The 227,500-nt window shown below is 49.0% G+C and overlaps 14 protein-coding genes across 43 annotated transcripts in view; 7 read left to right on the plus strand and 7 right to left on the minus strand.

Annotated features, from left to right (window-relative positions):
• Window positions 1-992: 992 nt before the first annotated feature.
• Window positions 993-30,641, minus strand: LOC120829821 (protein bicaudal D homolog 2). Its single transcript, XM_040194309.2, has 11 exons — window positions 30,212-30,641; window positions 29,815-30,149; window positions 16,672-16,884; window positions 10,881-11,033; window positions 10,215-10,429; window positions 9,877-10,123; window positions 8,398-8,655; window positions 8,120-8,323; window positions 7,472-8,011; window positions 6,994-7,145; window positions 993-3,582 (listed from the first exon to the last, which is right to left on the minus strand). The coding sequence occupies exons 2-11, from the start codon at window positions 30,052-30,054 to the stop codon at window positions 3,189-3,191; spliced, it is 2,616 nt and encodes an 871-aa protein (XP_040050243.2). The 5' UTR covers window positions 30,055-30,149; window positions 30,212-30,641; the 3' UTR covers window positions 993-3,188.
• An 844-nt stretch (window positions 30,642-31,485) lies between these two features.
• On the plus strand, window positions 31,486-37,536 carry ptpdc1b (protein tyrosine phosphatase domain containing 1b). 3 transcript variants are annotated; one of them, XM_040194317.2, is made up of 12 exons: window positions 31,486-32,175; window positions 32,452-32,629; window positions 33,020-33,107; window positions 33,499-33,664; window positions 33,822-33,902; window positions 34,012-34,130; window positions 34,214-34,351; window positions 34,438-35,435; window positions 35,628-35,810; window positions 35,907-36,017; window positions 36,113-36,234; window positions 36,867-37,536. In XM_040194317.2, exons 3-12 carry the CDS (start codon window positions 33,062-33,064, stop codon window positions 36,889-36,891), a joined length of 1,989 nt encoding a protein of 662 aa, XP_040050251.1. In that variant the 5' UTR covers window positions 31,486-32,175; window positions 32,452-32,629; window positions 33,020-33,061; the 3' UTR covers window positions 36,892-37,536. The 3 variants fall into 3 exon arrangements, with proteins under 3 accessions (XP_040050251.1, XP_077939354.1, XP_077939365.1); XM_078083228.1 differs by having other exon boundaries at window positions 35,628-36,017; XM_078083239.1 differs by lacking the exon at window positions 36,867-37,536 and having other exon boundaries at window positions 35,628-36,017; window positions 36,113-36,705.
• Window positions 33,175-39,633, minus strand: fbxw12 (F-box and WD repeat domain containing 12). 2 transcript variants are annotated; one of them, XM_040194318.2, is made up of 10 exons: window positions 39,347-39,633; window positions 39,221-39,258; window positions 38,699-38,865; window positions 38,479-38,603; window positions 38,201-38,407; window positions 37,960-38,124; window positions 37,635-37,839; window positions 37,099-37,280; window positions 36,877-37,007; window positions 33,175-36,789 (listed from the first exon to the last, which is right to left on the minus strand). In XM_040194318.2, the coding sequence occupies exons 1-10, from the start codon at window positions 39,473-39,475 to the stop codon at window positions 36,690-36,692; spliced, it is 1,449 nt and encodes a 482-aa protein (XP_040050252.2). In that variant the 5' UTR covers window positions 39,476-39,633; the 3' UTR covers window positions 33,175-36,689. The 2 variants fall into 2 exon arrangements, with proteins under 2 accessions (XP_040050252.2, XP_040050253.2); XM_040194319.2 differs by having other exon boundaries at window positions 39,208-39,258; window positions 39,347-39,517.
• Window positions 39,634-39,907: 274 nt separating this feature from the next.
• Window positions 39,908-46,759, plus strand: wnt7ab (wingless-type MMTV integration site family, member 7Ab). Its single transcript, XM_040194322.2, has 4 exons — window positions 39,908-40,509; window positions 40,989-41,215; window positions 43,370-43,641; window positions 45,370-46,759. Exons 1-4 carry the CDS (start codon window positions 40,439-40,441, stop codon window positions 45,850-45,852), a joined length of 1,053 nt encoding a protein of 350 aa, XP_040050256.2. The 5' UTR covers window positions 39,908-40,438; the 3' UTR covers window positions 45,853-46,759.
• A 13,182-nt stretch (window positions 46,760-59,941) lies between these two features.
• LOC120828733 (uncharacterized) lies at window positions 59,942-61,795 on the minus strand. Its single transcript, XM_078084759.1, has 6 exons — window positions 61,472-61,795; window positions 61,337-61,399; window positions 61,135-61,227; window positions 60,830-60,871; window positions 60,600-60,728; window positions 59,942-60,516 (listed from the first exon to the last, which is right to left on the minus strand). The coding sequence occupies exons 1-6, from the start codon at window positions 61,722-61,724 to the stop codon at window positions 60,233-60,235; spliced, it is 864 nt and encodes a 287-aa protein (XP_077940885.1). The 5' UTR covers window positions 61,725-61,795; the 3' UTR covers window positions 59,942-60,232.
• Window positions 61,796-66,846: 5,051 nt separating this feature from the next.
• On the minus strand, window positions 66,847-86,332 carry LOC120829707 (fibulin-2). 5 transcript variants are annotated; one of them, XM_078083280.1, is made up of 18 exons: window positions 86,095-86,158; window positions 85,194-85,282; window positions 82,828-84,196; window positions 76,656-76,770; window positions 76,139-76,268; window positions 74,689-74,896; window positions 73,995-74,213; window positions 73,259-73,372; window positions 72,802-72,906; window positions 72,053-72,184; window positions 70,444-70,581; window positions 69,567-69,707; window positions 69,324-69,452; window positions 69,057-69,182; window positions 68,730-68,846; window positions 68,507-68,635; window positions 67,903-68,026; window positions 66,847-67,727 (listed from the first exon to the last, which is right to left on the minus strand). In XM_078083280.1, exons 3-18 carry the CDS (start codon window positions 84,122-84,124, stop codon window positions 67,370-67,372), a joined length of 3,582 nt encoding a protein of 1,193 aa, XP_077939406.1. In that variant the 5' UTR covers window positions 84,125-84,196; window positions 85,194-85,282; window positions 86,095-86,158; the 3' UTR covers window positions 66,847-67,369. The 5 variants fall into 5 exon arrangements, 4 of the variants coding, with proteins under 4 accessions (XP_077939406.1, XP_040049998.2, XP_077939384.1 ...); XR_013451233.1 differs by lacking the exon at window positions 85,194-85,282 and having other exon boundaries at window positions 67,831-68,026; window positions 86,095-86,329; XM_040194064.2 differs by lacking the exon at window positions 85,194-85,282 and having other exon boundaries at window positions 86,095-86,332.
• Window positions 86,333-90,656: 4,324 nt separating this feature from the next.
• nup210 (nucleoporin 210) lies at window positions 90,657-112,163 on the plus strand. Its single transcript, XM_040193688.2, has 40 exons — window positions 90,657-91,345; window positions 91,581-91,720; window positions 92,877-93,008; window positions 93,612-93,708; window positions 93,896-94,046; window positions 94,380-94,512; window positions 94,623-94,781; window positions 95,280-95,348; window positions 95,453-95,559; window positions 95,728-95,868; window positions 96,013-96,150; window positions 96,317-96,472; window positions 97,011-97,209; window positions 98,589-98,734; window positions 99,690-99,908; window positions 100,448-100,621; window positions 100,921-101,113; window positions 101,371-101,477; window positions 101,690-101,794; window positions 102,221-102,322; window positions 102,976-103,104; window positions 103,301-103,428; window positions 103,515-103,650; window positions 103,756-103,818; window positions 104,188-104,367; window positions 104,481-104,561; window positions 104,701-104,832; window positions 105,112-105,270; window positions 105,578-105,669; window positions 105,802-105,976; window positions 106,146-106,321; window positions 107,135-107,355; window positions 107,539-107,675; window positions 108,121-108,235; window positions 108,769-108,915; window positions 109,779-110,032; window positions 110,106-110,310; window positions 110,520-110,639; window positions 110,804-110,881; window positions 111,085-112,163. The coding sequence occupies exons 1-40, from the start codon at window positions 91,185-91,187 to the stop codon at window positions 111,186-111,188; spliced, it is 5,661 nt and encodes a 1,886-aa protein (XP_040049622.2). The 5' UTR covers window positions 90,657-91,184; the 3' UTR covers window positions 111,189-112,163.
• A 2,237-nt stretch (window positions 112,164-114,400) lies between these two features.
• LOC120829429 (IQ motif and SEC7 domain-containing protein 1) lies at window positions 114,401-174,315 on the plus strand. Of its 12 annotated transcripts, XM_078083312.1 has the most exons (15): window positions 114,401-115,004; window positions 126,496-126,594; window positions 163,112-163,391; window positions 163,588-164,870; window positions 165,162-165,323; window positions 165,604-165,726; window positions 165,808-165,974; window positions 166,083-166,222; window positions 167,409-167,438; window positions 168,147-168,272; window positions 168,356-168,455; window positions 168,569-168,730; window positions 168,936-169,112; window positions 170,601-170,650; window positions 171,952-174,315. In XM_078083312.1, exons 1-15 carry the CDS (start codon window positions 114,754-114,756, stop codon window positions 172,501-172,503), a joined length of 3,702 nt encoding a protein of 1,233 aa, XP_077939438.1. In that variant the 5' UTR covers window positions 114,401-114,753; the 3' UTR covers window positions 172,504-174,315. The 12 variants fall into 12 exon arrangements, with proteins under 12 accessions (XP_077939438.1, XP_040049442.2, XP_077939444.1 ...); XM_040193508.2 differs by lacking the exon at window positions 170,601-170,650; XM_078083318.1 differs by lacking the exons at window positions 114,401-115,004; window positions 126,496-126,594 and adding an exon at window positions 133,067-133,598.
• A 1,932-nt stretch (window positions 174,316-176,247) lies between these two features.
• gp9 (glycoprotein IX platelet) lies at window positions 176,248-177,976 on the plus strand. Its single transcript, XM_040193511.2, has 2 exons — window positions 176,248-176,494; window positions 176,756-177,976. Exon 2 carries the CDS (start codon window positions 176,757-176,759, stop codon window positions 177,486-177,488), a length of 732 nt encoding a protein of 243 aa, XP_040049445.2. The 5' UTR covers window positions 176,248-176,494; window position 176,756; the 3' UTR covers window positions 177,489-177,976.
• A 451-nt stretch (window positions 177,977-178,427) lies between these two features.
• Window positions 178,428-183,187, minus strand: LOC120829431 (haloacid dehalogenase-like hydrolase domain-containing 5). Its single transcript, XM_040193510.2, has 8 exons — window positions 182,536-183,187; window positions 181,744-181,947; window positions 181,543-181,655; window positions 181,348-181,441; window positions 181,212-181,245; window positions 180,939-181,113; window positions 180,637-180,825; window positions 178,428-180,070 (listed from the first exon to the last, which is right to left on the minus strand). The coding sequence occupies exons 1-8, from the start codon at window positions 182,704-182,706 to the stop codon at window positions 179,674-179,676; spliced, it is 1,377 nt and encodes a 458-aa protein (XP_040049444.2). The 5' UTR covers window positions 182,707-183,187; the 3' UTR covers window positions 178,428-179,673.
• Window positions 183,188-183,462: 275 nt separating this feature from the next.
• On the minus strand, window positions 183,463-187,418 carry cnbpa (CCHC-type zinc finger, nucleic acid binding protein a). Of its 4 annotated transcripts, none has more exons than XM_040193512.2 (5): window positions 187,141-187,418; window positions 185,262-185,394; window positions 184,966-185,031; window positions 184,565-184,763; window positions 183,463-184,436 (listed from the first exon to the last, which is right to left on the minus strand). In XM_040193512.2, exons 2-5 carry the CDS (start codon window positions 185,389-185,391, stop codon window positions 184,319-184,321), a joined length of 513 nt encoding a protein of 170 aa, XP_040049446.1. In that variant the 5' UTR covers window positions 185,392-185,394; window positions 187,141-187,418; the 3' UTR covers window positions 183,463-184,318. The 4 variants fall into 4 exon arrangements, with proteins under 4 accessions (XP_040049446.1, XP_040049448.1, XP_077939542.1 ...); XM_040193514.2 differs by having other exon boundaries at window positions 183,463-184,391; window positions 187,141-187,381; XM_078083416.1 differs by lacking the exon at window positions 187,141-187,418 and adding an exon at window positions 186,064-187,028.
• Window positions 187,419-188,431: 1,013 nt separating this feature from the next.
• raf1a (Raf-1 proto-oncogene, serine/threonine kinase a) lies at window positions 188,432-199,498 on the plus strand. 5 transcript variants are annotated; one of them, XM_078083358.1, is made up of 18 exons: window positions 188,432-188,854; window positions 191,503-191,729; window positions 191,873-191,985; window positions 192,107-192,209; window positions 192,296-192,453; window positions 192,706-192,795; window positions 194,015-194,168; window positions 194,607-194,726; window positions 194,889-194,913; window positions 195,183-195,292; window positions 195,578-195,695; window positions 196,145-196,229; window positions 196,325-196,501; window positions 196,590-196,636; window positions 196,735-196,853; window positions 196,969-197,100; window positions 198,184-198,318; window positions 198,397-199,498. In XM_078083358.1, exons 2-18 carry the CDS (start codon window positions 191,529-191,531, stop codon window positions 198,535-198,537), a joined length of 2,028 nt encoding a protein of 675 aa, XP_077939484.1. In that variant the 5' UTR covers window positions 188,432-188,854; window positions 191,503-191,528; the 3' UTR covers window positions 198,538-199,498. The 5 variants fall into 5 exon arrangements, with proteins under 5 accessions (XP_077939484.1, XP_077939510.1, XP_077939501.1 ...); XM_040193509.2 differs by lacking the exon at window positions 188,432-188,854 and adding an exon at window positions 189,129-189,934; XM_078083365.1 differs by lacking the exon at window positions 188,432-188,854 and adding an exon at window positions 189,129-189,934 and having other exon boundaries at window positions 194,607-194,666.
• Window positions 199,499-204,696: 5,198 nt separating this feature from the next.
• On the minus strand, window positions 204,697-214,893 carry syn2a (synapsin IIa). Its single transcript, XM_040193250.2, has 10 exons — window positions 214,339-214,893; window positions 209,190-209,339; window positions 208,905-209,061; window positions 208,717-208,806; window positions 208,582-208,644; window positions 208,356-208,498; window positions 208,192-208,266; window positions 207,354-207,456; window positions 207,075-207,215; window positions 204,697-206,731 (listed from the first exon to the last, which is right to left on the minus strand). Exons 1-10 carry the CDS (start codon window positions 214,677-214,679, stop codon window positions 206,597-206,599), a joined length of 1,398 nt encoding a protein of 465 aa, XP_040049184.1. The 5' UTR covers window positions 214,680-214,893; the 3' UTR covers window positions 204,697-206,596.
• A 1,523-nt stretch (window positions 214,894-216,416) lies between these two features.
• LOC120829273 (Fc receptor-like protein 5) overlaps window positions 216,417-227,500 on the plus strand; it is a 29,480-nt gene continuing 18,396 nt past the window's right edge. Inside the window, exons 1-13 of one of the 5 annotated variants that reach the window (XR_005713646.2) lie at window positions 216,417-216,433; window positions 216,574-216,653; window positions 216,760-216,795; window positions 216,956-217,222; window positions 218,168-218,476; window positions 218,579-218,839; window positions 220,002-220,265; window positions 220,687-220,806; window positions 220,916-220,931; window positions 221,033-221,121; window positions 221,274-221,324; window positions 221,587-221,646; window positions 221,776-222,279. Coding sequence is in view for 4 of the 5 variants with exons in the window: in XM_078083428.1 (XP_077939554.1) it covers window positions 216,506-216,653; window positions 216,760-216,795; window positions 216,956-217,222; window positions 218,168-218,476; window positions 218,579-218,839; window positions 220,002-220,265; window positions 220,687-220,806; window positions 220,916-220,931; window positions 221,033-221,121; window positions 221,274-221,324; window positions 221,587-221,655; window positions 221,776-221,783 (1,638 nt within the window). In the remaining variant the exon portion in view is untranslated. The other 4 variants (XM_078083430.1, XM_078083428.1, XM_078083436.1 and 1 more) reach the window with 4 other exon arrangements.

Genomic DNA, 227,500 nt, shown 5'->3' on the forward strand with positions numbered 1-227,500 from the left:
TGAACAAACCAAAGACTAGATCCCCGGCGCTGGCTTTGGAGAGCCTCGCCCCCCCCCTTCCAAACTACATCTGCCTCAGTGGCGGTTGGTCTCCCTCCCCAGTCTCGATTGTTTTCGACCTTTTGTTTTTCGACGGTGCACCAGGATTTGGCACGATAAATCAAGAGAGAATGAAACAATTCCAATTTGGAATTTAATTGTTGCACTTGCAGAGAATTCTGGGGGTCAGTGGTCCCGTTTCAGTGCAACGCCCTCGGTAAGGAGTGAGGAAAAAAAGCACATCATGCCACTCAAATCCCCCCCCTGCTGAGACACAACTTACCTATTTGAGTAAGGGCGTTGTCAAGTTTCATTGTGTTATTTCAATCTATTCCTAGGAATAATAAATACATGAAAAAACCCCAGAGTTTGATCACCCAGGATTTTTTCTCTTGTGAAGAACATGGCAGTAGAACAAACACAAAAGAAACACCAAAAAGGTTAACATACAATGTAACAAAATAATTTAAAACATGATTATTCAATGGATAATCTTGAGGATAAAGTCGTGATAGCAGGTCTGTGGTTTGTGGAGCCTTTAGAGCTTTGTTATTTTGTTATTAATTCATATGTAGAATCCTACAGTCTTACATCCTATAATGAGTAGCTGACAAACCATAGAACTACCACGCTTTCCTACAGGTTAATAATGTTATAGTCCTATATAATGAAAGTGCACAGATTAAAAAATAAAAAAAACAGATAAAACAAAACAAAAAAGATGACACTAGACCCGGTGTTCTTATTGGAGGGGCGAGATTAGCTCATTTCTTTTTAGCAAAAAATCGGTAATCAGGGTTTTCCTATTAACATTTTTCTTCAAGTCTGAATGAAGATGAAGCGTTATCTCACCCCCCCCCAGGGTCAAAATGAGCCATACAAGTTGATGGAGAATGGGCTGACATGCAGGCTGACTGTGAATCAGAAACTGGATGCATCATGTGATAAAACTTGGGAAATGGGACGTGGGAGGAGCCTGCAGCCGAGGTAGGAGGAGCTTTACAGGTGGCACGCTGTTACGACAGCAGAAAAGCCAAGACATCAATTTTCAAACCACGCGAGGAGACGTGGGAATTCATCTCTGCCAAATAACGAGAATCAAGTCCTTCCCTCCAACAAAAGAGGACCGGGGGTTTCTCACTGGATTCATTTAGCTCCTCCACAGTAGGAGAGCAAAAAAAAAAAGTAGAGAAAGAATGCATCACGCTTGGAAGTGAAGTGAATCTCAGACGTACGGGTGAGTGGCCTCTCGGGAGGCGCGCACGGCGGCCTCTCGGGAGGCGCGCACGGCGGCCTCTCGGGAGGCGCGCACGGCGGCCTCTCGGGAGGCGCGCACGGCGGCCTCTCGGGAGGCGCGCACGGCGCCGCGGCTCTCGGGAGGCGCGCACGGCGGCCCCGTCTCCAGGCCGCGGCTTCACGGATGCACTCTCAAGCAGGGTTGACTCCGCCTTAATTAAGCTCCCTCTCTTTAGAGGGAGGAACACTGTGGTCGGATCCTGCAAGATTATAAACCTGAACATGACCGTATTAAGAATATAGATTTCAATATATAGCATAGTGGCAGTAGAAAACGCATAATTTGATCAACCTTGCAGGATCTCCTCATCAACCCTGCTTTCAGCACCATAAAGCGAACGCGTCTGTGATCCGCGAGCAGTACATGGATTTATTAAAATACAAGCCCCACTTTTGTTTTTTCTTACTATTTGCGTGACGCTAGCTTGCAAGGGTTTAAAGCTATAGTGGATACAAAAACAGTAAGTCACTCGCTGTCCTCACACACCAAAAAAATAATACTAACAACAAAAAAAAAAAAAAAAAAGAGACCCTCCGTTTGCAAAAAGGTTAGAACCGTAATACACACCGAGGGCCCGTCACATAAACGCACAGGCAAACACAGGGAACACGGCGCACGCGAGGACGTTACCCGACCGAAGACATTCAGAGGGGGGCTTTACGTCAACAGGTAGATCGATAGATCACGCAATTGGGTCGGCAGGCACTTTGGCCGAGCGGTCGGTCGGTTTTCGTTTGCAGGCTTTTTGTTGTGCACGTTGTTGGTGCCTTTTTTTTCTTCTTCTTTTAAATATTTGTGCTCTTCGAGGATTCGTTCCGCATTTAAAAAATACCACAGCGCATCTCTGTTTTTTACGGTGATCCGCGTGTCCATTTGAACGGGGGGGGGGCCCGGAACCCGAGGCACCTTCGCCGAAGTTGCACTTCATTTGGGAGACGTCCGACCTTCGGATTATATGGCTCGGAAAGAATCCATCGCAACGGGGTCACACGGAATAGCCCTCCTGTGTTTCACCACACACACACACACACACACACACACACACACACCACATAACTCCTCCTCTCACACCGCGGTGCAGGAGGTTCGTCCCGCGCCATACGAACGGTTTAATGAAAGCGGCAAAGCCATGCGACACTAACTGACCCTAACCCGCGTCACGGCTTTAAAAAGGATCCTGAAATAAACACCTGTGATCCTTTTCTGCCCCAGCCGTTATAAAACCAGCAGCAAACCCACTGTGGGGATTTCTGTGTAGAATCACACCGTGGCGCCCCCCCCCCCCCACCCCCCCCCCCCCCCCCAGCAAGAGGGGAGATTGCATATTTTTTTGTTTCGTTCTCTTCAAAGTTCCTTTTTATTTGACCTGATTTAGACAGTGGGCTGCTGGATGCAGGTCAGTCCTGGTGGGGGGGGGGGTGTCGGTGGGGGCAGAAGCGGAGGAGGCTTTTTGTAAAGGTGTATTACCTTTCACCAGGTAATACACTCATGGGGGGGGGCAGAACAAACAAGCACAAAAGCTGCCACCTTGTTACGCACTAGGACAGAGGAGAGAATAGACACGCCATTATACCCATGAAACACCCCCCCCCCAATATAACCAGGGGGGCCCTATAATCCACATGCCATATATGTCTAGTACAGTCCAAACGTCTAGTGCAAACTGTACACACACACCAGAACGCCCCAAAGCGATGACAGGGGCGCATGCCAGCTGCCGGTTGGGCGTGCGGCGTCATCAGAGGAACGCGGGCAGCTAAGCGAGCGGGTGGGGCCCTTTAACACTACGGCGGGGAGGGTTCGGCCCTCCCCTCTGTACACAGCGGCCCCTTGCGGACTCGCCGGCCGCCTCTCAGTCACAGTAGATCTTGTACTTCTCGCTGCAGAAGGCCGGCGGGCCTCCCAGAATGCCGTTGGGCATGGCGTTGCTGAGCTCCGAGCAGGTGAAGCTCTGACTCACGTGGGGGAGGGCGCAGGGGCCGGCCGCCGCCGCAGCGGCCGCCGCCGCAGCGCCCGCCGCCGCAGCGCCCGCCGCCGCCGCCGCCTTGCTGCGGGCCTTGACCCGGGTGGCGTTGCCCCCCCGGCGGGTCTGCTCGTGGTCGAACTCCAGGTCCTCCAGGCGCTGAGTCAGCGCCAGTTTCTGCTGGATGGCCATCCGCAGCAGCGAGTTGAGCGTCTTCTTCTCGTCCTCCGCCGCGGCCAGCTGCCTCTGCATCTCGTCCAGCTGGGTCACGTACTCGTCACACCTGAGACCAGAGAAAAAAAAAGGTGTTTGTTTAAAGCTCTTTAAAATCCACAGTCATGAGGACCGACCGAAGAACCTTTCCCCTAGTTTCTCGGTAGGTTTTCAGGCACCACCGGGTGGCGCCATTGGTCCTCACACGCCGCAAACCTTCCTTGCAACGTTCCATCATTTTCACACACGAACGAGTGCATCAACCTTCCGGCCGCTCCGCCAAACAAAAAACAAAAACTAAACTCCAGCGAGAACTTTCCTCAGCTGCAATCACCTGCTGGTCTTGTTGCACAACATGGTCGACTTCGTCCCGCCCCAATGACCCCAGCAACTCCACCATTCACGAACAGGGGACAAGCTATTGGTTGGAGTCACTATTAAAAGCAGTGTAAAACAGCACAAGTTATGACAGCTGCCCCCCCCCCCCCCCCTAAATATCACTGCTGCACTGCGGCACCATCATGTCTCCTGGTGCCCTGGCTGGGTTGTGAGTGTGTCTCTCTGCTCAGGTACAGACAGGTACAGGAAAGAGGCCAGCGTTAGAGCGGGGGGGGGGGGGTCATATCTCCACCCTCCATCTGCTATCGCTGTGCTCTTTCATTTTCGTGCTTTTCATTACCTATTCAGACGCTGCCTCTCCCGGTTCTTATCTCGCCTCTCCAGCCCTTTCTTTTTGCCCCCCCCCGCCTCCTTGCTGCTGTCTCCATCCGTCTGCCTGCATCGGTCGCTTTCTGTCAGCCCCCCCCCCGTCCCCTTTCCATGTTGCTGACTAAGCCGTCAGAGACGTTCTCCAGTAATGACTCACACACCTCTGGGGGGGGGGGGGGGTAGTTATGTTCACAAGCAGCGCCTCACTTTCCAAAAGCGCTGTGGCCCGTTCCACTTCTCTCTATCTGCTGTTTAAGCGTTTCCTTTATTTGGGGGTCTTCACCGGCTCCCTTCTGCTTTGAAGAAGGCCGACGTCTTCATGACTTCTTCTCCACCTCCAACCAAAATCCACTCATTTGAAATGTTTTCGAGGTTTAAGTGGGTTTATAACGTCTTCCTGAAGGCTGAGACCAAAAGAAACCCCGCGCAGATGTTGTGGTAGAGGGGGGGGGGGGGGGGGCTGCGCGTGTTGGTTAGCAACTTGAACTCTGGCCCGGTCAAACCACCGTCCAAACGTACACCATGCCCCCCCCCCCCCCCGGTGAATGCAGTTTGATTCCCAGTGGGACACACACCCACACAATGGGGATCAGTGCTGCTTCATTAAACCCAGTACGAGAGGGGGGGGGGGCGCGACCCGGGAGGGCGGCAGGGGAGGGAGGGAGGGGCTGGTGCGCCTTTAGAGGGCTCAGCTCCTTCTCCGTGGGGGGGGGGGGGTGACAGGGTGTGTGCGTTTTTCCCGGGAAAAAACAGAGGAGTCTATTCTGGAGACCAATGGGATACAATGGGAGCCTTAAGGGCCTGCTGATGGTTTGTGGTGGCACAATGGCTGATGGAGAAGAGGTGTGGGGGGGGGGGGGGGGGGGGGGGGGCTCAAGTTCACACCACCGACTAACAGGCCTCTTGTTTTTGCTGAAATTATTCACAGAATAAGGCCGCACGCGGACACCTCAGCTATTGTATAACACTCGCGTAAGCGACGATAACACGCAGCCAGCTGTTGTCTGGAACCCGATTGGACACGCAGGGACGTGGATGACAGAAATAGGACTATAGTTGGACTGTGGATCAGTGAGAGCCGCAGCTGAGAACATGCCGAGGCGCGTCTAAGAATGTGTGAGATAAGTACACCACAGACTGCAGCCGGGAAGGAACACGCACACAAAACATTCGACGCCGCGTCGCTCCATCAGGCTTTAAAAATCTCAAGTAACTCTAATCTCTGAGACCTTTTTCCCCCACAATTCCGTTCCCCTTTCTTCCCCTTTGACAAAAGACCACACATTCCTAGCTTTCTTTCCCCCACTTGTCAGAAGTCCACCTTTGCAGAGCAGTGATTCTCTGAGCAGAGAAAATAAATGAGAAAAACTGTCAAATTACTTTAACTGGAGGCCCGCCCTCTTCCTCCCTTTCTTTTCCTGATGACTAGAGGACCGGGTGTCTGACAGAGGAAGGACTGACGGACGGACGGATTTGGGGGGGGGGGGTGCTGTGGGAAACCCCGCTCCCCCGGCTTCTCAATGGGTCCCCCTGACCCGGCTCTGTGCCGTGTGGGACAGCATTTACATACCAATACGTCCGACAGAAAGCAGCTCGCGGGTACCGTGTGACGGGCTGCTGGGCCTTAAGAGCAGCGGCACCTAAACAACCAGCTGCTCTCCAACAGGAAGACGCTTACGAGACACACACACACACACACACACACAGGTCAATAGATCTACGCCTACGATCCTGCACTGGTGCGACGGGAACTATGGAGCGATACGAGTAAGATCTGGCTCCTCCCTGGTTGCCTTTGGTCGTCTGCAGAAGGAGGAGACTTCCTCGCGTTACTGGTTCGATTCGTCGACACATGGAGTTCAGGGACAGGCATTGAACCCTTGCGTGGGGACGATGAGCGTCCACTTTGCTGTGTCTTTCTCCCTCCTCTTCTACCTCAGGCCAGGTTGACCTTTGCTGTGGACAGCGGCGCAGCCTCAAAGTGCAGAACGGGCAGCGACGTCTTAAGAAGGTCCACAAAGAGGAGGAGCAACTCGAAAAGAGGGTTGTGCATCCGCACTGGAATCAGTAGAATCAAGTGTATACAAACACGTTTTGTACGTTTTTCCAATATGTAAACACACACACACACACACACACACACACACACACACACACACACACACACACACACAGAAGCAGGGGCTGAGCACTTAAATCTGCTGTGCTGAGGGCTGAATGTGTAATCCAGACCAAGAGGAGGTGGGATTATGCACAGAACCTTTGACCGGCTTCTCTTTGGAATCAGAACAGATTATGGAGTTTCCCCAGCCCATCTGACACACACACACACTAAATCAATGGTCAAAAACACTTCTTAAGTGACATATTTAAATGATACCCAGATTAGACACCCTCTGTTCTACAGTAAGCAGAGTATCCCTTCTTAACCCGCGATGCTCCAAAAACAATGTAAAGATGTCATGTCACAACAATACTGGGATGTGGCCAACACATGGTGACCAGGGATTAAATTAGGATTATGATCGGCATCTTTGCTTGCCCATCTGTAGTAGAATAGTAACAGCCGTGTGCTCGGTCACTGCTGCGTCTGCAAACTAATATATTTGTGACCAACGTGGAATTTAGGTAAAATCACACGTAAATATATACTTATGTGATGAGGTCAGAATTGTTGGTCCGATCGGGTGTTTCGGGGTCTTGGAAGGCAGCGTAGCCCCCACGTCTTTTTGTCCAGGGACGTCCGCGCAGCAGGCGGCGGCGTGCTTCTTACCGTGTGGCGAACATGGCTCGGAGGGAGGAAAAGGTGGCGGCGTCCTCCTTCAGGGCCTTGAGCTCGTTCCTCAGCTTCATCATGGTCTCCGTCACCGTGGCCTTTTCGTTCTCGTACTTGCTCTTCAGATTGGCCAGAGCGACTTCGGCGGTCTGTGGACGGGAGGAACAAAAGGGGTTGGAGCAGCTGGACGGCGGTGGTTAGCTGTTAGACTCATAGGTGTGTGTGTGTGTGTGTGGCCATCCGACCACACACATACTTTAAAGGGCTTCCACAGCAACTGCATACACAGTCTCCTTGGAGGGCTGGTCCCCAATCAGAACCACACACACACTCTCCACCAACGTTTGTTATACATCTCGTCTGCAGCAGCAGCTGAATGCCCCGCCTCATTCTGCTTTCAACGAGATTTAAACAAATGTCGGGGAGCGACGCCCGCTTACCCGAGGACGCCGAGCGCAAGGAGGAATCCACCCACCTGCTTGTTGGCCTTGAGGACGGTGCGCAGGGTTGCAATCTGCTCCCTCTTGGTGCTGAGCAGAGACTTGAGCTTGAGGATCTCCTCCACGCAGGCTTCCTTGTCCTTGTCGGCCACGGTGCCGAGCTCCAGAGAGGCCACCCGCTGGCGCGACAGCTCCGTGGTGCGGTCCACGGCCAGCTGCAGGTGCTTGATCTGGTCCCGGATGATGGCCACCAGGTTGTAGATGTTCATGGGCTCCCGGCGGTGGTCCGACACGGGGGAAGGCAGCGAGGACGGGGAGCCGTCGCCGGGCTCGGTCTTGCCGGGCTCCGGGAAGAGGCCCTTGGTCAGCAGGATGGGGGAGCGGCGGCCGCGGCCCTCCGGGCTGCTCCGCCCGCCTTTGCCCTGCTTGTAGAAGTCGAGCATGACGCGGTCGGGCGTCTCGTTGTTGCACATGCAGACGTGGTTGTAGAGGGTGGCCAGCTCCTCGCTGAAGGTGACCAGCTCGTCCTGGGCGACACTTAGACTTCCCTGGGACTCGCCTGCCACGTAGCTCAACTGGGGACCCCAAGAGACAAGGCGTCAATTATGAGCGTTTTTCCGCCTTGCAAAGCGGACGAAAGGGCCAAACGAAATACTGCGTCCACACAAAGAGCAACGTCTCACCTTGCGCACTTCCTTCTCTAGCTTGGCCTTCTCTTCTTTGTCCGTGTGACTCGTCTTCTCCAGCGTCGCCAGCTTCCCTTCCAGCGTTGTGACGTCGACCTCCAGGCGGCTGCGCTCCTCCTCGTAACGAGACTGACAGGCCTGGTATTCGGTCTTCAGAGTCTTCAGTTCCTCCTTCAGCTCTCCCGCTTCAGACACAGCCACCTTTGTGGAGGAGCCAGATCGACGGTTAAGAAAAAGATAAACCAGGACGAATTGTGGACCCCGTGGATCAGTACCTTGTACTTGCACTCCAGGATCTCCGGCCCGTTGATGTCCACCTCGTAGTAGTCACCGTCCTCGTTGCTATCGCGTTCTTTCTCGTTGTCCAAGGCGGACTGGCGCTCCTTGCTGGCCTGGAGCTTGCGGATGGCGCTGAGGTTCTCCGTGAGGCGGTTGACCTTCTCCTGGTGTTCGGACAGGGCGCCGTTGACCTGCTCGAGCTGTTTCTGGGAGTCCTGCAGGTTGGACAGCAGGTTGACCTTCTCACGCTCCATCTGAGGGGGGGAGACAAAGAGGCGGTGAGACGGCGGGGCCCCATCACACTGCGCGTCTTTAACGAAAGCCGAGTACTCTGCGCTTGGCTTATGTTTCGCGTTTAACCAACGTTCAACCTCATTGGCTCGTAGCCGTCAGTCAGGATGACCTTGGGAATCGACGGGACGGGGATCAGCTGAGCACGGGACAGTTCGTCTTACATGCACACAGTCCCGCCGACGCACAAGCGGAGCCATTACAGAAGCCGATCAGCAAATAATGTGCAGGTATCGCGTGGCCTTTAGTGCCCGTCGGCACGCATTGTTTATTCAGTCTTCCTTATATTGTAGGTTAAAATACAAAAGGAAGACAGACAATAATGCAGAAAGCTTTTCAGAAATCAACAAATATTTAGATTTAGATTAATAGTATGGTCATATTTACAACATGAGTTGGAGGAGGGCTTGTGGCCGGCTAACACACACCACTTGGATGTTTTTATACATTCTCGAGGGGGGGGGGCTCGTGAGCTGTAAGCGAGGATCAATCACCCTAATCAACATGTGAGACACGGCAGGAGAGGAAGTGTGGCTTAATGAGTAGAGGAAGCTTTTTGTTCTGCTGTGTGACATCCCAAACGCGTCGTACCAAAAGCTGCAGCAGCGTTGCGGTGACTCCGACTTCCCTTTATGAATCCAGCATCCGTGTTTAGGGTTAATGAGAAAAACAACTCCTGGAGACCTCTAAGCCATGAGGTTCCTCATATTTCTGGTAACCATGGTACCCCATCAGCCATCGGCCGGGGACTCATGCGGTGTTAAGCAAGCAGATGGCAGGTCCACTGTGGCCCCCACCCGCCGCCCTCGCAGCCCAGCTGGGCCTGAAGGGTGTGTGTGTGTGTGTCTGTGGCCCCCTGGATTAACTTTGCTCAGAGGGGATTTCGATCCCTGCTGCAGGTCGGGAACCACCGACTCTGACTCACTCCATCAGACACACCTCCACACCTCTGGTTACCTTCTGGTTAACTGGCTTCGTGCTCACAAGTCAATCCCCACAGTCTAGAGAGATAGTACAGCTTTGCTACTTTCACCACTGCTCAGGCTCTTCATCTTGCTACCGATTCCCTCGTCACCTAAAGTCAACGCCGCAGAAAGCGGCCGCCCTGCTCCCCGATCAGTGAGATTCCATCGCTACGCATCCGTGCAGTGCAGTTATTAATCCCATCCCTTCTACACTCAGACCTGCATCAGCTGCTGTTTGAGCTTCTGGATCTCCGAGATGTTGAGCTCGCTCAGCAGGTCGTCCACGAGGCTGGGCGCCGGGTGGAAGGGCTCGTCCTTCTCGGGCGCCGGCACGCGGTTGTCGCAGGCGATGGCGTTGGCCAGCTTGGTGAGGCCGCTCTCGTATCCGTGGAGGGCGTCGTCGTTGTTGGGCTCGGCGGCGGCGTCGTCGCTGAACTTGAGACCGTCCAGGGAGATGCTGAGGGGGCTGGGAGGGGTCAGAGGGTGGCGAATGTCACGTGGCGTTACTCACAGTGTGGGCGGCGGCCCGGCGGGCGCCTCGTTCTCTTTCTTTTTACCTGTGGCAAAGCGTGTCGCCGATGTTCATGTAGTGGGAGAGCTCCTTCCTCAGGGACGCCTTCAGCTCGCGCTCCGTCTTGATGGTCTCCAGCGCCTCGCCCAGCTGACGCTCGGCGATCTCTTTCAGTCGGATGGCGTCCTCCAGCTGGCTGTTAAGGAACTGAGTGTCCTCCTCCAGGCGCCGGATCTCGTGCTTCAAACCCTCAAACTCCACCTGGGCAAAGAGAGGAGCGACACCGTCAAGCTGGATCAAAACGCACGGCATTAAGAACGTATCCATTTCAGTTCCCAATCTAATTAGTCTTAAGTTAATTGGATTTGGGAATCCTGTTCATATTGGATGTCTGAAAAGTAGGAGCCCCTTTTGTTTTGGATATAAAGAACAGACGACGGCATCTGCAAAGAATTAAGCGAATGTTTAAAAGCTCAAATGTAAATGTCCTACTAGGAAATTCATCTGCTGTTGTATGTTTGCAGATGTGCAAAGAGAAACCGTTTTTTTTCCTCTGCATTCATTTGACTAACAGCAGGAAGTACATGTTCAGGCGTGAAGCGTTAGAATCTGTTAGAAAGGGAGTCTGTCAAACACAACCAGCGGTCTAATAAGCAAAAGGCCTGCAGGGTTAAAAACCCGCGGCGGCGCTCAAACGTTGCTCCATCCTCACCTGGCTCTGCTTGAGCACGGAGACCTGCTTCTGCAGCGAGATGTTCTCCTCCTCCAGCTCGCTGTAGTCCTGCAGCAGACGAGCCTCCCGGAACTTGTACTCCTTGACGTCGTCACGCAGCTGGTTCCTCTGGAGCTCCACCGTCTGGCTGTTCTGTAGGTGACGGGAAAAAGGGGGCCGTCAGCGACCCGCTACTTCTATCTTACATCTTTGCCTCGGCTGAAACGTTACGGTCACATCGGCTCTTTAACTCCTGCAGCAGAAGAATCGGCTCCCATCTGCACAAACCCGCCGTGTGTGTGTGTGTGTGTGTGTGTGTGTGTGTGTGTGTGTGTGTTCATGTTTGAGTGGGAGGTGCCAGGTGTCTCTCTGGGCAGTGGGCCACAAGTGTGCCAGTCGGCCAGCTGGGATGTCACCACAGAGACTGAGGCCGACTTATCGCGCTCAGGCTGCAGGCATTCAACAGCCGGGAGGCCCTCTAATGGGCTCCAATTTTCTATTGAGCGCCTGGTGTCTCTTTTCGGAAGAATACAAGGGGCGATTAGTGCACATTTTAGAAATCAGGGTGCGAATTACAATTAACGTCTATCAATCGAACGTCTAAAACCCTAATTATATTCAGGTAATATGTGCGGATATGAAACGCCATGATAGAAATAAGTCATTTGTTTCTAGTTTAGGATTTGCATGCGTGTGTTCGTGCAAGTCTGTGTGTGTGTGTGTGTGTGTGTGTGTGCGGGTGTCTTTCACGTGGCCCATCCCTCCCGCACAGGGACCATATGGCAGCGCCTACGGCAGCCCAAAAGGGACAAACCAAAACTCCCCGAAAGCTAGGAGGAGGCCGCGGGAACGTGAGCCGCAGAGCGCCAAATCTTCAGTGGCTGCTAAAGCAGCGTCTTCTTGGTGACGATGGCCACCGAGCGAGGTGCGCGGCGTTACCACGGTAACGCGGCTCAAGTGACTACACGCAGTCACAATGCTCAGCAGTGGTCCAATGTCTTTATTAACAACCGCGCTCTCGAACGTGACTCAGGAGACTCAGGCAACCAAAAACAATTTGTTTTTGTGTCTGTGTAATTAGTCACTTGTTAATGTGGCTTTCTGCTGGTGGAATTTACTGACAGACAAAAACTGCAGGCGCCTCGTTTGCTCCCTTTAATGATTAATCACTGTGTGCAGAGCGGAGTGTGTTTGAAGATGCATTAATATTCATCTGGGTTCTTTGCGCAGGTCTAACAAGCGCGTGCGTTCGCTTGTGTTTCGGGCCTTTCTGCACGATGAGCTGACAATACTGATCCGTCCAACCGCCGAGGATCCAAACTGGTCCCACTTCCTAGTAGTCGAACCATTAACTGATTCAGAGGATCCACTTGCTGACTTTGTAATATCAGTCTACGTAAACAATTATCTCATGAAGAACATCAGCCCAACGGCCCCCACCGCTGGAGTAATCTCTTGTTTTTAACCCTGAAGTTGGGCCAGCTGGTTGTTGGAGTGACGTGAACGCCGTCCACCGCTGAACCCGACCGCGATCTGTGATCCTCCTCCAATCTGATCACTATGCATAACGGGACTTGACCTTTCACCTTAGCGTCCCCGTCCTCCTCTGCACTGAGCCCTTCAGTGTGTGTGTGTGTGTGTAGAGTCAAGCCATCACGGTTTGTGTGGCCGTCTGCATCCCGTCTATAAAAGGGTGAGGAGCATTTAATCGTGGGGAGACCTCTCCTGGGAATGTTTGAAATGTGTGTGTGTGTGTGTGTCCACAGAAGGGCCCATAGCGAGGGCTGGTTTATTTATGAAGGTTCGCACTGAGCTGCGAGAGGTCACAAGCTCGGCACACATTTTTGTCGGTCAGAGCTTCTTCGACCGCACGAAATCCAACACTTTGTACTCTAAAGCCGTCTTTTGGCCATTAAAGTGCTTTTGACAGCCCCGTGGGGTTAAAGCTCAGGAGGAATTTCTCAAATTTCTCAATGTGTTCGAGCTGCTAGAGCCTCGACGTGGACGGTAAAAGTTTTAGGCTTAACTCAAGTGTGGATGAGGAAGGTTTTAATGCTTTGTGGAAGGCTCCTCTCAGTCTTACGAACGCCAGAGTTTTTGTAAAAATGGATTTCATGAAATCCATAGCAGCTTTTCACCCCGTGGTTTAGTTCCCCCCCCAAGACTGTATTATTGATGTCACAGCAGACAGGCGGAGTGTGTATATTTTATCTCTTGCACTCACTCCACTGACCTTGTTTTCACTTCATCCCACTTCAGTAAAACGCTCCTGCAGTGGATTTCTACAGACTACCACAAGGAGCAGGAGAGGTTCCCAAATGGAACGACACCGAGTGCAGGTCAATACTGCTTTTTATCTAACCCACCTCCACCGCTTCGCTTTCTAATCCCACCGACAACAACATTTATGCTCTTATTTTCCCAACTCCCACATGTGTGGTTCTAGAGGCCCAGTTGAATTCCCCCGTCGTGGCTTTAGTGCCGTAATATCTGTATCAGATTAAAAGAAAGTGGCTATGCTTGTTAAGCTTGGTGATTTTGTGATGTTGGGCCTTTGAAAAGGTCCCGCGGGCTCTGCATCGCATCAAGGTCGCGTCAGAATGAGTTAAAAGTAACTCTACGGCGATGGAGAGACAACTACAGCTGGACCCCTCCCCCCGGCGCCGGGTCGGAGAGCATGATGAAGCTCGTGGGAGACGAGGACGTGGCCGAAAGAAAGAAGATCTGCTTTTATGCTCATCTCGGCTGCGAGCCATTGCCATTCTCCTCAGCTGACTCGGACTCCATTACGGAGGGAAACAACGGGACAAATAAAAAGCTAAAAGGAGGGGGGGGGGGGGGGGGGGGGGTGATGGGGGCTTTGTCCAGCGCGCCACTGTGGAAGAGCCCAGAGGGTGAGAATGTGCATGAACTTCACCCAATTACGGATATTGAGGCCCTTTAGAGGAACGTGGAGGAATCTGCACGATGTGAACACCCGACCCCCCCATCAGCTGGAGCAAACGCATCAGCCCGTTTGTGCGTTTGTTGTTGATTTCTTTTTAGTGCAGTGGGGCGGGGGGGCTTAAATCGACACACTGTCAGAGCCTCTTTAAAGCTGATACAAAAACCCCATCATTGGGGATCAGTGGCACATCTTCTAAATGTATTTTAGAGACGCACCCCCTCTTAAGGGCTAAAAATAGCCGTCGATCTGTGGGAGAGCGAGATGGAGCGACTCGGGGGTCCGGGTGGGGGTGGATTTAGCGATGTTGGGTGCTGCTGGCCAGATGATCCAAACATCTGGAGGCTTTGGGGGTCATCTGTGGGCCGCTGCCTGTAGCGGAGCAGCACGTGTGACGTTTCACGCTTCTACCCAGTTATCTTCCTCTGGCCTCTTTTTGCCCCGGAGACCAATTTTTCAACCTCCTTTCCGGCACGTGACAGGTGGTGATCCGTCCGCCGCCATTAATGCCAGAAGGAAATAATAAGCCAGCCGACACCAACGCCACAGAGCCCCCCAGGAGCAGTGTTACGCGCGCCTCCAGCCGATTGACGCCTCACTTAAATTAAGGGAAACCCCTGATGTCTGTCGTGTCAGCACCATCATTTGTCCGTTTGCAGGGATAAAAGGTCGGCGCGAATGAATCATTTCAGGATGGCGCTGGTTTATGGGCAGCATCCCGGGTGATGCTCACGTAGGAAGGGAGCCCTCCGTGCAGCGCGGTGATGCTGAGGTCGTCTCTGGCTCCGCTTGATAATCTCCTTAAAAAGAGGGCAGGATTCCCATTCTGGGATGGAGGCAGCCATCAATCTCTAAAGCATTCCTCTCTAGACACGAGATTTAATGAAGTCACGCCTATTACAGAGCGCCGCCTCACAATGTGACAAGCTCTTTGTGGGGGTTCCTAATCCTGTAGACTGCAGCGTAGCAGTCAATGGCGTCTTATCAGCGCTTGGGGCTGACATCCGAATCTTCGGCCTGCCTGGGAGGATCGAACGTGATGTCATCGGCCAGCCGAAGCGCTGTAACCCAATAATTGTGAGCGAACGGGCCAAAGGCAAGCGCTCGTTTACACGGCGACGCCTGCAGATCCGTCCAATGAATGATTTTCTATGAGTTCACAGCCGTCAAAGGACCACCGGACTGGTGCGGAGTTTGCTCTCATTAAGCTTGTTTAGCTTTTCAAGGGGGTTTAAGGCCTCCTCTCTTTTTTGTACCGTTGCCATCGTCTTCTAGAGCCCCCTCCCCTCTTCATGCCTGGTCCTTTGGGCTACTTTGAAACCCAGGGGGACAAAGGCGTCTTTCGGTCCTGTCAGTCTGGTCTCAATGCCTCCATTTGACTGACACACACACACTTTCCTCTAGCACCCACAGAAGTACACTTCATTTACACTCCGGCCCGCTTCTGTCTGGCCAATTAGATTTAAGAGGCATAGTACCAGCTGACCTAATTATGCTGGAATGTGGGGCTTTTCCCAAACTTAAGTTGTTTTGAGGGACATGCAGTTTTTAAGTCTCTCTCGCTAATCTCGGTGAAAAAAAAAAAAGAAGAGAAAAGCTGCTGACATCTGTCTTAAGCAGAGATTCCTGCAGCTGCCAGCCAAAGATTGTAGAGACCCCCCCCCCTACTAGCTGGGAATTACCAACTTGACCTGCAAAACAGACGACTGAGCTAAATCTGCTGCACAAACACGGGAAGTTTTGAATTACTGATGGGTTTAACTAGAATGACGCGAGAGCATTATGCAGAGGGGAGGGCTGGATGTCGTGATGCAGAATGTGCACCTTCCTGCACGGGTGGAGGCGGCTGCATGGAACGGGTCACAGCACCAAGGCTTCTGCACAAAAACGTAGATATCGCTGCTGTGCAACATCTAAGAAGATACAGTGTGCACCTGCTCCGTCCGATAAATCAAGTTAAATTTAACATGAGGCGTCTGTTCCTTTTCTTCTCCTCAAACAAGTTGCTCCCGTCTTTAGTATTCCAGCTGCTACGCGGCCGTCGGGGGAACGCGGGTCAAAGAAGCCGCTGTGAAGGTGAGAGGCTCTTTTCATCCTTTCATGTCTCTCCATCTTTGTGTCAAACAGCCTTCTTCAAAGCTTTGCACATCTCTCGGCCCGTGTGACTTCAACGTTGTACGGCTCGTTAATGCGATCCCACTCCCCCGCCTCCGTTTTCTCCGCGCAGAAAATCACACGTGCGTCTCTGCACCGCACGGCGACCCCCCGTCTCTTCTAATGAGGTCACTCGGCTGGGCGTGGATGCCAATGGAAGCAGCGAGAGGGTCCGACATTGTGCAAAGCGGGGCGCAGACAATAAAGAGGTCAGCATACAGGTGGAGTCGTGCATCACAACAGGAGGGGAGAATATTATAAGGCTTCAGCTGCTTGGACCAGTCCGCCTGGTCTCATTGCAGTGTGATTATTCTTGTCTTAGCACGTTGGCAACACAACAGTTGTTCGCTCTGCAGTTACACCCTGCATTTTACAGGCCTGGCCGGGGGAATGTGTTGGTGCATTAATTATGCAGCAAATGAACAAATATATGTGTTCGAATGAAACGCTCCTGGGCCTCAACTAAACTGAGCTTGAGAGGTATTAGTGCTTAATATAGGTTCTTTTCTGCAGCTTCAGACGGACGGTGAATAGAAAGAAACACACCAGTTGTTTTTAAAGCCGCAAACACCCTCTGCTTTAATTAGAAGAGAGTTCAACAGAAGCTTCTGAGAAACAGCAATTCTCTCGAAATGACGAAAAAGCCGAGCCCTCCCGTCTCCCACAGCGTCACAAACGCAGGGGCAGCTGTACCTCTCTCAGCTCCTGGGAGATGGCGTTCAGGCGTTCGTTCTCCGACTGGCTGTTGGTGAGGACGTTGCGCGCCTGGCGGAGCTCGTTCTGCAGCTCCAGGACCCGCCGCTCGTAGGCGGCCTCCTTAGAGGCAGACTCCTGGAGGAGAGACTCCTCCCGGCTCTCCCCGTCCGCCGCCACCTTCCTGTGGTTGGAGTAGGCTTGTCCGAAGGCCTGGAAGAAACAAGCAAAAGGAGAGAAAAGGCGTCAGGGTGGTTAGAGACGCTATGGTATTAAGAAATATGTGGACACAGACACACACAGGGGTGTGGCTGATCAAATTGGCTTCAAGATTTGGGACTAAAGGGACGCTAATCTGTGCTGCTGCAGAGTCCAAAACGTCCCAAAACACTGCGGTCGCCCATAGAGATAATCAAGCCGGCTCCATCTGGGCTGCACCCCCCCCCCCCGTGCACGTGCTCAGCAGTGACTCCTCAGACGGGGAAACCCAACGGGGGAAAGTAGAGCAAATGGTGACTAGTGTCTGGATGTTCTAATACTCTTTAATATCTTTGGAGATCATAGCAGATTTCAAGAAGATATTATTTGATTTTTAATCTCCATGAATTTCATTAAAAATCAAATAATATCTTCCTGAAATCGGCTATGATCTCCAAAGATATTAAAGAGTATTAGAACATCCAGACACTAGACATATTGGCTGTTGGGATCCTTCTGGGTTAAAAGGGGGACGGGGATCAGTCGTGTATTTGTGCCGACAGGGAGAGTGAGGTCAGGCTTCTCTCCACCATCACGACGTAGTCACCTCCCTGATTACTAACCAGCGATGGAAATCCTGATCCTCCTCTCGCCTCGCGCGTTAATCTGACGCCACCTGAGTGTGACCTTCACAGCTGCGCTCTCTTCTCCCCTGTGACCTGTGACCCGCTACCCTTTCACATCTGCACGGGACTCTGATTCAAATGAGGCGATGAAGAGATGAACCCTCTTCCCGCAACACGCTTCATTTAGAAGCCACGACAGGTTCAAGTGGTACCAACTTTGTTCCTGCACGAGGAACCTCATCTGCAGCCAACTACATATTCACACCTTTAATCAAAGACTTTTCCATTTTTACAGATGAACAGATAACTGACAACACGTTCAACTGGTTTCAAATCAAATGTTTACTTAACCGACACAGTGAGTTCAATCTGCTGCTGATCTTTTTCTTTTGTGATGAACTTTGTCTTTATGAATGAATCTTTTCTCCTGACGTTTCATGACCCTTTTCCATTCAAGAAAACAATCTACAGATTAACTGAAAATAAAATAGTGTATTGCTTCCCTACAACACAACTAGACAGGATTATGGATAGAATCACTTTGATGTTTATTGACAATCAATGTGACATGTTTGTCCTCTCCAAAACAATAAATCAACCCCTGCAACAGAAGACCATGATGAGAGGAGACGATTTTTGATTAGAAAGTCAGAGAGACGGGATTAACCCAATCAAAAATCCCGGGGGAATCCCACATCATAATCACCGAGTGCCGTGGACATCGAAGGGACTCCAATCAATCTAATCTACGGGCCGTCCTTCAAAAGACAAAAAGTAGAGCCCCGAAGCCGAACCCCTCTGACCCGCACGGCCTTTAATCTCAACTCCCCAAGCGTGGCTTCAGGCTACTTTTAGGGGGAGGGGGAGACGGGGGACGCACGCGACCAAGCCCGTAATCCCACAGTGAGCTGCGCACCCAATTCATAATTCATCTTTAGCTGCCCATATGTTGCAGTTTGTTCCACTTTAGAGCGTGGATGAGTAATCTCTTGTAAGGCTAATCAAAGGCAGGTCAGAAGTCATCACCCTCTGGAGGCCGGGGCCGCCATCATGGCGCTGTATGGAGAGCATGTACGCTGGGCTGGGCTTTGTTTATACAGTGGGCTTCCGTGTGGAGTGAAATCATCATCAGATCAAAAGCATCACGGGATTCAGGGCAATTTACAAAAAATGACACAAGCACCAGAGTTTCTCTCTCTTTTCCCCCGAGCAGTCAGAAGGATTCATCACTTCCTCATACGTTGCTCACACCGCAGCAGATGCTGTGACGACGCTGGTCATGAGATTAACACAAGTATAAATCCACCTGAGTCAGACTCCTTTAAGAAAGGATGCGTTTGCTACGCCGTCCGTTGTTTTAGGTATAGCCTCAAAACACTGCTTTCTCTGGTCCTGGGTTTCATCTTACCAGCCAGCGCGTTGAACTGGATCCATTATCCAAACAGACGTGACCGCTCGTGTTGAAAGCATGCTGGAAACCGCTGCGTTGTCCCCTAATCTGAGCAAAGAACGCGGCATTCAGACGCAAGGTCTGCAGAGCAGAAGGTGAAATGGAATCAGGACTCCGATGGCCGATCACATCTTTTAGCTGCGTGATCACTGTTCGGTAACAGAGATCCTCCTCGGATTCTTTCAGAAGAGAACTGGTCAAGAAACCGATCGATACGTCGAGTCTCAGAGGCCTTGTGAAGATCCAGTAAACAGAATCTAAAATACTACTTTGGGTGCTTCGGTGGGATGGAGTGAGCTCTGGAAGTAAGTAGAAATGAATCCAGATATTGGACCAGTTCAGTCCTTCTGGGGTGGACAATAAAACCACTGGAAACGTCAAATCTAGGGCCAGGAGCATTTCAATCACTACCAGGTCCTCTTGACAACTTAAGCCCAAAACCCAATTAGGACTCTCTGGATTTGGATCCCATTCTTGTGTTTTTGCTGCAGATTTAATCATCTCCCCCCCCTCTGCTCCCCCAGCCTGGTTGGGATAACTAAAGTAAAGCTCGCTGCAGGAGGCTTTGTTGCTGGGGCAGATTGAACTAACTTGAACCACTGAGGTTAACCATATCCTTTCATTAGCTGCATATAACTAGATCAATTCCTTTTGGTCAGAAAAAAAAAAAAAAGTACACAAACCCCAAAATAGTCACATCTGTATACTATATGAAAAAAAAGAAAGAGGCGGGTTTCGATAAGGCTGACGGGATAATCTCACTGGCCGATGCCAGATCGGTCACATGGGGCTGGTCCAACCTGGAGGGGCAGAAATGTGACACGAGCGCCGAGCACTGCAGTGGGCAGATGTTGAGCGGAGATATTCTGCAGCGTTCTTGTGCCGTGACAGCGACTGCCAGTGACGGCCGCTGAACAATGCAACGCTGTGTCCGTCGGATCGGTTTGAGCCTGCTTTACAGATGGCGGGACGAGGGTCAGGGTCGAACAAGGCCCAAAGCAGCACGCACACACACACAACGCTGAAGGCCGGTCGGCGCGGAGACTCATCGCTGAGGAGCAGGAATGAAAAATAACAAATAAAACAGGGCGGATTCATCTGCCCGGTACATCTCGCTCAGCGATGGAAGACTTTCCATCTCTGTTCTCAGAGCAGCCGGCGAGGTAGAAGGGAGGTATCGCCTCGAGGTACCCGCCGACGCTATATATAACCGTCCACTATCAACCGAATAACCTTCAACGCTGACTGGATGTCATCAGGGCCTGATCTCTGCGTGGTGCGTCTCCGTCACATGGCCTTGTGCGGTAACCAGTGTGTCCAATGTCAGAGCCAATAAAACTCACTATAATGAGTAACAGAGGAGCTAATTATTTACTTCAGACTTTAGTCCCTTAGAGGTCGCGCTCAGCTCTCCTCTTCTTGCTTTACTGACAGTTCTCCACTTAATCCTCACCTGTGAAATGTGGACCTTTGAAGAAGGATTTACTACGTCGAAGCTGTAGTACGAGTCTTTCAAAAATAAACAGAATAAACGGTGATATGTGACAAGTTATTTTGCGAGATTATATGTGTGCCAAACTAACGGAAGGGGAGAAAAAAAAATGAAAAGAGGTGAGGGAAATGGGAGGGGAGCTTTTTGCTGTTGGCACAGAGCCACATTGATTCACTGCACGGCACACAGCCGTTGGGTTATTATTCACACTGACACACACACACACACGCAGGCCTGGACAATTTCAAACACAAACACGCACTACAAATACACCCATTCCATTTCCAATTTTCCCAGCGTGCCCTGCAGTCAGCTGTCCTGCAGCACCTGGTGTTGAGGATCACGCTCGCTTCTGCGATAAAAAAAGGAAGAGGCGAGTGTTTGAGGCTCGTAGGCGGCCGTGCACTACAAGCCAAAGGGGTACACAGCACAGAGAGCCGGAGCAAGCAGAGGTTAGAGGAAAATAACCAAATAACTGTACACGAGTGGACTGTCCGAACTTGAAACTGAGGAAGCTTAAAAAGGGGCGTGAAAATCTGAACGAACACGCAACCACAAATCTGTGCCTGTGATCCTTTGTGGATCCCGTGACAGACGGCGAGGAGGCCGGCAGGGACGGAGCTGTGGGGAGAAGGTAGACGCGTGTGATCTGAACTAATCAGGCTCATGAGGGCGCTTTTCACGCCTCGAGCGGAGTGAAGACTAGAAATCAGAATGGCCTAATTGGGCTGCAGCTCGGTGATACCACATCTCCACGTACATCTTCGCCGCTTGCATCAGGCTGTGATGATCGGCCGCTAGTTTGGGCTTTCATCAGATCTCTCTGGGGATTTCCGCACTTCATATTTGACTTCACATCGGAGTCCTCGTTAACAAACGAAGATCCAACCTCGTATTCGGAGGCGATGCTTCTTTGTACTCATCACACGTCAAAGAGAGGAGCGAGGGACAGATCTGCACCCTTTGTGAAAAGGAGAAACACCTGCAAAGAGACGTCTTTCTCAGGCTCGAGGCCCTTTGATGTCAGTGGAGACGCCTCCGTTTATCACGGGGTGAGAACAGTGTTTACGCCTCTGGCTGTAGAGTCTGAGCGCAAATACCACATTTATTTATCCTTCAGTGTACAATGATACCCAACACAAATCCAGCACAAAAGGTCTTCTTTTCTTTACCCGACTACTTCAAGCCGAGAGTCTAAAAACAAACCAGGTTCCACCATTACTGCTTTTGTTTCTCTCTTCTGTACAGGCGAGACAAACCACTTGACTTCTGTCTTCAGCATTTTCAGTATGTCGTTCACATCTCATACATACTTCCCATTCAGCCTCCAGTTCAACGCATTTGCATTGCAAAGTCGGCCTCAATCTGAGCGCGCCGGCCCGGTTCCCTCCGCGGCTGGACGGGATCTCCCCCGTCAGCAGAGCAGACGCAGCCCGCCGACGCAGATGGCGGTTTCAGAGCACAGATTGTCTCCCGCCTCCTCACCGGAGTCGCATGCCTCTCCTCTTTGGAGATTCGGTTTGCACAAAAGAAACCGGCATCATTTTAAGCTTTTGCTAACTGGCCAAGTCAGACAATCGCAGCAAACAGACAGTCTCCATTCAGGGGGGGGGGGTTTCAGCATATTTCCCCAGAGGAAATGGCTCCCTGCGGAGCAGCACATCATCCCCCGTCATTCTGTGGCTGACATGGATGACGACACCGAGGGGAGCAGCTGAGGCGCGCACACACACACACACACGCACACACACACACACACACACACGTTTGTGTATCCAGACATGTGTGATTCTATTTCCCTTTAATCCAAAGGGTTTGGTTTCCAGGAAGAAGTGGGGACGGCGAAGTAGGCATTGAATTGATTTGTTATTAGAGACAGTATTTTTTAATCAAAGCCGATTAACCCCAACAATAATCATTTATTACGTCAATGTTGTATATGCAGCTGCCCTCGTCGTTCTAGAGTCATCCATTAGCACCCAGACACTAATCAATCCGAGTGAAGCATCGACCGGATGGGGTGGGGGGCAGCAGAAACTTCAATTTGCCTCACGCTTTGCTCCGGTCATAAAACCGGGCTACTCATCCCGGTAGGGGCCCTGTCTCCGTTCATCCTCCCGAGATGGTCTCTTGGGTGCGTTCAGCCTTTGCTTCCAGCTGGACAGACACTAATACCCCCCCCCCCTCCCTCTTCCAAGTGCAGTAGTTGAATCCTGTGTGTCACTGTGTGACTACATTATTATTCTCCATTTAAAACCCCTGCACTTTAGACTCGTGCAGCCAGCTGATGGAGGAACCCCCATTCTTCCTCCATTTCACAAAAGGGAGTGAGCTCAGTCCCACAGGAAACACAGTCCTCGGCTGGTGCCCCTCCTCCTCTTTCTGTCCCCCCCATTTGTGAAGGACCCCTGAGAGACTGGCACCCATCCAATTAAAACCCCCTCCTCTTTATGGCTCTTAGAGCCCAAATATTGTTATTGCTGTACAGGCCACCCCCCCTGCCGGTCTTCTTATCTCCCCTGGCAATTACCTCTGTTCCATTCCCAATTTCTCCCCCTGCGTGCCTCCCCGGTTCAACCGCGCCTGAGGGTTTCAAAGCGTGGCCCCCGAGAGACTCGGGTAGGACACGCTGCGACAGCGGGACCCGGACCCACCAGCCTATTTACAAAAGGAGCCTGGGGAAGGAGGACTTGGAGGGCACAGTGTAGGCGGCACACCCCTGTTCCGCTGTGGTGTTGAAGGTCAAAACCCGGGGCCCGTATGACCTCATGTCAACAAAGAACTCCGTCTGCGTCTCGTCCCTGATCTCTTCACACAGCCCCAGACGGCAGAGAAGGAGGCGTGTTTCTGTGGGTGGGAACTGGTCTCCCACCATCTGTCTACTCAGAGCACCCACAGGCTCGTCCCTGATATTCATATATGCTAATAAGTGCGGGGTGTCGCACACCCGTCAACTCAAGGGGATAAAGACCCTGCTGAGGGACAAAAGTCAATTTACTCCTCCTGTCGAAGCTCAGGAAAGCAGTGCGTCTCACAACTAGGGCAAACACGGATTTCTGATTGCCGGATGTTACTACAAAGGGACGTTTTAAAGGAATGCTTAATTTGGTTGGTAGAGCAATTTGATTGGAAACTTGCAGATCGTCTCCAACTTAAAGACGCATCTGTGATGTCTGCTGACACTATATTTGATTCAGCAAATGAGCACAAAATTTGATTCAACCCCTACAAAGATAAAATAAAGCAATAGTTATTGGGTGCTAGTTGCATGTCAGTTCCTGTCTCTGTCGCCATGGAAATGGCCAGGACATCTTGAGGAAATGCAGCATAACGAGTGTTGATGTGAAGAGGACGTTGATGTCATTAAAAATAATCTGTGCAGTTGAGACTTCCTCCTTTCTGAACGGAGGCGATCGAGCCGACTTGCCGGACGAACCCCATGAGGTCGTTTTCTCTGGTCCAGTTAAAACATCTCCCAGCTGATACGGAGACCAATTTCATACACTTCCTAACTGTTATAAAAAGCTTGGCCGCTCACGAGTAAACAGGATGCAGAGCAGGGGGGCTTTTCAATAGAAGGAAGAAGAAAGACTGGATGGTGGAGCTTTGCCTGGTCTCAGCCAGTTGCTGGAAGCCCATAGCTGTAAACTTGTCTTATATGAGCCTGTCCTTCTGTGTCAATCGTGTCTCCCAAAAGGTATGAGGACAGTCTGTGTGCACGCGTATACAGCCCACGGACTTGATCTGGACTTTGTTAGAAGGAATGATGCAGGCAGGGCTGAAAACAAACATGCCGGTAGCTGATGCATTGGTTTATTGGTTTATTGGCTTAAGTTGGCGTTAACTAAACTGAATAGTTTAGTTAAGGGCCTCGGGCGGGTTGAAAACGGAAAATAGAGAAATCTTAGGTCAGACATCATGTAACTAACATGGGATCTTGAGTCACCAAAAACGTCACCTTGGGGGAGCGAGTAGAGCAAGTGACCTAACAAAGGCTAGTGTTGCATTGCCATTAAGAAAGGTTCCCCGCCCCCCTACATCGACCCCGCCGTGCTTTTGAGCAAAGTGGGCAGTATCTGGCCGAAGCTCGAGTTTGACACCCCTGATCTAGAAGGACACCGAGACCACATAATAAAAAAACAGCTGGAATCGTGGGAGGGAGGATAAGCAGAAGTGTTTTTCACACACATCTAGTGAGTCACGTGGACACACACACACACACACAGGCCTCTCTGTGACAGATTTATGCAAGTTTATTGTCATTATGGAAACTGGCTGTTCCCCCGAGTGAACCCTGTTGGTCATACTGCTATGACCTCATCCTCTGCTTTCAGAATGGACTCCTTCCTGATCTGGTCCTGGCTTCAGTAAGTGGATTACGTTGGAAGAGTCGTGACCCGCCTCGGCTGCCGTACAGCTTCTCCACGCGCACGCTTGACTGCGGTATAAATGGAACCGAGTGAACAAATGTAGAGTGTACGGCTTTGCAATATGAGGCATCAAGGACCATAAATACTGAAAATAAAAACCATCCACTTCTCTAGCTGGAGAAGGTGGGTTATGTTTTATGGACTCACTTTATTCAGATTACCCAATACCCCAGAACACAACCAGAGGCGGCGTCTGGGTGTTACCGGGCGATACATTCTACAATACCCCCGCAATGCTGCGCTCTATAGGCAACCGCTTATCGGACAACCAACGGCTGCATACCAAGAGTCCCGTTGACAGACTTCACAAAACACGCGTATCTTTTCCTGCGGAACACGAAGCGCAAACACTCCACCAAAAACATTCCACGCTGTCCAAACAATTGAGACCAGGAACCACTCGTCCACTGCTGCTCCTGATTAGTCGCCTCCGCTTGAACTGTGGATGGGCGCTGATGGTATTCTGCTTATCGGAGTTAAGGACAAAAGCCCTTGAAATCATTACGGATTAGCAGCGGGGCCATTTCACCTAAAACCGGGCGGAATAATTCTTTCATTAGGTTGCCATATGGTCGTCCTTCTGTGACAGAGGAGGCAGCACTATTCCATTCTGTGGATGGACACTTTTACTGGCGGAATTGCAGGATGGCTCCGATAAAGTTGGCGGTCTTCACACTACTTTACACCACGGAGCCTCGTTGAGTTCGGGACTCTTACAGCAGAGCGAATGGCGGCGATGGGAGAACGTCGGGGAAGCTCTGCTCTTACGGACACGGTCGGGACCGGTGATGATCGACTGCTGGACTTTGCTCTGGCAGCCAGTGCAGCCAGTCACCGGGCCTGGACAGGCCGGACGTCCTCCTGAAATGCCCCTACCAGCCGACCTGGCCCGGGCCATGGAGGCTACAGAGTGCGCCTGGGCCTGGCAGATCCCCAGACCTCCGTAAGCCCCCCGGGATTCATCCTCTTATGCCCACAGAGGAGGGGGGGGGGGATTTAGGACTTTATTTTGTGCCATTTAGAAAAGATTACCCCTTAACTGCAGACTTGCATCCAGCAAAAGGAGAAAAAAAAAGTTGTTATTGATGGAATTACCTGAACAGTACTGAAAGGTTTAACAAATTCTCAGTCAGAGAGGGAGGTACAAAGAAGACTGAACACACAGAATGACAGTGGAATAAGACCATGTTTTGGTAAAGTGGATTGGGAGAGCGGTTAGATCAGGGCTGAGTTTGTGAAGTGACAGCAACCGAATAATACTAGACTGACTTTATTTATGAATATAAAAGGGAATAGATGTTTTTTGTGTTCTTGTATTTTCAACTGACATCCAATCAGCATGCAGCCCATTTCACAGCGCAGAAAGGGCTTAGAGTCACACCAGATAGCTTTGTTGGAGGACACTGGGATGTTTCCTTTAGTGATCTGCCATTTCAAAAGGGAACAAAAAGGGCCCAATCCTTTCAGATGGAACCACAATGGGACGCCCCTCTCGCTCTCCTTTGTCCTACGCCGCGTCCCGCTGGCATTTAACCCGCACTTCATCGGTGACACCCAAGACCCGGGGGAACCCCGGTTTGGCCCGCTGACGCGAAGCGCCGGCTGTCCGAGCCAGAAGTCAGCGCTTACTGAGCTCGGCGATATTTTGGGGTTTGCGATTGTCCAGCTGCCCGGTCTGGGGTCCGTGATTAAGTCATTCGTCACGGACGAGGACACTCGCCCCTGCGGGACGAGGGCCCGATGAGCTCCGCGTCTAAATTGGCAATTTAGTCCAATAAAGGAACGAACCAGTGTAATAAAAAAAGTGGGGGGCTTTCCTGTCTTTTGGATACAAGACAACGTCTCTATCTTGTTACAGCTCTAAGAAAAAAAAGAAAAGAGCTGCATCAACTGTTGAGGTGTGGCACAGGACAGGCGCAGGAATGTCAACGGCAGCTGGGGGAACGCCGCCATATAATGTCATCAGCTACTTCACCTTGTGACCATTATCACTGGGAAAAGTCCACCCGGCCTTATCAGACCTCCACTAGAAGCCTGTACGAGAACACTGTTTGAAGAGGGAACAGCTTATTGTGTTCAAATCAGCGGTTGACTTGAGAGTTAACGAACAGAAATTAATCAGGCGAGTGGTACGTGAAGTGCGGGTCCGACTGACTGACATTCACATTAAGAGTACAATCCCGTGGATGTCTCAGTCCGACTGACAGTAGACGTGGTCCTCCAGTCCCACCCAGATTACACAGGTCATATGCAAGATTTCATGGATGCAGGCCAAGGCAATCGAACAGAGGATCAAGGTTGAGTCACAGCGGACAGCCTTTACTTTCAAAACGAGAGTAAACATGAAGTCGGAGAAGGAAATAAAGGCCACGACATCTTTCTGTGTTATTGCTTATAATTAAATACTCTGGGACATTTTAGTGACTGGTAAGAGAAAACGGCATTCATTTGAGGACCCCACACATTTGGCTTTTGAGTTTGAATGCTTTTGTGCACCGGCTACCAGACAGATGGTGACGGTTACGTAAAACAGAAACATCAACTTTTCTGTGCAGCAAACGAGGTAGAAAAATGGATGATGAACCTCAACGTATAGAAATAGCAGTCGACCCTCACGGACAAGGCCAGTGCGCCGGCGAACAATGAGTGGAGAAAACGGTCGTGGCTGTGGGTCGATCACTGCAGGAGTAATGAGCGCAATGTGTGTTTTACGAATACGATCGCAAATAGAGAGGAACAGCCGAGGAATAAAGGCATCCAGTTCATGTTAATGCAGCCGATGGGACTACGTGCCGTCCAGCTCGCTGTGAGATGACACCTGAGCCGCCATCACAGGAAGCAGCACCTGCTGAGGATGCAGCACAGAGCCGTTGCTAAGCAACAGCAGTGCACAGAATTCCTCCATCTTCCCCAGTGTGTGTGTGTGTGTGTGTGTGTGTGTGTGTGTGTGTGTGTGTGTAGCATACAAGTGCCTGGCCCAAGGGTAGGTGAGCGGGTGAGGATTGATTAAATGGCAGGGGGGGGGGGGGGGGGGGGTTTGCCAACAGTCATGATGATTTCTGGTTGTCTGTTCGCAGCCAACGTGAGACAAAAGGGGTTTTATTACTGGGCATCTAAAAACGTGAGGAACACACATCGACCCCGTGGGTTTTCTTTGACGCCGTGTTTGTGCGGGAGACGAGCGCCCAGGGGTCAGTGTGGAAGGTCCGACTGTGTAAATCACCCAGACAATATATATACATATATAGACGCTCTGCCCGGACATCCAAACATTGACAAAGAGAATACGGGATTTACGGCGGACGTAAGAAACTCGTGCATGTTTTTGTGGTAACAGCTGCTCCTTTGAGACGCCTTGAAGTCAAAGTTTGCGACTTTGAATGGAATCTCACCAGAGTTCAGCTTTGATTTACACTCCACAGCAGCTCACCTCGCGTTTGACAGGAGGAAGTGGAGGAGGACGTGAGAACAATGCGTTTGCGTTTCTCTTGTGATAGCATCACGTCTGCCCTTCATACAGAGGCTGGGTAGGAGGGGGGGGGGGGGGGGGGGGTAGACGGATAAAAGAACAAAGCTTTTGCTAACATCTGATCACAACCAGTAGAACCCTCAGGCCAGAAGAATAATTACGTTTATTGCCCACACAGATGGATGTTTGTGCTCCGTTATGAGACACAAAGAAAGATCAGTCTAAAAAGTCACGATGAGACCTTCAGCTGGTATATTTTGAAAAACCTAATCTTGTGTCCCCCGCTGCTCTTTTACTTTCATTTGGCCACACGGTTGCTCTGATTGTGTTTCTTCTTTTCTTTCCCGCTGTCATTCCTCCGTGGTGGAACGAGGCCTTCCTGCCAAACACAACAAACAACTGGAGGACGGACAGAACTGGTATCCGTATCTCAAGAGGAAGATGTGAGCCACCGCAAACAAACAAGGATTCAGATTTGTGTCTTTGACTACTCGTGGGCACAGGAGGAGTTAAAAAAGGCTGCTGGCCGGTCCGTGCGGCCCAACGTCGCGCTTACGGCCGACGGCGTCTGCCAAACGAATCACCGGGCTGTGACAAAGTGCTGCTCCGCAGAGGAAAAGTGGGGGATAAGTCAGACCGCCGTCCGGAAAAACAGACCTCCTTTATCTGACTCTCGTCCAGCTCCAACCGGCACTCTCAAACATTCTTTCCGCTCCCGCGGGGCCCCGTGACTCGTCTGGTTTTCCTCTGCAAATCATTCATTCCCCTCTCGCTCTATCTGTGCTGAGCGGGAAGGTTCAAAATTCAAACCTCCGCCCTCCCCTTTGGACTGAACTAGTCATTCTTGTTCAAAGAGTCATTCTTGTTCGCTTTGACAAGATACCGAACGTTGAAAAAAAAAAAAGAATGTGATTTCCACATGCGGTTATTTCAAACAGTTATAAATATTCCTGAATAGCAGAACTGAAACCAACACCGGTTAGAAATAGATGCCGATACATAAAGCACTCACAGCAAAGCGCTGCGGTTATAATGGAAACGTTTGTACAGTCGTTACTCGTTGCAGAAGCGGGGGTGGAAACACAGCAGGCCGCTAGTCCAGCTTGTCGGGGAGGAATGTCTCCAAGAAGAGGCCTATAGGGCTGCATAAATAAATAAAGGTGGCATTGCAGTAGGGGGGGGACACCCGGAGTAAAGGGGGGGGGGGGGGGGGGGCAGCCTGCAGAGGAAGCATCCCCTCCTCATCTGGCAGTTTTGACCTTGTAAGATGATAAACGGCTGATTCCTGTCAAAACGTCACAGTAAATGACGTGCATGAACAGGAAATTGTAGTGATAAGGACCATGCAAAATAAAGAAATGACAAGGTCGATAGTAATTATTTTTTGTAGCCCATAACAAATGTATATACCGCAAAGTGATACAGGATGCGCTTTTTTATTCTCAGATTTAAAAAAAGAAAAGAAAAAAGAAGCGCACCTCTTTCAGCTGGTCGACCTCCTGCTTGACGGCCTCGTACTCGACCTCCAGGTCTTCGTACTGCTGCTTGAGCTGCTGCTTCTCCTCCAGCACCGCCAGCCCGTACTGCGCCGCCCGGATCTTCTCGCTCGTGGTCTCCCCCAGCTCCCGGGAGAGACGCTCGATCTCGGCCTGCACCCACTGCGGCGCGGCCGGCAGCCAACGCGCCACGTCGGGGAAGCTCTGCTCTTCCACGGACATGGTCGGGACCGGTGAGGATCGACCAACGTACGCCAGCTGATCGGTTATAAAGGGGGGTGGTGGGGGATGCTTGGGGCGTCTTCAGGAGGTGTAACCTTGAAGAGGAAGCGGTTGCTTAAATCCGCCTGTATTTAAATTGCATGATTGTTACGCTTACGTTTCGCGGGGCCGGTCTTCTTTCTTTGGTCATGTAGATGGGTCTGGTTTCTTATCTCCGACGGGGGAGCTCGTCGTTATCTCCTAAAATCGCTCCATCCTCAGACCCCGGGCTTCCTTCACCTCTCCCCCCGGCGCGTCGGAGAAATTGTGCCGGAGCTCGAGTACCAGCAAACGCCAGGACAAGAAACGCGATGAACAACTTCTGGTTCTCCCTTTCAAAATAAAGCTACGTTACGAATACACGGGAAGAAATGGGCTTCAGAGCACGCCTGGGTGTTGATTTAAATGAACTGTAATTACTTTCTGTAACGAAGACGTAAATAATTGTACGGGAGAACAATGGTGTGTGAAAAAACAATAACGTGTCGGACCTCCCCGTTTTAGTTTGAAGGTCAGACACATTCTTTTCCGTTACATTCATGTCATCAATACCGGCTTTTTTGAAACAGCTGAACGGTCCGTTAAAATGCAATGCGCCCACGCAACCAGCTGGGACAGCGCCTACGTAATGCCGCAGTGCCTGCTGGGAAATGTAGTGCAAATAGCACGTAAAGCCATGCATAGCTATGTGAAGACGCCAGAAGCCGAACTCATTTCCCAGCAGGCTTTGCTTCTTGCTTATGTGGAGCACGGAAATCAAAGTCCCGGCCGTTCGTTGTCATAGAGGCCAAATGAATATCTAGCGCCATCTGTCGGAAACGCCACTGAACTCCTCTTTCAAGGTAATGCGCTGCATATCTCCACATTCTCGGACACAAACGGAAGGGACTATTTTACACTTAGCGCGCGGGGTCCGTTTTTTAAAACGTTATGGCTAAAAATGTGCTTCTGTCACAAAAAAATGTTTTAACGTTAGTTAACGTTAAATTTGATAGGAAAACCTATGACGAGTTTCACATGTTGCATGATGCAGTGTCAAACTGTGTATAAAGTAGATGTATTACATTGTGTGTATCAATGCATAGCTCAACTATACGATGTAATTTGTTTTGATTTATTTTTCTTCACACTGGAATGTACCAAACTAGTTCTGCCTTCAATTCCGTAACGTGTGTTTTAGTGTAGTACTCGATACTACACTAAAACTTTCAACTGTCTTTATTGATATTTTATTCAGCATCTGCATCCATTCATTCACTGTAAGTATTTAACTGTCAAAAAGAACTGTCTGTTTTGCATTCTTAACATTTATGTTAACAAGGACTGTCAACGTAATGTTGTAAATTCAGTTCTCTTCATTATTTTTTGCATTGCACCTTTACTCTTGTCCAGAATCATACAGAAGCTTACCGGATCTTGGCGTGCGCGGCCTTATGGAGGTAAAACGGATGAGACATGCCTGACGAATCACAGTCATACCCGACATATTACTCAGCCTGAGTAGTACTTGTCATGCTTAGTACTATATATGGGTAGGCCTCCATGCTTAGTAGTTTTATGTCAATTGTTTTTCAGATAATAGGATCTAACCGAGGACATAGCACCACACACAGCATATTATAAGCTTATAGGTACAGTTATAAATCCAGAATTACTTTGTCACCTTTTGCAGTAATGTCAATGGGAGCAGTTTAGGATCATCTGTGGCTTTGAAGTCCCCACATATGCTGAACATCATAGCTTGATCTCTCCCTACTAACCTCGCAGGCTTCAGCGAGGTGTCCAGTAAGCCAATCAGTTTCACTTACTTGCTATATGTGTCACCGAGGTATTTGTAGCAGCGGAGCAGGAGCCTTCCACTGTGTTGATTTCCAAGATCCTCAACTATTCCAAATCAGTTTGAATCTGTGCGCCACGCGTATATGGTTTAAACATGTTGGGAATCTGTTGAGGCGGACACATGAACAGATCTTCACCAATGAAAACATGTGCATCAACAGACTAAACTGATCCTCGGATCTCATCACGGCCCAGCGGGAGGGCAGGAGTGACGTGGCGATAGTATGACTTTTTGTTGAGAAGGTGGGTATTCCATTTTACCCATTTACACTAACGAGATTAGTAGTCTAATCCTTGAGGAGTTGGGATTAGCCCGAACGCCCCCCCCCCCCCCCCCCCCCCACCCCCCACCTCAGAGCCCCCGGTAGCAGAAACCTGTTCCTGGAGGAAATTACAATCTATTTTTTGAACACATCTTGAGGTTGACTATTCACACGCTGGATCTGTCGCCCCTGGGTGAGATGGATCCACAAAGCGGCGCACGGGTTCCCCGTCAGTGTCTCGTGTTTCACCCCACAGGGCCACACAGGGATAATCCGAGACGAATCAAATCCAGCGAGGCCAGCGGCCACGGGATTGACTTTCAGCCCAGCAACGTCAGAGAGAGGCGGAGGTTGAGGACACGAATCCTGGTCATTCCTGTCCGCATTCGTGTCCGTGGACGTTGGTCACAGGCATCTCGTCTCACCTACTACAGGTAAATCCGTTTTTTACTTTTTAGCATCTATGTTATATAATTCAAAGTAGATCATTTAGCTCTGTGTATTGAAGGTTGGAATCTAACGTTTTACTCTGAGGTACAACTAACAGATAAAAAGAACAATCCATTCAAACGGATTCCGTCTGCTTTACATGTGAGGCTGAATGTGATTGAAGATAATGATCTTTGATCATAACTATTTGAATGAAGTCGTGTCCTTCAACAGTAATAAAATTCCAAACTCTGATTGTTAATGAAAGACATTTTCCTGACTAACAAGCTGCTTTGTTTATTTCACGCTTATCTAAGGCCGTAGAGCACAACTTGTTTCATGCCAGCTCACGATGACATAATACGGTGTGATAAAGCAGGTGCGTGTGTGTCCAGGCTCGGCTATGACTGTGGATGTGAGCCTAAGCGTCTGTTCTTATGGCACTTCATGCAAAAACAAGAGGTGGAGCGCTGCTGGAATACAGTAAGTGTGGGAGTCGGGTTCCCGAGAAGACGGTTTGCTTCAATGACTAAAGGCGGTCAGCGACAACTGTAGTTTACAGTTTGTTTTATTACACCAAGATGTTACATAAAAAATTAACTTTAAACGTGCCAGAAGAGAGGCTAAAAGGATTAGACACCTCTTTGGGTGAGCACTAACCACAGATGATCTTAATCATTTAGGTGTTACGGATCAACCTACATATGGTGGCGTCTCAGTGCGGCACTGCGTAATATTCACTGGCTGAGAAACCACTCGTTGGGCAGCTTTAGTTATATTTTGAAGGGTAAATCAACATTCCTTAAACTTTCAGATGACAAACCTGGTGTAATGTCGGATTTTTCTCGTCTTCTCTCCCCTGTATTAACTCCAGTCACGGCCCCCAGAGCGCGGTACACACTGGTAGGAGAAGCTATACGTTATGTCATTCCGGGACACATGCAGTGCTCAATCGGCTGTGGAGGGCAAGCCTGCAAGTATGACAACCCAAGTAGTTGGAGTGAGACAGAACAGGCGGTAAAAGGCCTCTACTCATCCTGGTACACATGACTTTTATTCTTCCTTCATGTCACATGGTTTATATGGTTGAAATGCACTTATTGAAAGTCGCTCTGGATAAATGTGTCAGCTAAATGACATGTAATGTAATGTCACATGTTCCAACTATCACCCTCTAACCATTTGCCATTGCTTCAGGGTCTCTGATCATCTTCTTGCCATGTCCAGACCCTCAACAGAAATCATTGAGAAGTACAACATCATCGACCAATTCAGACGGTAAACACAGCTTTGTTTTTTACGCAGCCAACCTGACCAAGAACCTGCAGCGCCTGAGCATGAGAATAATCAACCCTTCATGTGTCTGTCTGTGCGTCTCTGCGTCAAGGTATGGTATTAAAACCGTGATCAACCTACAGATTCCCGGTGAACATGCCAACTGCGGGAACCCTCTGGAGCCAGAGAGCGGCTTCTCGTACCGCCCAGAGGTCTTCATGGAAAACAACAGTACGCGCGTTTGATACAACTCTCCTTGATGCACACGGCTATTGTCTTATTTTCCTTTAACCAAAGACATCCCACTATTTCAGTCTATTTCTACAACTTTGGCTGGAGTGACTACGGGGTGGCCAGCCTCGCCACGGTGCTGGACATGGTGAAGGTCATGGCCTTCGCGCTGCAGGAGGGAAAGATAGCGGTGCACTGCCACGCCGGTCTGGGCAGAACAGGTAGATTTGTGAGCGATGCCGATGTGGTCCGATCTTTGACCCGGTGAAACGTGACTCGCAATGACTGGTTTCCCCCTTTTCCGCAGGCGTGCTGTTGGCGTGTTTCTTGGCCTTTGCGACCAGGCTGAATGCTAACCAGGCTATCGTGTACGTTCGCGCTAAACGCCCCAATTCCATCCAGACCCGAGGTCAGCTGCGCTGTGTCAGGGACTTTGTCCAGTTCCTCGCTCCTTTGAGGAGCGTGTTCTGCCGGGCCGAGCCTCGATTCAACCCGGTCACCCTGTCCCAGTACCTGAACCGCCAGAGGCACGTGCTGCACGGCAACGAGAGGAAGGAGCTCAGGCACCTGCCCAAGATCGTCCAGCTGGTGTGCCGGCTGCTGTTGGACATCGCAGAGAACCGGGAGATGATCGAGGAAGACATTCTGGAGGCGCCTGACATTCAGGATCTAGAGATGACCCTCAGCGTCATTGAGAAGATGGGCCCGGAGATATTAGCGAAGCAGCCCCGCTTGCCGGGCGCGCCCACGCTACCCAGGCATTTCCACGAGCCACCCATCTTCTACCACCGCAAGAGTCTGTGCTACAGCGAGTCGGACCTGAGACGTCTGGGCTCGCAGCTCAACCTTCTCTCGCAACCCCTGGGCCCCACGTCGCAGAGCAATCTAGAAATCTCCATGCCCCCGCCCGGGGCCGCCCACCCTGCCGCCCTGCCACACCGAGGGTGGAACAGCAACGCGTCCAACGTGTCCCAAGGCTCGACCGGGTCGCTCTGGCAGATCAAGAACTCCGAAAACCAAAAAGACGGCTCCCTTCTGGTGAAGAAGGTGCAGCGGAAAAACACCCGACGGAGCGAGTCCGTGGGTACGATGTTGTCCATGTGGATGACGGAGCAGAAGGGGGGGTCAGAGATGAACGGGAGGATGGCGCGAGATGGAGAGGAGGAGCATTCAGAGGTGCCCTTCATCACCCTGCAGACGGAGTTGTCTTTGGACGCCAGGAGGCTCCTGGTAGCACAGTCCCTGGCAGTGGACCTTTTTCTTGATGGGAAAGAAGACCACAAGAACAAAGTCTCGGCCTGGCAGGTAACTGACCCGTGCCAGCAATGTGGTAGAAATGCGTCCAAATCTATTTGATTACTTGAGTTTGTCGATCACTAAGAGTCTAGTGGTCTAGAAATAATAATTACAGAGACGCTGCCAGGGAAGTTGAACTTCTAAGAGAAGGTGTCTGAATAATTTACACCAGTCACATGCAGATGAACCGAATATGTGCAGGCAGAACTGAACCAAGGCGGCGGCTGGGAGAGGCTGTGCACGGAGCGGGATCCCTTCGTCCTCACCGGGCTCATGTGGGCGTGGCTGGAGCAGCTCAGGGAGCCGGTCATCTCCGTCCAGGAGGCCAAAGCCCTGAGTCCCTGCAACTGCGATGCTCAGACCGCGCTCGGCGCACTGGACCCGGTCAGTGGGTTCTGTTCCCGCTCACGCTTGCAGCGACGAGGCCCGACGGCGCTCCCTGTGACCCTTTTGTTTCCACCCCTTCCATCTCCTCCCCAGGCCTCCAAGCCAACGCTAACGTGCATCCTGGACTGCATGGCTCATCTGCTGGCCATACCCGAGGAGGTGGAGAGCGCTTTCCTGAATCGCACCATCAAGGCTTTCACCTGGGTGAGAAAATCGATGTACTCCTAATTGTTTGTGATTCATCTCAATGATGGAATTCCTTGTCACTAGCTTTGAGTCTTGGTTTGTATTCTGATCAGTTGGAAAACAGTTCGGCGGAAGGGGGCAAAGTGTACGAGTCCATGACTTCGGCCCTGCGGTGCGTCCTCGTGCACATGAGATGTTCGGCCAGCGAAGTGGAGGAGACGTGCGTCCCCTTAACGTAGGCGCTACCAGTCTGTGTGTGTGCGTGAGAGTAAAGAGTAAAGAAAACGATGCTTTTGTGCCTTGAGACCAAATCGCTTAATATGCCGGGAAATGTAGATTATTTACACTGTTACATAACTAACACGCCTCAGTGTGTTCTTAGCTCAGTAATTGGTGAGCGTAGCAAAGAGTAGAACATGTTTTGCAAAGGTTACGCCTTAAGACATATGTACCATACCTCAGCTTTAAAAGCGTAGTCAGAGAACAGCAACCCCCCACACCTCTATGTACTTTGTCACCCAGTGTATTAATGCCTTTCCCATTACATAGTTTCTCATCTGTAACAAGTCTCTATTTTCTGTAAAAGCACAGATAACACTCGCATGTCTGCATATATGTAACAAACAGTTGATAATAAAAAATAAAAAAAACGCTCCTCCTTCCCGTGGGTCGTGCAAGCTGCTTGTGGACTCAGGAGGTGAAAGAATACGCCTTTAAGACGTCTTTCCCGTCTTTCCCTTCTGCTGCGGCCACGATGCTGGCGTAGTCACAGGCGACGGCGGTGAACCCTCTAGAAAAGAGCGTAGGAGAGTCGGCTTACAGGTCGCCCGTATTGTGTTGCTTTAACGTGGCTGTTTGTTGACACAGCGTGCGGTACCTGGACACGGTGTGAGAGCCTCCCAGCAGGTGGTACTGGCTCTCCAGGGTCCACCCGGGGCCCCGGTCGCTCCTCCAGGTCAGCACTCGTAAGGAGAGGTCCTGAGAAGCCGTCACCACGCGGAAGCTGTCCTGTTGATGGGAAGACACTTGGACTCTTGGCTCTTTTCACTCGGGTCGTGTGGTTTACTGTACGTGGATTCCAAACGAGAGCGCCACCCACCACACACATGGAGGAGATGGGCATGGTGTGCTCTTCGAAGCTGGCGAGCAGGGCGCCTTTGAGAGAGTAGACCCTCAGCTGCAGACCGGCGGCCAGCACTAAGACGTCGCTGTCCTTGGCTGCGAGAAGGACGCGTGAGGACCACGATGTCAGCGTCAAGGGGAACGACTCCACCTGCTGGACTGGAGGTTCAAAAGTCACATTTTGGATCAATGTTTACTTCCTGTCAGCTGGTATCCGTCACATACACTCCAACATTAAATAAACTGGGGCACATTTAGGATGTGAGATTGTCTATAAGTTATATAATTGTATCACGTGGAGAAATCCTGAATACGGGCACTGTGTATTTCTCGTTGGGTCGAGCTTCTCAATACTTTGACACTATTCCTATAGCAGCACTGAGATCAACTGAATAATAAAAATGTTTAAATTCAATTGTAGATTTGTTAGAAAATGCCAATCTTTGATTCACCAACTGCGGTGTTCCCACACTCAGAGCGTATCAAAGTCAGGCGCCACATCTCGCTCCTCACCCTGGATCTCTGACTTGTACTTGGACTTTTGAATGGCGACATCGAAGACAGTGAGGGCTTTGTCCCACGGCCCCTGGTGGACGAGGGCCAGCCTGGCAGGCTGGGTGGGCATGAAGACAGCGGCCTGGCACCCGGTGACCGGCACGGACTGGCACAGAGGGTCTTCGCCCTCGGACGGCGAGGTTAAACTCTCCGTGTGAATCACCTGACAGCGAGCCCAACGACAGAAATCTACTTAATGTGGATATTTCTTTCCGACTGCGAGATTAGTGGTAAAAGGAAGGACAGGAGGACAGACCAGAGCAGGAAACACATACGTAAATACCTTCGGACTTAAATCCTTGCTGTCTTTGGTTCCAGCAAAGATCCACTTCCTGTCCGGCGAAACTAGTAACATGTCGACTTTAAAGCCGTCGCACACCACAACGCTGGACTTTTGAGTCAGAGTCGGGTCGGCGAGCGTACACACAGACCCCCGACCGGTTCCAACCTGCCAGGAGAACAGATCTAATGAACCTTACTTTACTACGAATAACGCGTTTGGATGTCTCCCAGAAGTCACTCACAGTCAGAAACCAGTTGCTGCTGACGTTGTACTGAAGCAGTGCGCAGTGTGTGGACGCAGTGGAGAAGGAGGCCACCTCCTGGCCGGTGAGACCCCTCCACGTCTTGACGTGGCCCTCGCAGTCCGCTGAGATCACCACCTCGCGCCGTTCGTCGCTCACGATCGCCGTTAAAGGACTCTGCACGGGGCTGCACCACAGGAGCTGACCCTGAGCGGAAGAAAAAGCCCCACAGATTGGACCTCGGACACGGTCACACGGAGAGGGCGAGGTGCGCTCACCTTCTGGATGTCCCACGCTCGGACCGTCCCGTCGGAGGAGGCGCTGCAAACTGTGGAGCTGCTGTTCCAGATGTCCGGATGCTGCGCCGAGTTCCCCTGCAGGTATTCGAACCCCACCACCCTGCCTGGTGGGGAGCGCGGCGGACGTAAGGATGCGATGAGAGACTTTGTGACGTCATGCAGAGGAGGTTCCAGAGAGAGAGAGAGAGAGACGGGATACCTGTGTGTCCTCGGAGGCTTTTGCAGGTGTAACCTCCCGAGCTGCCTTTCGCCATCTTCATCTCCAAGTGGCAACGTCGCAGGAAGTATCTCTTCCACGAGCGACTCTCCTGTTCACTCCCCAAGACGGAAAGGTTACAGAAACTCCAGCGCTGCAGACAGAACCTCCTGAGCGGGCCGAGCAATTGGACATTTAGAAGTGTTTGAAAACGAAATGTTATTCACACAAGAAATGCACAGGTAACTTTTTTTATCCAAAGAGATGGAACCATACACGTTCTGAAAAGTCAATCATTTAGGATTCAGAATTGAGAATTGTGTGCATGGTTCCATTTTCATGTGGTCTGTACTTCTGCAAACATATTGATATTGTAATAACGTCCTCATTAGGTTTATATGAACCACTTTGACAGAGCAGCGACAGAGATGTGTTTGAATGAACATGCACTGCCACTTTAAGCACTTTGATAAACATAAACGTTTAAATCCATAAGATAAAGATTAACATACAGGCAAATCTCACCTCCATAACCAAGGACTCTCTGCGGCTTCATTCCAATCCTAAAAAAACAACACGTGATCAAGTTCTTATTGATAAGCTCGCTCTCTTTAAGCACGAGCTACTTCCGCAAGTGATGCCACTCCTTACTTTACACACGGCGGAGGCTCGGATCAAATCCTCCTCAGGCAGGAAAGAGAACGTGTGAATGAGGCAATCGGCGATCAGTTGTGGTTGATGAAGATCCATATTTACATCGATAACGTTACGGCCCCGCATCCACTGCCTCCCGTCAAAGTTACGGCAAAAGGGTTCCAAACTACGGAAAGTAAACTGGGACAAGGAGGTTTGCTTCGCTTTTTGGCGCTGCAATGTCTGCGCTCCGCCGCCAGGTGTCACCGTTGCGAAAGGTAGGTGATCCGGGAGACACGTCCGGGACGGAGACGCACAGCAGGTAGAGCGCGCTGGGTATAAAGTGGATGAATTCTACTTTTAGAAAAGGAAAAAACAATACTGAGGGAAACAATATATTAAATATCGCAAAGGTGAAATTGAAAAAGCCCCTAGCTGTGCAAATGCAAACTTTATTCAGTCCGTTTTGAGGCAAACCAAATAACAATCTAATATAAAACAAGTCGGTGGACTTTCTTTTGTCTGCAACTTTTGGGATGACTGATCCACTGCAACACCAAATAAGAAGCCATCCCAATCAGTCAAGGTGAATTCACAGCATAGGAGTGCGTGCGTGCGCGTGTCTCTGGGTGTGTGTGTGTGTGTGTGTGTGTGTGTGTGTGTGTGTGTGTGTGTGTTGAGATTCAGCCCCGGCGGGATTCTTCAGCAGGGCCTCATGTCTCCTGAGAACACGCCCCAGATAGATGAGCCAGATATATAACCAAGACCTGCGGGTAGCAGAGGAGCTGTGAGAAAGACATAATCGCACTCGCTCACCTCCAGGGTTACCTGTGACACCCTCGCAATGACAAGGAGGCCCAGCGAAAGGGGGCCACGTACAGGGAGTTTGGATAATAACCTGACCGACCATTTGTAAGAAAGGAAAAAGGTGTTTTCACCTCTTATCTATCTCTCTCTCTCTCTCTCGAGCGCGCTCTATTTTTTGGATACTTTTCGACGTTTTGGAGTTCCCTTGGAGTTACCTGTGGGCTGCGATCGATCGGAGGATAAGCGAACCGAGTTACTCATCAGCTCTGCAGATCGTTGCATGAAACTGAGAGCGGGGCCGCAATGAGTCGGAGAACACGACGCTGGATTCTAAGAGTTTTACTTTGTCTGGGGATCGTTTATTTGAAAATTGGGTGAGCTGCGCCGGTTCGACTTCGCATTGATTTCTTTACTCTCAAACACCGGAGGACTTAAAGCGACGTACGGATGGGAATTTGTGAGCACATTGTGCTGCATGTGTGTGGTCATTTTATTATAAAAGATGGGGGGGGGGGGGGGGGGTTAAATTATCCGAGAGACACTCGCGGGAATTTGTTCATTATTATTCCGCTTTAAATGTTTGTAAAACTCAAATTTGCCTGACAATTAAAACTTTATTTAACTCAAGTATCTCATGGCCCAAATATCTTCTTGCAACATCTTTTAAAGCGGAACAAATGTCCTCGGGTAAATGCATTTTAAACATTTATATTTCATAACGGATTGACTACATATCACCAAACAATGAAAGTGGCTATTTTAGGGATTTTAAACGACTCGAACTAACGAACCAAAAATACCAGAATGGGGAGAAAATAAAGTTGTTCTCATTCCTCTACTCTTCCTTTCACAGTGGCTTCTCGTCGGTGGTGGCCCTCGGTGCGAGCATAATCTGTAACAAGATCCCCGGTTTGGCCCCCAGACAGCGGATTATCTGCCAGAGTCGCCCCGATGCCATTATCGTCATCGGAGAGGGAGCCCAAATGGGCATCAACGAGTGTCAGTTTCAGTTCAAGAACGGCCGCTGGAACTGCTCTGCGCTCGGGGAGAGGACGGTCTTCGGCAAAGAGTTGAAAGTGGGTATGTTGCTGTCTGTTAACTCTCCCCCGCAGATGTACACCTTGTTAATCGAACTCGCGGCTCTCCCGTGCGTCTTGTGTGCCCATTGTGCGTAAAATGCGCACAAATGCGGCTCTTTTGCGGATTTTCCTTTCGCCACAAAGCATTCGGATTATTAGCCATTTCTAATTTAATGTATGACCAATGTAAGTCACATTGACATGCATCCACATGGATGCTGTTAATCTCTGCACCTATAACGTATTCTGCATACGAAACGATCACCTGCCCTGCACACAAGAAGTCATTTACAGCAGGCCCAGTTTTGGCTCTGGACTCTCTTCATTGAGCAGAGCCTTTTCTACAAAAGCTATCCGCAGCCAGCACTGTAACAAAGCTGTTGTGAATGCTGGCGGCCTTTTCTTTTCAGCCCGGCGGAGTCTCCGGAGACACATTTTCACTGGTCTTTATCCCGTCCAGTGATGGGTGCCGCGGCTCTCACTGTGGGGACGTAGATCTTACCACGGGTATAAGTTACAGCGGTGCAGAGCCGAGAGGAAAGCAAGACCTGAACGTTAAAACTAAAAACTGGATGGAAGTTCTGTGGCTCATTTGTTGGTTACAATGGACTGTAAAGTAGATCAGATCTATCAAGGAGGTCGATACCAGGAACACTTGTAATAAAGGCCGCATAAAATGTTGTGTACAAACCCTTTAGATTATAACACATTTAATACATTCTGCCAACTTTTCACGCCAAACAAAGAATCCAAAACGCCCTTTTCACATAATGACTGGACCAGCTGTGGGAGAAAGAGGATTATCTCCAGTGGCGTTTGACAATCTGCTCCTTTATGAATCGGAGGTTTTCTGCCCATCGACGGTCCTGGTTTGCGTTTCAAAGGCGGGACTTGAAGTCCTATGGCGCTGGACAGCCATGCCAAATAGATTGGTTTCACTGATCAGATTAGCGTCGGGGCCCAGTGGTCGTAAATGAAGCCCATTGTTGATGCGCAGGCTCAGTGGAGCTGCGCCGCTCGCAATTGTCCTTAAAGCGAAGGAGGAGCGACCCGTGAAGTGACATAATCGCCCCCCCCCCCCCCCGGGGTGATGCAAAGGTGCATCAGCTTTCCGCCGTTTTGGGCCTCAACTGTGTTCGCTCTCAAACTTTTGTAGTTACACTGAGGAGAAACAAACATGGCAGACAGACCGGCGAACTGGCACGTCTAGTTCACCTCAGCCGGGCCACTCTCGTTTTAATACCTTCCACCTCGCATCACGAGGTGAGGAAGAATTCCTACCATCCCTTGTGCGGTGAACTCGCGCTCTCAGCAGCGCAAAGGGAAAAATGAACAACCGAGGGACACACCTTCTTTTTTGGCTCGGCGCCCGTCGCGTCTATAAAAAACGTCCACATTATTGACGCTTCAATATGACATTTCGTTGGGGTTTTTTTTTTTCTTCTTCTTCAATGGCGAGGACGCGCGCATCCGAGGCGTTCGCCAGAAAACATTCTGCACATCTGTGTTATAACCTGCAGTTAGATAATACATCGGAAAATGGAAGCATGCTGCTTATCGATCACGGCTGTGGATATTACCGTGTTCCCGTTGGCCTCCGAAGGGGAACAGGCCGCTTCGTTTAGGCATTAATTAAAGCTCCAAGTATCTGAAGGGATCGTCCGCATGAGTCGTGTCAGATTAGCCTTTAGTTATTTGCCGATATTTCCCTGTGCGTGTAAATGATTGGCGATGTGCACTTGGTGGAGATAACAGGCAGGATGAAGATTCTGACGTCCGTGCCTTATGAGTTTGCACAGAACGGGACAGTTTCCGAGCGGATCAATAGCCCCCCCCTCCCCGTCGACAGCCCTCTGTCTCAAACCGCTTTGTTGACTATACCAACCGGCAGCCGTCTTGGTTCACGGGCAGGACGGTTTCCAGGTCAGGTTTAGAGACACTGCCGCCCTTTAGTGAATATTCCAGCCAGACTGTGATATAAGCACACATACCGTTAATAAGTAATCCTAAAAAAAAAACTCACGTACTTAATGCATTTCCCCTTCGACTGGAGGAGGAACACATAAACTTTCTTTATTTCCAAAAGAAGCTCTTGCAACATTTTATTCATCCCCCACCTCCCCCTCTTTCCCCCCCCCCCCCTTGTTTCCGGCAGGTAGCAAAGAGGCCGCGTTCACCTACGCCATCATCGCGGCCGGGGTGGCTCACGCCATCACGGCGGCCTGCACGCAGGGCAACCTGAGCGACTGCAGCTGTGACAAGGAGAAGCAGGGCTTCTACAGCAAGGACCAGGGCTGGAAGTGGGGGGGCTGCTCGGCCGACATCAGCTACGGCCTCGGCTTCTCCAAAGTGTTCATCGACGCCCGCGAGGTCAAACAGAACGCCAGGACGCTCATGAACCTCCACAACAACGAGGTGGGGCGCAAGGTAAGTGATCAGCAGGGGAGGAGGTGGGGGGGGAGGGTGGGGCATGTCTCTCTGGTCGCCATGGAGACTTTATAAGATCCCGCCGAGGCACGAAGAATATGAGCAAAGACAACAAAAAGGTTAAAGCTTGAACTCAAGTCACGTTGGAAGGCCGCGATGTCGAGCCGGTTAGGGCCGTCGCAGTATATCCATCATGTGATAAATAAACTCAAACCGTATCTAGATGCGGGGGATACGATCAGCATCAGAATTCTAATGGCGGAGCGATGACCTGATGTCGGGACGGCAGTGGCGCCGGGACGGAACAAGCAGTGGAATAAAAGGCCGTTCTAAAGGGGAGAGCTGTGTAAGTGGGCCGGGTTCGATTACGACCCAGATCCCTGCTCTGAGGAACAGATTGTCACCGTGCACACAGTTTACCCAACGCACCCCCCCCCCCCCACCTGGCCGTGCACCACGGTTTCGGTTCCCAGGTTTCACCGTGGCGTAGTCGCACAGCCTCCACCTGCACGCCACGTTTCCGAATCGAATTCGTGGATCTTCAAGTAAGCATTTTAATTTACCTTCGATTCACCCCGGTGAGACGCCGCTGACAAAGGGTGCTGGTTCGACGGCTGTCCTGCGTGCACGGCTGCAGAGCGCCGCGGGGCGACAGAGAGACTCCAGTGAGTCTGGAGGCTGAAGGTTTGAGCGGAATAGTGTGTCAAACAGTCAAAGTGAGGCTGGAGCTGGTGAAGAACAGAGGAGCGGCTTCGCCCAGGAGAGTTTCTCTCTCGTCCTTCTGCGTCAAACAGGCCGATTCGCGCGGGCCCGAGGCGTCCGTCCCCTCGCCGGCTGAGACGGACCGTTTCCTCCGTTCATCTCGGCACCATGAATTCCAATCGGCTAACGTAGACAGCTAAACTGCCTCCTGTGGGAAGAAGACTCTTCTTGTGGATTCACCACGTTGCTTCTTCTTCTTCGTGTTCTTACTAAAAAAGGCCTCTCTGTTTTTGCTGGCCTCCCCGCCCCTCCCGACCTCCCCCCCACCCCCCCTCCTCCCTTATTTATGCTAACCAAAAAGGGGCAACGCTCCGGGTCCAGGACGTCGGGGGACAAAGCCTGTCACAAGTGTTGGTCACAGAACAACTGATGGATTAGCGAGTCGAAGCCGAGCTCGGGGCCGGGGGGGGGAGTTTGTTTTTCTCGGTTCTTGTTCACACGTCTGTTTTTTTCACGGCTTACTTGCCAAGAAGACGGACGCTTAAATATCTCGCCAGGAGGCCACGTCGCACACGCAACGTAGCGAGCGAGCGTTCCAACCGAAAGGGAAAAAACCCGCAATTGACCTTGTTGCCGGAGGAAATTCCAGTTTCAGTCAACGGCACTTCTCATTGTCATCGGTTCGGGGTTTAGCAGTAATCCCAGTCACTCGGCGCCTCGTACAGTCGCTCTTGACATTTGTGCGTTGTGTGTGGTAACTACACACACGGAGCCTGAAATCTGATACATTATTTGGGCTTCTGTGTGTACGGTATCGCACAGCAATGCGGCGGAGGCCGTATTTAATCCCCAACCCGCGGCGCACTCGTCTGTCACATTGTTATTACGCCGCACGTTTTCTTTTTCACGGGGTGCAGGGCAGGAAATGGGAAACCGACAGTTTGAAATCCACCCGGGGCTTTGGAATGAATTTGTTCAGCGGGTAAAATGATTATTATATTAAGTTGTTTTCTCTGCGTCCTCCAGGTTCTGGAGAAGAGCATGCGACTGGAATGCAAGTGTCACGGCGTCTCGGGCTCCTGCACCACCAAAACCTGCTGGACTACACTTCCCAAGTTCCGCGAGCTCGGCTACATTCTCAAGGAGAAGTATTCGCACGCCGTGCACGTGGAGCCAATCAAAGCCAGCCGCAACAAGCGCCCTAGATTCCTCAAGATCAAGAAGCCTCACTCCTACCGCAAGCCCATGGACTCGGAACTGGTGTACACGGACAAGTCGCCCAACTACTGCGAGGCCGACCCGGTGACGGGGAGCCTGGGGACGCAGGGCCGCGTGTGCAACAAGACCATGATGCAGCACATCGGCGGCTGCGACCTGATGTGCTGCGGCCGCGGGTACAACACGCACCAGTATTCCCGCGTGTGGCAGTGCAACTGCAAGTTCCTGTGGTGCTGCCACGTCAAGTGCAACACCTGCAGCGAGAGGACAGAGGTGTACACGTGCAAGTGAGAGCGGCGTCTCCTCGGGGGACGGCGGCGCGGAGTTCTGGCCGCTGGGTTCGCGCCGCGTCGCGCCGCGCACGGGAAGCTGGAGACGGACGAGCACCGCGCACGTGGGACGAGGGGCGGCAAACGCCGGAAAGGTGCCAAGCCGCGTGTGGACGTTTAGGAAGCGGCGTTGGCGGCGCGGATGAATTGTGGTGGATCGGAGGCTCTCCTGTAGCTCTGTGCTCCGAGCCGTTTGGGAATATTTAACATACTGTATGTAGAGAATGAAAATAATTAATATTAATTTATTCTATGAAAAAAAAAACTACTGATTTTGTCCATTACGGATGACTAAATGTTGGGTTGTTAGTTTATTAAAGCAATAAAAAAACGTGTCCACACTCTTGTTAACACACTGGATTAGAATTTGCCTGGAATAATGACGTGTTTTAGAATAATGCTGTTTGAGATGAAACCGCCGTAGGCCGCTCACATTGACCTCCTGACCCTCTCACGAGTTCGTCTTCCCTCGGTTTGCTGCTAGTCTGGAGAATCCCACTTGTCGAGGTCAAAGGCTGTACGCTCCACTTCCTTCAATGGTGCCGCTCACATCGACGAGACTTATTCAAAAACACCGGCACATTTTCCACTTTTGGTAAATATTGGTTCATAGAGTATATTTTGTAAAAGCCTATTTTTATATGAATGTCTTATTTATATCTTTTGCATATTCAATGTCAAGTTCTGAGACCTGTTTTTAAATCCCCGTGGAAAGAAAAGCTGATGTGTGTAAGTCGGCCCCTGCTGTCACTGCCATAGTTGTATATTGTAAGTGATAGAAACTGTTCCTTTGTGTCTGTGTTCAAACATCATACATGTTTACTGCGTTTCATGACTACTGATGGAATACAGGAGTAGAATAACACCAACGAGACTCGGTTCCCATTCTTTGTTCCACGTGCATGCAAGCCTCACTCCCATCGCGACAAGAGAAGGAAGAAGAAAGATGGAGACGGTTTAGCTTTGCACGGGTTGAACGCTCGGGACGGGCTGTAAATGGCGAGAGACAGAAATGACGATTGAAAAAGAAAAAAAAAATTGATATTGACTTTAACATGTTTTTGCCGTAAAACTGCCAGGCAGTAAATTAACTCAACTTCTAGGACTATAAATTCCCTCAATCGCTTTTTCTACAGGAAATAATTAACCGTTAACCGAGTAATTACCCAAACTTTCAAAAGGAGACAAATGTAAATCTTTATGAATGGTCCCCACGGGGGAGGGGGGGGGGGGGGGGCGAGGGGTGTGGGGGGCTTACATCATCATTAGACAATTATATGGACGACATCATATGGTCGCCATGGCGATAAATCAGCGCTCATCCCACAATGTGAGAGACGTCCTTTCAGTGGGGAAAGTTATTCAGGCTTAATCGAGGCCGCTGAACGTGTCCGAGGGGGGGCGTTTGTGCCCTAATGGCAGGGTACCGGGACGGGACTGGGACTGGGACTGGGGGGCCCGGTCGGCGCAGACTGCCACGGAGATGACTTGCTCAGTCGGGGGGAGTGGGAGCCTGTCAGGTGATCGATGACTCGCACATCTGCTTCATTCACGCCCGCGCCGCTTGTTGCTACAACAACTGCGCCGCGGCGGGGAAAATGCGGGGCGGCCTCCAACAAGAGAGGCCGGGAAATGTTAACGACGCCGGGGCCCGCCGTCGTTACGGATTCCGCTCCCATCGGGCCCCGGGGTGGTGGGGGAGGGGGGAGGGGGGGGGGGGGTGTTGACGGAAAACCTGCTTCCAATAATAATCTCCCGGGGATCGACGGCCTGTAGAAGATTTCACCTGCGCCGTTGGCGCCGTCGTGAATAGATTGGCCGCATTGGTGTGATAATCCGCCCAGAATAAATAGGAAATCGGGCGGGTGGGGGGTGTATGGGGGGGAGGGGGGGGTGTCTTGTGCTTGTCCGACAAAAGCTTTCAGCTTTCATAATATTGATACAAAAGAGTCGCGCAGAAGAAAAGGCAGCTGCTCCTAAAGCTGCGGTTAAACCCAAACTAGTGTTTTGTGTGTGAGACGCACGCGCGCACGCGCGCGCGCCGCATTGTCTCACCAGCGCACAACACGCACACCCTCGCGCAGTCACCATTTGTCACCCGTCTGCTTTCACATGCGGCGTTTCCAGCTTCCGGGTGGCACTTCTTTGCGCGGACACCTTCCCGCCGATTTTACGCCAACGCGCCGCGGGATTGCCGATGCGTGTTTGCGCGCAGCGTACGTGTCTCCCGCGGCGCAGGTCCTGGCTCCTGTAGCAGGTAATCCACCTGCAGTGTTTACCTGTCAGGTGCAAACAAACCCACCGCGGTCACTTCATCCCCGTTGAGTCACCGCCGCCTCCTTTGATATCGCAGCCTGTGTGTCAGACACCCGTCAGGATCACCGAGGCGATAATTATACTCTTAGCCGTGTTTCTCCATAAACAGCACCGGGCCGTGCCAAGGTGTTGGGGGGGGGGGGGTTATATGCGTGTTTGCTGGGAAGCGGGGTTGCGTTGCCCTTTGGAGATTTGTTCACAAGAACACAAACACACACAGAGAGAGAGAGAGAGACACCAACACACACACGCTCCCCCGTCACCTGCAGGGGTTGCAAATTGGTGGTAGCAGTAGATTTATGGTGGGCTGTCTGGCTGCTCGCTGTGTTATTACTGGAGGCCCTCCGCGGCTCCTATCGGCCCCCGTGGCCCGTTAGATCGGGGCGGCGCGGCTCTGCGCGCGCTCCAGCCGGCAATTTGCGTCAAGGCCAAACGATGAGTCTTTTAAACACGCATCCGTGCAAATTTTTTATCATTAGATCGGCCTCGACTGCAGCGGGGATCAGATTTATGATGCAAAAGATTGGTTGAGGCCATATTGTGGATTCGTCAACGTCAAACTGCAGCGTCATGCAAAGGGGGGGGGGGGCCCGTGCGCGGAACCGCGTGTTCCCTTTGGCGCAGAAAATACCACCAATGAAGAAGGAAATTTTGTTTGTGCGCGCGCGTGTGTGTGTGTACCTTTTTGTTTCAAAAGCCTCCAACGATTCACTCAAACAAGTGGACAGCACTAAAGACAATAATTTGAAGGTGGGGGGGGGGGGGGGTTGGGGGCGTTTTTCTTCTCTCCCCTTCGCTCTCCCTGACCATAAATCTTCTGACACATGATCGTGTCAGTCATACTTTTGTTTTTGCTCTGGTTGGGACATGCACGAGCACCTGAGCGCCGCGCAGTAAATTGCAGAGCACCAGCTCGTCTTTATGTGATTCCACAGATACTGCACGGCCGCAGAGCTCATTCATGCACTCTGCTAACACAGCGCTGTCTGAGGCCCCGCGATGGAAACCGCAGATAGCAGACAATATCCACTCCCCTCAAGAGGACAGGGGGGGGGGGCGTCTATCTCACTTCCTACGGTCTAATCTGATATTGCAGGTAAACACAATGGCCGAATTGGATTTTTGGAGAAGCCCTCGGGGGCGATTTGAGGCGACGTACCGGCTCGCTTAACTTAACTTAACTTAACTTCCCTCTGAAGGCGTCTGAAACACGCGGACGTTTGCATCCGAGAAAGCGGGAGACGAGAAACTCTCGCTGCGCGCGTCAAAGGCGCGCCTTTGATGGTGTTGTATCTCCCAATGATCTGAGAGGCCCCATATGATACTTTTCCTTTTGTTTTTTTCCGAGTGGTTTTGGAACATGGAGGGCCCTCATACCTGAACCCCCCCCCCCCCCCCCCCCCCCCTCCTCCTCCTCCTCCTCCCCCTCCTCGCCCTCACCCCTCCCTCCTCCTGGAAGACGTCACCTGAGCCAAGCTTACAGTAATCCCTCAGCGTCTCTCTTTCGTCCTGACGCGGGATGTTTGGAACAAAAACACCAAACTCACTACAACCCCCCGTAAGACTCGCTGATCTCCTCCGAGCGGAGCCCCCCCCCCCCACGACGGAGCCGGCATCTCCGCTCCTCCATTGGATCCCTTCCCGACGGCGTTGGCAATGACAAACGGCAAGCGGCCTCGGTTATGAAATATTTCCTCACCGAAGCGAGGACGGGGACATAAGCGAAGCGAAACCTGAAGGTTCGCCGTCTGTCAATCGACAAAAGGGGGGAAGGCGCGCAAACATGTAAACAACTGTGGAAGGTGTCGCGGATTCCAAGCTGCCGTCTGGTAGCTGAACAGCTCACGGGGAGCTGCAATGAATTCTCTCCTCTAGCATCTCCCGACCTGTCCAGGCACGCTCCTAAATGTATCATTGCATGAAACAATTTGAGCTGATGCTGCCAGTTTAAATAACTAAACCATGTGGTCAGAGCTATTATGCCATTAATCTTCTCCCCCTCTCCACTCATGCTCTGCCAGGAGATGGAAACACCCTCACCTTGCACCCGAAAGAGGTAAAGAGATACCCGAAAGTTCCTCTTTTGATATGTATCCCACAATGCTGGTGACAAAAGTGTTTTGAAGCCGGCGAGCCGCAGACCTTCTCAATCACGTCATCTTTCCTTTCATTCGCTTCTGCTGGATTGAAACGCAAACCCCCAGCGAAGACGCGAAGGAATGCCAAATAAATATGTTCCTGCACTGTTGCAATCGGTGCGTTTGGGTCACAAAGGGGCCGATTGCGCCCCGCCGGCGTCGTGAACTCTAATAACCACTTGAATAAAGTTTGGCTCTCTGTAAATAGCAGCCAGTGTTGGCTGTAAACAGGGCGGAGATGTCTGACACGTGGTGTCTGAGGTCGTTCTCTTCGTTCCTCCGCACGCATTTTCCCACCCGTCACTTATTCCACTACGCGCCATCGATGTTAAGTTCCTGATCCGACCTTTTCAGAGGGAAACCAAACTGGAGGGGGGGGGGGGGGGGCAGCGTGACCTCGGGAGTCGGCGACAGTGCTAGATGAGGCCGTGACAGTGCTAGATGATCCCCCCCCCCCGGTTCAGCGCGGGGTCAGAGGTTTGTCTGTGGGGCAGAGGCACCCAGCTGGACGCGCTGCTCTGAGGTCAGCTTCAGTGATGGTAATGAGATAAAGAATAGAACAAAAGGGGAAACGGGTGAAAGAGGGCGACGGAGGGGACAGGATTTCACTTTCACTCGCCTTTAATGATTTTGTGAGGCTTTATACCTACAGTACGTTGATTTATGGTTATTGCACTGTTGTGTCGCCGTCATTGTCTTTGCAATACAGAGCACAGGCAATACAAATGTTTTCTTTTTCCTTCCGTGGGACATCCATTAGCGGGCGTCTCTCTCTTGGCCTATAGTGAAACGCAGAATCAATGGGTAGTGACTCCTGATGCCGTGCCAACACCTCAATGTGTTCCCGGCAGGAAGTCTTTAGATTTCGTTTCTCTTTCACAACCCGGAGAAAAGACCCCGACAGCGGCGCAGAAGCGCACACCGCCTCTGGTCGTCGCCACGAGAAGCCTCCGCACCACATGATCCGCAGTGCGATCCGATGTCACCGGCGACTCCTGAACCAAAGCGGCCCGAAGCGTTTGTTCAGTTCGGCGCGGAAACCGCCGGCGATCGCTCGCGTCCCCCAAAAAACGCCGCTGCTCGCAGAAGGACGGGTATCTGGTGACAGAAACTGACATGAGGTGGAATCGGTTCCCCGCGTTGTGGCCGGTGGTTTGAAGGCTTCTGCTTAGACGACACTTGCAGAACGGGTTTAGAAAATTAGGAGGCATTCTTCAAAAAAAGCGATTGTTGATCATTCCGAGGCGGCCTGATATTATTAGTCTCTCACATGCACAATCCAAGTTTAATGTGTAAGATTTGTTTTGTGTGTTTAATGATGTGTGAATCATGACACGGGGCCTACTGGAAAGGCTTAGTTAGTGGCCTCTGAAGTCCCTGCTATCAGTGTACCAATGTCCGGGAATCGGTCCAGACCGGACAAACATCATGCCGGTGATGTCGATGCTCAGGACGAACCGATGTGAATCTGAAACAAGTGTGACTCAGTTATCCAGTGAAGCGTCACAGCGACATCAGTAGAGAAGGCAGAGTAGCAGTCAGGGACCGGCCTCAAAGATGTAACGTCATGGGATCTCACTCCGAGAGGTTATATATTAAAAAAAAAAAGGAAAAGAGTCAGAATGTGACAGGTTCACCGGTGCTCTAATGACAGGTTTATCTTGAAGGGAGACAGAGACAAACATTACCTCAGAGCGCCTCCACTAGTTGCTGCTGCTGCAGACTTGCCGCACAGCCCCGAAGACAGCGTCGGTTCACCGAGTCTGTTCCGATCTGTCCCGGGGGGGAAATTCCTTTCTAGCACTGTCCCTCTCTGCGGCAGACTGCAGTTGTCAGTGTTGGGTCACGTGATGATGTATTTGTGTGTTTCAGATGGGGAAAAAAAAAAAATTCCTCCCACCGTGAACACATGCGAGGTTTTGAGAGGCCTCGAAAACCCCACGAAGACGGGACGCGCGGGACAAAAGGAACGGACGGCATCGAAAAGCCCAGAATCAACTGTTCACCTCTGTCCCTCACAAAGGATCACGTTCTAGAGCATAAATCACGCTTTGTGCAAGCGGGGTGATTTCAAGCAGGGCGGTTGGCTGTGACACCCCCCCCACCGTGTTAGAATCGGACCAACGGCTGAAAGGGAAACGACGGCAGCGAGGTTCTGCTGATAGTGAGTGCTTAGATGAACTGTACAATGCAGGAGAGACTCGGTCCCTCCTTTCACAAGCTGCGTCAAAGCCAGTCGGGCAGGTTTTCTGTAATTACATGAAAAATGGCTTTGGTCCCTCCGGGGTTTCGGCCACATCAGAGACAGAAGCCGTCTCTCTTTTCATGCATATGCATACGTACAGCGTACAGTAAATGCGAATGCCGCTTCCATCGCAGCAGGCACAGCAATTCGATTGACTGCCGTTCTTAAGATACGAAATGCAAGAGATTATAAACCATCGTCAAGTCAAATTTCAATTATCAGATCTGTCAGCATCACGAAGTAAACTGCGTATAAACTCTGCCACTGGCATCCCCGTGGTTTATTCTCAAAGCCTTTCATGATTTGTGTGAAATTGTGCGAGATTCCTCCCTAAATCCCGGCGATCAATCAAACCCTTTGGAAAAAAACAAGCCTTGGGCAACACATTCAGGAAAACCCCTGCAGTTTCAGGAGCCGTGGAGGAGAGGATGAACCCTCCTCCCCTGGTTGAATTCATGATTAAGCCCCATGTGTGTCGACAAAATCAATATTTTGCTCCGCACAACAAACAGGCTAATTGCGAGTCACAATATGGGCTAACGAGGCGGATCTGCAGCCCAAACAGATGCGGTTGTGAGGTTAGGATGGATCTGGGCGAGAGCAGAATCTGTCGGGAGCTCAGCGGCCTGCCAGACGCTTCTGTATCAACACCTCCTTCATCACCTGAAGAGAGAGTCGTCATGCCAACTGTGACAGTAATTCCCCTTGAGAGGGCCACACTGACAGAGGGGGTCGCCCCGGCACGGATGGGTGGGATCGACTGAGTGAGCGTGGTTACATTTGGTTAGGTTTCTTTCTGAGAATCCTCCCGGGTACGGGAGCCCTTGTCGGGCCAATGTTTGGACTCCCTGAATTTATGCATTCAAACGAAAAGAGGAGCAGCACATTCCTCCGCGGTCCCGTGCCAATAACTGCCCCTGGCGAAGTCTCATTGCATGCTCAATGCAAGGGCTGACGTGACGTAATCACAACCCTCCTGCATTGACGCCCCGGGAGCAAGAACGCGAGCAAAGAAAACAGCTCTTTACGTTTCACAATTGCTGGTAAGCAAGCAGGTGTTTTTTCTCGTTCAACGTTTGCAGATTTGTTCAAGTAATAGCTGTCGTCGTCAGGCACGGCATGAGGAGATTCTGATGTAATAGGAAAATGGAAGTCGCCCATAGAAATCTGTGATAACTGGATCAACAGACACACGGGGGATCTGTACAATTTGAACAATAGCTATTGCAACTGTCAATTTCATCCGTTGTCGGAGGCCGGAAGCCAATTAATCAAATCACATCGTTTCCCAGCTTCATATCCATTTGTACTATTTCTGTGCTGTGTTTTTTACACAGGATGCCAAACACACCCCCCCCCCCCCTCCCCTTCACGCTTTCCTTGAAGCATCAACGTGCCACAGCAGAGTCCACAGTTGTATGACTATCGCACCTCGAAGAGGGAAAAAAATGCCTTTAGAAATAACAACACATGAAGCCAGCTCATTACGCGAGGGACACAGTTTTTTTTCTTTCCTCCAAAGCAAGCCTCGACTCATTATTCATCATTACACCTCTGCCCATTGCTCACGCATTCCGTAAGCTGGTTGGAGAGCCAGGTGGTTTGTGTGGATTTGCCAGCTGACGGGATGTCAGTTATGAAGAAACGCCTCCCGTGCTTTGGACCGCGAGGAGATTAGCGCAGATTTATTGGTGCAGTCTTTCAAGGACACAAAGCGATCACGTGTGCACGCGAGGGACGCAGTCAACAAGACTTGTCTGTGTCGCTAAGCCGGATGCTAGCATGTTGATGTTCAAAATGTTTTACCAGCTTAGCTTAGCGTATTAGCGCGCTGACATTTTGCTGGGTTAACGCTCAACACAAAGCACCGCTCAGGTATTCTGCCCTAGTGTTGTACAAAGGACCATTCTGACCTGGTGGTCAGGCCAGATGAAAGGTCAAGGGGTCACAGTTCGTCTTGTAGGACTGTGTGTGTGTGTGTGTGTGTGCGTAAGTGTTGCGGCGCTGTGTCACGCCCCTCCGCGTCTGATCCCGGCTCCCAGCGCACCCTTCAGTGTCTGAACGACACGCGAGAAGGCTTGTAGTCACGTAACTTACCCTCTAAACCCATCCGTGGTCATTTTAGACCCTTCAGATAAAGATTGGAACAAAACCTCAGCGGGCGGGAGGCGAGCGAGGTCGTCAGGGGTCAAACGAACACACAACCTCGTGCTCTGTGTTCGTGCTCCAAAGTTATAATTATTACATATTTTCCATTCAACATTCCGTCAGAGTCTACTTTGATTTCCATTTGGATTGCGTTGTCTCCCGGAGGGTTCAACAGAGATTAAGGTTCAGACAGAAGGGCACGAGGTGAGTCCCAAGCAGGTGGTCACACGCAGGTAATCATACCAAGTAGAAAACCCGTGCTTAGAAAACTTAGCGAAAGAGCAACAGGGGTAGAACAAAAACAGTGGCTGGGAAACCGGGAAAACAATGGAGTCCATAAACGGTGCAAAATCAGGGGCAGGTGAGTAACTCAGGTGAGTAACTCGGGTGACGTGCGCATAAACAAAAAAGAGGAGGGGAAACACAAAGAAGGGAAGTCAAACAGAACATGCCACGTGAGAAGTGAACCTACAAAATAAAACAGGAAAACAATGGACACATAAGACAGAAAAAAACACAACTGATGTGCTCTGCGGAACGGGTGACGACAAATAACAAAGGCGGAAATGGGCCCCCGGACCAGAAGGTGACGTTGTGTTGTTTGAATTGAAGCGATGCGCAGGGACCCAGACAGGGTGTGGCCTGGGGAGCGCGCTCGCCCCGGGACCCCCGGGGCGTCTAATCGTAGCACGCAGGAGACAAACGCGGCCGTTCTGGTTCCTCTGGACCTCTGCGGTCCGCCTCCGTCACAGTTTACTGGCTGAAGTTTCCGTTGGGGTTCTGTGGGATGAATCACAAACAAATGCAATTGTTTCAGAGCGCCAAGATTTGAATTCTCATCAAGCAACTTTGGAATAATTTTGAGTCATCGGCTCCTGTGGGAACAAGTGTGAAGATAACCCATTCAGGAAGCCCATATTAGAGTCAATGAGGCAGGCGAAGAGCGAAAACACGGAAAACACAGCCCTGCAGGGAAAAATACTCACGTGAGAAGGAAGCTGGAGACCGGTTGAATGGACTGCCGTGCAAAAGCGGAAAAGGTCGCGTTATTAAACACGAACGGTACCGGAAGAAAATGCACGTGGGTGTTGTTCTTCGCGATGCACCTGGAACGCGATTTAGCCGCCAGGGACGAGCTTTTCTTAGGTGAGACCCAACATGACCTCTTGTGTAAGGGGTGATACGTCTCACTGAGAAAGATCTCCTGCCCGACCCGAACTGACCCCAAACTGGGTTGATTTTGAATTTGAATGGCGACTCCTCTCCAAAACAGCGACCTTTGCTCCGTCCAAAAAACGACACGTTGGGGTCACATCCCGCCGGTTGCCTGGCAACCTCACGGTAAACCTCACTAAAACACTTAATAAATGACTGCGTGGGGCCGAGGAATGTCATCCAACGAGAAAAGAAAGCTAAAGAGTGTTTATTACTGTTTATTTTGGTCCACTTAATTGACCCTTCTGTAAGCCCCGCCTCCTTCTGCTGCTCCTTTGAGCTGTCAGAGCTACGCTACCATGGCAACCACTGACTGCACACTGACTGGGGAAACACAATCTCACGTTTTGGGTAAAGCAGAACAGTGACTTCACTGTGAAGCGGGTTAAATAAATACTGCAATTCAAACAGATCTGAAGCAAAAACAGAATCAAAAAGATGAAAAGATTGAAGCAATAACCTTCAGCTCACACGCGTTGCCTGTGGGTGGTCTTAATAACAATAATAATAATAATACAGCTGTATATAATAGGAGTAAAACATTTTAAAACATCCTAAACGCTAAGCTGTAAATAAATAAAACCAAGCAAATAGCGACACACACAGTCATACGTTTGAGAGGTGGGTTGTGATTTGAATGAGGAGAGGTCAGTGCAGTCTCGGGTGAGTTTGGGGAGAGCGTTCCAGAGGGAGGGGGGGGGCTCCGTCACCCCGCTGCCTGGTCCTGTGGGGGATGGATAGGAGGTTGGCATCAGAGGAGCGGCAGGATGGAAGGTGATGGTGGAGCAGGTCGGTGACGTAGGAGGCGGCCTGATGATGGTGTGGGGGGGGGGGCTTTGTGAGTGACGAGAAGGATTGGGGAGGATTGGGGAGCCAAAATTGGAGAATCTGTAACTCCGCTCACCTGGAGAAGGTGGGCAATGGCCCGCATGCATCTGGGGGTGTAAATCACTGCAGCTTTTATTCTCCTTCCTCCATTGAGGGAGCCGAGGGTCTCTTTCAAGGCCCTTTAAGGTGGTATTATTTCTTAAACCAACTGCACAAACTCCCACTTTGTCATGTAGCTGTACTGTCCTAACGCACCTTATGAGTGCCTGTTTCATGCCTTCCTGGAAACGATTCAAAGCTCAATCGAGGGGAAACAACAATGATAGTTGTGTTTCTGCTTTTGCAGCCCATTTTGTCGTCTGGTCTGAGTGCAATCGGATGTTTTCAGGGTTCTCAGCAGATTTGCAGACCGCGGTGCAGAGCTTCACTGGCAGGGAATTGTTGGCTCAGAGCTGCCCTCTGTGTGCATACCTGTGCTTGTGCACGAGTCTCCGCATGCGTGTGTGTCTGTTGCGTGCGCTTCGGCGTACAATGTCCAAACAGGGCAGAAGATGTGAGCGTCTGGTGCGTCGGGACCTTGATGCAATTTTCTATATACGCAAGCATGGCATGCATGAGATGTAAAACACAGCTTTATTTATTGCCAAAGGAATGTTCTTAGCAGCATCTGAAATCAGCCCTCATCTTCCATCACTCAACACCACTTTCATACTCTCCCTCGAGCGTTGGAAACTTCAAGGAATCGGCATTAAAGGTACACTTCCAGAGTGAAAACCTGACTTCTGCCTCTTTATGGCCGATGATTTCGATCAAGGAAGGCCTCCGGTTCATCTCAGATCCTCTGAGTGCATTAAAGGAGACGAGACTTCTCTTTTAAATCAGGCAGAAAGGAATGCACATTTACTCTCAGCTCGCCTTGGGGCCTTAACCTGCACCCAACATGTTTTTGGTGCGCAGAGAAGAAGACTAATGGCACCTAGTGGGGGCTCCTACATGCATACAACTGCATCATAAAAGTCTCCGGTAAGAATGTATTTATATTTTATGGTTTAATATACAAATGATTTACGGATTGCAAACAGCGATGATAATAATAAAAAGTCTTCTTTGTATCACATCTGTAAATGTGTGTGAAATTAAAGGACAACATGACGTTTTTTGCTTTGCAATTGCTGTCATGTTATTGTTATAAATTACCCCGTAATTAGTGATTATCTGTGGAGATTTGATGCTAAGCTCCCAAAATGCAGATTCCTTTTTTCCTGCGCTGACTTTATAATCCTTTAACGGATCTGTCCTTTCATTTTGAAGTCAAAAGGCACCGTCATTCCCTTGTTGTGTGTTGGTGTGCGGCGGAACACGTGAATGCAGGTGGAGGCATGAGAGCGCCCGTCCACTTTTTATCGAGCTGTTTTTACTGCGCGACACTTCTGTCGGTTTCACCGGCGCGAAAGAATCCTGACCCACCAAGAAGAAACCCAGGAACAACACCAGAGATACTTCACTCGGGCCCTTTGTGGTGAACTCAGCTCTAACCAAAACATTCACAGCTCAACTGATCCTCTTGTGGAGGCTGTGAGTGAGATAGAGGAGGCACGCAACCTTCCTGCAACTGTCACTTCTCTAATGAGCCTTCACACGCGGAGAAGAAAAGCAGAATAATGAGAGAGTATCTTAATGAAACAATGTCGAGGGTTTTTCAAATTGGGATTTCCCTCTCTCATTAAGGACTCATAACTAAGAGCCCGTTCCCAACGGATTCATCAACCACTAACCTGTGCCAAGCCAAAGGTGGATTTCGCAATTTTGCACACACGTCAATTAAACTCAAATCTATTCATGGGAATATTGAAAATAACAGGGAGACAGACGCCGTGCTTTCAGATCAATGATGCCACCTCTAAATGAGCAAAAGCCCCGACGACAAAGGTTGAAAAGCTTCCTCGGCTTAAGGCCTTAACCTTAATAGTGGCACTGCGGGGACACAACATAGAATTAAATGTAATTATAAAAAAATGTTTCCAACCCACGAGGTGCCTGTGAGAGCTGTGTTTGTTTCACACAGCCCGTCCCCCCCCCCACCGGGAGAGAGGATATGGCAGTGCTTTTCATACTGGCAGCTGTTTGATGAGACCAACAGCGCTCCTTAGCTGAACCGTGTAGCCGCCGGTCTGATCCACAGCGCTCATCAGATTGAAAGGAGACGCCTCGATGCTCTGCAGGCTGCTTCCACTGAACTGTCCTCACAAACGCTGCTCGCTGGCCTTCATTTCTCCTCTCGGGAAGAAGACAACGCCAACGAATGGGAGCCCCCGTGTGTTACAGTAGCTGGGACATTATCGCTGTTGCAGCTGCCACAAAGGGGGGGGGGGGAATTTGTAATTTCGAAGGGCATCTGATAGCGCTTAGATTGGTTGTGATAGTCTTCTCTGCAGTGCATTGTGGGAAATAACAGGGAAAGTAGAGGGGCAGAATTCCCCAGACGGATGCAGGTGAAGCGAGCACGGCTCTGTGTTGTGGGTGATCAGAGTGATCAGAATCATAGATGACTGATAACGGAGGTGTGGTGGTGTGTAAGTCTGTGTGTGTGTGTGTGTGTGTGTGTGTGTGTGTGCGATCTGAGTGACTGCACAACAAAGAGTCTGAATGGATTTAGTCAAAGCTCCAACTCTGATGCAGCTGCATTCCTGGGGGTTTATGATGTGAAACACCAAAGGGAAGGAAACAATGATCACATTCATGGGTTGTCATTTTCTGCACTTTTATCTGAGGAATTTGTTGAGCGTTTTTTTTTTTTCTCCCCCTTTTTTTTTCATAACGTAATGCGTCCACCTCATCCAAAGCGGCCCTTTGTTTGAAGGCTTTGTTTTAAAAGGTTCGACCTTATTCTCACTAAGGAGGTGTGGTACCTCTGCAGTAGCACCCATACTTGCATAAAATGTAAGGATGCACTGTAGTAATGAACATAGAACAAAAGTATTAAATGTGCATCACACAATCATGTGATAATTTGAATTGAATAATAACTTTTTCACATTTTTACTCAACTTGGGTTTTGTGAACAAACTGCTTTTGTCACCGATGACGGAGCAGCATGTAATTTACTGAAACAACATATTCATCTTTTTTTAGGAGATATTGGAGAAAGATTAGATGTCACATTTTGGGGGGGAATGAAAGCTTTTATTTCTTATTTTCAGAAACTTTGTTTTATGTCACATTTTGATGTTCTGAATAAATGTATTGCCGTTGGTGATCAGCCTCACATGTCACGAGTTCGATATTTGCTTAGAAAAGGTACATCGCAGCAGAATGCAAATGTCACTTAAGCTCACCAAAGACCAAACATGTAAAAATAACCCATTAAAATGAAAACAGAGGGAAGAAAACCGACATAAATGATGACTCATTGCCAGGTTTCAAGACTCATTCCAGCAGCATTCTATAATATCTTACAAAGGGAAGAGCAGGAAGCCACTGAATGTGGTTCTGTGGTATTGGTCATCCCAAATCTCTCCACCAAATTGTACCGAAACAACATCCCCCACCTCCAACTGCAACACCACGCCGTTGGCTACGTTGTCCTCAGGATCTTCAGCTGTGGTACCACTGTCACCGCTTGCGACTATGAAATCTTCGTTCTTTACAAGTCTCATCAATGTAGCGCTTTCAGTGTGTGCTACATGGCCAGTAAAGCTGAAGTAATACAGCGCTCTTACTGCTGCAGTGAAGTAGCCTAAAACCAGCAGAAAAGAACAGTCACAACTGGTAGAAGTGAAGAAGATGGCCGACTGGCCAAAAGAGGAACTATCAGACTACCTGTGATTGGGTTGTAGTGGTTTCCAATGTTAGTGAAGACATTTCTGTAGACGAGTGGCACGAAAACATCAGTGCCTGTGTTCCCTTCACCCGATTCCAGAAGGGAGGCAGAAAAGGCCACTTTCCCCACTGTGGCAAAGTTAAAGAGCACACAATCATTTCAGAAGGAGTTGTTGTACACATGTTCTCAAACAAGCACAGAAAAACGACACAAAGAGGCAAACATTTACCTTCATTCAAATTCTGAAGTTCCTGCAGTGCAGCATCTTGTCCTGGATTGATGACAACCATTCATACCCAGATGCACACAAACCATCTCACAAACCGTCAAAGCTGCAACCTGAGAAGCTTTAATATGGCAGCAAAGACATGTTTCCTATGTAAAGACCAATGGTCTTGTCGCGAAAACGAGGACCGGTCCTTTGGGTCCGTCTGAACTTTTGCCACGGATTGTACTGTTGGCTGATCTCATCTAATCTTAAGGGCCGGATCCGACAGACGGCGTTCGCGGCTTCTTCTTTTATTGAACCTTTAACTTCCTGATGTTGCTCCAGCTCTTCCAGGTGGGTTTCATCGGCTGTCAGTCTTTGCTGTAGAGTGCTGAGCTTCTCCTGGGCAACTGCGAGCTCTGCGGTTTGATCCGAAGTGACAGAAAAATGTGACAAAAAAGTGGAAAACATGCAACAACAAAAAACGACGTACCTCTGTCATGTTTGTCTTGTTTGCAATGTGATTACCGTCATTCACTGTCTGCAGTTCCTCTGCCAAGCTCTCAGCAGCCGTCATCCTGGCCTCCATGGCTGCAACAAGACTGCTGGTGTCATTTCAGCTCCATTACGTTGTTATGAGGTGAGTCATTCATTACAGAGTACCTGCGTTCGCCATCTCCAAGGCCTCCACTACGCTCTCAGCAGCTGTTACTCTCTCCGTCAGGTACCTCAGCTCCACTTTCTGCTCCACCACCGTGTCTCTCAGTTCCCTCAATTCATCCCAGATGTCTTGCAGAGGCAGCGGCCCTTGTTCTCCCACATCGGGTTCTGCGCCGGGACTCGTCTGTGTCTGAGCTGCGCAAAGGTGGCCGAGTATCCACACCAGCGAGAACGCCGAGGAAGTCTTCATCTTCATGCTGTCTGAGGGCAGCCGTGCACTGGATCGGAGAGTTATGGATGCATGCAGGGTCAGATGTGTCAGGTGGGGGCCCGGGTGGGTCCATCAGAGCTGTGGGAAAGCACAGCTGTACCTTTGAGTAACGTGGCAGGTGGTGCAGATAAAAGGACACAAACAGAGGGAGCCGTCGCAGGGACTTAGAACACTTAGACAGTGGTTTTCTGCAGTCGCGACAATTTTTCCATGTAGCTCAATTGCATTCTGTTATTAATCCAACAGCTTTTTCAGACTGGACTGCGTTCTTCCAACAATGGTGGAACCCAAAGCATATAAAAACCCATTTCGGGCCAATCTGTAAATCGAATCAGACTACACTTTCAGTGCATTTTCCTAAGTAACCAGTTTTGCTGATTGTGTTCGGGCAAAGTGTGAGTCAGAAAGTTCCCGCCGCCCTCCCAGTACCATGGAAGTGAAAAATATACTGAAACTATAAAGAAACTCCTGCATGTCACTGCTTACCAGTCATATGATGAAGCTCCATCCACGTCTGTGCAAAATGTCATCGCTTTATGTCGCTATGCTGTTACACATTTGTGTGGACCTTTCACAATATTAGCATTAGCATTCAAGAGTTTCTTTGGGAGGTCACAATGACCTTTAACCTCCAGATTGAAATGACCGCCTGTGTCGAATAGAGGAAGTCAGCATTGCACCGCTTCCCTTTACACAAATGGGATTTTTCTATTGGCCTTTGGATTACTGGAGAAAATACGCTCTACTGGTAACTTTAATGCTTACTGATGTAGTTTTGGGACTCTATTTGAGGACATTCCCTTGAGGCCTCCACAAGAAGCTAAAATGTGTATTTGCATGTGTATTTGCATCCAAGCACAAGACAGATCACCGTCGTGTTTGATTGAACCGTGCGAGAGGAGAACCGACCTGCCAAACACACCTTTGCAGTGGCACTGTTCCAACATGATGAGATTTTCCACTGGGGCTCTTCTCTTTTTTTTTGCGGTTGCCGTCAGCCAGAAAAATTGCAATACGTCAGGTACGAAGTTGTTTTCCAGAATCAACTGGATCTGGAAATATGTTAAACACCTTGAGTGCAGGCTGGCATCCTTGGAGTTATTGTGAAGAGCTGCAAACAAGACCATTACCTGGGCGTGTTGCTTGTGAGTCATAAGCGTGTGCATCAGTGACAAGTTAGACAATTAGACGGAAATAACAACAAATCAACCTGTCGCGACAGAAAAAGAAAAAATAGATCTAGAAGCTTATAAAGTGCGGTGAGAGACATGATTTACGACGATTGCTTATTAATAAGAATATTGAGCTGCCGTCGGTCAAAAATCAACTGCTCGCCGCCTCACGCGCCCTGATTCACACCCGTGAAACACAATGAGAGCATCAAACTAAGCACGACGGATTGTTGAATTGTTGAAGAATGCGTGCGACACAATTTTCTCACAATGCCGCTCTCACTTTTTATCCTATGAAGTCTTAGAGGTTGTTTGAAAAAGACTTTGCTGTAGGGGTGAACACAAACAAATGTACACATCCCACAGAAGTTTGAAAGAAGAGGTTTTTCTGGAAGGAGAACACAGGGTTTTTCTCCCCTGGTGCCGGAGGGGGCAGAGATAAAGAGAGTAATAGTTAGACTGCGGTCACATCGGTATGCAGACAGTCATGAAAGCAGCACAGTGCCTGTTGCATCTTGCAAATTCATTTGCTGAATATTGTGAAATTTCACCGTTTAAATTGGGGAGGCCCTTCTTTTTTTGATCACAACTGAAGGGATTGGTGGGGGGGGAGGGGGGGTTGGATAAACACAAATGGTTTGGATTACAGATGATGTACCGATATAGTCTGGTCTGATCGGGGCGTCATCAGCTTCATCAACATCATCATCATCAAAGGGGAAAATTTAATTGTGATGTCTAGATACTGAGAACTGGAAAATGGCACCAATAATTTAGTAAGAACTGGTAAATATCAGTTTGAACTAAAGGGCGCGCCCTGCATTAACTCTACAATGTGTATTTCTGTTCTCGACACAGTATTGTCTGATTTTTTTTAACTGGATTGTATTCGTCAAGCAGCCTATGCAAACGCATCCGTGGTCCCTTATCTGCAAATTTACCAGTCGTTCAACGGTCCACTCAGAACGAGGCGAGAGCCTCCACCCACGTGGTGCTTTGAGCTTAACGTGCTCACAATGATGATGCTATAGATGCTGATGGGATTCTCCCATAGGAATAACTAATAGATGTAGTAATTTAGAATTATACATATATATGTATTCAATAAATCCCTTCATTTATTCCTTCAGTAAACATTGGTCTCTATATCTAGTTTCTCGTCTTCTTCGGCACACTACGATGTTTATTCAGTAAATTATGGTCCATTCAGGGTCAAAGACCATACAGCAGTATGCTTTGGGGTGGGGGGGCTCCTGTTGTCACTATCGCTGCTTGTCCTCTCTGAGCGTATTTTTCTTTCTTACGACTTATATCCTTTCATAACGTGTTTTCGGTTAATGAAAGCTACCTTGAGCCCTTTTTGGTCACCTGTCTCTGTCTGTGTTGTACATACAGAGAGTAAATAACAGGGTTTTGTTGTGTGTGAAGAGTCACGCATGCCGACGATGTCTGGCGTCACATTGTGTCACAAAGCCAAAGCATCGTCTGCAGCTCCCCTCCCATTGGTCAGGGCAACTGCTTCCAAGGTGTCGACCTGTGATCGGGAACTCTGGAGAGGAGCCTCCCCTCGGGTCGATCCGATCCGGCGGGGATGAGCCTCTCTTTCCTCCGGGGGGGCGCCTAATCTCTACACCCGGATCTAACTGCCCTCTGGCCGCATCACAGGTCGCACAGGAGGTGAAACCTGGGTTTGAAAGCATCTGTTGGGTTCTTCTGTGCATCCGGCTGGATTTGTTCCGTTCCAGAATGTGGGACATCAGGGACATGGTGCAACATCGGCGGCAGTGTGATGACACCTAGTCAGAGCTATCGGGTGCCTCAACGTGACACGCAACCTCACATACCTGCCGTCATTCACCTCTCAAATTCCCCCCTCGCTTTCTTTCCTCCTGCGTTTCTCAGCTCTTCCTTCCTTCTCAGCAGGAGTCAAGACAAACGTGATGTCTGTCCTTCTCTCTTCTCTCTGTCCCCGCTGTCTCCTAGTGTAATCAAGTTGTCCAGTCAATCACCACAACCTGCTGTCGCGCGTAATTACTTGCAACGGAAATTGTTGACACGTGACATAATCTACAGTGATGACTCACAAGTTGACCAATCACGCACGGCGTGCTTCAAGGCCCACAGCGCGACCCGGCCAATCACGGCGGGAGGCCCGGGGAGGTCGAGTCCGCGCTACCGTACGGAACTGAGGACGCGCACACTCCCCTCGGTCGGGGGAACAGGGAGCGCTAGCCCGTGCTTGCCTGCTGCTGAGAATGCCCATTAACGCTGGTTTCCCCCTCAGGTGATGACCACCTGAGCTATCAAAGACAAGTGTGTCTGTAACACCGCCCCCCGATCCCGCCCTCCCCCATCACATCCCCTCACATCCCCCCCCCCCGGGGGCCGCAGATCGACCGCAGTCACACGTGTGTTCTTCAACATACGTGCCGCTACGTCTCGAAACTCGGACCCCGAAGGAACATGGTACTCGCCGTTGTTCAGTGTTGTAGCCTCACTGGGCCAAAGTTGTCCACAGTTTGGGGGCCGACGCGATCCTTTCATAATACTGGGTTATTTCACCAGTAAACAAGCTCAAGTTCTAAAATGTTCTACCAGTTGTTCGATGAGAGTCAAAACTAAGAACCAATACTGACATTTGGATCCAACATCTCCACCGAAGCGCCTCGCTTACGTCATCATTTACTCCAAGTTCCTCACATCCCTTTCAACCAAAATGCACCATACCTGCCGCATCTCCTCATCAAAGGCCTGTGTCTAATTTATGTATAAGAGTTTGTTAGTTTAGGTGTCCTTGCAGGACTGATGAGCCGTAATGCCGTCAGTGCTGCCCCTTCCACAAGCAACCCAAGTCCCGTGACTCTCCCTTTGTCCAGCACTATTAAAAAACTTCCTCTCGGTGTCCCTCGACCCAAAGACCAATGTGTGTTTCCTCCGCTGGCTGCGATGCGTGATTCTCTGTCCCTGAAACACAGACCCACCCAGTCTTGAAGAGCAGATAAAGCTAATTAGGGGAAAGAGACATCAATCACGGTTGTGGGGCCTGGTGATGCACCGCATGGACCGACCGCGGCATCTCACTCACTCAGTGTGTTTGGAAGCTCCAGCCAGTCACACACACACACACACGTAGTCATTATTGTGAGTTATGTCGGGGGGCGGGGGGGGGAACCTCTCGGAAAGCTCTATTGAACGTTTCCTCGACTCTCTGCTGGAGTTATTGCCGTTTTTGCCCTCCCGAGGAGCGAAGGACTGAAATTAGGGCGGAAAAAAATGACGGAAATCGGCCTCTTCTGTTGGAATGACCTTCGACAGCATAACTCATCTGGGAGACGGCTCTGTTTGGGTGTACAGCTGTCACACAGACACACACACCCTTCCCTAAGATTACAGCTGCTTCGGGAGGTTCACTGAACTCAAAAGGGAGAAGATCACCCGAGTAGCTTAAAGTATGTTCAAAAGAAAATCCCCCCCGCCCCCAATTTTGTTTTAACTGAGTCAAATATTGATATTGTTTTCTGTTCTTGGAGACGTCTTTCTGCTCCTTGGGGAGGAAACCGAAGCATCAGGGTGCAGATGAGCTTCCGTCCTGCAGGTGGGAGTGTGACTCTTTCCATGTTGTGCAGTCTGCAGTTACACAAACAAACAAGAGGACTGCAATCATTTCAATTTAAGATGCCAAACACGCTCGTTGCTTTTATTAGCCGTGATAAAGTGAGCGCGCGTCGATGGAGTTCACGGGTATGAGCAGGTATGTAAATATGCACGTTTACGGCGGGACATGCCCTGACAAGGGTGGCTTATATATTTTTACAACTTCACAGAGGAATAATGTTAACTTTGCCATATAGAAGCTGCATGTGATGAAAGTTGTTGCAGTGATAATTACAAACAATATTCCCCTTATAAATAGAATGAAGCAACACTCGCCAAACCACACTGGTGTTGTTTTATTGTTTTACTAAAATACTTTGCAACTTATAAATCTAGCATAGGAAATATAATACATCCATTTATAATGTGTCTGATTACAAGGTTACAAAAATACACCTTATAGAGTAGTATAAAATGATAGAATACTTCAGAGGCAAAACGAAAAAGAGACACCAAACAATTTCTACCGCCTCGGAGCCACGTTTATGCTTTACATCTGGAGGATTGTTTCATTTGCATAATAAATATATATTTTTATAAGAGAGCTTTTCGAGAGTGCGGAATAATGAAAAAAAAAAGTAATTAAAGGCTTTTTTTCCTGCAATTGCGGTGAAAACATGCACTGACGCAAAGAGGCGTCTTTCTGAACATTCCACTACTTGAACAGCGGCGTCCGGAAATATCGACTTCAGCCGAGAGAGAGAGAGAGAGAGTGGCGACTCTAGCCAATCACGGCGGTGCGCCTCACGGCCATCGTTGAACGGCGACGGCGGAAAAGGTCCTTATTGGCTCTCCGTCCAGCCGTTAGAGCGAATTGGCTGTGATGAAGACGAAGATCTTGGCCTGGAAAGTGGTGAACGTCCCCTGTCTCCAGAGCTTCATCTCCACGTTGAGGGAGAAGTCCCGCGGGCCCTCGGCCTGCCGGTTGAGGTACACGGCGCCCGTGTAAGCGTTCAGCTTCCGGGTGCTGAAGCGGCCCTCCTCGTTTCCCTGCGTGATGCTGACGATGACGTTGTCCCCCGAGTAGGCGGGGGAGGGTCCGATGCGGAAGATCTGAGCGGGGAGGACGATGTTGGACTGGAAGCTGATGTAATAGTAGGTGATCCTCAGAGGGGAGTTTTGACAGTCCAGGTAGTTGGGACAGCTGATCCTCTCGCAGCGCCTGACCAGGGGGGGATGGAAAGGCGTTAAAAATGCAGTTCTAACAACAGTGGCTACTCGAGATGATGACGAGTCCAACTGATTTCCGCCATCGGAGGACTCACAAGGTGCGTCCCACAAACAGAGAGTGAAGCCCGTGAGGGGAACGGATTTCTCGGAGTGTCGGCGCTGCTTACGTGTCGGACACTTTGCGGTAGTTGGGCGGGCAGTCGACGTGGAGGCAGCGGTACCCTCCTAGGATGTTGTAGCAGGTCTGAGCCAGAGAGCAGTTGTGGGCCCCCGTGGCACACTCGTCCACATCTGAAGCACACAGTTAAAGCGGTGGTTTAGTGCCTGGAGAACATCGGTCCCGGCGCAATTCGAGGGAAAAGCCTCGCCGATGACACATGTGAGGCAAAACATTTTACCCGTGGGGGTGGAAACTGCTTAAAATAATTACAATAGGAAGGCAATATATCCGGGGCGATCACATTTTACGGTCCGTGTAATTGCTGAGCAACTGTAAAAGTACCAATTATATTTATCTGAACCTGTGCGAGAATGTTCACATCACAGCTATTTGCTGCTTAATTTAGCATTAGCGCTGAAAGGCTTTAAGATTCAGCAGTAGTGTTTTATTCACGCGAGTTGACAAAACGCTTGTGCAGGACTGATGGGTCTGACTCCAAACCATTTTTTTGAGCCGAGTGTTTAAAGTTAGTTGAGGTAAAACTTCTCCATCGTTCTTATCTTCGAGTCAATGCTTTGATTTTTTAAAAGCATGCATTGCTTGGTATTCACCTCTGCAGGAGCGTCCGTTTGCAGACATGGTGTATCCGTACTCGGGGCAGGCGCACTGGTAACTGCCGGGGACGTTCACACACTTGTAGGTGCAGTGGTGGCCGATGCCCCGGGAGCACTCGTCCACGTCTGGATGGAAGACGAGGAGTAAGTCGGGTGAGACTGATTCACCAGCCAAACGTGTGTGCGTTTGTGGCGCGTCGCGAGCGGTGCCCCGTCGTACCTTCACAGGTGTGCCCGTCCTCCCGCAGCTGGTAGCCCTGTCTGCAGTAGCACTGGTAGGAACCGTAGATGTTGGCACACTCCTGACCGCACGGGCCGGCCAAGCACTCGTTCACATCTGGAGATTAGAGGACGGAGCTCGTCACCGAGCCAAAGACCGCCGTCCCCTCCTCAGCCACGTGCTTCCAGGAAAGCCTGGCACACACCGACGCGGCACCTTGGCGCCCTCACGGCCGCACTTTCGCTCGTGCATTCACAAAAAACGTACGACCGCATGCACCAACACGTCCATACGCGCTGTGATTGGCGCACACACACACACACACACCTTCACAGTTCTTGCCATCGCCGGATAAGCGGAAACCAGAGGTGCACGAGCACTGGAAGGAGCCCGGGGTGTTCTCGCAGGTCTGGGCACACAGGCGGCCCGGGTAGCGCCAGCACTCATTCACATCTGAGAGGGAGAAGCAGAGTCATCACGCTCGCTGTGTGAAGCGTGTACTCACCAGGGTGCCGGTGAGGGGGACCCGGCTGATCGGGGTGTCCATTATTATCTCCTGCGCAGCGGTGTGTGTGTGTTTGAGGCACGACCTACCGACGCACGTCCTCCTGAAGGAGTCGTACTGATAGCCCGCCTGGCATTCACAGCGGTAGGAGCCGGGCTGATTGTGGCACAGCTGGCCCTCCCCGCATTGATGCAGACCGCCCTGACACTCGTCCACATCTACGAGACACACAAAGAAACAATGACGATGTTCAGCTGCCAACCAGCTCGTTACATACTCTTCTTAGTGTGAGAAGTCAAACATTCAACAACAACAACAGCAACAAGTCGTACCGACGCATCTGGATCCGTCGGGGCTGGCGTGGTAGCCGCGGCTGCATATTATCTTCCTCTGGCACATGTAGGATCCCACGGTGTTGATGCAGTCGAATCCCAGGCTGCACGGCCGGGACAGAGCGCCACACTCATCGATATCTGTGGCAGAGACAGAGAGGAGGAAGGGGGAGGGGGGGGGGGAGGAGGAGGAGGAGGGGGAGGGAGGGTGATGAAGATGAAGACAGACTGAAGACCCAAGGGGCGCAAAGGCGAGGCTCGAGGGGCCTCGTCGGCCACGCAGCCACTTCGGAGCAAACGCGCATCACAAAGTCGCCCTCGCTTCCATTACTTTGCCGTGCGTGTCTCCGTCTGACATTTTCTCGATTCGCTCTTTTCTCAGAGCATTTTCTCCAGCACTCCTTTCACGGGGGCGTCGGCTGCCTCGACATGCCCCAGTTCCTGCCCCCGGGGGCTAATTCCACAGCATCGGTTTGAACTGGAGGAGGACAGACAGTTGGCTTTCATCCACCCCTCTGCAGCCCCCGACAGTCTGATCTGCTGTCTGTGTGGCATTTAACCCCTCCGTCACCGAAGAAGACCCGCCGATGCACCTGCACGGCGTGATCTACAACATGGACTTCGATTCTAATGCAAGAAAAAAAAAGGCTCAAGCCCCCCGTTTGCTTTCTATATAAGACGTGTCCTGGACACAGCGCCACGAATGCACCCGTTTGATTGTTTCCCCCTTTAAAAACATCAGTCCATATCCTCTATTAGCACAAGACCGTAAATAAAATATGCATCATCAAATGAAACCTGCAAATATTTTACCCCGAATCAGCTGTACAACATTGGGAGCGATTGCAGAGCTGGCTGTGATGGACATTTTCCTCACCTATACAGTTGCCCTGGAGGTCCCGGTTGAAGCCCGCAGCACATTGAGGTTTGGGGCTGCACCTGAACGAGCCCTCTGTGTTCACGCACTGGAAGTCGAGCCCACAGTCATGGCTCTGCTGCACACACTCATCGATGTCTGAGGAAAATAAGAGAAATAAATGAGGTCAAGGTGGGTGAGTAAGTGACTTGTTGCAATTAAAACCCAGATCGAATGATATTATAGTGTCATTGTAATAATCCGCCACATGTGTTGTAGCTGCAAGGTTCATGCAATGCCACATCTCACCACTAAGTGGCACTAGGGGTTCAATGGTAGCGTGCACAGGGACTCACTTGGTGCTCATCTGTCATAAAGCTTTCCCCGGCATTACTCAAGAAGTTAATCAAGGGGAAAAGGCTGGTATTTCACACAGGAATCTTATCTGTACCAATCAACCAAAAGGCCCTGAATTATTTCCACTGGACGAATACGTCTAATGAGTCAAACCACCAGTCGTCTTCTGCATTCAGCATCCGTCCTCTGACATCTGGGGCCGTCGGACAAACCGAAGCCAATCTCACAAAGAGCACAACGTGTGGTGCACACGTGTGTGTGATATGCACGAGTGCCTTGTATTTTCAAGAAGGTTTTTTCGGATTGTAGCCGCTGTGATTCATACAAACTAAACCAAGAATTTCATTAAGCTGATATACTTGAGCAGCTCAGCTTGTGTGTTAGCTTGAGTACAGCTGGTAGCATGGAGACTCTTTTTGTTTTTTACATTCGGGGTAAACATAAAAATGCCCTTTGACCCTAATTATGCCACCACAACGTCAACAGGAAGTGATTTGTTAGAAATTTCAGTGATTTCGGATCTTGTATTTTTTCACTAAATGACTTTCCTTATTTTATTGTGACATTTATTAACAGAATAGATTATTTTTCCAAATAAAAAATCGTATTCAGTTACAGCAAGTTTAACTGTGGATACCCTTAATATGGCTCCTTGCATCTTCAGTCGTTATTTATTTTTTTATACTGTAATTTATGTTGTGCTTGCTATTAAATAAATTGGCGAACAATTTCTTCCCGTGTGTCTTAATGTGGCTTCATTTGTGAAAATGGGGACTGAACTTCATTTCAGTCTGCCGGCCTCGAATGAGGCGCTTTTGTTTTTTTCCTCCACGCTGTATGATGACGACCTGAAGAAGCAGCTGTTTGGAAGCTTCAACTAAACACACTTTCTCGTTAAATGCTCAATTTGCCTGATTGGACATTCTTTAACTTGACAAGGAGCTGCAGATTAGCTGTGTTTTCTTCGCCCCCCCCCCCCCCCCCCCCCAAAACCCATCTGCGGTAGCAAACGGCCCTCACAGCGCATCTAAAACTCCTCTCGGGGGTCCCTCTCCCTGGATGAGACCCCCCGGGCTCGGGCACAGTTCACGGGGCATGGAAATAATGAGACGTACTGGGAGGTTTACGATTGCAAACTCTTCGGATGTCAAGCAAATACTGCGGAAAAAGCTCCGTGGGGTAATATTTATGGATTATCAATCCTCCCCATCTCAGCGTGCAGTGATTCAACATATTCACTGCGGGTGGACGTGAGTTTCGTGATGCGTTGTACCTTCACAAACGCCGTTGTTGCTCTGGAATCCCGGGGGGCAGGCGACCGGTCTCTGACAGATATAACTCCCCGCGGTGTTCACGCAGCGCTCGCCCAACCGGCACACGTTCCCCAGCAAACACTCATTTACGTCTGGATGCAAAAAATAAGGAGAAAGTGAAGACGAGAGGAAAGGAGAAAGTTCACAGTAGAAGTTTAAGAGACGAGAGTCAGACCTTCCTCTGGGAGAGAAACTAGGGTCCAGGCCACCGGGTATAAACATCCTCACGATGGAGAAACCTGTCAGCATCCTGAGTTACTCTCTGCGCCTGACAAGCGGGACGCGGACCAGTGGATGTGGCCCGACTTAAAGATACATCCTCAGGGGACACGGCCTCGGACACACACACCGAGCGGAAGCTTATCAGCCTCACAATGAGCCCGCCTCCATTCTCGAGGGAAATAGAGGGTAAACGTGGGAGGCAGTTGGCTGCGTTATCGGGATAGATTATATAAATATATATATATATTTGTTGGTCTGCCTCAGTGTTTTGTTGTGAGAGTGAAAGGAGATTACGTCTGTATCTTCTCCGCACATCTAGAGGCGACGATTAGAAGGGAACCAGTGGCAGGCGGTCCTGCCATAAAAAAACTCTCTGCAACTAGACTTTTCTTTCCCCTTCGAGGACTGCGCGAGATTTTGCACATGCCGTGCCGGTGTGACGTGAATAACATCTTCTCAGCTTTACAGGCGCGATCGAGTCTCTTACCCTGACAGGAGCGTCCGTCCGCCATCCCCAGAGAGAACCCTGGGAAACAGGAGCACTGTGGCCTTCCACCCACTGATGTGCAGTAATGCTCACACGGCCCGTTTCCTGAAAATGGGTGTTCAATAGAATGCCGGGTGGGAGACAGAACATAATTTACCACGCTGCAGGTCCTTCCCTGTCCTGTTCATATTGTGTTTCCCTGGTGTCATGGAAACCAAACAAGACCAACCGCACAGGTTCTGATGCGTCCAACTGGGCAGAATGAAAGCAAATTAACCTTTGCTACCGTCCCCCCCCCCCCCCCCCCCCCCCCCTTGCGTTTGACATTTGCAGCACAATTACATCTCACGGGGAAGGTGAGTCCGACACAACGAACATGAATCTCTGGCGACCCGCGAGGCTTCCTCCGCGTTCCCCGCTCAGACGCGAGCTCCTCATTACGCCCGACGTCTCTTACCTTCGCAGGGGTTGGGCGGGCCGGCGGGCTGGGTTGGAGGCGGGCGCGCCAAAGGGTGAGCCGCCGCCGCCGCTCCGTCGTCTTCCTTCAGCCGGTTCTCCTCGTCCACCGTCTCTGCAGAGAGGTGAACAGCCTCGTCACAGGAGCCACGGATTACGCTGCAATTAAAGATTTCCTAACTTTCCGCGGTCTTAGTTAGAGGCTCCAGCCGACGGTGTGTGAGGCCATATCAGAGGAGCGGAGGCAGGAAAACAAGTTGCCTGCGGACAAACATTGGGTTTTATTAGTGAGCCTTAACCCTCACTGTAATTTGCTGAGAGCTCTCGCGTTTCCTGTTGAGGCGTGCTTGTGTTGATTAATGTCTGGTTCGTTTCAGACCACCTTACCTGCAAAGAGGGATTTGCAAATATGTTTTTTTTTTTTTTTTTCCATTAAGCTGAAAAAGCTTTTTCACACCGGCAGAAATGTGACCATCGCTGTCGCTTCAGGAACGGGATGTTAGTATGTGATTAAAATAACTAGTATCAGGGCTGGCAGACAGGAAGGAACTCAAAGAAAGCAGGAAAATAATACGCTTTGAATGTCGCAGACTAATTACAACAAATGGGTTCTTCCTGTGAGCAACGCAGAACCGTAAATCATATTTCAAAGAGCAAAAGGCCCACGGAGTCGCTTTCCCGTGCAACAACATCGCCGGAGTAAAAAACGCGCGAGGCCGGCGGCGTTTCACTCTTACCTTGCGCACAAGTGAAAGCATCCTCCTGCAGCGCGTATCCAGGGAGGCACTCGCACCGGTACGAGCCCGCCGTGTTAACACATCTGTGGTGGCAAATGCTGCCCTCGTATATCAGGCACTCGTCCATGTCCTCCACCTCGCCGGGACCCTCCGCCGCGTTCTCCCCGTGCCGCTCCTCGCCGATGGAGAAGGCCTCTTTAGGGTACGGGCTGTCGGATACTGAGCACAGGCATTACAGCATTAATGATGTCTGTAGTCGGCCCTTGGACGGGATCTGGGAAATACACATGCAGCGCGGCGAAATGCAACAGAAGAAAGACACAATTAGATAGACAGTGTTTGGACGAGTCAATGGAGGAGAGTTTTCACCTCGTAGCCAAATCAGCACAAGACGAACGACACCAACAGGGTGGTTTACTGAGAGGGGATTAGATGCATCAGATTACAGATTACATCACGGAGTGAATTCAGCTTCCCTACTTTGTTCTGGGGGGCCAATGGGTCGGTGGGGGTCCTATACAATGCTTCCTTTCAACGAAAACGGATTGTCTATTTAAAAACGTGTGCTTTTTTTCCCCCTGGCAGTGCACTGGTGTGCGTCACACTCCCCCACCCAACAACAACCCCTCCCTTGGCAAGGAGCATGCGATGCATTCACATTCTGCTGTGTGTGTGTGCGTGCAGATAACAGTACTTTTCTTGGGCTGCGGCGTGGAGTCGACGGCGGGCCGCTCTCTGACGGAGCGCCAGCCGTCTGGATTACCGCTCTGCTGCTCCTCCTCCTCCTCCTTGCAGCACGTTAGAAAGATGTGTCTGCAGTGGAAGCCCAGGTGCTGGGGGGCTTCACAGCGATGCCCCTCGCGGAGGAACAGCAGCCCCAGGGAGCAGCAGTCACAGCACTCCTGCTGGTCAAACAAAACATTAAAACCGGTTGTCCAGGGTTTGTTTTTCGTCCACTCTGGCCAGAAATATAATGACAACCGTCACATGGACTGCCGTAAAAATGTTCTTCTGTAAACACAGTCGGCGGAGAATTACAGGCTTTGGTGCTCCTGACTTTTTCCTCTGGTGCCACAATGAGGATGGTGTATATAAAGGACACAGCTAAAGAGGAATCATGGTGTCCGCGGGGACGTTGATGATCCTTTGGCTTTTTCTCTTGCTCCACCATCAGGCTTTAGTTGTTTGAAGTGAAATGCCTCGATCACATTCATGACCCCATCAGGATGAATTACAATACCTGTGACTCTAATGACACCCCCATCATTCTCAGCTGTAGGTCCACCTGGTTTTTAGTGCTAATAAAGCGCTGCAGTGTGAATCCTAACAAGCCCTTTTAGCATTTTACTTCCGCCGATTGCTTTCACGCCCCAAAAGTAGTAGAATTCCTGTTTATGTGTAAACGAATTGCTTAAGTAACGGGTAAGTATCGTAAACTGCGTTCTAATGAAACGTAAAGCTTTGGTGATTGCCACTGCGATGTATTGTGGTTGTAGATGGCGTGACATTACTTAATCTACAGGGGTCTCACTGAAAGGCGATAAAAATGAATATTTAACAGCTGCACTGTGGAGTCGATAATGGCCTCTGAGCAGGTACGCGACTATCCTTCAAATGGTGGTCTCTGGGAGTCTGGGCGACCGCAACATGGTCGCGTGGCCGCCGCGACCTCGAGCTTATTGACCGCCATAATAGCCCTTTGTCTGCGGCTGCTACTGTTGAACCAGATTAAATTATCGTTCCACGTTTCCAGCAATTTCAGAAAGGCCAAACAATTGACATGTGACATTTACAGTCGCCGACGTCTGCTTTGAAGCTTTGGGACCGTGGGAATCTTCCTTTGCAATTGCCACTAAATCCTTTTACGTAAATGAAATCAGGTAATTGAATAGCAGGGAATTGGCACAGCAGCAGTAATGCTCAGGGGAGCAGAGTGGAGAGACGCTCGCTGTCTGGCTACAGCGGCATCGACGTGGGTTTTCAATCCTGCAGCAAACTAATGCCTTCATCCATTGCTAATTCAGGCTCTATTAGGCTTCGTTTCAAAATGACAATGCGATCATGTTTGACTGTGAACCCAATAAAGTGCGTTGTCCCTCTGCGGGGGGGGAAAGGGGGGGAGGTGTCCAATCACAGACGCTTGCCTTGTAGGAATCGATCCCACATCTGTCGCCGGCAGCCTCTCGACACATATTTCCGGCCTTGGCTGCGTCCATTCCAGCCGAGCAGCGGCCTTCTGAGAGGGCGCCGCGGCAGCACTGCTGTTGGGCCGTCCTGGCAGAGAGAAGCACAAAGGAGAGAGAGAGAGAGAGAGAGAGAGAGAGAGAGAGGGAGAGAGAGAAGACCGCCTGAGTGTTTGGACAGCAGCCCCGACAGGAAACAGCGACTGGGAGCTACAGAGCGGAACCGAACCGCGTCTTTCTGCGCGTTTATTCAGGAGAAATTAGTGTCAGCATTGTGATTTACCAGTGAAAAGCTCTGAGGACCATTCAGTGTTTTCAGAAGAGAAAGGTACTTCACAATGTGACTGAAAACAGTTTAGTTATGATGCTTTAGTAAATGTAACTTGTTAACACAGTCGTTCCACAGAGCCCTATTTAAGATGATTTACGGCGTGTTTAATTCATTAATTAAGCCCACCGATCTGAGCGGCTGCCTTACCAGCAGATGGAGTGCCTATCTTTGGTGGGGGGCTCCATGTTGTTGCAGTGACCATTAGCTGAAGCCCACTTCTCTCCGGTCTCGCAGCAGGTCTTCAACGGCTCCTTGGCAGGAACTATAATGAAACGCAAACACCCACATCCAGCTTTATCCCACTTAGTGCAGCCATGCGCCTCAGAGGAATGGCACCAAGTCATGGTAACAACGTGAGTTCCGCCGGACGAGGAGCGTTTCCCACCGTACATTTCCCACCAGTGGATGCCGTGAAATGTGATTAGTGCAACTGTAGTTCACCTCTGGTGCAACGCTCTTGTCTCGGATCGAGACTTGGAGACTAAACGCTGAAAGTAGCTCGTTTTTTTTCCCTTTTCAGACTCCTCGACTCTGCTCTCACTTACGTTGGCAAGCGAGTATGTATGTAACCCAAAACTCCTCGAGACATACCATCAAAGTGAAATGCTCCAATTCTTTTCGTTGCATCCTTGCTAATGGAGAGCTGGAGTGAAAGAGTGAACACACCGCCACCGGGAGTCAGGCCGAACACATTACCCAGGTTACGGGAAAACATGTACGAGTGTCCTTTCAATAACAGGCCAAGCGCATTCCAGCTCTGATTTGTGTCTCCGGCGCTACAGTAGAAGACACAACTCATGACACGCGAGCCTTATTCGCCTTTCTGGTGTACTGTAAAAAGCGTTTTATTTTCCACTTTCGTGGCGACGATGACGCGATTTGGACCGGAGCTTTAATTGGTCTCTCTCACAGCCGGGCCTGTTCCAACGAAAGCCTTCAACCAGTGCGAGGGTCGCTCAGAGGACAGACCACGTCCTCTTGTTGCAATTCTAAATACACAACACATCAGCGTAGACCTCTGTGGGCGCCTCGCGGCATTCTGGCATTCAAACTTCCACATCCACTTTCATTTTTGGCGGAAATAACTGTGTCGTTTTCACCTGTACATAAAAAGACCAAAGCAACTACTCACAATAAAGGGAGCATAATTTAAAGGTTTAGACAGGAGAAAATCTAAACCTTAAACCGCACAGGGACTCTTTGATATATAACTACAGTATCTGTGTCAGCCGTGCAGTTAAACAACTCCCTTTGAACCCGAGTGAATGCATATTAAAAGACAGAACATATTTACTCATTCTCCTCCTTTGGACTCCCATTCATTTTCTCCGGTGGGATCAGTTCCTCCCGTCACGAACATCACACAGATTTGCTCCATGTGTGCATTCAGAATGTTTGATGTACACAAAGTTGAGGTAGCCACGCGCTAAATCAGAGTTAAGGCCCATTGCGCCCCGAATGGGACCATAACATCGTGCTTTTGGAAGACAAGCACGGCTTGACCTTTCAGAAGAAAGTTGCAGCCTGGACGAACTATTTCATCCCCTATCATGTCTGACGCTTACTCGTTCTCTTCCTGTCTCTTTGACAGACCTTCTAATTACGACTAAATCGCAACTTGTGGCGTTCTGCAGCGCAATAATTACCAAAGTCGATTTTTGGTGCTTTCACAACGGAGATCTCAAATATACGCTTGAGGGGCGGCTGAAGAGCATCTCTCTCAGTTCCGGGGCCTGTCATTATAGGTTTCCATCTGACTAGCATTAACACCAGATGCTTTGCTCTCGTCTTAAGTCCAAAACGGGTGACATCACACCCTTTTGAAAATATGGAGCTGGAACAGCAACCGAAAAAAGGGGCAACTCTCAACCTGCCTGGAGGTGTCATAAAGCAGTGCGCGGTCACCAATCAGGGCTCGGGTGTCTTTTCTTTTGTGGACTCGGCAGTGATTTATCATGCAGGGGGGGGGGGGGGGGTGGGGGGGGGGGGGGGGGGGGGGGGGGGGGGGGGGGGGGGGGGGGGGGGGGTGTGGGGCGAAAGAGACACCTCCAACAACGTGAGTAACGGCCGACGCCAAAAGGTGCGCGGCACACAAACCCAAGTGGTTGTAGCTGTCGGATGATTGATGCTGAAAGCTTTTTCCAGCGTGTCTGCGTGTGCTGAGCGGCCCGATGTTCGGCCCACCTTCGACATGAACACTTTGAAACACATAATCACTGTCTAAGAACAGCTGGATGTGGCCTCCCGCTGTCGCCATGACTTCATCTCCGACGCGGCCAATCTCGTGGGTTCAATCATCGATAGTTTATGTCTTAATCCCCCCCCCGCGATCCTGAGCCGACATTTGCGCGATCCGTCTTTTTGTCGTCTCAATCGAGGGCTGCGCTCGGTTGACGCGTCGGCCTTTTGATGGTTCCGGATTGTTTCTTTCAATCCAATTACACCTCGCTGTGGTAAGAGAACCCTGAATGAAATGCCACAAACTGCGAGGGGAACTCAGCACTAATGTTGCATTGAATCACCAGGATTTAAAGCTCGCATTTCCTGAGGTCGGCCACACACGTCCGTGACGAGCACGCACGCACCCACAGCGTTTCTGTTGAGGTCCTGCTAGGCATCACAAAGTCAAGTTTTTGCACGTCAAGTTGGTTAAGTATATTCGGCTGCACGCCTCTGAGCGAATATTCTCCACAGTAATCCCGTGACCGGCCTCGCGTTGCCTTATTATGCGTTATATATTCCGAGGCCCGCGCACAAACCAGAACACTGGAAATTTGCTCGTTTCTTGCCAAAGGAAATCCATCCAAATCCTGATTCTCGAGCATAAATAATAGAGCATGAATATATTTTCACATGCCCAATTAGAAGCAACCATTGACTGCTTTGCATATGATTTTATCAATGAAGACTATTTATGTAAGATTTTGCATGAAAGGTTTACTGTGATTCACATTCAGAGGACAAATTTTATATCTGAAAAACAGCTCACACGGCGTCACTTTGTTTGCACGTGAATTACAGATCTGTTATCGCGCAGCAATCTGCCGCGCCTGTTTTTATATTCAGTAAGTAAGGGTGGCATTTGGATCTGGTGTTTTTTTTACTAATGACATTTTGTGCATAGGGGATATGCCAATATTCCTCGAAATTACCTGCAAGGCCACGCAGATGAACCCAGAGCGTTCTTCGAACCGATCCGCACAGTAGTGCACTTCCAAATGCAGCGTGTTGGGCCTCAGTTTCATCCACTTATGTACGCTTAGTATTCTCCCGCTCTAGTTCAATGTTGTGGTTGGCGCTTGGGAACGTGGAACCTCACCGCAGTGTGGAGCCGTGCTTCAGACGAGGTGATTACCGGGAAGATTGGGAAAGCCAAGCAGCCTCACGAGAGACGGGGTAATCACCCCGGCTCATTGGGGAGCGGCGAGCAGCGTCTGGCAAATCAAGCCGCAACAGTGGCCTCATTCATCACACGGGCATTATGCCGCTCACAGGTACAACCGCCCCCCCCACCCCCAAAGAAATACTACACCAGGTCCGGCCCAGCATCAGAGAGCCCGAACGACCCCCCCCCCCCCAACCCCAAACCTCCCCTCTGAGCACACACGGCTTCTTCTTGTAAAGAATGAGCAAACACGGTCACCAAATGTTTGTGGGAAAAGTGCTTGTGTTCTTCTGTTAATAAAACCTTTTTCCTCTCAAACATAACTTGTGTAGCCGGCGCCGTTGATAACGGGAATTAGTTGAGGCCCTTATCGTCTGTGTTTGTTTCCTGCCTGTGCTTTAACATGTCACCACCCTGGGAATCTCCAATAGTCCAATGACCTTCTGCAGTGAACCAGCACGGTGTCATTACGTCGCGCATCCAGGTCGAGCTCCTTTCCCCCCGGAGAGGAACACACCCTGCTTTGACTTCCAACTCAAAACTCTGTGAAATGATCATTCCCAAGTGGATAGTTGGACTTTATTCTAACGCGGTTATGAACATTGTGGACATTCTCCCTGAATGAATAGAAGAGTTTCTATATTAGCTCACAGACCGTTTCACCGACTAGACTTGAGACTGCAGCCCAACAAAATATGTCATGGCAACTTTCTAACCCGTATTCATCAACTTGGTGCTGGTAAATGGAGTCGACAGGCAGCTCTGGCGTTTACACGGGAACACCTCACCCATGCGTTCAGCATGTACTAGACATACCTATGGAGGCCGGGTGCTGAAAGGTAAGAAATGTCCCGACAGGTCCCAACAAAAAAAATCACAGTGTTGTGAAGGGGGGGCTGACAACACACCTCAGGATTGTGAGGACCAAAACTCCAAAAGCGAGTAAGGATGGCTAGTAAAATGCACTCTTTTATATAGGGATTTCTCTCGATTCTCTCTAGAACGATTCGGTCTCGTTTCAGAAAAGTTAATAATCGGAATAAAAATTTTAAAAAATCCGTCTCACGATATTTGCTCGCTCGCGGAGCTTGAACTTCGTCTCTTAGTCTCTGCTCGCGCTCGAAGGTGTTTTCTACGCGCTCGCTGTTGTTCTTTTTGACGGTAAGGGGGCGGAGCCAGTCACCATGGTCTCTACACCTGATTGGTTACAAACCGCGTCTGTGGATTGGCTGGAGTGACGCATTCACACAACTATAGAAGCCCATTTCCGCACTAATGTAAGGGGATAAAAATTATCGAAATCGAAATTATGAGATAAAACGTTGTCAAAAAACAAACGCCCCCCTTCGGTGATCGTAGTGGACCGTAGACGACAACCAGCTACAACCATCATTTACCATCATTACCGGCACATTAAGAGCAATGCGTCCAGCTCGCAGACCGGTCCGTCAGTCTGAATCGGAATCTCTAATAACTTTACTGAACTATGGAGGATCCTGCGCACATCTTACCTCATTATTTCCATTTTACAAAAAGTTGATTCGTATTGAAAGTTGGCAAGATATTCACAGATTTTGACTTTTTTCCGGTACTTTTCAAATACGGACCGGTCTGAGACTAAGAGCAGCTTTTTCTTCATTTAAAAGAAAAATGAATCTTTTTAATATTTATTTTACATAGGATACTTCCATATTGTGTTGAAATGCAAGCTGCATTGGTTCTTGCATTGTTGATAGAAAATCATGTTGGGACAAAAACATTTTTTTTCTCTTATAAAGAATTAGAGAAGGTAATTCATCTATTGAGTTTCTTTAATTATCAAATAAAGTAGGAAGTGATTAGCAACCTCTGAGTAGCAAACTTAGATTTGAGAAAATTTAGAAAATCGAGATGAATCGATAATCGTTTTATCAGTTTAGAATCGATAATCGGTTTAGAACCGATAATCGGTTTAGAATCGAATCGTTGACCTCTGAATCGGAATTGAATCGTGAGGTGCCAAGAGATTCCCTCCCCTACTTTTATAATGCAGTTCCGTCACGTGATTCACGTTCAGTCAAGTGAAATCCGAATGATTAAAGCAAAAGGAAATGTTTTATGTGTCGTGATTAATATCATGGGGGCAGAATCGTTGGATCTTTTGTGCTCATGTAGGTTAACGCCGTACTTTGGAATGAGCCATGTTGTTGTCGTAGCGTAACTCATCTTCTAGACATATTAGTAATCAATTCTCTGTCTCTTTTCCCTCCTGGTGCCTGCAGTAGATTGGGCTATTTGTCCCAGAGGGGGCCGATCTGTTTGAGAACATGAGGGATACGGGCAGGATGCACGACCCTCCAGCTCTCGCCAGAGAGAGCGGGGAGAGAAAATGCAATTTCAGCGCTCTTAAGGGATTTATCGGATATATTAGAAGCACACTAATGTAAATACAGCACAGGGCTCCGTCTTATTTGCTACTTACAGCCCCCCGGAGACATACAGCATTCTCTCAAGTTGAATGCAGGAAAATGAGCGTGCACTTTGCATTGTTCTTTTCTCTTTGGAGAAAGGTAGATAAATGCTATCCGGGGAAAACAGACTTTCCACGAACAATTGTTTTTTCCTGGACCTCTGCAAGCTTGAATAGAGTGAATTCAAAGGGCAGGAAGTGAGAGAAAGAAAAGGAAGATGCCTTTTGAAATAGCAGCAGAGAGTGTACAACGTCTCGTTAGTCTGTTTATTTTCATCGCTACGTTGATTATCGATACCTTTCATTGCGATGAGATCCCGACCCAACTGAAACTTCTCCACAGGCCTTTAATACAAATACGATAATATAATATAATGAAAATGTGAACGGCCCAATCTAGAGCCGGTGGAAATCTACTTATTATTATATTCCATTTCTGCCACTAGATGACCCTACATTTTACACACAGTCTGCATCGTACATACCTTCAGCGAACCCCTGAGCATCCTGGGAGCGGTAGTTTTGGCGGGTTTGGGGTCGTCTGACAGGAGCTCTGCTGGTGGGGTTGAACTGCACGGTGGGATTTGAGGTCTGCTCTTCTTCGCCTCCTTTGCCTTTTTCTTCCTCGCCGCCATAACGGGGGCCGCCATGACTCCCCGTGCGGCCGCCTTGGCTGTGTTTATGATCGCCAGAGGGCCTGCTCCCCTTATCTGCACGGGCGGCGTGTGCTGCACCTTTTACGGCGTCCTGTGAGACTCTGTTGATGCCACCGTGGGGTCTAGCGGTCCGCTCCCAGAGTTCCTGTTGCGGCCCCTGACTCCCCGTGGTCACCCTCTGCGTGGTTGCCGTTGCCGTTGTTGATATTTCGCCGCGGCCGCCTGCAGTCGTGGGATGCGTGTCGTGAGCGGCCTCAGCCTGACTGCTCGTCTCTGAGTCAGAACGTCTCTGCGTCTCATGTCTCCCGTCATCGAGGGAGCTGAAGGAAGTGGAGCTGGCCTTCGCGTAGGTCGGCGGTATTTTCGTGGATTCCAGTAATTGGGCCAGATCTTGGATAGTGGAAGACGTGGGCCCTTCCAGTCTGTAGTCATAATCCCCTGTGCCAAGACTGGGTGGGTCCTGCTTATACAGCGGCAAAGTGTTTCGCAGTGCCAGCTCGGAAAGCCCTTCCCCGGGACTCGTTTGTCGGCCGTCATGGCGGCTGCTGATGTCTCTCAAAGGGCCGTTGTTCTCCGTGGTCGTGGCCCACACGGGCTTATTGGAAGCGCGAAGGTCACAGCCGGGGATGGGCGAACACGTTAGGCGTCCGCCCTCGTCTGGACAGTGGCAAACCTGGCACCGGTCCCTTTGAAAGGAGTGCCCCGCATTGTACTTCTTGCGGCCGTGGGTGCAGCCGATTTGGCCACACCGCGGGCACCCGTCCGCCGGTTGCAAAACGTCAACGCAGTTGGGGGGAATTTCAGGGCAGGGGATAAAATTACAACTTATCTTCCCACCTCCCGCAGGACAGACGCATTCGGTGCTTCCAAAATCCACAAAGTACGCTCCTCCCTCCGGGACTTTCCCTTTCCGGAAGCCTCCTTGCACACAGTCGTAGTACTGGTAGCCCTCACAGGTGCAGCCTCTTTGGGTGCAGGCGGGACAGCAGGAACCTTCCTCCAGAACCGTTTCGATGCAGCTCTGCAGAACGGGACAGTCCACGCCGGTGCAGTCTTTCTGGCCCAGACAGGTGTCCATGCACAGAACCAGCCCACTTAAAAACAATGCTGCCCTCTGAATGTTCATTTTGTATTAAAAAAAAAACAAAAAACGTGTGGATTCTATTCCAGATGAGAAAGAATATGTGTGTCTTTAAGCCTGTAAAAGTAAAACGTGGTTAATGTATTTTACAGCACTAACGTTGTCTGGCAATCAACAATAATAACAATCAGAGTCTGATTACTGTGCTCAAAAACACGCTGTTGAACTTAATAACCACGTCTGCTTTAATTGGGCCCCGTGCCAAATGTTCATTTTCCGTGCCCATTCTTTTGGCACCACAGCAGGGGATGAAAGCCGTGGTTTATACTTGATGGCATGTGGAAATTTGGCCAAAGGTAAGAGTGACTGAGGGAAATATGTGCAAAAATAACTCGAACAAAAGAAACAAAGAAAACGAGGCTGCAACAACAAAACCTCCCTTCTATGACAATGTTACAGTTTGCCGTACAAAAACCGTGTGCGACAGGACTGCTTTTCTGAGTTATATATTTCTCACTAAATGTTGTGCTTGCAGGAATATGCCTGGTTGGGACGTTATCTTCAGTCATTTCAGTCCATTGTCCATTTCTCCCTTTAGTAGCGGCTTGCGAGGATAACCGCTAAAACCCGCGCTGTTATAAGAAAATGACACATCGTATTGAATAAAGTCGTGTTCAGTCTGGAATGAAGAGATTTGAGGAGGTTTTCTGGAGCTCTTTTGTTCTGCGTCAAACGGCACAGGGACAAAGAGACGCAGCACAGGTCAGAATTCGACAGACTTGATCCTGTGAGACGGTGAGGTGACTTCAAATCAGGGCGCGTGTTGGGAACCAGGTGTTTCTCATCTCACTTTTCCTGTTGCTCTCGTGCCAGTCGCAAGAGGCTTATGTGACGGTTATTGCTTAAAAGTCTACAGTCTGGTTTAAAAAGAGAGATTGACTCAAAATCCTCTTGCGTGACAAACTTGCCTCGTGACGTTTTATGTTGAAATTTTTCCCCCATCAGTGTCATCGGAGCTGCTTCCACCGTCTGTTATCACATTTTACCCAAAAATGTCAAATATTCCCACCAAAAGAGGAGCAGCAACAGAAAGAAAGGGATAAGAGATGCTTACAGTTTACTTTCTCTCTCCAACTGAAGCAGCCTTCTTGCTTTCCTGGAAGTAGTGAGCTGCAGATCCAAGTGCGACTTACGAATCCTGATCTTTTTAGAGAAATGAAAGTAAACGTGGGAACCTGATTGACTGTGTTCTCTGAAACCGGCGTGTGTGCAAACACATGCAGCGCATCTAGGGGGGAAAAAATATATAAAATCAAGGGGCTCATCAATTTAAACGCAACATCTGCACTTTCTCCTCCCTCCTGACTCCAAGCAACACAAAGTGCAACCGCAGCTCCGCGTCGACAATCAATGACGTCTTTGTGTTCCTCGGGTACAAAATCGTTTCACCAGATCAGGTGGTCTTTAACAGGCACATGGCCCACTGTATGTCTACGTCATTCATGAGGGGGGGGGGGGGGGGGTACTGATGGACTGAGAACGAACACCTCGATGGGTCTGTTTGTGAATGAGAAGCATGTTGTGTGTTCAGGTGTCCCACAGAGCATTCCACAGCCACAAGGTGACCTTTATCCCCTTTTTTTCCACATTTGGCTCAAACACGCTGTTTGAAGCCGCCTAATAGTCCAGTGAAGGATCGTAATACTGTTTCTTAAACCACCCGCGCGTCGAAAATTACGCGCGCGTTGTTTCTCATCGTGTCACAAGAGGCGACTTCCACATTTGGGATTTAACAGGAACACGTGAATAAAAGCATGCGGGACACAGTGCAGTTGTCGGGTTGTGTTATAACTATAGAGTATTTAGACAACAAGAAACGCAGTAAAATATCAAACACACGCTAAAGCTTTGACAGCATTGGTCGCGTTTCTAAATATTTCGTCTCACGTGTTGCTCAGTGAAAAAAGCTCCGCATGTGAAATCCTGCATTAACGGTGACAAAGCACGTTGCCTACCTTGCGTCTCTCAGCGCTGCCGAAGGGAACTTGTGCGTAAAGTTTCAGCCGACTCTGGAGTCCAGGAGCGCGCTCGCTCCCCCCAACCTTCTTTTTGAGGGAGGGGGGCGGGACAAACTTCCATAGAAGTGTTTGGAAGAATATCACGGTCAGAATAAATAATGACAGAGTTGTAACTGTGATGTAAAATCCTGGAAGAAACCCGGCCGGTGAATAAATCTGGCCCCTTGCAAACACCACGTGATGTTTTGGGATCTTTTCAGAGCTGTAATTGCTGGAATGTGATATACTGCAGTGGATTTGATCTTTTTGATTTCTCTCCACGTGTCTTTTACTCTTCTTTCATCTTCAGGATCACTGTGTCACCGGGGAGAACAAACATAGACAAAAGCTGCCACACGAGTCGACTGATCAGGCAAGCGGAGTCCTGGGGCCATTGATCACTTTGTCTCTCGGGGGTCTCCCTTGACTAATCAGTGACGCAGATGATCCAGTGGCCCTATTATTAGTTTTCTCTGTTCATCAGAATCAAATTGCATGCACAGCTACACCAGTCACACACTACGAAGACCCCCTAAAGGCTTTTGGACGTCTTTCCCGATTAAATTAATTCTTATATTTAATCCACAAAGGAAGTTTAGAATGACTATTCCTTTCAGTATTGTTGATTGATGACGTATATTTAAATATAGATACGCAACCAACCAGCTGTAATGATTTATCCGCTCTGGTTTTAAATGTTATCGCCCTTCGTTACACACCGACATGCCGAAAAAGTGCTTATATGTTCATTGATAACCGGGACATGAGCTAAGTGTCCCTGAACGCACCATCAAACAAAACCAAGCTTTACTTTGTCCCACAGATATTTTACACGGTCACATAAGACCCATTTCTCATGGACACTCACGGGAAAAATAATCTCTGCGACCAAAATACACGGTTAGAAATGAATGAGTCCTTAAACGCCTTCTGTATTGAGATTGTTTGAGGCCCCCTGGACTCCTGAGCAATGTCCTCATGTCGCAGTCAGGGACCCGATGACCTGTTCCTCCCACAGTAGTTGACCTCTCCCCGCTCTTCTGGGGCCGGAAAGCCTCAGTCCAGTAACGTCTCTCGGCCCGCGAGATAATGTCATCTGACACGCCGTGATTTGGTAGAAGGTAATTGCACCCCACACTGTTGTAATTTCTCATTCATGCATGTTTGAATGGTGACTTATGCCACCACTAATTGCCAAAGCCCACTGACTGCAACCCTGCCTCGTAATGATGCGGCCTAATGGGCACTCCGTTTCACACTAATACCAAATAAAGGTTTGAAGTTTAATACGCCGTGTTTATTATTTATTCCTCTGAGGAGAGTGAAGTCACCGTTGCCTCACTTCTTCCGACGATTAATAATCTTTTAGGGTTTTTTTCATTTCAACCGATGCCAGTGACGGTGACATCATGGTCACCTCGGGCCCCTTAATGCAGCGGGAGTTAATGTTATCTGTCCGCCGTGTGAGATATTGTCCTGATCTTCTGCTTTTGTTTAAACAGGTGGGAGGGCCTCGTAGTCCTTGTTTAAGCTTTTGTTAAGCCACAGAGCTTTTGTGTGATCTAAATTGATGGATCGCTCCATTACAGCATCAGGTGGGAATTACGGAAAAATACAAGGCGCCTCGCAGCAACGTCGCATGTGGCAAACAAACGTCGTAGCTTTATTTTACCGTCGTCAAATATGTTCTCCATCAACTCACTAATGCAGGTCCAAGATGGAGTAAAGAGAGGAAGTCTTTAATGTGAGCTCCGTGGGGGGGGGGGGCTACGCCACGGGAAATTAGGGGCTAAATGTAATGTGGCGAAAGTGACTCCCCACCTGTGTGTTGTAAAGACTTTCCAGGCTGTAGTTAAACGATATGTCTGCAGCTCAGCATGCAACAGCCATGCGGCTCAGCTCACTTCTGCATCGAACACTTAACACGTTTGAATGAGCTGGAATATCAGTAGCTCAGAGTCATAAACTACTTTCTGATATAATTTGGCTTGATTGAGTGAATTTCAACAAGAAACACACCTATTTAGGGTTGAGAGTAAAAAGTACTTTGAATATTGTTAATGTGAGGCACGAGGAAGCACTTTGCCGAGATTACACCTCCATTGTCCATGACCATGAATGCAAAGAGCTGCAGAAGCAAACCCACTCAGCTGCATCCTCCTAAAGCCCACACCGTGGAGAGGGCGCGGGAATTTACAGCATGCAGTAAAGACTGTGCGAAGGGATTCGACAGTAAAAGCCGAACTCTGCAGAGCTGCTGCAGGGTGAACTGAAAGTGAAAAGGTGCAAGACGTTAACATTCACTTCTTCGATGCATGAATTTGTCATATTGCGGAGAAAAACTGCATAGCCAAAACCCTCTGGAGTCCCATCACACACGTAGCGTCGAACGACATCATTTCAGTCCCGCCTCCTTGTCATTATTTTTTTTTTTTTACATTTCTTGGAACACACAAAATTGCTCCCGAAGGCCCGAGCGGATTCCACTAAATGGCAACACCTTATATTTTCCCTCCCTGCAGACGGTTTTTACTGCCCCTCACACCTTCAGTTGACGATGGCGTGCATTTCCAAAACTGTTTGAAGAAGTAACAAACCCCCCCCCCCCCCTCCCAACCGAGTACATTCGTGGGGGCACCAGCTGAGAACACTGCCATTGAGTACAACTATATGACAACGTCGTCATCTGTTCCCCGGCTGAACTGGTAGATTTGGACTCAAGGATTCATCCAAGGAAGAAGACGTCCCAGCACCCCTTTCCCTTTGAATGAGTTCAGGCCACTTTGTGTTTGTCTAGACACGGGCCTCCGTGTGCAGTGCTAGAGACACACAGCGCGGTATCAAGTATTCTTTTCTATTTTCTCAGAGATTAAATCATTAAAACACAAATTGTAGGTGCAGTGCCAATGGATCAGCTACAAAGGAGGAACTAAATGTAGGACTGAAGCCTCCACAAATGACTAAAAGTTGTGCTGGCTTCTCAGGTTTCATTTTCAACCGCCATCATCGCCCAGAGGAATGGTTACGTCATCGTGTTTCAACCCAAAATAGCCAAAGAAAGTCTATTTAAGTTGTCGCATTTGGACCATTCTGCTCTAAATGTTCAATGCACGGCTCAATATGTCATACGTTTAGGTTACTGCCGTTGCAACTGTGTGGTTTCCATTAAAGACAATTGGAACAAAGCACGAGTTAGTGATGAGTTTTCATGGCTAACACAGTCTGACTCAGATAATAAGTGCACTTTGGCACAAAGCAGCATTACCACAGTGTATTTCCTAATCAAGCTGTTTATCTCACCAAGTCTAAAAAAACGAGAGCCGCAGACCAGGAGTCAACTTCAAAGCCGATGAGAGGATGGATAAGAAATAATGCAGCCAAACGAACTCTGAATGTACAATTAACATTCTGTTAACAATTAATGTTGCATCTTGGGACCAATTCGAGCTCCAGAAAATGATCTCACACACAGTCAAAAAGGGGTGATTTGGTTTTTGGATGTTCTCAGAGTTGCTCTCTTGGATAAATTATTAAAAACATCTTCGTTTTCGTCACCAGTCTTTTCAACCAGTGTTAGTCTGTTGAATATGCCAATATTTTAAGGACACTGAGGGCATTTTTTTTACTCACTTCTAGTTTAATAATCTTGGCTTCTACTCGTGTCTTGGAGAAATAAATATACGAGTATAGCAGTCAGTGACACCTGGAGGTGAAAAGGAATATATTGCACGTTCCTCACTAAATGCTGGAGAGCAAGACAGTCAAGCTGCGTGTGCATCCAAAGAATGCAATCCAAGAATGACTGGCAACCAAGACGTTAAAGATGGTTTCTGTGTCTGCTGCTTAGTCTGAGTAAGATATCATTTAACACAAAGAAACAAAAAATCCCTCCTTCCATACAGAAACTATACCAATACATGTGGTAGCCAACTTCTAAACGATGTGCATTTATTCTTCCTCCACTAAGCAGAGCAGCAGCGGGGCAGGAAATTAACGTCTATAAAACGCCACACTAAGCTGAATGAATTGGTAGTTAAGTTGGTGTTCATTGTAGAATGAACACTGAATGAATTTAAGAGGCCTTTTGGGTTGAATCGGATGGTCTATGTGTAGTAAGTGACATAGTTGTTGATCTGGGTGGTGGCATAAGGGTTCCCCACAAGTAGCTATAGGGTACGCAGAAAAGATATGGATGGATAAATTGCGGTGTGCCAATGGCTGCTGGTTGACAGTATCTGGGGATCCACAAACAGAATTCTGTTGTGTAGCCTGCATATCTTGCCATCATTGTGTAAATAAAAGCCCAATGCTGATTTAAATAATTACAAATATTAATTTAATTTCACGTTATTTAAGTCAATTTGGTTTATTGGTGCATATTAAATAAAAATAAAAAAATGCCATAATCAAACATTTAAAACAATGGCCTCTGGGGTCAGTTCATTTTATTCAAATCCATTTCATTTCAGTCACTTGTCGGAGAAAACAAACGACACACTGTTCCTTTAAGAAACAGCGTCACCGTCCGCGTCATCCACTCCTGCCTGTGACGTTTACTCTCCTCCCGGCATGCTCACTGAAAGTCCAATTATTAAGTTAATGGCGGGTATTTGTAAATGTCAGCGTTTAAGTTGTTGTTTGCGAATTGTATGCAATAATATAAGAAGAGAGACGTGTATTAATTGTCTCTGTTCGTTTCAAAGTATCTGCGTTGATTAAAAAAAGTGAGGGAGCAGAAAGGAGGGGGGGAAGTAACGTTAGCTTAGATTGTAACGCTAGCTTAACCGTTATCGTCATGTGCGCGCTGGCCGTTATCCACTGACACACACCGAAACCGAGCAGGAAGCGGTTTGAAAATAGCTTCGCTAGCGATGTTAGCTCGGCCACACGTCCTTCTCCGAGCCGCGACCCCAACGCCGCCGCGCGAATAGCCGCACTGGATGGGACGGAGGGAGAAAGTTTAGCTAACAGTAGAGAAACTTAGCGCCCATTCATTCGACCGCCGTAACCGCTGACAAGTAAATCTCCGCGGGCCTCATGAAACGGAAATGATTTCGCTTAAACGCGTATCCTCGGCTCTGCTGTTATTAATAACCGTCATTCGAGTCGACGGCTCGCCGAAACTGAACACCCCCAAAGTGCTGCTGCCGCTCGCCAGAGGCACAAAAATTAACTTCCCGCTGGAGATCACAGAAGGCTGCTACAGATGGTGAGTAGAACCGAGGCCACATGGGCCACTCGTGGCGATCCGAAAACAACCGGCCACTGGATTTCTGAGGGTTTCATTCCCTGTGTCCACCTCGCAGTACATGCATCTTTACAATAAAGCTGAACTCCTGCAAACCCATGTTATTCCACCTTAAATCCCCCAGATGATCAGCACAAGAACACTACACTTATTTCCATTACTAATACGTTTGTGTTGTTGTCTTCTTTTGATCCAGGTCCTCCACCAGGCCAGAGGTCGCAAGCATCCAGGCTGTGGAGGAAGGGAGCGACCGAGGCTGCTCCCGCAGAGCCGTCCTGCAGGCGCTGTCCACGCATCCCTCCAGGCTGACCAGCATCATCCTGGCCGAGGACGTTGGTAAATAGTGGTGTTAGTTGGTGGGATTTAAAAAAAACCCGCTTAGGAAACACGGGTACATAGGTACAGTTGTACATTTTCTGAATGCCATTTTGAAAATGTCAATGGTTCAGAAGAGGAACAGATGCAGTTCTGAGATGAAATAAGAGAATCATTCATTGGTCCCGCATTGGGAACATTTACGAAATGACAGTGGCAAAGGGGGTAAAACGGTTATTCATAGCATTATTAAAATAAAAAGAAGAATCAACAATATTAAATAATATGGACAGGTATCTTATAAAATATATATATATAATATAATTTATATATATATATGAATGGAACCTATAATATATAATATATTTTATTTAAAAAAATATATTATATAAATTTTAAGTATCATAACAGTTATTGCACACGTTTGAGGTGTTTCTGTACTATTTGGTTGATCAATGTACAGATTAGTCACTTACAGGTGGACAGTTTGGCCCTATAATCCAGACGGTGCGAAAGTGAACCTTTATCAGTAACCCTTAAACATGTGTGCGTGTGTTGCATCATGGCATGTGGTTCTGGAGAAACCAAATGTCGTGGGAATTACCATAGAAGTGGTTTTGCCAGGTGCTCATATCTTTCTGTCCATCTCTACACATAATTTGTTTTTGAGTTGCCAGTCCCGTTCTGTTGCACAACACTTTATTTTATATTGTGTAATGCCGTCCTCTGTTGCCCGCGGCAATGTTGGCCAGTCGCCAATGACCACAACAACTGCGAACAATCGCAGACATTGGCCACCAACATTTTGAATGTCTTGTTTGTAAAGTAAAAAACAAACTAACACTGTTTATTCAGACTACAAAAGAGGCGACTCGCTCCACCTGTCTAGCAAAACGTAACGTGATATAATCCATCACTCATGCAACAGCCCACTTAGCGGACAAGGAAAACCGCAAGATTTGGTTTTGACTTTGGGTGCAGCAGAGAACGGTTTAGAGCTCTCTCTCTGTTGCCATTTCCAGATTAGAGGCTTTTAGCTAAAATCTCCGTTGTCATGCTACGTGCATCAACAATAATTACGATTGCTCATTAACAACTGAGCCATTTGTTTTTGCCGAAAGTCCAATATTGTGATACTTTGTATATAATGCCCCCCCCCCCCCCATTTAATTTGCAGTTACAGGACTTGTACTGCGGTGTGACGCCATTGTCGACATCATCAGTGAGATCCAGATAGTGTCGACCACCAGAGAGCTCCATCTTGAGGACTCACCGCTGGCACTGAAGATTCATGCACTGGACTCTGAAGGTGACGCATATTGACTTTCCACAGGCTGCACTCATTGTCACTATATGCTGCTGGTGAATTGATATATAAGAATAATTCTCCTCACCACCTGCCATGTTACTCGATGCTGCATTGTTCATTTGCTGCTCTGAAGAGTTCTCGGAGGGATGACTGAGCGGGCTCCCGCCTGCATTTGTCCTCAAGCTGCTCCTGTGAGGTGGCTGTGTTTGTTCTGTTTGACTGGTTCCATTCAAGGCAGACACGCTTTTACAGCCTGATTCCTTCTGATGATGGCCCCGGGGGCCCTGGGGTTTTTGTTTTAGTTTGCCGTGTGCATTTGGGATTCTTCAGATGGAGTAAACTGCAAAAGGACGGCAACCATCCTGTAATAAAACGCTGTGTGGTTTTGTTGCAGCTCATTTTACTGCCAGGAGCTCTCAGACAATTCTGCTCCCAATCCTTTATACATCCAAGCATAGCGACCTCAGCCGTGTAACACAAGGGGAAAGGTCCATGCAAATATGTTCTGCTCCTCCCCAATGCTCACGTAGCCATGTGGTGAGGTTTAAAGCTGGGAGTTGGAGAAAGAGCAGGTCTGACCCTTTGTCCCTTTTTATGTTGCAGGAAACACCTTCAGCACCCTCGCCGGTCTGGTGTTCGACTGGAGCTTAGTGAAAGACGTGGATGTAAATGGATTCTCCGACTCTTACAATTCATTACGGTAGGCGCCTTTATGCTGAATCTGCAGACAAAGTCGACTGAGGGTCAAAAAGCTGACAGCAAACCAAAGTAGTGTGAACATACTTTTTTGCCTCTTTGCTTTGCTCTTTGAAATTAAATAATATTTTGTGCCATATGGAGTAGATTCACAAACATATTCTCTTACACGTCTCTTTTCTCTACTCAAGGGTACTTAAATTCTCCGAATCCACCTACACGCCCCCTGGATACATATCAGAAATGGAGCGTGTTGGGAAACAGGGCGACATTATTTTGGTATCGGGACAAAAAACCGGACATGCTAAGCTGAAGGCCAAAATAGAAGAGCCATTGTATAAGGTAAGCAAGTATAATGATCCACTTTGTTGCTGCAGTCATAGACGGTCTCAGAGGAGAAGAATACTTGTAGTACTTCTTGTGGTTGTTGTAGTGTGACCTCTGTACCGAGATGCAGGCGTCTAAAATAGCAAAAGATTGTATTGTTTTGTAATGAGTCCTTCCTGCCCCGTGTGTGAACGTCACAGCAGTCTTATCTCCTTGTTATCTCTTGGCCTATATCATTGTATAAAAGCTGAGCTGCTTGCATTTTTTACGTACACTTGTATAACACTGGCTTGTTAAGGCGGGAAGCTGAAGCTGTGTTGTTCGGTAACCATGGTGCGTGTGCCACAGGATGTGGGTGCTGCGGAAGTGAGACTCTTGATTCTAGAGAACATCCTGCTGAGTCCGGCCTACGACGTCTACTTGCTGGCGGGAACTTCCATCCGATACAAAGTCCTGAAGATACGACAGGGCACGATCACAGGTCCGGCTCGGTTTACTGAGGAGTTGAACCCCTTATTTCACAACCGCTGCTGTGGAACTCGCAGCCCGTAACACTCGAGCCTCCGTTTGACTCCCGTGTTGTTTGTCCAGAGCTCTCCATGCCCTGTGATCAGTACAAACTGCACGTTCAGAATGGCGCCATCGGCGCCAACGGAAACCCGGACGTCGCCGTGGCCCGTCTGGATCAACGCATCTCCACGGTGACGGCAATTCAGCTCGGACACATCAACGTGGTGCTGGATCACAAGAGTATCCTCATGACGAGTCGCTGTTATTGGCATATTCCACATGTTATTCTGTGGCGGGACCAGGGTTGTCCCTCATCGAGTCGTTTGGTAAAACCGTTTTTAGAGCGGAAATGCGACTACTTTGCTTAATGTCTCTTCCTTTTTTTATTTTCCCAAATAAGCTCATTTGATTTGAATCACTTTAAGGGGAGAAATAAACTGTTTATGTTCCCTCTATATGATCAGTCATCTAACTAACACCTATTTAGAAGGTGTGCTAACACGCTTCAGTATTGTAGTTCCTTGTAGATTTTCATAGTAATAAAAACGTGCCCTCAGATGTGATTTCAGGCAATTTTGCAGTAAAGCTCAGAATATACTTATAAGAACTGCAGGGAAGACTGCAAGTCTTTTTTTGTTTCTTCATTTGTTTGAAGCTGAGGAGTCATGTAGGAAGGTTTAGATATGTCAGTGTCAACAAGTGTTACCATGGCAACTTTCCTGAGCAGCATCTCCTCAGGCCTTCGGATGCAAGGAGTGTCTCGCCTTCCCAACAGCACTCTGTATGTGGTGGAACCGGGCTACTTAGGTCTGTGCCTTGCTCCCACCATTGAAAACAAGATGGACGTGTTTCATAGTGTGTGTCTTTACAGATATGTAGGCCAACCTCTGCTTTCATTGTCATTTCTGTAGGTTTTAAAATCTTCCCGGGCGACAGCTGGGTTCTGGAGAAAGGAAGAGTTTACGACGTCCTCATCGAGGTCTTCGATAAATCTGGCAACAAGGTTTACGTTTCTGACGTGAGTGTAATGAGTTTTATTATTATTTGATATTTCAAACCATTTACGAGAGAACCGCCGCAGTTGACGTACGAACACATCTTAACCAACGTTATAAAATGACTCCCGAGTCTGCTTCCGTCTCCAGTCATACAAAGGTTGTTTAAAAATCTGCCTTTGGTGTTGCAGAATGTCCGCATTGACACGGGCTTCCCGTTGGAGTACCTGCAGCACCTGGAGTCGTCTCGGAATGGATCGTATCATCGCGTGAAAGCGCTCAAAGAAGGCCTGACTCTGATCGACGCCACCCTAACAGCCGTTGTGGATGACGTGCGTTTTACTTGGAACTTTGACCTTTTTTCAGTCTGAATTGGCATCAGTGTTCTTTTTACACCCCCCCCTCCCCACACACGCGTTCTTTCCACCTCAGTGGAGCGAGCTTGATCGTCCCCTGCGGCCTCTGCTCTGTTTCAGACTGGAAGGATTCACGCACTCGCCAACCCAGTCCACAATGAACAGGACGTGGAAATCTATAATCCTATAGTCCTCAATCCCAGTATTCTGACGTTTCCATGGCAGCCCAAAGTTGGAGCTTATCAGTACACAATACAGGTGATTAATCCTTTTCATAAGGGACCCGAATGGCTCTGAAGCTGTTGTTGGGCCTTTTACACCGTTCTAATGTGTTTTCAGCGATTGTTGTTATTTGTGCTTTTGCCCAACGTTCTAAATGAACGACGTTTCTTTGTTCTCCTCTGTTTCCTGTTGCTCGTGGCAGGCGACCGGAGGGAGTGGAAACTTCAGCTGGTCTTCGTCCAACACCGCCGTGGCCACGGTGACCGTGAAGGGAGTGATGACGACCGTGAGTGACATCGGCGTCAGCGTCGTTTACGCTCACGATCTACGCAACTCGCTCCACTTTGGCCAGATGAAGGTAGGTTGACCTGGAAAAGCAACAACACGCCTGTTCATGAAAAGGTTTTCAGTTTTTGTTTGTTGTTAAGGGACTTACTTTACGGTCTTTGAGACATTGAAACTCTCAAAGTGATCACAGCAATACCTCGGCGGGATTTAAGGAGATTAAATCTCAAGGTTTATTTTTTGCCAAAGCTATGTGCTATTGACTGAAAAGTGTGGTAACTTAAGCTTCTATCCGGTGTTCTGGACCGTGTTTCTTAATTTCAAAAGCCATAATCCATTTCCTTAATCGGCTTATCACCTGGCAGTGCCGTTTCATACAAACACACAAGCGTCTTGCAACAAGGTGCCAACTCTTTGGTGCACTTCTACTTCTTCCATCGTTCCTTCTTTATTCTTTTAAGCTAATTGAGATCACAATGTCTAATAAATGATCTCTCGACTGCATTATTATTAATCATGAAGACATAAGAATGTGACCCGTAATCATCTGAGCTTGCACCATTTTGGGAGGATTCCCAGTCACACCTTTCCTCTTTGGTTTCCCCTCTCAGGTGTACGTCGTCGAGCCCGTGGCCATGGACTTTGCCCCCTCCCCGGTGGAGGCCATGGTGGGCCTGGTCCTGGATCTGCCCCTCAGGATATTCGGCCACCTGGAGGAGGTGGGGACGGAGCGGGTCATGTTGAGTGACTGCTCCCAGTTTGACCTGCAGGTCGAGGAGGAGAACCCCGGCGTCTTCCAGCTGCTCGACGGTGAGTGTTGGGATGGAGACAATGTTGTGTAGCAGCTGGTCTACTGTTATCACACATATTGGAGAGGGGGTGTGTGGGGGGGCCTCATAGGTTCTAATCATGTAATTACAGTGGATGCTCATTCATTGATCCCTCCGTTTAGTGTTAATCAATGTGAGTTGTGACTAATCACGCCTGTTGGCCTGTTGAACATGTTGTGGGCTTTTTGTGTAACTTCCTTCTACTGAGATGTTTATTGTGTGGTTGTCTGTTCTAAAAAATATATATTTGATTCTCCTTCTCTACAATTTCCTATAACAGAAGAAGAATTGTAGAAATGATGAATCCAAAAATATATTCCAGGGTTCCCGCGGGTCCTTAAAAAGTCTCAATGTCTTCAATTAAAATTTGCGTAATTAAGGTCTTAAATTGTCTTAAATTTCACGTAAAGTTGCTGTAGATATAATTTTTTGCGCTTAATGGCGACGAGAAAGCACAGTGGCGCATCGTAAAACATCTTGTAGTTGATTAATTCAGTATTGTGCGAAATGAGTCTCCGCAATTAAATAGCTGTTTACAGACGCTGACGTCAGGCTGCGTGTCGCCACTACGCGGCTGTCGATGTGAGGTTGAAAATGCAAAGAAGATGGGGAAGTGCAAATTTAACGACAAGTGGATGGAAGAGGATGCATTTAGGAGGTGGTTGGCGCCAATTGAAAACAACAATGAGGCAATGTGTAAACTATGCAAAATGACCTTTTCATTAGGGACCACGGGGCTCAAAGCCGTCGAGTCGCACATGAAAGCACCAGCGATGCGTTGCAGCAGCTAGCCATAGCGGGGCCAGGTTAATCCCTGCATTGTTTGCAGCACGACTTAACGACGTTACAAGTTCAGACGCCACCTCTCAGTCGGCTGTAACAAGTGTGCGTTAAAAAAGTTTGGATTTCCATTGTAGGAGGCAATAAATTGCGTATTCCAAAGAAATTGACATTTTGGGGTCTTAAATTATATTTTTTGAGGTCTTAAAAGGGTCTTTAAAAGCATTAAATGTTACTTTTGAAATGGTGGAAGAACCCTGTATTCTCCTTTAGACAAATGTGTATTAATGTGTTTATGCTCTCCATCTCCCTCTGAAACCATTTGTACGGATTTCAGGTAGTCACTGCAACATTTATCTCTTTCAAAGTTCTTCTGTTAGCAAGATGTACAGTTTTTAATCCTGGAATCTTGTATTATTGATCAGAAGAGCAGCCTGGGACACATAATACGGCCGCTGTGTACTCGCTTGTGGTTTGAGAAGGGAAGATAGACGAGCACCCCCGGGCGAACAATTGGAACTATCTGTACATTGTCCAAACTGCTCTCTTTACTCGCCTTCCTCCGCCCCCCCCCCCCAGGGAGGCTGGCTCCTGGCCAGGAGCACTGCAGTGGGGTGAGGGCCAAGGCCCTGGCCCCCGGCTACACCGTGCTGACCGTGAGCTACACCCACGGCAACATTCATCTCAGTGTCAAGATCACCATTGCAGCGTATCTTCCTCTCAGGGTGAGCCGATTCCTCGCCGCCGCCTCGCTCATCTGGAACTTTTCAGACAAATCAACTGCGTATTTCTTGAGGTGCCCCAGAATTCATTTCCTTCTGGATAGTTTCTTCCAGCTGCTTATTCAGTACAATTCTTACACATTTTTCCTGTTCAGTCTGCAGGGTGTAATTATCTTAAACTTTTCCTCAAGTCTTTGTTGTGGTTTTCTTTTTATTCTTTCAGCGCACCAATTAGCTTTCTTTCTTTGAAGGAAACAAACTCCCTCGTACACACACGCGCACGTTCATACACGCAGCCTCTCCTTACAATAGAGGCTGAAATGCGATCATCAGCAGGTATTTAGAACCTACTCCTCCCGGGTTCCTCTTTGCATTTTAATTGAGCGTTGTACTCTGATGTGTTTTCTACACCTGTGCTCCAGGAAAATGACTTCACCTCTTGTGGTGGAGAAGTGATGACGTGTATTATGATGAGGTGACCACATCTTCGATCACGAGGCATTCTGTCAGTCCTGATCCACCCATAGCTGTGGTTTCCTTCATTCTATATTCAGGGCATCAGTGCAGCAACGTGCTGTGTGACGCTCCCCTTTTGAGGGCATGTCTTTATAGTGGAATCGCACCGTTTGATTGAAAATAGTGCAGACATTTTAGTTTCCTCGCTTGTTTTTCCTTGGCAACTAAAGGTTGTTTTGTTCAGCTGTAATCCGCAATATTTCATACTTAACGTCTCCCCAGTTAAGCTCCTCTTAACACTAGAATGGCCTAGCTGAGTAACATGAATACCTGCTTTGTCAGTTTTTAATTAAGATATCTTTCCCTTTGCTTTCCCTCAGTGACATTTCTCTCACCAAAGTTCTGAGTTTTTACATTTTAGTCAGTCGAGATTTGTAAAGGCATTTTATTCTGTAAATTGTAAGTTCTGCATTTCCTAATTAGACTTGTTGTTGTTTGGCAGGCGATCGACCCCGCGTCTGTTGCCGTGGTAACTCTGGGGTCGTCCAAAGACATGCTGTTTGAGGGCGGACCGCGGCCGTGGGTTTTAGAGCCCTCAAAGTTCTTCTGCAGCCTGAGAGCAGAGGATGAGGCCAGCGTGAGCCTCACTCTGACCAGCCCCTCATCTCACAACTACAACCAGCACTGGGTCAGAGCAACCTGCCGGGCCCTGGGAGAGCAGGTGAGACCCACCGGAACCACGCTGGGTTGAACAGAACGGCGCCAACATGTTGCATTAACAACTCCGCTTACAACATTTTGCTCTGGATGTTTTTTGTTTTGCCCGTTGTTTAAAATGACTCTTTATGTGCATTATTTGGGGGAAATTGCCAACAAGGCACAAGATAAATGATCCCTTTCGCACTACTGTGATATTTTGTCAGTTGTTTACATAAAGTAACACCAGGAAAAGATCCACGGGAGCCTGTTATTTGTTATTTTACTAAATGCTTAGTATCATAATGGCACTAAGAATAACAATCATTTTTAACAATGTATTGTCTTTATACTCTTAGACAATTTTTCTCTTCAATTGTTCATGCTGGATGCTGAAAAATTATACGGTTTCTTTTCCTACACCGCTCAAGAGTTTTCGCAGCCCACCGATGGTTCTGGATGATCGTGTCCGCGCTGTGTGACTGTTCATCATGCTCGTCCTCCCAATAGTTTCCGGCTGTGGTTTGTCTCCGTCCTGCTTTAACCCTTTTCGCTGTTCTCCAGGTGCTGGAGGTGATGGTGGGAAACAAGGCCAGTGTGACCAATCCGTACCCCGCCGTGGAGCCGGCGGTGGTCCAGTTTGTGTGTGCCCCCCCGTCCCGCCTCACCGTGGTGCCGGTTTACTCCAGCCCGCAGCTGGACCTGGCCTGCCCGCTGCTGCAGCAGAACAAACAAGTGGTACGTAGGCGGTCAACAAGCGGCTAGAGGTGAATGCGAGTTACTCGCCTGGCCGCTAAAAGGCGACTCCATCGCTGGGTGAATTCTGCTCATTTTTGACACTAATTTTTGAAATAATTTTTATATCTGTTTGCTTCTAAAAGGAGACATTTGAAGATCTTACAAAATAACTTGTATAATACTAACACCCCTCAGCTTTTCTAAAATGATTGTGTCGTATCCTTAATGATAATTATTAATGGGTTTTTTTTGAAGCCTGACTTTTTGTAAAATGAACTCCTCTCACCACCTTGTTTCAGGTACCCGTTTCAAATTACCGTAATCCCGTTTTGGATTTGGCTGCTTTTGATCAACAAGGAAGGAAGTTTGACAACTTCAGCTCTCTGAGCGTCCTGTGGGAGTCGAGCAGCGCGTCGCTGGCCAGCGTTGAACCCGCTCTGCCCATGGAGCTGCAGCTGATGGAGGACGACAACAAACAGAAAAAGCTTCACGGTAAACCTCCCTGCTCGTGTGTGTTTAGAGAACAGCGGGTTCTCGGCTGAACTCTTTTTGTTCGAGACTTTTGCAAAGCAGCGAGGCGGACGAAGCTGTGGCGGGATTTCATTCTACAACGGCGGAGGCGGCCGGGGAATTATTCTTTCAGCTATTACTGGGAACGGAGCTTTTTGTCTTTGCCGTCTGTGTCCATAGATTAGTGGTGACAAAAAGTTTGTATTGGCCGTTTTGTTTTAATTGCGGTTTGTTTGCAGGGCGCCAGACGGTTCTCGTCCATCATCAGACGGGGGTCGCTGCCATCACAGTGACCGCTGTGCGTTACCAGCTTTCCCACCTCGCAGCAGCCAAAGTACCCGGTCCAGTAAGTGACCCGACCAGTAACACAGCGCCATCGCTTTTCATTCCCAATGTTATTTAAAGTATCCGTATAATGTTGTTCTGTGAACATTTTGCTTCCACTCGGATGAATGTTTTTTTAATTGAGTTGAAGGAAGATCTGAGCTTTAAATACACGTTTTCACTTTTATTTCATGTAGGGGGAATATTCATAACCATAACATTTGTTTTCAACAGTATGACAACTTGAGCCCCGTCTCGGCCACTCTGGAGCTCCTGTTGGTCGAAGACGTGACGGTTTCTCCCAACGTAGTCACCATATACAACCACCCGGATGTGCGGGTAAGGACAGTCTGTTCGTGGGTTGCTTTTCTAAAAGCGCATTTAATAATTCATCAAAGTATATTATGTACTCTTTCTGCCCAAGAAGAACAGAAATGCAAATGAGTTGAATCCCCCCGGTAACATGCAATGATTTCAAACGGCACAGTGGAGTCTTATTTCCCTCCTCCCTCAGTGGGCCTCCCTCCTAATCCTCTGACATATAGGATAGTTGTGGGAGGTGTGGGGGTTAAATAACAGCTAGTGACCTGTGTGAGGGGATTTTAAAGAGTGAGTGTGGTCAGAGGTCACTGATGTCTCATGTGAGGCAAATGACTGGGACCGTTTTCTCCCAGCAATATGTTTTTTTTATATATATATATATATATATATTAGTATTTCACTCACACTTGTGACACGAGGCATTCATTGTATTTCGTTTTGCAGGCAAACTTGGCCCTGCGAGAAGGATCCGGGCACTTCTTTGTCAACGCCAGTGTGAGAGGGATCGCGAATGTGGTGTTCCAGGAGGCCCAAGCAACAGCTCAGGTAAGACGGAACAGCTGGACTGAGGTCGTGAATGGTTGGAACATTTCACTTTTTTCCTATTTTCAATAAAAATGGGTATCTGAATAGTGAAGTTATTTGTGGGTAAATGGTGTTGGAGCAAATGCTAGTTAAGTGGTTTGGATTTGTTTCTTGTTATTCCTTATTGTAAAATAGTTATTAGATATTTTTTAATTTGTTCACAGGGTGTTACACTTTCAAAGTACTTTTAATCCATAATTTAACTTGCTTGCTGGCTACCACATGACACATTTTACACTATGTATTTAACTAAATAGGTGGATTTCGTTTTTATCAGCCCAATATCCCAAGTGGCTTTTTAATCTGTACCGTTTACGACATCGTCTGTCTTTGATTATTTACATTTAACTTTGATTCTCCCCAGTTATTTCAAGCACATTTATTTTTTAATTACCATAAATGTCTCCACCTTTCAATACTTCCAAACTGTTCTGGACTGAATGGAGTCGTTCATTAGAATACACAATTATGATATTGAACAACATGCTAAGGACTTTGAGTAAATCCATACCGGTGTTCTTTGATCCATAAAGCCGTGAGGATTATGGATTAAAGGAAACCACTGCTCAAATATTCTCCCATGATCGACCCTTTGATTTGCTCCGTGTACCCAGGTGTCTCCTCTTCACCCAGGGGAGGTGAAAGTGATGGTTCATGACCTTTGTCTGGCGTTCCCAGCACCTGCCAAGGCCACAGTGCACGTTTCTGACATCCTGGAGGTTTACGTGAGAGTCGTTGACAAGGTGAGTCCCCCCCCCCCCTCCATGGATTGATTGGATAATCCCTATTATAAGTATTACACATTCCGTCTTCTTACAGCCCAACCCCGTCCCAATCGTTATAAAAGCCAGTCTTGAATTGCCCTCATTAGCTTTGCCCCGCCTGTGAACCTAAAGGACTGTTTCCCCTGATGGATGACGCCGCTCATCTGTATTGCAGGTGGAGATCGGCAAGTCTGTAAGAGCTTATGTCCGAGTCTTGGACGATAATAGGAAGCCTTTCCCAGCCAGCTACTTCCGCTTCATGAATCTTAAACTCAAGGCGGCCTCTGGAATCGTCTCTCTGAAGTGAGTATCTACTTTAGTGCTTGTTGAGGAAGTCACAAAACTTTGTGTTCAATCCTAAATGTCTCTCTATTGATTTACTCTTGCAGATCATTATCGGAGTCCGCTGAAATAGATACGGCTGTTTTTGTGGTGAAAGGTGCTTCTATTGGTCAGACCACTCTATCAGCTGTTGTAGTGGATAAAAATGGAAGAAAAATTGCCTCTACACCTCAGCAGATTGAGGTAAAACACTTCAGTGCAAAGTGCTTCAATGTAAATTCAAGTCAATAAGTTTGACTCTTGCATGTGTGTCGCACAGTTGGTTTAACCTTTTCTTTTCACTTCAAGGTATTTCCACCCTTCAAGCTCATCCCAAAGAAAATCACCCTGCTAATTGGAGCAATGATGCAAGTATGTATAATATTGATGCTTCAGCTTTGTCTGGAAACAGCTGGTCTCAGTTCGTCGCGCCAGAAGAGTTCATCTTCCAAAAGAGCCCTAATTTTAGAGATAATTTTAGCCTAAAGGCACTTGGTTTGAACACCCAGCTTGCCTTTTGTTCTCCAACTTGTGCGTTAATTTGAGAGCATTTACCATCCAGCCAAGAGGCCTCCTAATGCACTGCACATTACTCGTGTCTGATACCCATTTTCTAATCTTCACACGCGAAAGCTGTTGTCTCGCCTTTCAGTTGGTTAACATCCCTCGTATTCAAGGCCTGGTTTTCCCCGTTTCTTTCTCTCAAGCTCTTTCTTTTTTTGTTCCCACTGTCCGTAACAGATCACGTCTGAAGGTGGCCCCCAGCCTCAGTCCAATATCCTTTTCTCTATTTCCAACGAGGAAATAGCTTCCGTTAATGGCATCGGCCACGTCAGGGGGGCCACCGTCGGTAATGTCACTGTGACCGGGCTGGTGCAGGCTGTTGATGCCGAGAGCGGGAAACTCGTCGTCGTGTCTCAGGTGAGTGAGTGCGCGCGTGTGTGTGCGTGTGTGCGCGTGTGTGCGGTGTTACGGACGAGTATGTCGCTGTTAGATTTTACAACAACATCGCGGCTCTCATCGCGTGTCCGCAGGATCAAGTGGAAGTCGAGGTTGTGCGATTGATGGGCATTCGAATCAGAGCGCCCATCACGAGAATGAAGACAAAGGCTCAGGTAGGATCCGTTTGTAGAAAAGCTACATTTTGAAAATGACCCCAAATCCAGGGATTATTTTTCAGCATTGCGATTAACTGTAAAACAGTGAATTGGTTCATATTGTTCTCAGTGACCGCCTTCTCGTTTTCTTTTCCAGATGCCTGTATACGTGATGGGTCTGACTAATAGTCAAACGCCCTTCTCCTTTGGCAATGCCGTGCCCGGCCTCACCTTCACCTGGTCCACAACCAAGAGAGACATTATAGATGTCCAGCCAAGACACATTGAGGTACCCTGCACATGAAGGTTTCATTTCATATCCAATGCGGTTTCTGCCACTGAGCCGTTTCTATTTTTGTCCCCTGCTGTCCCTCTGATCCTTTTACCAGATTGATTTAAAAGTGCTGTCCCGGCATCGCATTATGATTAAACACAAACAGAATCTGCCTCGTCTCTGCTTCCTTGTCAGCCTCCGCCTCGTCCTTGCTTCCTCATCACTGCTGCCCTTTTTCATTTGATTTGCTGCTGCCATTTCTGCCCTCGTCACAATGGTGCCCGTCTCCTTCAGGCTAACGTGGAGCTTCAGTCCGAGCACAACTTTGGCATGAGGGTGACCGGCAGAACGAGAGGGCGCACGGGGCTGAAGGTGGTGCTCAGAGTCACTGACCCCGATGCCGGGCAGCTGCTGGAGAATCTACAGGAGCTCACGGATGAGATCCAGATCCAGGTACAGCACTGTGGCGTCGCCAAAAAGGATCTCTGTAAAACGTGTGTCCCTCTGTCCTCCGCACCAGAGTTAATGATGCCGTATGTGCAGATATTTAAGAAAAGGCCACTTTTGTGAACCAAGGAGCTTAACACGACGGTGTCCCGTCAGCTGCTTTTCTCAAAGGAGAAAGCTGGAGTTTAAGCTGCTGAGCTTTGGAGTATCTGCGGTTTTTAGACCACATGATGCACCGCGTCTCATAAACACCAATGAATGGTTACAGCCCTCCTTCTTATTTTAAGCTTCAACGTTTTTGCTTTCCTCAAAGGTCTATGACAAGCTGCACATGCTTAACCCCGAAGTCGAGGCCGGGGAGTTACTGATGGCTCCGAACTCGGCCCTCAAACTCCAAACCAGCAGGTGAGTAACAACTGCCTGCGCGCTGCTCTAAAAGCACGTGGATTTGTGCGATAAGATTCATCGCAGACGGTGACTTGGAACTTGTAGCTGAGACGAACTAGATTCCATCGTGTGTCTCACTGTGTCCACCAGGGACGGTGCAGGCGTCCTCTCTTACCAGATACTGGAATGCCCGGACCAGGTTGTCACCGCTCAAGTGGACGATAAGGGCTTCCTCTTCTCCGGCTCCCTCACTGGCATCTCCTCCCTGCTGATCACCTCGCAGGAGACCTTCGGTGTCAATCAAACTCTCATCCTCGCTTTGAAGGTGAGTTTTTCATTTTCTGCCTTTTGCCCTCATAGCTATAGTCCAATAAATTGTTTTAATGAATGTTTGGCCCTAAAAACACTCTTTTCTATACGTTTCAGGCCTAATGAAAATGTATAAAGCATATTCTGATATCCATCTGAGTGTGACTCCTCCCTCCGTTCCCCAGGTGGTACCTGTGTCCTACGTGCGCTTCAGTACCAGCCCAGCGCTGCACACACACAGCAGGGACAGCCTGAAAGCCTTACCGCTGGGCATAGTGCTCACCTTCACTGTGCACTTCCACGCCAGCACGGGAGAAGCTCTTCACAGCTCCAACTCCCACCTCACGTTCTCCACAAACAGGTCTGTTAACGTGCACTTATTGAATGATGGAATGTGACTGGTACTGCGTATACGAGTATGTCACACACAACACGTAATCAAGCATATCGTCGGTTGTTTGTATTAATATCTGTAGAGAACAACAGGGGTAGTTGAGGACACGGCAGGCAGCACATTAATTTACTGGGCTGTTCCTCCAACCTCATTTCCGATGGAGTCGTTTCCACCCGAGTGAGTGTTAAATGGATGGATGGGTGGTGCGGGAGGCAAGGCGGAGCACAGCCGCCCTCCTGATGAGGAACTCCCTCCTCTGGGTGCACAATAGATTCTATTACCTCGTTCGCCAGGTGCTGGCGGATGGTTTTGGGTAAAAAGCCTAAAGATCCGAGTGTTAACGGGCCGGTAGGAGCAGGACTGAAGAAGGAGCACGTTGGATTTCACCTCCATCTCTGGTGGAAGCAGTTTGGCCCGATTTCCTCAGAGCAAAAGGCCGGCAGCACCATTCTTTGGAAACGGAGGCACAAAGCCAGACTTTCTATCAGGGGAAAAAAATAATCTATAGGATGCTGCACTAAACTAAGAATGGGAAGTTATTTATTATTTTATTTTTTTAAGCCTGTCAAATAGTATAGGCTGAATTCGTGTTTGTAAATCTCATTGGAGCAACCAATGAGGAGCTGGAATGAATAATGGTTGTAGTCTTGGGTGGTGGAACACATGGGGACGAGCGGGGGGGTCAAATGGAGATAAATGACGTCAGTCTTTGCGCCCTCGACCCAAATCTGACTGACGCCAACGAATCGAATAATTTGTGACCTGCGTTGTGACCTGCAGGGACGACCTGGTGCAGGTGGGGGCCGGGCCCGGTAACCACACCCTGACGGTGCGCACGGTCAACGTGGGCCTCACGCTGCTCGCCGTGTGGGACAGCGAAAACGTGGGCGTGGCCGACTACGTTCCGCTCCCTGTCGAGCACGCCATCCACCCGGATCAGGCCCACAGACTGGTGGTGGGGGACGTGGTCTGCTTCGCCGCCCACCTGACCAGCCCGGATGGTGAGAGGGAGCGTGCATGTTAACTTCTTCTGCTTTTTAATTCCTCCACAATCTCCATGCGGTCAAAAGTTTTATTTCTTTAATGTGATTAAGCAGAATCTGTGTTTTATCCAACGCTGCAATTCATAGAATTTACATATTATAAAGCCGACGTATTCCTTATACGTCTTGCCGTCTGTGTAGGTGGTCTCGGAACTTGGAGCTCCTCGTCCGCTGGCGTCCTGCAGGTGGACGCCAGAAGTGGTGCCGCGGTAGCCAGAGACTCCGGGACCGCCACCGTGTACTACGAGATACCCGGCGTGTTGAAAACGTACAGAGAGGTGTGTCATACGTGTTTCTGCCCAATGCGTCTGCATGACGTTACCGCGGATGACGGTCACGCGTGATGGTCAGGCGTGATGGAGTGTGCAGAGGATTCATTCTGGCTCCGTCCATCCCGTCACGCTCCTCCCTGCTCCTGAGCTGAACGTTTTCTGCTATTCTCTGAATTTTTAATATGGGCAGAATGAGAATTAATGCGGTTCTGACTAAACGAACTTGATGATGATACGTGTGTGTTGTTTGTTTTTTAGTGTGAGAGAAGACTCCCGATAAAGGGAGCAGTAATGTGATATTAAGCAGTGCAGTTTCCAATTAGTTTCACACTCTGCAGCTCTTGATGTGAACAGTTGGTTGTCGCCGTACTTTAAACTGTGATTAATTGAAGCTCGCACCTGAATCCTCTCAGGACTTATTGGCTGTTTTCTCCCCGCGTGCGTTCTGCAGGTGATCGTGTACGCAGCGACGCGGACGGCGGCCGCGGCGCAGGCTGCACCCGTCAGGATGGGGAAGGAAACTAAAGTCCTGCTCTCGACCCGAGGGGGGGGGACCAACCTCATCGGTACGGAACTCACCCACTTCTAGGGGAGGGTTTGTTTCAAAAAGTCCATCTGTCACCGTAGCGCGGCACAAAGGCTGGAAAGAGGGGGGACGCCAGCTCGTCTGTCTCCGTCCGACGGGGACAAAGTCCACTCAGCGCCGACCCCCCCCCACTTCCCCGAAGCGCCGCGCTGACATGATTCATTGTGTTTGTTTGTAGGAAAAGCAAAGTGGAAAGTCCACAATGGACAGTTTCTAAGGACGGTTACGTTCTGGGTTGCTTTGCCACGCTGACCTGTATTTCCTGTGGTTGCCTGGCAACTGCTCACATCCAATACTTAAGATCAAAAGAAAACTAGAAACACAAACAACAAGATTAGAGGTGTTGTGCAGATTTTTCTTATCTTTTTGGATAGTGGCAGGCTGGCTGTTTGGACCTGTTCATGTTTGACTGACACCAACTTTTAACTGATCTAATTGTGTTGATTTGATAATAACGATGGAATCTGATGAAGCGGAGACGTCTCGTATCTGATCGTGTGCTCCGCCGTGCAGGAACCTGTTCCTCTGCCCACACTGACGCCATCGCACGGCTGCAGCCGCAGACGTCTGTCAGCTGCCACGTGAGCTTCACCGGCGATGCCGTTGACTTCCCCGCTACTGACGTCTTTAAAACGCACACCAGCTTTGACTGCAGCATTGGTAAGAACCGCAACAACATCTCATTCCTGCTTATATTTGTATGAAGGCTGTGAGCATCTACACATCATTTGACAGTCCTGTTCATTCAAAGGATTCAGTCATTTTGCTCTTTGGGCCTTTTTTACATTTAGATTCATATATACATCAGTATTGGTTTAAAACCACATCTTGGCATCTCTTACCTGTCTGTACTAAAAAAAATGCTTGTTTGACATTCACATCATTTTCAACCTTTTTAGGAGTGTCCCAAAATAAAATGACTTTGAAAGCTAACCTGGGCGCACAGTGTGCAATGTGTACGCTCTGCATTACTGGCAGGAAAACACAATTTACAAGCGCAAAATCAATATCTGCATTGCCCGTGGAATGAGTTTAGCTGGGACTATAAAATGTGTCCAGGTGATGTATTGACCTGAGGAGACTCAGGTGGCCTGAGAGCACTGCTCTAATTTGGTTTGGGGTTTGGGACTTTGCCCCAGTCGGGGGCTTATCAGTGAGGTGTGTGTGTGAGGGAGACGGATCCCTCCCCGGTCTTACTGGGAGCACTGGATTATGACGTGATGGTTTTAGGCATTGAAACTAAAGAAAGAACACATTCATTTTAATTTATACGCATCGCTAACCACCTCGTCACCGGGAGACTGGACTGTGAGAGCCGCGCAGCTCATATATTATGAATTTGTTTATTTGTTCTGTTTTTAGTGTACTGCTCAATAAAGGGTGAGGATAATGAATCCGATCCCTTAGAACTCGTCCCGTGAGCACAAAGAAGGAACCTCTTTTTTTTCCGGACATCTTTCATCCCGCTTGCACGCATCAATAAATCATCTCGTCACTTCTTCCCCTGTGAATTCTCGCCGCAGGCTCGTACTCGTGCTCCGTAACCCTGCAGCCGATGACGGACCGGCAGACCCGCGTGCTCAGCGCGTCCACGTCCGACCTGCTGGTGAGGGCGGGGCTGCAGGGCGGCGGCGTCTTCCCCGGGGAACAGGTCAGCGCCCGGCTGCCCATCGAGCCGGGCCTCTACTCCGACCAGACCGAGCTGCTGCTCACCAACCTCCACCCGTCGGCGGAGCTCACCGTGTACGGCCCCGCGGCCGCCCTGTCCACCACCGAGGTCAGGCCTCTAGGAGAGCGTCCAAACGAATGTCCCGAAGCACCAGAGTAACACACCTCTCCGCCTTTCTTAGGTGGTGTCTGCTTCTGCCAACATCGCCGTCCAAGAGAAGGAGGTGCACCAGGGCTTCCCCAGTTTCTCAAAGTACACCATCAGCGCCGTGGACCCTCAGGCTGCGGTCTCCACCTCCGTCTCCATCAGCTGCTCCTCCAGCGGGCAGAGCCTCGTCGTCCCGGTCGCTTTGATCCAAGTGGCCGAACCCCGCGCCGCCAAGCTCGGTCAGGAACCCCGTCACGCTCATACAGCATTGACGACATGATTAAAGATGATACAAATCGAATAAATTTGAATTAAGTCTGTCAATTAATTGAATAAAAAGTGGTCGCCTTAAAGGTACAGGACAAGGAACAGAGAGGAACCTGCTTTTTGTAGCGATGCTTTGCAGAGGTTTTGTCAGCTTATTATCCGCCCCCCCTCCTCTCTGCAGCTCTTTCTCCAGTTGTTTACGCTGAGGGGGGCCACTCCCTGCACAGCTTCATAACCTCCTACCAGATGATGTTCTTCACCTTGTTCGCTCTGCTGGCTGCCACAGCCATCGTCATCATCGGTGGGTCATTCGCTAATGGATGAAGGAAGTGCTAATACAGCGTTGTCATAGCGATGGCAAAGTGAAACAAACGCTTTGAGAATGTGTGTTTTGGTCCCATTCTAAATCACCGTCGGAGTTTTTAATACCGAGCTCTTGAGATGTGTTTTCCTTCTCTCCTGCAGTCGTCCACTCAGTGTTCAGCCCGAGGGAGCCGGCGTACCACCCGGCCTTCATGCAGAGGACACCACCTCCCGTCTTAGGTAGGACTCTGACTAAAGGAACGACTGAATAAAGACCAAGTCAGGACCATTTTTTATTTTTTTTGCTAATGAAGTTATTTAGTGAATGTCTGATATCAAAATATACAGCGGGTGTTTGGCGGAAATCTACGTCACCGAGGCCAACCCGGGCCGCACCTCCACCTATTTCTAGTTAATGTTGTTGTGTCTCGACTCTTTTCCAGGTCTGAACTCTCCGGTGATGAATTCCTTCAACCGCACGATACCGAGGACGGACCCAAACAGCAGCCCCAGGTCGCGCCTCTACTCTCCAGACTACAAGTCCTGATGGAGCTCTGAGCTCTGCGCGGGCCATTCATGCATATCGAACGTGCCTCTGACGCCGCGGGACCTGACCGCTAAATGTCAGCCTCGCCGAGTCGTGCTCTCACCCCGGTCCGTCTTCCGAAGAGAGATACTCACAGGGCTATTCCCTCGTTGTGTGGAAACCGATTTATAAATGTGTTTTTGTTGTGGTTTTCCATAGAAATGGCTTTTATACGAGACTGACATATTTTGGTTTTTATTTTCGGGTAAAAATACCACGAGTTTGTGCTTTAACCAACGTTGCTTTTTGTGTTGATTCGCTACTTACTGTCCGTGATTTGAAGTTTGGTACTTCAGGAGGAACCTTGTCCATGAATGACACAAAACATTCACTTGAAAGTGTTTATTTTTTTTTATGAGCAGAAAACACGCTCTGTTTCGTTTGTAGCCGACACCTTTTGTGAAATGAAACCGTCCTCCTTGTATATGAGGAACCCTTCAAATGTGCACAAAGCTAACTGAGAAAAGGTGTGGCTTGTTCTTGTCCAGGGCATTTAATCACTTAACATTACTGTTTAGTTTGAGCCACGACGCGTGCAGCTAGTGTGATTCATTAATGTGAAACAGTTGGGGAATGTGAACCATTATTCAGCTTTTATCCCGGCAGAAGTCATCAAATGTGACCTGGTGACCTTTCGGAAAATGTATGCTTTGTTTTTTTTAACCTGAACTCCGGGAGGAGACTCGTGTTGCACTGCAGAGACATCAGTGTGATATTTTTGTATTGAACAAAGAATAGTATTTATGTTAGCTAGTGGAATTCAGTTTTACTGTGAGACGAGTGTGTGTGTGTGTGTGTGATGATCAAATGGTTTCATCGTTCTTTGTGTTTTTCATGCCTTTCCATCCGACCTGAGCAGCTTCAGCACCACTCTGTCTGCTTGTGTGCAGATGCTTTCGCCTTTTGCCAATTAAAGTTTCTTACTTTTCACGTTCAGCACCTCGTAGTTCTTCACAACACTTGAGGGACAAGGAGTCTTCCTGCAGCCAGACAGGAAGCATATTTCTTTATCCTGAATAACTGAAGTACAGATTGTCGATCCAGTCTGAATTAAATGCTGTAGCTTCTCTTCTACTTGGAACCGTGAATCCGTCAAACGCACCCAACCTGCAAGTTTCCTCCACAGACGTCCCAATGAATTCATTTTCCTGCATCAGTGCCGCGTCACTTATCTCGTCTTGATACGCCTTATTTTCCCTACTTGTTGCCTTTTTATTGACAGTTAATCTATTCGTTGTTTTTGGGGAAATCACAAGTTTCACCTTTTTTATTGTTACTGAAATCCCGCTCGCCACAGTCTGACCTGGTGACACAAACGGGATTCTCTGGCTCCCTGAGGATGAGTAAAGGTCTGCGACATCTGATCAAATATCTCCCATCTGTCTGTGCCCCCCCACCCCGGACCCTCCCCGGGCTCATTTGTATGTCCTCAGCAGCCACACGCTGGCAGACAGACGGGCTCCAGCGACGCACCGCGGGGTCCTTTGTCGAGCAGCAGAACGTGAGGTGTGTGTGTGTGTGTGTGTGTGTGTGAGATCCCGGGCGTCCTTAACGATGGGCGGGACAAAGTGATGTTAACCGCTGCGTTGTGTGAACCAACAGGCCGCCTGATTGGCCCATCCGACGCCGCAGGTGCTCTTTGCTTTAAAAGTGGAAATACCCCACCCCCCTTTTTTTAAATCACTCCCATCAAATGCTAGTGGGGGGGTTCGCAGCGTGCGCGTACATCTATAGCTCATTAAAGCGGCTGTCCGCGTTAAGATAAAATGATACTCAATTTATTCTCCATTATGGGACGGCAGTTGCAGAAACCCCCCCCCCACCTGTCAGCCTGTCGGGCTGGGAGAAGTCCTGGCTGTTCCAGATGACTTACCGGGCTGTCAGTGGAGGGGGGGGGGTCGCTGAACGAGACCTGAGGAGAATGGCAAAGCTGCTCTCCTTTAGGATGGTGTGAAAGCCCCCCCCCACACACACACACACCTCCCTATGGAAGCTCCACACTTGCAGAAAACCAACCTATTTTGTTTTTGTATTCCTGACTTTATATAACTTGATATCCGATAAAAGGAGCAAAATGCTTCATTGTCTGCAGATCACACAAACCACACGTCAAAAAACCAAAGGGTTTTCCTTTCACTCTGCTGGTAAAACGATCGGTCGGTGGTTTCCTCCATCAGTGCTGATCAAGAGAGCTTCCGTGTGCGTGTGACCGGCCAGCCAAGGGAAGAAGGGAAAGATCCCAACAGCAAAACAACAAGCTGCACTATTGGCTGCATGGCTGCTGGTGTTACTCATCCAGAGGTCCTGAGCGCTGCGATGACTTGCTGGTTTGTATGACTGATGGAGCTGCATGGTGGATACAGGTGCACAGATGTTAAAGGAGGGGGGTGCCGCTGCGAGCTCGGAGTACAAACCACAGCCACGTTGTTGTTTATCTTCACAATGACAGTTGTGCGAGTGGCTTTGGCCCATCAGGAGGGGACGCGTTGATGTGGATGAATGGCTGGAAGGGACCATGTTGAGAAGGTACATCGTAAAGTCCTGTGAATCACAAAGTAGCCCCGCCCGAAGGAGTACTCGGCTGTACGGCCTACGGGACGAAACCCTAACTCTATCCCATCAAACTGTTAATGTGCGATGTTTAAATCATTGGGGCCTCGGGTAAGATTCTCAACCTAGAATTGCTCCTCGTGGTTGTGTGAATCAGTTTAGATCCAGATAGTCCGGGGGGCCCTTCGCGTGGCAACCCGTGACATCATGGTTATAAATGTGTGTTCGCACGTTCTAAAATCCTGCTCAGCTTTGGTACATTTAGCATTTTCATATGCAAAAAAAAAAAGCACGACAATTATGTCGCTTTTTCAAACATTTAAATATAAATGTGTGCGTGTGCTTTGATAATAACCAAGCCAGACACGTGGAGCGATCACATGACACTGAGGAAAAAGTCCTAAACATTCTTACCGCCAGCTGACCAAGAGGAGCAGATGTAATCACCATGAAACTTTAGCATCACCCTCTTCCATCACAGGGCGGTGCAGTTTGCTCTCTCATGCGCCACCCTCATCTCCTCCCGCCGCACGTGCGGATACGTGCAGATCAGGGAAGTCTAACGCGCATTTATTTGGATCATTTCCCCGGAGGAAGGCGACCTGCGGATTCGTAAAACTTGTAAGCCCCGCCCACTCTGACAGCCAGCGTCTGTTTACGAAAAGTCACGGGAGCAGCGTGGAGCTAAAGGTGAGGCGCGGGGCCGGCGGAGAGTCGCGCCGCTGCGGTCCCCACAACGTCACTTTAAAAAAAAAAAAATCGAATCCACGTCTTTGATTCGACCACGTCCGCGTCGGTTTTGTTGGGTTCGCGTCTGCACGCGGTGGGACTATTTCTGCGGGCGGGTGGTCACACACACACACACACACACACGCCGGGTTCAACACGATGGCGAGGCGTAAGAGGCGCAACGCGCGCAAGTGTTGCGCTTAAAAAAAAAAAAAAAAAGAAACAACCTCATCTAGCGCGGAACGACATGGAAAGCAGCGCCGCCGCCGAGAACCCCTCCAGGGCCGTGGAGTACTTGAAGGAGCTCAACAGGATCATCGAGACCCAGCAGGAGCTGCTGGAGAGGCAGCGGGGACGGATCGAGGAGCTGGAGCAGCAGGTGATCGATCTGTGCGCGGAGAACGCCCGCCTGAAGGAGCGGTACCAGCGGCACCTGGCGACCTGCGGGCTGCTGCAGGGCACCAGCAGCCTCGTAAAGGCGCACGTCGCCCGGGACAAGTAAGACGTCACCTCCTCTCGTTCTTAAAGTCGAGTAATCTCTTGAACTAGGTGCACTTGGTTGTAAGTAATCGTTGCTAAACGAGACCCGCGGTTGCCTCCTTCTGCTCCATGGACTGTGTCATCAGACGGATTTCTTCTGGTTTGTGATGGTAAACGGATTTTACGCGCAGAAACATGGGGTTCGCCGCAAATCTCCGAGCCTTTTTGGATCATATCTGGAAACCTGCAGATAGTTTCACCATATCACCGAGCACCACCGCGACGGATGACGGTCAATGCAGTTTTTTTATCCAGCAGATTTATCTCCTTTCATGTTGCCCTTTTGAGAGCTGATATGCTGTAAAGCACCAATTTAAACTATTTCAAACATTTTCGGATCATTCTGCTTCTAATTATTCTCATTAAGGTTATTTGACTTCTAAAGTCTGACATGTTCATTTGCCGTAGCGGTCATGAAAGAGGATTCCATGTGCGTGGACAGGCACATTAATCCTAGATATATTATGGAATGAAATAGCCACAACTCCTGAGGTAAAAAAAAAGAAGGGCAAAGCCTCGGGATGGACCCGTTATGCAAGTATGTTTTCGGGCAGGCCCTATCGGCAGCCAGTAGGTTAAGCCCGGAGCAGATGTGCAGGAGCATCAGGAAGGCTAAAGGCCCTGATAGTACAGGATTACCCTCCTCGCATAGTTGTGTGGTGAAGTTCACGCTGTTGGCTCGCCATGCAAAACGCTGCAGACCTTCTGCAGATTCATGTGCTGGTGCTTGACCTTTGTGCCCGCCGGGGCGCGTTGGTGTCACCAAGATCAGCGGCAGCAAATCAATACCGATGAGTCATGGACTGTGTGTCTTTGCTGGCTTATACAACCAGACCCATGGGATTAGGACATGCTGTAACACTGACCTTTTTTTTTTTCTTTAGCTTGTCCTGTTTTTTTTGGCCCCTTCATAAATCTCTCCCTCTCTCGGGCACTGCGGAGTATTCTGTGTAATTTCACTGGAAAATCAGTCCGGCAGCACCGCTCGGCGCGGTCACAGTGGGCGAGCACTATCCCAGCCCGGCTCTGATGGACGTGCACGGAGGTTTTGGAGAGGCGCCTGTGATTCCGTGATGAAATATGACCGCTGTTAATACTGTAAAGTGTGGTTTACGGAGGATACGGGATTAAAAAACGTCATTTAAGTGCAGCGAGCAATTTATGGATTGCAGGGGTTTAGAAGCGAGGCTGATCCTGAGATGCGGTCCTTCTAGAATGGAGAAAAGGGAATTCAAATAGTGCATTATTGGAAATTAACAGCTCTGAAGTCTCTTTATTTCCTATTTTCTGCCTGATGTTGAGGTCAGGGACACAGTCAACAGCCGACCAGAGAGACTCTTGATGTCTGTTTCCTAACGTTGCCTCTGGAGTCGCGAGGCCTGAACCTCATCCTCTGTTCCTGGCAAATGTTAGCGCGCTAGGCTACGATGCTCGACATGGTAATGTTATGACATTCTCAAGAAGTCATTTATGAGTGGATTTGAGTTTTTTTATTTGGGACGAGGAACTAAGCATGGAGAGAATGCAGTAAAGTCTCATTCATGTGTGTTTTTTAAAATCCTAGCACACAGTATTTTGCTGAAAAAAGTAGTAAATAATACTCTGATTTAAAAAAATAGTCCTAGAATAGATTGTTTAATGATGAATCCCAGCATAGTTAGTCAAAGAAAACCAAAAGGTCCTTCTGTTGTTGTTGCAATCCCAGCATAGTTCCTCAAACACCCGTCACACCAGTTTGAGTCCGTGGGGACGGTCACGTAGTTCTGCCCGTGGCCCCTGAGTGGCCCTTTTCGGCCCTTCAGGATTCATGCTGGTTTCCTCTCTAACGCTGTTAGTTCGGGCCGCCAGTTCTTCGCGGTGCACAAGTCTGCGATGAATTGACTTCTCACGAGCAAAACGCACGCACAATGTGGACACGCTGCAAAAAGCCAAACCACCGAGCCGACCACGCGAGTGCTTTCTCTTCCCTCGCCCACGTTTGGCATTCAAACCTGGTCCCGTGGCCCAGATATCCGACCCCGGAGAGATGACCATCAGCTGATGCGGCGCATTCTGCGCGGCTTTGTTTCTAAATATGCACCGTAGAAGACCGTCTCCCGTCTCGAATGAGCTCTGGTGTCAGATGTGAGGAGTTGATTAGATCTGAGCACGTGGACGTGGACGTGTTGTCTGCGATGAGCGATCAAATATTGATTGAACAACGTGACAAAATCGAGTTGTTGATTCTTGACGCGACACCAACAAACGCGTGAAGAAACCCGCAAGAGGTGCTTCCATTCGTTGCTCTTATTCAGCTGCTTCTGAAGTGTAATTGACGCTAAACACCTGCAGTTGAGCGGTTTGCCGAGTTTAAGCAGCTGCAGGATTATGCAAATGGGAGATTTTGATGGAAGATGAGTGCTGGAAAAACATGTGTTTTGGTTTCGTTCCAAGCAGCGATCTGATAAAGTGGGTTTAGTGGGTTTTTTATTCCTGTTTATTTGCTGTTTTTGGTTTCACTTCCATCAGAAGTGGAATAAATATCGTTTGGAGGGTTTCATTTTTTTATTGTTTTGCTTTACGGCAAAATGTAACAATGAAAATCATTGTTTTCTGCAGCCCCCTCCTCCCTTAAAGGTGTAGCAATTTGTTGTAATTCTATGCAGTCACATGTTTAATGTCATTGATTTCTATTTTCTGTACCCGTGTGTGACGATACGACCACAGCGATCTAGAGTCTCATTCTTGGCTTCTTCTTCTGCGCTTTGCTGGACGGCCCTGGAGTCGAGTTCATAAATGGTTAACCTTGAGCCCGCGTGATGCCCTCGGCGGGTCCCCCGGGGGGCCCCCTCGACACGGTAAGAACAGCACGATGGAGAAAGCCGCTTCTTGTGGCCGCCGGCGTTCACCCGACAATCTGCTGAACAATCAGTGTGCCAAACCCAAATTTACGACCACACGAGCGCCCTCTCTCCAGCACACCCCCCCCCCCTAATGAAATACCCCAGCGAGATTAATGTCCACACAGGGACGATTTGCATTCAGCCCCACCGATAAATCTCAAGCCACGGCCGGAGATAATTTGCAACTCGCACTCATAATCAACCGCAGGCTGCGTTCGTGTGTTTTGGGCCTTCCGTCCTACTGCGGTGATGGCGGAGGAAAAAGCGCCGACGGGTCCCCTCGCGTCGGGCCGGTGGGGCCGGACTGGAGGTCGGTTTGCGTCCCGTGTGACGCTGAGGACTTTTAAGAGGCACCGTGTCCTCAGTCTGCTGGTGCTGATGGAGGCGTTCTGCGCGATCGCCAATGCGCTGCTGCGTTGCTACCAAATGTTAGCATGTCATCGCGTTATGTTACCGCGAAACGTTCAGCCTGTTGTTTGGCGTAATTGAGTTTGATCTCAGAAAAGAAGCAACGGTAACTTTCATCGATTCTTCCAAGACTCCCCAACTTGTTCTCAGCTTTGCTATATTTGTGAAGAGGATCCAATACTGTTTTGGTTCTTTGCTCTGTTGATTTCAAGAAGAGTGTCCAAACCTCAATCCCTTGTTTATCATCACAATCCGATCAACACTTAAATCAGCACACTTTCTCGAGGCCAAAGTACGGACGACGGTTCGTTCTTTATTTCTTCGATACTTGAACCAATTATCCGCCTCTCGGCTGTCAAAACCGGCGGACGCAGCAGCTAAATCGAAGGCAATTTGTGGCCTGGTACCCGTGGAGAGCAGTTTGAAAGGCTGCCACTAGTTTTCTCCCGTGTGTGTGTTTGTGTGTGAGTCAACAGCTGACCACAGGTACTGCTCGCGCATCACGTTACTCCTTCACAGCCGGCCGGGCGTGACAGCAAACCTTTGTGCTGGTTTGGTCCGTGGATTCCCCCTTTTCAAGCCTTGAGGTTCGTCATCTCAAGGAGTGGCTGCATATAACATTCGGCACGTGTTGAGGGGACCAAATGGTTAAAACACAGACAACTCCATGGTGGAGACCTGTCAATCACAATGAATCCCAGCCCCCTAAAGCACTCTAAATGGACTACTAAATAAAACCGTTTGGGTGAAGGCTTCAAACTACAGATTGAGAACCAGAAGTCCTGTTTACAACGTTTCCAGGTGTCCGAAGACGCGTTTCCACTCCAGCTGAGCTCCGATGTTCGTGTTCGTAACCATGGAGATTCTGAGGGCCGATCTAAATCCGAGCAATATGTTCAGGAATGTTGCCATGTTGTTTTCTTGTAGGTGAGTGTGGGGTAACGTGCTTGAGGTTAGAAAAAAACGTGGAGTCCACCCTCCTTAAAGGTCCAGAACCTCTGCTGGTGCTCACTCCTTCGAGATGCATAACTTGACAGCAGCAAGAGAAGCGAACCGCTTTAGAGGACTAGACCGACTCCTTAGATCTGCTTAGCCAGACACTTCTCTGCCTGTAATTAGCTGCTGATTAATACAGATCATTTGGTAATCTGAGTGATACAAGTATGCGGTGCAGACACGTGATGAGTGCCCTTCATTAACGCAGGAAAAGTCCTGAAACAAGGGAAGACGGCATGAAGACGCGTGCACTTCGTCAGAGGAGCAAAACTCTGCATAGAAACTAACCCGATCTTGTCTGCAGGGTTCTTCTGGAGGAAAATGGATCCAATAAAGTACTGACGAGTCACAGAATTACAAGAAGAAGCGTCTCTGTTTTCAGTGGAAAGTTCCGTAGATCCAGTCTCACTTTGGATGTGATTTATTATTTTTCATTACAGCTTGTGAGGGCTTGTTTGCCGCGGCTGGAGGCGTGAACCGTCAAAGCAGTTCAGTCCAGGAAGCTGCAGAGTTCATAATGTAATTCCTTAGCTTCACATTGGATGGGAAGCTTGGGTTCAAGGTCTCGATTTCAAAGTCGGAGGATACGAAATGTACAAAATAAATGGAAATGAGACACGTGTAACATGGTGATGATTTGGATGAGAAATGTATCTACACACTTAAAAAAACATCAATTACACACGTCGGACAGACTCTCTCATTTCCTTTTTTTCCCTCAATACAGGAAATGAAATGGCCACACGTGCTTTTCCTTTATTGCCTCAGCACTTATTTTTCTTAAGGGCGGTAACGAGATGAAGTGCCGGAAGGGCGTCACAGTTACGTTGGCGCTGCTCTTCTCCGGTGAAACGGTGTCCAAGCCTTCGTTTGTGAAAAGCCCACAAAGGCTTGTTCTAAAAATAGGACGCGGGTAGAAAAAAAACGGGGGGGCGCACGAGAGGTCGGCGTGTTGATCAGTGCAGCTGTGTGGCCTCCAGCACCTGACGTCCGTCCGAAAGCCCCGGCCAGGGAGCTATGATTAAACGAGCAGGCCGCTGCGGTTCTGCTGCCGTGTCCAGTTACACTTACTCTTGCAGAAAGGCAGGATTGATAAATGCTGAGTCAGCGTTTATTTATTTATTTTTCTTTTGCGCCGGGGCGCGCCCTCTGCCCGTTTCCTCCCTCGCAGCAGGAAACAGGCCGTCCTCGTTGCAGACAGACAGAGTGGAAACAAAAGGCCCAAAATGGAAACCATGCGAGTGGCGAACGCGGGGTCGAGAGCGCTGCGAGGTCCAAAGGCCGCTCGGGACGGGAATGTGACATTTGGTCTCAATCCTGCCACCGGAGACTCGGCCCGGGGAAGAAGACTCCTGTGGAATGATACCTCCGGTGGGATTTGCCGTTCCATGCATTATTTAACATGGCTTTCGGGAACGTCACCTGAAAGAACCTCTTGTAGCCGGGGTTCCTACGCCGGGCAGAAGGGGGGGAAAAAAAGATTTTATTTTCATTCATCATCATGATCATCATCAGGATGATAGATCATGTTTACATAAGGCCGTAAAAGGATAAATTTATTCGTCCGTGACTTGACAAATGAGCTTTGTGAGCAGATTTTCTACTCAATCAATGTGCCTCTTTTCAACGTGTCCCCATTCTGTTTCACTGTCTTAACCTCTCGTGTTTCAAGGTTGCGCCAAAAGTACGGCAGTTTACCTCGAATCCAATCGGCAGCCTCCTCCTGGCGGTTCAGACCGAGCTCTATTGATTTAGTGTCACTCAAGCGGGCGGCTCATGCAAACCGCAGTGCTGCAGGTATTATCCCGAAAAGGGGAAGATAAATGACGGTAAAGTATGGGCCCCCTATTTGTCACTTGAAGTCTTGACTTTAACGAGCCAGCGGCTCAGAAATCGAGCGCGTGAGGTGATGAGGTCCCGCTCGAATGCCGCTTGAGCGACGACGACGCAAACCGCGTCCCGTCTGTTTGCTCGGTGGGCCGGAAGATCTCGAGGAATTAACAATCCAGGTGTGATGAGAAGAGGACTTGTGTACGTTTCGCAGCGGCGGCAGCAGTGTTTCGTGCGGGACCGAGGAGCTGTCCAGGGTTCTGAGCACTGCCTCCTGCTCTGTCCTCCTCTGAGGAGCTCCGGTCTGCATTGCTGGGTGCAAAGATGGAAATCTCATTCAGCGAAACATTTCTGAAATATGGTTTCGCGCTGATCATTTCTTTCTGCCGTGTTGCATTGTGTACACATGAATCGATAGCCTCCGTAATTGCCATTGGATCTGGACTGCAGCAATCTGTGTCAATGAATCTCATCCTACCCCCTTGCGTTGTATTGACCTGGCTCCTGGTCCCACGGCCGTAATGGGTTCTGCTCTAATGAAAGCACCGGCGCTGCATCTAGTTCGCTCGCTGCTTTGTGGAGTAACTAAAAGGGACGCTCGCCCGGTCGCCGCTGATGCACGGGACGAAAGGCGAGCAGATGTTTAGGTAACGGGGGAGAGGAAGGTGCGCGGCTAACGGAAAGGAAAGAAACCAGTAAGTAAGAGTGATGAGATAGGAGGAAAGAAATCACTCAGCCCAACGGAGATTTAGACGCAGCATTATACGGCACGGATCATTATTCCTTCAAGCCAACCCGACAAAAAGCTGAGCCGTGCACCCCCCCCCCCCCTCCTTAAGAGCACCCTTTGCAGATGCAGGACCTAATGATGGAGTCAGCCGCCACTAGGAGCACCTCATTGTTTCCTCCATGTGAAAAGTGAAATAAGGGCACAACATGGCTCTTAAATCTGCCCCAAAGTGCAGCCATGCAGACGCTTTATTGCCCCTCGGTGCCGTGGTTCATAGGAGCAGCTACATTTTTATTTCTCTGGCGTAAAGAGCTCTTTCCTGCTGCCGGAGAGCCTTTTCACTGCAGCCTCCCTTCTGAAAGTGCCCCTCGATCTCAGGACGAGAATGGACAGAACGAACGGCGTGATAGCATACAGATACGTGTGGAAGAAATGTGTTTTACCAGGTTATTCGCTCTGAAATATGTATGTAAGTATTCAAGCAGTGTGAACTCAGCACTTTTTTATTACACCTGTGAAAACGCGTGGCCGGTTTTGCGCTCTGAGCACTACAAGACCCCGGAGCCCAAATTCACCCCGGGAAGCTTGCAGCGATCGTAAGTTGCGGGTTGTGGCTTTTCCCAACATTTTGTAATTTTTGGTTTCATCAGCGGCAGTTTATATATTGTGACACATGTATTTCATGTTTGTAAGCGCTCCCACACAGATGTAAATCCAACGCAAGTGTTGAAGGGATTCTTCAGTTTTACTTCCAGAAGGAAGTTTGCTGACTTTTTGCTTAAAGACTTGAAACACTTCAGACACTTAAAGTGAAGCGGCCAACTGGAATTGAGCCTTCGTTAAACTGATCCATAACCTGACTGTGAGAATCTGAAATAGACTTATTCATTTGCGACCATGAGTTGTTGAGTCCACGGAAATGTACCATGTACGGTTGAATTAACTCGCAGAAAGCAAGACGCCACGTCATTACACACCCAGCGGAATGTTGATGTCTTCTCGCAGAATGTCACAGAGTTCTACCTGCAATTTAAAAAGTGCGGCCGTCTCCTCGGATGCCAGATGGATCGATTGCGATCGCTGCACCCCTCGTTGCCGGATAGTGGAACTCTGCTGCTGTAATGAAGTTGCTGAATCAAGTGATGGTGGTCATTGAGGCGTTTTGTTACTGCCCGTGTCTACTCGCATCCTGCGGCATTCTCCTTTCTACCTGCTCTGTTATTGCTGTTCTACCGGGTCTCAATTTGACTCCTGCTCGTGGCTCCTTCTGGGTCCTGGTAGAACCTTTTTTTTAAAAGGTTCTTTCTTTTTCTTTCAAAGGGTGCGGAAAAAGATCTCCGGCCAGTCACACGGAGCAAAAAGGGTCAGTTTGGACCTTAATGTCGTCCGGCTTGTATTGGAAACTGAACTGCAATCATCACGTCACTTCTTCAGAGTCTGATTGCCTGTTGGAGAGGCGTCACCATGGCAACCTGTGACCAGCTGCAGAACTGTTTGAACTAATAAAGAAAGAAATGCTACGCCTCCACTTAAATTACAGCTTTTTCCACCGGCGTCGATTCTGAATGACGTCATCGCGGCTGCATTGCATTGTGGGCTATTTAATGCCGGCGTAATGCCCAGTGTGCTGGTTTGGTTTCACAGAACCGGCCGTGGAAATGGCCCAGTATTGATCCGGATCAATATCTTGATATGTTGCAAATAATATTAGTCAAAGTTTTTAGGCTCGGGTGAAATTTCTCACATAAGAAATCTGTGTTTTAGTTTTGCATGACTCATAAGTGTTGTTCCACAATGGATCATTTTGTTCTTTTTTCAAGCACAAACATCTCTGGAACCAGCAAGCAATCAGTTTCACTTCCGCCGCGCTAATGACTCAATATCCACCCAGAACATAATCCAACACAAAAAGGTTTTAAACTTGAAACCCCTGCAAGAGCCAAATGGACACAACCTTTCTAGGATGTCTGGCTCTATGATTAATACCATCCAACTCCCCATAAATCAGTTCTGACTTTTAGAAGCCAATCACAGTGTTCTGTCACCTGAAGGAGAATATAAAGTATCTGGACTACTTAATCAGACCAGTTTCAGTTAGGCTTATCTAATATTACAACACTGACTTTATAGCATTAAGATTTTTTACTTTATTCATTTGCTTTAAATCAGTCTTTTAAAATGTTTCCTAGTTTCAAGTCGTGCAAGTAGAAGATATTTTGCCTCCATTTAAATAGAGCTCCACTTCTCTCCCTCCTAAAGACATTTGGGCATTTAAAAACTGGATGCCGCTGGATGTACTTCACTTTAAAATGGAGCCAGTTTATAAATCACTTGTCACACGTTTATTTATCTGGGCTCCGGGTTACCTTTTTGTACCGTTAATATGACACAAGTGAGCGTGGCTGTTTTAAAATGTTGTGTGTCACGTGGCGCGGTAGATTTCATTTTCATTAATAATTGAAAAGCCACCGAACTTGGAGCTATAAATAAATAAGCCTGTCTCCCGAAGGATTGTGTGTGTGTGTGGATAGATTGGCCCTGTCGGTGATGAGGGGATTACTCTCGTACGCGCCGCGTGGTTTAATGAGACAGGAATAACAACATGGACGGTGTTTAATTGCTCTGCTATCGGACCGGATGGGTTCATTGAGATGTGATTAGACGCCGGGTGCGACGGGCTCAGCAGCCCCGCTGACCTGCTGTTATTCGATTGTTCTTCAGCGTGAACGGCCGATGATGAGACGCTCCCCCGACGCTCGTGTTTGTTAACCCCGTCCAGCGAAAAGCCCCGAGCGGAGCAGCGGTCCGACGCTTGTCACGACACAAGAGCTGGTTCCGCTCCGCGCCTTTTACCTCCCTCCAGGTTCCCGCCGAGAGTCGGAAACCGTCGCAGGGATTATGAAGTGTGTTGTTGGAGGTGACAATGAAGAGGATAAAGCTCCTCTCCGCTGTTGTTGAGGAGGTCGCGACCTCTCTCAAAGTGTGTCTTGAAATAGGCAGCAAGCACAGTGTTTCCAATCGATTCAAACACTAATCCAGGCCAGATGTGTTGTTTTATTTGACTTAAAGTATCGTGGGATCCATTTGCAGAGACGGACGAAATGCCGAAGGAAACGAAATGGCAGCGACGGGTTTTTGCACTCCTGCCACTTGTTTTGCTTCAAACAGGCTTTCTGGACGGAGCGGCGCTCTTCTATCTGGAGGCTTCTCTCTAAAACGGCACAAAGTGTGGACTGAACTGTGCTTTAATTCCGGAGAGAAACGTAACCTAAAAAGGAGAGAAGAAAAGCGCCGGCCAGGCCTCGGATACACTGGCGGTGTGTGTGTGTCGGTGGAGGAGGGGGGGGGGGTGACCGTGCTGCCTTTCAGGGCCCGTCTAGTGCCGGCTCTCCACGGGGACCTCGCAGAGTATCACCTTCTCTCGGCCCATCGCTCCTTCTCTTGTTGCCACGGAGACAGATGATGATGATGCTGCGGTGGTGAGGACGCCGGGCTCGCCTTTGTCCTTGTCATTCTCGCCGGGCCTGGATCGGGGCATTGTCCCCTCCACGGGCGTCGAAAGAACACCGTCTGTGTGTGTGTGTGTGTGTGAATTTGTGCGTCAGTGCACTGACAGGCTCGAAACAAGAGGGTTCGGAATGGAAAGGACAGGTCACAGTAAACTAATGTAAGACACGAGAAAAGACAAATTCAAGGTTCGCAGCTCGAGCTCAGCCACAGCCGAGGCTCTAGCGTTTCTCAAATTAATAATTCATTGTGCTGAAACGGTAGCAAATAGCAGCAGCGGTGACACAATTAGCCGTTAATAACATTCAAGGCCTCGTGCACAGTTCTTCATACACAAACAATCTGTGCTTAAGTATGAAGTTTTTTTTTTTTTTTTATCCATGTAAAAAGTTATTTCCGAATCGAGCCAGATGTGTTTGTTTGTCTGACCACGAATCGAATGTGCTCGGCCTTAACAAACCTCCTCTGAGGGGAGTGCTGAGATGAGAAATGTCTGAGCAAACAAAAGGCGCTACGCCACAAAGAAACCAACCCGAGGCAGCCTTCTCTTTCCTTTTGATCCTTCGAGTTCTTTTTATCCTCAATTGTCACATTTTCATGATCTAATTTTACAATGTGTCTGTTTCTTTGGCCAAAGAAGAACTAGATAAACAAGTATTCTTGGGAAGTCTGACAGATGAAAGATGTTATATTATTGTTAGTAGTGCAAAAGATATTGGATAAGTTAAACGTGACTCTATCTATCTATCTATCTATCTATCTATCTATCTATCTATCTATCTATCTATCTATCTATCTATCTATCTATCTATCTATCTATCTATCTATATCGATCGATATAGAGATAGATATATATACATTAGATATATATATGTACTCTCCAATTAACTCTGTTAATAAATGTGAAACTTAGGTTACATTGAGTTAAACGTTTATGAATAGCAGGCAAGTACATTAAAAATAGGAGATACTCTTGGATGTGTACTTTTGTTCAAAGATGTATGAAGTTTGCGTGGAAATTTTCCAAAGGGAAAGCAGTCACGTGACTCTTCTCTCACGACCTGCCGTCCTGTGCCGTCTTTTTGTCCCCCTGTAGGAGACATGTCCCCCTGCCTGTCCAGGCCACACAGGCGCCGGTGGCGGCGGGCTGCAGGAGAGCCGAACCCCGACGCCAGTGGAAGTCGGCTTCCTTTGGGTACAGTAAGATGCTCTTTTCTATTAAAAGTGTTTATGATGCAGCCGGTAGAGCGGGCCGACCTCGGGGGGGCTTCAAAGGCTGGAGAGAATTTTCAAAGACGCCCCCACACCCCCGACGCTGCTGCTTCGTCATCAAGCAATGTCCGCCTAATCCCTAACGCACTTCTCTGGCTCGTGTGCAGCCCCCCCAAAAACAATCAGTCCCGGTGCAACTCGTGCTATTTTCAAAGCGCAGTGTTCAGTGAGTTTTGTGATGAGGAGGAAACATCCGAGGGTCGTGTTTTTAGACTTTCGGTAACGCTGCAGAAATGGAGAAATTGCCACTTTTAGGCCGAACAACGGATCCCTCCTTTCGTGTTGTTGGCTCTCACACTGGGGGCATTTTCCACCGAGTTTATTCCTCTGCAGCGCAGCAGCTCGCTCACACACTCGGGAAATGACCCTTACCCGTCGAATGAAGACGGTGGAATATCGTTTTGCTGATTTGTTTCAGATCGTTGGGTTTTGACTTTAGTCCTCGAGATGTCAGAAAACGTAGTATGAGCAGGCGACACAAACACCGACGTCCTCCACACAGAGGGTCAGAATCACACACACACACTTTTTAATGGACAGGGTAGAAGTTGGTGCGTGAATCAAACTGAAAGCAACATTTTTCATAAAGTCCTTGATCTGTCGTGTTTTGACTTTTTCCGCATTTTTTTTTTTTCCTCAATAGAAAAAGAAAATAACACTCGACATGACGCGTCAGATCGGAATCCAGGGTGTCGCGGTTATTTTGTGTGCGTGCTGTAGATCACCGACTCGCAGGAAATGTGAAAAAAAATGGAATAAGAGATTCCGTGCGAGGCTCCCAGCGAGCGAGCGAGCGAGCGAGTGATTGATCTCTGTGTTTTCCGACGGTGCTTCAGAAGGAAGCGGGACAGAAATATTAATCACTCTGCCGTCGGAGAGCTGCTGCGGCGTGCCCTCTCCAGTACGCCGAATCACTGCGCTTGTTTCACATGTTTTGTCGTTAAAGGAAACTGATTGCAGGACGCGTTCTTAGACGCTATTCAGCAGAATGATTTCGTTGCGAAAAAACAAACGAAATTTGCATTTTTATTGGAGCCCACTGGATCGAAGCCTGCTGTTATTTTTTCCGACATCTGTTGGCTGCGCTCGCTGCCGTTAGAACCTGAGAAGAGGCTGTGACCCACCAAAGAAGTCCTCAATCCACCAACTATGGATTTGTCTATTAGTTGTTTTTGTTAATTTCATTGAATTTACACGTAGAATCGCATAAAAGCTGCACTTTAAGTCTGGGGATGTTCGCTGGGATGCATTTGAATGTTTGCGCCTACTGTGAATTTTCTCCTTGACTTTTCTTACAATAATTGTGCTCCTCTTGTATTAATGTGCACCTCCTTTTTTCCCGCCGAAAAACGAATCCTATTCATTCGCTGTGTCTTTTGACATTTTATGTAAACCAAAGATGCTTCCTTATTCCCTTTTTTCCTCCTCACTTCAAGCCTCTTTTGATTTCCAGATGTTCTCTCTTTTTCTTCCGCTCAATCCCAAAAACGTCTGCACCGTCCCGTCTGCTTGACGAATAGATGGTCGGGGCCTTTGAAGAGGTTAACGAAAGGCTGGCCGGTCGCCGCGTGAGTGTAAATCTTCCCGCGCGCGTTAACGTCCCGCTCTCAAAGCTGCTGCGATATTACCGAACGCTCGTGAAGCTGTCATCGGCGCACTGCTCGCCGTGTCGGCGGCCCGGGCTCTGGTTTGCCGTCAGACCGTTGGCTCGGATCTGAACCAGCGGCTCCGTCATACGTCTAAATAATTCAAACGCTTTGTAATATTCATTACGGTGAACGAGTCTCTCGGAGCAGAACCTGTGATTATCTCCAGGCCCTCTAATAATACCTCTGCAGAGCCTATTGATTGCCTCCGCGGGACCACAGCCCCCCCCAGCCGGTGGGTAATTTGCTGGTTGAAGGCGAGAAGGCGGCTCGCCAGGTGGTGATGGAGTCGCGCGCTGTGACACGTGCAGCAGAAAATGGCGAAAATCTCGCCACGTGGAGGTTCGCGACCTCCGCCCAGTAACGCAGCAATGACAAGTTTCTTCCTCCTAGAAAATTCTTTCTTTAATGGCTTTGACTTCACAGGAACCTTTCAATGATATTCGCGCCCCGTGAAACAGTCTTTGAAGTTCCCGGCGTCTGTAATTACAGGAAGCCGGATCGCCGGGCGGGGGCCCGTGATGCGGCCGTGTGGCTTCGGTCTCCATGTGCGTTATGCCGCTTGCTACACTTCGAAAAAATGTTTTTATTGCTTTAAATAGGAATCCACTAAAGAAAGCAGAAAAAATAGCAACTGTCAATTAGTTAGTAATGAGTCAATGATGGCTGATTGTCACGTGCGTTTTAGGCACCGCGCATATCTGAAATGATGCTGCAGGGAGACGTTGCGGATAATCCGATATTCAGTCCACAACTTTCCACCGCTGTAAAATATCTGTTTACAAATAATGACAAATTTTCATTCCTTTCATTTTCCCTTTCGTAACTAACACTCACACAATGTTTAAATTGAAATGACAGATCCTTAAAACTAAATTTCTCCACAAAAAAAGTCCCACTAAAGCGCCACGTTAAACCTCGTTTTCTTTTTGTTTCTTCAACGGAAAAACAAAAAGAACGTCTCTTAGAAAGTGACCAATCCAATGAAGACATCCCGAAATGAAGGATCAAAAAAATGTAACCAGCAGTATTTTATAATCTTCTCCAATGTCACAATTTGCTGTTCTTCTCCGTTTATTATTATGCGTAATCAAAGCCTGAACAGATCTGAGTTTGAGTGGTTCAAACCTCTTTGTTGAACAAGGCCCGAACGGCTTCGACGTCCCATCACGTGGTGTCGCTCAACGTGTCCTTGAGGTAATTCTCCCCTCAGTTCCATCTGTGCTTTTCTCACAGGCGAGAGGAGTGAATCCCAGCGAAAGCTTCCGATTACCGCGACTCAACATTAAGCCGTAATAACCGAGTCCCCCTCTACGCTATCACAGCTCCAAAGGCTGCAACCTCCTGTCTGAGAATCACACAGAAGCCGGCGCGCCCTCGGGGTAATTGGCCCTGACATTATCCCAGATACGGTCGTGACACTTGTGAAATATTAATTACCATGGTTTTGCAGCAGATAAATAAACGGTCGTGCGATCGGTGTGCCGGAAAAGGCGGGTTGATTACAAAACCAGGTGTTTTTGTTGTAAATCTGATTGGCGGGAGTCTCTGTTTTTCGTCACGGTTGAACGGTTGCGCTTTTCTTCTTTCAGCGTATTTCAGCGGCCCGTGGCGAGAGATCGGCGGTGCGATCCCCCCGGTCGGTCACGTGGCTTTTCCTTTCACCGGCTTCGTGCCGCGGCAGCACCGGATGCAAAGCGGCCTGATTTGCCGTTCCTCTGCGCGGTATCGCCGCATCGAGCCGGGCGCCGCGGGGAGGAAGGGCGGAGGGACAGCGAGTTGTGGCGCATTTTGTTTTTTTCCTGCCGAAAAAATGAGGCCGAAGAGCGGTCAGCGGAGGGGGGATGTTTTTCTGGAGCAAAAAGCTTTTTGTGATTCACACGAAACGGAAGTTAACAATGCTGAAACCACGGAAGGAAACTTTGTGTTTTTCGTTTTAAGAGGAGCTCGAAGTGCACGCGGTACATATTCGCATGAATTCCTGTGATTTAGGGCGTTGTAATCCCCCGTCTTACGTACAACAGGCCTGCGGTGTGGTCGCTGTTTCCTTCACGCGGCCTAACAATCTGTCTCCTGAGGGGAAATGTTTCCCAACACATCGGCGATGGCGTCGGCGGCCTCGGGCTGCTGCTGTTCACGCGGAGCAAAGCAACGCACTGCCATCTTGTGGTGTGCGACTCCCAAGGCCGAGGCCGGTCGTCTCTCTCTCTCTCTCTCTCTCTCTCTCTCTCTCTCTCTCTCGGATGCGTTTTGAAGTAGACTGAAGTCTCATGAGAGGAGACGGGACGCCTGCAGAGCAGCTCAGCTCGGCATGTGACAATGCTTCCCGCCGCAGACGCTACATATGAAACGCTGCACAGTGAACACGCACACACACAAGCGTCGCTCTGCAAAGGAGCGAACGGTTTTGAGGTTCCCAGCTGTTGTTTTCTGTCTCCCCGCTGTCCCTCTTAAGATAAACTCCGGCAAATCTGAGTCTCCGGCGCTGCTTTTTGTCCGTTCCTGCTCTGCTGTTCCTCCACCGAGCTGCCGGGCGGGTTTCCTCGCGAGCCCCTCCGGTTGGCTCCACTTGTCAAGTAGACGGACGCCCGGCAATTAGTTCAGAAACCCGTCAGCGCGCTTTCCCCGTGGCGCTAAAAGCCTCGTGCGCTGCGTATTCATGCGGGTTCTTTTTGTGGGAGTCCACAGCGTACAAAGTGCATGAGTTTTGTTTTGCTTGCAGGCCTGATGGATGTCTGCACAGCAGCTATAGCCGCCAACGTACACACACACACACGCACATGCACACATGCACACGCGTGCAGGCCAGCTGGATTACAAGTGGCCGTATGGTGACAGAAGAGCAAAGGTAGTTTGGCTCTAGAGGGCCGACGTATTTGCTCTTCTCAAAGGCCACACAGCAGCAGGGCTGGTGTGTGCAGGGCCCCGGGACGCCGTGCAGAGTAACGTGGACTTCAAGTGGTGTCTGTTTGTGCTTCTGTCTGCTGATAAAAATAGCGGATTTTTATCACAATGATCCATCCTTTACTTATGCAGAGGACTTTAGGACGGATCATAACAAAAACTCATGTTTTCAGGTGTTTCAACACAAGAAAACTAATATTAATATGTCCTTTCTGTCAATAGATCTCCCTAAATGTTACACACTGTTCCTTTAAGGTTGTTTGTGTATTTGAAAGGGCATCTTGCTACTCCTCTGGGTGTGCGTATGTGTGTGTGTGTGTGTGTGTGCCCAGACTACTTAACACTTTGGATTTTTGGAGACACGCTTGATGCACCTGACACCCCCCCCCCCCCACACACACACACACACACACACACACACAGCACATAAACTGGTCAGCTGTCAGCCTGCAGGTTATATTACTCAGCGCCCTTTGATTGGCCTGTGCTTGAGTTGTCTGTTCCTGAAGCACACACAAATCGAGCAGGTCGTCTTGTCTAAAGGCCTGTTGGTTAGCGGCCGCGATCTCCATCCAACCGTTGGAAAGGGTGAAATGTCATTTGGTGTTTTGCCCTCAGAAGAAATGCGTTTGGGTTTACGCACATGAACAGCTTCAGTATGAAAGGCGCTCTCCTTGTTTGTGAGAGACATTCTGTGCAAAGTGGAAATGACTGATGGACGTGGACCGTTTTCCTCTGGGCTGCACGTGTAACTGAAGAGTTGGACGATGTTGCATTCCAATCTGCGCTTGCACAAGTGTACACAAACGAGTGTGTACAACCAGGCGCACAAAGCGCTCGGTGTGAAGTGTGTGTGTGTGTGTGTGTGTGTGTGTGTGTGTGTGTGTGTGTGTGTGTGAGCTGGAGGGATCGGCGCTTGATAATTAGAGAGCGCGCACAAGCCACTGCACACGTCCATTAAGAAAAAGGCAAAGGGCTGACGGCGCTGGTCACCCCGGCGTTAACACTCGATCAGCCCTGTGTGTGTGTGTGTGTGTGTGTGTGTGTGTGTGTGTGAGAGCTTGTATCCATAGACACCCTCCTTTGGGATGGATGCTGTTGCCTGGTGAAGGTGTCAACAACACTACCATGTTGTTTCTTAACTGTCGGTGACGGTTTATGTTCATTTTTCTACATTCTGCCGTCGAAACCTCCCAGTTTTTCGGTTTTATCAATATTGCAGTATTTCTGCTTAATATTCCGCCCTTCCTTCCTTGTTTGGGAATCACTTGCAGTTGATGCAATGTCTGCGCAAGTCACGTGGGATCCTCTTTTACCAACTTCTGCCAACACAAAGTCCACAACTGCGCGAACAGCTTCTATCAAATGACTTGTTTTCCCCTTCTGATGATCTTCTGATTATCTGGCTTCCCTCATCTCCTCCCTGCGCGTCTTTCCTCTGAAGGCGTAATTAAGCAGAGCTGTGAGGCACAGCTTCACCTCGCCGGACAGGAGGGGCTCATCTGTTTTTGAAAGACGCCACAGAGAAAAGGGCATTGGTTTCAGAAGACGGAAGCTCGGAGACGGGAGGAGGGGGGAGGAAGGAGGGAGGGAGGGAGGGGGGAGGGGTGGAGCAAGTGTGTGAGAGGAAGAGATATTGGAAAAGAGAAGGAGAAACAAAATGGGAGGGAGCTGGGCAGGAGGCACGATAATGAGCCCTACCTCTGACACATCCTCCTGTTTCTATGGAGACCAAGCGGCCAATCGCGTGGCCCCGCCGAGGACCGTACTACTGCGAGCGGAGGAGAGGGTGGAGGGGGGGGTGCGCAGATGCCTCTCCGTCTTCCATGGGAGGCAGTGCGGTCTCCCGGTAGCTCTCCTCCTGCAGGTCGCGTCCTCTTGCCCCCCGTAACTGGGGAGTGGCGGCGACGGCGGCGGCGTCCTCGGGCACTGGAACCAGTGAGGAATTACCCATCATCCACCAGGCTTTAGGTCAGAGGCTTCACGTCCGTGCTTAACGGATCGCTCCTTTTTCTTGGGCCCCTCCCACCCACCACCTCCATCCATCACCAGCCCCCCTCCCTCCTCTCCCCAACAGCCGCCAGCCTCTTACATCACACACACACACACACAGACACACACACACACACACACACACACACACACACACTGCTCACTGGCTGCCTGCGTTTGTGACTGGGAGAGGGAGAGTGAAGGCGAGAGAGAGCCCGCGTGCGCCCGCCGTCCCAGTCCCGCCGTCCCACTGACCAGCACGCAGGATGGACAAGCCCAGCGTGTGGCGCGCCGTGGTGAGCAGCACGGACCCCCGGCGGACCCGAGACCCCGGGTCCCACTCCAGCCGACCGGGCTCCGCCATGGGTTACCAGCTCTACGACATGTGAGTAGCGTGTCAGCAGCACGTTAGGCGTGTTGCGTGTGTGTGTGTGGGACTGGGGCTGCTGGTCGGGTACTGGCGTCCGTGAAGTGGGGCGCTGCTGGTTGTGGAGACCAGGACCTGCTGAGTCACCTCTTGCATCCAGACCTTGCCCCTGTCCTCTGCCGCTTCCCGTCCCGGGCTCTCGAGTAAACAACATCCCCCCCCCCCTCCCGCGGAACGGGGCGTTTTTTTTTTTTTTTTGTGTGTGTGTTTGTGTGAATGACATTTTAACGATTCCGCCGCGATGAATTGGGACCCTGCGTAAAACCAGTGCGTGCGACATCCCAACACAGTCATGTGAGTGACGGTTTTCAGGAGCCGCGGGTGTCTGAGGGGAGTGACTCATTTGTGGGTGATGCTGTGACGGCTCCTACTGGGCACACGAGTTCCGCCGTATATCTGTGGGTGTGAGTGTGTCTCTTGTGCGTGCGTGTGTGTGTGTGTAAAATGCGACGGGGGTCTGATCTGTTGTTTTTTTTGGTCGGGACGGCGATGACTCCTGCAGTCTGTCTGGGAAGCTTACGTCTCCCTCAGTGCATCGTGTGTCAGATCTGCTGCGATGAAAAGGGGATAAAATGAGAGTGGCTTGTTTTTCTCTAAGTAGTTGTGTGCGTTCTTTTTCTGCACACAATCCATCCAGCACGAGTGTTTTGCTGAATAAGCGTTATGCTTCCTCCGCGGGGGGCACATTTAAGTTCGTTTAGTAATGCTCACATTTTCCCGCACATGCACTTAACAGCTGATGCATTACGTTGAGCTGAATTCCCCCGTAGTGTCGCGATCTAATGCCGGACGTCGGGATCCATCATCTAAATGCACTTGAGACCTTCACGGGTCTCCACCGAGTCCTTCACGCGGCACATGAATGGGTCCTGAAGGCCCTTCAGTGCCCCCCGGGGTTATTGTGCTGTTGGTCCAGACGTCTTGTTGGCTGACTTCTCTTCCCCCTCCAGCGTCGGTCCGAAGAGAGCTTTGGCCACAGAAGGTCACACGACATGGCTGAGAGGCAGCGCCCCCGATGACTTTTGTCGAACGTTGGCGGGACGGAGAAGATTGGTGCCCCGGGATCAGGAACAGTGATTCGCCGGTTCGACTGTCCGTCACGCGGACCTGAGGCTCGCGGCGCCGGGGTCCAGTACTCCGTTAATGAGCAGCTGAAGCGGGATGAGTCCGTTCTGTCGTAAATGTCATTTCGTCAGCGCCGGCAGGCCCCCGGTCCCCGCTGAATGCTAATGCTGGAGGCCCAAGAGGAGCAGAACCTGAGCTTGGCCACAGGCTTTCTGGGCCTTTTGAGGACACCACACTTCACTGCTCCGGCCTGAAGGGACGCAGAGGTGCAGTGGAAACACAACACAATGTGTGAAGTGTCTTTTTGTCGCGTTTAGCAGGCCCGGAACCAGATGTATACCAAGAAGCCCTTTTATAATAAGCAATCATAGCGGGTGTGTTAATGTGCTGCCACGTGATTGACGAGGAATTTGATGTCGAATGATGAACCGACGCAGAGCAATGCACACTCGTATCACATGGCAGGAATCAATAATACACATGAAACCACACTGGCACTGCATGATGTAAAGCCTTTGAGTTTGTGTCTGAAGGCTTGTGACGGGTTGTCACAGGCTGCTCAGCCTCGTTGTTTAACACGTCTCTGCATGAAAAAAAAAAAAAGAATATTCGCTTTCCGCTAATATGCCAGTTTTATCTTTTTTTTTTCCCGGGACGCGGGACGTAACCCTACGGCTCGTGGCGTCGCCATCCCGGACGTTTGAACCTCCGTGCGACGAGGTGGCCAATAAACATCACCGGGCTTTACCCTTCGGAGGGCATTGGTACCATAAAGCCCGTTTCCATTTATCGGCTGAGAGATTCTCAACGCCACGCCGCCGTTCCGAGTGACGCGCGCTGATTACAAAAAAGAAAAATGGTGAGTGCGTCACCAGAGCCGCGAGGCCCTGACGGCACATTCCTCCACTGTGGTCCGGAGCCTGTGCGAGCGCAGTGTGCCGGGTCTGCAGAGAGGGAGGGAGGGAGAGGGAGAGAGGGGGGGGGAGGCAGAGAGCACTGCACAAAGACGTCTTGTCAGCATCGCTCTGAATACGCCTCGCCCGGGAGACAACATCAGTACAGGACGCACGCCGCTACCGCACGAGACAACCGCCGCAAACACAACGCGTGGCCCGTCGCCAGCACATGGGTTTGGCGCGGGGCGCGCTGTTGGTTCACGTAGCATCGGTGGAGAGGGTGAGGGGGGGGGGGCGATTGTACAGAGCCGAAGTGAGTCACATGTCAAAACAGGCCTACTTGCCGTCTGCATAATAACCCCTTTGATTCTTCACCCGAGTGACGCCTCGCTGCCAAAAGACGTCCGCAGTCATTCTGCAAAGTGGACGTGATTGTAGCCGCCGAAGCGCCGTCAGTATGACTCGAGTCGCTGCACCGAGGCCCGTCCGGCTCATTTATTGATTTTTTTTTTCCTCCCGCCCGGTGCCTGCTCGTCTCTCTGGCGATTTGCAAACCGTCTGAGAGATCCGTCTGCCGAGGCGAGCGGCCTGCTGCGCCCACGCAACGGCAGCACCGACGTCTCTTCAAACCTCTGCAGCGGGACACTCGTGGGTCGGCACTGACTCTTCGGTTGTTGGGGTTTTCGCAGCTGGAGCTACGTCACTTGTGTGTAGGGATTATGAAACCAAGGGAGCTGCTTGGCTCGGGGGGGGGGGCGACGGCGACATCTCAGAGCTGTGGTTTCCTCAGGGGGGGGGTAGCTAGTGTCTGATGCATCCGTGCGGGCTCACAATAAGCCGCTGCCTTTTGCCGATAGCAACATCAGAAGCGACAGCTCAGGATGCATCTCCAGAACATTTTGTTCCTCTGGCAAATATAAAAAGCCTGCGTGTTTATCGACAATGTTAACTCCTAGCAAGCCCACCGAGGTATCGCGAGGACGCGTTGACTCTTATTTCCGTGTCTTTTGCTTCCATGACCCTTGAGCTTCTGCGCCTTCTGTATCCGTTTAGTTTACACGAGACGACTTTATACCAGACCGGTTAATCCCATCAGGGATTCAAAGCGTGAGTCGTATTCACGTGTCAACAAAAGCTCAGTCATAAGTCTGCACGCGTGATTATTGGAGAGGAGCCGCGTCTTCTCCTTCGCGACGTACCTTTGACGCAAGCGGCCGGCTTCTGTTTCCCGGGGCCTGAGGTGACGAAAGGGCCTGCGGGGCAGCTGGCAGAGCCTGAAGGCTGCGGGATCCACAGAGGACCGTCTTCCTCTGCTTTTGTTTTTCATCGTCTCCGTCTGTGCCTTTCCACTCTGATACCGAGCTAAACTGGAGGCGTGAGGTGTTTATAGATCTATTCTCTCCCCAAAGCGTCTTTGGCTCTCTGTCGTCCCTCCTTTGTCCTCCACAATCTCCTTCCTTTCTCGCCCTCCACCTGTATTCTGCGTGGATGCTTTTTCACACCAGGGGGGTAAACTTTTGCAAGATCGTCTCTCCAGAGAACCGGAAGTTCTAGTCAGATACAGAAACAACTGCGCGCCACGTATGCAAAGAGCCACGGTTAAAAAGCGTAAATCACCATCACAAATCATCCTGATGTTCGGTTATGAACTGCATTTTTCCACGCAGCGCACATCAAACCGCGTGCAATGGCCCAAAGACGTTGTTTGTGTCGTCAGTGATTCTCTCGCCGGCCACTGTCGTCTTATCGAATGCTTCTCTGGTGCGGTCGCGCCCAGAAACGGATCCGCTGCCACGATGCGTCGTGGTGACGAGCTCTGAGTGAATCAGCCCCGGCTGTCGCACTCCTCGCTCTCGTCTGATCACATGCCCTCATCTTCTCCCAGGAAGTTCTGACGGCACAGACAGCTGCTCGCATCGACCACCAGGGGGGGGACTTTTCTAACACATCCTTTCACCGTCCTTCACGCGGACATTACGTCCGTCTCTCCACTTTAAATCACAGTTCTCTTCATAGTTTTTTTGTTCAACTGGGATTCATGTTGAGTGTTATCTGCACGTGTCCCTCTTTGGTGCCGTTTGAGTGGATCGGAAGACGGACAAAGGTCGAGAATGGTCAGGTCCTTTGTGCAGGACAGTGCACCAATCTGTCATCTGGCTCGTCTGTTTAGTCACTCGGGGATTTTCTGCAGCAGGCCTTTTTTCTTTTGAAGTGCTTATTGACAGCGCATCTGCAGCTCAGAGCAGGTCCCGGTGAAATCCTCAGGGCAGCTTATCAGTGGTTGACTGTGTCAGTCGCGGGGCGGGCGGGGGGGTGGGTGGATGGGATGGGATGGGATGAGGGGGGGGATAATGGTCAGTGCCACGTTGGTGCACCACAGGACGATGCACCACCAGCAGCATTGTGAAGACAACAAAAGGCCATCAAATGAGGGCCCGTTGTGATCGATCTGTCCCTTTTAAAGACTTTTGATGCAACATTGTGGCTTCTTATTGATCCACCTACTGTGCTATACGGGCGCTATCCGGAAAGGGAGGGGGAAATCTGTCATATTTCCAAATGTGGCCCATTAAATAAATTACCTGGAGTCTGACCCCTGCAGAAATGCGCTGACATTGTTTTTTGTGGTTTTAAATCGCCATCGCGGCGGCGGAAGTGAAGGTGTTTGAGCCCTGGTGGCCTCAGAACGAAGATCAGTCGAGCCTCCTTGATGCGTGTCCCCCCCCAACTGTTCTTTTGTGTTCCCCATCTATTTTAAAAAGGTATCAATTTGTATATGCAGAACATGTGCGGCTTGTCCTGGATAAACTGACCCTGTGGAAACACTGAAAGCAAAATGAATGCACATTTTTATTACGAAGTCTGGTATTTACCAGAAATCTACTTAGGAATCCATAGTTAACTCGGACCAATCGGCCCTCACACGCGTGGCCGTGCCTGATGCACGACGCGTCGAGCGAATGCCAGCCCGCGTGCTCGAGCGGAAGCCACCTGTGCTTCGTGCCGCCTCGTGCTGCATCCGTCGCTCTTCTTTGCCTTTGGCAGACTCCAGAATGTTCTGCTCGCTGTGACAGTTGGTTTTCCAGCCACACTCGCCGCTGAGAGAAAGCAGACTTTTCTCCATCTGGTATGGACCTCATGGGGGGGGTGGGGGGGGACTGGAATTACTGAGCGAAACGCGTTTAAGTCGCTCACCTTGGAGCCGCATTGTCAATTGCGGCCGATGGGTTTGATCTGCGGGCTGAACATTGTCTGATAATCTGCTCTAAATGTGTCTCAGGAAGACGCTCGTGCTCGTTATGCAGACAGAGTTTGAAGCGTCGGCTCGCTGAGTGCTTTCCTTCACTGATGGATATTGAGATGAGGGGCCCGCGAAGATAAAAGAAAACTCCCGTCAGTGTGTGATCGTTTTTCTGTGAGCAAATCCGGAGGCCTGAGTGGTGACAAAAGGCTGGATGTTTGCGTAGATGAATGAATTCCTCCGTGTCCCCGGTGTTCACACGCGGACTCCCAGCCTGGCCTTTGTGCTGCTGCGCTCCTTCTATATCTTGGCTTGAAAAAACCCCCCCAGAAAAACCAGAAGGAAGCTGGGATTGCGACGGGAGTCCCGCAGAGACCGCTTGTCAGACGGAACGGATCCAACCGCACCAGTCAGAGTGTGTGCGAGGGAGTACACCAACTTCACTACTTGTGTTTGCGTGAGCGACTTGTCTGTGATTATGCGCGGGATTTTCTGTGTGTTTGGACTCTTTGACAGTGGTTGAATATTGATGAGAGGCCCCCCCCCTTCCACACCCCCGTTTCTCATGGGGCTGCTGGGACCGGGTGGGACCGGGTGGCACCGCGGAGAAAGAGCAGCGCTGTGCTCGTGTAAAAAAAAAAAAAAACCCTTTTGTTTGCAGGGAAAGAGTCCAACGATCCATGCGTCGAACCGCCACCGCTCCATAAGCACCGCAGCGCGTTTTCACACCCTTCTCCCCAACACGCCGACCAGCTTCTCCCTGTACACTAATTCACCAACCGTAACTGAGCTTTTGCTCAAGCAATGTATGTGCATTTGCTTTATCTGCAGTCCTTCTGTGACCTTGACGTGTCCAGTAAAATCCACCCTTTTTTTTTTTTTTTAAACTAAAACATGAGAGCCCTTGAAACCCATATTTATTTAAAGAAATCCTGTGGATAAACTCATGCGGTCACACAACGTTGCAGCAGCAACCCCTCCCCGCCGACGAGCCGGTCCAATCGCGGGCCGCTCCGCGAGGCTTCCATTTGAAGCTTCGGTAGTACGCTAGTGTTGCCCAGCAACCGGAATCGGCACATTTCTGGGAGGTCCTGTGTGGATGGCAGCGGCTGTAAGCGAGGGAGACGGAGAGAGAGAGAGAGACGAGAGGCAGAGGATCCGGAGGAGGGGACGGAGACGGGAGGAGGTCCAGGGTTCGACTTGGAGCGAGGGGAGGAAAAAAAACGAGCAGAGATGTCGTCGCGAGGCTGAAGACGCAGCGAGAGGAGGGGGGGAATCGGGGGAAAGTTAAGGGAGGCCATCGGCTGAGGGTTCCGCCGTTCTCACCTGTGCTCCCACGCGTTCCGCTACCTGTGCCCAGCGGAGAGGCGCGGAGCTCCGGCCGTGACGTCTCGGAGGAGCCTGATCTGACGCGCTGACGTCTTCCGGGGACTGGCACAGAGGACAGACTGACTGGCTGACCTACATCGGAGCTAAAAGAGAGGCGAGGCAGCCAAAATAGAGCTCAAATTAGGGAGTCGGGTGCTGAGCTTGGTTACCGCGTCCTGGCCTGGCGTCCTGCTCTCGGTGATGGCCGAGACATTTCCAGCAGCGATGCGGTCGCTCCGGGCGGGTTGAAACCAAATCAGGCCCGGAGCTCCCGAGGAGGAGGCATCGCGACGTCCAACGCCGGAGGAGGACTCGGCCTGCGCCATGGTGCTCCTCGACGCCGACGCGTCCGGCGCCCTTCTGCCCCGTTGATCGTCTCGAGCCGAGGATGTGGAAGTTTAAAGCCTTCTGCCTGGATTACTGGCACGTGCTGTGCTTGCACCCGCACAACAACTTTTACAAGAGGTAGGTTTCAGCAGAGGCTGACGTCACGCTGTTTGGCGCGTACGCTGATCGCTCGGGTTAAGTCACCCGGTGCTCAGAAGGCTCTTGTTTGTGTCTCTGGCTCTGACTGAATCCATTCGTCTCCGGATGGGACCTCGCTCACCTCTCACTGCGTTATCTGGGCCCGATTACCCGTCCGGCTGTTGAAAAGATGTTGACGATTTCATACATCTGTAATGTGTTTTGGGATTTATTCTTTTCTTTCCGCCCAACGTGCCAATGTGTGCGATCAGATCGGAGCTGATGTCCTTTGGTGACACTTTCACGCAGCGGCGAATCAGAGGATGAAAGACATGCGGCGGCTTGAACATCACAGCCGCCTTTTCTTTGAATTCATTTTTACCGTTGAGGTATCTTTCCAGGTTTGCCGTGTTGAAAAGTGCACGCTCCTCTCTCACACTCTGCGAATTACTCACCCCATCCCCCTGCCATTAAAAAACCCCCAAAAAAACCCAGACACAGATATCTGATGGTCCACGCGTCCACTTTAAACTGTTCTGCACGAAACCACCGCGAGCTGTTGAGGATGTAAACAAAAAGACGGACGCTTCTTCTTTAACACTGCGATGGTCCTCACGTTCAGCTGGAACCAGCTTCTGGTGTCTGCAACATGTTTATTTCAAGCGGCGGTTTGAGCTGCAGAGGAATGTAGTTACCTCACTCTGCAGTGCAACAGACGAGACAATATTTCAGTCAGTTTTCCTCCTGCTGCACGGATGAGATGCAACCTAATCTTTGCAGAGGTTTTCCTTCGCGCCTCGCAGATGTTTCATGTCGGAATCCCAAGCGAGCGCCGCGGCGTGAAGACGCTGTGATCCAGTACCTGTGAAATTCAGGCGCGCGCACACACACACACACACACACACACACGTGTGCAAATGATTCCACACATATAAGACACACGGTTTTGTGCAAAGCATTAGAAAACTGAAGGTGAGGAATCGCAGAGTGTCCGTGGTTCATTAATAATGCATCACCGATTCGTCTGTTCTTTGAACGTGGGCTTCAGGGGACCCCCCCCCCCCCCCTTTCCCCCCCAGCTGTTGGTGCAATACCACGAGCCTGAGATACAATTATCATCTTATTGATTTTTGCAATGTCGCACAAGCGACTTCAAAAGGTCTACTTAGTTTAAAGCCATCAACACAATCCCTTGGTAACGGTTGCTAACGGCCGACATGTGACTTCTGGAATGATTTAGCACGACTTGGGTTCCTTCTTTTTCCGCACGCTGCGAACAACTCATAAAGTCTCTAATCCTGGAACATCCCCGGGGCCCCGGGGGGAGAGGGGGGGGGGGCGTGACTGCTTACAGTGTGACATGGTCCCACTGTGTCCCGGGACGGGGAGAGCGCCTCGTTAAAGCCAGGCCGGCGCAGTAACTGGAAAAAACGGCCTCTCCCAGCTGCTGAACTGGGGCTCACCCTCCCTCCCGCGTGGCCTCCCCCTCCACTGAGCGCGCTGTGATCCTTGGACGCGTGCCCAAGTCTTACCACACTCACAAGGCCCGAGAGCTCGCTCTCGTGCTCCTTCCATCCCTCCATCTGCATCCATCCATCCACCCCGCTCGCTCCCTTACAGTCACGCAAACACGCGGCCTGCAGGCCCGGCCCAGCACCACCGGGGGAGCAGATGACCGAGAGATCGCATTGGACGGCAGTGAAGGGAACAAAAAAAAAAAATAGGGGGGAAGGGGAGTCCGCGGAGAGGTGGTTCGTTGTGGGTGGAGAGCCTTTGTTAAGAAGAGGGATGATTGTCTTCTGAAACGCGTCCTCGGCCGCTACCTTACTTGGTCATCAGGCCGCTCGCCCGGAGCAGCGACTCGGAGCCAAACTTCCAACCGGAGGCAGTAAAAGGCAAAGCAACTTCAGCAGCAAAGAAATGAACTCCAGTGCGGGTTTTTTCCGTGGAAAGCGGAGGATGTGGGGTATAATTTGCGGTAGAGAAGGGAGCGAGCACACGCTGTACTTTTGCCGGCACTTTTAAAGGGGGGGGAGTTTTTTTTTTTTGTTTCGTTTTGTTTTTGTTTTGTTTTTAAACGTCCCCCCGGTGCTTGCGGGCATGTCTGAGGCCTCCGGTGATGTCACGGCCATGTGGAATGCCATGTGGAAGTACTGCGTCACCAGCCGAACTATAAGGTAGGAGGCCGTCTGGCTCGAGACCGACCGCGGGCTGGGGGTCCCCCCCCCCCCGCGCGGTCGCAAGCGGCGGTTGCCGGTCCGACCGACCGCAGCAGCCTCTGCAGATATTTCTGATCAGGTAATATTCCTGTCTGTACGCGGTTTCCTGCCCAGAACCCCGGGGGGGAAATATTAGAACTGGCACACGGCGGAGACGGGCGGGCGTTGACAGGAAAGACATTTTCAAGGACGTGTCTTCGATAAAGAAGATTTATGAATAATCCGGCCATTCTTTCCTCATCTTAATCCTTTATAACGTCTTAACTTTGTCTCGGTGCAGCAGGAAATGTCCTCACGCGGCCAGGATTTAAATCCGTCTCTAATAGAAACCAGAGCAAAGATTCCCATCATTCTTTTTCACAGAGAGACGGTTTCTGCCGTTTATTTCTATCATCCACTGGGATGGAATCATGTGAATGGCTGATTTTGTATCCTCTATTGTACATTTGTGCATCATTCCACCTTTTGGTTTTAAACCCGGAAGTATTCATCTGTATTTTCGCACCTCTGTGTTCGACCTCTTCAAACATATGATATAATGTCTTTCATATAATGTCTCATCTTTATTATAACCTAAACTCCTTTGTTGTTGTTCTCAACATTCAGTTTGCACAAACCTCTGAACATTAAAAAAGAGCGATGTTTATGGGATCTTAATACGTTTGCCGTATTAATATATTAATGATAATAATAAAATAAATATTAGCATTGTTGTCGTCATTTGGTTAGTTTTCTAGTATTGTTTTAGTTAACGTTACCAACAATTCTGCTTTACAAAAGTTTATTACTTACTCTATTTTTTAATAATTTCATAATTTAATAATGATTAATTATTACTATTATTTACATTTAGCTGTTTGATAGAAAGAAACATCTGACCGTATGAGGAAAACTATCATTTTATTGTACTTTTATTTGATAACATTAATACCATCACTACAAATAGTTTTTATTGTGATCATAGTTTGGGGTTTACCTCATAATAGTTGAAATTAAAAAATTGTTAAAAACCCCTTTTGATAACTAGTGGGCGAGTTCTCTGCCCTGATTGGGCTATTTTTTCTCAGGCACAGAAACAAGCTTCTCCTCACTCCTCCTTTGATCAGGTCGACATCCTCAGTCAGTTAATGCAAACCTGCTAAACGTCCTGGAGGAGAAACAAAGGCGACCAGCGGGGCCAATCGTGACTGAGGAGTCCAGTAGCAGCGACACCGTAGACGCCCGGGTACATCCGATCCTCTGCTTCTGTGTCAGGCAGTAAGCGACCGCATCACTTATTCAACCTGTGCGGCTCTGGAGCTTTCCGCTCGTTCCTTCTCGTCCCGTAGTGGATCTCCGTGGAACGAAGACCTGAGGAGTCTCGTCTGAATGAACAGAGAAGTTAAACGCCGTCCGACGGAAGCGCGTTTCTTCGTTGTAGGTAAACGGCTCCAACGTGATGCTGCTTGTAGCCGATACCTGATCCCTCTGGGATGCAGGCTGTGTGACAAGTGAGGCTCTTGTTTTTTTTGTTTTTTTGCTGGGGTGTGGAGGCTTCCTGTAATGGAAAAGTAGCGACCGGCCAAAGCGAGCTTGCAGTTCCACTGTGGTGAGTGAAAAAAGGAAAAAAAAAAAGAATCCTCTCCGGGCTGGAAAAGCTGAGACGTGTCTCGGATGGAGGCCGTACTCTGGTCAGAGATGTCAGCAGGATGGAAGCCTTCACAGCAGAGTAGACCCTCGGTAGTGTTTTTCCTCTTTGGAATTATCGTATTCGTCTCCAGATTCTGACCACAGGCTGGAGTCCAAAAGTAGGTGTTCATAGCGGATTCAGCATTTTCCACTGGCATGTTAGTGACTTTACTTGCTTGTCTGAAATGCAGATCCGCTGGATAACAGCAACATCCTCAGGCTCTCGCCATGTCTGCTGTTCTATCAGTGCCCATGACCAGGAAAAGGCCTCGCTATGTGTTTGTGCTTTGTTTTACAGTATCGGGAATTTGCTTGACATCTAAAGCACTTTATATGCAAAGGCCATTTTTTCCTCATCTATGCTTGAGTTGCATTCAATGTCCCCACTGCTGAATAATTCACACGTATGTTTCCCCCGGAGGGCCATCGGCGTTGTATGGGCAGATCACGTCTTTATGTTACGGTTATATTGCTTTCCAGTTTTCTGTTATCACGGGAGAAATGAATGTTTGCGGCCACGATAACAAACTAACTCACTGTCCGTTCACCTCCCAGTGCTGCAGGGTTGCAACGTGGTGAACGAGTATATGACGAGACCATTGCCTCTGCTGCAGTCTCCACTCTGCTCGTGCTAAGCTAAGCTGTACACCTTTTTTGGAATGCTAATCATCTGTGGAAGCCGGTTTGTTTAATGCTGAAGAAGGCCGACCTCTAGAGGGAGCGCTCTTTGTCTTGGGGGGGTGTTTGAGGCGTCTGATGAGGAAAATGCATGCAGTGCAGCACCGATAAAGATGCATGCCTGGGGAGGAGCCGTTGTAGATATGTGAGGCGTTCCTTTTTGGGGGGGGGGGGGGGCCAAAACATGTGTTGGCGTCCTCTGCTCTTAGTGGCTGTGTGACTGGCTGTGATTGTGAAAGAGGGAAACACAGCCGCTGACTCTTTCTGCTCTACTTTTTGATGACATATTCCTTTGCATCTCTTTGCAACGAGCCTGGAGAATAATGAGGGTGTGTGCTGCATTAACTTATGTAATGGAAAGCGCGAGGAGGGGTGGGAGGGAGGGGGTCGTGAAGGAGGAGGGGATAGAGAGGAGAGTGATGAGCTCATGCTGCTGCACTGCAGCTCCTCTGTACAAATGCTGCACCTCGTGTTTGTTGTGCCATGTGCACACAATCGCACATGCACGGATAATGACGCGTTTACAATCAAGTCTCGGTCCGCGTTGACGCTGCGTGCACGCGGAGAGACGGACTCATCATCGCAAATTTTCCGAGCCCGGCTCTGCGGCGTGTTCTGCTGCAGAATCCCGAATGCCGGCATGCGTGAACTTTGCGTTTTCATCGCTGATCGGCCTCATCGTGTTGCTGTGAATGGGGAAATCAGCGTGTAAACGAGCCGAGCATCCTAAAGCTACTAAACCGCCTGCCGGTGACCAAGTGCACCCTCAGTATTCTGAGTGTGTCCCGATTCATGTCAGAAATGAGCGATGTGGGGTAGGCTCAGGGGGGGGGGGGGGGGCGGCGGGTAGGCGGTGATGGCACGACAGCACGTTTACTCTACAACACCAAGCGGTCTCTTGGGGGGCGTTTACGCTCTGTCTCAGCCTGCAATGAATAGGTGTATAAGTGGATGAAATATCGCTGTTGGCAGAGGACTAAACATTAGAACATAATCATCCGAGATGCCCACTGCTGCTGCTGCGATATGGATAATTTGTGGCTCGTGGATACACTGGCAGAGAGGGGGCGCGTCCGTCTGCGGCGCTTTTACTTCAAGCTCATTAAAAGCTGAATTTCACGTTTTTCTCATTTGCTAAATATTTGATCTCTAACTTTGCGTAGACCCACGACTGTGATCAGCACATGCACATGTCGCTGCGTGAAGCGGTCGGGGGGGGGGAGGCTGGGCCTGTGTCGGGTAAACAGTCATTAAAGTTAAATGTTTCTCCTGATTGGACTAATTGCTGTGTGTTGATGCAAGCGTATGTTGGGTTTTTTTCAGCACACACACACTGCAGACATCTATAGCTCTTCGAACCTGACGGACAGTACAGGTCCACCTTCGCTGTTGCCTTGACAACTGGCCTTAGTGATCTGTGCACGTGCATGCAATTGTGATGGCTCCCGCCTTCAATCTAAAGGGGGCACGCGTCCACACTCGAGGCGTAGTGTGTAGATTTGAAGGCGGGATCCGTCACTCAGGTTCCAAGTCACATGACTGTTCTTCTCGGTGACGTCGTAGCGCCGAGGTTCATTCACAACAAACAGATATTGTCTGCCTGTATTGATTCGTATTGAATTATTGTTAACCATCTCTATCGTTACTAGTAGCAGAATTGCATGCGTGCGCATGTTGTACTTCCTGTATAATGTCCAGGCTTACAGTTACAACAAATAATAGTAAGAGATAAATACTGAACATAGCCTGCATCCTGCAGAATAATCTCTCTCTCTCTTTTTATCCGTCATACGTCGTCTCGGTGCGGCGATGACTGTACACCAGCCCCATCTGTTGGTAGAGAGGCCCGAGAGCAGCCTCCCTCTCAGCGTGTTGATGCTCCGCGGCTTTGAATGCCCTTTTTTTCCTTTTTTTAGCGTCAAATGAGTAAATTGATTATGGCGTTCTGCTGGAGAGGAAGTCAAGGGCACAGAGCGAAGTCATTAAACAAAGTGAGATATTTCAAGTCACAGAAAATGTGCGGTTTTAAACTCCCCCGTGAGCCGCTGGCGAGAGGAGAGAAGACAATTTAAAGCTATTGCCTTGCCTGCTGTCCCGCTGAGACAGCTGCAGCCGGCCGGGTCCGCTGGCTTTTCTCCCAGATAGAAGCTTTTTAGGTTTACTGAACGGTTCTGATGCAATCATCATTTTTCCGGAGGGGAAAAAGTATTACCTTTTTTAAGTAGAATGACTCACAAATTTGCTCATTCTGTCAGGAATTATTCTTGCAAAATGACGTAGTGCAGGGAGAAGAAATCCGGCCCATAGTTTGATTTTTATTTAAAGTGACTATTCACATAGAAAATAACTTTGGAGTTATGGTTGAAAGAAAAGCGTTCCTATAAAAAATGGTTCAGTAACCCGGTCGTGAGTCCCATTTTATTGGACGGGAAGGACTACATTTTGAAGTCTGGCTGAGTTCGGTCCGGTTTCTGATTCTGGGGTGAACTGTCCCTCTGAATCACACAGCGTGAGCTCGTCCCGTGGCACTGACGCGCTTTCATCAGCCGAGGCCAACTGGACCCAACTGGCTTGAGCAGGACACGGGGAGGGGGGGCAGAGTAAACATCGACGCGTTCCCGTCGTTTAACTCGAACCTTTCTAAGTGCCACACAACGCGAGTCCTATTCCCACTTCCCCTCGGATGCAGCGACGCCGCCGACCTGTTATCTAACCACGTTTCGGGTTGCGCTCGGGCTGTCGGAGGATATGTTCTGGATGAGGACTCAGATTGCCCCCTCGGCCACACCGCATGTCCCGAAGAGGGAGGATAGAAAGGGGGAGGGGGGGGGGGAGAACAACAACCGGTGACCTTGCAGGGCTGCAACACGCAGGCTCCGTGTCCTCACTGAACCGACACAGCAGCTGGAATAATGGTCACAGAGACACATGATTAGAGGTGGGGGCGAGGGGGGGAGCTGACAGACTATAAAGCAGAAAAGAAGCGATCCAAGGAAAGCGTGCGGCTGTGAGGGGCCCCAGCAGAGCGGCGGGCGGGGGGGGGGGGCGCTCCGTGTGTGCAGAGCCTCTTCTTTCCATTGACGTTTAGGGGAATGTGCTGATCAGAGCGGAGTAAATCCGTCAGGTGGAGGTTTCTCCGCTCCGCCGTGCCTGAGACCTCGGGACCAGATTAAAGGCAGCCACGGTCTGCTTGCCTCTCAGGGGGGGGGCAAAGGTCGGGCTTGTTTGGTAGCGCGCAGTCCAGCCCGGACGCGGAGGCGTGGAGGTAGGTGTGCACAGATGTGTGTGTGTGTGTGTGTGTGTCCAGGTTGCTTCTGAGGAGACAGCAGCTGTTCAGGTTGTCAGACAGCGCAGGTGTGTGTGTGTGTGCGTGTGTGCATGAATCGACTGAACTGAAATGATGTAATTAACCTCTTTTAGAATATCCAACATTATTTGTTTTGCAGCTTCAAGTGCGAGCGTTCTTAAATTGAACTGTTCATTTTTTATTTTTTTATAAAAAGATGATCAACTGATCTCTGTGCGTGACGGGTGAACAGAACCGAAGCAGCTCTGTAGTGTGAAGTCACGCCGATGCACGGTGCTGAGGGGGGAGGGGGGAGGTTTTTATTTGTGCCTCTCATTAAGAGACCCCTCCCCCGACCCGACCCCCCCCCCCTCAGAATGAGCGGCCGTCATTAATGCCCATTAGATGCACAGAGCGTGAGGCGCTGATGAGAGAATCCAGAGCGGCACTGTACTCCGTGCATGCTCGCTGCCTTCTCCCCCCCCCCCTCCTCTGCGGCTCACCCCTACCTCTCTGTCCTCCCCCGTCCCCTCCGTCTCTGCCCTGTGTTTGCACTGCGTCACGCGCGTTGTTATCTCGTTGTCCCGGTGCAGGACGTTGCCGGGTTACGTTTTTGTGGTTCGGCGAATAAAAAAAGGCCGAATTGCACCTCTGGGATCATTAGTCCCGGCGCTGCAGCTACGGACCTCAACTGCTTCTTGTTACGCCGAATTCCTCCGTGTTTCATCATTAAACGCAAAGGATCCCAACAGCATCCAACAGGAGGCCCAGCGGACAACGGAGTAAAGCCGTGAACGGATTACATGGGGACGAGGATCTCGTCCTGTTATCTGAAGGGGAGGGGGGGGGCAGGATGTCACCGGGTTGCTGACTCATCGTGCCCCCCTCCACCCCTCAGCCGTCCCTGTATTGTGCTGCACAGCGTACTGGTTGAAGGTTCGAGTGAGGCAATTGACCTCATGCACAGGGAAGTCGGGTCGGGGTAATATCTGGAAGGCTGTTGTAGGCGGACTGGACCCGTCTCTGGATCCACTGGTGTGCGAAGGGTCAGCGTTTCATCAGATCAAGCATCGAAGATGCAGGGCCCGTTTTTTTAAAGGGTAACCAGTGCAAATTGGTAACTAAATAGTGTATTCTGCAGGCGACAAAAGTCGTTAACTTAAAGCGGCCACGATTGATATTCTTAGATTAACAGTGGCTCAGAAAGCGGGCTGGAGGGGGGAGGGGGGGGGGGGGGGGGCTGACATATAATTATCAGGATGCTGCAGTTCTCCGAAACGCTACAGAGCGCTTCAGCATCTCTCAGCTGGTGGTTTTATGGCCTCCTCTCATCAGCACCGTTTCCAGCCGTGGGGGTGAAAAATCAAACCTCCCTCGCCAACTTCTGCGACGAGCCGCAGACAAAGTGACCGACCGGCCGGTAGAACATAGAACATGCGACGGGTTCCTCTGGTTTTTACTGGAGAGTCAAATCCAGGGTAAATATTGAACATTTATCAAATATCCAAGCGATAATGTAGCTTGGGATAATACGTCACGGTTGTGTAAATGGCCTCGAGAAAAACCAAAGACCTTAAATGGACCCACATGGCTCCATATTCTTGCCATTAATAACGATCCAATGCTTAGTTTTTTTTCGTCCCGGTGTATCGTATGACCTGCGCCTGCATTCCCGAGGTCACCCTGAGGAGAATGTAAACTCAAAACAAAGTCAGCAGCCCATAATGTGAAGAACTCTGCTGGTAAGGGAGGTTCAGACTGACGTTTCCAGAATAAAGATGACTTTTTTTTTTTGTAGGAAAGGAAATTCTGCCAACCAATAAAACATCAAACGTGAAAATATGTGAACTCCCGGAATTTAAACCGAAGCTTTACCGTGTATACGCAGCTGGAGGAAGTGGACGCCCAAAAAACCTTCTCATGCAGCCCATGTTGATTTTTACGTCAGTCGTCGATTACCATGCGGCTGTTAAAGTGACTCTCTGTCGATACGGCCTTCTGCTCTTGATTGACACCTGAGTCTGTTAGGAGGTCCGGCTGATTAAAAATGGCAGCTCTCAATCGCCCTAAAGAGCCCTTAACCGACCCGTTAAAATAAATCTGCCTCCCGGCCGCAGCCTCGTCCTCTCACAGACCCGTGGGAGGAGAAACACCCTCCACATTTCCGCGTCCTCGTCCAAGGACCATTTGTTTTGGAAGCCGGTCGCATGGAAAATCAGGAGGGAGTCGTGCTTTTCGTGTTTGTCCGAGTGGTGACCGCAAGTCACCGATTGGTGTGTGTGTGTGTGTGTGTGTGTGTGTGTGTGGACTGGCTTCAGGTTCTGGCGTCATCGGCAGAAGATCATCTGTTCACAGAGAACTTTGATGAAGACAAAGGCTATTGGTTGGATTCAAATAAGGGCTATTCATGTGTCTGTGCAGGCAATTACCTTCCATCTCTACTAAAACACCTCTTTTCCAATTCTAGTCTGAGGGGGAAAGCATTAATTTGCTTCGACAACCTCGGAAAGTCCAGCATTTTAAGCACGATGTAGCTTCAAGCCACCTCTCTTCTTGGGGGCTCGCGTCTATAATCACTTCTATTCGCCCCCGTTTCCTTTTTTCCTCACTCCGACAACGCCTCAACCGCCTTTTGTGCAAACTGAACCGTCCTCCGCACGATTCCACCCGCGATACAAAGCGCAACTGCACAAAGGGCCCGTTTGTAACCCTGTTTGGCTCAGGGGGCCGGCATGGGCGGGCCTCTAACGAGTGATGGAGGGGCCGCGGATCGATCGCCGCGACCACAAGCTGTTCCTCGCGTGGTGACACGCTGGAAACCCCCTCTGATCTGGTCCGGTGTGTTTCTGCAGCTTCTGACGCGTTGGTTTTCGTGCGAGAGGAACGTAAAGTAGTTGTGTCATGAAGATGCTGCGTTAATCCGTTTGCCTCCCGCGTGGCCCTTTTCCTCGAGGATGCTTTGGCGCCGTCTCAAGCGAGGGGGCGTTACGGGGGGGGGGGGAGGCATTCGGAGAAAGGAAGCGGTAAACACGGCGCTGCGTTTTTTTTCGCTCCTCCAGGGGTTGGTTATCGCGGATGCGAGTCTGCTTGTTGTTCTCAGAAAGCCTCCATCGCTCTGTACAGTCGCTCTTCGTAGCAACACAGAAGATCCGCTGACTCGCAGCCGGCAGGTCTTTTTGGGAATGTGGTGTGAATGGAAGTTGCAGACTCAGGATATCTCGTTCCACTGGAATATGTCAACATGAATCCTCTCAGCAATCTGGTGACCTGCACGAAAAGGTTTCCGCTGCTTCCGTTTGCGGCGATGATTGAGTGCTGATTGTTGTGCCTTTGTTCCGTGATTGATTGCTTCCACATTGTCTGCTGTACTTTGAAAAGACTTTTTAAAAATGGCCAAACCGTTTTTAGCTCATTTCTAACTTTCCCAATACGTCGCCATACTCGTTCAGTGAACACGAGAGGCTGGAATCATTAATTATCTATTTTTTAATTCTGCTTTTATTGTTGAGGTGCTTTCAGGTGTGACAGGTGTGTCAATTAATATTTAAATACCAGTGATTCAATTGACATCGCATGTAAGCCGAGTCTTCTCATGATGACGGCCTGGAGGTTGTTTCTGACGTTAATAGTCAGGATTTCTTTTGACAAAGTAAGGATACATGTTCTCACTTGGTGATCGTACCGTATATTAGCAAATCAGTTTAGATTTGTCACTTCTGTGATAAATATTTTATTGTATTCTTTTTGTACTTTTTCAGATCCCTTCGGACGGAGGTGGTAGTGTTTCCAGAATAGTGTTTCTTTTTATAAAACCTCTCATTTTACTGCACTGGCGGCCATGACGGTCTTCCACGGCTTTAAGTGGGATCCGGGTCGCTGCTGAAGGTCCCTCCGGGGGTCCGGGGGGGGGGGGGGGGGGGGGGGGGAGAGGTTTCTGGTGAACCTTAATGCATTTCCATTGGAGCAAATCCTCTGGCCAGTGGTCACGTATACGTACTAAAAGACGTACGGAAGCATGACTTGAATCCCGACAGAAATGAGCGCAAGGAGGTCGATCGTCACGGTGACGGCTCCTCTGTGTCTCATCACTTGTATGTCGGATCTTCAGGGGATTTAACGGGATTTGAACCGCAGATCTTTGGGCACTTTCTGCTGGAGTGTTTCGTGGTAGCTAACCAGTGCCGCTAGAATGAAATACATGTCGCGCTTTCACTTTCTCTCCATGACGCTCGCACAAACTAGACGAGAGCAAACATTTTCGTCAGATGTCACGGCCCTCTCTGCCGCCTTGTTTAGCGGCTGTGTCTTTTCCCCAAAAGTCAAAGACTGGAAAAACCGCGGCACGGAGCAGAAGCGACAATGGCAGCCTTTTATGTGCCCGTGCCGGCGCCGCGCCGCTCCTCGGGGGGGAATCAATGGCCGCAGTGTTTTTCAGGGGTCGCGGCGGCGGCGCAAGGTCGTCCGCGGCGACCGAGGGAGACTCTGCTGAAGTGGTCGGACAGCTGCGTCTGGAGAGGTGAGCGGTGGAATGTAGGCCATCGCAGACTCGAGTATTGTTGGAATTTAGGAGGTTTTGCTTCTGCGTTTCCTCCCTTTTTCCCTTGTGAAGCTACGGCATCAGTTCAAATCTTTCCGTGCAATTAAAGTGTCTATTTACCTCGTGCTCATACGACAATCCGCTCCAAACCAAAACACTATTTAATGCTTGCTAACGACCTCTGATTTGAGTAATTAAGAATCCCTTTTAAGAGCATCAGCTATTTATCTGATCGCAGTCAGATCCACATCGTGGATCGTGTCTGGTTTCTATCGTTCTATCGATATGCTTTGTCTCTTTATTATTCTCCAGGATTATACTGATGGATGTTTTTTGGGAATCAGCTCTGGAAAATAAGGACGAGCGAGAGACGTGATCTTCTCCGGTAATCCTTCCACGAGCATGTTTGCTCTGCCACACGAGCGGCACGTGAACCACGAGCTTTGCCCTCCGAGACTCGAGGCAGGTGTGAGTCTGTTGCTGCCTCGAATAGATTATTTGCATTCTCCCGACCCCCAGGCAGCTGCCGCCCCCCCCCCCCCCCGGGGTGTGCGTCTTCAAAGGGGGGTGTACAGTGTCGCGTGCAACCAGCGGGTGGCGCTGTCACTCTGGGAGCCCCCCCCCCCCCCCTCCGGCGTGTAGCGAGGCCCGGTCACGTCGGGAGGCCTGTAGGGTATATCACGTGCACGGTGTCACCACCGGGGACGGTTTTCCACCTGACCCTCAAAATCTCACAACGCCACAGTGTCGAGGAGCCGGCGAGGACGAGAGCAAAGCAGCGCGGCGTCCAGTGGTCGTTCTCTCGTTTCAATGCGCGTCCCCCCCCCCTCTCTCTTGTCCTTCGCGGCCTTGTTCGCCTCAAGAGTATTTACCAGAGTGTGTCGCCTCACATGGGTCTATTTTTAGCAGGCGCAGAATAGTGCTGGAGTGTGTTTCGGTGCCGGGGTGGAGCTTCAGGGAAACACGGCCTCTGGTAAGCGAGGGAACCGAAAGGAAAATCTCCCAAATGGACCAGCAGAGCCCGCTTCTATAAACGCCGAGACCGTAAACACGGCTCTTATAGGGGGTGAGGGGGATGGCGTGCCAAACCCGGAGGAGTTCGCCGTGTAGTTGCATTACTTCCAAGAAATGTCCTTTCTGGTTTTAGATGCTGGACTGTACGAATACGCGGCTGTTGTGTGACAGTCTGCTCGGTTCCCCGTTGTAATTCTATTCATGCGAGTCCTCTGCCGGCAAAGACGGCAAGACGAGACCAGTCCTTCAGCTGGCAGACGAACACCCGGGACAAGTCGCTAGATGCCCACATTCCTATTTTTCGGGCGATTCAGAGCCCCCACCTGACTTGCAAATGTCTTTGGAATGTAAAAGGAAGAGGAAACCCACACAAACGCTGAGAAAACCAGCTCCCCCCAGGAGAGAGTGAGGACCCTTTTTATTTGTTCTTTAGGTGTCATTTTGATCGTCGAAACTCTTTTCTGTACCAGCGCTGATATGTTGCCTCTTCTTTTGGCGAATGAGTACGATCGTTTGGGACACGCGTCGCCTGCGGTCCAGCCGGGCTGTTTGCGCGTATCGGGGACGGACCGATTGGAGTTCCACGGGGTGACGCGTGAGCGGGAGAAAAGCCTCTCAGGCGTCACTTGCCGCTGATGATCTCTGATCGTTCCCACAGGGTCCCACGGGCGACGCACATCTGCTGCGGCTTTGCCGCCCGGATGTGATGAGCGCGGGCAGCTTATCCTTTAATTACTCTCATCTCGGCACTATTTATACATCTGCTGCCAGATCCTTCGCGTGCGCAGAAATTCTTTTGTTCCTGAGAATCCGTTGGGGAAATGTGTTTCTATTTTCTTCCCCCTGATACAAAGTCCTCCCGTGTTCCCAAAGCTACGCCACTGCATCTCGTTTCGAACGCCGTTGTATCAAACCATGACATCAGCCCCTTGCTAATGGTTTCCAGACCGGAATGGGCGGTGTTTTTTTTTGTTTTATTTTCCGTTTCGTAGCGCAGGTTCTCGGCCGCTCGGCATCCAGCAGAGGCAGACAATGAAGAAACGTTGCATGATGTCATGTAGACGGAGTCTTGTGACCAGGTTTCCAGGAAGTCGCCACGTTCCCCTCTCGTTTCCTTTGCCGCCTTGTCCTCTGCCATGCCATTTTGGCCCCTTTCGCGGGGGGGGGGGGGGGGACCCACGTTTTTCTGCTATTCGGGTACCATATCTGTGCGAAGGCACCTGACGGAGGCGTTTGCGTGCTGCTGACCCGAGGGTGCCCCCCTTTGGCCACGTCCCAAGTGTAATGTATCTACCTCTCCTTACACGAAAACAAGGAAGGAAGAAGAAAAGAAAGGGGGGGGGGGCAGTGGAACCCGAAGCAGGGGGCTGATGGGGTGGAAGCTGAAATGCAGAAAGACCATATGTATCCAGTTGAAGAAATGGCGTTTTATGAGCCGAGAGTGGGGCCTCTGCTTGGAATTCTCGATGACATCATTCTGGAGCCGAGCCGGGGGGGGGGGGGCGGCCGGCACTCAGGAGGCCCGAGCGGGCCTTCGCCAGGCGGGACGGCTGGACCGGAATTGCGATGCCAGGGGAGACGCAGACAGGGAGGGAATTACACGCGCCCAAATGAGCGTCCCTCGAGCTTGTGCGCCCGGTTTTTACAGCTCCGACTTCACCTGGAACTCGTCTAATTAGACGACGCGATGGCGCCGCCGACGCTGCCCCCGGAAGCCTCGTGCCGGAACAATCGCGGCGATGCCCCGGCGGCTTGCGAGCTTCCCTCGCTTGCCTTCAAATTGAGACGGCGACAGCAACTCGTTTCTCACTTCCAAACAAATAAAGCCGAGTTAGCCGCTCCCCCCCCCCCGTTGCTCAGGCACACATTTCACAACCTAAATATCCGCCTCCATCTGCGCCTCTCGGGAACGTCCTAAACCGCTTTCGCTCTCCCTTTTTTGTTTGCTTGTTTTCCTCCATTTCCTCCACATCAGGAATAAAATTGATCGGCGAGACCTGTAAGTTCCGTCTCGCTCCGCGAGGCGTCTCAGACGGAAGTACATCGGTGCCCCTCTGCACAGAACCACTGCGCCGTGGTCCCACGTGGCAGGTACGCTGTGTGTGTGTGTTTCACAGGCCCCTGCTGGGATCCAGCGCACACGTTGAGATGTGCACAAGTTTGTCCTTTTTGGTTTTTGTCGCTCGTTCTGCAGATTTCCTTTTTGAAGTCTCAGATGAAAACAGTCCAGAGAAGGGGAATCATTTTAGGGGGGGCAGACGTGTAATTAGAGGACAACAACATCTCCCTCTAGTGTGTGTGTGTGTGTGTGTGTGTGTGTGTGTGTGTGTGTGTGTGTGTGTGTGTGTGTGTGTGTGTGTGTGTGTGGATGATTGGTGTCCCTGTAAACTGGCTCCATGTGGGAGTCGTTCTCCCCTGTTTCCTGTGCCTGTTGTCATTAGGTAGAATATCCCTTTGACTTGAGGGCAATTTACCCCCCCCCCTCCCCTCAGAGGGGTGATTAGTCACTGGCCCCGTCTCAACAGCACGGCGTAGTCCGGAGACGAGGCACCGTCGGTTCGGGGGACCCGGCGAGCATTATGCAGTACGTGGGGGTCGGGGTGGGGGGGGCATTTTGGCTGTTTGATGTACAGCCACTCAATCAAACAGTGCCGGTGTACTTTTACTCTTCTGTGATTGGCTGCAGCAGAAACACCCAGAATGCTCTGGTTCTTTTCTTGGTGCACAGCACAACAGTCACTTCTCCACCCAGAAAGGCTCTATTAATAGAGGCGCTCTCGTTGTGATTCCCCCCCCCCCCCCCCCCCAACTACTAAGTCAGTTTTCTTTAATGCAAAAGAAGCCCCCTTCTCCTCCACTATCTTCTGTCTCTACGCGACCATCCGCCACTTCACACTTTGTCCCCGGGCGCGTATCTCTGTTCCCAACCTTCACCGTCTGTAGCTCGCTCTCGTTCTCTTATGTTTCCACATTCCCCGATAACACGGGATTTCTTTCTTCCGCGTCCACTTCCCCAGGGTCGTTTCTGTGTCCCTCCCCTGCAAGATTAGTGTTTTGCAGGAGGCATCTCGTCTGCTTCTCTTTCTACACACACACACACACACACACACACACACATTCACCCCATTCCCTGCACCCCGCCCCCTTCCATACTGCTCGGGACCTGGCGAGGAACCCACACTCCCCTGTCTCCTCCGCCTCCCCCCCCCCCCCCCCCCCCATCTCCACCCCCTTATACTTCCACCAGCCCGACAGACAGACAGACAGACAGACGGGGAAGGAAGAGAAAAAGAAAGTGCAGCGTTTGTTCCTGTCAGAGATTCCAGACGCTGACCGTGGACGCCGACCACCCGTAGGCAGCTGGTTCTATTCATTTCCTACAGAAGGCAAAGGCAATGGGAACGTCTCCCAGACGCAGGCAGGGACAGACTCAGGCGGCGGCGCTGAGATGCGTCCGCCGGCTGGAGGCACCTTTTAGGCGGTAATGGGGGCCGTTGGCGTTTTTGGATTACGTCGTCCTTGTGAGCACTGGCCAGCATGTGGTGTTTGCAGTGTAACTCCGAGAAGACGCAGTCGCTGCTGGAACTGGAGCTGAACGGCTGGTAAGAGTAATAGGAGAGGGCGAGAGGTGTGTTTGTTTTAGTTTGTGCGTGTGTGTGTGTGTGTGTGCCTTTGTGTCATTCGATGAGGTTACGGCAGGCTGCCGGAGCTCGCGAAGCTTTGTTGAAGTGAACGGAGGCGAGACGGCGCATGTGTGCTTCAGCGGGGAGGTAAGCAGGGGGGGGGGGGGGGGGGGGGGGGGGCTCGGATCACACGGCGGATTAACCTGCCGCTCTCGTGCTCTCACGTAATCCACCTCGGGAAGATGACGGGAAGGAATGCGACGCTTCAAGTCACGAGCATCATGAATTTCTAAGTGGGGCTCTGCCATTTCAACCGAGACGCCACCCCCACCAACCCCCCCCCCCGCTGCGAGAAATACGGACCCCTTCTTTCTCTGTGGAGTGTTTAGTCTCACTGTACAGAATCAGCCTGTGAGTTGTTGGATTGCCCCCCTTCCCTCCCTCCTCCTGCCCCCCCCCCCCCCCCCCTCCTGAAGGGCATTCCTGTGGTGTGTCGTCCCCCCCCCCGCCCACCCGCTTGCCGTGACTGCGTGCTTTTTCCAACGCTGGTTCTTCAAGGGCAGGTACTGAGTGTAGTTTAAATATTCATTACTGTGAGATGACGGCAGCGGCTCGGTTGTTGTTGTTTGTGTGAGTCCTGACAGGAGGGAGGAAGGGGGAGGCGGGGGGGCGTCAATGCCTTAACTAACAAGTACGTGGAGGGCATTCGACGGGTCATGAAACCACTCACTGGGTTTAATTTGCTGCACATGTGCTGTGCTAATAAAGCTTCTCCTTCAAAGGCCTCTTTAAAAGCCAAAAACGCAGCAGGCTCATTGTTGACAAAATGTCAGCATCGTATTCAACTGCTCGAGTGCTTCTCGTCCTCCACCACGTTGTGATTTGGGTTGTTGAGAACATTTCCAAAGTATTAACCGGGGGAACAAAAGTTTTTCCACCTGCAGATCGAAGCCTTTGAGAAGCCGTGACGATTCAACGCGGCGGCTCTCTGCTCGGGTCGGACACCAGATGGCGGTTGAGTCATTGGAAGCTCCGCGGGCTGAAGTAACTCACAGTAGCTCTCATCCTCGAGTCCGGTGAGACTCGGGTCGACCATATATATCTGTCTGCTGCAAACTCTCAGGAGTGAGACCGTCAGTCCGCCGAGCCAGAGCGGCTCTCCAGATGTGCCCGACTGTAAATCCCCGACCTGCTCCGTGCTGTCTGGTTACAGCCGCTGCAAAGTCCTCCATTTAGTGTGGTCATTGGTGCCGGAATGACTAACGCACCCGAGTGTTTACTGGCAGATTTACCCTTTTTAATGCTGGGTTTCATTAACGTGTTACCGTGTGGTCTCACCTAACCTTTTACCTGTGCGTGCATCCGTGTTTATGAGCTCTCAGAGAAAAAAACATCTGCTTTTTTAGGGCTTCTGGCACATGTTGTCGGTGCACGCGGGGGTGAGAATTCTGATTTGGTTTAATTTGATTGAAAGGGTCGGCTGGCTGTGTTTTTGAACACACACACACAACTATTGCTGAAAAACGGAATTATCAGCTAAAGGCAAATCATCTGATAATGTTTGTACATGTGTCGCATTGGTGTTATAACACATAATTTATCTTAAACACCCTGATGAGGGGGATCAGATTCCCGCCACCATCTGCCATCACGGATAAAAATACGCCTCAGCAGGCAGATCAGACTTCATTAGCAGCCGTGTTGGTGACCGTATAATGTTTTCATCCAGCAAGATTACTTTTATAACTTCCATGAGTTTGCTGTTTCTTACTTTGTTAACTATGTGCTCGCTTTTTCAGGAAACCCGTCCTGTCTGGTACTTTATCAAATATTGAAACAGAAACTACAAAGGTTAAAAACACGGTTAAAAAGCCCCTTTTAAAGAGTACAACAATACAATGACGTTAACATGCATGAATACTGAAAATACCCCAAAGTTGATAAAAGTCACACAGTATCCGCGGGTTGGCGAGGATTTTAGGATTCATTTCCACTCGAAACGCAGAGAATCTGTAAAGATCTCCCTATGAAATAGTGTGAAAACCGTTTGCACACCTTGGTTCTTGGGTTGCTTGGTTCCGCGTCGCGGCCCCCGCCTGCACTTCATTAGCCTTCCTCTATTCCCAGAACGCTTGTAGATGTGACTCCTCTTTTCCGGGATGGAGGAATGTTTGTCCCTCAGGTCCGACTGATGGAACGGGCCTGGGCCTCTTTGTTCGGGACGTGTTGAGAGGGAAGTAGGGGTAGAACGAGAGAACCCCCCCCCCACACACACACACCTCCACCTCCCCTCCCTCCCGAGTCTCTGCATCCCGTGGCTGAAAATTACTGCCAGCTGAGCTGACATGCTTATCCATGCCGACATCGGGACCGACGGCGTCGAGCAGATCATATTTCATAGTTGGGGTACAGTCACTTTCAGGAAAAAGGTCCTGGGAGAACAACAACAACAACAACAACAACGTATAACATGTAAAGTTAATGATAACGCGACGTCGAGAGGCCTGAACCATGTGACTTCTCTCTCTAATCGCTGAATGACGTCACTGAACTTCCTGCTTCTCTGTAGTTCAGTCCTTCTTTTTTTTTTCCTTCGACGTCCATCACGGCTCTTAAAGCGCTGCCCCCCCCCTTTCCCGTTTTGCCCCGTTCGGCTCGCCATCACAAACCACTGACCCCTCCTTGTGGCGCGTTCAATGACCTCAGAGCAAAAAGTGCAGCAGCATTAATACCCGCTCGCGTTCCTCTGTGAACACCCACAGTCCCCCTGGATTCTTGGTCGGTGGAAAGTGGAGCAGAAGGAACCGGAGTGGAAGAGAGAAAGCCCGTCCCGTGGGGGGGGGGAAAAGGCCGAGCCAGTGCTGCGCCTTTTAGTTTTGACTTTGTGCCGTGAACGTTTTTAGAGGTGAGAGAGCGGACGTTAGAGCAGCACTGTAGTAGCTATTAAAAGCAGCTGGAGGCTTTATGTTTCTTCAGTTATTTAATAGACTCCGCTGTCATTCCCGCAGTGAAAAAATACACCATTAGGAAAAAGATCGAAAGACGATCAAACAAACAACAAAAACAACATTATTTCTATCAAAACGTCTTACGGTTTGGTGCAGCTTAAAGTGCTTCACCGATGACTGACAATTCAAAAATGTTGACGCAAGAAAACAACAGCTAAATAAATAAGTAGATAGAGACAACTTGAGACCAAGGCAAGCAAGACAATACATTTAATGAAATGTAATGGCTGCAGTAATCATATGGTAGTAGTAGCATGTCAGCATTACATGTCATTTAGCTGACGCTTTTATCCAAAGCGACGTACAATAAGTGCATTCAACCATAAGGTACAAACTCAGGAGAACAAGAAACAAGAAAGTGCAATTTCCTCAAATAAGCCAATTTACAATTTGCTATAGATGAGTGACGTTACAAGTACAATTTAAGTGCTACAATTTGTTAGTCTTTTAGTCGCGGTAGAGTCTGAAGAGGTGTGTCTTTAGTTTGCGGCGGAAGATGTGAAGGCTCTCTGCGGTCCTGGTGTCTTCAGAGAGCTCGTTCCACCATTTGGGAGCAAGGACAGCGAAGAGTCGAGATCTAGTCGAGTGTTTTGCTCTCAGTGAGGGAGGAACGAGCAGTAATTTAAAGTTAGATTAATACTATAATATTATTTTACAACTTGAATACAATGTTATTAGTACAATTCTTAATGTAAGTGCCTGGCTGAATACTTCTTTCTAACCATGCTAGCTCATTGCGTGCTTTGAGCTAAAGGCTAACAGCAGCATGCTAACGGTAGCATGCTAGAAGTTGATCCCTGGACCAGTAGTTAAGCATCGTCCACATATATTGGTAATATATTTTCATATATTTCCCTTGATTTAGGATTTGCAGTGCGCGCCTGTACTCTTGAGCCGTGGCCGCTCGCGAGGTGTGACTTGGAACTCCAGGGATGGCGGCGTTACAGTTTGCAGCGGACAGATGGTTTGGGAGATTCGTCCCATTGGCGGTTATGCAATAAAATGTGATCCTCGCTGTGCCCCGCGAGACGTCGTGTTGGTGCAGCTGCATACAGGCTTTCTCAGTTGCTTGTCCAGACCTAAACGTCGTGTGTACCGGTTCCCTCGTGGGAGTCGGTCGGCATTTACGTGGCCCTCGGTTGACCCAGAAGGGAAGTAGGACACTTGATGTGCGTATTCACTCTGACAAAGCATTTAGTGGAACTAAACGCCCGTGCTACCTGGAGAAATGACAAAACTTTTAGTTGCCACCAAAACGCCATTCATGGTGTTGGAATATAATATTTTCTAGATGCCGCCGTGCAACAATAAGTTGCAGCTTCGACAAGAATCAGCAGCAGTATGTTAGGAATCAGATTAAAAACGATTTATGCATTTTAATAAACGGAGACCGACAACACGGCCGAGTCTGTCACTCGGCTTTAAGTTAGCAGAGTCAACTGTGACTGTGCAAGCGGGGAGCGGTTTCAAATCAAAAGATCTGCGTTCCGTTCAGAGTAAAAAGTCACCAATGTTGTGACATCAAATGTGAAGAAATTCATCCCCTGTGAACTTTTGACCATATTCCACTTCCACTTTTTCACTCTGCGCGCTGGCGAGCTGTTGTTGCCGCACGTTGATTTCAGGCTGTTTAGTGAAGGAAGTGGATTGTGTACACTGTCAGGGTGTGTCCAGTCACAGTTCAAACACATTAGAAAGCCAGCAAACAGTGAAGCCAATGTACCGCGGAGCACGAGACGTGTTTGTTAGTACAACATCCGTTGTGCTAAAGAGACGGACAGCACGTACAACCCACATCCCGGCTATTGCTAAAGGGCCGCTAAAGCTGTATTTACTCCGCTCTGAACTGGACTTTGTAACGCGTATTGGGACAGCGCGTTGCCGCCGCAGCAAACGTGATGTAACTCCCGCTGCTCGCTGATTGGCTGTTGAGGTGGCATAACTCGAGTTTCCCGGAGGAGCCTGTGTACTCTGGACCTCACTTGCCTGGAAGAATGGTGGACAAGATATGGAGGAAGAGTTGGCAGTTTATAGAGAATCTTTCTCGCAATAAGCAGTCCTCTAGTAGTACGGCAGAATGTAAGAGTGAGTGAGTAACCTTGTTCTTTTCACATTATTTGTTTAAGATGTGTTTACGTGGCATTCGTTTTTTTTTTTTTCCAATGTGACACAACTAATTCTGTAGCAGGTTGTCATATTTTTGAGGTCCAGGCCAGTATTAAGCAGCTTATGCACCTGTTGTTTTTTGTGTTTACTGTAAAGTTACTGCAGTTCACCTCTGTGATGCCATGAGATCATGAAATTAAACTACTCTTTGCTCTGATGTTTCATGTCTCGCATCGGGAAGACAGCTGTGGTTAGTCTGACGACTCTCCAACCGTTCCCTTTGCTCTCTTATCGCAGTGTGGAAGGGGATGGACGGCCCAACGAGAGCGGCCCTTCCCTGGATGGCGGTGCCAGCTTCGGCCAGGGCCCTGTGACTCACGGCTCGGCCATCAGCCCCGACCGATTTGACAGCCCGCTCTACAGCCACGGGGTCCAGCCCGGGCCTCAGAGGCCCCGTCGACCCAAGCTCCAGCACTCGCAGTCCATCCTCCGGAAGCAGGCCGAGGAGGAGGCCATCAAGCGCTCGCGCTCGCTCTCTGAGAGCTACGAGCTCTCCGCCGACCTCCAGGACAAACAGGTATTCCGAAGTTGCCTTGCTCAGCAGTTAAGGGTTGACCTGAGCAAATTATGCAGTCGCTAAGTATGAGTGAACCAGCCGTGTCAGTGTTCTTGGTAAAAATGAATTGTGAGAAGCGAATAGTCTTTAACATCCAGGACTTTATAGACCATGCACAGCTGAGAAAATATTCCATCCACTTCCCTCTCTTCTCTAGGTGGAGATGCTGGAGCGTAAATATGGCGGACGATTCATAACCCGGCATGCGGCTCGCACCATCCAGACGGCCTTCCGCCAGTATCAGATGAACAAGAACTTTGAACGTCTCAGAAGCTCCATGTCTGAGAACCGCATGTCCAGACGCATCGTCCTCTCCAACATGAGGATGCAGCTCTCGTTTGAGGGCCCCGAGAAAGTGCACAGCTCCTACTTCGAAGGGAGGCAGGTGTCGATGACTGAGGACGGCGCCCCGCTGTCCATGATGCAGTCTGAACGTGGAGATATAGAGGTGCACCAACAGGCCAACATGGCGTCTCACCCAGCGCCACAAGGCGACCTGACGGACGCCATCACGGAGCTGGAGGACGCCTTTTCCAGGCAGGTTAAATCGCTGGCCGAGTCGATAGATGATGCACTGAACTGTCGCAGCCTTCAAGGGGACGAGGGTCCGGACCAATCGGAGGCAATGGGCTGCCCCAAGGGGGAAAGGGAGGTGTCCTATCAGGCAAAGTCCCACCGCAGGGCAGCTGGACGAATGCACGATGAGGCGTTGGCGTCCTATAGCGATGTTACCCTATTCATCGACGAGGAGGACGTGTCCCCCTCTAACGCTCTGTCCAGGTCAGGGGAACAGCCCTCCAGCACAGAATCGGACTTGCGGTTGCGCTCGGTCAACTCCTCACAGGATTACTGGCCGATGGACCCCAAAGACGAGGGTCGCGATACAGACACGAGCTGCCGCAGCACTCCTTCCCTGGAGTGCCAGGAGCAGCGTCTCAGAATGGACCATCTCCCTTTGTTGACCATCGAACCCCCCAGCGACAGCTCGGCGGAGCACAGCGACCGGTCCGACCGCGGCTCCGTCAAGCGGCCGCCGGCGTACGAACCGCACGGCCACGTGGTGAGGTCGTCCCAGGCCAGCCCCAAACACATTTCCCACGGGCCCCCGACGCGAGGTTCCTCGCGCGACAACGACGCGCCCCTGCGCCACCGCCACCGCCAGCTGGAGGGCCACCTGGCCATCAACGGCTCGGCCAACAGGCAGAGCAAGTCCGAGTCCGACTTCTCCGACGGGGACAACGACAGCATCAACAGCACGTCCAACTCCAACGACACCATCAACTGCAGCTCCGAGTCCTCGTCGAGGGACAGCCTGCGGGAGCAGACGCTCAGCAAGCAGACGTACCACAAGGAGACTCGCAACAGCTGGGACTCGCCCATCTTCAGCAACGATGTCATTCGCAAGAGACACTACCGCATCGGCCTCAATCTCTTCAACAAGTAGGTATCATGTGGACGGGGGGGCCTGGCGATTGGAGGGGACGCCAGCGAGGTCTCTCGGCAAATGATTTACTCGCTGTGTGTTGCGCTTTGAACTGTGTAAATTTTAAATGCAAAGATGTTTTGGAAAGATCCTCGCACAAAAAAAGAAATAATGCAATTAGTCCGTAATATGTGACTATGCATTGAATGTATAGGCATGTTAGTGTGTTAAGAATACATTTAAAACACACATTTTGAAGACGGCACTAGAAAATGTATTAACCCACCTCTACGTGTTGAATTTATCAGGAAGCCAGAGAAGGGCATCCAGTACCTGACTGAGAGGGGATTCATCCCCGACACATCGGTCGGCGTGGCTCACTTCCTGCTTCAGAGGAAGGGACTGAGCAGGCAGATGATCGGAGAATTTCTGGGCAATCGGCAGAAGCAGTTCAACAGAGACGTCCTCGAGTAAGTGTGATTCACCGCCATCTGCTGTATGATCCGATAAAGGCGAGCAAAGGATGTGAGGACGGAAATGCGTCAAGTCCAGAATCTTTGACCATGTGCACTCATAAAATCCAACTTTATAAGATCCTGCAGGGCGATAAGACTTCCTCATTGCGCGAATATCACCACATGCTAAAATGTGACTGTAGCCTTTTAAGATATAAAATAATTGGTTATAATCAAGGATGCGTTCCGTGTTTGAGTTTCGTTTTCTTACGCCGTCTGTCCCCTCGTGTATCAGCTGTGTGGTGGATGAAATGGACTTCCAGAGCATGGAGCTGGACGAGGCTCTCAGGAAATTTCAGAACCACATCCGTGTTCAGGGCGAAGCCCAGAAGGTGGAGCGCCTCATCGAGGCTTTCAGGTAAGAACTCTAACCGAGAGTTTTATAGTATGAGTTTGGCTGTGAATTGTAACGGTTCGTTGTCGTGTCTCAAACCTCCAGCCAGCGCTACTGCATCTGCAACCCCACAGTGGTGCGGCAGTTCAGGAACCCCGACACCATCTTCATCCTGGCGTTCGCCATCATCCTCCTCAACACAGACATGTACAGCCCCAACGTCAAGCCCGAGAGGAAGATGAAGATGGAGGACTTCATCAAGAATTTAAGAGGTGACCAAACCAAACCGCTCAATGGCGAGGATGTGCCTTGAGTGACCAAGATGAAGGAGTTCATGCTTGAATATATCTTCTCTCCTTACTCCTAATCCGTGCGCCCAGGCGTGGATGACGGGGAGGACATCCCTCGGGAGACGCTGGTCGGCATCTACGAGAGGATCCGTAAGCGAGAGCTCAAGACCAACGAAGACCACGTCTCGCAGGTGCAGAAGGTTGAAAAGCTCATTGTGGGGAAGAAACCAGTAAGTACATCGAGTTAAACAAAAGATCTAATGCATGCTTGCACACCCGAGATAACTGAGTAAGGGACTTTCTGGAAAATGGAGAATATCTTATGCGTTATTTGAAGTATTTTTATTCTTTCTTACATTTATTGCTCTTTTTTTACCTTTTAAGTTGCCAATACTGTTGGAATAGAATTACAGATCTGTTGGAGATTCTCATTTAGATTTGGTGTCATAATTAGTACTTAATCTTAACCGTAATGTCGATAATCTTTAAAAAGAACACCTGGAAATATCTTCCGTCAGAAACGGTTCCGCCCCCTGGCCTTCAATGCCTTTTTCCCTTTTCCTTTTGTGGATGCTGAACTTTAAGAGTTGTATTCCTTGAAGGGACAGGAAGATGTATGGAACCGGTTCTTCCCTTGGGTGGCGTTGTCGACTTAGACCTTCACGCTGGTGATTCTAAAACACCCGAAGCCCTTGAGAAATGTCACCCGGTGCTGCAGTCGGATAAGAAATGGTCACATTCTGCAGCCGTAGCGCGTCATAGTTTTATAAGGGAGAAGTAGTGGAAACTGGGGGTTAATTTAGCAGCACGAAATACAGTAATCCGTTGATGCGCTAATCCGCAGCCAGTTTATTTCTGTTTCTGAATACTGACCCCAGAGCTGTTATTAGATTTAGTTCAGTGCTGCGAGCCATCGGGGGCAGGGCAGCGGCACTTTGGCGTTATTCTGCAGACGATGACGTCTCTTTCACGTGTGAAGGTTAAAAGTGTGATTAACCGATGCAGCTGCGGGAGAGAGAGAGAGAGCGGTTCGTCTAGTGAGGAGGTCTTTTGTTTCAGTTCGGATCGCTTCCGCTCTGCCTGTAATAGCTGCATGTTTTTGAAAAACGATCCCTGGTCACCATTTAGCTGCAGAATCAAAAGCTCAGGAGGACACACCATATTTGAGTTCCTCTCGGTGATAACCAGATCCTCTATTGCTTCCCAGAGTGGGCTGGATGGGTTTTCACTCCAGCATCGTTACAGAGGTGCGACCATCTGCATGGTCACCTTTATAGTCTACAGGTGCACATTCCGCGAGGGCGAATCCTTAGATTGGCTCATTAATAAGCAGGACAGATTGAATTCTCACAGTCAATAGCGTTAATAATCCTTACATAACAGCTGCATGAAACCTCTTCTTTGCCCCCTCTTCAGATCGGATCGCTCCACCACGGCCTGGGATGTGTAAGTAGGATAAATACCCACAAATCACGCTATATTTGATTATTTTTCAGTGTTTCACAGTATGTGCACGGCTTCCCGTCTCTGATAGTTTCAGGGATCTGATTACCTTGAAGAGGCCCAAACTTTGGCCCCCCTGTAGCATCTCGTCTGTCATTGCGGCACCCTGGAGACACATTCCACGGACACAAATTGTTTGCACTGAGCTGCACCACCTACGTCACCCCTGGCTGCATGCCACATGACTCCCAGTCAAAGAATATACAACCATCCCCCATTTGCATGGTGGTAATTAGTCGTGACCTTTATGGGAGGAGCCGTGTGCTGGTTTACCCCTGCATTGTTTTGTAATACCCTAATGGTGATTAAACCGCACAATTGCCTTTTGTAAATACTTTCTCTCGTACGTGAGCCCTCCTTAAAGTTCAGATCAACAGTTTTAGAGGCAACGCCGTCATGCTTTTTAATATGCTACCAGCAAACATCAGTGGTGAAACAAACCTGACATCAGTATTGTCAGTAAATTATTTTGATCTGGTCTTAGAAACAACTTATTTTCCCGGATGTTCCTTCGTTCCGATATGCGCTGTGTACAGATATGATGATTTCATCTTGGTACCTGCCGTGACTCTTTGTTAAAGGAAAGACGAACCACCCGTCCAGGCCGTAGCGAGCTCTGAATGGTTGCCATCCGTGCTCCTTCCGATCTAGGTGCTGTCGCTGCCCCATCGCCGGCTGGTGTGTTACTGCCGTCTGTTTGAAGTGCCGGACCCCAACAAGCTCCAGAAGCTGGGCCTGCATCAGCGGGAGATCTTCCTGTTCAACGACCTCCTCGTGGTGAAAGCCCTCTCCTTTATTCTTCTCCTCTTGCATCCGTCTCTACACCAAACCATTCACTGATTCTCTCTGTATGATTCCAGGTGACCAAGATCTTCCAGAAAAAGAAGAACTCTGTGACGTACAGCTTCAGACAGTCCTTCTCTCTGTATGGGATGCAAGTCATAATGTTTGAAAATCAATGTAATTGGCTTTTTTCTTTCACTCTGATGCATCAACGGCCGAACTAATGGGCTTTTTTTTGTTTGAACTTGTTTTTTGATCTATGGCCTTTTGTGTAAATGTGTTTCCTGCAGATTACCCGAATGGAATCAGACTTACATCGGCCATACCAGGTGCGGACATCAAAGTCCTCATCAACTTTAACGCGCCCAACCCCCAGGACCGCAAGAAGTTCACAGACGACCTGCGAGAGTCCATCGCCGAGGTCCAGGAAATGGAAAAATACAGAATAGAGTGTGAGCCGCCCCCCCCCCTCTCGCTCCGTCTACCTCAGGCTGTGCAAAGCAGAAACAGGGCATGGTCTTCATTAGCTGCAGCACTTTACAAGGAAGCATGTTTACAGGGTTCACGGGGACAGGAGTGTGTTCTCCTTTTCCTTTTACGCGACGTTAAAAACCACCGAGCGCTCACCTCTGTCTCTCCTCCGGCTCCTTCCCGCAGCCGAGCTGGAGAAGCAGAAGGGGATGGTGAGGCCCAGCATGTCGCAGAGCTCCGGTCTGAAGAAGGAGGCCGGCAACGGCAACATGAACCGCGCCAGCCTGGACGACACGTACGCCATGGGCGAGGGCCTGAAGCGCAGCGCCCTCAGCAGCTCCCTGCGAGACCTCTCCGAAGCAGGTACGGCCAAAAGGCCTTTGTGTTCACCGGCCCGGCCCTTTAAACCCACTGCACACGAGGGGAGAGTTTGGTCTGGAGAGTCCATCCATGTTTAACCTCAGCGCATATGTCGTCTTTAGGGAGACTTGTGGTGCCCCTCAATGCAGACCCCGTTTGTGAAGAGCTTTGTGGTTTAGACATTCTGATTCACTCAGGGATGAATGAAATTGACGGGCAGTTCTTACCCCTGTTCATCTGGATGAGTTTACATCCCCCATCCCTGATTTTATCGTCACGTTTTCCTTTTCTTTTGTTCAAGCTCGCGCCTTTGCACACCCCGAGTTTGTGTTACTCAAAGACATTTTGTGATAATCTTTTTTTTTTTATTCAAAGACCATTTGCCATTTCCTCTCTCGTATATTTGTGCACCATTCTTAAGCAACGACAAGATCCAGAATGTAGCTCCGGTCTCGGCGTTGACCGTCATCTCACATCCACGAACGTCAGTGTTTAGCGCAGCCGCTGCCTCCGAAGCAGGAATGCATTTCATTCATTACAGATAACGGCTATGTGACGTTCGGGTGATTGACTTGATAACAAAATGAAATCCAGTCAGGGGTCTGCCTCCGTTGTTAGTACAACGCTCTCTGTTCTCATGATCTGTGCCTCAATGGGAAATCACAGGTCCGTCAGGGAGGGTGTGGATAGAAGTTCCTCCCGTCGCCTGTGGGGTCATTTGAGCTCGGTGTTTTCTTTCCTTTCTTGCCATACTCCCATTTCATGTGTATTTACTGTGTTATTTCCATACACATCAGGTATTTTCCTGTTTATGTGTGATTATTGGTCATGTATCATTGGCTGAGTGTGCCTAACAACGGCAAAAGTGCTCTGTTTTCGCCCCCCCGCCCTCCCCCCCCCAGACCTGTATATGCCTGTACATCCCATGTGCAACAACCACTGTATTGCTTTTGATGTGTCTGTTCCTCCGTGACCGTCACTGAGACTGGCTTCGCGCCTCACCACGCCCTTATTTAGAAAAACCTATAATCCCCGTGGCAACGCTGTCGCGTTTTATCCAGTCGAAAAAATGTGTTTTGGCGGGCTGCAATCTTTCGGTAAAACTAGACCCGCGGACGCGTCCTCGGGCCTCTCGCACACTCGACGGCCTCCGGAGTCCACGTTTGTCGACATTAACGCACAGCGTACGCTTTCAAAATTTGGCAGCAGCCCGAAGTGCGTTTAGGCTGAAAGTTGAACGCAGCTTTTGGCTCCCGGCTTGCATGAAGACGTGGCTTCTTCGCTCTACAGTCGGCCAGAGCGCCACCTGTCACCCCGCGACCCTCCCCCAGGCCTGAACGCGCCCCACCCCGCCGCCTATATCCGGACCTTACTCACAGTCACAATCCACTGCACTCCCCCCCCCCCCCCCCCTTCGGGAGCGGCGGGCGGCCCAGACGTCTGTAGGAGTGCTGTCGATCTCTAATCTGTGGTATTGCATGTCTCGGGCAGGCAAGCGGGGGCGTCGCAGCAGTGCAGGATCACTAGACAGCAATATGGAAGTAAGTTGGAAGCAGCTGGTATCCAAGCTACTCTCTATGTGATGATGTGCACTGTGAAAACACACCATTTATTTTTGGTCTTACACCTTCTTTGCTTCATAGACTCCGTCCATTTGTTTGGATCATTTATTTTTCCTCCTGGGATGCCTTATGACCTGCTTGCCTCAGTTAGTGTGCATGCATGGGTTGCCTGCCTCTGATCGTGCCCCCCCCCCCCTATTTTTTTTTTTTTTTTTGAAAGCCAGGGATCTCCTGTTCTGGTCATGTTATATGACCAATATACACCTTACCTTCAAGCAAGCATGACTCTACTAATCCCTCCTCTGATCCCTGCCCTTGTCGCCTGTCTCTGTCTTTCATTGAATCACATCCAAGCGCTTTTCATTGGGTTCTTCTTCTCTGGCAGGGTGGTAGCTCTGTGAGGCGCTAGGTTACTGAGCGTCTTACTTTTCCCCCTTAATCCACAACTTCTAAATAAAGCCGAGGGAGAAACGTAGCCTTCATAATCGGGGGTTTGCCGATGGGCTTCGCAGAGACTTCTAAAGACGTGGATTTCATTCATTCACCTCTCCCTCATTTCATGTGTCCATGAGTCCATGTGTTGGGTTGAAGTCTGGGACCCTGAAAATTTCATTCTGCTTTCAAAGACGTCATGCGGCCTTCCTCAAGTCTCACATGCAGCATGTGCCAAAGGAAAAAACTTTTTTTTCTTTTTTCGTTTAAGGAGAAGTCATATCTGTATAGTGAGCACTGTTGGATCCAGAAAAGGGAGGAAAGGTGACCGGGGCTTTTGCAAAGTCTGCACCCACGAGCTTAGTTCCTCCTGCCTTCTGACTTCTAGTTGAATGCCAACGTGTGGATGCTGAGTTGTTTTTGCCTGTCACATCCTCCTGCATGTGGGAACTATTACAACAAGTTGCATGTGTGACTCTTGGAGGGTTTGGCACACCGACTGGAATGAAGATGAAATGTTCCCCTGTCAATGCTATTTACGCTCCTGATGGTATCTGTGCAATCACACCGGTTACAGATTCGCTGTTTCAAGCCGTTTAGCTTCTTTACACCCGAGCTCCTTTGAAAAAAGGCTCCCTCCCTTATGACGCTGAGATGCTAGCGTTGCTGCTGCCTCCCATGAAAGCATTTTTAGTTTCTCATTTGCATGCCCCGTGACATTTTGCTACTTTGTTTATCTGAAATAAAGAAGTTCATCCCGGTGGTGCCGTGGTTCAGTCGGTGTCGTGCACTCGCTGACAAAGTTGCTGCTATCTTTTTTTTTTTAAATTTTTTTGTCCCGCCTGCAGGGGTCCATCATTAGCAGTCCACACACACGCCGGAGAGACGCCGCGCCACGCAACGCCGGCCCACGCGACGCCGCGCCCCACCGCGGCCATCCCGCCGTCCCCAACTCGGCCCCCACCTCCATCCTCGGGTCGCTCTTCGGCAGCAAGCGAGGCAAGCCGTCATCCCAGGGCCACTCCCCTTTCCCCGCCCCCGCCCAGCCCACCCTCATATCCCACAAGCCCCACCCGACCAACCTGCACCACACGGCGCAGGTGGCGCACACGGTGCAACTCCACGGCCACCACTCGCAGTACTGCCCCACGGCCCCGCAGAACCCGCCGCCCTACCACCACCACCACCACTACCACCCGCCCCCCCACGCGCAGTACCACCAGCACCCGGGCCACGCCCCCCACGCGCACCAACAGCCCCATTCGCAGGCCGGCCACTACAGCCAGCATTCCCACCACGCCCCGCACGCCCAGCACGCCGCGCACCACCACGGCCAGCAAGCGGGCTCGGCCCCCGGCGGACCCAAACCCAAACACAGTGGCATCAGCACCGTAGTGTGACGCTCCGAGCGCAGGGAGGAGGAAGCGAGGGGCGGGGACTTGCTCACACCAAAGGGACTGACAGCATGACTTTACGGCCTGTCCACTGTGTTTTACCGCCGCTGTGACGGGAGCCAATCACACGCGACCAATGTGCAGGATGGAAATCGGACTCGGTAGTTCCACCAGGGGGCCTTTACTAGTTTGCCTGATCACGGGCGTGGCCCCAATCGGGAGGCGCGGGGGGGGCGGGGGGTTCTCTACAAGAAGATGCTCTGTTTCCACCCACACACGCAACCACACACACACACACACACACATCGCCCGGCCGTGACGGCTTCAGAGCTGGCGCGTCCTCTCACCGATGCCGCCCCCTACCGCTTCGTCCCTACAGTAGCCCGTCTCACCTTCGCATAATCGAGACGAGAGACGAGGAAAACGGACGGGCGGTCGTACTTCCTCCAGCAGCAGTCGACTCGCTGGTTGGCGGACCCTTCATTCAGACCGTCACGTGAAGGCAATATTGCCGTAGAGCTCATGTGTAGTGAAGGACGCGATCAGTCGAACACCCCGAGTCGACCGTCTCAGTCATCGTAGTTCTAGCGCTGTATTTACTGTAGACGACAGCTGTATTTGTTGTCTCCTAGCTCTCATAAATAAATGTGCCAATTATTAATACATAATCTATTTAGTCAAAACTTCATGTACAGTATATTGTGCGTAAAGTCATTTGTAAGAATATACTTACAATTATTATCAGCAAAAATGAATCTTCTCAGTGTTATACTGACTGCGTGGTGACAGGATGTAGATCTGAAAGGAGTGAACTCCCGTTCGGTCCGGCCGATAATCTATTCTGGATTTTTTTTTTGCCTTTCGAAAGGAGCGTCTGGACGGCAGCTGTTGCATTCGGGGCCTCAAAGGGCCGCGGGCGGCGGCGTCGTCGTCGCCGCCGAGGCCCCGAAACAGACTTTTCCTGTCGACTCCCGCGGGTGATGAACTGGACCGGTTGGTTGCTTTCAATCTGGGTTTACTTCTCACACCGTGGCTGCTTAAACCGGAAAGAAGTCATGAAGGTTGAGGGCGAAAAGACATTTTAAATGCACTTTGAGGCTTCGGCGCGAATGTTTCGAATGAACCCACGGCACGCGTTGAACACGTCAAAGTCTGTTGCCTTGAAACGTGCGACAGCTGCTCTCTGGACTCTTTAAGTCAAAAACAGAAACACTTTTGAATTATTTTGCCTTCTTTAGTATATTTCTTTTATTCGCCAACAAGGTGAGTGAATAAAATTAAAATCCAGTATTTTTTTTCCCATCCCTTTTTCTATGATATGTGCAATATCTTTGTTCTGATTTTGTACATTAACAGCAAGCAAAGTGTCCCTCCAATTTGTGCATTTCCTTTTTTTGCGTCATGTTGCGTCAATATTTATTTATTTTTGTTTCTGACCCGTGTCTAAGTCCTTCTTGGTAAATTAATGTGTGGCTGTCCTCGTGGTCTCTTCGGAGACACCGACTTGGAGTTGAGTGGAATGTCCAGTAAGTGATTTTTTGCATGTAATGTTATAATGTGAGGCTATCCTCTGCACATTGTATAACAAATCAGTGTTACCATAGCAAGTTTAAGTGCAATCATGTTCTGAAGAATGCAGACTTGTACTATGAGTGGACGTCTGTTGTTGTCCAGGACGGGATTCAGGTGAAGAAATATATATCCTTTTTTCATTTAAGAATATATAAATACTTACTTACACAGTTTACGGTGGAAAGAGGAATGTGTGTATATATATTTTAATAAAAGGAAAATGCTTCTCTTTGGGCTGAACAAAAATATTTTGCTGGATAAGCACATATGAAAGAACACTTTCATTTTCTTCAGGAAATGCAGGTATGATCTACAAAATGCAAACTGAACAAAGGAACTGGGTATATATGTAAAGAAGAACTTTCTACATTCTACAAATAAGAGTCTATTCTAGTGTGTAAATTAGTGACAGTGAACTGTTTGTCCCAATATTCAGGTTGTAAATGTATTTTAACATTCACAAGGAAAACCATCGCCGTAAGTCAGGCTTATTCTCACACATTTCAAGGGAGTTACCGTGGAAACAACAGGTGAGACATATCACATATCGGAAATCAAAGATCAGTTGAATGTGTCTATTTTCTTTCTTTCTTTTTGGGTGTAATCTTTGGGTGATGTAAAACCCAGATTAACTTTTTGATGTGTGTTGTAGTGCTTCAAATGTCTGCAGTCCGTCTTTGTGAGAAAGAACCCCAACGATGCACTGCATGGATCATCATGTGTCCTATTCACTGTGAGCTGATGGCCGGGGGAGTCAAAAGAAATCAGCATATGCATTTTGGTTTTGATTCATTTTGAATTTCCTCTTGTTGCCCTACGTTAGGCTGGTAGTTATTGAAGCTCAGCATGCATTTCATCAACAAAGCCATCGTGTAAATGACAAACAGAGATCGGTTGCTGAGGGCTTTTCATGGTGTAAATATGGGATGTTGGCGTGCAGAGAGACAAACTGCTCGGAAGGTCGGTTTATCTTCATGAAGCCCTGAAGGGACCAAGAGAGAGACCAACGGCTTAAAGCAGCTGTACATAATGTGTATATGATCAGAACTATATTCTGATACCTGCAGTTGATCTATGAACATATCGATTGTCTGAAATCTGCCGTAGGAATAAAAAAACAGACTGTTAGAAAGTTCGCTGCCATTTACATCTAGCTCTTTTTTTTTCATACATGCACCCCCTCCCCACCCCCCCCCCCCCCCCGTAAACACACGCAGACAGAACTACACACTTCCTGCTGCAAGCTGTTCAGTCTGGAGTTGGACACATTTTAAAAAGAGGAAAATACAAGAACGGCCTCGTTTATATGTGCATTCTGTTTGTACAGTGAGTAGTGAGTCAGTAAGAACCCAGTTATTGTAAAACTTCCAACTGTGACGATGTTGAGAACGCAAAATAAACAAATATATGACTTATGGTAAGCATGTTGTTGTTTTTCCTCTACAGATTATATAAAGTACCAAAAATAAAATCTCTCATCGAGTCTGCTGTCAGTGTGAAACAAATGGGAGATAAATGTTTCCTCCTCTTGGGAATAATGGATTTTACATTAGTGCCTTATCTTTATTCTCCCATATCTTCCACTTGCAGGCTCCAGCATTACTTTCCGTTACTCAGTGCTGCAGCATTTCCACCAGAGGGCATGCATTGAAGAGCTATAAAACTCAAATCCGTGCCATTACACCATCCATGGGTGAAAAGTAGTACCTGCCTCGCAGTTCCTCGTAGAAACAGACAGAAAGAAAATGATGTTTATAGTCTCAGCTCTCAGATTTAAAGCGCTTCTCTGAAGCTGTGGAAGTGCGGCATGTTTTTTCTCCGTTGTTTGTCCAGTCTGCTTTGCAGCTCAGGATGTCTGTGCACCCCACACAGGCGGAGGCCGAGTCCTTTTGCTGCATCTAGTTCCTTTTCTCCTCCCCCCCCCCTTTACAGCCTGTTCAAATAAAGCTGGAAATAACCCCAAAACTATTCTAAAAAACGCTTGCTCTTTAGCCTAAAGACAATTCAGTAGTTCAAAGCTTTCAACGTATACATTTCAATCCAGATAGAAGTGTACATGCTCCCAGCTGTATGTTGCAGTTGCCCCCGTTCCCTGTGCAGTATGCGTGTTATAATAAATAGTCTAGGAGGGTATCTGACTGTCACTAATAGATAAGCTCCTATCTCCTCTGAGCAGATGGATTCGAAGTCGAGTGCAGCAGAACAGAGGCGCGTTAGTGGTGCGTTGCTCACGCTGACGTGGCTCCGCGAGCGAGATTATTCAACAACGCGTGGCTTACAAAGTGGGGATACCCCGAGACGGAGGCAATGTTGGAATACTCTTAATCTACAAAGCAATATTGGACGTGACGGTGAACGTATAATTAAATGTTAAGGATGACTGGCACCACAGGAAGTAACTTCCGAGCTGGATTGACTTCAAAAGGTTTGTATTCTATATTTTTAAAGGTTTGCTTTATTCATCATAAGGATCCACAGAAATGTTACCTATCTTTCAGCTCATGGGTGTATTTAGCATGACAGATCAAGATTGTATATCATTCTTGTTCTAATCCACGTTCAAAGACACTGTCTGCTTTTGGAAATATCCAATGTAACTTGCTGAGTGCTGCCCTGTCAGCACCCTCCTGTTCCAGTTTGTTGTGTAAACAGGAAGTGACATTAAAAGGAATGACCTTTCCCTCAGGATGCCCTGCGGTTTAAGCTTAGCCGTCTTCCTCGTCTGGTCCGCGTTCCACCAACACACCGCCGGTCAACCCTGCCTGTGCTCAGGCCTCCGGCCTGCAGGTCTGCAGGTCAACTGCAGCTCTTTAAACCTCGCTGACCTCCCTCACCTGCCGCCGGACACCACGGAGCTCCACGTGCGGGACAACCGGCTCACGTCGGTGTCTCCGGGCCTCTTCGACCGACTGGTGGTCCTGAAGAAGGTCTCGCTGTCTGGGAATCCGTTCCACTGCGACTGCGGGATCCAATACCTGAGGAACTGGCTGCTGAAGAACAAGGCCCTCGTCACCACGGAGCCCACCTGCGCCAGTCCGGGCTCCGTGGCCCGGAGGGCCGTCGCCGACCTCGGCGACGGCCACTTCGCCTCCTGTGCGCTGGCGGGCTGCGCTGGCGGGACGTACAGCACTGTGGTGGGGGGGATGGTGTGCTGCCTGGTTGTTCTGCTCCTGTGGAGCTTGAGACTAGCCAAGAGAACTACGTTCACGCTGGAGATACACGAGAGACATTCGGGGTTCGAGGCCGACTCCCTGCGCTCGCTGAAGCCCAGGCACCGGAGGAGGCTGCGCACGGAGCACACAGAGGTCACCATGGAGTCTGCAGAGGGCTTAGAAGAGCAGCTTGTCCACGTGGAGTTACTGCCACAAGTGCTGGACGCGTTGCACAAGAAGCACAATATAAAGATAAAGGCAAACTAAGCGACCTGCTGCAGTGGAATTACAACAACACTACAGGTGGAAAAGTACATCAAGTAATAAAGTTCATCGGCTAAAGTCATGTTAGCTTATGTTAGCTTATGATAATCTGTGAAATGTAATTCATTTAGGAAGAACATACAGATACATTGACATTAGAAAATATAAGAGGCTATGCAAGGTGTTGGTACGATATCCAAACAATATTATTTAACTGGACTGGCTAAAAACTCAATTCAAGACATTTTAAAATCCTCACAAAGTTGAAGTGGCTGTTTTGACATTTAATATTCATACTGATACATTAATGTAATTTAATTGGACAAAAAGAATTAAAATATCCAGATTAAAAAAATGTTCCTATTGAATATTCTCATTCAAAGGTTTTTTGATCCAGAATTTCCATTCTGTAGGAAGTAGGAATTTTACTTTAATTATTGTTATAGTTATGCAAAACATTAAACAAAACTTCAGTAAAACCAAAAATCAACTAATAACGTATTCCCCTCATATTTAAGGGGCATTTGTTTAACTTTAAATGACACAGGTAACATATGTCGTATGACCATATCAAACATACAATAATATGTCGATATTTTTACATTTTGTAAAATATTGTTTTGAGAACCGGAAGTCATTCACGCGTCAGTCCAATTTCTTATTTCCGAGCAAAGCAGCTCCTACCGGCTGTTACGCGAAGACCGCGTGACGTCACGCGTAGAGTCGGCGCATGCGCAGTGTAACCGGGGGTTGTGTAGCTGGAGGGAGACAGCCACACTGCAGACATGTGCTAGAAATAAAGGGATTGTGTCCTAAATTATGATATAATCACTCTTCTAGAAATGTCCCACCATGCCATGCCTTCATAATATGTAATAGTAGTGAGTCTTATGTGAAAAAGAAATCTGTACTAGTGTATATATAACAAATATCTTAACATGGTATGCCTTGAAAATATAGTTTTTATTTAACTAAATTGCTTTGACAGTTTTAGCAATGAAACCATGGCAACGGTATACACAAGGATGTGATGGCAGCTAGTTGCTACGATTATGCACGTAGTCTCAATCGTCCACTTGTTTGCAACCGCCTTTCTTGAAATGTGCAAAAGCTTCAAAAATCATGATATGGGTATTTAGTGGCCTCTTTATATCATAGAACAATATGAAACAATTCACTTCTGCCTGCGTTATGCATAAAACCTCCACAAAAAACATTGACTTTAATTCAGTGGGGAACCAGAAGGGCTCAATAATAATTTCCAGGGTTTAGGAGTATTTGCTGCAGCACTACATTTCTCTGCCTCCGCCTACACTGTGCCGACAAAAATACTACCAGAAAAAGGCTCTATTAGAGAATCCTTCGCTGATCAGGCCTGGATAGTTTTTCCTTAAAAAATAAAAACACACAGTTTGCATGTTTAAACCGTTCCTTTTTTTTCTGACATTAGTTACTTACAATGAGAAAATCACCACCAATGATGAAAGTATGCATCGATAGGTTTTTGATTGCCATTACACTTGTTTAGAAAATAAAAATAAAAACGTCTACATATATTTTAATTCTGCAATTCAAATCTAAAAGCTTAAAAATGAATTTCTACATCGCGATGAACAAGTTATGGCAAGAAGATATGGTAACATTTAACAAAGTGAGATCTGTGCAGATATTCATGGCTCTCACAACAGACGGATAGAACTAACTACTAGAGGGCGACGGGCTTTCTGCACATCAAACTCTTCTTTTCACAGCACGCATTACTTTGATGCATTACTCTCATAGTCATGCATAGATTTTCCGGGATAAATGGGTTAACAAAAGTTGCAATAATAAAAAGTCACGTTGAGAATATGCTTCTTAAAAACACTGTTGACCCGCGACCCGACCCCGGATAAGCGGTTGAAGATGGATGGATGGATGGATGGAAAACACTGTTAAATTCTTGTAATAAATATATGATGGTTTTAGGATTAGAAATGATCAAAAAGATTACTATTGTCTAAAAAAAATACTTAGTTGGGTCAAATAAGGCAGTTCCTTAAATCACAAAAACGGTTGATGGTAACGGTTACATGACTCATCCTCCCATAATTTGTAACAACAACGTCCACAGTGTTTGGCCCCCCCACAGGTGTACGCATTAATCCCCCCCCCCCCACCTGCTCTTTAGGAACCTGCCGGCTCGCCTCTACTGAGGCCCGAACTTCTCCTGCTCAAAGATGCGCTGGACGGCCTCGGCCACATCCTGCACGATGTGGTCCGGCTCCACCAGCGCCGGGTCAAACCGGAAGTCCCGGTGCCCGTGGAACACGGTCTCTTTGATGCAGTGGCTGGCGTCGGGCGGCACCTCCACGTTGGGGTTGTAGACGCCCGTGCAGACCAGGACCGACTTGCAGGAGGTGGCGGAGGGCAGCGCCAGCTCGCTCTCCCACAGATTGTCGCCCTCCTCCTCCCGGGGCACCGCGGCGCCGGAGCCCGCGCCGGACGCCATCTGGGCCACGGCTTTGGGGTTCTTCCTGGCGACCCTCTCCTCCAGGTAGCGGTTGTATAGATTGGCGCCGTAGATGTCGGTCATGAGGTTGTCCCTTGAAGAGAGCGGAAGGGGGGGTTAATCGAGCAAAAGCCGCGGAGGAAGAGCACAGGTGGAAATAATGAAGGGAGCGATGGCTGGATTCCAGTGCAACAAGGTATTTGAGGTTTGCTTTGGACCACTTATTGAAACGCAAGGAAGAGCTGAGTGCTAATAAACGGCAAACAACTACTTATTTGGAGCTCGGGGAAGGTGGGGGATGAGTAACACCTGTGCTTTTCATACGCAACGCAGTGACCACTGTGAAAAAACAGGCAATCAGCAAAAAAACAAGCAGAGCAGCAATCGTGGGAACAGGCTGCTGCTCTGAGAGGAAGATGTGATACGTTCCCTACAGACCAGTTGTTTTCATATATCTTCTTTTTCACCAAATAATTGCGGAACTGCTAAATAGTGATAAGAAATGGGAACAAATAAAAGTCTGTCACGGTTTCCTCAACGCGAACCTCTTTTCGTTACTTGCATGCATCTTCATCAGACTGCGTCACAGGTTGCTGCTCGATCTGATTTCTCCCGTAGTTCATTCCACATACTTGTACACATACAAACGCGGCGTCTCACCCGATAGCATAAAGGGAAGTGACGGGAAGCTCCCATTGCCTCTGCAGGGCCTGGCTTCTGATGAGGTACTCTGCGAAATGGTAGGTCAGCTCGCTGGGTTTCCCCATCAGCGCCTCGTACTTCAGGTCTTGACCCGTTATCTTCTTGTAGATGTTCTCCAGGCACACGAGGAAGGTCCCATGGCCGAACCTGAACCAGACGAGGATACATTTTTTTTTTTAGGGTTGGCAGCGACAAGAGCCTCCGGTCGCTAATGTTACCAACAAAAAGAAAGCCCTCCTGTCGGAGCCGTCCGTGGTTACCGGGGAGAGTGCGCCTCGGCCATCCACATGAGGTCCATGTTGCAGGCCAGCAGGGGGATGTGAGGCGTCTTCCGGGTCTGGTGAACACTGCTGAGGTTTCCGTTGGTCAACAAAATGTCGACGATGAGCTGCAGGTTGGTCTCCCATCGGATCGGCTCCCCGAACAGGATCACGGCTGCGTGTGTGGATACGAAGGAGATCAAACGTCTGCCCGTCTAATCATCTGAACAAAGCGACGCCACCCGAGAGGTGCTAAGAGGTTCACGTTCTCACCTTCGACCTTAGGAAGGTTGCCCACAGGACTGGACTGCAAGGAAAGGAAGAGCCACTAAACACGTGCCGCTCTGCATGACCAAGGAACAGTGGGACTTTTATGCATCAGTGACTGTAACGCAGTTCAATATCTCACCGGCAGTTTGGGCCTCCTGTTGTGATCCACCATGTCCATCAACGGGAACGACTCCCTCAGCATGTCAACACTGACGACGTTGTTAAAGCCCACGCTGAGGACGAGAGGGTCAAGGACAAAACGCGGAGTGCTGTGATCGCCTCGTTGGGGGCGAACCCGAAACAGACAACAGAACAACGCAAGATTCCGGGATACTTTTTTGCAATTTCCAGGACGGGCCCCTGTCCTGACACCAGCACACACTTGTCGTGGAACTTCTTGAACATCCTCAGGGGACTGTGGGACAGGATGACTTGATCTTGTGTAATCTGGAAACAGTGTTAGGAGGTTAAGAGCAGAGGGGACAGCGGAGACAATGTGAACCCTTCCCCCCGATAAACACACACACACACTCACAGGTACTCCAAGAATGTGAGCGAGCTGGTCTGCTTTAGTTTGTCTCAGGCAGTTCCCCGCGTTTGTGACAAAAACCACCGGCACCACAAACCGTCCCTGAGAGTCGACCAGCTTCTCGAAGGCCTTCTTCGCCGCAGGGATCGGCTGCTTCCCCCGGACGAGCACGCCGTCGATGTCGAACAGCAGCCCGAAGCGAGGCTGCGGCTACAGGGGATAAATGAAACCTCATAGAAGTCTGTGGACATCGCCTCAACACGCCGCAGTGACTTTCTAATACCATCGAAGTGACGCCAGAGTGAAATAATATGGGGCTTTAATTATTTTTTGGCGACATACAGACACAAGAAATAGCGAGAATCTTATTGTGACACAGCCAGATTTAAATATGTATAATTTATATATTTATAAATATATATGCATGTATAACGTTGAATACGATGGAATATAATCTGAAATGTATCCAACAGATATGTAAAAGGCCTCGATGTTTTTGCACTTACTGGGGCAGAAAAACAATGTATCTGCGATTGTTTTTCTCGGGGGTGGGGTGATTGGGGGGGTGGGAGGGGGATCACAGTAGGCTACATCAGCTCTTGCCCCTGATGTCAGATACCCTGACGTATGCAAAGTTGCATGCAACACTGTATGCAACGTCACGTTGATACACAGTAACAAAAAGCTGTTTTTTTTTTTTTAAAAGGGGAAGAAAAAAAAGATCAAGCAGCAGCTACAAAGTATCGCCTCGTCAACAACGCGTCGTTAGAGGCGCAGCAGCAACAGCGCGAACCGTACCTTGCTGTTAGACCGAGTTCCGCAAAACCCGCACCGAGAACCGACAGCCCCAGCTTTGCGTCTGGCTTGACGGTTACTCAGGGTGCACAAGTCCCGGTAAAGCGGCAGGAGTCCCCTCATCTCCTCTATCACCGGTTTAAACAAAGAAAAAAAAAAGAGAGAACCGAACATGTACGTATTAAAATCGGGCCGGCACGAAGCGGGAGCCGGCTCGGTCCGGCCGCGCTGGCAGTTGCTGATCAGCTTGTTGGGTTTTTTTTTTCCTCCTCTTCTTCTCGCCTAAAATTTGACTGGGCGAGAAAGCGATGACGACACCCGAGGAGTGGGCGGGGCTTCTGCTGCATTTCTGCCGGAAGGACGCGCGGGGCTACATCTGCAGTGCAACCCCCGCTGCCATTTTAGAGACCGAGGTGGAGCGTGAGTGTTTTTCTTCTTCTCCCCTTAACACGCACGAGCTTCCCGATGGACCGACAGAAGCGCACGAGCGCCACTCTGATTCTTATCGCCGCTCTTCAACAACACCCGTATTCCGCACTCATGACGTAGTCATGCAGCGGGAAGTGCAACGCGAACGCGCGTTAACTCTCCATTTTGCTCCGCGCACTCAACTTGAGGACTGAGTAGCTCGTGCACGGTGTCACGTGCTGCCCTCGCGAGCCCCAGGGTGGCAAAAAAAAAAAAAAAGATGCTGCAGAGAACCAAGAGTAGAAAAATAAGCACCACCAGTCCTTCCTGTCCAACAGGCTGGAAACAGCAGTGATTGTGACAGATGCACGGGGCTGACACTCTGCTGCAGATGTTTTAGCAACAACGTTATTGACTCTTCTGCAGCTCATTGTCACATCATTATTAGTGGTAGGCAAGACTTCATTAAGATTGGCGAATGGACAAATATGTGGAGAAGAAATTGAATCACACGACAAGTCCTCCCCGTGCTCCTCCAGCTTTATTGATAGTTTAAAATTACATTTCTATTTTCTAGGACTTCAGTTGCACTTTCCTTCCGACTTAAAAACTGAGTACAAGCAAATGGTATTTATACAGTAGTCTAAGTGATATTGTACAAAAATAACATTTTGATTTCTGTGAAAACATTTCTTTCCCAAATAACTCCTAATTCTGCTGTTCTGACAACTGCGCTTGATGTTAAATTTTACCAAGGTAAAAGAAAAAATCCAAAGCCATTTTGAAAAGGAAAAGTCTACCTTGGACTACCAAGTGATCATTAAGTTGTAAACAGATTCTATAAAAGAACGTATTTCTTTTAACAACTCCAATTTTTATTTATATCTTAGCAATATAACATGTAGTTTGTTATCGCCCACTTAACTGCTTGTAGGGCTGAAATGCATCATGTTATGAACGGTTTCCATGTCATACTCTCTTGGCCAACTCATATGCCACTAAAACAAACCAAAATAACCATACATGGAAGTTCTGTTTCCATTTACTCCCTTCTCTCATTTTACTGAGGCTCACTTCCACAAGCTCAGAGGTCCTATATATTCCCATGTTTAGTCCCATTCATCTCTGGTCACCAGTGGCTTGGAAAGGGGGGTTCTTTAACGAAGCATTATACATAACACCGCTACCAAACTAAAACATTTTTGTATTGAATGCAGAAAGATATTTTTTTCACCCCTTTCATTGTATTACATGTCGAGAGGCTCACTGGCCCGGGACTAGCCTCCGTTAGCCAACCTTTGGCCAGTGAAGAGGATTCAGAGAAAATAATACAACCAACCATCAATCTGAAAAAAGGAGGGGCAACAGAGGGCACTGATTATGCGCTGCCTTCATTGGTGCAATCTTTCGCCAGGTGGCCCGCATTTCCGCAGTTGTAGCAGTTAGTCTCGCTGGTTTTAGCGCAATGCAGAGCAACGTGGCCGATGTCGCCACACCTAGGCATGACAAGAGTAAAGCGTAAATGGTTAGCTTACGTGCATGTGACTGCAACAAAATATAAACAGTGCCGCAATGATTCAATTCTGTAACGACACAAGACGAGGATTTTAAAGTCAGCTCTCACCTGTAACATTTCACCTTGTCACAGACTTTCTGGATGTGACCAGTTCCACCACAGGTGTAGCACTTCTGGTTGTGTGCATGGTCACAGTCGCGGGCCATGTGCCCGGCTTTGCTGCAGATGTAGCAGAGCTGCTCCCTCTCCTTTTTGGGCTCCTTGCAATCCCGGGAAATATGGCCACTCCTGTGGCAGTTGTAGCACGCTGTTCAGGGAAAGAACATAGAAAAATGAATTACTGTCACAAGAAAAAGTTATTTGTAAACACATAGTAAATCTTAGATACTATACTGTGGTGTACCATTGAAATAAAAATGTAATTACTTCTGTAACTGCGGTGTAAGAAAACACCGCTTCACATCAACTAACTAGAACTCAAATGGAAGAATTAGAACTGCAATGCACACCATCCTCAGTTTGGTCACAGTCCCTGGCCATGTGTCCTTGGTCTCCACACCGATAACAGAAGAGCTCTGTAACAGACGGATTGGAAAATGCAAAGATGAAAGGCAGGGTTACAGTCTATGGCTTCCAGGTGTTTATTCACACAAGAAACACGTTGCAATGACAATGTTGTACTACGACATCTGCAACCTCACGACAGTGAATAAAAAACGTTAAATGTGGTTAAAAAATTTTAGCGCCAGGTTATCGTGGTTATCATCCTATGCTGGGTGCCCAAAGTAGAAGATTGTATCCTTACCTCGTCCTCTACCCTTGCCGCGTCCTCCACCACCACCACCACGTTGACCACTGGAACCATTAGGGCAATGCTTGGCCCAGTGCCCTGAGCGGCCACATTGATAGCACTCACTGCTGCTGCTCATGTCCATTTCCTAAACAAAAACATGAAACATCAGTTATCAAAAGAAAAAGCTATAGGCTCTATTAAAACCACACAGTATTTACAGGCATAACACAGAAAAGCATGTTAATCATTTTATGCAAACGCAGGGAAAGACTTGAGAATACAAGCGCTAGTTTGTATATTTTTACATTTTGGCTCAAAAGGGTTTAGAAAACAGGCCTCCAACAATTAAGCTTCTTAGTATGCCATTACAATCTAAAAGCACACACAATACTCTGGTCACTAATACATACTTACACAACGTGCTTGAGCTCTACAACACATTTAGCCACTTGTCAAAGGTGGTGTGAGACCATGTTGATCAATGAGTCTTAAGTTGTAACCAATGCAGCTGTTAAGGCTGGGTCAAAACTATAATTGGAAAGTTGATGCCAGCTTTTCACCAGGATGCCCCGTGTACTTGAGCTGCCACCTCACAAATGACCAAATCATGTGCATAATTTCATAGGGTTGGGTTCTTTCTTTTATACTACTATGCTTTTAATATTGATCCATGACTGACCGCTACCATGACTAATGTTACCACGGGGATCTAATCTATGATAATATATATTTAAAAAAAAAAAGGTGTTTATTTTTTAGCTGTGGTTTCTACATGTGGCCATGAGACTACAACTAAACTACCCGGCTAACTTACACGATTGCCTCAATGGAATCATGTTGAGATCGGCCAAACTCCTGTTTGCTGACGGTGCTAAAGACATCAAGTCGGGAAGAATGTGAGTTAATGAGTAACAAACTACTACTACTACTACTATGAATGAGACTCCAGAAAACGAGGTGATTGGATATAGATTTTACAGCTACGAGAAGCCTGCAAAGGCGAACTTGTTGCTCACACGTTAGTGGTCGCGCAAGCGTTCGCTGGGCCTCAACTTTTGGTTTACATAATACCCTTAAAAAATGAAAGGAAATAAATAATGCATCGGCCATGGCGACCAAAGACGTCGCTACCCGGTGCTTAACGTCAGTTTGGTTTACATATTATGCGATCATTTGAGTGTGGACGGTGGTACAAACCAGCCACTTAATGAGTTACCGGAGAAATGGGCATGAAAGCATGCCGTGGGTTGCGCGCTACACTGGGAAGCTAGCTCCAGCCCCCATCACATTGTCATGATAAACATCGGATAAAAGCGCAGCCGTACAGAGAAAAGAGTAAGAATCCCTCGACTGGCTAAAAGGATAAACTGCGGGGAATACAGTCCACGTAAGTAAAATAAGACCGTTGAAACGCCAAAAGGCTGAAGCTGCGCTAACGTCGGCCTAGTCACGTTGAATTCCCTGCGTGCTCGCGAGACAGAAGGAGGTGGTGCTGCTGCTAGCTAGCTAGCACATGTTAGCATACCGCCTCACGACCAGAGAAAGAACGGTTCAGTCGACGGCCGGGCGTCATTCTGCGGCAAAGAACGCGCGGGATCGGCAGTTTCCACGACTACGGTTCGCCGCAAAACTGTTTTTGACGGCTATCCGACTGAATACGTCATTAAAAACATGTTTTCCCGCGCGGCGCAGACAGCTAAGACGTTGGGACGAGCTAACGGCTAGCAGGCCGGACTGGAACCCCGCTGCACCGTTATCAGACCGTTATTCCACAAAGGAAAATCAAATAGTTTGCAATTTCGGCTTTTATCACTATTAACACCGTGTCCTTGAGTCCACGCACATAACACATCTGTCGATAGATCAATTTTTGTGCCGTTTTATTGCTTACCTCGCTGGCTACCTTAGCTCTGTCAGTGTTTACGCCTCCTTCTTTGCGCTACATGCGGTGTGAACAGGAGTTCCTGAATTGTCATTCACGGTAACCTGTAGAAAAACCCGGACATTCATTGGTCGCAGGCCCTGCTAGCAACCAATCAGGCACCAGGATGTGTGGACACCGCCTCTATGAATCAGCCAATCACGTGCACGGAAGAGTCCTTTTCCTTAAATCGACTGGTCTTATTTTTCTCATTTCTTGAAATCATATGGGCATGTTATGTGTTAATACTGCACGTGCAAATGAAAATGTTCAGCGATACTAACACATATCACATATCTAAGGACAATAAGATGGATACAGTAGATATAATGGAGACAATTGATTAAACAAATTTAGATATACGTGGATTTAGGGAATCTGGTGCGCTACAGTTGTACGGTGTTCACTAACCCTGTACATCGTGCTTTCCCAATAAATCTATGGTAATATTTAATTTAATTACAGTGGTATGTGCCACAAACAGCTTTATCTACAGAGCTACAGCTCTAAGCAAGTAGTTAAATTTAAATGTCTGTATCTGGTCCTAAATAAATACTTTCACTGTGGTCGTTCAAATCTACACGGCAGATTAAAATGTTTTTCTGACTTTGAAGTAACGAGCAAAAGCACCATTTTTTTTACAATGATTAACAAAAGACAAGGCCCCACATCCCTAGTGATGATGGCAGTATTTAGATGAACAATAATTGGATGTATAATAGGTACATTTAAATCACTGTGAAATTACCTTTTATAGACTGTTTGTTTTTTGATGGGCCCAAAGTTAAACAAACTGACAAAAAAAACAAAATCTGGAACAACAAAGTCTTGTTACTTGTCACTTGTTTCTTTTTCCCCCGTCTCTTGTTTGCACTTTAACCCACGCCACTGTATGTAAATCCTGTCAAGGATTATCTTATCTTAAAAACAAAAATAGAATTAGACGAAGAGCGTAAATAGGCCTACAATAATCCATGATAAGAACAACTTTGTACGTGTGTTTGGACTGTAACGCTGACCCTCCTTGCTGAAGGAGTCCTGATTGCATCATGATTTGAACACAAGTGGACGGATGGAGACAATATTCCATGGCAGTTGTAAGCATCTCAGCTAACTGGCCTGAGTGCTCAGTCGGATCAATAAGTGGGAAAAGATGGGTTTATCTAAGTCTTAAGGTGGATCTCTGAGATTGCAAATATTATTTCCAGTGGACTTCATTCTGCAGCTCATAGCCCTTTGTACAAAACAGGGGGAATATCCAAGCCTGCTTTGCACAAATTTGAATAGATTAAAAGATGTACTGCTAATATAACCCAGTCCCACTGAAATCCAGCGGTGCTTTTGCATGCATTGTGGAGTACCTTAAAACGCCCCACGATGACAAAGCCCTGCCTTCGACCTCACAGAAACTGGATTTGGCATTTAGTTATTTGTCGGACGGAATATCTGTTTAAAAAATAGGGTTAAGTTGGACGGTTAGAATGAAAGTGAAATTGCTTTGGATGATTTGAATTTTTAGCTCAATTTGTGTGCTGCTGCTCAATGGAAACAATACGTGCTGAACCCATCAGGAGGTGCTGACCGGGGTGTCGATGAAGCTGTTTTTATTCTCAGATGGCATCAACTCCAGCTGGATGAAAGGACCAAAGGTGCCATCTGGGAACCCACGATGCTCCAGAAGATGGTGAATTTTTTGAAAACCATTTAAAATCCACATCAACTAAAGAATGATGCATTTCTGGCCATTTGAAGGATAAGAAACTAATCCATCTTTAACCTTCAGATTTACCTTTTTTTCCTGGAGCCTACAGACCATTCCATAAGTTTCTTATTGACCAGATAATATAAAATCTACTATTGATATCAAGGTTTGGCCGCAATGTCCTCAAATCTCCAGATGGTGGTGCACTAGGAGTTAATAACGCATGACTCGTTCATTCTAAACCGGTAGTGGGACCATTCTTTTTTTTTTTTTTTTTTCAATTTTCAAAAGATACTGTCGCAACTTTTATTTTAACAAACGTATATTTTTTTAAATAAAAACATTAACCTATCACACGCGTTAGACTTTGCGGGGAATAAAAACAGTAAGTTAGCGACGTGGTGTCCACGGCAAAGGACTTTAAACACAGTGTATACGCATGTCAAATATGCCAAATATATTACGGGTCCAACCCTTTGAAACGCGTGCAGAAGTAAAAGCGTTTGGAAGTGGGAGGGATTAAATGCGCGCCGTGTGCGCAGTGCAGCTCTTGTTATGACTGCGAGGTCCTGTTTCAATCACTGGCGTCGGACGGACGACAGCAACTCAAAAGCCGTTCGCCTTCTCCCGAGCGACGTCAAAATGCCCTTTGGGGAAAGGAGAAAAAAGAAGCCACTTCTCGGAGTTTTAATTTGAAAGTGCCTCGCAGGGCTTTGAGAATTTCCCCCTGTGCTACTTTGAGGGTCCGACGGATTTTTTCCCCTCTCCCTCTCAGCACGATTCGCCACAATTTATATTTAAAGAACCCAAACCTTTCCTGTATTTGACGTGGTGGCTCGTGGAAATAGACCCGCCTATGACCTTCACGTCTTAACGTTGTTTCCAAATTTCACCGGGATCCGCCATTATTTGATACATTCACACGCGGTGCGCAACATTTTCGACTCTTTTTTTTTTTTTTTCTTTCCCGTTTTTCTTTGAATGCGTTGCAAATATGATGATGTCACCGACGCCACTTTTCCCCGAAGTTATGGCGGAGCACAACTTCTCTAACTTCTCTTGGTAAGCACACAAACACACACACACGCACGCACGCACACACACACGCACACACATAGCTTGCTTGCTCCAAACAATAGTTTAATAGAAAAGAGTGAAATGGTGAAGGGGCTCCTGCGCGAGCGCGCGACCACGACACGCATCGCCAGTGGGATTTGAATGGGGCGAGTTGGGCGCTGCGGGGCCTACACGGGAACCTCTCGCAGCAATGACTGGATCTACTCGGCCGGATTTCCCCCCCACCCCCCCAAAAAAACAACTAAAAGTCACCGTGTGGACCACGCACGCATTTCAGCAGGAGCGGTTTTCCCAGCAGCCCCCCCGCGGTCAGCGAGAAGCTGGATTCAATCCGAACCCAACGAAGGAGTCTTGCTTCAGCGGGCCTCTCGCTTTAAACCCCCCCCCCCCCCCCACCAAAAAAAAGAGAGTGACCTGCTGACACCGATCTTCTCCTAAAAGCTGACGACCTGTTTGCAGAGCTAAGCAGATGGCAATCTTAATAATTCCGCACCTCCTTTCTTTCTCTGCGGTCTGTTTAAACTCGACGTCAATACTTTTTTTTTTTTATGGATACATCGGGTCATTTGTTTTGAACACAATTCGGAGTGCAGCAATGTTCCTGCTGCTTCTTGTGCTGATGACACACGGCTGTGTCCGATGTGACAGCTAACCGCTAAGCCGGCTGTCAATCATCTCCCTGTGTCGACGGGCCTTTTGTGTTGACACACCTGAGTTCACACTTTCACTGGTGAAGTATTCACACTGAAAAGGAAGAATCTGCAAGACGTGTATCTGTTCCGTTTAACTGCAGCTTCACTGATTCATGTGTATTGGGAAAACAAAGCGTGACAACACGACTCCTCTGTGGTCACAGATTCTCCTGGTCTGACTGGATTTGTAGGTCTATGTTGTCCTGGAGCCATTTAAAGTTGTATACCCCCCACCCAAAATCCATCGTCCCAAAAAGTACTACATTAGTGTCACGGTGGAGTTATTCAGGGCATGCATGTTCTTTCTGCCTTCGTGTCACACATCTGGAGGGTTTTGGTGACAGGCAGAACGCTGCAGCGGCCCTGATCGCGTGCAGGGGGGTTGTTGCACTAAGGGGAGATTATGTTTTAGAGATTGTGTCAAGGAACTTCTCAATGCCACAACCCAAACCCATCGTTTGGTTTTTTCCCGTCAGTAAAAAAAAACAAAAAAAACAACTCACCAGTGGAATTCGTTGCGACCCGACGTCAGCCTTTTTTTCTTTTTCCAGTGGGACAAAAAAATGAATGACATTTAAAGCCGCTTTTCGAAACATTAAGGGTTTGATTCTTAAAAGATAGATGTTTGATCATCTATTTAAATTGAGGAAGATGACGAAAAGGACTGAAATACTTTTCTCTCACATGAACAAACTTAACCTCATTTCTACAGACTTGAGTTTTCACATCAACAAAACCCTCTCAAAGAGCAAAGAGAACTAAAGAAACGTCCATTAAGTCGTCGGTTCCTTATTAGAGCCTTAAAGCATTTGGCCAGCGACTCATGCGTGGGCTTATGTTTTTTTTTATTTCCCCCTCCAGACCACTGAGTGCACTTGGCTTTACTAATGGAGCACCTCCAGGGAGCGTGGAAGACCCTGAGCAACGGCTTCGGAATGAAGGACACCGCCTTCGAGGGCCCGTGCCTCTCGCCGACCTTGGTCCAGGGCTTCTCCTGCCAGCGCCGCTCCTCCGACGACGGCAAGATGCCCGACTCCAAGACCAGCAGCACCATCCGCGTCTACCTCCCGAACCAGCAGCGCACTGTGGTCAGTGGATTCCTTCTTCTTTTCCCCCCCCCCTGTATGTATGAGACGCCATGTTGGTTAGCGGACATCCAGTAAAGCTGCACAAGTACCAGTTAACTGAAGGCCTACGGAGAACTTCACATGTTGTTGTTGTTGTGCCTCAGGTGAACGTACGACCAGGTATGACTCTGTACAGTTGCCTGATTAAAGCATTAAAGGTGAGAGGTCTGCAACCGCAGTGCTGCGCCGTCTTCAGGCTGCATCCGGGACAGAGGAGGTGAGCTCAGGACTGTCTTCCCAAAACCAAATCCTGCCCCCCCTCTCTGCAGCCATCGCGCTGGCTTTTGATTTTCTTTCAGGTCACCTCCTTTGTTTTGTTTTTTCCTTTGTTTTTTCAGTAAAAAATCTCGGATGGATTGGAACACCGACTCCGCTTCCCTGATCGGAGAAGAGCTCCTGGTGGAGGTTTTGGATCACGTTCCCTTGACGACGCACAATTTTGTGAGTACCCAGACGCGGCGAGTCACCGCGTTGGCGTCGCTGCTAAAGAAACATCTTGTACGATTTTTAATTTTTTCCTTTTTTAGGTCCGGAAGACGTACCTGAAACTGGCGTTCTGCGACATTTGCCAGAAGTTCCTTTTGAATGGTTTTCGTTGCCAAACGTGCGGCTACAAGTTCCACGAGCACTGCAGCACCAAAGTGCCCACCATGTGTGTGGACTGGAGCAACATCAGACAACTCCTGTAAGGGGGGAAACCTTCTGTGCATTACATCACGATGTCGTTCATTTAAAACCTGCAGACGTCCTTGCCTTCCTAAGTCCGTTGTCTGTACATTAATCTTTCTGATGACTTGACCTGAACCCTTTTTTATGGATTTTGCATGCTGAGAATAGTAGCTTATTGGTAATCATTGAGGAAATCCACGGCATGAGCGTCGATGAGAGGAAGCCCCTCGCACTGCGAGATAACCGGAGGTCCGCCCTGCGTCTGCAGGTTGTGTCCGACGCCCGGCGACAGCGGCGCCTCGTCGCTGCGCCCGCTGACGTCTCGGCGGATGAGAGAGTCCTTAACGCGGTTCCCAAGGTGAGGCGGCGCTTTTGTGTTTTTTGATCGATGTGTAACCGTGGCGCCCATGACCACGTTCCTCATATTGATGCACAAACAAAGCAGCATTTACATCACGCGACACGCTAACTTTATGAACAGGCCTTTTCTGCGACCGGAGTGATCGAAAGGGCCGTTTTCCTCTCTTTTTAGAGGTGTGTTCTCGTAAACAACAAATGTTACTCGCCAAAACAAAGCGTGTGTCCCTGCGTTCTGGCAAATGCGTAGAAATGCATTTGCTTCCACATAAAACATCTGCAAAGTTAAAGCGGTTTGTTTCGTTAAAGAGATGCTAACGGGGTGCTACTCAGGCTATAAACCGCTGGAAAAGAAGGAGGAACAAGAAAACCTTTTTATTAAAAATGCATTTTATTTGTTGTGGGTCACCGGATAATGTATCTGAGCCACTGGCAGTGGGGGGGGGGAAGCAGGTAGTTGGAAGGCACAGGAAGCCGTGACCTTTGTCCCCGTCGGCCATTTGTCCTGCCTGACGGTGGTGTGAGGCATCGTCATCTGAATGGAATTAAACCCTGTTTATCTAATGACGTCCTCAGCTTTACGGGGGCTTAGCAGTCCAAGCGCTGATGTAACGAGGGGCGTGAAAAGAGCCCGTTGTTTTCAGGAGCACTCCGAATGGTTAGAAAGCACGCTGCGCTGCCAAGTTAGCGCTCCCAAAGTATCAAGTTGTTCCATGCGGAGCGGTCTCAAGCGCTCTTTTGAAACTCCGTATTGCAAGAAGGGGGGGGAGGGGTTGTCCTCGGGCGCCCTCCGTGGTCACTGCTGTATTATGTTGTTGTTTTTAAAATCAGGCTCCAGCCATGGGGACCATTTTGATGGGCCGGCCCGCGGCGCGGCTAGATGGATCCTGGGACGTTGTGCGCGCGTGTTTCATGTCGCGTGTCAACATGTCAAACATTTGCGCTGTTTGCAGATTTACCAATCTGGCCGGTGAGCTTTGCACTCAGCCAATACGGCTCCGCAAACACCGAGAGCCAAATACCTCGACGGTGTCAAGTCAGCCGGGCGGGGTGGGGGGCGGGGGGGCGGCCTCCCCACAGTCCAACGTTGTGTGTGTGTGTGGTTTGCCGTTTGATGGCACAACAGAAACCGGCAACCGAACAATCAAACCATCCAACAAACAAACAAACAAACGCCCGGCCCCGCCCCTAACAATCTGCTCCTCGCCCGCCCTCCACAGCTCCGCCCACCGCTACTCCACCCCGCACGCCTTCAACTACGCCGCGCCGTGCACGCCCACGGGCGGCTGGCTCTCCCAGAGGCAGCGCTCCACCTCCACGCCCAACGTCCACATGGTCAGCACCACCCTGCCCGTAGACAGCAGCGTGATCGAGGTAACTACACACCCGTGCCCCCCCCCATCCCCATCCCCCCTTCCCGACGGTGCTCCTGTAAGGTTCATGCTACTCCTAAAATATCCCTCCTACGTACGTCTCAGGCATTCCTGATGTCTCTTGCAGCCCTCTACGGTCTCTTAGGTGCCCCCTTTTTTTTTGTTGTTCTGCAGATTTTTATACGTTTGCAACCCCCCCCCCCCCTCCCCTCCCCCCCACACACACCCTTCCCCACTGTTCACTTCTAGTTTCTGCTTTTCACCACCCGGGTTCTTGCATAATTGTCTGACTAGTTCTGCATGCTTTGTAGAATACTTTCTCTATGCTGCGACCCTCTCACCGTCCTTCCCCCCCCGTCTTCACTCTCCTTCACTGTGTCCCTCTCCCTCCTGCGCTCCTCCCCGGCCCCGTTGTATTGTGAACCCTGCTGGGGAGTAGCTAGACCGCCTGAGTGCCTCCCCCGGCTCCTGGTGCCATAGGTTCTGGCTGAAGAGGAAAGTAGGTATTGTGCACTTCTCCCAGTCTTTTGTCGAGGCCTCATCCGAGCGTCCCGGAAAGGTTAGAAAGCGGAGCGCTCTGTGTGCAGACTGAATGGCATGCGTTACAAAAAAAAAAAAAAAAAAAACACTTCTTCTTCATGCATCACACCTTCAGTACAGTGAAACCTCGGCGTGCGCCTTTCCGTTTTAACACCGTGTTTTTTCTTTCCTCTCTCTCTAGGATGCAATGCGTGATCACGACTCGGGTAAGCGCTCGCTCTGCATTTCCTCACATTCACACCACACTTCCTCCCTTCAGCACTAATTTGTAAAAAAAAAAAAAAAAATGGAAATGTCTCATTCTGGACATTTGATGGACATATAGAAATAGATTCAGTAGAGGTGGTTGTGCGGGACTAATCTGCACATGAAACTCTCATTTACTCATTAAAGAGGTGTCACCCGCCTCCCTGTGCAGAGGGTAGTAAATGTCCTGCATCCTAAATGCCGTCGTCTTCTCTCTGTATCCCTGAAGGGGGGAGCTCCCCCAGCCAGAGCCCTACAGGCTGGTCCCAGTCCAAAGTGCCTGCGCCTGCCCAGCGGGAGAGGGTCCCGTCCTTCAACAACCACGAGAAAAACAAAATAGTAGGTCTAGTCTTGTATGCTGACTTGAAAAAGCATCGACTCATCATTTTGTGTGTGCGTGTGTGTGGTAAATACCCGCTCAACCTTACAGAATACCGGCTCATACTACCTGTTTGGCCTGTTACTGTTCCATTTTGCCTTTAAATAACCAACTTGCTTTTCGTTTGTTTATCATACTTTATTGTCGTAAAGACCGTTTTCTAACTGATGTCTCTGCGTGTTGTTTCCCCGCACGCGTGACACACTTGTTAACAAACAAACTAACTTTTGTTTCTGTTGCTCCAGAGGCCTCGGGACAAGCGCGACTCCAGTTACTACTGGGAGATCGAGGCCAGCGAAGTGCACCTGAGCTCCCGCATCGGATCGGGCTCGTTTGGGACGGTGTACAAAGGGAAATGGCACGGTAGGAATGCCTTTCAGGCGGGGCACACGCAGGTGTAACCACGCGTGGGTCAGGAAGCCCAAAAAAAACGTGTGCCAAGTAAAAGTAGTGTTGCTTTGTAAAAACCGAGTACTCAAATGGAAGTAAAAGTACTTAAGACATCTAGTCAAGTATATACTTGAGTCGTAGACGTTCAAATGTGTCAATCCGATGACTCTCTTACGACGCCCATTAAAAACAACTTTCACTTTATTTTTATATGAGGAAGACCGTCTTTAGTTTAGACCTTATCAGTTATGGCCCCATGAAACAAAAGCAGTGTCTCTTTTTTTATTATTTACGTGAGCATAATCCGGTCTCTCTTCACCTAACACACACACTGCTCTAATATTTACATCACACTATGACATGAATTGCCTTTACGATGATAATTGTTGTGGGTTGCAGCTTATTGAGTATTCCCGTTGTAGGTGACGTAGCGGTGAAGATTCTAAAGGTCACCGACCCCACGCCGGAGCAGTTTCAGGCATTCAGGAATGAAGTGGCAGTCTTGAGGTAAGAAATGGCCCCCAGACAGTGTTGTTGTGGTTTTAACCAAGGTTTCTCTGTTTGAATGTTCTTCTCTTGAGCGATTTCCTCTTTGGTGGCAGGAAGACACGGCATGTCAACATCCTGCTGTTCATGGGCTACATGACGGAGGACAACCTGGCCATTGTGACCCAGTGGTGTGAAGGCAGCAGCCTCTACAAACACCTCCACGTCCTGGAGACCAACTTCAAGATCATCCAGCTCATAGACATTGCCCGGCAGACGGCCCAGGGGATGGAGTAAGGCCCCGGCGGACGATTATCTGAGCTCCTCGGAACCGAGGTGCCTTTTCACGATCGCCGTTTCTCTTTTTATTCCCGTTCGTAGCTATCTGCACGCGAAGAACATCATTCACCGGGACATGAAGTCCAACAGTATCCTTTTGGACGGGCGGTTTCGGTGCGTGTCGGTCCTCCATACGCCTGTCAGGATCTGCGTGTCCTCCGGCTGTGCTTCCTTGACAGCAGCGTAGACATCTTCCTGCATGAAGGGCTAACGGTGAAAATCGGCGACTTCGGTCTGGCAACGGTGAAGGCCAGGTGGAGCGGCTCGCATCAGGTGGAGCAGCCTTCCGGATCCATCCTCTGGATGGTGAGTAACGCAGCTTTGATTTCACTACCGTCAATGAGACGGGTCCGTTCAAGGCAATGAAAGGAAACCGAAAATGCAACTTGTTTATTTGTTTATTTTGTCTGTATGTCCACAGGCTCCTGAGGTCATCCGGATGCAGGATAACAACCCGTACAGCTTCCAGTCTGATGTCTATTCCTATGGAATCGTTCTCTTCGAGATCCTGACCGGGGAGCTCCCGTACTCCCTGATAGCCACCAGAGATCAGGTAAAGTCTCCCCATCAGTGCCATGCACATTTTAAATGATCCCGTTGGAAAAGCTGTACCGCAAGATTCAATTAAAACGTCACTAACTTTTTTTTTTTTTGCTTCAGTCTAACGATGTTTGATGTCTGAGACTGATCGTACGAACGCTTCAGCGGAATAAACTGAAGTCTGAAACCTTTTAAACTTAAGTTTAAGGTGAACTTAAACATGAGTTACAGTATAAGTGATTTCTGCAGAAGCTCACATGAAACATGGCCGACACCATCTGACAAGAAGAGCTGTTAAAACGTACCCTCCTGAAAACAGTCTGCTGATGTTTCTCTGGTGCAAGGTGCCGAGCAAACCGTTTCCACATTGCTGTTAATTCCATTCAGGATTATCCTGTTAAGCTGACTAAGCTACGGCGAAAAAAAGAGTTTTTCCGCCCCAAAGCAGTTGGTAACTCGTTTAAAAACACAAACAGGCGGCGCTTTTATCGATGGACCCATTAGTCCCACATTCACTGAGCAGTTCCCTTTTGTTTGGCACAATCCCATTTGTGCAAACTCGCACGCTTGGTTGCTGGTTTTTTGCGACTTTTGTTAGACCTGATGCAACCGCGTCGGGTGCCGATGGGGGGGTCGGAAGCCACTGGCTTGCTTTCTGAAGGAGGGCGGTGACGCTGGCCCCGAGGCCCGATGCGGAACAGAGGCGGGGCGTCCTGGAGCCACTCGCCTAATTTTAGACCCCCGTAACTCAACCCTGCCAACCTTGTGGGTGAGAAAAGGGGTGCGTTCCTTTTCTCTCCCTCCCTGTCCTCGCGCGGGCCACCAGGACCTGGTCTGCGTCGCGCCCGCCTCCTTGTTCGGTTTACTGTGTCCGTTTTGAAAATAGTCTGGAGTCGCCGTACAAAGTGGGCCCACCAACAAACAGACAGTCTGCTCCTGTCATCCATTTATCCCAGCGGCTCCAGTGTTTAAGATGCTTGTCGCCTTCAGCTCACTGGCTGTATTTCTAAAACATCCCCCCTCCATCTTACTGACTTGGATCAGTAGTTCCAACGCTATAACGCGAAGCTGCTGACTGTGACTCCCTCCCCCTCAGATCATCTTCATGGTGGGAAGAGGCTATTTGTCCCCAGACCTCAGCAAGCTCTATAAAAACTGCCCCAAAGCCATGAAGAGGTTGGTGGCCGACTGCATCAAGAAGTCCAAAGACGAGAGGCCGCTCTTCCCCCAGGTGAAGCACCGCGTGGCTGTAAACTTCAAATAAAGGCAAAGGATGCTTTTCTCAAGTTGATCTTTTATGTGTTTTCAGATCTTGTCCTCCATTGAGCTTCTCCAGCACGCCCTACCGAAGATAAACCGCAGTACCTCAGAGCCGTCCCTGCACCGAGCCGCCCACACCGAGGATATCAATATCTGCACTCTGACCTCCACCAGACTGCCTTGTTTCTAGAGACTCAGTCAGCGCACCTCCTCCGCTTCCTCCTCTTTGGAGAGGCCCACGAATTCTCCACGTGGACTTTAAAAATGTGCACGCGACAATACGCAAACCGCGCTAATCAATAGAATGAGCAGGGCGAGGAGAGGAAGGGAAGCGCTTCCGAGTTCTACTTTTGGAAGGAAGTGAGCGGTTGGAAGGACGCGTGAAGAGGCGAGCGTCAGACACGTATCGCTGCATGTATTAAGAAGTATGCACAGGCTCCACGGGGGCGAATGCATTTGGCAAAATTTGTAAATACACGCACGCATGAACGCACGCACGCACGCCTACCTAAGACACGGAAGTGGACACTGAAGAATGCTGGAGAGGAGGACGGACGTGTCTCTCTTGATTCAGGTTCGGTGATGTGAAGCACACCTTTTTTTTTTTTTAATCCGGCCGTCCTGATGAAGAGGAGCCTTTTTTTTATTTTTTCAAGCTTATATGCCTTAAGAGGAAGCAAAGCCGGACTGAGATCCCACACAGCTCACCTCCTCTCGTTGGATCCATCTAGCTGCACAGTAGCAGTTTATTTTGCATTGTCTTAAACGATAATGGCGTAGATATGGGAAGTTGTTGTCTTTTCTTCTTTTTTTTTCTTTTCATTTTTCCTTCTTCTTTTAATTGTCTTTTCGTGGGGGTATTTTGTAGCATGTCGGACAGCGAGCATGAGTGATGGCGGATTAAATTGAATTTGCACATTTTTCGCGAAAGCAATGGTTGCGTTTCAACAGTTTCCACTTTGGCTTCGTAGCTCTGAGTAAATGATCCGTAGACACAAACACACTCTTATCCATGTGTGGCAGTTGTCTTAAATGTTTAAAGTGATTTGGAAACTAATTTGTATCCTTTTGTCTCTTTCAGGAGGTTAAACGTGTCATTGTGTACTTGGTGAGAGTCGTCTATTCGATATTTTAATAAAAATTAAGTTAAATTGTTGTATTTTCTGGCGTTGCCTACGTCGTGCAGTGAAACCCCGACACATGTGCAGGCGTTGGTGGCAGAGTGAAATGTTTGCGGTAGCCGTGGCAACATGCTGTGAACTCCCCAGGGGATCCGGTCCCGACACGCCACCGGGGGCTCCTACCAGCGGCAGCCACTGGCTCAGCGCAGCAGCAGCAGCAACAACAACAACAACAACAACAGCAACAACCACCCTTCAGGGCGGGAGGGGCATGTGGTGCGAAGAGAGGACGGTTATTTTTTTGTTTTAGTGTAAACATGCGACGTGTGCGTCCTGCCGGACTCGTTTCAGTCCAGAGTGCCGGCTTGTTTAAATGTAGGAATATTTGCTGGAGCGCGGCACGGTGGCGTGGTGGTTAGCACTGTCGCCTCACAGCAAGAAGGTCCTGGGTTCGATTCCGCCCAGTGGCCTTTCTGTGTGGAGTCTGCATGTTCTCCCTGTGTCTGCGTGGGTTCTCTCCGGGTTCTCCGGCTTCCTCCCACAGTCCAAAGACATGCTCTGGGGATCAGGTTAATTGGGGACTTTAAATTGCCCGTAGTTGTGTGAATGGTTGTGTGTCTCTGTGTTGCCCTGCGATTGGCTGGCGACCAATCCAGGGTGTACCCTGTCTATCCAGCCCGAAGTTGGCTGGGATGGACTCCAGCCCCCCCGCGACCCTGTGTGCAGGATAAGCGGTCTAATGGATGGATGGAATATTTGCTGGGGTCTTAAGTTCACGGCCCCTTTTTGGGTCTCTGGTTTTATGAAGCCTCGTCACGGGGCGAAGTAGAGCTGCTGCCGTCAAAAGTGGAGCAACGTAATGACAGCACGGCGATCGGCTGACCGCAAGTCGACTATTTTTACAACTGTTCTGCTGTGTGTGTTTCTCTGTTCTATTTCTGCGTTCTGACAAACCTCCCAGGCTGGCAAAAAAGAAACCCATAGAGCCCAAAGGTCCTTCACCCCCACCCCCACCCCCCCCCCATACCGCTACTGCTCCACCTAGCGAGCGTTGCACCGCGCAAAACCTGCATGATGAATTCTGATCCTGACTAAAAGTACCAAAATTATCAAAAGTAAAAGTACTCTGCGGAATGTCTCCCTGAGAGAAGCTTTAAACAGTTTGTCCCACTTTAGAAACGTATTTCATTTAGTAAAAATGTAATGAGTCATGAGACGTTCTGTCAGTCGTCTTCTGTACCGATCGTACTTTAGAGCAGTGATTCTCAACTGGTGGGTCGCAGACCCGTTTTTAGGCCTTTGAAAAATAAAAATTAGAATTAACAGCTGGCTGTTTTGTTTTTTCATTAAACTTGTTTTTGTGTTGGCATACGTATTCTGTCTCCATGCCATCTCAAGTTCAAACCGCACCATATTTTCTATTAAAAAAAATTGAGAAGTTGAGAATGTTCCTCAATTTGGGTCGTGGCTTGTCATTAAAAGGTGATGGTGGGTCCCGGAGCGAGACCAGTTGAGAACCACTGCTTTAGAGGGTCCCGGGGAGCAGGGGGGGGGGGCTGCAGTCAATCGCACACGAGGCCGGGCGACGGTCGCCAGTCGCTCACAGGGAGCTGACGGAGAGACGCACAACCACTCGCTCTCACAGTCGCACACCATTGTTGTGTGCACCATCGATAAAAGGCTCACTGCGATGGATTTGCCAGGTTGGCTACTTGCCCCCCTCTGTTATGACAATATAACCCTTTATTTTGATATTCATTTGAGCTTAATGTTGTATTTGGCCAATAATAAAGGGCTGCATATTTTTCCATGAAGCTGGAACTTCAACTTCCACTACAACTTCTGTCTCGTGATTTTGTGACAAGCTGAAAGCACACTGAAGCTGAAGAGGCTAATAATCTAAAACTAAATTGTGTATTTATTGTACGCAGGCCTCCTGTGCTTCAACTCTACCAGTAGATGGCAGCAAGAAACTGAATGTGTTCCGGGTTGTTTACAGAATTCACCTACAATGAGTATTAAAAGGAAACCATCTTCTCTTGTTTCATGTGTTATTTACACAATAATATCAGGTACATGAGTTTCAATGATGCCCGAGTACATGAAGTGGCACCTTTACACTCATGAAGGGATGGAGACCCTCGTCTTCTGCTGAGAACCTCTGCAGGCGTTCATGTAACTCAGATTCAGGGTCATAGAAGAGGCTCTGCAGCTACTCATGACTCATCTGCACACAGAACGTGTACCACGTAATATACGTTAGTATATAACATTATATTCTGCCAGCAGTGGCAGACCTGTGCTGTCTGAAGGGTTTCCAATGTCTCCTGTGACACTGCATCGTCTTCAGTTCTGTCTCTGAGGTCTCTTTCTATTTTTAAATGTCTGTCCGAGGACAGATTGCTGCACAAGTAAACCTCAGAAATAATGTCTTTCCATGTAGTTATATTCTACAGGGGGGGGGGTCAACGAGAGGGGTCCACCCTCATCTCTTCAAGGCCAGTGCTGAGGCCTGACCGGTCTCTCCGTCATGAATAACAAGACGATGTGGACAAAGGCCTCCCGTCAGGGGAAAGAAACAAATCAGGGGCTACGTGGATACGTGCACTGTTTTAAACATTTTGGAGACAGCCTCCGACTCATACGGTTGGAATGTGTTTTTCAGCGAAGTAGGAGACAGCTCGTGTCCAGTGGTGGACTTTTAAAATGCAAATACTTGTATTCACAAATGTCTTTATATTATATTTATGAATTACAATCTTTGACGTGGAATAACATGTGGGGTTTCTCCCGTGTCTCAGTACCGCGAATGTTTCCAGCTTTCTCTGTCTGCATGTGTAGCTGCGGCTTCGTCATCAATATTTTAACAAGAAAGTGAATCAAATTTCCCTTGAAGAGGTAGAACCTCATTTGCTGCTTCGTCTCAATGTGTCGTTTAAGTCCTTTGTGTTGATTACGTGTAACTGACAAATAATACAGTGCTTCGTATGTAAGTTCCACCTCGGCGAGTCTTCTCCACATCTTTAGTCCGGTTGTAGATATTCTTGGTTTTGGAAGAGTTCCTGCCTTTTTGTCTCTGATGATAGTTGGTTTCTTTGAGCTCAGGTCTCCGTCCACGTTGCAGCTGTTCTTGATTCCCAGCCTCCCGCCCGCTCGCCCAGACCGAGCTTCTCGTTACCATCCGCCGCTCTCTCCATCGTAGAAGTTCAGCCATAAACCTTCTAGCCTGGTTTTTAAATCAGTGTCCACTCCACAATTAACACAGCTTTATATCATATAAAGTTGGAATAAGTGGATGACAACGAGCTGAGAGTAATCTAATAAAAAACTGCATTGATCATCAAATGACCCTCACAAAAAACGTACACTTATTTACAAAAGACACAAACATTTCACATCCCTTTAAAGCTTCTCTATTAGTTTGGGGGTATTGTGTCGTGCGATATTTGCAACTAGAGTATCCTGTCCTGCAGTTTGACGTGCACGGGCCTTTTTCAGGCAGTTTAACAACAACGTGAAAGAAGGCGCTTAATACAAAATGCGCTCAAATTATATAGTCAATTTTTGATTGGTTATTCAGATGGAGGCGGCTCCTGCTTAGAACCCTGGCGGAGCCCCATTGGAGCACAGGGACGTCCATCCCTCCAGGCTCTCGGATCATCACGCCTCCCGTTGTTCATGAGTTCTTCATATCAGGATGTTTTGCAAGATGATTTGCATATGAGTGCTTGGCGCGGTTCTAGGAATGAAATGTTATTCTTAAAATGGGCAACAGGTGAACTGCACTCGACTCAGATAGCGCTGCATCTTTTTGCAGCATGTTCGTGTGCTGGTGTTGTGAAATACATGTTGTTCGTGCAATCCGGCCTTAAGGCTTATATTTTATATAGGTTCATATTTTAATACTCAACAATTGCTTTGGTTTATTTATGAGATGTTCAGCACTACGACAAGGAATTAGCAAATAATTGTATATCAAGCGCTATTCAGCTCAAAGAGCCCCTTTGGTCTGTCATAGCTAGCTAACATCGGCTAGCTGCTAACGCTACTGCTACCTGAAGCTAGCACAGGCTAACATTAAATCAATTTATTTTTAATAAGATAATTTTTGCTTTTACTTTGCCAACTGCTAGTTTATAAGCTGACTTTACATATTTCCCAGTTTGGAGAAACAAAAGCGGCCGTAGAGTAACATTACCGAACATAGGTACTGTATATATTCCTAATATATATATATGTTTATAAATGATATTAAATTGAAAGACAACACCGATTGTTTATATCATTGACAGGACACACTTTCATAGTAACTGTAAGAATACGTGTTCAAGATTTGGAGCCTGGTCGGGGTTATCAAAAATTCAGCCGAATGACTTCTCTCGTTCTGGGAAATTTATTTGTCAGATCACAGGTCAAGTATCAGCGCTGCGTTTGCAAAGGCAGGAGCAGTTCAGGCAGCACACAGGCCGGAAGAACAACTCACTAACATCAGCAAGAACATCATGTTTTATAACCCTTGGAAGACAGAGAAGGAAAGATTTCTATTGGCCCTAAACTGGCGTAGAGGAGGACCTTCCACCTCCCGCATCTAAGATCCGGTCACATCCAATGTCCAGACTCCTGACTTAACGTAAACATCAGTGAACAGAGTGTGTATGTTGAATAGTGTTGGTGTGTCTCTAACCCCCCTTTGGCTGGTAAATCTTCTAGTTGACCCGCAGACCTTACATTCCTCAGCCAGGACATGAACTGACTCCCCATCCTGTCAGACTCGTGTCTGCCTGCTCGGCACATCCTGCTTCCCCCCTTACCTAACTCTTAAATCAAGACAAGACAGCAAACCCCCAACTAAGCCCATAAACAGAACTTTTGATTATCATAACTATGTGATGTAAAAAAAATGAAAACATGCAGTAAAACCACTTTGCAATCTATTCTACTTTTGCAATAACCCGGACATTGCAAAATAAAAAGGCAACCAGAGTTGTGGGAATTCGTGTCACTACAGATATCACTTCACTTAATTCCTGCATTCTATTTCACTCTATTGTATGAAATGTTATGATGTGAAGCACTTTGAGTCTGCCTCGTGTATGAAAAGCGCTATACAAATAAAATGGCCTTGCCTTGCCTTGCCTTCATGCACAGGAAGGCATTATTGTGCAGTAGAGCGTGTATGATGTGTTAAGAGTGATGACAACATCACACATACGAGGAGACAGACCAACTATTGCAAAGGAAGCTTTATTGCCAGTGACAGAGGGGAAATATCCGGAATGGACGTTCTTTTCTCCACAATATATTTTACTCTGATCTTAGTTTAAACAGTCCAACACCGGTTTTAAACATATATTTAGCAAGTTACCATGGCCCTTCGGAGTCTGCACGCTCCTCCCTTGTAGATCAACGCCATGGCATAATTCCTATTAAACAGAACAACACACCCACAAAGCCGCAGGCATGGCTTTCACAAGGATACGCTCACGGATACGATGCCACTTCAAACTATTTTGGAAAAAGAATTGCACACAGAGCTCGCTGAAAATATCATATATCATAGTAACAAATAAATTGTTGGGGAAACGGTACAGATTTCTTTTTACAGTTGATTTGGTTGCTTTTTAGCTGTTTCACCATTTATGATATTTGATGTATGAAATTACCTCCTCAAAAGCCACCGATAACAACTGAGTGCGACATGTCTAAAAAAGAGTGTGGATGACTATATATATATATATAGCTTTTTGAATTATTTCGTCGGAAGATCTGATTTTAAAATAAACAGGTTATTGATGTGATATATATATATATTGGTATATTGCACGTTTCATGGGAGGAGTGTTGCATCTTTGAACGGGCCCATGCCCGCAGTAAACCTCTCGAAGCCTTGCACTGTTGTCATGGCAACACCATCACCACTATCCAACATCCGGTGTGTGTGTGTGAGGGCTGAGGGGGGGGGAGGGCGGGCAGACATTAACCTTTCATTATCCGCCGTAATGTTTGCCCCCACACACAAACAAACACAAAAAAACCCAAACCAAAGATATTGCTGAAAACAGCATCAGCTCACTGCAATGTGATCTACAGCAGAATCGTCCAGCAATGCTCCGGTGAAACCGCACACTCCATGTGACAGACTGCGGTAATAACAGTCACCTCACGGATATTTACATTGTGGCTCACTGTAGTGCAAAGACTGATTGAAAGTAAGTCGTTTGTTCTTTGGTTAAAAATGATATAAATATATTTCAGTAGCGTGTGCAGACACCTGCACAACATCCCATTAAAATAAAATCTTGAATAAATCTAATTTGAACTATTTCTCACCTGCCCATTTATTAGTATCCTCACTCTATGTTTTCTATTTTCTGGTGACATTCTGACAATAAAGTTGTAAAATTGACTCTTAAGCAAGGCCACATACAGTATGACTGTATTGTATGTGTACGCACACTGTTTGATTATGAATACATGTATCCTGTGGAACTCATATAATTTGCATTTCTTATGACACATTCACAATGCATGAATCACAGGGAACACAGCTGGGGCGAAACAGTGGTGTTACATAAACATCGCACTTGATCAATAACTAACTTGCACCTTTCTTTGAATCGATCATGCAAAACAAAAATAAATATCTATTAGTATATGAAAATAATCACCACACGCTCACGTACCGTACACACACTGATATATACACACACGTCAAACTGCACGTTTGAACAATATCTAAGGGTACACAGCAAAAATAGAAAACAGAGGAATGGAGCGGGGGCAAATAATAGATTCATATAGCTGGGGTCCGACAGGTAGCACAGAGCAGCACTGAAGTTTAGGCACCATCTGCTTTTTACATCACCAACAACGGCCCCAAAGGAAAAACCACGGCTACCGAAACACAGCGACCCATACGAGCACACAAACGGGTCAACGAGCAGACGGTACATTTTGACACTGCATAGAGTTTAAAAACACAGTCCGGCGCTCAGCTGCACCGCGCTCACGCCACCCACGTCTGACCCTAGATACGTCGGCGTCCACTAACGCACACAAACGTCCCCGCTTGAGGTACGTCGCCGTTATCTAGACGCGGAGACTTCCTCGCTCTCTCCTGGACTGGACTCAGTTGGCCTGGACCGGCTTTGGACCCACTGCGACGCCGTTGCAGTCGAGGATGTACTGCAGACAACCCTGAGGCGGCTGCCCGGCGCCGCTTTTAACGGGTTCGCCGACGAGCTCTCCCTTCTGGCCGGCTCCCTGAAATCACAAAGAGACGACGCGTTCAGAGCGACGAGCTGCTGTGGGGTTCAGTTAGCGCTCACAGCATGAAGGTCCTGGGTTCAAAACCACCTAGCAGTCTCCACGGGTTCCTCCCACAAGACATGTTCAGTGGATTGGCTAGATTGCCCCTATAGGTGAGTGAATGGATGTGTGTCTCTATGTCAGCCCTGCAACTGACTGACAGGCGACCAGCGACCATTCTCTCGCCCAGTGTTAGCTGGGATTGACCCCAGCACCATCACGACCCCCTAAGGACATCAACAATGATTCTACAGCAACACGAGCCTCATGTTTCAGATCCCCCTGTGCGTGACCGTACCGGCTGTATGGTGGTGGGTCTCTGGGGAGCGTTTGCTCCCTTCTCCGCCGACCGGTTCATTTCTGCCAGCACCATGTCGGCGATGAGCTGCCTGTCCTCGGCCTGGTGCTCCCCCACCAGGGGCATAGCGGAGCCCACCACCTGTGCCACAGGGGGGTAGAGAGAGAGAGAAGGTAGACACCTTTGTCACACTCGCTGTTTTACATGCGAACGCATTTGACCTGAAGGAAAAGGTTTAATTGGGGAAAGCTTTCAAAGAGGATTATCGGAGACTCATACCTCTGTGATGAAATCTTTACCATCTTTCCCATGGATGGCTTTAACGGCGCAAATATCCAGACCCCCGAATATCTCTGAGCAGGTGTCGACCCACAGCTTGTACCTGAACCAAACGCAAGACTCAAAACCGGTCGCAACACAATGGGACACGGCGGTCTGATTGCCGCGGCAGATCACAGGAAACGGTTCGACACGCCAGGATTTGCTTGCTACTATTTCACATGTAACATAATCAGGTCAACCAAAGGAAAGATTTGTCGGGCGGGTTAAGTCTTGCAGGAATCCTAGAAACCTGGAAGATGTACACTCAAGCTCATGTGACTGTGGTGTAGTGTGTCCTTAACCTCGAGGGAACCCAGGTGTCCTAAATCCCTCATCCCTGCACCACTCTCTAGAGACGGACTGTGTTTAAGTCCCACCTGCAGCGTTGGTGGGACAACACTCCATGGCTCTCCAGGGGCTTTGTGTGAAGGTGCCTCCTTGTCTCTTTTGTCCTCTAGCAGAGGACGCTCTGCCTACTTGGCAAAGAAGCAAGAACTACGTTTCTACAAGCTGCCGGACCAAAGGAGCTGAGCCTTAATGAAGACAGAAGGGAGGCATCTGAGGGAGGGAGGAAGGGGGGAACTGTCATCCTGGTGCTCTGCATTCCAAACCTACTGTCTGCAGCAAGCACGTTATGCAAATGTGAGTTCGAGGCAAAGTGCATTTCCTCAAGTTAAGCTACATCATTTGACAGTATGTTTTGCGGCGGCTGCTGTCTGCATCACAAAGCTATGGAGTACTGGAACTTACTACGTCTGCTTCGTAGCACATCGCCACTGGATTCGTCTTCACTCACCTATCAGTCATGGCCACCTGCTCCAGCATAGCCGAGCCGGTATTGGTCTTCCAATTGCCGGATATAGAGGTTCTCCTGCGGGACGTCGAGCACACACACATTACAACCTTTGTGTTTCTCGTTGACTTGTTAGGACGCGGCGGGAGAAGCGTGACTGTACGCACATGTAGGCTTTGTAGTCGGTGCCAATCTTCTGGATTCTGATGTCGTACTTGGAGTCGATGAGAGGCTCTGTGGTGGTGTACGTCTGGGTGAGAGCCACGACGCTGGCTATGTCCTGGAACTTACTGTGATTTTCCACCTTTACCTGCGCGCAGAAAAACCAGAAGCATCAGAATCAACGCATTGATTCATCCTTTCACACCACTGCAAGAAGAACATTCTCTTTACCTTTCCAATGCCGGAGTGGGCATGTCCGATCTTCACAACAACAGGGAATGACGGCATGGTCACCTGAAGTAAGAAAGTCCCGGCTTAATATCCTGCTTCTTACTTCTTCATCAGTGGAAAAAGGTGGGTTCTCACCATCTCCTTGTAGTTTGGGTAGAACGTCTGCTCGATCAGAGGGAACTTCTCCGCGCCCAGCTTTCTGTGCGTGTTGATGAGTTGGGCAAACTGGACACACACAAACAGGTAAAGGCATTGTTTGTCTTCATTGTAATAAATCAGGTCGCAGAGCACACGTGTAATGAATAGAGCCGCCGAGTTCCTACCGCCCACGGCTTGTCACAGAGGTTGTAGATGGACTCCAGCGAGTTGATGCACGGGACGGCGCCGTACTGCAGGCCGATGATCAGGTTGCGGAAATCTTCGTTCTGGGTCATGCTGAAGGCGTGTTGACGAATGAGCACAAAGTCTGGCTTGAACGACCTGGGAAACAAAATCATATCGGATAAAAATGAACGAACGAACTTTGATATCAGAGGATGGTGATGTGGATCAATCAGTCAGCCCCCACGGATGGAAACAAAACTCATTTGTTTGCGCGTGCGTCTCACCTGATAACCTTGGTACCATTTCTGAGAACTTGCATGTTGACGTTGCAGGTCCCGTTGGCATGAGCCACGACGTTGATCTCATTGAATTCAGCCTGCTCCACTTTGATGTCGTGATCCCCGTGAATTTTCTTCCCCCGGAACAACTTCACCCTGGTAAAAAAAAGAGAAAAAAGGATTCAATAGTAATGACAACAAGAACCTGGGATGTGAATTAATGTTGAGTGGTGAATACACAGGAGGCCGCTCTTCATACCGCTGATACGCAGCCTCTCTGACGCGTCTTCCCTTCTAACTGGCATCGAGGATAGCGGTACGATATTCATGTAAACACTTTCCCAGGCTGCGTCATCTTCTGAGGCAAAGCCGTCGACGGCACACTCACGAATGCATTCACTGCCCCGGTAATAAAGGACGATGTAGTGAGGGAACATTTCTATTCAGAACACACGCCGGCCCTTTAATCCCTTGATTTCTTTGTTTTGTATCCTCGTCCTGACATCATAGTCTGTGGCAGTAGAAACTACTGGGAGATTATCAGTAAATCAATATACTAATCGGACCCAAACAGGAAGTCTTCCCTTCAATTTCAGGTTTCTTTATAGTTTCCTTTCCACATCTTCAAGCTCATACTTGGGCGTCGCAGGACATTACGAAACCCTCATTATTCAAACAGGGCTTGCAAAATGTCCACGTTTCAGTGTGGTTGTGTTGCTGCATGTAGACGCCCTGCTGTGGTGTGTCCTCACTTCTTCTTCCTCTCGGTTTCGCATCACCCCGCTGTCACGTATCCTCCCGTATCCACCGCCTGCCAATTTAGCTGAATAATTCATCCGCTATTTAATTGGGGCGCAGGGAACCATTTGGCTGTGGAGTCAAAACATTCAAATGTGAACCACCGCTCCGATATCTGAGAGAATGAAAAGCCTAGTCTGGGGGGCCAACGCGCTTCCAAAGCACAAACACAAGGGCCTTGAAAAAAGCCTCTGGCATTGAATTAGAATCTTTGTCTGCGTGACGGAATGCCTGAATGTTACGTGGGATCACTCTGCAGAGCCCAACTCGGCACGTGGCGCACGCAAGCAACGCGTTCAAAGAGCACTTCACGAGTCCTGGTGCATCGATATGCATCAATATGCACGAGTGTTTGACAGGGACCAGCTGCTGTGGTTGAAATCTACCGTTACTGCTATTTACCAGCAATGTACTCGCCCGTACCGTTATATTCCACCAGCCTCGTACTGCAGCCTCTGTATGTGCCACCTGCTCACTGACATGGTCACTTTAAACATTCACTTGTAAGAATCAGGTCCTCTTGACTTGAATTAAATGAGATGATGAACCAAAGGAAACAAAGAAATGTGCGTGTGATTTTAATAGTAAGTATAGTTTCTCATTCTTCCAAATCATCTTACTTACTTACTGTGAAATCCTTTCTCATTCAGATGAGTCACCCGGCAGCTCGGTTAGTGCGACTCTGTGCTGAATGTGGACATTTGTTTGATATTCACTCTCCCACCTGAGTAATGTTTTTTAAAAAAAGACAAAAAACGACCCTTTTCCCTACAGCCCAACCACCCTGTGTGTTGTCTTATTCCAAACACCGAATGAAAGGATTCTACGGCCCTTGTTTAAACTGAGCGGCCTTTCGGCGAGAAGAAGCGCTTGGTAGGTAAGACAGTGGAACATCTGCTCCTTCTGTCGCCGGAGCAGTTTATAGCTCAGCATCCCGGACATGAAGCAGACCTGCGGGGATGACTGGGAGAGCGACGGCCTGTCTCCATCTGTGGCATCACTGCGATTTCACATGGCTGAAACGCAACCGGTTACACAACAAAGTCCTTGTTGAAATTAAGAAATCGATATTCCCTGTCCTCTTCTATGACTTTGCACATGTTTGTGAGTAATAACTAAAGCATCTCAGACACAATTCCTCACGTGCAACAGCAGAATTTAAGTAATGGGAAACATTTTTTAAACACCTAAATTTCATTGTAATCTCCTTGATAAAATATTAAAGCACTGTCTCTCTACATATAAATATATTATCTGGGATTTGACACGTTGAAACTGAAAAATAGATGCTGACGGCAAGAGCCGTCTGCCAGAGGCAATTTTACCGGAGGACCCTCTTGTCCTTTCTTGCGTGCGTCTCGGGGGCCCTCGGTAGCCGAAGCTCTGGTTTCCATTTGCGGCGGACACAAAGGAGGCGTGCCAACATCTTACAGAGGACATTAGGTACTCAGCGAAGAGCTGCACGGAAATAAAGACACATTTCACCTCAGCTGCTTGCCAGCAGCTATATATTCGCTACGCTTTTCGTCCCGCGTCTATGAGAGCTGAATGCACTTTATCTGACTCTTCCTCCCGTGAATCATCCAGGTGATATTTGTTTATTATACTGTGGTTAATGGCACAATACCCTCTATGCACAGTGGTACTATACACACACACACATATAAGCTACACAAAAATGCGCATAAAGCAGACCTACAATACTCACTCTAAACAGTGACTTACAACCACTGGGTCAAAGGTCGTACGAAAGGAACCATAACGAGCCTCATGTTCATCTCTCCACTCCGGGATATTGGGCAGCCATGAAATATATATGCAGCACTCAGAGAGGAGAAGCAGTTTCATCCGATTCTCTTAAGTGGACTCCATGACGAGCGATGCCCGTCTGCGGAGCTCAAGGACACGATGAACTGTTTGATTACGTTGGATTGGACATCGCAATAAATTCTCTTCTTAATTCAGTTCTGCCATTATAATGTCAGAGCCGCCCTGCAATCCTCTTTCCTTAACGAGCTGCTTTCTGTCCTCTCGCAAGAAACGCCGAGCAAGAGAATCTAAAGGACGGCATCCGTCCGGCAGATCAGGGGTTGATCTTATTAGTATTGATCAACGGTTCTGTTGTATACATGGCTGGTCCCGCACACACAGGACAAATTGGACACTGCAAGGCCCCCTGACTCAGCGAGGCTGATATAACCTATTTGTTTGTCGTTTAGGAACAATCACCTCAGGAGATTCAACATAATTCAGCCGTATATTTATCTTATTCAGTGTAAAATGAGAGCAGACGTTACGGCCAAGGCTGCGTTAACCTCTGACGTGACACGCATGTGCACAACGGGACGCCCCACGCAGATGGATTCCGTGTGCGACGGCCCGTTAGTTCATTTCCCTTCAGGTCGGACTACCAGATATTCAGATGTTGTCCAACGCTTAAAGAGGATGTAGATTTCATGCAGTCTGGAGGTCACCGCCTCTGGGCTGTATATAAATCGGGGCTGTCAACATAAACGCGTTAATATATGCAATTAATGTGGCCGCGATTATTGCGACAAAATACTTTGTCGCATTTGTCGCACCTTTGTTTACTTCCGGAAGTAAACCGGAAGTTGACCGCGGAAACGAAGCGGCCGCTGGCTGCAGTCAGTTACGTCGGAGAAAGCAAGACGGAAGCTCAAGATGGAGACAGCTGCTAGCATTGGAAGTAAAACAAACAGAGGCGCGACAGACAGCGGAGGACCACGTGTCAAACAGAAGGGCGGTGAGTGGCAAACGGACCACTTGAAGCACCGCTATGCTAAGCTAGCTGCTAGGCTAAGCCAGCTGGAAGAGCTGCTAGTTCAACATTTTCCACCCGGTAGAATTCTGCCTCCAAGATGATCAAATGTGTAGTTTTGCGTTTAAAATAACAGTAACGCATAAACAACAGTGTGTAAAATACACGTTTTCTAAGTGATTGCATTACTTATTATTAAGATTTAGTCTTTAGAAGAACAACATTCATTAAAAACAACATCGTGACAACAACAATATCCATTAATCGCCATTAATCGAGATGAATGAATTTTAAAATGCGCGATTTGTTTTAAATATATTGACATCCATAATATAAATAACTAATGAAAATACTGCCATAACTCAGTTGACGCATTGTGTAGTTTTCTTATCATTCCCTCTCTATCCTTCTTGTTAAATTATTTTTCCACTCAATATATTTCACACAGAGAACCAATCCACCCACAAATACGTAATACGTTTCTTTTCATTTGTATTGCACTTTTACAAAAGACAACCTAAGAAGAATGAAGATGTCCATAAATTCCACGCAATAGGAGGCAATGTAAGTCACATTGGGCAAACATCTGGGATGTCCAGCTGCACAGCTGCAGCACACACACGCTTTGGAAAATATGTCAGCTGTGCAAACAATATCTCTTTACCTTTCAATAAGATATTCGTCTCAACATAAAGACTGTCCCCGTAACCTGTGTGCATACGCAGAGCATTTGAGTTCTGTACCACGGTTGAGTGATGGAGACGTTTGCTTTAAGCTATACGTCTACGTAACATCCCCCAGGACATTAATCGTCAATGCAACGGCTGAAAACGGCCCCCAGCGCCCTCAGCGCTAATGACACGATGGTCCAAGGCAACACAACCGTGGGGAAGGTGCTGCTACATCTGTCTGCTCCTACCAATCTGCTGCTCACCACTTGTATGATCAGCGAATGGCCTCCATGTGCACCGTGCGCAGCAGTTGGTTACCACCCACATGTCAGTGCAGGGCAGGTCATGTGACCCGCTGTCAGTGAGCGGGGGAAACCCCATCGATGGAGGGAAAGCACTGCAGTACGTGCAAAATGAGATACAGCTCCCGCTTCTGCACGTCACGGCGAACGTCCATTTTTAATGAAGTGAAGACAGCCTGAATTGTTTTAGTCAGTGCATACATTTTATTTTTCTCTTTCTCCAACGTGTACGCCAAAACAATGCAACAGGAAAGCCCATCTTACTTCGCGGACAGAATAGAGGACGGCAAAAATCATCCATCTTTGTGCAAATGTCATTGCTGCCGAGGACCAATGTGCCGTATCTTCCTAAGCGGTGGCTGCCTCGTTGTGTCACCCTGGCATGCCGTGCCATCAAACCACAGCGGCGGTGCCTATTCTCCTCCGCAGGGCGCTCGGTGCGTGCTGTTCGAGTGCTGGCTCTTTAACCCTTTCCCTCACCGCTACATCAAGGGAATCACATGCAACCCAAGAGGGGGGGGCAAACAAAAAAAAAACGAAACACGGAGCCCCCCCCCCAAAGAAATGATCGGAAGGTGAGCGAGCAGAGCAACGTGTTGTCTTACCACTCCTGCTGCGGTTCGTCAATCACCAGCAGAATCTTGAACCTCTTCGCTGTCGTGACTTGGGTCTGCTCCACCAGCCCCGCCGAGGCGGCTGTCTGCTTAACAACGTTGGTGATGGAGCTGAAGAAGCCCGCCCCGGTGGACTGCGACTGCGGGGGTTTCCTATCGGGAGCGGGGGAAGTGGCCGGGGGAGTGGGCCCGGTGGTGGGAGACCTGGCCGCGGTGGGGGACGCGGGTGCAGGGGGCTGTGCGCCGTCGGGCCTCTGCAGGTCGGTCATGTAGCCATTGGGCAGATTGGAGATGAACGTGCTGTCCGAGAGACGCCGACGCAAATAATTCATGGCTGCAGGCTGAGGGAGGGGGAGGGGGCTGGGGGAGAGAACAGTCGACAAGCGGCCCCGGTGTGGAGAAAGGATTTCGGCAGAGGAGTCCCTTTTTTCCCCGTGTGCTGCTGATAATGGCTGAGTTCTCAAATGCAAACTCCCTGCGAATGTTTTCCCACCCAGTTCAGCGGAGCATCCTCCGAGCCCCCCCCCCTTCCCTCCTCTCGGTAGTGGTGACGCTACGCTCTCCCTCGACCAATCCCCTCGTCCGTTTGCTTTCCTCGAGCACGATGCCCGGCCACTGCCTCTCTCCTCCCTCGTCTGCTTCTCTCCTCTCTAAGGCGACTGCCTTCCCCACCCCTCCCCCATTCTGCATCAAAGGCCCGATGCTTCTTCAAACCACTGCGTTCAAAAGAGGAGTTTCCCCAGTGCGTGCAAAGGGGTACTGAGTACTACATCCCATTTGCCTTCCTCCTGCTCCCCACGGCGTGTTTTTTCCCCTCAGCCCTGTGTCCGTGCACGGTGCTTTTCTGTGTGCGTGGAGCGCAGCCGTGAAATCTAAAATGGCTGTTTGGACCGGTGGGCAATGCTGAATGAGAGGAGGGCAGCAGCAGGGTCCTGAGGCGCTGAGGCGCGCAGTAAAGCCTCTCTCCTAATCTATTAATCGATTAATCAATCCCTTTAGAGACACTTTCACAAATGACAAAACACACTTTGTCCACTGCGGGCGGCGAAGTTCATCATTATCTGCTTTAATTATACTAAAAAATTTAAAATAATAAACCCGGGAGATCTGGACAAATGGCAAAAAATGGTATTTAATGATGGAAAACTCAACACAAGGCAACTGAAAACAATCTCCAAAAGGAAGACGAGTATGGCTCCTTTGTCACTGGCTCAAAAACTCCTCGCGGCAGCAACTAGCACGTCTCTGGTGCCGCTCTGGCTTCCACTGAAGCAACACCAACACTCTGGCTTGGCACAGTCATTTAACCCCATCAGCTGCAGGAGTGACGTCCCCAGCACACCTGAAGGAAACACACACACACACACACACACTGAGGCAGGCAAACACAAACAAGGCACGTAACACTCTTACTGCAGTTTTCTATGAAGCAGAACGTATCAAAACAATTTATTTCACTTCACCCTTTTGTTAGATTTCTTTTATTTCACCTTTTTCTTTTTTAAATCAGCGTCACAAGAACCGATTCTTTTGTGAAAACATTCAGCTGTGAGGTGTTTGTTGGAGTTTGAGCCTAAAATCCAAAAGGCCGCATTAAAGTCACTGTTGATAAAATACGTCAATGTCACGACTACCAGAACAAACATGATTAAACTAGTTAATGTATGAATTGTTGATCACGGGTCATTCATACAGGTTCATAAGAAGGCGGTTTATGTGTTTATCATCTTGCACTGGAGTTTATTAAGTGTCACCAAGTAGTGACATCGTCCTGCACTAAGTGTCACAAGGTTTATAATTGTATTTCTATTTACCTGTAATTGCTATTGTATGTTGTACCATTGGCTAATATATATATACATATATATATATATATATATATATATATATATATAACCTTGTAGATATGTAGTAAAACTGAATTGTTTTCTCTCATTTCTCTCAACTTGTTGTTGCAGATGAGGAACTAAAGAGTTGGTGGAAATTCCCAACTCCATTTTCTCAATTACGTCAAAAGAAGTGGATTGTGAAAGAGTCTTAACTGTTTCCTCTTTTGATGTGTTTAAAAGGTTTTGGGGATTTAAATGTACAGTATTTATTTTTCTATTGCAAAATAGTAGAATAGCAGAAGTTAGAGAAAACCTAACCTGATGTTCATATGTGGTCTCTGCATTTCCACATTTCTCTGCATGTTTCACACCTTTCAAACTGTCTCTTGACACGAAGCGGAATCATTTCTCACAAGCTGAGTGTCAGCGTGGACGTGAGGATGGGACACATCTTGTTTGGTGCGTTGGGGCTTTTCTGTGAGTACTTTCTCTGTTTAAATCATAGTTTTCATAGATACAACTTTTTAAATGCCAGAAGTTAATAGTTTCTGTCAGTTTGATGATGTTTCTCACTTTATTTTAGCGCTGAATATTCTCCTCTACTGTGGACACGCTCAAGGTTTCTATACAACTTTCTTTATTTTGATACATTCACTCAAGACGACTCAACACCGTCTATCACTATTTTACATTTAATATTTCTGTTCTCTTTAGTTATTTTATGATGAATACAAGAAAGAAGACAAGATTCATTCTTTGCATGTTGTGTTTGTTTCTAGATGCTTTGCTGCATATTGAGCCAAACTGGTCCCTTTTATTTATTGGAGAGAAAGTTACCTTCATATGTGACTCAAGGGAAGGAAACGACACTGACTGGAATTACTCATTCAGTAGGAATGATCATTTCTTTACCACCAACGGAACAGAAAATAGATATAAATCATCATCTCTAACTAGAGGAGATAGTGGTGAATATCAGTGTGTTGCTGATCACAAGATCCGTCCTGTTACAAGAGAAAGTAATAAAGTCTCTCTAACTGTATCAGGTAAGTGATCAAAGTTTTACCATCACGACGAGTTCATTAAAGCACTTTTATATTAATGAGACGTGTTGATTTAATAAACCTGTTTGATGAGGTGCTGATGTAATATAATGTAGTGATAATTAATACATGTTAACTAGTGTGAGAGAAAGTTGACAGTGATGCTGTTTAATTAGCTGAGCTTTGTTTAAAAGGATCAATTATGAGATAATATTGATCATTTCAAATATAACAAGTTAAAGATGGAGAGTTAAGACAAACCATCCCATATTTTATTGCTATTGACAAATTATATATTAGTTATTGATTAATTATTGATAACACAAATGGATCAAACACATCAGCAGAGTGTGGCGCCTCCTTCAGGTGAAATGTTCTCATTACTCAGTGAAGATTTTATTATTTATTACAGGGAGACTGACTTTGACATCTTCTTCCGTCTGCAACTTTATGTTAAATTATAATTATGTAGGAAACATAAATCACTGATATCTTGTATCATTGTTCATTTAATGAAACTGATTTAGTAAAGTAAAGAAGTAACTGTTACACAGACAGAGATGTGATCCTTTAACTCCTGCGTCCTCCTTGTATGAAGGAGAATCAGTGACTCTTCACTGTCGACATGGAGACCAGAGAAAGGAGAAGAATGCTGACTTCTACAAAGACAAAACACTTATTGAGATGGACACAAACCATCAACACACACATGAAATCACCATTTCTCTGATGTCTGATGGGAGCTCTTACAAGTGCAGATTTAAGGACAAAGAATCTGAAATAGAATATTTGAAATGTGAGATTAGTTACTGTGTTTAAAGACATTGTACCCAAACACCTGTTTAACACATGAAGACAGATAAAAAGATGGAGGACATCAGCAGTGACAGTAATCCACCAAGGACTCATCATAACACGTCTTTATTCTGTCAAACCTCTTTCCAACAGATGTCCCTCGGCTTGTCCTCACAGTGTCTCCATCATGGACGAGTCCTGGAGACTCAGTGACTCTGACCTGCAGTGTTGGACCTCCATCTCCAGGATGGAGGTTCTTCTGGTATAAGGCTGTTCCAGAACAGCCATTCATTTCCTATTACTACACTGATGAGCTTCTAGCTGGTGGCACCACTGGGACTGAACAGGATTCCTACATTCTTCATGGACAGACACACACAGCAGGATATGTGTGCAGAGCTGGAAGAGGAGATCCTGTGTTTTACACTCAGTATAGTGATGTGAAGTTTGTCTGGTCTGGAGGTGAGTTTGTTCAGACTTTTATATTCTTGCACAAGGGAATAAATGTCCTTTTTGTGTTGACATTGTTTGTCCTGTGTGTGTCTCCTAATGATGTGTCTTCAGGCGTGAATCCAGCAGCGTCTCTCACAGTGAGTCCTCACAGACTGCAGCACTTCAGCACAGAGTCACTGTCACTGATCTGTGAGGGAAACTCTACTGAGTGGAGAGTGATGAGGGCTGATGAAAAAGGCAGCGTGTTTCCCTGTTATATCAGGGGAGAAATGACTGGATCCACATGCAACACCGACGCTACAGCGAGTAGTGGAGTGTACTGGTGTGAGTCTGGAACACAGATCAGCAATGCAGCCAACATCACTATACACAGTGAGTTTCTATTCATTTAAAGGTTTTTACATCTAAAGTATTTACATCTTAATACAGAGGGCTGACATTTTTAAAGTGACTTTATTATGAGTCCTTAACCCAAGTAAAGGAGTTCAAGTACCTCTGGGTCTTGTTCACGAGTGAGGGGAAGATGGAGTGTGAGTTTGGCCGGAGAATCGGAGCAGCGGGGGCGGTATTGCACTCGCTTTACCGCACCGTTGTGACGAAAAGAGAGCTGAGCCGGAAGGCAAAGCTCTCGATCTACTGGTCAATCTTCGTTCCTACCCTCACCTATGGTCATGAAGGATGGGTCATGACCGAAAGAACTAGGTCACGGGTACAAGTGGCCGAAATGGGTTTCCTCAGGAGAGTGGCTGGCGTCTCCCTTAGAAATCGGGTGAGAAGCTCAGCCATTCACGAGGAGCTCGGAGTAGAGCCGCTGCTCCTTTGCGTCGAAAGGAGCCAGTTGAGGTGGTTTGGGCATCTGGTGAGGATGCCCCCTGGGCGCCTTCCTAGGGAGGCGTTCCAGGCACGGCCAGCTGGGAAGAGGCCCCGGGGAAGACCCAGGACTAGGTGGAGAGATTATATCTCTGCACTGGCCTGGGAACGCCTTGGGCTCCCCCAGTCAGAGCTGGTAGGTGTGGCCCGGAAAAGGGAAGTTTGGGGTCCCCTGCTGGAGCTGTTGCCCCCGCGACCCGACCCCAGATAAGCGGTTGAAGATGGATGGATGGACGATGGATTTATGATGAGTTTAATTCAATATTTATTTTAACAAACAATTCAACAATCTTAGTTTGTTGCAGTATCATTTCTCTGTATTATCCAACACGTCTTTGTGGTTTACTTTCCCCTTTATGACCATTGACATCCACCATTGACTTTAAACCAGGAGGAGCTGTAGAGTTATCTGCTCACTTTGTACCTTTTAGACCATTCTGTAGCTCACTGCCACTAAGTGGACATTTGTCTCCCGACATATTGAGCATTAATTAGAGATGTAACTGTGAGCATGTACGTCACCAAAGGGCCGTCTCTTCCATCCATGAAATGCAGCTATTCGCTCAGCTACTGTGTGAATGTGAATAACAAATGTAAACTATAAATGTCTTCTCCTCATTGTTCATCAGCTTGTTTGACTTCCTGTCCTCTGGTCTCTTTACAGGTGGTGATGTCATCCTGGTGAGTCCTGTCCGTCCTGTGACTGAGGGACATTCCGTCACTCTTGGCTGCAAGTTGAGGACAGAAAAGCTTCTTTATAATGTGGATTTCTATAAAAATGACAAACTCATCCCAAATCCTGCCAGAGGGGAGCTGCTTATCTCTGCAGTTACTAAGTCAGATGAAGGCTTTTATAAATGTAGAGGAAGGAAATCACCTCAAGGTTTGGAGACTTTGACCTCAGCAGAGAGCTGGTTGTCAGTGAAATGTGAGTACGAGTTTTGTAACATGTGTTACAGTCTGAGTGAGAAAAGGTGTCACTGAATTAGAAGTTATCTTAAGATAAACTATTTGTTTGTGTGAGACAATACAGTTTTAAATATGTTCATGTTCAGTAAAAACACATAATATTAGAGATGTAACATGACCAGCAGTGAAAGGTGAATGTTGTGTGATCAAGGCTTCATGTTTGTGTATTTGAGTGTGTGTGTGTTGTAGTACTTGTTTAGTACTAGTTTAGTACTACAACACATTAGTACCTGTGTTTTTACTAGTTTTACTTTGTTTTAAGTATGTTTTTCTGGCTCTGTGACACTCTGAGATCTGTTGATGAAGAGTGTGTTATAAATAAACTGTGTTATTATTGTTACTTGTGTATCTCTTCATGGTTGGTGTGTACTTGTGTGTAGATCCTGAAGAAGCAGCATCAAGCTCTGTGTTTCTCGTGCCGTTGGTTGTTGGTCTGGTTTCTGGAGTTTTACTGATTATTCTCCTGCTGCTGTTTCTGCGTCGCTACAGAAAGTCAGAAGGTGAGATCTTTTCCTTCTGATATCAGACTGATTTCACTGAAATAAGTCAAAGTCACAGATATTATTACACACACTAATTAATGATCAATGTGAAACCTTTTTCTTGCAGCTTCAAGCCTCAGCAGGTTGGTACAAGCCTCTCTTCTCTCACTCTGAACATGGCAGCAGGACTTTACATGTTCCTCATTAAATCCTCTGTATTTACTTCATGTTTTGGACCCACAAGGTCTCAGAGGACCAATCAGAGCCCAGCTACAGACCACATGATCAACCAGGGTGAAACTAAAGACGGACATTACGCTTCTCTTCTTCCTGGTCAGCTTTAATCCTGATTTATTTAATAATGTGTTCTTAACTTTAATGCTAACATTTCCATTTCTGGTTATCTGTTTGAGAAGATTCTATAATTGATACAAAGTGGTTCAAATGATTGATACGACCTCGTCTTTATCCTCACTGCTCTGCAGGTGATTCTTGTCTCTATGACGCAATCGGAGGCTCTGAAGAACCTGAACATGGTGCAGTAAATCCTGTGTTCATCACACAGCTGTTAAAATACTAGAATCAGATGATCAAGTGACTGGTTGACCTTTAAATTAAAGACAAAGTGTATCGATGATGTCACAGATTCTGTGTTTGAGCTTAAAGACATTGATGGTTAATGTGAATACTTCTATAAGGGAACAAGCTGCAGTAGTTGAGATGCTTTTGTAGGCCAGCAGAGCTTTAATAAAGGAGAATAAAGTGTCTCTTCATGCATTCATCTGATCCTTCTAACAGGGACGAATGATGAACCAGAGGAGAGCGTTTATGAAAATGTGAGGATGGAAACAGCTGCAGGTACTTCAAGTACAACACACCATGTAGTACAATCTGAGTGTACTTGTGTATTACTACCAGCAGTCAGCAAAGGTCAAACACAACACTTACACCTGTTACTCTTAAATAACCTTTAATCTCTTTTATCAGATGGATAAAAACATCTGCATGGACAGAACCAGGGGAACGGATGACGACATGAAAAACCACATCTTTGTCTTTCTGAGTAATTATTGTGTCAACTTCTTCTTTCCTGATATGAGACAGTATTTTGTAGTTAACCCACAAAACGATCATTTAACGGAAATACATCATATGTCTTTAAAATAGTAGATTAATACTTTTACTTATTCAAATGTTGGTTTTCAGTGTTTACTGTACATTTCAATTTTATCTCCTCAGTCACTTTGTTTTTTAAAGCTTTTTTGAAGGCTGGTTCGGAGGCTTGTTTGAAAAACGGAAAAAAGTAGTTTTTACGTCTTTGAGCTTCAGAACGTTGGTGATATTACTCAATATGAAGTAATGGTTTCATTTAAACGATTAAAGTAAATGTTTATCTTTGTCTTTTTAAGAGTTTTAACAGGTGCTGTTTGTATTTTATCTTAACCTGTTTGTGTTTAACCTTTTTATGCATCAATAAACTTCTAAACAGTGTTTCCTACAGTCATTTCTTTAATTAAATAAATATTAGAGATTACAGGGAACGTATGTCCACATGCTCCTCCTGCATCACATTAGTAAGATTCATCCCAACAAAATTCATATATTGTATATATATGAATATAAAATCTACTTTATATATATCTATGGGTGCATGACATGCTGCTCTCCATGAGTCAGGTGCAGAGCGCGGGTGACCATCCCCCTTAAGGATGGCGCGTGCTTCTGCGTCTTTACGCACCGTTGCGTCGACGCACTCGTTTCAATTCATGGCTCTAAAAGTCTTGCGTGTGTTGCAGAGCAATTCACCTCCAGAACAACAGGCGGAGTAACGTGTTTTTGTCGAAGACGACCTAGAGAGTCACGTCTTTGTGTGGAAGTCGTTGGTTTGTTTATTTATGTATCATAGACTTTATTGCCTCGTGCATCGACACTGCAGCTTTTCATCGCGGACACATTTGTCCCGTATTTTCCTCCACAACTTTGTTCCCCTCGACCGGCAAACCGACGTTTGCGGAGATCTCCCTCCATGAATCAGAGGCCATGTGCGCGTCCTCATAGTCCACCAATGACGGGAGGCTCGCGACGCAAGTCTAGAAAAATGGGTCGACAGGAGGTGTGAAAAGACGCGCAAGGGGCTCGTGTGCAGGTCCTTGTGTCTCTCTGGAAACGCAGAAGCATAAACTAGGCCTCATACGTAGTGGAGTCATCAGAGACATGTGACTCCATGACATGAGGCGCAACAGCGCCCCCTCCTGGACAAATACTGTTCATACACCCACTCTCAACAGCGGACCACTGTATGTTCCCCAAGCAACGCGGGTCCGGCCCGGAGCTCCTGAAGACGTCTCTGTCCCCCCCCCCCGCTGGTTATGAGGTGAGGAGTGAGCGGGTGCGAGTGTCGGTAGTGGCGTCGCCTCAGCCGGGCGCTGCGCGGCCCCCTCGCCGGAGGGTCTCGAAGTAACTTTTCAGAGGTTCAGAGCGAACTCTGTTTTATTTACTTCAGAACAAAAAATCTGATTATAAAGAGTTACAGAGAAAACAGGATAACAGTCTCAATTCTGAACAAAAATGGATAAAAGTGTCAAGAACCTGGAAAAACGGTCAGACTCGTTCCTCAGGCAGGTCTTGATCTACAGCTTCTCTATCAATTCAATTTCAATTCAATTCATTTTATTTTGTATAGCCCATAATCACAAATTACAAATCTGCCTTAGAGGGCTTTACAGTCTGTACACATACAACATCCTCTGTCCCGAAACCCACCATCGGCACAGGAACAACTCCCCAAAAAACAAAAAAAAACCTTCCAAGAGGGAAAAAAAGGGAAGAAACCTTAGGGAGAACGTCAGAGGAGGGATCCCACTCCCGGGATGGACAGACTACAATGGATGCCATGTGTACAGAATGAACAATGTATAATACATGCAATTCCTATGACAGAAATGATTTAAGTAACTGTAGTAAGCCAGGCGCACAGCAGGACCACCGCAGGGGCAACCACCATCAGATAGAACCACCATCCACAGAAGCCTGTGGGGAGGGAGAGCACAGAGACTTAACGAGAGGGTAATATTGGTTTACGAGTACAGTAATATGATTAATATCTAAAATAATCATGATAATGTCCGCAGCAGGCGTCAGCAGGGCCACGTTCGGTGTCAGGACCAGGGTCCCGAAGGAACCACAGTCTCCGGTCTCTCCAACAAACTGTCCCTTTTATAACCCCAGAAAGACCGGATTCATGAAAGTCCTCAAAGAAGCACAGAGAGGGAAACAAAACCTTTAAGGCCTCTGAGGCCATAAACAAGTGTCCACCTGGTACTTAGTATCTCAGCTCTTTGCAGAACTGCTGTCACTTCCGTCTCATCAGGATTCCTCATTTTTGAACACAAACATATATTTAGTGTTTTAGTTTTAGGTGGCATGCTCGATCTAACGTTTCCCACAGAACGATGTGATACCAACAGCAACATGCAGATAGGACTCATCAACGGTGCGTCATCCAGGTGATTTCGGAGGTAGATACTCAGTAGCAACAAAGGCTGATTAGTTAACAATCCAAGATAATTCACAATAAAAATTCATAAAAAAAGGAATGGGGCACCAGCCTGAAATATCAAACAACCCAGTTCAATGCGGTTCATTTTTTCTTTATGTTTTCACTTTGTCTTGCTCCGTTTTATTTGGGTCAACAGAAACACAGAAATGGAGAGTTGTCTTACTTTTATTGTGATGGTCTTATATTCAGTTACGGATTTACAAGTGCTGTAGCCCCAGGTACACATGTGACTCTGGTCCCTGGTCGAACTTCACGTTCCTCACAATGGAGCGACCTATAACCAGAGTTGGCTTCTGTGTCAGCACCCGGTACCCTCCCTGACCTACAGAGGGCTCCTCAACCGCCAGGGCAGGAGTGTTGGAGGTGTGGGCAGCCCGGACACTACCGGCGGGAGTGCCCGCTAATGGAGGTGGGCCAAACGGTACGGGTTGCCGGGCCTCCAGCACCCTCCCCCGGTCTGGGAGCGACGTACGGCGTTCCGGTAAGGATCCAGGGGGGTATACATCAGGCGATGGTGGACTCTGGCTGCACGCAGTCTATGATCCACCAGAGACTGGTTCGACCCGGGGCATTGGTGGAGGCATCCCGGGTGAGTATTAAGTGTGTGCATGGGGATATTCACGACTACCCAGTGGTGCCGATAGAGATTAGGTTTGGGGGTAAAAAGCATAGAGTAAGGGTCGCGGTTAGCTCCCGCCTGACGCACCCCCTGATTTTGGGGACAGACTGGTCGGGGTTTCATAGGTTAGCGGGGCAGTGCGCGGGGGTGCGTTCGCGACCGGTAGGGACATGCGGGGTGTGTGCGGCGCTCGGCGGTGACGCGAGGTTGTCCGACGCTGCAGACGGGGAGGGGGAATCGGCGGGGCCTCCTATGGGGACGCCGCCGACGCCAGAGCTACGCTCCATGGAAGATTTTCCACCGGAGCAGTCTCGTGATGACACTCTACGCTTTGCCTTCGACCAAGTGATGCAAATTGATGGTCAAGTGGTGCGCCCCGACGCCGCATTATCATACCCGCACTTTTCGCTGATTAGGGACAGGCTATACAGAGTGAGTCGCGACACTCAGACAGGGCAGGAAATTACGCAGTTGTTGGTACCGAAAAGCCGCCGGGAAACGGTTTTCCAGGCGGCTCACTATAACCCAATGGCGGGCCACCTGGGTAGCGACAAAACTCTGGATCGGATAGTAGCCCGATTTTACTGGCCAGGCATCTGGGCGGATGTGCGCCGCTGGAGTGCGTTCTGCCCACAGTGCCAGCTGGTGAACCAGCCGGCCATCCCGAAAGCGCCGTTGCATCCGCTGCCGTTAATGGAGCTGCCGTTCGAACGCTTAGGTATGGACCTCATCGGGCCATTTCACCGGAGGGGTATCGCTTTGTGTTGGTTCTGGTGGATTACGCAACCCGATATCCCGAGGCAGTGCCGTTGCGCAGCATCTCCGCCAAGAGTGTTGCGCAGGCGCTGTTTCAGGTCATCTCCCGAGTCGGAATCCCGAAAGAGATTCTGACGGACCAGGGCACCTCGTTCATGTCACTCACCCTACGAGAACTGTACGAATTGTTGGGGGTTAAGTCCGTTCGGACCAGTGTGTACCATCCCCAGACTGACGGCCTGGTGGAACGGCTGAACAAGACACTGAAATCCATGATTCGTAAGTTTATTCACGACGATGAACGTAATTGGGATAAATGGCTTGACCCTCTGTTGTTTGCAGTACGGGAGGTCCCCCAGGCCTCTACGGGATTTTCTCCCTTCGAGCTGCTGTTCGGCAGGAGACCACGGTGGGTTCTCGACCTGCTTAAGGAACACTGGGAGGAGGGTCCGAGCCCCGGTAAGAACGAGATTCAGTACGTCCTGGACCTGCGAGCCAAACTCCACACACTGGGTGAGTTGTCACGTGAGAATTTGCTCCAGGCCCAGGAACGTCAACAGCGGCTGTACAACAGAGGGGCCAAGCTGAGACAATTCACACCGGGAGAGAAAGTGCTTGTATTACTTCCTTCTTCCAGCTCAAAACTACTCGCCAAGTGGCAAGGGCCCTTTGTGGTCACACGGCGGGTAGGGGACGTCGACTACGAGGTGGTGCGATCTGACAGAGGGGGAGCCACGCAGATCTACCACCTCAACCTCCTTAAAGCATGGAGAGAGACGGAGTCCGTGTTCCTGGTGTCTGCAGTAGCAGAGAGCGAGGAGCTGGGGCCAGAGGTCCCAAAGTCCACCGATCCCACCCGGCTCCCATCCGACGCCCGTCTCTCTGCAGCCCAGCAAGCGGACATAGCCCGGTTGCAAGATCAATTTAATGATGTGTTCTCCTCCCGGCCAGGTCGCACGGACCTCATAGTGCATCACATTGAGACGTCCCCGGGCGTGACAGTGCGGACGCGGCCCTACAGGTTACCTGAACACAAGAAGAAAATGGTTCAGCGAGAATTGGCCGCTATGCTGGAGATGGGGGTAATAGAGGAGTCCAACAGCGCCTGGTGCAGCCCCATCGTTCTTGTCACCAAGAAGGATGGCTCAATAAGGTTCTGTGTGGATTATCGCAGGGTGAATGCGGTCTCACGGTTTGACGCTTACCCGATGCCCCGGGTCGACGAACTCCCGGACCGATTGGGCACCGCTCAGTTTTTTACGACACTGGATTTGACCAAGGGCTACTGGCAGATTCCCTTGTCACCAGAGTCCAGGTAAAAGTCGGCGTTCTCCACTCCGTTTGGATTGTACCAATTCACCACGCTTCCCTTCGGGCTGTTCGGCGCCCCGGCCACCTTCCAGCGCCTCATGGACCGGGTGCTGCGTCCGCACGCTGCGTATGCTGCCGCCTACCTGGATGACGTCATCATCCAGAGCACCACGTGGGCGGAGCATGTGCGGCGGGTGGGCGCGGTGCTGGAGTCCCTGAGGCAGCCCGGGCTCACCGCCAACCCGGGGAAGTGTGCAGTTGGACGGAGGGAGGTACGGTATCTGGGGTACCACTTGGACGGCGGGCGGGTGCGCCCGCAGGTGGACAAGACCGCAGCCATTGCAGCCTGCCCACGGCCCAAGACGAAAAAAGAGGTGAGGCGGTTTTTGGGGCTGGCAGGCTACTACAGGAGGTTCATCCCAGGCTTTGCGGAGCTGACCAGCCCCTTAACTGACCTGACTCGGAAA

Source organism: Gasterosteus aculeatus, chromosome 2 (assembly GCF_964276395.1).
Source record: "Gasterosteus aculeatus chromosome 2, fGasAcu3.hap1.1, whole genome shotgun sequence".
Classification (NCBI taxonomy): Eukaryota; Metazoa; Chordata; class Actinopteri; order Perciformes; family Gasterosteidae; genus Gasterosteus; species Gasterosteus aculeatus.

Bases quoted from the DNA above. Each gene is read 5' to 3' on its own strand.
- wnt7ab (XM_040194322.2), top strand. From the start codon at position 40,439: ATGAGTCGGAGAACACGACGCTGGATTCTAAGAGTTTTACTTTGTCTG. The intron at 40,510-40,988 runs GTGAGCTGCGCC...TTCCTTTCACAG, and splicing joins ATCGTTTATTTGAAAATTGG to TGGCTTCTCGTCGGTGGTGG. The intron at 41,216-43,369 runs GTATGTTGCTGT...TGTTTCCGGCAG, and splicing joins CGGCAAAGAGTTGAAAGTGG to GTAGCAAAGAGGCCGCGTTC.
- ptpdc1b (XM_078083228.1), top strand. From the start codon at position 33,062: ATGGCACTTCATGCAAAAACAAGAGGTGGAGCGCTGCTGGAATACA. The intron at 33,108-33,498 runs GTAAGTGTGGGA...TATTAACTCCAG, and splicing joins TGGAGCGCTGCTGGAATACA to TCACGGCCCCCAGAGCGCGG. The intron at 34,131-34,213 runs GTACGCGCGTTT...CCACTATTTCAG, and splicing joins GGTCTTCATGGAAAACAACA to TCTATTTCTACAACTTTGGC.
- syn2a (XM_040193250.2), bottom strand. From the start codon at position 214,679: ATGAATTATTTGCGTCGGCGTCTCTCGGACAGCACGTTCATCTCCAAT. The intron at 208,645-208,716 runs GTGAGAACCCAC...TTCTTACTTCAG, and splicing joins ACCCAAACTACAAGGAGATG to GTGACCATGCCGTCATTCCC. The intron at 207,216-207,353 runs GTATGAGTCTCC...CCTGTGGCACAG, and splicing joins GTAAAGATTTCATCACAGAG to GTGGTGGGCTCCGCTATGCC.
- LOC120829431 (XM_040193510.2), bottom strand. From the start codon at position 182,706: ATGTTCGGTTCTCTCTTTTTTTTTTCTTTGTTTAAACCGGTGATAGAG. The intron at 181,442-181,542 runs GTATCCCGGAAT...TCTCGTCCTCAG, and splicing joins GTCCTGGAAATTGCAAAAAA to CGTGGGCTTTAACAACGTCG. The intron at 181,114-181,211 runs GTGAGAACGTGA...CCACACACGCAG, and splicing joins CAACCTTCCTAAGGTCGAAG to CCGTGATCCTGTTCGGGGAG.
- cnbpa (XM_040193512.2), bottom strand. From the start codon at position 185,391: ATGGACATGAGCAGCAGCAGTGAGTGCTATCAATGTGGCCGCTCAGGG. The intron at 184,764-184,965 runs GTGTGCATTGCA...TTCCCTGAACAG, and splicing joins CTGTGACCAAACTGAGGATG to CGTGCTACAACTGCCACAGG. The intron at 184,437-184,564 runs GTGAGAGCTGAC...TGTCATGCCTAG, and splicing joins GACAAGGTGAAATGTTACAG to GTGTGGCGACATCGGCCACG.
- gp9 (XM_040193511.2), top strand. From the start codon at position 176,757: ATGCCCTGCGGTTTAAGCTTAGCCGTCTTCCTCGTCTGGTCCGCGTTC.
- fbxw12 (XM_040194318.2), bottom strand. From the start codon at position 39,475: ATGCGGGGCCGTAACGTTATCGATGTAAATATGGATCTTCATCAACCA. The intron at 38,604-38,698 runs GTATCCCGTCTC...GCTCCCCACCAG, and splicing joins AAGCCTCCGAGGACACACAG to GCAGGGTGGTGGGGTTCGAA. The intron at 37,840-37,959 runs GTATTTACGTAT...GCTCGCTGTCAG, and splicing joins GCAAGGATTTAAGTCCGAAG to GTGATTCACACGGAGAGTTT.
- LOC120829707 (XM_040194064.2), bottom strand. From the start codon at position 84,124: ATGAACATTCAGAGGGCAGCATTGTTTTTAAGTGGGCTGGTTCTGTGC. The intron at 74,897-76,138 runs GCAAGCGTCTGT...TTTGACCAGCAG, and splicing joins GTGGGATCGATTCCTACAAG to GAGTGCTGTGACTGCTGCTC. The intron at 72,907-73,258 runs GTAAGAGACGTC...ACCCATTTTCAG, and splicing joins CCCGCCCAACCCCTGCGAAG to GAAACGGGCCGTGTGAGCAT.
- raf1a (XM_078083358.1), top strand. From the start codon at position 191,529: ATGGAGCACCTCCAGGGAGCGTGGAAGACCCTGAGCAACGGCTTCGGA. The intron at 192,454-192,705 runs GTAAGGGGGGAA...CTGCGTCTGCAG, and splicing joins AGCAACATCAGACAACTCCT to GTTGTGTCCGACGCCCGGCG. The intron at 196,637-196,734 runs GTATCCTTTTGG...ACAGCAGCGTAG, and splicing joins CCGGGACATGAAGTCCAACA to ACATCTTCCTGCATGAAGGG.
- LOC120829429 (XM_078083312.1), top strand. From the start codon at position 114,754: ATGGAAAGCAGCGCCGCCGCCGAGAACCCCTCCAGGGCCGTGGAGTAC. The intron at 126,595-163,111 runs GTACAGTAAGAT...CTCTTATCGCAG, and splicing joins TGGAAGTCGGCTTCCTTTGG to TGTGGAAGGGGATGGACGGC. The intron at 165,727-165,807 runs GTAAGAACTCTA...TCAAACCTCCAG, and splicing joins CGCCTCATCGAGGCTTTCAG to CCAGCGCTACTGCATCTGCA.
- nup210 (XM_040193688.2), top strand. From the start codon at position 91,185: ATGATTTCGCTTAAACGCGTATCCTCGGCTCTGCTGTTATTAATAACC. The intron at 94,513-94,622 runs GTCCGGCTCGGT...TTGTTTGTCCAG, and splicing joins ACGACAGGGCACGATCACAG to AGCTCTCCATGCCCTGTGAT. The intron at 96,151-96,316 runs GTGATTAATCCT...TGCTCGTGGCAG, and splicing joins CTTATCAGTACACAATACAG to GCGACCGGAGGGAGTGGAAA.
- LOC120828733 (XM_078084759.1), bottom strand. From the start codon at position 61,724: ATGAAGATGAAGACTTCCTCGGCGTTCTCGCTGGTGTGGATACTCGGC. The intron at 60,872-61,134 runs TTAAAGGTTCAA...TCATCAATCCAG, and splicing joins GCTGGAGCAACATCAGGAAG to GACAAGATGCTGCACTGCAG. The intron at 60,729-60,829 runs GTAAATGTTTGC...ACTTTGCCACAG, and splicing joins ACTTCAGAATTTGAATGAAG to TGGGGAAAGTGGCCTTTTCT.
- LOC120829821 (XM_040194309.2), bottom strand. From the start codon at position 30,054: ATGTCCGTGGAAGAGCAGAGCTTCCCCGACGTGGCGCGTTGGCTGCCG. The intron at 16,885-29,814 runs GTGCGCTTCTTT...TGTTTCTTCCAG, and splicing joins AGGTCGACCAGCTGAAAGAG to GCCTTCGGACAAGCCTACTC. The intron at 10,430-10,880 runs GTGAGGATGGAG...CTCTTTGCCCAG, and splicing joins CCGTGCTCAAGCAGAGCCAG to GTGGAGTTTGAGGGTTTGAA.